Consider the following 227,500-nt stretch of genomic DNA (forward strand, 5'->3'; position numbering starts at 1 on the left):
CTTTTCCCCCCGGCGCCGCCCGTCCCACGCTTCGACTTGTACGGCCGCGGCGGCGGCGGCCGCATGGACTCTGACTGGTCCGAGCTAAGCGAATCGTTGCGCAGCATGCTCTCCGCTTTCTCCCGCTTGCTCCGCCTAGCCGGCGGCGGCCCCCCCTCGTCTGCCGCCGCGGAGCCCGAGCCGGGCCCCATCCCCGAGGGTTCCCGGAGTTCAGGGGGCCCGTTGCCCGGCTGCGAGGGCGGTGCGTGTTCATGCAGCCCACCCAACCCCACCCCCACCCCCATCCCGCCCGCCGTCCTCTGTTTGGGCGCCATTGGGCCCGCCGCGCCCACCCGGGCCATCGCCTCGAACCCCACGCTGACGGTTCCTCCTTTAACAGGGAGCTGGTGGCCCCGGCCCCCGGGGGCCCCGGGGCCCCCCATGTGTGGGGGAAGCTGCTGCTGCTGCTGCTGCTGCGTGCCGAGGTGCTGGCGAGGGAGAGAAGGGTTGCTACCGGCTGGGTGGTCCGTGTGATGGTAGCCTCCTTCCTCCATCCTCCTGCCGGGCCCTCCACCGTTGCCGGCCCCCACGGGGTCGTGCTCCAGGGAGCGGCCCTTGGTCAGCTGCCGGCCCTCGCGACGTTCCCTGGAGTCGCCCCGTAAGTGTCGGTCCACGGACACCTGGGCTTTTAGTCGGGGCTGGCCCGGCCTGCGCTCCCCCCGGCCTGCAGCTCCTCCTCCTCCAGCTCCTCTGCCGTTCCTCCTGGGGAGAGGGAGAGGGTGTGGGGCACAGAGAGGGGCATGGGTGAGATAGGGTGGGAGTCACGGGGTCCGTGTTGTATCCATGTGACATTACAGTGCAGTTGTTGAGCTGCAGTCTTCCCAAAAAGAAAAGAGTATTTCTAAAGGCTTGCAGAGTACCTGCCAAGACAGATGGCTCCATAGAGAGACCCACAGTACCTTTAGTAGGATGCAGGGAAAAGTGAACTCAATTAGCCATTAACCACTCAGTGAGACATTCTTCAGTAAAGTTAATGCAACGCGGGCCTTATCAATACTGCTAGACCAATGTCCTAGGACAACATCAATAAAAAAAGATATTGATAACAAATTGTAGTTTGCATCTTACAGAGCACGGCAACAATAACACAAGAATGATGACAATCTTAAATTGTTTAAAACCTATTCCAACTATTGCTTGTTTACTTTTGATCATCGTTCTTAGGTTTGTTGCAGCCTTACGTTTCTCGCGGCGGCTCGCTGCGCGATCGGGGGTCGAATCCCGGCGTCATTCCGGGCCCGCTCAGCCGGCCGGGGTCATCGAACGGCTGGGCGGAGCCGGGGGGGGCCTGGGAGCGCGAGCGGAGCTTCTTGTCGGCGGGGTCGGAGCAGAGCAGCGTCCCCTCCGGACCGGCGAACCACTCGCCGGGCTTGGTGAGGAGCTCCTGCTGCCTCCGGCAGTTATTGCACACCCAGATGACCTGCGGCCCAGGGGAGACGGGTCAGCACAGGGTTAACCCGGTTAGTGCTGACAGGAGGACGACGGGACCACTGGGAGAGGAACTGCCTCTCCGCCCATATTTGGGCAATGCTTGTTTATAGGCGGTGTTTTCTTCCTTCAGACAATCAGCATTAGATTGTGATGAATTCGTTTTGAAGAGCATGTATCTTGTTTTTTGTGTCTCTATCCGTTTGTCAGAAATCGACATGACCTGAGAAAGACAATGTAAATAGTTAATGTGGTATTGATATTTTTAGTCCTTAACGGTAATGACGATAACATTAAGGATATTCAATGTTATGCTTTGTTACACTATGATGTGAGTACTCTTGTGGTGTACAAGTCGGTGTGAACATCCAAATATTTATCAGTATAAAGAGAACAGATTCAATTATTGTTGGCTCGCAGGGCAAACAATACATCCCAACTTTATTTTAATCTCTGCAACGCTGACAGCCTGTTGATATTGTTGACTGGAATGACCTCATTATGTGTCCAGTGGGAACACAAGCCCTTTCCTCATGCCCAATGTCCTCTAACGCGGCCAATCAAAACCATCTTGGCTGACCGCTTCGCCAACCAATTGAAGCGCGGCTTCAAACGCAGTGGCAATCAAGCAGGAAGCGGAATAACAACGCACTTCCTGAAGAGCGGCGGGGCTGCCAATGAGTCGTCCAGGAATAAGAAATAGTTTATTAAAAGAAACCTCAAACATCAACATAATGGCGGTAATACTGAGGAACAGCTTGGCTTGCAATGTGAGTCCTGGTTTACCAAAAGACAGGAAGAGCAGCGTTTCCATCTGGATGGAAAGATGCTCATCTCTCTGCCGTAGAAAATGTTCTTTCGCTCCCCCCCCCCCCCCCTCTCTCTCTCTCTCTCTCTCTCCCTCTGTCCCCCTCTCTCCGTCTCTGTCTCTCTCTCTCTCTCTCTGTCTCTTCCCTTCCCTCCAGCTACACATAAAGTCGACATACTCTATATATGATATGGGTTGACTGTGAACTATCAGAGGCGATATTAAATGAGGGAAAAGGGGAGGACCGCAAAGGGGGGGCCAGCCCCTCAATTCCAGCAGGAATCCCCAAACGATCGGCTCATAATAAGGCAGCAGGAACCCCCCATCTCCACTCTACACACAATCCCTCACTGTTTCTCTCCCCTATCTCTCTCCTTCCCTTTTAACTCCTCAACCCCCTCAATCCTTCCCCCATTCCCCCCACCCACCACACAAGCAAACACACAGACACACACACACACACACACACAGTCTCTATTTCAGCCTCCTCCAGATTGCTTTTGATTCAAGCCACAGAAAGCCGAGGAGAATACAGCTTTACACCAACATGGCTATATTTATCCGGTCCGACACCCCAGTACCAGCCCAGCGAGGAAGAGGAGAGCGCGTGCGCACAGCCACTTAAACCCACACTTCTCTCACACGTGCACGAGCACTCACACAACGCCACTGAGCAGCTGCCGCAGGGATTTTCAGACCAATTTAAGACGACGTTTGGGCAGGAACCCCAATAGAGGTTTAAAGATGTCCCGTTTATGTAAAGTTTTCGAGTTAGAGATATGGTATGGATATTATTAGGAGTATTGTTCGAAGTTGTTTTGTAATTGGGTTTGATCATTATGCTAAGATATAAGGTTAGAAATGGGGACATTTGGGTATAAAGTTATCGGGTACCATGTAAGTACGTTTATGATTGATGAGGGATCATTAACAATCATAATATGTCATTATTAGTATTTTTATGATCAGTATTCTTTCTCCTGTATTCCTCCAACATTTGGATAGAAATAATCACATTTGGTTAAGTTGCCAACAACGAAATCTGGTGTTTGTCGTTGCTGTTTCTTCTATCTTTTCAGACCCTGCTTATCCTCAAATCCAAAGTAGAAAAGTGAATTCCTCAGCCGAGCTGGCATCGTGCTGCTTTGAAAAAATCGGAACCAATTTGAGGTTCTAGTATGGAGAACAGCAGACAGCTGGCCCTGCAGAACAAATGGCCAGTGTTTGAGAGCGCCGCTGTGGTAATCTGCTGTTTTATTAGACTGCTAATCCCGTTATAATCCCTGTATTATTAGATCACACGCTGATGAAGGAGAAGGGGGGAGATGTGGTGGGGGGTGTGGGCAGCGTGCGGGCTGGCGCCGGGCATGTGGGTTTGTGGAAGCGCGTACGAGTCTATCGATGACCACTCGTGCATGCAAAGGCAGGCTTACGCAAACATATGCACACCAGAGGGAGATGCGCATGTGCGAATACACTGATGCATGCTCTCGTACACGTGCACAGACACACACACACATACACACAAACACACACGCACACACACACAGCAGCCATGGTGATCACATGACCACGGTGGGACCCCTGGGATGACTCTGTGAGGGGGGAAAAGGGGGTGTGGCCCGGGAAGGAGAAAGAATAGCTTTTCCACATGGAAAGTAGGACACAAACCCTTGTGTGCATTTTCTTTTAATTCTGGTGTGTATTGGTGTGTGTGTGTGTGTGTGTGTGTGTGTGTGTGTGTGTGTGTGTGTGTGTGTGTGTGTGTGTGTGTGTGTGTGTGTGTGCACGTGATTGATATTTGCGTGTGCATCTCTGATGTAACAATGAATAATCCAGTAATGAAATCTTGGGAGTTCCTGTGGCGGCCTGGCCGCTTGTTTCCTGGAGCGTGAGCAGGCCACTCTGTAACCATGGTTACCGGGGGAGAGAGCGGAAGAGGAAAGGACCTGGACTACAGCTCGCAATGACCCTGTTTCTCCTCACCCTGCTGCCATTCTTTATTGCTTACGAGTTAACGTGTCCCAGACTTTCAAAAAGGCACACAACCCTAAACTCAGACGTCAGGGCCAGCAGCAGAATCCTTACATCCACTCCCTGTTTGATGGGCTCTGAATGGCTCAGAAGGGTTACAAGTGAAGTCACATTCCAACAGTAGTTCTAGCAGGTGACATCACCTGGCACCAATATGATTTCAGCCAATCAAAAGTGCTCTGGAGCACACTGGTTTAATTTCCAGAGCAGTGCATCATCGTTTTTCTCCTTGGCAAGACAATGGCCTTTTTTTGCCCAAACATAAAAAGCAACAGCATCTGAGTGAATAGCTATATATAGGGGTCTATCGGGCAGGGTCGTCCTCCTGTAGGGGCCCGTGTAGGTCAACGGGGCCCCTGAGGGAATGAGGAGGGGTGTGGAGAGGAGGGCCCACTACAGGAACCAGCTCATTACCACCCTCCTTACAAAGGCAATTAACAACTGCTACAAGGGCCGCCGGCAGGGCCTGTCTGTTAGTCACATCTGTCCACTGGATCCCAGTAGGGGAGGCGGGCTGGCCAGTACCCCGGTCTCATGGTCCTCTGTGTCCTGCTGTTGTTGTCATGGCTACAACTGTTTGTTTTCATGTTTTAAGTGATGAGCAGGAACAGCAATAGAAAAAGTGTGAACGTGTACATATCCTAGTTTAGGATATTTTGTTGTAGTTATTAAAACTTTACATGGAATCCTACTTTTGATGATCTTTGCCCGAGCTGCAGAACACAATCATCGCCTCTCCATCATCACAATTTGATTTATTTGATTCATCTTTCTATACTCATCTGTCTATACTTATTGTGCTCTCTCTCGCTCTCTCTCTCTCTCTCTCTCTCTCTCTCTCTCTCTCTCTCTCTCTCTCCACCGCAAAACAGCGTGCTACAATCCATCACATGACAAACTGCTCATGTTCCACGCCGACCAGCTCCATTAGATTTCCAGTCATCACCAATCACTCAAACGTACTACAATGATGAGTGCCCCCCCCAACACCCCCTACCCCATCCCCCCACCCAACACAACCCACCCCTCGGTCAGGGAGCATGGACAAGCAGAGCCCCTCCCCCCTTTCCACAAGGAGAGGGGCGGAGAGGAAGAGGGGCGGCGAGGGGGAGGCAAAGGGGGGAGGAAGCAGGAAGCAGTGTCAACCTCCACGCCGTCGACAGCTTGACGAATTGTGCGGAGGTTGCGAGGTGGGGTGATATAACTCACGGCGTCCATAAATCTCTGCGCTAAGGATGAAAGGGCGCCGGCACCGCAGCAGAGATTAGCGTTAGCCGCGGCTAATGAGTGAGTGTATCGGTCGTAGCTCGGCACAGAACAAAAAAAAAGAAAAAGCCCACACCCACACGGCACACATGAAGCCACGCATGCTAGGAGTAGGGGGCGCGGGGAGGGGACGAATGAAGAAAACATGCATGGTCACAGAAGGCACAGGCATCCATCCACACACCGCTATGTAAGTGGCGGCCGAGCAACCTGCGCTGTTTAGCGAGCGTTTAGCTAGGATGAGCACTCACACACTAATGAATCACACTGCGCTCCAATTGGTCCTGTGGTACATTGACACGTTCACACACAGAGAGACATTCAGATACACAGAGATCAATGGACGACGTTCAAGCTGACGGCCGCAGATGGCTGCTTGCTATGTGACAGCACGGCATCGCTTGGCTAGTGGGGGGGGGGGGGGGGGGGGGGGGTGAGAGTTCCTGAGGACGCCTGGATACTGACCTACATACAGTTTATAGGTATACCGTATATAGTGGACCGTATACATTGCAAATTGTCTATGCGTTGTCTAAGTGGTCTATGAGTGCATATCTGAATCCTACCCTTTATGCAATTTATTAACCCCAGTACACACAATTTGTTTCTAATGGTGTGTGCAATTGCTTACACTTTTCCAGCAATACAAAGATAAATGTGTACTGGTATGTGTTTTGTGCGCGTCCTCACGTCAAGGGAGGGAGCTCCCATGTGTGTGCACTTGTACGAGTGTATCAACATTGTGTTTGTGTGCGCAGCAAAGACCAGGAGAAAGATCGCCCCCTGAAGACTAGTCAATGAGGGACGTACGGCGAGATGGACGCAGCTAGCCAGACTAGCAATCAATAGTAATCACCAGGAGCTGTGGTGCTAACAGCCATGACACATCCCTCAGGCCCTCCGCTCCGCTCCTCCCAGACACACACACACACATACACACAAACACATACATATTCTAATGCCCTACATATCACATACACACACACATTACATTACACACATACACATTCGCATACACATATATACATTAGAAATTCTTTGTTCATCCACTGTAGCTACCACCGTCTATACCACTGTCCCTACCACTGTCCATCTAATGTCCATCCACTGTCCATCTACTGTCCCTACGACTGCCATCCACTGTCCATCCCCTGTCCCTACCATTGTCTAGCCACTGCCTATCCACTGTCCCTACCACTGTCAATCTACTCTCCATCCACTGTCCATCGACTGAGGTAGTTAAAACAAGTCTCACATTAGCAGTGGTGTTATTGTTGCAGCATTAGGACAAAGAAATGCAGCATTCGAGCAACGCTGAGTAGGCGTAGTTATGACCTAATTTAAAAACATCCTGACCCCTGAAATATTGCTGTGTGTTTAATGACATGACAATGTGAAACCAGGGAGCTGTGTGTGTGTGTGTGTGTGTGTGTGTGTGTGTGTGTGTGTGTGTGTGTGTGTGTGTGTGTGTGTGCTTGTGTGTGTGTGTGTGTGTGTGTGCTTGTGTGTGTGTGCGTGTGTGTCCTTGTGTGTGTGCGCGTGTTTCAATTTTTTCAGTAGAACCAGGATTGTAAGAGACACTTAGCTTGCCTTCCCAAGAGAGGACAAATCAAGACTTCAAACACTCCTTTCCTTTCTCCCTTCTCCTCCCTTTGTAAGAATATCTACGACACCAGACTCGGGATTTCCTACACATGGATAATGAGCCCCGAATCTCGTTAGCACATCGACACATAACACATACTGTCCATTTCCACTACGTACACTGCATGAGTGGGCTATTTCACAACACAGGAGCGTCAGTCAACTCAGCCGTTACAAAGGAAGTCAAGATGTCGGCATAAGATGAAACACAATTGACAACAGCCATGACATCGTTCCACTCAGTTGTCATGTTAATGCTGTGTATAGTCATGGAAATAAGGCGAGGGGAGAACTGGGATATTCCTTGCAACTATCACAGAATACGGCCAACGAGCTCACCGAGTGGATCTCATTAAAGGACTACCGGAAACACTCTGAGTTGGTCCGGTTAGGAGTGCCAAGCGACCCCTCCTGCCAGGCTGGATTAATCAATCGCAGAGAAATGGCATGAACCCAAACCCACTGTAACGCAGCAGGGCTTTGTAATCCAGCCAGGATCGCTTTATTCAGCCAACAGTCCGGTGGGGAGGGGTCGGTGCTGGAGGTAGGGAGGGATTGCTATGTACAGTACATCAAAGCATTGTTTCTTTGGGTGGGGGGGGGGGGTTGGTATCCAGCAAAGCTATAGTGAAAGTGCTGGTTTGGCAGACGCCCAGTGGATTGGGAGGAGTGTGTGCGTGGGTAGGTGGGGTACCTGCCAAATCATTTTCTACAGCAAGTGTAACTTTATGTCATAACCGCAAGCAATATAAATAGATAGATAGATAGATAGATAGATAGATAGATAGATAGATAGATAGATAGATAGATAGATAGATAGATAGATAGATAGATAGATAGATAGATAGATAAAGCAATAGAGTGATGCAGAGATTCTGAGATAGATAGAGATAGATACGGAGATATAAAAAGAGCTAGATACAGAGCTAGAAACAGAGATAGATACAGAGAAAATACAGAGATAGATACAGACAGAAACAGAGATAGATAAAGAGATAGATTCCGAGGTGGAAACAAAGATGGATACAGAGATAGATAGATCTTACCACTTTGTCCTCCTGCGGTGAAGTCAGCCATAAGATTGTTTGTGTCATCATGACGTGGTTGTGAAAGGGGGAAAGAGAGAGTTATTGGATACATTTACAGTAATGATTTAACACGTACAGTAAAAACAAAAAACACTAATGAGCTCACTTTGATTGCCTGTCAATTATCATCCATTCTGAATCCATTCTGAAATGACTCCAAAAAATGGCCAGCATTAGAGTTAGATATTAAAACATGTTATCGTCCAGCAGATTATAACATTAAATTTAACAACCTATACAAACATATATGTAATATCTGAAATAATAGCTTGAGATGTCGCAGCTAGCAAGAAGAAGAAATCTACCAGTGCTTCTATGCCGGGAATGTGTGTGTGTGTGTGTGTGTGTGTGTGTGTGTGTGTGTGTGTGTGTGTGTGTGTGTGTGTGTGTGTACGTGTGAGTGTGTGTGTTTGCGTGTGTTATTGGTGTGTTTAAGTGTATTTATGTATGTGTATAAGATGATTAAATGTCATACTCCAGAGGAGACATTTCCATTGCAGAGGAAGACCCCCCCTTCCTTCAGTATACCATCTCCAAACACACACACACACACACACACACACACACACACACACACACACACACACACACACACACACAGATAAGGGCCCCCTGCTGTGTGTCTATAGGGCAGCTCAGCACCCCTGGGAGACAGGGGGGCAAGGAAGGAGACCTCCCACAGCCCACAGCTCTACCTAATTCCCAATTAACCTTTAGCAGCTACTACCTGGGTCAGTGCAACACACACACATACACACATACACGCACACACACACACACACACACACTCACGACACACAAACGCACACGTGCACAAAGACATGGGGAGATGATGTTGCACAAACATACACACTGACCGGTAGATGTTCTACTGTGCACATGGTTACGCACACAACCACACAGACACACATCCACACACATACTTAAAGGGCCATATCATGGTCCATCAACTTCATCTTTGTTTTAACACCTATAGCCATTAAATAGTGTGTGTGTGTGTGTGTGTGTGTGTGTGTGTGTGTGTGTGTGTGTGTGTGTGTGTGTGTGTGTGTGTGTGTGTGTGTGTGTGTGTGTGTGTGTGTGTGTGTTTGTCTCAGCTGTGTTCTACTGATTGTGGAATTTGGAAAAAACTTTCGGCCCATTGTCAACTATTACATTCAAGTTATATGGTGTTTGAAAGTGAGAGTGCAGAATCCGGGTAGGTAATGTAACTAGTGTCATCAGTAATGACATGTTTAATGCATGTATTTCTGTAACAGACTTCTTTTTAGGGGATCCATGCATTTCAATTAATGAGAATGACGATAAATGAGACCAAGTTGTCAGGTTCACATTTACTGTCAAAATAGCCAATAAAATGCATGTGTATAGGTGTGTGTTTGTTGTGTGTGTGTGTGTGTGTGTGTGTGTGTGTGTGTGTGTGTGTGTGTGTGTGTGTGTGTGTGTGTGTGTGTGTGTGTGTGTGCGTGGGAAACACCCCTCCAACAAACTGCATCCCATTCAAGAGAAGCTACCTTAAATTCTGCCATCTTAGGCTATTGATAACATGTTCTAGCCAGTAACTCTCAATGTCTACCTCTCGTTCTCTCTTTCTCTCTCCATCCATCATCCTCCTTTCCTCTCCCCAACTCTCTCTCTCTCTCTCTCTCTCTCTCTCACCGTGTTGGAGCGCAGTGAGACTCGCCCACCGCAGCGGGCGCAGAACTTGGTCTGGCAGTAGGAGCACAGGTGTCCGCACCCGTCCGCGAACTTGGTCTTGTGGCAGATGCCGCAGGTGGGCGCGTCGTCGCGGTGCGTGCCGGCCCCCGCCGCCACGGCCGCCTGCCGGACCACTGTTTCCCTGTAGCTGGTCAGCTGCTGCTGGATGCCTCTGTGAGACACACACACAGAAAGACGGGTCAGAACAGCACAGGGACCGGTTCTAGTGTGAGACACACACACACACACACACACACACGCAGACGGGTCAGAACAACACAGGGACAAGTTCAACTGTGAGACACACACACACACACAGACAGGAAGGGTCAGAACAACACAGGGACCGGTTCTAGTGTGAGACACACACACACACACACACACACAGATTAGTCCATCAGAACAACACAAGGACCACTTGAAGTAGCTGAATGAGTGTTGAGGTGTATATGGAGCAGGATCGGGTGGAGTATAGGGGTTGAAAATATCTTTCATTGTCTAGAAAAGCACAAAATAAAATGTATTATTAAGATTATGATAATGTCGGACTCAGCAGTCCTACCATGTTATAAGATAAATTCTGCAGGGAGACTGCGCAGAGACGGGGCCAGAACCCAACCCTGACCCGATTGCGATGATAAGTATTGAGATATTATGTTTGTATATTTTTATATTGTTATTACCCGTCAGTACATCTGATTTTATCTGTTGAAGGCATGTTGTCCGGCAAGACATTTGCGATGCAAATAAAGTTAATAATCAGCAAAAGAGAAATCTGAGATGTATGGGATGGGAGGTTGAGGGTAGAATGAGAGCAATAGAGATAAAAACAAAGAAAGAGAGACAATGAGCAATACAGGTTCATGTGAAATTTTCGTTTAACACTGTGCCAGTTTTTCGGTGCTATTTTTACAGGCTTGAGTTCCTCCATTGTTGCCTTTGCTTTTTTGTTATACAGTATAGTGCTTCACAGACACACCCGGCACTCTTACAAAAATGTTTCTGATCCGATAGGGGTGAGTGAATGAGTGAGTGAGTCAGTCAGTCAGTCAGTCAGTCAGTCAGTCAGTCAGTCAGTCAGTCAGTCAGTCAGTCAGTCAGTCAGTCAGTCAGTCAGTCAGTCAGTCAGTCAGTCAGTCAGTCAGTCAGTCAGTGAATGAGTGAGTGAGTGAGGGAGGGAGGGAATTTGTCTTACGTAAATGTTAAAAACAGTACTTAAATAGAAGTATACATTTGTAACAATACATTAATTTGGGTGACACATTGAAGAAATGTTTACCTGGAACTAAGGTATTGTTTCACAAAAATGCATAAGTCAGTGAAGAGAGAACTTATATAAAGAATAATTGAGGAACACTGATTGATTCTTTCTAATTTGTAAAAATATTGTATTGCCATTGTTTATTCTGTTTATTCAGTTCATATAGACATGGAATGACCATACAGTATAAGTTATAATGCAAAACACAGTTTAGAATAATAAACAAAATACATTTGAATGCCAAAGTTTAAACCAAAATATTTTCATTTTGAAACACTAGGGATAAGGCCTAACCCTGTTGATCTAAACTGGATGAATAAAGTGTGATGAGTTTGCATGGATTGTAATTGAAAGAAAACAACTACAAAAAAAATATTAACAAAAAAATATTGTATTGCATAACCCAGTTATGCAATACAAAGAGCAACAAGCTTCAGAGCAAAAGCGAGCGACACAGGACAGTGAGCGGCATCCGTCACTGGCCATGCCTGCAGTCCTTTCAGACCGGAGGTAGTCCTAAGTGTCACCTCCTCCTCCCGAATCAGCCATGTAACTAAAAACTACAAATCCCAACAGCGGAGAACCAGCACTGACAGTAAATACATTATTAGCCATGAAAGGCCATGAAAGGCCATGAAATGACGCTGTGAAACACTCAATGATGACCCTCTGGGACCACCTCTCTTTACCTCCCTCCCCTCCCCCCCCACCCCTTACACATCCAAACGAAGTAAACACACTTCTTCTCACAAACACACACACACACACACACACACACACACACACACACACACACACACACACACACACACACACACACACACACACACACACACACACACATACACATACACACATGGACACACACCCCTCTTTCCCCATGTGGTCTATACACAGAAAAATCATGCTAGATTATATTTTTCCTTCCAGACACACCTCGTCATTGCGCTTGCTGTGAGCAGGGCAAGCTGCTGTGGCTAAAGGTCACCGAGGGGTCACCTGCTGCTCACACTCAGCAGGGTTTGCTTCCTGGTTCACAGCTTTCAGTGTGACCCACCTCCCCCCTCCCCTCCCACAACCACTTGCTCCTCACTGCTCCTCCTTCTCCCCACTTCCTTCCTCCTCCCCATTGTCTCATGTGGTAATAGAGAAACATTTTAATAGAGCAGATTTCCAATAACATGGTGACGTCGTGGTTACTGATGGAATGAATCTAAATATCAGCAAGAACTTCTCTCAAAACCTTCTCTACAGTGCTAACACTTGCATATCTATGACAAAATAATGGAAGGCTGAAGTGCAGAAATAACAAAACGTACCCAGCAACCTTAAAGTCTGCTACTGTACAACGCTATGCTTAATTGCCTCTCTCACAAACTACACAGAGAGAGATAGATAGAGAGAGAGAGAGAGAGAGAGAGAGAGAGAGAGAGAGAGAGAGAGAGAGAGAGAGAGAGAGAGAGAAAGAGAGAGAGAAAGAGAGAGGGAGAGAGAGAACGAGAGAGAGAGAGTAGGGCGTGATTTCGATTTTAGCATCAAACGATACAAAACAAATATAATCGAGTTTTCAATTTATTTATTATTATTATTATTATTTTATTTTTTTCATAAAATGTTTTCTAAAAGGTGCAGAACAGCTGGATACATATCTGTTAAAAAAATAGATTGAACACCAAATAACACTTTGTAACTGAGAACTTTGAAATTTCGCCTTAAAAAAATACACTAAATGGTCAAATGTATTTTTTAAGGCGAAATTTCAAAGTTCTCAGTAACAAAGTGATTTTTGGAAGCGACTGAATAAATACATCATGTTTTCAAACTCAAAAGTAATCCTTTCAATAATCGTGATTTTAATATTGACCAAAATAATCGTGGTTATGATTTTTTCCATAATCGAGCAGCCCTAAAAGAGAGTAGTGAGAAAAGAGATCAGAGAGATTTAAGAACTAGGGAGGGATAGCAAGCTCATTAAGGAAACACAGTAAATCATCCATATTCACACTCAGCAAAGTTAAACTAAGCAGCTGCCTCATCCTTACTTTCCTGGCCACACAAAGACATTGTGTTTGTGTTCATTGTGTGTTCAAAGTCTGTTTTTCTCATGCTGAAAAATGAAAACACATAAAGCAAAATCTTTGTGGAATTGTTTGGGATCTATTTGTGTACAGACATAAAGTGAAGGTATTTAATGTGTGTATTGGCGTGTGCGGGTGCCTGTGCGCTTGTGTGTGTGTGTGTGTGTGTGTGTGTGTGTGTGTGTGTGTGTGTGTGTGTGTGTGTGTGTGTGTGTGTGTGTGTGTGTGTGTGTGTGTGTGTGTGTGTGTGTGTGTGTGTGTGTGTGTGTATGTTTGTGTCCCAGCACTGTACGTCTGTGCATGCCTGGTTGTGTGTCTTTAAAAACAAATGGTGCGTGATTCACAGCGGGGGAAACAACATTAGCATAAAGGGTCCCATAATTAAGCCATGCGGCACTAACGAGCGCGGCGAGTGAGCGGCTAGGCTAGCTGTGTGCTCTGTCCTCCTCAAGGAGAGACAAACTTCAAAGGTGCCAAATGGAAATATCCATTGCATTGTCTACCTCACTCTGTGACGTTGAGGAGTAAATGTTTGCATTTGGTATGTTCGTTGTTTTTGTCAAAAGATAAGATGTTCAGGAATGTTTAGCTAGGAGCTAACATCATTACTGGAGGAGACAGCCCAACAGGATATGTTTTAATTCAAAGCAGCACCACAGCATGGGGGGGGGGGGGATCAACCCGAGGTCATACAAAGAGATTGTATATAATGTATGTTCCATTTATGTTGTTGTATGTATGTTGATGTTGACGACTATTATTAGATCAGTGTTGCATTCTAAATCCTGTTAAAAATTGTACAAGAGAGCTCGAGTGAAGCACTATACTTTTGTCTTCCTTCACTTCATTTATTTTTTCTGCAATGTTATTTCTCCATTTGTATGGTGTTGTATGTATGTTAATAGTGTGCCGTATAAAATGATTTTCACCTTTATCGACCTGCTTTTTTTTTACCCACCACTCCATCATATAAAATCGTTTAATTTTTTTGAACCGCCCATCAAAGTGTTTCACCCTATTGTGGTTATTATAATGGCTTTACTTGTGTTTATATATGTCATATCACAAAAGTGATGCTCTGTATGCCAGACGCATGTCCAAACATTTTCAGGGTGAAACTCTGCCTTCTTTATTACATGCATAATGGTCTCCCCAATTATCATCCAGAGCAATTTGACGGAGCTATAAGGCTTCCTGGCGCTGGCCTGCATGGGTACGTTTACCCGGCTTTCCCTCTCGTGACTCAGACTCCCACAGTATGAGTCACTTGTCCACTTCCTTAATCGATATTACAAAAAGAAAAAAAGAAAAGAAACAACTCATGAATCAAATAAGGTTTTGGCCAAGTGGTGGAGAGGAAATCAACTCAGAGAAGTGAAGCACTTTCTTTCTCCACCCCCACCCTCCCTTTCACTCTCCCAGTCTCTTTCTCTCTTTCTCTTGCTCCTATTATTTAAGTATGTCTCTTTCTCTTTCTCCATCTCTCTCTCTCTTTCTTTCTCTCTTGCTCTCTCTCCAGATATTTTTCTTCTGATTATTGCCGCTACTATGACAGATAATTAGATAGATATCATTTTCTACAGCAAGTATAACTTTATGTCCTAACCGCAAGCAATATAAAGAGAGAGAGAGAGAGAGAGAGAGAGAGAGAGAGAGAGAGAGAGAGAGAGAGAGAGAGAGAGAGAGAGAGAGAGAGAGAGAGAGAGAGAGAGAGAGAGAGAGAGAGAGAGAGAGAGAGAGAGATAGATAGATAGATAGATAGATAGATAGATAGATAGATAGATAGATAGATAGATAGATAGATAGATAGATAGATAGATAGATAGATTGATTGATAAAGCAATAGAGTGATGCAGAGATTTTGAGAGGTTGGTTGACATAATTGAACGATATAGGCAAACAGAAACCAACCATCCAAGCCAAGATGCTGGGCATCCACTTTTATTGTTTGGCACAGTTTCAGTAAAAAGCCTAGTAGCCAGTAAGAAGATTGTAGGATGCAGTGGATGGGCTAGCAAATAGCTAGTATTATAAGGAGCTACATATAGCATAGCTTTAGCGGGAGGAGCACAGAACTCAGCACTGTGTTTCTCAAAGTATTTCCACTAAAGGCGATTGCAGTCAAGGTGAAGATTGCTTTCGTTCAACCTGTTGAAATAGTAATGGACAGAGCAGTGGTGGGACCGATGGAATAACATGTACTTCAAATGCAGATACATGGAGGATGAAGCTGGATCGAAAATAATGTTTAGTAATACTTGACGGGGAAACAAGCAATGTGGTAGAAGTGAAGGATCACGATGTTTGCATACAAAAATGGGGTAAGATAGCCTCTGTCTTTAATCCATTCTATATCTGTTTAGCAACAGTGGTCAATTACAGTACAGGCACAGTACCCACTGTAGATCTAATCAGACCTCAGAGTCTAGAATATTTGCCTGAATTTAAAGGACAACTACCAACAAAAATAGTTGGTGGGGGATATTTTGAGGGGATATTTTATAAGTTGCTGGTAATCACAGTGAGTCAAAGAAAGCCTATATCCATATTGTGTCATGAGAAGAAGATAAAACAAACAGGGGAGAGAGCGAGGTAGAGAGAGAGTGAGAGAGAGAGAGACATAAGAGAGAAGGGAGACAGATGGAGAGAGCACCAGAGCCAACAGCAAAGCTAAGTGGGCAGTGTGTTCCCCAGACAGAGCTCCATATGGCCTGGCAACGCCATACACAGCCAGGCAGATATCTCCAGGAGGGGTGGGCACTGCACATGCACGCACAAACACACACACACAAACACATATATTTATGTACATAAATATATGTATACATGCACAAATGCAATCACACATACTCGCACACACAAATGTATGCACAGACAAACACACACACATGCATACACAGACACACACACACACACACAAATACATAAATGCAATGACACATACAGGAACACAAGTGTACGTGCACACAAACACCACCAAATGCATACACTGACACATACCAGTACACATGCATTCACACAGCATGTATGTACAACGCTTACACAGGCACACGGCAAAACATAAATGTACATATGCACACGGACACAGGCATGTGTGCGTACACACACGCATGCACGGACGCACAAACACACACACACACACACACACACACACACACAGGCGTCCCGATTGCTATTTCTTGGACTCATTTGGGGCCACTGCTGAGTAGCTTGCAAACAAGTTCACATGAATGCACAAATAGTAACGTGTATGGCGCGCTTACGGTGCACAACACACGCACTGTGGTCCACGGCGCAGGCCGCAGTCCAAAACAATGGCGATTCAGCTGTCTGTAGATGCAACGCATTAAATAACAGGTTATGCAAGGCTCAGTATGTCCTTTTGCTATACCCTTGTGAGTTGCGTGTAATTATTGTCGGTTCAAACTGCAAATTTGAGGGGGTGGGGGTTGATTTGATTTGAGCCAGTTTTTTGTTAATCTTTCCAAGAAAGATCGTATGAGCTCAGAGACAAAAAGGTACAATTTTAATGCGACCATAAATACATTTATTAAAATCTATTTTTAGAAAGACAACTTTGATTTACAAAGTTTATGTGCCCTACCTTATCTCTCAGTCTCTCTCTGTATATTTCTTTCCTCTCGGCCTAATGCTTACTACTCTGTGAAAAAGAATCACAATTTAAGCATAATAAATTATGACTTTGAATGAAATTATGAAAAATTATTAATAACCTATTTATCAAGCAAAATACAAATCAACCTTTTGATGTGGATGTTTTCAAACTAGCTATTTTTCATAAAATTGTGTCATATTCAATCATCTGACATTTAACATTGCATGCCAAATGTGAGGAAACACAAGGTCAATCACCATTCTAACTGACAATACAAATACAAATACAAACAAAAGCAAATAATCTCTATTAATGGCATGTCTTTTATCGTGATAACTATGTCTTTTGCCTTTTCTATCGTGCTATTTCTGGCGCAGACATGTAGCTAGAGTTATCCCTGCAGTCCCCTGTGGAGCAGAGAGGCTCATGGGAAGACCAGGATAACAGCCAGACCCAGAAGGAAGTAAGGAAGTGACTCCTGGCCAATCCCGAAGCTCCCTGAGGTTACTACAGTGTTGCTGGGCTGTCGCCATGGCACCCTGTTATCAGGGGACACCTGGCCAATCAGACTTGGCGATGCAAGGTGTAAACATACTCACCTTGAGGTATATCTCAATTTAAGTTGCAAAGGGATTTTACATACAATGTTTGCTGTATATATATAATGCAGAATGCACTTGAATGCACTGGGTTGGTGGAGTTTCACAATAAAAGCCCCTTTCATGACATTCAATTATTATAGACATTACATCACTCAATGCAGTGGTTTGTGCAGAAGAGACCAATCCAGAATACCAACAGTGTGGCAGACACAGGGAATTGATCCGAGGGAATTTGATTGGAAAGGTTCTTATGTCTTAATGAATAGGACTACAGAGAGGGATTTCACATGGAAACATGTCTAAGTCACACACACACACACACACACACACACACACACACACACACACACACACATACACAATCATGCATACTGAAAACTACAAGTATTAAATATTAGAAGGATAGAAAATGTAAGGGCTTGACCCTTTGATCGATTTGTAGCAAAAACATGAAGACCTTGACCCATGCAAACACATCAAGACACAAAGTGTCAATATCAAGAAGCCAAAATGCCAGCCAGTTACAGGATATAGCAAACGTTCACATCCACGGAGACAGATGGAGGAACCAGAGAACAAATTTAGTTTCCAACTCTGAATGGATCCTGTCGTTGGTAAACAACAGCTTTGGGATATAATCCGTAAAAGTTAACTTCACGAGGGACAGCCGATACAGACAGCTGACTGCTGAGCCACCAGGTTGGGTCTCCCCAAATAGAGTGTTACACACAGGAAATGCAAAGAGACAAAGTTCAACATTGACATATTAAATCAAAGCAAATCTCTATCCAGAATTAGTTTACTCAGAATGTCTTATATTCAATGAAAGAGCACTTAAGGTGACATTTTGAGAACAACAAAACTTGCCGAGCTAAGGATTATATGTTCTTTACAAATTGATTTAGAGACACGCTGTTGGATTGCATTCGTAATCTTTATACAAAAAAGATTGCTTATATTCTTTAACTGTGTGTACATTGATAAACTACATAGACGGTGATTGATTTATTGTCAACACAAGTCTAATAGGTTCTCTGGACAAAGCATTGGCTAAAAGTATTATTAAGGACACCCTCATGCAACGTCATCTTCACACCTCGATAACGAAGCAACAACGCAACCAGTGCGCTCTCCTGCTGTCATCGTTACATAACACTAGCACTACAACATCCACGTCAACATACGATCAAAATCCCAAGAAGGTGGGTTCGCCGACCGCGAGTGTGTCCATGACACAACTAGAAACAGGTTTCTCCTCCCGAGCTCCAGCGACGCTCCAGAACCTGGGTGACGCACATTCCTGCATACACAGAGCGTTCCCAAGCAGAACCATTCAATTCGACGCAAATTCGCAAACACGTTCGAAAATAACACCGGAGGTGATTCCAAACCTACGCGAGAGCTTGGCAGGAGAGCGGAGCTAAATGTGTGCGAGACACACAGAGGGGCCACATGTGACTGAGGAGGAGGAGGAGGACACTGCTGTCTGCCTGTCTGTATAGTGACTCAACACAGCATCGCCGAACAGGACTTCAGGGTGGACCGTCCATCCATCTCCACCACCAACACCGGGTACGCATAAGAAAAGCACAGAAGGCACTTCCATGGTTGTGTGCGTGTGTGCGTATGCCATGTGTGTGGTCTGTTGTCGCGTGTCCATCCTACATCCTTGTTAGTGTGTGGGGGTTTATTTCAGTGCATGTGCTTGCATGCGTGTAGTTGCATCTTAAAATAGGCCAGACATTGATGCAATACATAGGAAGTGTTTGTGTGTTTACCCAGCGTTCATAGCAGAGCTATGACTCAAGCATCAGTATGTATAGCGACTGGCTTGTTGAACCGTGTTCATCAGCGAGGGATTATTATTCCTCCATTATCCTCCACCAGATAGGATCTAAAGTAGTGAACTAGTGGATTGTATATTTTCAAGTCAAGCGTCGCCTGTATATTTATTTATTTTTTAATTCAGCACCTGGGGACAGGGCTCTCTGCGGTAGCACAGGGACTGCCTCAGTCGGCGAGCCGCTCAGCAGCCTTTGATTTAGTATTGGGTTTCAAAGATCCCAAAGCCATTGTTGTGATTGTTGTATTTTGTCTCCCATCCTCCAGACTGTGTTGTTCTCCGTTGGTGTGGAGATGTGGTGGGATCCAGGATGAGTGTAGCAAACGAAGGAAGGCTTCTCTCACCTGACGTCGTTTTGCTGCAGCGGCCTCTTCTGTCCCACAAGGTTGACTGTTCTAGCTTGGATAGGCTTCTCTTCGCTGGAACACAGAGAGATAAACAAAGATACACCGTTAGGGCCTTGTATGGGTCTAGTGTTTCACAGTGTCTTTTATCCACTGTCTCTCACAGTCTCATTCAGCAGAGAGAGAACATACACTGTGCTTGGTAAACAATCAGTCGGTTGATCACAATCCATCAATTAAAACATAAGCGTAACATGATCTTAGAATCTAAATGTACGTTTTCTGAAACCCCCTGGGTCCCTTTAGACCAGCGGGAAGTGAGTGTAGTGAGACAGGATGTTGTCGTTCTCTGTCTTGATTTACAATGGAGGACTGGCCTGTGTTTTATACTCCTTTGCACGAGATCCCATTTTACGAAATTCCTCTTCAAGGGAAACGATTCCCTGCATGACAGAAGGAGCTCAGACTGTGTTTGGGTTATCTCATCATAATCTAAAAACCAAAATAAACTTTGAGGAGGGGTTCGCAGCTGATCCAATCCATATCTCATCCAGGGTTAGCACTACCGTGGTTCATCCATCTTCTTTAAATGGGCTTGTTTTGTGTGGGAATCTGAGGGGGGTGGTTTGAAGAGAACGGCCCATGCACCAACTGGTCTGTTTTAAATGTCCCAACTCACACATACAACCACACAGTGACAGAGAGAGAATGAAAAAACTATGTGTATGTGTGTGTGTGTGGGGGGGGGGGGGGGGGGGGGGGGAAGAGAAGGAAAGAGAGAAAGAGAATCCAAAATAAATTATCCAGTCATCATGGCTTGCCTTAATATGACTGCCAAATTTGAGAGGAATGTTGATGCATCTTATTTCACTTCTTTTTTAATGCTAAGACTTTTCCTTCTTGTAGCGGAATAGGTTAAAATATTTGGTGTTTGCTTAGCCTCACAAAGACAATCATTTATCTGGGTGGATAGGGCTTTTCACTTTCTTTCACTTCATATTTGTTTTCTGACCAATCATGTTGCTGGAGGCAGGAACCTGTAAGCGTTGAGTTGGCTAACACCAAAATCGGCCAGCACACTAGCAAACTTTTCCCGGTTGGAAGGCAAGCTAAGATATTATTTTACCACACAAAGAGTTCAACATTTTTCTATAAAGGTTTAAATTAAAGACGTAACCGGGCCACTGAATGATTCAACGCAGTTGAATCAATACTACGTCTTCCTAACGAAACAGGCACAACCCCGCCCCTTTGAGTTGGTGGTTTCTGGGCCTGACTCTGTGCCGTCTCCGCGCAGAAGTTCTGCCGTCTCATAGTAGGACTGCTGGATCCCAGAGAAGTTTGGTTTGTTACGGGTGGTTGTGGAGCTTTAGAGGACACTGTGCTCTTTTGATTGGTATTCTGCCATACTTTTTCCAAAATGAAGTCATCAAAAGCAGATCATCAACCATTAATTTGGTTTACAGTATGAAGTCACAAATGGATTCAACTCCATTCATTTTTTCTTTGGTATCCAAAGTGCCACAGTCATCGGCATCAAGACAATTGCGCTGTACTTCATTCGATTTTGAATAATCATTGGATCCTCTTGACTAAGAAGCTGCAGCCATCAAGAAACACACAGCTCACCACTTGCATGTTGCGGTGGATCCAAAGGCAGACTAAAGCAATGGACTGCATTGGTCCAACGGTCAGCTGTCACGTACTCACCTCTTCCGTTCACACATGTGAACAAGCTCACAAACCAACAGACAGCTCCTACTCACTGCTAAAGGAGTCATGCTAACAGGCTTCACCTCAACGTATCTGAACTGAAGATTATGGAGCACAGCTTGATTGGTCAAAGGAAACATAATGGGTTCATACAAATTATCTTAATAGCATGCAGTGTGTGGTAATCCGCAAATACAAAAACATAAAGACACACACACACACAGACACACAAACACACACACACACATCCAAATAACTTCTCATATAGTTCTAGCAAAATGTTCTCGTTTGCAAATGTAGCTATTTAGTTCCTAATTGTTGACATATCTGAAACAGTTCCTCACATATTTTGGGGTGGGGCTGTTGCTAAAATCAGGTAGCCTACATTCCTATAACCTCTGTGGTCCCACCATCCTAAGTAGCTTGGTAGGCTAACTAACGTGATGGCGGCTATATAGTCATACAGAGGTGAAAGCTACTGTACAGTCCCATTACAATCTCGATGATCTCCTATTTCTCAAACAGCAGGTACTACACATGTGCACTAACCACACGTGTTGGCTATCACTGCAACAGTGCAGGTTTTACCAACACATCCGGGGTTGGGGGGAGGGGGGGGGGGGGGGGGAGACAATATCCTCACTGCATTGCAAAAGCGTTTATGGGCTCTGACCGACATGAACAGTTCAGCCAATAAGGCTATGTGGGGTGACATATGTGCCGTGGAAGCGGTTGACATGACTGAATCATAGCCTTCCCTCCTTGTATATTACAAGAAATGATCCATAGCCACTTAGGCTGGGAAATATATTGGGCATTTCCTCCTTTCGATGCGATAGATCGATCTGCCGTTCTGGTGCTGCTGGCCGAACGCTCCGCGCAGGAGGGCTTAAAATAGACCGAGGACGCACGGGCTCGGGAGCGCTCATCGGCGTAAGGTGCCTCGTTCTATCTCTCGCTCTACCATCCGAAAACACACACGCACACGCGCGCGCACACTCAAACACACACACACGCTCACACACACGAACCATTGGCATAATTCTTTCTCGCTGTTAGGCAAGCAGGTTTCCGTGTTGTGTGTATCCTAGCTCTGTACTGAAAGGAAAAAAAAATGAAAACTCACTCACGACTACAAATCGTGAAAGATCGTCGAAGAGCACCCGGTTCTCCTCCCTATTCACTTGCACATGCTACACTAATGTGTGACGATGGTGATGATCAGCGTGGTGATGCTGATGTGGGATTGTTGATGGGGATGTATTCACAGCCGCTTCTCTTTATTAACTAAATAAAGCGGCGGCATTTGGCACTATCATTCCCTCCTATTTGGCCTAGTCGGTGTATGGCAGCCTCTGTGTGTGTGTGTGTGTGTGTGTGTGTGTGTGTGTGTGTGTGTGTGTGTGTGTGTGTGTGTGTGTGTGTGTGTGTGTGTGTGTGTGTGTGTGTGCGGGAGGGAGGGCTCGTATAGACGGCTATGCATGAGCATTTGGCCTACATAACATAAGGCTGGGAGAATCTCAACCGCACCCCTAGAGCTGTGGACACGCAAACAGCTGTTGAGATGGATGTAGTACAGGCCTACCACGGTGGAGAACGGGCACAGATGCAGGCAGTAGGAAGGGTGCAGTCATAGCCCACTACTCTCACCACACTCTCTCTCTCTCTCTCTCTCTCTCTCTCTCTCTCTCTCTCTCTCTCTCTCTCTCTCTCTCTCTCTCTCTCTCTCTCTTTTCTCACACTCTTTCCCTCTCCCTCCCGTTCTCTCTCTCTCTCCCGCTCTCTCCTCAATGTGTGTGTGTGTGCGTGCGTGCGTGCGTGCGTGTGTGTGTGTGTGTGAAAGAAAGACGGGGCTCACTGATGACGTAAAAACGATACAGGCATACACCTCTCATATACCGCGTCCGTGAAGGCAGTGTAACGAAAATGGAAACGAATAACATAACGCCGCATAAGCCGGTGTAGTTAGTATTAGAAACTGTGCGTATATCTGATCACGACTTTTAGGTGTGAATCCCTGATTATTTCAATGGGTGTGGTGGGATGGGATGCTCTTGTTTTCCAGTAAAAGAAAATAAAAAAGAGGGTGTCCGGACGTACGCAAACAGTGGAATGTGACGCTGGCTGCCGCCTGACACACCCCTTCCTCCCCGCACCCCCCCCTAACCAAGTTACACCTGTGAAGTCGCTGACCCAACAACAGTCATTGAGTCTCTCCCTCTCCCTCTCTCTCTCTCTATCTCTCTATTTTAAAACAGGTGGGACACTCGATATCTCTGCTTACGTCAGAGATAAGTTTCAACGTAAATGCTATAGTGGTCAGTTGATTAGGGCCAACAACAATCTAGGCACCACAGTCCACCCCACCTGCAGCACGGAGGTGGAGGACACACGTTGGAGGCGGGGATGGAGGGGCAGATGTGTGTTACTTGCAACTCTTTCTCCAGAGGCGCAATCTCTCTCTCTCACTCTCTCTTTCTATCTCTCTCAAACACACACAGACACACAGACACACACACATCCATCACATCTTCCTTACTTTAGCATGGCTTCCTCCTTAGCCTCCTCCTCCCGTTGCCTCGCGAGCACTGCCATGATGATCTTCCTCTCCTCCTCCGTCAAATGGCTCAGGTCCGGTTCGGGGATGGCCGGCGCGACGGGTGGGCGCGGGCCGCCCCGAGGGCCCACCGAGGCGGACATGTTCTCCTAACCCACTCCTCCTCCTCCTCCTCCTCCACGGCGCCTCGGATCACGGACAGAAATGCCCCGCTGGCTGGCGGACAGGAGCCCACGGATCACGACATGGCCCACGGACGGCGCGTCGGCTGGAGTAAGAGACGCACGGCTCCCATGGCGCTCGCGTGAGCGCTTCGCGGTGCTTCCTGGTTGCCTCGTTCAACACCTTCCTCTCCCTCTCTCGGTCCCTCGCGCCGCTCGGCTGTCTTCTCCCCCCCCCCACCCACCCACCCCCCGCCCGCCCGCCCGCTCTCTCCTCTCCTTCTCCCCTCCACCACCACCCACCACTGCCTCCTCCGGTTACGGGGAGCCCATGTCTCCGGTGGTCGGATGGCACGCGGGATGCTCGTCGTTTCCTTCGGGCTCCGGGAGAGCGAGACGATGGCCGAAGCCGCCGCGGGGTCTCGTGTGTGTGCGGTGGGGGCTGTTTGTTGCCGCGGGGCGAGGCGGCGGCTCCTTGTTTCCCAGCGCTGCTGCCGCTGCTGCTGATTCTGCCGCTGTCAGGGAGATGGAACCGTCAATGGGACCGCAGCCCCTCCAGCGCGTGCATCTCTCCGTGGCGGGAACGCGCAGCGCTCTCATTTGAGAATGGGGGGCTCTCACACTCACCGTAAAGAGGAGCGCGCGCGCACACTCCCAGCACGCCTTCTCTCCTCATCCTTCCTCTCTCATCTCAGCCACCAATCACGGCGTCGAAAAGAGTGACGTGCGCGCCCCCTCTTTTCCCTTTACTTCCTCGCTCCCCTCTCTCTTTCCTCCTCCACCACCTCCTCCTCCTCTGCGCTCAACTCGTTCACCAGTTCTCATGCACCATTCAAAACACACACACACACACACACACACACACACATACACACACACACACACACACACACACACACACACACACACACACACACACACACACACACACACACACACACACACCTCCCCTCCACCTTGTCCTGACCCCCGGGGGAAGGTGTTGTGTGTGTTTTTATGTGAACATCTCGTGGGAGCGGCAGCTGAAATACAACAGAAAAAGCTATAGGCCTATAGAATAAGCAATTAAGTCTGGGAGATAAAAATTGCAGCCTGTGTATGGCTTTTTATTATACTACTACTAATTTGTTAATTATTCACACGTTAATTATATGATAGTCATGTATTAAACATGTGTTATTATGTTTTATTATTGGATATTCTAATGTCCAAAATAAACACACTTTTATTTTGAAAAGAGAACTGCCGCGCTGTCCTGTGACGCAGCTCGGTCAACCTGGTTGACTTGTTGCTACTGAGCTGGATAATCAAATGAGCAGCCACTACAGATTTGAGCAGTTCTGCTTGTGCCACATGGTAGCTACTGGGAACACAGCCTACAGTTCAGTATGAGAGCTTGTAGTGTGGCCTAAGATTAAACCGTTACACAAGGAGTGGGCTTACATTATAAAGACGTAGATTTTTTTTCCAATATTTCCTGGTTTCGAAATATATTGATTAATGGATCAGTAATTTAAGGGGGAGGGAGGGGGATTGATTTAATTATTACCTTAACAGGTTTATGAATTTGGCTGTGATGATGGATAGGGCCCACATATTACTCATTATTACTTATAGACTATTATAATATGTAATAATTACTGTTTGCTGATCAAGTGAGATAGAATGTGTTTAATAGAGGGCAGTAAAAGGTATAAAGAGATTACATAAATTCATTCATTTATAAAACTGATCTGATGGTACTTTACTTTTTACCTGACTGGTAATGTTCTACTGTATACAGTGGTTACAAAGGTGAAGCATTCAGTGTTACAGTAGTTCCACAGCGGGAGCAGTGCTTCGTCCAAGAATGAGAAAAAAGACCATGCATATCCCATGACAGCATACGTTTATTTAGGTTAAATGATCCCCATAATGATGATTTCCTCTGTGAAGCCAAAAGTGCCTTGGTTCCAAAACATGCAGGGCATGTAAAACAGCGCCATCCTTAGGTGAATACATGCATGTGTTATATATTTTACAATTCGTTTAGAAGAAATAATGTGATATAAGTCAATACGGATATCACCATGTGAGATCATGTCATTAATATTGTATTACGTTGGTGAGAAACCTGTCAATACACGGTGTAATCCGTCATCCCTTGTGATATAATTTATTTTAGTCTACGCTTCTTCTGATGACATGTGTCAAGCTGACAACAGTTAGAAATGGTTTCTTCTCCACATAATGGACAACGCTATATACGATTTTATGAGTTTGTAGATAAGTTAAAGACTACAGACATGATCACTTCGCCATGTCTGTCAAAGCCAAGGCAGACCAAAGGTTCACCTAGGTTAGAATTTGTAGGCGTGGCTAATTTACCATTCAACCTACTTCCAATATAAACTGTTTTCTTATCTGTGTTCGAGAGATGCTTCATGAACCACACTCAGAACGCAAGCATGTTTACCTTGTGTCTCTGTTGTAACAAAACACGTGTTGAATATTTTCCAGTCCAAGTCATACCTAGCCCGATACGACCAAAGGATCGAATTAGTTTTTCATCACTAGTAGCATCCGAGTACGTTACACACACTCACGCAACGCAAGATCAAACGCACCCACGCATGCATGCACGCACACCATTAATAGTAGGAAAATAACTTTAACGTTTTAAGCAAAAGATAAATCTCCCAAGAGCAATTCATCACCTTAGCTTTAGCTAAAACAGTTCAAATATGACTGCATGCAAAATACCAATTAGGCAGTGTGCTCCGTTTACGTTTGTGCCACACCAACCGATCCTGTCGTGGTGCTTATAAGACACCATCACACCTTGACCCACTATTAGCCTTGATTTCCAGTCCATCGTTCCACATTCATTGTTCAAGAGACGATGAGACTTACCCTAGAGAAAGACCCAACGTTTTTGGACTGGCCAATCACAAGTCAGTGGTGGTGCTCCACCAGTGATTTGGTTAGGTTGGGATTGGTCATCTTTGCAGCTCAAAGTCCCTATAGACCTCTGAAGAATAAGTCCCGCCTCAGAGGCTTCGGTTCCATCGGTCAACTGTCTATGGGAAATAACATGGGGTTTTTGAATGATCGCACATAACAAACTCTCTAAGTGGCAAAGAAGTAAAAGCTGCTCACGTTTTGAACTACACACTTTTTCCATCTAGATTCCACTTTGGTTTAGGATTCAAAAAACCCATGTTATTTCCCATAGAGCTCGTAAGTCCGCCCCTTCCGGTAGACCCCCAAGGGACCTATGAGATCGTAAAATATGAATGGGTTTCAATGGAGAAAGTAATTATTTTCTGTTCCCAGTCTTTATATGCCCTCGATTATATTGTTTGTGGATTTAAATTATAATTTTTCATGCAAAGAAAAAAAAATTGCGAAGAAGTTTGATAATGTTACGTTTTGTGTGAGGCCGCTTTGTGAACTACAGCCCCTCGCTGCTCTCGACGCAAATGATACACGTCACCACCACTCTGGTACAGACATGGCGATCTCTCTGTTCCACCTCACCGCTTTTTTCCAAGGGGAGGATAACAGCATCGAAAGAGGTGAAAACCATTATAAGTCGGGGCATGTGTAGATTTTCAGTTATGCCGATGGGGAGATGTCGGTCTTGTCCACGCCAGTCGCAGGGAGCGTGACGTCACATACGAGACGTGTCTTTCTCATTGTGTTTTCTCTACAGCCTTTAATTGACCAATTGCCAAATAAACAGTCAAACTCTTTACGTGAGAAATGATTATTTGGACCCACACAAAACATATGGGTAATCCAAGGCATTTAATGACTGGTATCAGAAAATAATAAATCTCGTTCCGTTGACTCCCATTCTAATTTTCCTCGCCCAGAGGTCCCATGAGGGGTCTACCGGAAGGGGCGTACTTACGAACTCTACAGAGTGGCGAAGTCAAGCCCCTTCCGGTAGAGCCCATGAGACTTATGACATCGAAAAATATGAATGGGTTTCAGTAATTATTTTCTGGTCCCAGTCTTTATACGCCCTGGATTACACAATTGTTCAGTTAAAGGCTGTAGAGAAAAAACAATGAGAAAGACTACATGTCTTGTATGTGACGTCACGCTCCCTGCGACTGTCGTGGACAAGACCGACAATCTGCCTATCAGCGTTAACTGAAACTCTCCACATGCCCGGACTTCTAATGGTTTTCACCTCTTTCGATGCTTTTATCCTCGACCTTGGAAAAAAGCGGGGAAGTGGAGCAGAGAGATCGCCATGTCTGTACCGGGGTTCCAAGTGCGGGTGGTGACGCGTCGAGAGCAGCGAAGAGCGGCCACACACAAAACCTAACATTATCAAACGTCTTCACGAAAATGTTTAGTTTTCTTTGCATGAAAAATTATCATTTAAATCCACGAACAACATATGTGTAATCCAGGGCATATAAAGACTGGGACCAGAAAATAATTACTTTCTCTCCATTGAAACCCATTCATATTTTTCGATCTCATAGGTCCTATGGGATCTACCTGTCCGATGGAACCAGGAGCCTCGGAGGCGGGACTAATTATTCTTCAGAGGTCTATGGCTGGCTGCAACCACAAATCCGAAATAACCCCATTCACTAGCTAATGTCTAGAATGGGGGGCTTCAAATGTGCATATATTGGTGAGAGAGGGCAATATTTCTGAGCACGCTTCCGGAAGGAGCAAGTTACATGGGTTAAGTGGCAGCTGAGGGAGGGACTTCAATAGAGGAATATCCGTTTCGGTTAAGTTGCTGCTTTTTAACACATAGGCGTCGATTACGCTGGGGACGTGTCCCCACCAGTTTTCGTCAAGATTCATTTTGTACCCACCACTTGTTAAAAAAAAAAAACTTGCGTTGAATTATTATGGATTATTACACAGGACTTCTCAATGCCGTGGAACGCTCCGTTCACTTGCATGAGCTCCTCACAACTTCCGGCGTATTATTGACCGCTGTCAAGGAAAACAAAGGACTTTATGCTAGTGATGGGTCGGTCGCGAACGAGTCAGTTCAAAGAGCCGTGAAGCCGTCTTTTAAGTGAACGATGGGAGTCGGCTCCCAGCCGCGAGCCATTTTATATACATATAAAAAGTTTTCCTAGGCAGAATGATATGGAGGTGTCCGTTCTACGGGTGCTCCGTGCATGCTATGCGTGTGCAGTGACTGACTGTCAGGTTATGTCATGCCAATAAAGTGTGGATAGGGCAAGGATCATGCCAATAAGCAAGCAGCGAGGGGCGGGGATGCGCGTTGCACTCATATGCAATGAAAACATCACATCGACTACAACAATTTATTGATATTAGAAAATGTAATCTTTACTTTTGAATAGTAATAGGATCTATTGAATAATTTAAGTGATATATAGACAGACATACACACACGAATCATAAGTCAAAACGGGCTACATTTGGCTGGATTATAAAAGGTGTAAGTGGTAATATGAAGAGCCGTTTTGGAGCCAAAAGAGATGGCTCTTGTTGGTGAGCTGATCCAAATGATCTGGCTTCCTGAAAAGAGCCGAAATTCCCATCACTACTTTATGCCTCTAATGACGTCTTTGGTACCACTCCGCAAGTAGTCCGGTAACTTGTCAACCCCAGCGTCTTCGGTTGCTAAGCGACGTCAACGTCTTTGGCGGACTATTTCTCTGCTGATCTACGAATGCTGGTAACGAATAAATTGTAAAGACACACCATGTGAAGTTATTTTTTCTGGCAAGCAGCCGTGTAATAAGAGCGGGATAATGTATAGAATGTCGCCGGTCATTATCGAAAATAAGCCCCTTCAGGGCGAAGCAAGACACCTTCGTGTCCTGTTCGGGGCTTATTTTCCCGATAATGACCGGCGTTCTATACATTATCCCTTACTTATTACACGGCTCTTCTCAATGATGTAGACTGCTCCATTCACTTGCATGGGCCTTTCCAACGTTCAGCTGTCAATTATTTTTGTTTATATATTTATACTTCGCGGGGGCGTGAACCGTCCGACGCGCAGTCGTCCATTAATTCCTGATAATGGACACATCGTCGGGCATTATCCCTTACATATAAAAAGATATATATATTTATCATTATTATAATTCATCGATAATCTTCATGATCTTCAAGGTGATAGAACCTTATAACCTTGAAGGTCATAAAGAGGAACATAAAACTATATCGGCATTATTTAAGTATATATATTAATTTATATATATATATAAATTAATATATATATTTTATGTTCCTCTTTATGACCTATAAAAAAATTAAATATATTTATATTCATACAAACACGTATATTATTATTTCAAGTAAATTCTCGAGTCGAATAATAATCTTTCCGAACGAAGAACCGTGCAAGACAAAACAGTTTATTTTATCTCAATAATAATGAATCGGTGTCGAAATAGTGAGCACTGCTCCGCCTAGATACATTGACCAATCAAAAAGAAGACGAGGACGACGAGAAGGAGAAGGAAGAAAGTCTTCTAGACCAAGACGTGGGAAAGAAAGAAGCAAAAGGTACGGTTTTACTTATTCCTGTAAAACCGCGTTAGCTTGAAGAGATCATGATATTAAGCATATATAATCAAAAATAGCTTAATAATGTAGAAGAAGCCCTATGAAGATATACCACACTGCATAACAGGACTTCGATTTCGGTTGTGCAATACCCTCCAAAGTCCAAATCGTACTCTTGATTTGGGATTGCATAACATGACACCAGTGGCTCTGGCGGAGCTTTGTAATTCATGAAGGGAGTTCTGCTGAGCTGAGCTAAGCTTATGCTCTTCCGTTTTCTTATTTATTTCTGACTTTCTTTATTATTCTATACAAACTTTTGCACCACACTAAACATTTTGACGTCCGATGAGCGTCTATTTGATGTTGCTTCATCTACGTCCCTAACGGTATTCACTTGTCAACCTACCAAGGGAAATTATTATCTTACTCGTACTACTCTTTATATGTCCATGGTAGGCCTAATATTACTGTGGCGAGCACATCCGTGGTCGCTCGAGTTCCGGGTTGCCCCACGGGCTCTTGGGACGGTATCGAACTATTTGGATTCATAGCGCCGTCCTGGTTCTGCTTCACTTCTGTAACTGGGAGTGTTTTATGAGGGGTTGCACCACGGTGACGGCTGGGGTGGGATTGAGCGACGCCTGCACCGAGGCACTCATGTCCGCGGGATAGGCTACCATGTTCTGTGGGGTACGCGAGCTGCGATGCAGTAGTAACGTCTGGGCTCACGTCTAGTTATTCCCTTGCAACTCGATACAATACAATCAAACTACAAACTACTAGACCTAGTTTCAAATTGTATCACTTTAGTGATACAATTATATATTGTATTTGTTGAACTCTTAATTTTTGTCCAAGTGTTTGACGTTATTAAAATGGTTTGCATGGTTATAACTCGGTTCTAATCTAGTTAAGCTATTCAACATTTTATACATCTTAAACTACAGGCCTTTAGCTGTCTTACACCTGTTGAAGCTCATTTTATACTACAGCGGTTACCTCATTTTCTGCAGGAAATGCATTTCTTGTTCATATTATCATGTGCGGTTGAAATTAGATCATGCACCAATGTAGGAAAAACATACATTTGTATGCATCAGTACCAATATATAAGATAAACTATTTTATAATTTGCTTATTTTTAATGACAATAGCAGCTATTTGAAGCAGCTATTTTCTGACAGAATTAGATTTGACCGTTAAAGTGAAAAAAACATGCATCAGAAAGCGGTATCTTTTCACGTAGTTGATAGTGATTCATCTTACCATTAGGTGGCAGCAAACCCAAAAGTATATAGTATATATATATTGTATTTATCAAAAAGCTCTATGTAATAATGATGCCACCGTGATGCCAGGTCAAAGACAAGTTAGGACATTGATCTAGCCATCAAAAATGCTTCCACGTTGACCTCTGACCTCTAATGCTTGTTGGTTTTCCCTTAGACTTTTCCCTCTGTTTGATTGGCATGTTGCCTGTGCTGGTCGTCCACGGGGGGGCGGGAAATATCCCCAAAGAGCGGGCAGAGATGTCACGTGCAGGGGTCCGAGCCGCGGCCCGGGCCGGCTACGTTGTGCTGCAGGGGGGGCGGAGCAGCATGGACGCAGTGGTGGAGGCCGTCACCCATTTAGAAAACAACCCCAGCTTTAACGCAGGTGAGAGACTATACCCAAATTCGGACAACATCATCTCATAATACCACTTTGTACCTCAAGAAGTGATTGCCGTTAGTGCAGTGTTGATGTCTGCCAATACTGCACCTTGGAGTCTGCCTTCAGTCCTACACGAGAGGATGAATAGGTAGCGCCACCAAGAGGGCGTATTCTAACCTCTTGTCAATCATGGCTCTAACCGGGTACCAGAACACTACAAGGAATTGGTCCAAGACAAATTCACTGTAAACAGTAAGGGGAACCAAGAACTTTGGGAGGGACTGTGCATTTCCTTGTTTCTTACAGAGTTTCTGATTATGTACTGCCCTATATTTTGTGGAGGATTCAGTTCACAGTTGGACAAATCTTAAATCCGTAGTTTCACCTTTTAACATTGAATTGAACAAAACTGAAACTTGGGATGAAAAAACCCTCACATGAACACGAATAACATGTGGCTGAGCAGGAATAGGTAAATATGGGCTAGCACAGAAGGATTCTTGAACGAAGGGAGGGACATCAACGCAAGCACGTATAACATGGGTCATATCCAAAGCTGTGTTTTCTATTCACATTCTTGGCTGCTAACCCATCAGAAAAAACAGTATACGGTTTAAAGACCAACCAATTCTACCTTTGACTCAAATGTTTAATTGATTTACCATCAAAACCTATAGATTTCTGGGTGGCTGAACATCACCCCTATTAGGAGGACTGCATAGGTAATGTAACAATGTTTAGCTTTGAGGAGCTTATGATTGCATACTAGTGTGCTTGTAGGAAAGTGTGATGCATAAGTCCTCCTTGGTCATAGATCCTCCCCCCTCCAAGCAGATGTGTATCTATGCTCTGCTCATGCTATGGCCTAGAGGTATGCAGCAATGTTGCAAGAATATGCTCTCAAAGCACTAACTTTATGTCTATGAAACGGCTGTCAAAACATTAGTCTATCTGCGGTAATGATCATGCATTCCTTTATGTTATCTGAACTATAGATGTAGCCTTTATGGAGAATTACAGAGCAGGGAGTGAGCAAGGCTGGAGAAGGTTTTTAATGTATCCTGTGAGATGTTGTGTACTGACAACTGTTGACAGAGTATATAGGGAATACTTTACTGTGTAGTAAACAGATTCTCAAAACCTGCCTTTACATAAACAAACAACTTCAGATAAATCTTTTATTTCTGATGGCACATTCAGTAATACAGTTTGGGTCTTACACTGTATTCATGTCATATCTCTTATTACCATAACTCACGGCAGGCTGTGGCTCAGTGCTGAATGTTAAAGGAGAGGTGGAGATGGACGCCATTGTGATGGATGGAAGTACGCTGGCAAGCGGTGCCGTTTCTGCTGTGCGAAACATAGCCAACCCTATTCAGCTGGCCCGCCTGGTCATGGAGAAGGTAGGTCCTGTGTAGGTTACAAGTGATTTGTACCATGCTTATGTCGTTTAAGAAGCAAATAGAAACGCATCTATGTGCAAACAGAATGTACACACGTTACGGCAAAAATCGGACCTCATGAGGGTTAGGGTTAGTGGGTATCGTCATAATATACAGCGATAGTCATATATTGGTTTGGGGATTTTTTCACACATCTTTTTTCAGTATCCAAGTAACTTCACGCCGTCCAATGTGCTGTTTTCAATATTTGTGATATTTTCTCTGTGCCTGTTTGATATACCTTTCGAGATACTCGTAGTGTTGCTACAGCCTTCCTAAAGCCTGTGTTGTGTTTCAGACCAGCCACCTATGCCTGACAGCGGGGGGTGCCAGACAGTTTGCCCAGGCCATGGGGGTGCCGGAGGTCCCGGGGGACTCCCTGATCACGGAGTACTCCTGCATGCGCTGGAAGAAGAACCTGGCCCCCGACGCCAACCCTGTTGAGTGTCAGATGTGAGTGGTGGAGTTGTGTTGCGTTTTGAGATGCAATGTGTGCTGATACACTAACTGACTCTGAGTCTCAGAACTACCTAATGGAGAACTTTGATGAGTCATAACTGTTGTGTGTGCACATGCGTGTGTGTAGGGGAAAGATGGGTACGGTGGGAGCAGTAGCAGTGGATGCAGACGGGAACATCGCCTGTGCCACGTCCACGGGCGGTATGCTCAACAAGATGGAGGGCCGAGTGGGAGACACGGCCTGCATAGGTCAGTGCCAAAATGCCTTACAAACAACCTTTTTAAACAAACAAACAAATGTTTTTTCTTTAGCAGGTAGCCTTTCGGTGGAGACACTGTTTATTTCGGTGGAGACACTGTTTTTTAAATCTTGAGGGTGAAAATCTTAAGTGTGTGTGTGTGTGTGTGTGTGTGTGTGTGTGTGTGTGTGTGTGTGTGTGTGTGTGTGTGTGTGTCAGGATGTGGGGGCTATGCTGATAACAGAGTAGGAGCAGTATCTCCTACAGGCCATGGAGAAGCCATCATGAAGGTGACGCTGGCTAGACTCATCCTGTTTCACATGGAGCAAGGTACACACGCGTTCACCCTGGATCAAAAAGGCCTATCAACTTCAACAACATGCATGCTCATACAACCAAGCCCATATTATAGCTACAGGAAGATTTTGGCTGAAACTGCAGCCTGGCTATAGCGAAGGCAACTAAAACTACAGGAGGGTTTCACCATGTGATCTGAATTTCCAAGTTGCCCCATTGGGAATTCTGGATACAACAATGATAGTAAAGAAGCAAGCGACCTGTTATTATTATTTTTATAAAATAGTAAAAAAGTACGGAGATGGTAAATTCGAGTGTGTGTGACATGGCGTGAAACCCTCCCATAGCATCCATGGTGACTCTGTTTCCCATATTCCCCCTCCTGCTAGGGATGTCCTCGGAGGAGGCCAGCGACCTGGGTCTGGCCACCATGAAGGAGCGAGTGGAGGGGCTTGGCGGTGTGGTGACGGTGGACCCCCAGGGCCGATGGGCTGCCCGCTTCACCAGTGCCCAGATGGTGTGGGCCGTGGCTCAGGGGGACACCCTGCACTACGGCCTCTACCCCGGGGAGGACCTTACCCAGGGCATCGGCGACCCCAACTGATGGAGGAGCGGCGGCGCCGGGTTACGTTTCAGAGGCCGAGGTGTTCATCCGGATGATTTTATGTTTGTGTTATTTGCGAATCACCGATCAAGTCGTTATTATTTTAAATGAACAGGGGAACACTGGAGAAGCAAGACCCACTGGAATGTGGGGGCCAGGGGTATTTGAGATGAGGGCCTTCTGGACTTTAATTTCAATACTAGAGACTTTATTACTTTTTAAACTACTTGATTTAAATGGCTGCTGGATATTTCATGTTTTTATTTCATTAGTTAGTTAGTGTGACACATTCAATATTGTATTGAATATATTCATATGCAAGTATGTAAAACGATACATTTATGTTAAGTTTCAACTGAAAGTCTTTCTAAATTGTTCTTATTTCAATATGTCGTGAAAAAAATATGTTTGGTAATAATAAATCCTCTTTAAATTTTACATTTAGTCGTTTGGCAGTCTTCTATCTAGAGCAACTTTCATTGTGTCCTTATAACAGCAGTTGCATTTTTTTGTCCACTGGCTAAAGCTGTCCTATTCGCATTTGATAAACTGGACATTGGCACTTTCGTCCACTGGATGGGGCTATTTCTACGAAGATGAATGACAATTTGTACGGTTGTTGACTTTAATGACAATTGCGGGAGATTAACCTATACCAATTATGGTGGCCTATCAAATGTATTTATGCATGTCGAGGTTAAAATATGACATGTAGCCTTGAAAAGCTAGCCGCATCTTGGAACCTTTTTCAGTAAATTTAGTAAATTGAAGTTCTGACAAATGATCACTAATCCAAAGCTTTTGGGTTGTTGATCCTAAAAAAGAGCTCACTAACAGCCTTTCCTAAAATCATCTGAAAATGGATCATCCATCGACCTTATTTATTATTTTTTACTGTTAAACATTCACCTTCAGGTCACATATGTAGACAAGCGCCTTAGAAAGTAGCCGAACACTAGATTAGACCACTAGGCCTATAAATAGGCCCGCTATGTGTACTGACCCTTATTCTAATATATTTTGGTTTTGGCCTGTATCCTTCAAAAGATAATGACAATTGCATATTTAGTATAGTACTATGCAGGCCTATTTGGCATTTTCGACATCGCTTAAAAGACCCCAGAGTTGAGCAGGTCCAACTCGGTGGTGCAACAGCGCCCCCGTTCCAGCAAGGGAGAAAGGGGGCTGGACTCCACTCCGTCTTTTCCTCTTCCTACAAAAGCCTTCGGAGTTGGCAGCCTCGGAGATCACAGCTGGGACACTCGGGAAAAAACTAGGGAGATGCCGGGCATTGGACGAACTTGCCGCCCCGGTTTCTTGTATGTATTTTCCTACATTTGGCTCATCATATACAGACGAAGTAACCTATATACGATGATGTTGTGTGTATTTATCTCAGGAACGTTTTTTGTTTTTGTAAGCTGTCTTAGTTTTTCTTCGTTTCAAAAAGGAAAAAGTGCATTGACTAGTCTAAAAGTGAACTAGAGAACGGGACAGGACCGGTGTTCTTGGCCGGTGCATTAGGCGCAGAAACGTAGCCTATTGACAAGGTAAGCGTCCGTTCACTTTGCTCAGTAACCTGCTCTCTGCTTAGGTATGCATTGTTGATTAAATCAGACTTTATGAGGAATTCAGGCTGGTTAATGATATACAGTACATCATACATTATACTTTAAAACGCTTGATATGTTGACCAATACATTGTGAGTTGGGTCGTCTAGGACTGTAGGCTACTTTATTGGGACATTTTAACGGCCTGCCTTTTTGCATTTGGAGTTGTGCTGAGATTACTTGAGATAAGCGAGACATAAAGTGAGCAGGGGGAACTATAAAGTTATCAGAAGTCCCATTTGTGGTGAGCTACGCAGAAACTGAGAGCAATTGCAAGCAGTAGTCCTAATCTGAGCCGGTTTAAATGCACTGCGGAATCCTCGGCGGAGTGGAGTCCGGAATCTTGGCGGCCCACAGCGTCTTTCCCATGGGATGATGGGCCCGTTTGGTTCCCAGGGATGTGGGACTCTGGAAACACACAGAGGACAGTCATTCGCAGAGTGGACCCAGCAATGCAGGCCTCTAGAAAAGGGGAAAAAAGAGACTTGTACAATAACATTGCTGAATAGTCGTCACAGCAAATCATCGAGTTGACCCGTCAAAATCAACTATTTTTGTAGGTCAATATTTTGTAGGACTAAATAAGATACAATTATTATTTTGGGGCTGTGAGTGACTAACGGACAGATAGGCTGAGTGATAGGCTACGGTATTTATTCTACACAATTTGTTATTCAAGATCAAGTGTGTGTGTGTGTGTGTGTGTGTGTGTGTGTTGGGGGGGTGTCCCACCATAGTTGTTTGTGTTGACCCAGTGCTCTCTGGGCTCTTTGTGTTTGAGGAGGGGTCTCCGGCCATGCTGGGCCGTCTTTGGGAGGTTCCCATGGAGATGACAGCGGCCACTTCCTGGCTCCTCATTCCATCAGAATGGGAGGAGGAGGAGGTAGACAGGGCAGGGAGCTGCACAAAATCCACCAACTAGAGGACAGATTGTAAAATGGTCATTTGTTTTAAAGCCATTTTGCAAATAGAAGCAAAATGAAAAACCCTAATAGGCTTTATCTCCGTCAAGTAATATAAATAAATACAAATAGTTGAGTAGGTTATTTTACGATAACTTGATACAAAAATAATCATTGGCTGCCATAGAAGATTACCCATGAAATGTCCAATGTATCTTGTAAATCTGTGTAAGAAGTAGGCTGTAAGACGTTTAAAGTCAGGCTCTTGAAGAAGGTCCTAGAACATTCACGTCTGTTCCATCCAGTGAGGGTTAAGAGGGCCTTGTCTTCTTCAGATTGGCTTCACAATACAGGTTCAGTGAGGAAGAAAGGTTAAGTTACTGTTTGACCAGCGACCTCTGAGGAGCTGTCCCCTCCCCAACCCTTCCTACGCGGCCATTTTGTTTTTCCTTCACAAAGTTAATGGTAATGTAGTTTGTTAATAACCAGTGTTCCAGGTGTTCCAGTCCACTGCCTGTCGTGCTCAGAATACCAGCCCTGCATTTAAAGCTGCAGACCTGACCCCTGTTCCGCAAGGTCACAGAGTGAGAGAGAGAGAGAGAGAGAGAGAGAGAGAGAGAGAGAGAGAGAGAGAGAGAGAGAGAACGAAAGAAAGAAAGAACGAACGAAAGAATGAACGAAAGAAAGAAAGAAAGAAAGAAAGAAAGAAAGAAAGAAAGAAAGAAAGAAAGAGGGGGGAGAGAGCTTAAAGGCGGGGCCTTTAGTGTATCTGATAACGAGTGGAAAGTAGGAGCACTCCAGCTACCCCCCCACCCCCCCACCCACACACACACACGCACGCCCGCACACACACCACCTGAAGCTCATCGCCGCAGAGTATAGGCGCAGTGACAGGGTCAGTTGTGAAGGTTATGTTAGGCCTGTAACAATATGTTATGTCATGTAAAGACCAGCAAGGATGCAACCTTCCAGAACAACGATTTACTACCCAAACCTCACAGGATGAAAAATGTAGGGACGCCAGTGGGACACACACACCAGACAAGAAGTACTGCACCGCAGGACATTGTGTTTTTGGGTGTGTGTTGTTGTTATAGGTTGTTTGCAACATGACACCCATGTTGTCCAAACTTCATTTGGAGGGCAGTTAGTGAAATGGAGAATGCATGCACCAGTACTCTGTTTATGTAAAAAGTGTGGAACCAAATCTTTGAGAAATACAGCTGAAAAGTCAAACTCTCCACAGGGTGAGTTGCTGCTTCCAAGTCAATATGCTTAGGATGGGTTGTACTGGTAACGTTTTACATAAGGGTTCATTCATTAAGAGGTATGCAGTAAAAACCTGTAACTAAGAATTAACTAATAGTTTATTGCAATCCATGTTAACCTTGGAATTCATTTATGTTCAGAGAAGGAGCTTGCTGGGTTAGCATTTGCTCTCCGTTCACCGTCTCCATTAACTTGCAGAGTTAAAGTAGCCTAGCTCCCATCATGTGAGCGGAATACACTTTTATTTATTTTTTTAATTACTAAAGATTTTTTTACGTGTTCTAAATATGTGTCGCTTATTTAAAACGAGTGCTTATAACTACACAACAAGATTGTGGATTTCATATGCAATTGTTTCTTCTGGCTGGGTAGTCTACGCAGAGGCCAATAGGTGAACAACGCATCCCAGGTAGCCTAATAATAACAGCACAGAAGATATTGACAAATAATCTCTGCATTTGAAGACAAGCTACAATCTTTTGAATAAGAATCTTTCCGTAACACATTGCAACCTTTGGAAACTAATTTAAAGTGCATTTCCTCAAACTAACAGGAGCTAGGTGACTGTAACTCTGCAAGTCAAAGGACCTGGCTACCAGAAAGCAACTACCAAGCCAGCAAACTTCTAAATGAACCCTCCCCTATAACTTGTATGAATCTGGATAAGAAAGGCAAACACCAAATCCCAGATAACCCCCGGCCAATGTATGTATGAACACTTCTTGCCTTCCATCTCAAGTTTGCGCCATTGATGTGACATTATCTGCAAACATCCTATTGGATAAACTGAGTGGCGCTGGATGATTTTGAGCATTGTTAGAAGTGAATGTTGGCGGCCTTCATGGAACAAGGTTTACATATTCAGAATGTCCGGTGTGGCTAACCAACACATGCAGCCAATAGGGGCCAGGAGTCCAGTGAATGGGTCTGTGGTGATCAGGGTCATGGTTCCAGTATTTAAAGCAGCGATGCTTTACGCATTCATAAAACTATCCAACCACAGTAAGCACCCCCACACCCTCACTGTGACCCCCAACAATGACTCCTCCTCACCTCCTTCTGTTCATGTTCGCATCAGTGTGTTTGAGTGTGTGGAAGTATGTGTGTTTATGTGTATGTGTGTCTGTGCAGCCAATAGAGGGGAACAGGGGTGAGGGAGTTCATGTGTGTGTGCCGGGGGGTAAGGTGCAAGAAGTGGGGCTCAGCTATGATTTTCAGAGGAATGCTTTGATGAGTGAGGCCCTTCATCCAAACAAGGCTCAATGTTCTACTGGTTGTGTGTGTGTGTGTGTGTGTGTGTGTCTTTGTGTGTGTGTGTGTGTGTGTCAATGTCAATGTGTGTGTGTTTGGTTCTGCTATTCCTTTATCAGAGGAGAGCGCCGTGTTTTCCGTTTCTTCCCCGCCCATGGCCGGCGCTCCACGGTGTGTTTCAGTCTTTCATCCGCACCGCTTTGTGAGAAAACACTGGATTGTAAACGGGTCCAAAGAAGGGTTGCTACTAATGTCACATGTCACCTCCCCCTTGTCCCCCGCCCACCCATCCCTTACCCTTCCTTCCAGCCCCCCTCCCATCCCAAACAGTTCCTCTGACCCTCTCTTCCGGCTGCAGCTAATGTGTTTATTATAGGCCTTGGATCTCAAGGAAAGTAATGGCCCATTTGACTGGGATGATGCTGCTCGTGTACTGGAAGTGCTGCCAGCAGTAGAGGGGAAAGAGTTCATTCTGAGGTCCTATAGAGTCCTCCTTGCTGCCGTTCACATTGATTATAATGACATGAATCGTCTGTGTTATGATTGAGTTTGCTTTATTGAGTCATGTCTCTAAACTAGAGTTGTGTCTCTATAGTTTAAACTATGGACCTATAAACTGCAGGCTCTATTGAGAAGATTACTCTGTATCCATGGTATGATGTGTAGTAACTGGTGAGGCCGTTCTGGGCAGGGACATTTAATGCCTTTATAATAGGGTGAAATCAGGTCCTGGGTTATGTGCGGAGAGCCACTTTTATAGGGGCCTCCTGTCAGCGGTGTTGTTTCCCTGCCTATGGGTCTGTGTATTTGTTATTTTGGACAGGGTAAGCCTGCATACATGGCTCACTGCTGTTCAATCTACTGAATTACAGTGTAAGTGCATGTGTTGAAGTGATTAGGATGGACTGGAAGCTACTGCCTTCCCAACTTTCTTAGTCCTCCACCTTTCATTGTCTCGACACTCTCCCAGCCGAGCTCTCTCCCTCTCGTCCCTCTCTCTCCCTCTCTCGTGTTCCGTGTACAAGCTGGTTGCCAAGAGCTAAGAATCTGGAGAATGCAGGCCTGCAATGTTCTGATAAAGTTTGCTTTGTTCCCCCAGTGACCTGAAAGAAGGAATGAGGGAGAGCAAGTGAGGGCTAGAGAGAGAGCGACAGAGTGAGACAGAGATAGAGGTTGATAGGGGAGAGATATAGGACTTTATCCATCTCACAACTCGGCAGACTAGAACACATGCACACTTGTATACAATCAAGCATCTTATTCGTCTTAAAATACAACAATGCTACTCCGAGAGATTGTTGATACCGAAAGCTAAAGGAGACAATAGACTGTACATTGTGTATTTCACACACACATCGACACACACACACACACACACACACACACACACACACACACACACACACACACACACACACACACACACACACACACACACACACACTTACACACACAGGAATTCAATTACAGCTAAAACAGCATGTAGGGAAGCTCAGGCATTCCTGAAGCATTAGCCAAGCTCTGCGTTGTCTAGCCGCCCGTGAGTGGTGTTTACCATGGGCAGTCTAGGGTAAAGCGCCAGACAATATACGACAAGAGGTTAACAAGGTGTCAATGGAACCTAGTGTCTATAATTGAACCCTAAGGAGTTGGCAACTGAGCATTTCACTGTCAGGGTAATTCTGTACGGGGAACAATACATTTGACATGATGCCAGTACCTCAAACCATAATGCAAAACTAAATGTCAGCTTTGCAAGTGAACACTGTGCAGTGTCTCTTTTACTTATATAAAAGAAAAGCAGCATCTAAAAAGGCCCTGACTAAAGTGGTTAAAAATATGGGTTATTCCATATATTTAACCATAATATTGCAGTTAACTTTAAAAACATTTTAGTTACTCTTCACATTTAAGTCACGTTTAAAAATATTATCTATATATATGTATATATATATATATATATATACGTTTTAATATTTAGAAACTAAAAGCGACATCTGCCTGCCTCCCAACGTATTATTAGGTTTACATCTCTTTATCGGCGGAGGGAGGAGGGTAGTCTTGTGGAAACATGTTCCCACGCTTTCGGAACAATTACATCCATCCAGACTGTCTAAATAATGTGCACTAAATAATATCCTTCTTGTCATGAACACGTCGATTGTATGCGTCTCTAGAGCAGCGCAATGTCCGACCTCTGACTGTCTCCAGTGTTTTCCAAAGTGTGAGATGTATGAGGCTGAAGATAATTTTCATATAGTTTATAAGCCAGTATTATGAGCAAAAAAACTAACATGAACAAGCCCAGCACTGCCCTTTCACCTAGAATGTCTGTTATGTTTTCAAGCTGCTCTTAATAACTTCATTTCTTATTAAAAGAAACGCTTTTAGTCATGCTTTCTTGGGGGCCTATGATAAACAATTACAGGTTTGGGTGTCTGACTGTATGCCTGATTGCTGCTCGGACTCTCAGCTAGAAGGGCTGTGAGCCGTGAACTCACTTGTTTTCAGTTTTGTATACACAACACTTCCAGATAGTGATACCCAGCTCTTGTGTGCAGGTGAATGTCAGCGGCCTGTGGAGGTAAGGTGAAGTACAAGAAGGCGGATGACTTTGTCCTACTCCTAACACTGGTACTTCCATTTTACAGGAAAAGGCGGGGAAAGAGTGCTAGCATTCCTGACTTTATCTCTCTACAATATGCACAAACACACACACAAACAAAACACACACACACCCCATGTACAAACATCCTACTTCTAAAATTGCAAACATGTAAAAGCAAACATCCAATGTTATTCCAAAGATGATTCCCAAAGGCACGGCAGTCTAAAGGAAGTAAACAGCCATAGAATTCCCATATAGCACGTCTAATAACAGAATCGTAGTGGTAACAAAGAAGTCTTCTACTGTCCACACACAGTCTGCTCACAGAACAGCAGGACTAATCGGAGTGTGTTGTTCAAGGTAGAGTTTTGCATCTTCAAACAGAGATGAGGCCTTTGTGATAAGTGTGTGTGTGTGTGTGTGTGTGTGTGCGTGTGTGCGTGTGCGTGTGTGTGTGTATGTAATGCATGCATGCGTGTTTGGAGGGGGATGGGGGGTAGTAGAGTGCAATTGGTTGGGTGGGAAGAGAAGAAAAAAGAAACGGGGAGAAATGGAGAGAGCCAGAAACAGGAAGTGAACATTTGGTTGGTCGCTCGGGGGGTCAGAAAGGCCACCGTGGGAGTCCTCCACAATGGATTAGTGCGTGAAATAGTAATTAGATGGTGTGTATGTTAGTGCCTGCGTGTTTGTGTGTGCGGCTGTAATAAGTTCAGTTGTGGGAGTGTATGCAGCATTGCTAAACAGAAAAACTGAGTGGTGTTTACATGGGACGTGTTTGAGCGGGCACGTGTAAGGCCCTCTGCTGTGGGAGTGTGTGGAATTGCTAAACAAAAAAAGGCAGAGTCGTGTTTACATGGTAAGTGTGTGTGTGTGTGTGTGAGAATGTCCGATGCTGATAGAATATGCTTACTGCATAACAAAGCCTGGAAGAGAATACATGTCTCATGCTGCTCAATGCTGCGTGACCATTAAGGACCTGGGGAAACCACTTTGCTGTATATAATGCTTCAGTATTATCCTGAATATAATGTTATCAAATAATTTAGTCGTTGAGATTTTTCTACACTTAAAGGTTAAAGGTTAAATGATCACAGTTGAGTAACAGATTGTATAAATATTTATTTGCCATATCCTGAGATTAAATTAAAGAAATACCCAATGGCGCAAAACATAAATTATTGATGCTTATCCTACATCTCTTTGCCAACATAAGCTTACGGGTGCTAAATGTTATCTCAGTTGACTCAATGCTAACCCTTAGATTGTGGGAAATATACATTGAGAAATGTATTGCAATTTTAACTATATACAATATACTGTTATTCCTTTGTTATTCACATTGCATGCCTTTAAACGTTACATTTCTTCATTCAAAATGATCTGTGTGTGCTTGTTTGTGCGTGCGTATGCTTGTCTGCATGACTATCCAGCCTTACCTTTTAACTTTATCAGTACATTATCCGATGTTTGATCCCTCTCTGGTTCTCTGCCTTCACAGCTCAGGTCTTTTGGCAGTCGGGGCTACTGTAAACATCCTTGACTGGAAGCTAGTGCTTTGTCCTGGAGCTTTCAGTCGGATGTTTGCAGCAGCCAACTGCTATAGTCCCATGATTAGAGCCTCCAACGCTAGCTAGCAAAAGCTACAGCCACACATGTAGTCACACGGTAATCAAGTCAATTACACCCATAAAGTTTATGTCTTTTAGATTTAATCTGAATCCGTTCTGTTCAATTGCAAAAAATATGCTCTTAACGTCTGCCCTTTTAAACAGGCTTCCCGCAGCTCAGACTAGTAATTTTCACCTTGAGCGCCCGTGGCCTCAGCCACTGGTCACTCTTTGTCGGACGGCTGGCTTGGGATAAACATGCTTTGAAGAAGAGCTCTGAAGCCGTTTGCTCAGTTCTTTGAATGATGAGCAACAACACTAAACTCATTTCAGTTGTTTTGCTAGCATTACTTATTTACAACACGGACAGACGTGTTTTACTATGACATGCCAATTACCAAATGAGAAGAGAAGAGATTTGAAGAGAGATAATTTAGAGAAGTTAAAGAGGCTTGAATGGAGAAGACTGCAGTGTAGGTTGGTGATCAAACTATAGTTCTGTGTGATTAATGTCTTTATTCATATACAATTCCCAGTGGAAAGTGAGACTTTAGCACAGAGAGAGAGACACAGGGAGTAACCCAGGAGACACACTACTGGGAGGAAGAGGGAGAGGAGCCAAGATAAACATAACATAAAAATGACATACAAGAGTTTTACATTTTTGTAGTGATTAACATTCAATATAATTTATTGTTGCTGGTTCTTTAGATGTTAGTTGGTGGATGTGAAGAATTGGTTGATGCAATAAAACCTAATTATATCCATAATAAGGGTTAAAAGTAAGAAAATAGATATTTAAACTGCCAAGAATCTTCAAATAAGCAAAACTCATAAGTTCTCTGTCAAAGAGCGCCAGGATTTGTTAATTTTTTGTGGTTTTGGAATGCACTGATGTTCTGCCACTTATAGGGAGGTGGGTGAAGCAACAAATAGGAGAAGATAAAAGGGGAACAGATGAAGAGATCAGAGGGATTCAAAAGTAAGGAGGGATGGAAAAGAGCAAGAAAGGACGACCTGTAGAGGGTAGCGACCTCATAACATGAGACCAACCTTGAATGGCGAAAATTGAAAAAAAATAACAATTCTCAATTTCATTTTAAAGAGACAAGCACACTGAGAAAGAGGAGCAGGAAATAGCAGGAACATCTCCGTCAGATCTCCCGAGTCATGGAGGTATTTTCACCACGCCACAGCTGGGGAGGGGTGGAGGGCGACCCTGGAGCCAAATAGGTGTAGTACACAGACACAAGAGCACAGGCCAGGAAGGAAGGAAGTATAAGGAAGGAAGGACGAAGCCATTCTTATAATATCAACCACCACACCCTCTGTATACACACAGCCGTCCCAGAGACACTAGGCACACACACACACACACACACACAGCATATCCAAAGCGGTCGGGTTTAAGGGTTCAACAGGGAAACGCTCGCAGCACTATAGTGGGATTTTCCTGTCGCTGACCAGGGGGTATAAGGAATATAGGTTAATATATGCTTCCCAGAACAGGGTCCCGAAGACGGGCACAGGTATATTCTTGTTGTCGGCGCAAACGTGCCAAATAGCACATTTGTAATTGCATATCATCCACGTAGATCCGTTAAGAAGACTGCCAATTTCCTGTTGCCTCATATCACCCATGCTAGACACCCATGGTGTGCCCCAAGGTATGCCCACGGATATCCGAGTTCCGGGTAGTGTAAACATCCTACACTTTCGGCGTCTGCCCTCATGTGGCCGGGAGTGGGACTGTTTGCGCTCCCCGGCTCGGAACAACATGGCCAGATCTGGGTAACGGGTGATGGTGGGGGTGGAGTTTTTAGATGTGTTAGTATTACCGGACACACACCGTCTAAAGCCACAAGTGTTTAGCTTTCGTTTAGTTCAGTTCACTCATGTACTGACTTGCTGTTAAGGTTTTATCATCGTATTATTCTAATATACTGTATATTCTGTGTAGTGTGATAATACACAATGCTAAGCCCAGTCAAACTATAGTGGAGGCTACATAGAACCCAGGACACTTAATACCGCAAAGAATAATTTAAATCAAGGCAATGGTGTTGTAGGATGTATGAAGTGTGTTCTAGGAATGGTTTGACCCATTTCAAAGTTAATGGAACATTTGGAATGGGCCCATGTTGACATCAAGTATTTAAGACCAAGCGTTCTCTGACTCCAATAAAAGAAAGAACTTTTATACACGCTGTTTTCACCTTCTGAATTAAATACTCTTTACGACAAGACATTGAAGTATGTAATGTCAAATTAATTATTCTGTTGTATGGAGTTGGCTTTAAATCAAGGATTTAAAACAATTCAGGCTTGACTTAGGGAAGGTTTCATCCATTATTCAATCATAATGGATCCAGGCATTCATTGTCAGCACTTTCAATGTTCTGTATGAACAGGAAATTGGGAGTGGCTGGTCTCCCATTGGCTAGCCTGCTCGACCTAGCGACCTATACCTTGGATGTCCCAGTGGGCTGGGGGCACATGCACACACTTTTGGATACAACAATCCACACATGCACTCAAACACACACACACACACACACACACACACACACACACACACTGAATGTAGCCCACATGATGCACACACAACCACACACACACACAGAAACACCAATGCATAAAAACACTATGGATGATCAAGTTACATTTCATAAAAACATTTTTACCCCAGCTATCTCTCTGGATTAGCAAGGAATGTCTGATATGACCAAATTATTGTGTGTGTTCCTGTGATACTTTACCATAACCTCATGGGACTTCTTGGAGGTCGGGAATAAAATCAATGTAATTGGTCGTTGCAATATGGAGGTAATAATGTTCTCCTCATGCTAAATTATGCTGAGAGGATATGGATTTTCAGAAATTCTGGTTTCGGAAGTTGTTGAACGGTCATCGCATTTGTGTGTGTGTGTGTGTGCGTGTGTGCATGCGTGTGAGTGTGTGTGTGTGTGTGTGCATGTGTGTGTTTGATAGAGACAGCCTGTCTGCCTATAGCAGCCATTCCTTGACATCCCACCCAGATGTACGTCAGCGACAAGGATGTGAGTAGGATGTCGCTATTTAAAGCACGGTGACTAGGAGGACAAATTCCTGAACGTTTCAGCCAGCTATTATTATTCACATTCAAAATGTCTCGTGATGAACTGACAGACCCTACATATTGGATAAACCACAGCTGCTGCTCATGGTATCTCTAGTGGGGAATTCTCCTTTTAACCACTAGATGTCATGTATACTCAATTTATAGCATGAGGAAATATGAGAAGCTATTAATGATGTTGGTGATATGAAGCCTAGGCCTACTAATACCCTTTGACCTGAATCAGGAATTATTATGTTCATTATTGGCCATAGGAAGATTATTTGTTTAAAAATGAGCAAGTAAGATTGTATTCAAGCATAAATACAATTCTGTAAGCCATTGACCTGATTTTATTTGAACGATTGCTATGGCTAAACAGCCAATACATTTTTTGTTTTAAGATGACTGTAAATGTGTGATTTAAAGATTGCTTTATGTTGTGTGAATGCCTCCAACAACTTAATGCTGATGGTGATGGTAAAGTATAAAAACATTCCGAATGTTTTACCAATGTATACAACAAGATGCAGAAATAAATAAACATCAGCAATGAACTTCACCCATGTCTCATATTTGATTCACCTTCTTTATCAGTAAGTATTCTTTGATCAAGATGGCTACACTATTCAACATCGGAGCCTTTCTAGATCTGTCTGGATTGCAACCTCTGATTTGACCTTCGATGTATTTAAACAGAATGTTTAAAGGTAAACGTTTACCATATACCAATTGCATTTCGAATCTCGAATCTTTGGCGCCCCCTCCCTGTCGCCTAATAAACGGCTGTTTTCGGGTTAAGTCGAGACCAATATCAAGTCAGACATCAGAAAGAAGAAGTTGTATTTCCTCCTATTTAGTATCGGCCACAAGGCCGAAACTCAGGCAGAAACTTATTGAGGAGATTAGTTTCGGCTGAGATGAACACGTGGCTCTTCTCGTCCATTTAGAAAAAACCAGCCCTATGGGACACTTTAGGCTACTGCCATGAAGTCAGTGGCCATGCATAATGTATACACAGTTTAAAACTATCGCTGTACCCAGTCAATTTTCAATTAATTAGAGGGCCGAAAAGTACACACATAGTAACTACGCAAATATCCAGAATTAAGCTTTAGCAGTACAACTAAACAAAAACTAAAAATGTTTAGTTGTGGTTAGGCGTATTGTTTAGACTATTATAGTCTGCCGGAGTTAAATACGCCTGGAAATACCCAACCCCTGCCTACTGAGAACCAGGGAGAGGCATCGTGCCGGATCACACGGTGGGTGCACAGCCCAAGCTGTGGTCTGGTGAAAACCATCAAAGCCAAAACTACTGCTCGGTACAGGCATGCAAACACACGCGCACACACACACACACACACACACACACACACACACACACACACACACACACACACACACACACACACACCACAGACAGTGTGCGTTGGCCTCTGTGAGGATATGTGTTGACAGAAACCCTACACAATGGTGCGTGCAATAAATAAAGAAAAATGATATCACCGTTTCCCAGTTTGTAAACTCACACTTCCAAAGCTAGCCTTTAAAACGTTTTTACATATTTATGATCCATATATATTTTACATATAACAATTGTTAGTCTTTATGCAAATCCAACCCGGGTAATATTTTCCATATGTTGTTTGAATTTGAATCAAACTGATTCATGTTATGCATAAACAAATACATTTTGATATGAACACAGCTACATAAGGGCAGTGTATCCTCTGATTCACAATCCACAATGTTACTGATGAGCCAAAGGTTTATGCATCCGTGCGCATCAAGTGTGCCTGACCTTTATCTTATTGTGTGGCCATGCACACACACAGGCCTACACATTTCCATAGCAGATGAAGTGAGGTGAATATATGGGATACAGGGAGGGTGTCTCTTTATTCTGTCTCTTTCAGTTTGATGCAAATAAATAAGCAAGGTAAATGATCTCCTCAATTGCACATATAGCCTCCCACAAACACACACACACACACACACACATTCACATACACCAAGACATATACATATACATACACATACCCACACATGCACGCACACACAAAACCGTTTGGCTCAGTACACATTGTGGTATCCCCTCTCATTCCGTCAGTATGAATCAAGTAACAAAGCACATATATGCAAACTCCCTGTGTTTGCATATAAAAGTCTACCTCCCCCTAAACCTAATTCACAGTTATCCCTATTTAAAATGTCCGTATGACAACATCTGGTGTGCATCAAGTTGTATGTGATGGATGACCTTGGTTATGGTACATTACTTTACTTCATTTACTTTCATTGGTTACTAATCCAATGAAAATAAAAAAGGACATTCATCATTCAAAGGTATAGCTCTTCATATAAAAATGTGCTCTACATGTAGACTGCAGTTAACTGTCAACAGACAACACATACACACACACACACACACACACACACACACACACACACACACACACACGCACACACACAAAGCAGAAGTCCCCTCACCATCAGGACACTTGCCCTCCAGACTCACTTCGCCTTTCCTCAGACTCTGTTGATAAATGCAGCATAATAAACATGATGCAATCTGAGGCTATATTTGGTTTTTAATTTATGACCCTTACCCCCTCAACCATTCATTTGGCCATCTGTACTATGTGAGGGCTACCATTATTGTGTTAGTAACAGAATATTCCATCGTAAATCCAGTTGTCAACTGTTTGTCTGTGGACTACTCCAATATAGAAAGATGCCGACTTAAATAAAGAAAATGTTATAATAGAGTGCACACCAAAGTGATTCAATAATGGGTAAAATAAACTCCAAAGCTCTCACCAAAAATAATTTATCATGCAATCTTGTTTATTTTTCTTAATGCTATATTTTTATTGTGCAGCCAAATCAGCATCGTTTTAAATCAGTACTTGAAGATATCCAGGCCCTTTGGATTTGTTGATAGTAAGATTGTCATTCATTGAGAAACCAAAGTCTGTGTGTCACTATTTGACACTGTCAATGTATGCTTTATTCAAGGCGTGGACATGATGACCAAGTGATACTTACAACATATCCTGAAAATTGCGGTCCGAAAAATTTGTGATCATCAGAAAAGTTTCGGATTTCTTAACTTGTGTGTGTGTCTGTGTCCTATACAGCCTTCACCTTGTACACGGTCTAAATAGCATTCAGATCTAGAATTCTGAAACTGAAAAGCAGTTATTTTCCTTCAGAATGCAATCATTGCCACTCACTTGAAACCCCAACCTGGCAACCCAGTCTGTAGGCAGAGTATAACCCTGGGATATGGTGCAGCCTCAGGGTTAGAGCTCCACTACTGGAAGCAAGGCCTTAGGCCTGCTACGCCAGTAGACTTGGATCTTTTGGTACATGTGAGCAACTGGATGAAACCATACTACGTTACACCGTCCAAGACACTAATGTCATAATTCATGTTGCATTCAGGTACTGCTGCTAATCACCAGGCAGTTCATGAGCTTCCAGAGTACGTCCACCAGCCCCAGCGAGACCTCCATCAGAACCACAACGGCAGAACATGTCCTGCCCCTGTCCTCTGAACCTCTATTTATTGACCTCCTTCCTTCTGAAGATACGGTCATTAAAGGGAGTTGAAGATAAAAACATATGATTGAATATACTGTCGTTTCATCAAACTGATTTCAGTGTTCACTTCCACAGGGGCAGGTATGTATCACGTCCTGCTGAGTTCAGCTGTCAATTACGATCTGGTTCACCTCATCAACAATATGAAAGGTTTCCTAAGCCATTTCATATGCAGTTTTGTTAACCACGTAGCTGAGTTCGCGATATGGACGATTTAATTAAACCACATTCAGAGCTGCTCCACGTCAAAGACTCGTTCCACTGTGTGGCTGGTCCACATTGAGAACGAGAGGTTTCTGATGAGTTTTATCCTCTTGGCTGTGTTTCAGGCTGCTCTGTGGCATGTTGGCCTTTAAGAGTCCATGGTCAGCGTCAACCCTTTCGGCAGAATACGCTGCAGGGAGACACGAGAGGTAAACAGAGGCAATGCCAGCACAGATAGCAACATACTTGTGCAGAATATCATCACTGATACACATATGAATGAATGTAAACAAATTCAAATGTCATCTTTCCCTCCTGTGAGCGGACCATATAGTGGGGAAAAATTGTTGAAAAACATCATTCCTGTACCAGAAAAAGGCAGAGTTGAACACAATGAACGATTGTGGATGGAAATGAAAACAGGATCTCTCCAGTAACTATGGTTTTCACATAATTTCAACTGGAAGACTTGAAAGGGACTATTTAAGAGAATGGGTTGCATCAACCACTTTGTGTGGACGCTGCATCTATGGCCTACAACGATTTACAATGGATAGTTATTCAAGGAAAACCATCTATAATTTACGCTATCTCCACTGCTCTTATATCAAAGTTCGGACTTATAGATATTTTAGACTTGTATGCAAAAACATCCGCTATTTTTAGTGTCACGTCTTCCAGTGCCTGGATGAAAAGACAGCATTGTGAAGCCGAACACAGGACTGGATAAGAAAGAGTGATGGGAAAATGTGCTTGCCAAAACAGCAAAGACCATTATTCCATTTTCTCGATATTATTAGAATTTGTGTTAATTTACGATAACGATAAAAAGCCAAAGCCAAATCGTTTTCTACCAAGGCAAACACAGTCTCCTGCAAATGTTTCATCATCGCTCATTTTTCTATCCTCTATTGCAAAGCCTTCCAAGGGATCTGGCTCAAACCCATTCCGCAATAAAATACTATTTTGTGAAGTTACTTTTGCCACTCAATAAACACTCACTGCTCACTCTTCAATCCTCCATCCAACTGATTATAGGTTAGTGCTTAAAGTTGTCTGTGAAGGTTTGGTGTTCAAGCAAAACATGTGTTTTTCCTCTTTTTAATTTGAACATACATGCATACATAGATACATAAATACATGAACACATAAAAAATTAACAAACTCAGTAACCCGTTTGTGTTTAGATTCATTTTGTGTTTGATTGGCCTGATTGGTAGAATACATTTCCTTTTACTTGGAGGGGAAATGGAATTACTTTTTATGTTAAAGAACTGTGTCTTTGATAGTTATTGTGAATAGAATAAATACATATAAGACAAAATATAACACAAGTAATTAGAACTTTTGTATAACTACACTTAAATACCTCCCCTCCTGTGCCACTTAGTTTAACCTTTGGTTGATAGACTCCCTGATGTTTCTGTTATCAGAGGTCATGTGCCTCATTTATTCATCTTCACGTTATTTTGACCTCTGCATTGTTTTTGTAATTGATTTCTCACTACCAGTTTTTATATTTATTTCCTTTTTGTGGAAATTATGCGTTCGGTCCATTACAGTGTGTGTGTGCATTTGCGTGTGTGTGTGTGAGAGAGAGAAAGAGAGAGAGAAGGGAGAGGCAGGTGGAGTCACAATAAATACATAATGTTTAATAAAACTGTCATGAATCAGAGAGAGTGTACAATGGTTTGTTGTGGTTTTCTTTAGAGTTTAATTTTACAACATCATACCTCTGTAAACAGACCAAAGACTTGAGTTGTTGCTGGTGTAAATACCCTTCACTATGCCAGCTGGCAGCTATGAAAACCATCAGCCCTTGGTTTCCTGTGTGTGTGTGTGTGTGTGTGTGTGTGTGTGTGTGTGTGTGTGTGTGTGTGTGTGTGTGTGTGTGTGTGTGTGTGTGCATGCAAAATTTAAGGTATGTTGTTGCACTTACATACCACCCATAATTCTACAAAGCTACCCAAATAACAAATATATTCACTGCACTTTTTTGTGTGTGGGCATGTTTGTGTGTGTGTGTCGGGGAAAAGAAAATTTAGTGCTTGCAAATGCTAAGTGTTATGAAGAAAACGTGCAAGGAATAATCTGCCCCCCCCCCCCCCCCCGCCGCCTTCTTCCACATTCTCCTCATCTCTCCCCCCGCCAATCCCTTCTGCTAAACTCATCATAAAAGCAGGGATAATACTTTTATTTTGATACACAATGACAGCACCCCCGCCACACACACACACACACACACACACACACACACACACACACACACACACACACACACACACACACACACACACACACACACACACACACACACACACACACACACTATCCAGCATGTATTCACATCGAAGAACAGATCCTCACTGATCGAGACAAAAGTGTGGTTTGACAAACCTTGTTTTTTATTTAGTTACTTTAGTTACAGTTGCATAATACTGAAATTGTGTTCTCATTGTAAAATGTCGTTTTGCACCCGGTTTTGTTACATTTATTTTATTAAGAATTATCATAATTTAGCATACTATCATCATTTTCGCCAGAATCCGAGAACGAGTGTAAATGACCAGCCAAACAGTGGAATTTACAATATGCATGTATCTAATAGACATGTGCATAATGCTCTTTATCTAAACAATCTTTAAAAATAATACAAATTCCAATACATATTCCACGTAAAACGGATTGCATTGAGTTCACATTTTGTTGCCCAATTAGTATGTTCTAATTGGTTACTCAAAGTTGTAAATATATACGTCTTTCATCTGAACACACACACACACACACACACAAACACACACACACACACAGACATACACACACACACACACAGGCACGCACGCACACACATACACACGTGTTGTTGTTGATGTTATTGTTTTTCTTATTCCGCATACAAATAAACGGTTAAAAAATACAAAAGAGGCACTTCATATACATACTCTAACCCATACCCACAATCACTATATTACAACAATACATCATACAACAGAGCTCATGTTGCACATCATATACCTGAAAAGATCACTTTACAATTATGTTAGCGACAGTGCCCATTCAAGGAGACTGAGGGTCAAACTCTCCCTTTTTAACAGCATGGACAACCCTTGTGTCTTGCACCTTGCATGGCTTGTATTTTCATTTTCAAGTACAGCAATTGGAACCAGGAAAAAACAAAACTAACATGTAAAAAAAAATCACAAACACAAATCCTTTAAAGCACACTTTTGTCACTAGCTAGGAACGCAGCCCAAACTACTGAGTTGTAAGGCTGCAATACAGCTGAAACAGTTCTGGCTGTGCATTTTATGATACAAATGTACAGTAAAAACCAAGCCATTCACACGTCCTGGTAGGAAAAGATGTTAACTGAAGGCTACTGTTACCAGGAGTACATGGAACATCCTGCTCTGGTCTTTTGTTGTTGGATTCTAAAAAACACAGCATATATATTGTGTTTGTGTATGTGTGTATATACTAGGATATATATGGTAATGTATGTATGTATATGCATACATACAACCCCAGTGGTGGGCATACATGCATGTATGTACAATCAAAGCCAAAAAAAGTTTAAGAGGTTAGGCATCGGTAGATTAATGATTAATTAGCCACTTCTTAAAGTGTAACACTTTTTTTCGTTGATAATCAATTATAGAGCTTGCCCCGAATGCCATACATTTTTTAACCACTAATATTGCTCCAAATAGCACCAAACCTCTGTAGTAGCATGACTAGGGTCCCTACACAAAAGACTGTTTTCCAGGTCTGTGCCTTACCTGTAGGTCCATGTTTCCAGGAAGTCCACACAAGTCGAACACCGGCTACCGTAAATAATATAATAATCTGCCAAAAAACTAACCCTCGACTTCCTGGACACATGGACCTACCGGTAAGGCACAACCCTCTTTTTTTTCTAAACTCCCGGTACTCCAACTAATTTGTTGACGCTTGTTTTTAGGTGGAGGGACCTTAGTCATGCTACTGCCGAGGTTTGGCTTATTTTATGTGTCTTCATGCCGAAAAAGACCCTGGTTTAAATTTTCGCTGGAATTACACTTTAATTGAGAAATTAAGAGCCAATTGAGAAAAAGGATACATGTTTGTTTATGCTTACAGGTCCCAGAAAGATAGACCTCATTTAAATTCGTGGCACTGTTGATCATGTCATCACATGTTAGGATATTGGCCACAAAGGGTTAAGACATTAATTACATCACTGACATTACTTTTCCCTTTCAAATTATCTTAATCTCCACTTTTTAAAGGACAAATATGTGCTCTGACAAAGAAAATAATGAATTGAATATTTTGAAAAACATAAAGATAATATTTTCCACACATTGCATATGAAACCAGCGACATCGCTATGCGGGAGAGTTTGAATCCTAGGTAAAAATAGGAGAAAGAAAATCGGACACAGCGCTTTGAGCAGGAAGACAAAGAGATTGTCAAAAGGTGCGACACAGTTAATACAGTACCATCCAACCTGAGCAAACTGCTTGGTGTGCAGTTCACATGAAAGGACCGGGTTCACCTGATACCACACGCACCGCTGAGCAAGTACCAAGCTCCTCTTGACACTACAGCTGAAAAACACAGCAGCGCTGAGAGGATACAGTGGAGATCACCAGGGGATTGTGTCTGCTACCAGCATCTAGGCCTCGCTACACAACATACAGACTTTAAGTCAAACGGTATTCACTATCTTTCACAGATATTGCTTTGATAAAACAAACCGAAAAGTTGAAAATAAGATAAACGATGCGTCTATTGTCTATTGCATCCTTCACATAATTAAACAAATGTTAGTGCCTGCATTTAAGGATATTGTTTAGCCTTCCTACTCCCCCACCCACCGCATTTCTCTAAAACAGCTTGTGGTTTCCCCGGTGCAGTGAACCACCAACAAGCATCTTGGCATTCATTTCAGAGGTTCTGCCTCCGATCTGGACCTGAATGATACCTCCGCCCCCCGCCCCCAAATAAATATAAAGGACGAAAAAAGAAGGCAATTTGTCTCCCCGTCCCAAGTGGGATGGTATTCCCTCTCCCAGAGAGACTATACTTCTGGATCTATCAAGATCAAGAGCACCACTAGAAGGTATTTGTGGGGGAAGAGGACATTTACTGGGGCAAAGATAATTGTTGTTTGGCTCAGATGATCATTCTCTCGCTCTTTCTCTCTCTCTTTCCCTTTCTATCTCTCTCTCACTCCTTTCTCTCTCTATAGCTCTCTATCCCTCTCATAATATCTCTATCTCTCTCCATATCTCTCTCTTCACTCCCACTACCAACACACAAACACACACACACACCTTTCAATGCGGAAACAAGACAGGCTAGTGGCAGGGGGGTGGGGAGAGTGTCACGCCTCGGCCCCCTCCCTACAGCCCCTCGTTTCAACACACCGACGCCCTGACTCCATTCCAGCCGGACCACCACCACCACCACCTCCACCACCACCGTGGTCCCAGCCCTTCCCCTCCTCCCCCACGCCCTCGAGACCGGCCAGCAGGCTGGGAGGGCGGGAAAACGGCGGCATACAGTCGGCGCCCGCGTCCCCGGCCCCTCTGCGGTGCTCCGGCGTCGGGGCGGGCGCCCGAATCCCGCTGCTCCCGGCGCCTCCGTCCCCGTCATCGTCGTGGTCGTCGTCTCCGCCCCCTCCTCCTCCGCCCCCTGCTGCCCCCCCATGCCTCTTGGGCTGCGGCCCCCACAGGAAGGCGTGGGCGGGCCGGTAGTGCTGCCGGGCGAAGCGGAGGAGCTGTCGGCGCGTGGCCGGCAGGCGGATTGTGTAGACGTAGTATTCCAGCGCGCTGTGTTGCATGCTGGGCAGGGTGGCGTGGAGCAGCGACTCCTCCAGCATCAGCCGCACCAGCGGGCCCTTGAGGGCCTCGTAGCCCAGCTCGCCCAGGGACTTGAGGATGCGCGTGATGCGGAGATAGTTGTGCTGCGACCTGCAGAGCGAGGAGAGGAGCGGGCAGGGGTAGGCACACGGAGGTCAATGCAGGAGCCTCCATGAGCAGGCTAGCCCATCAGAGAATTAGGGGAGGTTGTTGCGAATGGTTTGAAAAAATAGACCTTGCTAAAGGGCACCGATGCAGTGACAAACCACACAAATGATCACCATCTTCAAAATGATACAAATCGGCGCTATATATATAGCCCTTTTTGAAAGCACTGGAGACTGCTTAAAAGGCCCACACAGTGCAGAGATAGCACATTACTCCACATAAAGTTGACACACCCTCTCACGCACACATGATTGCGCCCATGTTCTTTAGATATTCATAGTGAGGGAGTGAATGGGCTCGTGTGCTGCGTACGCTTGCGTGTGTGCTTGTGACTGTGCGTGTGCGTGAGCATGCATGTGAGTGCCCTCATGCGTGTCAGGCTCCTTACTCGTTGAGGTGCTGGAAACGGTCCTGCCAGTTGGGACCGCGGGCCACGCTGCCGCTCTTATCCAGTAACCGCACGCCGTAGAATTCCAGCATCAGCGCGTAGGCCGCTAAGAAACGCCGCTTGGCTTCTCGAGTAGTTTGGAATTCCTGGAGGGGGGTGTCAGGAGTGTCAGGAATACAGCAATGAAGCATGAAGCACTATGAATTATATATCCTCTAAGACCTCTATACAGCCCTGCATGTAGATGCTTGTCAAAATGTAGGGTTGTCCGTAGGTTTGTATGTGTGTGTGTGTGTGTGTGTGTGTGTGTGTGTGTGTGTGTGTGTGTGTGTGTGTGTGTGTGTGTGTGTGTGTGTGTGTGTGTGTGGTTGTATGTGTGTATGTGTGCGTTTGTTGGTCTTACTTTGATCTCGTCCTGAGTCAGTTCTTGTGCGTAGAAGTTAAGCCCTTGTTCCCTTAACGGGAAAAGCCTGACACACACACACACACAAACACACACACACACACACACACACACACACATAAAGATTCACACAAACAACATGAAGATTGTGAACATTCAGCCTGGAGAGATGGGTGAGTCGGCAGTACATAACTAGTAAACATATAATATTGTGACTTTCAAAGAATAATAGGAGTTGGGTTAGTGAAGTAACGCTCTAACACACACAGATCTGAGTGTGAGAGCAGAGCTTCAAGGTCGATGACTGAGCAACTGCACCATGCTGTGTTAGACCACCAACCACATAACCATATGTTGTCAAATAAGGCCCGCACACACACACACACACAGACAGTGGGAAACCAACAATGTTTCTCTCTGTATCTCTCTCCCGCACACAAAAACACACAGAAATAAAGAAATAAGGAAAGAAAGAAAGACAGAAAAGAAGAAAGAAAGAGAGGGAGAGATGTGACTCACCACTGGATGTAATTGTGGTTGTGCTCCAGTTTATCGTAGTCTCCTCTCCACTTTGTGAGAATCTCCTCTATGTAGATGCCTGTCAGATCACACAAAGGAGTTTGTACTACTTGATGTGTACGTGTGTGTGTGTGTGTGTTATTCTGTCTTCTGTGGGTTTGCAAAGGTGAATTGTTCAAACTGTGAGAGTGTGTGCGTATGTGTCTGTGTGTGTGTTTGTGTGTGTCTGTGTCTTTGTGCGTGTGTGTGTGTGTGTGTGTGTGTGTGTGTGTGTGTGTGTGTGTGTGCGCGGGCGTGCGTGCATGCGTTCGTGTGTGTGTGTGTTTTTAAACACTGGATTCATTCTTAGTCCGCTGGCTTCTCCTATTCAAACATGATCTTTCAGCCAATCAAAACAGCCAAATCCCCAAAAAAGAACAATACTAGTGAAACATATGATTTGGGCCCACTTCTCTTTGTGTATGTGTGTGTGTGTGTGTGTGTGTGTGTCTGTGTGTGTGTCTGTGTGGGTGTGGGGTACTCACCATCTGGAACCAGAGGGATCTTGTTCAGGTAAAAGCGCAGGTTGCGAAATTCACTCGGCTGCCTGGACTCTTTGTAGTTCTAAACAGGAGGACGGTAGAAATCATACGTTGTGTCTATAAACGTGTGTGTGTGCATGTGTCTAGTGTGTGTGTGTGTGTGTGTGTGTGTTTGTGTTTGTATGTGTATGTGCAAGTGTATGTGTATGCGTATGTATGTGTGTTTGTGGGTGCGTCCGTATGCATGTGAGTGTGCGTGTGTGTTTATGTGTTTGTCTGTATGCGTGTGTGTCTGTGCGTGTATTCGTGTTTTTCTGTGTTTGTGTTTGTGTGTGTGTGTGTGTGTGTGTGTGTGTGTGTGTGTGTGTGTGCGTGTGTGTGTGTCTGTGTACGTGTCTGTATGTGTGTTTGTGTGTTTGTGTGTACCGGGTAGCTGTGTCGGTACTTGTACAGATCTCTGGCAGCGTAGAAGCTCCTCTTCATTTTCGGGGCGGACTGTGGAGATTCAGACAGCTGGGGGGGGGGGGGGAGGAGAGAGAGAGAGAGAGAGAACGAAGGAAGAAACAGAGAAAGCAACAAAGAAAGAATGATCATTTTGACCTCAAGAAGTGCGGGTCCTGATCCCTGAAAGGCTGAGCTGAAAAGCTGAGCCATGCTGGAGCTTAAATCGGGGTTTGTAAAGCGCTTGCGCCGCACTGTGGGTCAGCCATTTCAGCCAAAATGTTTGACCACAAAAACGATAAAAAGGAGGACATTATACTTCACTGCCCAGCAAGAAAGATGTGACGATTCATCCATTTTTTGTTACTGAATTTTGAAACTTAAATAAAGGTTTCATATTAGCTATACACTTCTATCCTAGGCAGTAGACCTTGGCCTACGACCCCCCCCCCCCCCCCCCCCCCCTTCCCCACCCCCACTCCCACCACCACCCCTAACGGTTCTCTATTTACTTTGCTGACACTGTCTTATAATAGGCAAGCATGTACTCCATCTTCTTGGAAGATTTCCTGATTTGTATTTGGAGAAGGTTGTTATAAGCTTAGTTATAACAACCGCCACCATTCACAGTAAAAACCAACTACCATTCAGTATGTGGTGACATTGTGGGGTTGCAATAGGCCGGTTACAGCGCGTCTATAAACACACGCAGTTCACTCTCAGCTGGGTCTGCTGATCATGAGTCAGTCAGCGATCACGCTCAGCCGTCTGCCACACGCTGCTTTCTAATAAGTGAACGACGACGTGCTGAATCCGTTGTGCAATAATCCTCGGTGTAGCCTACCTGCAGGGACATGTCGCCGGGGTCGACCGAGCATCGACCCATCTCGGCCGGACCGACAGACTCGGAGATGCCGCTGCCTTCTGCAGCCTCCACCGGCAGGTCTTCGCTCTCCGAGTCCGACCCCCACGTCGAGTCGCATTCCTCCACTGTGCTCGGCTCCTTGTAACGCCAACTGCCCATCAGATTTCCCATTTAAAAGAAATCTCTAAAACTACGCAACGCCACAATTCGATAGTCTCAACGTCCCGCTCGGGTTGTGTGTGTGTCCTCCTCTCCTCCGTCCTCGCTGGAGCCTACATCGTTTTAATCTGCCGCACGAGTTTCCGTGTTTCACAGCCGAGCGGCGAGCTTCTACCTCGGCCTGCCCTAGCGAAGCGGGGCTTTTCACTGCCAGAGAAAAGGGGAGGGTGGGGGGGTTCAACCACGGCGGCCACGCGCCCGTTTACGCGACTTGCACGTGGCCCCAATGAGCTTCTTGCACATAACCCCTGGTGACAGCAGCATCAGGACCCGAGCGGTCACGTGGTAGGCCTACCAGCGGGACAGAAAGAGGTTACCAGTAATCTCCGCCCGGACTGGATATCATCAATGTCACACAAACACGCTCACTTGCAACAACAAACACCCAAGCGCGCACACACGCACACACTAACACGCACGCACTCATACATACACACACACACACACACAGACGCGGAAGCAACAAAGGAAGCCTAGAAGAATATGTGGGCTGGGCCAAGTGGTTGCAACGCCAATTGTCAATTTGGGGAAGCGGAACTACAACGCAGGAGGCAGTCTCATATTTTCTTGGACTGCAACGGACAAGTGTCTAGTTCGATTCAAGGAAGTTGTCGATTAGGCTACACGATATAGTTTCAACTTGCCCGTTGCATCTCACAAAGCTCAACGTCTATGCCCATCATCATGTTCTCAGCATAGGATTTAGTACTTAGAAGCGGACCTTCTTTGTTCCCCTGTGTTTTGCAGGAGTTAGGTTCTCTTGATAAGTGATTTAAAGAGGCACTATCTCGGGCAAACCCCTGAATAACAGGGGTCTCACCAAAACTTCCTTAACGGACTTTCTGTTGCAATAATGATCACGAACACGTTGGGCAGTAAATGATTAGTTAAAATTGAAAAGTACATGAAAAGTACATTCAATAATAATGAAAGATTAACAGACTAGAATGCTAGATGGTATGTGTGTGAGTGTGTGTGTGTGTGTGTGTATGTGTGTGTGTGTGTGTGTGTGTTTGTGTCAGTTTGTTTGTGTGTTTGTGTGTGTGTGTGTGTGTGTGTGTGTGTGTGTGTGTGTGTGTGTGTGTGTGTGTGTGTGTGTGTGGAAACGCTGGTGCAACCACTGGCAAGATGAATCAATATTACATGCATGAATTTTGATCCACCCTGAAGTCCCAGATGCAGAAGGCTGTCTTGATCCACAATATTGTTACAAGACCTGTGTTGTTCCCTCAGGACCGAACCCCTTCCAGTCCCCAAGGTAAGGGGGCCCACTAATCCGGCCCCTACACCCCTACACCCAGGCCCCTACACACCGGGGGGTGGAGGGGCCTGGTTTCGGGACCTAAAGGAATCTTCCACACAGGTTGGACTCAGCACGCAGCATGAGGTCCGGTGCTCCGTCGATGCGTTGACAATGACCCCGCATTCAACATGTTGTTTTCTGTTTATTATCGTCTGTAATGATTACTTTTTTTAAACATACTGCCCATGCAACCCCAATCGTATTGATCCTATTGATCACATTAAAACCCCTACACGTCTTCTGGTCATCTACATGTTATGTACATATTCACCGGCACACCTCAACTTCATGCATAGATATTTCATATTTATATTCTTTATTGTCCATTAGTCTCCCTTAGTCTATACCCTCCAAGATATGTATGCTATATCCCCCTATTTTTACCTCATCTGGAACGCAGCTAGTCTTTTATTTTTGACCTGGCGCTGACCCATAAGCGCTCTAGCTCGGGGTTGTGGTCGGATCCTGGGGGGTGTGGGGGGGGGGGAATTCCTGGCCCAGTGGGCCATAGCCCAGGCTTCAATCTGTTTCCCCAGCACTCATATTGCAGCCCGCACACAGGGAGGCGGCAGACTGGAACGGCTCGGGTAAACCCTGGAAACAGGAATCAATAGACACACACAATCTCGAGATCCAAAAACAGTCTTTACTAGAAAAATGGTTCTGTGTTACGGGTGATCGGTCAGGGGATCAGGCAATTAAACAGACATGGAGAAGACAAAGGTGACATCGGGTGAAACAAGCGGAAATCTAAAACCAGGAACACCACAAGAGGAAGCTGCAATGGTTGACTGGCAGACAGAGAGAGGGGGAAATACACAGACTAAAACATTAGTAAGAGGAGGATAATGAGGGACAGGGGATGGGGGGCAGATAATGAGAGAGGCGGGGAAACAAGCAAGTTATCTGACATGAGAAGAGTTGTGAGACACAAGGGATACATAGATTCTACGCTGCTGGCCTCTAGATCGTATGGCATCACTGCCATATCTGAGAGGCAAAGACTTTCCTGTAAACTAATACAAAACAGGGGAGCTGCAGTTGTAAGCACTTAAACATTTCAGTTCTAAACCGATTTTAACAATTCATTTTTCTATTTGAGGGTTTACAATCTACGTGGTGTTAAAAAAATATATATGTAAATATATTTTACATTTTATTTATAATATGATTTAATATGAATATAAAACTGACTCATTGAAATACGTTTAGAAATGTAAACATTGTAATGCTTTCTCTACAGTAAAACCTTAATTCCCTAATCATTGTTATTTTTTTACAGGAAAGTCTTGGTCTCTCAAATATGGTTATGACGTTCAAGAATTGCAGCAACGAGACATTGCAGTCAATGTCGCGTCTATGTATGTATGACTATGAGTAAAAGGTAAAACAGAAAATAATAGAATCAAAAAGCAATAAAAAACATAACCTAAGGAGCAGGGTGTGATGTCCCAGTGTGTGTGTGGTGCTTCTAAACCTCACACATTTCAACAAGGTTTAAACCTTTAATTGGAAACAGTAAATAAAATTGAGGGCTATGTTTCATTAACACATTTTCAGCAGATTAAAACAAGTACAAATTTGTCTCACTGTGAAACTGTCAGGGACATTGATAGCTTAAAATAATAAGGAGCTGGGTGAGTTTATGTTTTCACTCCCCTCTACCGCATTAAAGAAATATATAGCCTGCTAATGCTGTAATGACCTTCAGCAAACAAAGACAGGTGGAATGGATGTGTCTCATATCATGCCTAATACTACGGCCAGGGAAAATCCTAGTGGGGAGAGCTGTGGCGGCCGTTCACCGCTAGCTTACCTGAGCTAAAATAATCAGAAGTTAACAAGACAACAAAAGATAAAGAAATCCCCTTCAAAATACTGAACAATAAAATCGTCCTGAAAAAAGTAATCCTTTTAATTGCATTCCACCCACTTACTTCCCCTGGTTAACTGACAAGGTGAAACTAGCTTAAAAAAACATATGAAATGTGTGGACGCAGTTGCCAAATATCAAGTAACTATTCGCTGAGAATCTGCTGGCAAAGCATTTTTGTCATCTTTCCAATATTTATTCAGTTTTGTAAATCTTACGTTATATATAAGTAGAAAGCTCTTCTGTTGACTGGTTTTTATATGATCTTTTCTATCTACTGAAGGAGTGAGTCGTTTTAGATTCTGAAAGTAACTTTTACACAAAATAAATGTCTATAGCATACAGATTTTTATTCTTGGATTAGTCCAATTTTCCATTAAAGATTCTCTTTGAGTTCAGTTTAATTTACCATCGCTTGTAGCTGAGTAAGCAAGGGTTGGTATCTGCTTAAAAATTGACATATTGATCAGCTGGAGTAAAAATGTGGGTGAGATGAATTATGAATGAAAAGCAAGACCAATGTGTGGTGAGAGGGAAGGTATTACCGCTCAATGTTTCTATTTATTGGCTCGATCCAATCCAAATAGTTGCTATGCATGTTTTTTGACTTTTTATTCACACTTTAGAAAAAAGTCAAGAATGCAATCGCCATGCTGGTTATAATGTAATTATCCACTCAAACGGTTGGTTATTATTCAATGATACATGATAAAGTGATCGTTTTACACTACAGGTAGTTCCGACTGAGCAACCTAACAGATAGACCTTTAGACATGATCAAATGAGCATGTCAGCACACTGTGCTCGAATGTAAAATGTGTCATCACTATGAAATAACTTCACCATTGATAAACCAAAGGCCTAGATTAAAAATGCATGTTGAGTTTGCAGACATAGTAGCAAATTCTCTCCATGAAATATTAATTCTGATTGGGAAATCCCATGAACTCAATAAAGCATTCGCTCATGTTGGCTGGCTGACTACAGCAGGGGCTTTAAGTGTCTCTGTTGTAAGTCTGTTACTGAGGTTCTCCCACTGTCTGCAGTAGTAAATTGTCATTGTGTTGAATAGGAGTCTATGGACGTGTCTAATTGTTTTCCGGCTCTTAATAAGAATCAATGTGAATTGTATCTCAGTTTCCTTGGGATGCCAATAACAAAGAGGTATTCATTTGACAGTGAAAGTTGCTCCACAATTTGAATTATGTAGTTGTATTTTATGACTTTGATCACAATATTAAAGGTGCACTGTGTATAATCTTGAGGCATCCAGCAGAAAGAATGTGGAATAAATGGAATACAATATTCATAAGTATGTTATAATTAGTGTATAGTGCCGTGAATATAAAAAGCATTGTATTTTCTTTACCTTAGAATAAGCCCTTATATCTACATAGGTAGAGGGTCCTCTTCTATTCAAACCTCCATGTTTCAGACCCATGTTCCTACAGTAGCCCAGAATGGACAAACAGCTTTGGAGAGATCACATTTTAATTCAATTAAAAAAATGCTTTATTACTAAGGAGGAGTGGGTTGTGTTATTCCCATTTGTGATACTTTTTTGTTAACGTTTTGTATGAGCGTTATAATAAGCAATGTTGTAAAAAATATTTAATACCTGCCAAAGAATGGCAGATAGCAGATAAGGGGGATTATGATAAGTCGGTGTGCATCCTTTAATACATACATGTTCTGCATGTTGATAATGACCCGAAATAAAATAAAACTACACAATTGAAATGTAGTGAAGCAACATTTTTATTGAAACATATCAGGAGAACTTAGTTTGTAAAACAACATCAATTTGATATTTGCAGGCAACTGGTTGTTGGTCTTAGCAGCGATAGAGTCGGTTGATCCTCAGGATGTCATTCCGGGTCATTCCCCTTCTCTGGCCAATCCGAACACGGGAGTTTGGGATGGGGGTGATGCTGTCTCGTCCATTTATGGAGAAGGCTGTTCTGCCGTAGTGCATGATGGAGGTGTAATCGTAGGGGGTGTTCAGGTTGTTGGTGTTCTGCCTCTTGAAGTTGTAGGCATTGCGTCGATTGATGTTCCTCCAGTTGATCCTGACATACCGGTCACGGTCACTCCTGGTCTGCTCGTGGTTGAAGCCCAGAGCGTGGTTCAGCTCGTGCTGCATGATGCCGTAGTTCATGCATCCCGATCTCCTGAGAGAGAGTACCTGCCTGCCTCCTGTCCTGCCCAGAGAGGAGTAGCATCCACCTCCGCTCTGAACGCTGATGTGGTCGTACTGGTTCCGGCGGGGCACGAAGCGGATGCAGGTGGTCCGGTGGAAGGACTGCATGGCTCTCACAATTCTTGACCTCTCAGCGGAGGTGTAGGCTCTGCTCACTGTGTAGGGAATGGTCACAAGGCCATTGGAGGATTTTCTCCATAGGCAGTTGTTTCTAAAACACTTCATGGCGTTTCTGGTTGTTGGGAGAAGCAAGTCTCCCTCCAGCAGGATCTCACTGGAGCCGTTGTTGGAGATCAGAATCCTGGTGCTGATATCCATGTCCTCATTGTCTTCTAGGACATCATCTCCACTTTCTTCCCCCACCAGAGGTTGAGCCTGGGAGAGGTCTCCCTCCAGCAGGAACTCACTGGAGTCGTTGTTGGAGATCAGAATCTCTGTGTTGATATCCATATCTTCATTGTCTTCCATGACATCCACACTTTCTTCCCCCACCAGAGGTTGAGTCTGGGAGAGGTCTCCCTCCAGCAGGAACTCACTGGAGTCGTTGTTGGAGATCAGAATCTCTGTGATGATATCCATGTCCTCCTTGTCTTCTAGGACATCAGACACACTTTCTTCCCCCACCAGAGGTTGAGCCTGGCAGAGGCCCAGCAAGAGCAGAAGGAGGCTGAGACAGGTTTTCATCTTCTGGCTCTCTCTTGTTGTTTCTGGAATCTGGCAATGGAGCTTCTCTGGATGTCTGCAACGGAGAGACTCCTTCAGGTTTGTTTGTCAGTCAGATCGGACCAGAGCTTCTATACTGTGCTCTGCAGGTGTGTCTGTTGGAGGATTTAGGGTTGTGGTGCAGAATCTAAGGACTAAATAAACCTTTTAAGGGTGGACTCAAGTGACCAACCTACCTTTTCAACACTGTATGTTATTCAAAGGCTTTGAGAGGAGGGGAGGGACATTACTGAATCAATGTTTACACAAGAAAAAAAAGAATGAACTCAAATAGCATTTAAAGTTTTTAATTAACTTGATAATGCAGAATTCTACACCGCACTCTGACGTTAACATCTTTGCCGACTTGATATCACTATCCTAACTAAAGGTGTATTTTTCTACTTTTATACATTGAGGGACAAACACAAGTGTTTGGTACTGAATCAGGACTTGAAAATTATGTACCTAACTTTCAAAGAGCAATAATTATTTTTGGATATTCATACAATACATGCTTTACTCTGTTGGATTAAACATTATTTTAGCAACCCATACATATTCAAGCTCAACTATTTCATCCAATCATTGCCCAGAGTAAATTAAAGTCAGCAAGATGGATAGATGAAGCAGTGCTTTAAAGCTAGGATGGGGAATTTATTTTAGAAGCTATATTTGACATATTTGTTTAATTTGTCTTTACATCCCGACAGCAATCAATTCTTCCAATGTTTTGAAAAAAGTAAAAAGGTCTGGCACCTGTGGCTGTCGCAGATCTGCAATAAGCTGTTCCAATTGGTCGCGGGACTGTAATGGCTTACCGGTGTGTTTAGCTAACTTCACGGCTACCTGCACGCACATAGACACATAAGGGCCACTATTATTAACATCTGCCCCACCCTTGCCCTAGCGCCTCAGCTCTCTCTGAGTTGGACCCGACCACATCCAGCACGCACACATGGAATTGTTATTTTGAGTAGTACGTTCTTCAGAATCAATGTTTTTGGGTACCGACCAGGTTTATTTGTATACATTTTACACTCATTTTGTTACATTTTATTACACATACGCTGTTGAAAACTCCTGGCTACGCTACTGGGGTACACTTCAGTGATGGTTGCTTGCAGAAGGAGGCATGCATAGCCATCGTGGCAGTAATGACGGAAGAATAGCCTGGAGGGTAAAGGCCTCAACATGCTTCTGCGTGCTTTGTCCGAATTGTGTGCCATTCAATAAAGCATGTATTGCAAATAAATAAATGTCCCACAAGAATTTTTGCTGTTTGAAAGTAAAGTGCATAATTTGGAAGTCCTGATTCAGTACCAATCACTTGTCCCTCAATGTATAAATTAGAAAAGCATGCCTTTAGTTAGGATAGTGGTATAAAGTCGGTAAAAAAAAGACGTTATGTCAGTGTGTGGTGTAGAATTCTGCATTAACATGTTAATTAAAACTTAAAATGCTATTTTATTTTTCTTTATCTTTTGTAAACGTTGATTCAGTAATGTCCCTCCCCTCCTCTCAAAGCCTTTTAATAACAGACAGTGTTGAAAAGGTAGGTTGGTCGCTTGAGTCCACCCTTAAAAGGTTTATTTAGTCCTTAGATTCTGCACCACAACCCTAAATCCTCCAACAGACACACCTGCAGAGGAACATATAAAAGCTCTGGTCCGATCCGACCGACAAACAAACCTGAAGGAGTCTCTCCGTTGCAGACATCCAGAGAAGCTCCGGTGCCAGATTCCAGAAACAACCAGAGAGAGCCAGAAGATGAAGACCTGTCTCAGCCTCCTTCTGCTCTTGCTGGGCCTCTGCCAGGCTCAACCTCTGGTGGGGGAAGAAAGTGTGTCTGATGTCCTAGAAGACAAGGAGGACATGGATATCATCACAGAGATTCTGATCTCCAACAACGACTCCAGTGAGTTCCTGCTGGAGGGAGACCTCTCCCAGACTCAACCTCTGGTGGGGGAAGAAAGTGAGGCTGATGTCTTAGAAGACAATGAGGACATGGATATCAGCACCAGGATTCTGATCTCCAACAACGGCTCCAGTGAAATCCTGCTGGAGGGAGACTTGCTTCTCCCAACAACCAGAAACGCCATGAAGTGTTTTAGAAAAAACTGCCTGTGGAGAAAATCCTCCAATGGCCTTGTGACCATTCCCTACACAGTGAGCAGAGCCTACACCTCCGCGGAGAGGTCAAGGATTGTGAGCGCCATGCAGTCCTTCCACCGGACCACCTGCATCCGCTTTGTGCCCCGCCGGAACCAGTACGACCACATCAGCGTTCAGAGCGGAGGTGGATGCTACTCCTCTCTGGGCAGGACAGGAGGCAGGCAGGTACTCTCTCTCAGGAGATCGGGATGCATGAACTACGGCATCATGCAGCACGAGCTGAACCACGCTCTGGGCTTCAACCACGAGCAGACCAGGAGTGACCGTGACCGGTATGTCAGGATCAACTGGAGGAACATCAATCGACGCAATGCCTACAACTTCAAGAAGCAGAACACCAACAACCTGAACACCCCCTACGATTACACCTCCATCATGCACTACGGCAGAAGAGCCTTCTCCATAAATGGACGAGACAGCATCACCCCCATCCCAAACTCCCGTGTTCGGATTGGCCAGAGAAGGGGAATGACCCGGAATGACATCCTGAGGATCAACCGACTCTATCGCTGCTAAGACCAACAACCAGTTGCCTGCAAATATAAAATTGATGTTGTTTTTCTCCAAACTATGTTCTCCTGATATGTTTCAATAAAAATGTCACTTCACTGCAATTCATTTGTGTAGTTGTCATTTCTTATTTTATTTTGGGTGAATATCTACATGAACCTCAGTTTGTCAATACTTCCTGTTGAACAACTTTATTCAAACATCTTTGATGAAATGGACCTATTATCATTCCCAGCACAAGATGATGTTGTGCTTCTAACCACACAGACTACAAGATGATTATGTGATTATAATTACATACTAGTAGTAACAAAAACATGAATATTGTTACCATTGTTTTAAAAAGGTATCTGCATGCTAACTCAATCAAAAGGGATACGAGTGCTCATGTTGGTCCTAATCGTTGAGATTAAGACTGAATCTATGGAGGGGCGCTTATGTCCTATATATTGCTATAGGCATAATTATTTAAACCGAGCAAGACTTGTCGAAGTTGGCAAACAGCATTATAGACACACACCAGTGTAGGCTGGACAATGTCATATATTGCTGCAATGACTTCTATCACCAGAAGCTCAGCTTTAGTTGATTTATTATTATTAATATAATACTGTATATTTAACGCCCATGTGCATATAGATACCTACCACCAGGGAGCAGTGTTTACTGTGTAATGCAGTTGGTACTAAACAAGATCTGTATTATCATATCTGCGTTTGTTTCCTGCATACCCGCCTGTCCATCAAACATGCGCACACACACACCAAATTGCCCTTGCTGTTGGGCATCAGCCAAGAAGAGGCGTACATCTAGCTGAGATAAGGGCTCTAAGTGAAGTGGGCAGCTCAATATTGTTTGCCTGCCTTGCATTTTCTCTTTCTCTCGCTGCATGTGGTCTCTCTGCATTTGTGTTTGTGCATATTTGTGTTTGTGTGTGTTTGTGTGTGTGTGTCTACATGCATTCATGAGAACGTGTGGGAGAAAATAGATGTGTGTGTGTATATTCGCATGTGCGTGTGTCATCCATGTGCGCGTATGGTTCAAAAGAGATGGAGCAAGAGATTGTAAGATTGGAGGGCAAAGCAGCTGTCTCTTTGAGAGGAGACGTCTCATCTCCCCGTCTCCTGGAAGAAAGGACGGAGTGACAGAGGGAGAGGAACAGGAGAAAGTGAAGCACAGAGGAGGAGGTACTTCTACTGCAGCAGTCCCCTCCGACGGAGATGAAATAGGCAGACAGGCGCAGTGTTTAAAGTGACAGTTGGGCTGCCCTCTGATAACCTCTAAAGTGCACAACCCTTCCATAGTTACCGCCGCCTCTGAGGGATACAATCAAAGACACCAATTTCATTTATTTTTTCTGCCTTCCGATTGTTGAGACAATTGGACTTTCCTAACAGCAATCAACTCGTCGATTCCCGTCAATCCCTGACAATCATTTTGTGACAGATAAATGCCAAATTATTTCTGATTTCCAGGCTCTGGTAATAACATTGGGTATCAGTCTGTGTAATCTGAATGCCTTCACTGCCAGTAATGAGTAGTAGAGGATATCATTAGCCATGCTTATGTGAAATGGAGACTGGCCAACAGATTATATCGAGATCTAACGTCCGCCTTGTTCCTCTAACATTGTTTATCCGCCTGGCATTGCGGATGACATGCGATTCATGAGACATTCAAGATTCACTCATTCCGGGGAATTCTTAACAAACTGAAAAGCACATTATAAGTACTCGAACAACCCTTGTCTGGTGGCAGATATACACTCTCGCTGGATAATTTGGCAAACAGAGTGGCCTTTTGACTTGGCCCGAGACAGAGCGCTACCTCCTGTTAGCTTGGCAGGAAAATGAGTCCAGACGGCTTAAGAAAACAAGCATTTGATTCGATGAAAAACTCGATGTTAAGGGTATTGTTGTCCAAAGCTGCACCTTACCCATCCAATCACTACCCGTCCCAACCACATACGGCCCAACTGCTGTTGCAGTCGCTCCACCGGGGGACCAAGGAAATGTGTTTTTCTCATTTGTCAGTGTTGTCTGCCAGATGCATGACAGATAGACATGCCTTTGGTGTGGTAGGTAGTCCTCAATTGTCATCTGCCATAGAAGAACCCAACCTAAAACATCTGTTTGAAGATACCGCTCCAGGCAGAAGAACCAGCAGGAGACTTGTTTCAGCACATCAATGGCACACCTGCAACGCAATCAAGGACTCCTCGCATCACCGAAGCTAAATGTGTCATTTAACACACATCTGGAAACAAAACAGACACATTCGGAAAACAATGGATGATCACCGTCGCCTCCTGTTCGCTGGGCAGACCACGGCAGAAATCTCAAACACATTGTGGCTTTGGTTTGTTTCTCTGGGGCCGTGGACGATGAGGGGAAACACAATCACATCATCCTTGTCCATTAAGGATCAACGCCACGCAATCAGCATACGGTAAATGCCAGCAGAAAGCTGTTCCTAGGTAACCAATACCCTTCCTTTCGTTAATAAGGCCCTATTTCTGAACACCGGGGTACCTAATCGACTTTGTTGCAGCACGCCCAAAAACCACCACCAGCACACAGCCTGCCAACCCACCGCCCACCACTCCCTCCCTCCCCCTCCACAAGGCTTCATTCATATTGCACTGCTCTGCACCAGCGCAGTGGGTTTTCCTGTGTTGGTGCCATAGGTTGTGTGTGGGTGGGAGCAGAGGGTTTTTGTGTTTGTGTGGGGGGCGGGGGTGATTGTTTGTTTAGTTTTCGATTCGCACCTTGTGACCTCAATCTTCTTAGTCCCAGGTATTTCCAGTGTCCGGCGCTGGCGTAACCGTGGACAAACCCTGCTCATTTCTAGCAACTAAGTGCCTGAAACAACACATAAGGCAGCCAAGGCTACAGGCGGGAATTGCTAACCAGGGAAATGCATTGATCTTTCATGTGGAGGCTTTTTGCTTCATTAAAGAAAAGGAAACAGGGCGAAAAACCGCTGCCTGTTATACATTTTTTTTATGTTAGACCAGTGTTTCTCAACCGGGGTGCCGCGGCACCCTGGGGTGCCGTGTGGCCTCCTCAGGGGTGCCGCAGAAACATGGCTGACATTGGCTAATAACATGAAATCGAAATAAATACATAATTTTGAAAACTTTCTTCTAGCTTTAACACGTAGTTAAGTAAATTGAGGCCACACATCAGAGAAAATAGTTAAAATTAATTTTCTAACGCCGAAGCTGCAATCAGTGTTTGGGACGCAGCCTGTATGACGTCTACAAATTGGGTACTTTTGTTTACAGCGCGCGATATCAGGAGCGCGCGATATCAACTCAACACAACGCCCGTTGTGTGTGTCGCGGTTATTTTAGCAATGTATAGGTTTTTGAAAAGAAAAGCTCCAGAGACTGATCCATCTGAATCTGAGCCCTCAACATCATCCTCGAGTGGCCATTCAGTGAAGGAGACCTTCAGCAAGACCAAAGAAAAGAAAAGACAGTACGATGACAGTTACCTCACTTTCGGGTTAATCTTCACCGGCGACTCGTCATGCCCTCTACCGCTGTGCCTGCTATGTGGTATGACATTGTCCAACCAGGCCATGGTACCCAGCAAGTTGAAAAGACATCTGACGACCAATCACCCATCACATGCCAACCAAAGCAGGGACTATTTTGTTCGTTTGAAAAGTCAACATAGCAGACAGGAGCAGGTGATGTTCAAGAGTGCTAATGTCTCAAAAAATGCACTGGAGGCTAGCTACCTGGTAGCCGAAATAATAGCTAAGGCTAAAAAGCCTCACACGATCGCCGAATCAGTGATAGTGCCAGCCTGTATGGCTATTGTTAACAAAATGTTAGGGCCACAAGCAGCTAAAGAAATTGCAAAGGTGCCACTTTCGAACTCTACCATTGGAAGGCGCATTAATGACATGTCGGCAGACATTGAAGACGTGGTCTTAGAGAAAATCAGACTAAGTGGTAAATTCTCTTTACAAGTTGATGAATCAACAGACGTGAGTGGCCACGCTCAGCTTTTGGGATTTGTGAGATTTATCGATGGAGGAGAAATTCGTGATAACTTTTGATTTTGCAAGTGTTTGCCGCACAACACAACGGGAGAGGAAATATACCGTGTAACAACAGAGTACCTTGAACAGGGAGGTCTAAGTTGGAGAAATTGTAACAGCGTTTGCACCGATGGCGCTGCTGCGATGACCGGCAATGCCAAAGGTTTCATCAGCAGGATCAGAGCGCAAAACCAACATGTTCGCACCACGCATTGTTTCCTTCACAGAGAGGCACTAGTTGCCATGACTTTGCCAAAAGAACTTTCCGATGTACTGGACGGAGCAGTGGGCATAGTTAATTTCATAAAGGCACGGCCGTTGAAGTCACGTCTTTTTTCCATCCTATGTAACGAAATGGGAGCCGAGCATCAGAGCTTGTTGTTGCACACGGCTGTCCGCTGGCTTTCACGTGGAAAGGTTTTGGACAGGCTCTGAGTGTTCCTATCAGGAGAGAATTCTGCATATGCAGAGTTAATTGCAGATGCACAATGGTGCGCTAAACTCGCATACCTGGCTGATATCTTTAAGCACCTCAATGAACTTAATTCTAAAATGCAAGGTAAAGAGGAAAATCTTCTGAGCTCCTCAGACAAATTGCGTGGCTTCAAGTCAAAACTCACTCTCTGGCGCTCTTGTGTGAAACAGGGGAACGTTGCGATGTTTCCTCTGTACAACGAACATTCAAACAGCAAAAAAAATTCCGGCCTTATATCTCAGCATCTGCAAACCCTTGACGAGAGATTTAATAAGTATTTTCCAGCGGAGACCTTTGCTGGTTTTGACTGGGTCCGTGACCCTTGGAATTCGTGCGCTCTAGAGAGCGCAGCAGACCTGCCAATGCAGGCACAGGAGCAGCTGGCAGAGATGAGAGAAGATCGTACATTACGGATGCAATTTCAAGATATGGCATTGGATACATTTTGGATATCTTTGGAAAAGGAATACCCAACATTGTCAAGTAGCGCCGGTGACATACTGTTACCCTTTGCCACGACATACTTGTGTGAACTGAGCTTTTCGACCTTAACTTGCATCAAGAACAAGTACAGAGAACGCCTGAGAGCTGTGGACCAGGAGCTACGTGTGTGTCTCTCATCCATTCCTGCAAGAATAGAGCGGTTGTGTGCTTCCTCGCAGGCCCAAGTCTCTCACTGAGTGTAAGTCACACTCCTCTGTGTGTGTGTGTGTGTGTGTGTGTGTGTGTGTGTGTGTGTGTGTGTGTGGGTGTGTGTGTGTGTGTGTGTGTGTGTGTGTGTGTGTGTGTGTGTAATTTAGGATTAAAAGTTTTGTTTGATATGTAAATAGTTAGTTAAAATGTGCACTGGCCTGCTGTTATCACCTCCCTTATCTAATTTAAAACCAGTATAAATAACCATAATAAAACGATTTGTTTAATATAAAATGTGTAAAAAGTGTGTAAAAAGTGGGTGTGGGTGTGTGGATGGGTGGGTGTGTGGATGGGTGGGTGGGTGTGCGTGCGTGTTGTAGTATGCATTTGTTATGCATGTGTTATGCATATGTACATGTGTTATGCATTTGTTGGTCTTCAGAGACAGTATGTATTTGAATGTTAATCTATATTAAAAAAAAAAAAAAAAGAAAGAAAGAAAGTTTGGGGTGCCTCGAGATTTTTCATTCATGTAAAGGGTACCGTGACTGACAAAAGGTTGAGAAACACTGTGTTAGACTATCTTTGATTTATTATTGCAATTACTTAATGTGGCCATCTAACAAGTATATAAATAGACACACCCAAACACACGCACACACACACACACACACACACATACACACACACACACGCACACACACACGCACACACACACACACACACACACACACACACACACACACACAGACACACACACACACACAAAAACAAAGCCACACCTTAACACACACACACACACACACACACACACACACACACACACACACACACTAAACTAACATGCAGGTCCACAGGCACCCAGGTCCCCTACATGCTCACCATCACTGTTGGTAAGCCTGTCTGGATTGGGGAGAGAGCAGAAAGCGGGTTGTGGGGGGGGGAGTTGGGGAGAGTGTGCTGTTATGTAAATCAGCCTGAATATTGCCAACGATTCAAGGTTAGCCAAAAAGAGGCTTTATGTAGAGCCTTCCTCCTGGTCCACTGAGCCCTGGCAGGTGAGCCGGTGTGACAGCCACCCACCCTATAGGCGGCGCCTGGTGACAACCAGCCAGCCTGAGACAGAGCACGCAACCTGTACACAAGGATCCTGAAAAGACAGGCCATATGCCTCCACATATGATTATGCGTGTGTGTGTTTGTATGTGTCTTTGTGTGTGCGTGTGTGTGTGTGTGTGTGTGTGTGTGTGTGTGTGTGTCTGTGTGTCTTTGTGTATGTGTGTTTGTGTGTGTGTGTGTGTTAAGATCCTTGATCATAGTTGAAAGTTATGTGTTTGTGTTAATGTCCGTCCATGTGTTCATGTTTCCTTGCATGCTAGCCCGTTTGTATGGGTTGATTGGATGTTTAGTGGTGTAAGTGGTGGGCAAGTTTGATGTGTGGGTGTAATGCCACCTGATGGGCAGCCTGCTTTAAAAATGAATAGTGGATCACACCTTGGTGGCCTATTCCTGCACACCGGCAAGTGTTTATGTAAGTTTTGGAGTGTAGGGAGGGGACAACTTCCATGTTACTGGCTGGTTCCCCTGTGTGTGTCTGTCTGTTTGTGTATTTTTGTGTCTGTGTGTGTGTGTGTGTCTGTGTCTGTATGCATGTACCAGTGTATGTCTTTCTGTCTGTCTGTCTGTCTCTCTATCTGTCTGTCTGTCTGTCTGTCTGTCTGTCTGTCTGTCTGTCAGTCTGTCTGTCTGTCTGTCTGTGTGTGTGCACCACAGTTTGTGTCTGCATTCGTGTGTGTGTGTGTGTGTGTGTGTGTGTCTGAGTGAGTGTATGTGTGCACCAGTGTGGATGTATGTGTGTGTGTGTATGTGACAGGATGTGAGTGACAAGTGACATTATAAAAAGATAGCATGTCTCAGAGTATGAGAAAGCCAAAGAGAGGGGAGAATGACGGGGACATCGCACCATGTCTATGTGCCGGGTTGAGATAAGAACATTTTTAAAGAGTTTAATAGACATAACGGCAACAGCAATTATCCAAATCAATTTTAGCACAACTGCTAATTGGTCCTTTTATGGATGAACCCTAATTTACTGGAACAATTGTGAATGTGTGTGTGGCAGTGCGTCTTGCTTGTGTGTATGTGTGTGTGTGTGTGTGTGTGTGTGTGTGTGTGTGTGTGTGTGTGTGTGTGTGTGTGTGTGTGTGTGTGTGTGTGTGTGTGTGTGTGTGTGTGTGCATGCATATATGTGTGTGGTTCAAATTGCTCTGACATTTTGCTCTCTTGGAACGCAAACAGCCTCAGACTATTTCAGTGTAAGAGGCAGGAGGGGGAAGAAAAGGATTAACAAAGAAAATGTGACAGATTGGCAAAGAAATAAAGAAAGTGAAGAAATAAAGAGTGGAGGAAGACCAAATGAGAGAATAAAGGCGGTGCAGACGAAGGCAGAAGGGCAGATTGATTGACCCTGATAAATCCCCCTCCCCCCCACCTCCTCGCCCACCCTTCCATTTTCATCCAGTCAGTTTGGTGCAATCGGACGCCTAAAATAAGTGTATTACTCTGTTCAAAAATTCCAATAATTTCCAATAAGCCTCTGATTACCGAGGCAGCGAGTGAACTCAATCTGCCGGCAGCTCTGTGCCTAGCGGGTTATGGTCCATTAAAACACTATGAGGTCGATTTTAACCAGGTTTTTCTCCTCTCAAACGTACTTGTTAAAAACTGCAGTCAAAACGTCTCAAATGTAGACATGTTGAGTTCTCCGACGAGGCTTGTCATTACGGCCGAATCCAATTCTGCCTCACAACACGGTGCCAACAGGTCTCGGTATCAAGTGCTGCTCTGAAGAAAGACTAGTAGTTCACCAGTTGTTAAAAAATGCTGTATTTCTGAGAGTGATGATGGACCCAGGGCTTGGGCAAATTCTATTGCGCTTCCATAGCGACTGTGCAACCTTATCTCCAGCAGTTCTTCTCAATTGATTGTTCCAAACACATTGCAAAAACGTGATTACTGGTGCAGCAGACACAACATGACTGCGAACCAAAAGGAGCCATGGAGAAGTTAAGTGTACTCTCTCCAACAAATAGCTCATCTGGCACCGTGGGCTCTCTCTTTCCGTCTCGCTCTATCCCTTACTGTGGATGACATCCAACGCCCAGCCCTCAAAGCCAAACTGACCCTCCAAACTCAGACAGTGAGTCATTTCTATGCTAATAGTGTTGACAAATGCATTTAGATCTGGTCACCGTTTTGTCAAGCGGATTCAAATTGCCGAATTGAATTGAACTTTGGATTATCATATAATTGCATTTGTAGAACGGAGTGATGGGCGGTTTGGTGAGGTGGGGAAGGGTGGGGTGGGTGGGGGCGATTTGATATATGTGCATGTCAAAGGTGACACTCCTGTTAGTTGGTTGATGGAATACTGTAGCGGGTGCCGGCTCGTGCAAGAATCTCTCTTTCCATTTGAACTCCAAAACATCATAGTTTCTCGCTTTACCATACTCTTTTCATCATGAGAGTTTGGGTTTTATTTTGCTATTCTGTACCGTATGTTTGCCCTTTGTTTATTTGTGTCAATTCAAGTATCGGTTTGGATTGCGTTATTATTAATGGATGGATTGACTATATTGGTGTCGCTGCTCCTCTCCTTGCCGCTCCCCTCATTCCCTATGCCCTCAGTCGCTCTGCCCTCAGCTCTCTCCCCTCTGTCTCTCTGTCCTCCGTCCCTCTGTCTCTGTCTCTCTGTCCTCCGTCTCTCTGTCTCTCTGTCCTCAAACTCTCTGTCCTCCATCCCTCTGTCCTCCGTCTCTCTGTCCTCCATCTCTCTTTCCTCCGTCTCTCTGCTCTCTGTCCCTCTGTCCTCCGTCCCTCTGTCCTCCGTCTCTCTGTCCTCTGTCTCCCTGCTCTGTCCTCTGTCTCCCTGTCCTTCGTCTCTCTGTCCTCCGTCCCTCTGTCCTCCGTCTCTCTGTCCTCCATCTCTGTGCTCTGCCCTTCATCTCTCTGACTGTTGTGCTGCATTGAAAGGCGAGTCAGGAAGGTGCCCTCAGGGTTAAAGCACTTCTTCCTATTTGGTATTGGCTGTGTACAAACGCACAGATACACACAAGCACACATATGCAAACACACACACACACACACACACACACACACACACACACACACACACACAAACACAGGCACACACACACACATGTAAACATGAACACATATGCACACACAAAAAACACAAAACAAGTATGCATGCTCACATAGACACAGCTACACAAAATCATGCACATACACACATACACACACAAACACACACACAAAATAACCATGCATACTCACATAAACACAGCTACATATACGCATACATTCAAGCCCACACACACACACACACACACACACACACACACACACACACAAAAAAATCACTTGCTCACACAAGCCCAGCTCCACACAAACGCACACATTTTCTTTCTTCTCTTCTCTCTGCTCATCGTGAGAAAGCCTCAGCCGCTCCGCCTGTGTCAGGAGCGGATGAATATATCTGTGTCTACATTCTTAAGTATATAGCTATTGGTTGCTTCCTTCATGTATGTGCAATATATAGTGTGTTGGCGGTCAGTATCCCTCAGAATGAATACAACCCCCATAATGCCACAGTGTTGACCAGGGCAGGAACAACCTCTGGACAGCCCAATGCCCGTATGTGTCACTTTGCAGTTGTCTCCCTCCCTGACTTCTAACCCAATCAGGCAAACGCTTGATGACTGACACTTTATCACAACAGACGGGCCACCTTCAGGCCCTTAATGCCGTGACACATGGAAACATGCATGCTCACTGCTGAATCTAGACACTGGAGCCCGTTTTATGTTTTCCTTTCAATGAAAATAGACTTCATCCAGTTATTTTGGAGTGTTTTTTTTTTGTTAGAAGGACTGCAACAGACGTTCTGCCCCTGCATGAATCAGAGGCACAAAAAGAGAAAGCCTGCAGTCTCCTATGGGGAAATGGTTTGTGTGGTGCTTGAGAAGGTTTTGTGAAGGCTCACAATGTATTCTGGTGCTGGAATTCAACCAACCAATATACTCACGTCAACCAAGCAATTCTGCCGAGGCAACCTCGCTGTGTTTTCTTGTCTTAAAAGCCGGCAGTTGTTGATGTTGCGCTATATTGCAGCTCAAATTAAGTCTGAAACTAGAAGGTTTTCAGACCATTCTTTAATAATTCAAACCATATTTTACGTCTGTTTCCAGACCTTTAAAAACAGATTCCATGGCCATGGGAGGTGGTGGAAGGCTTTCAAGTGTAATGAAGAACCCTTTCTTTCTCTAACTAGACTTAAAAGCAAGCAGCGCTGGAGGTGCGCTGCCGCAGTGTGAACATATTCCACCATGTCGTAGATAATACAAGTCTGGCAATTACCGGTTTCCAATCAACACATATGCAACCTTGTGCTCGCATTGAATACTGATTTCAATGCAAACAGACAGCATCCTGTTTGTAGCAGAACACAAAAAAACAATTATAATACTGCACAAGGGTACATATATATATATATATATGTATATATATATATATATATATATGTATATTCTGACAAGGGGAGGCAGGAGAGATCAGTTTGTAATCAGCTGTATCGTTCAATCTAGTCCGCAGGAAAGAATAGACAAAGCCAAACTGCAACACACACACATACACACACACACACACACACACACACACACACACGCACATACACACAATCACACCCAGCACATCAACATATCAACAAATGAAGGCTATTAACGTCAAATCATATCTGCCTACTAGATCTGCCTAGACTCCGTCTTCTTATCTCGGAGTCGTCTCGAGTCCTTTATCACAGGGGGGAGCAGATGGGGGGGGACGGGGGGGACGGGAGGAGAGTGGGGGGGGGGGGACATGCAATCCGAGCCGATAAAGCTTGACATTATAATTTTGAAATGGAGCCCTTCTCCAAAGGCCTGCCGCCTACATATCAGTGACTTAAAAAAGATCCATGATTGAATAAGCCCATTACTTGGTTTCTAAACCAATTCAGACGGCGTGAGATTGATTCAGACATGAATAGGGGGTTTAGTCTAATGAGCTCGATAACCCGTCTCGTGTCATGGTCTCTGCTACCACACAGGGCATCCTACACATCTTCAGTTTACCCACCTCGAAAGAGAAAGAGTCCTCAGCTTAGTTTCACAATGACCCATACGCTTTTTGTTTGACTCTAATAAAGCTATCGTTGACCCTCTCATTATCATGATAATAATTATTAATAATATTAATATTATTAAGTACTATTATTACTGAAAGACACAAGCAAACCAAGTAGATATCGATTTTTAACGTTTTTTTCTCTCTCTCTCTCTCACACACTTTATCTCTTTCTCTCCCTCGCTCTAAGCTGGGTCCTCGGTGGAGATGGATGCATTTCGCACACACCATAACAAAGCCGCTCTCTCTTCTCACCACCCTCCCCTATTGCTGAGTCTCTCTCCATCTCTCTCCCACAAAAACCACACACACACACTCTCTCTGTCTCTCACTCGCTCTCTCTCACACACACACACACACACACACAAACACACTCTTTCTCTCCATCCCTCTCTCTTACACAGTTAGACTCTCTCTGTCAGTCTCTCTCTCTTTCTCTTTCTCTCTCTCTTTGCCCCCCCCCCCCCCCCCCCCCCCCCCCCCCCATCTCCATATAGCTCTCCCTCTCTCCACCAGCTCTCAATAGCCTTCATCACTGTCCTCCTCCCTTTATGTTGCGCTGCACCTGCCTCTGAGCTCATTGGCCGCGCACAGCGACTCCAAAAGTGGCGTATTTCTCCGTGATGGCTCTCCGCGGGGCGCGCGTTGTAGCCTCTGACTCGGAGCCGAGGCGTCTCCTAAATAGTATACAAAGTATGGATGGTGTGTGTGAGCTTTCTGCGCAGGAATAGACTTTTGGTCGGTTCCTAGAGCGGAGCCACCGGAGTGGTAAGAACCAAAAAGAAAACGGTCCCACCGGGACGGGGGAGCTACGTGACGGATGGTTACAATAAGAAAGAGACGCCTTTTACGCGGAATGTGAGTTTGATTTGAGGTCTTTCTGATGGAGGGATACCCAGGTTTGTATGTCAACATGGATTCTTAAAACAAGAGAAGGAGCTGGTTGGGGTCGTGGTGCTGAGGACTAAATGGTCATTCCTCGTTCACGGTCAGTGAGCGAGAGGTGCGTGCTGCCGGTCGTGTCGCCAACTGTCAACTTCCCCGTCATGAAATCGGTCCTTTTCAGCCGTTTCTTCATCCTCCTGCCCTGGGTTCTCATCGTCATCATCATGATCGATGTCGATACAAAAAGGACGTCACGCACTCCGGCCGTGGCCCGAGCGGGGAGGACCCAGCAGCAGCGGACCGCCCGCCCCGGTGCACCGGCCGGGGTCAACCGTTCCTTCATCTACGCCATCACCCCCACCTACACCCGTCCCGTGCAGAAAGCGGAGCTCACCCGCTTGACCAACGCCTTCCGCCAGGTGCCCAGCTTCCACTGGATAGTAGTGGAGGACTCGACAACGCGCACGGACATGGTGGCGCGCTTCCTCGCCCGTTCCGGTGTCCCGTACACGCATCTGAACGTCTTCACGCCCCGCCGGTTCAAGAGGACCGGGATGCCGCGCGCGACCGAGCAGAGGAACGCGGCGCTCGCGTGGCTGAGGCAGCACCGGACCCGCCGGGACGCGGGAGTGGTGTTCTTCGCGGATGACGATAACACCTACAGTTTAGAACTCTTCGAAGAGGTGGGACATTTTGTTTCTCCTCTGTTCATCACTTAGCCGTTCATTCCACCATAGGCTGTAACCTAAAGTGAAGTGAGTGTAGACCTATTCGTTACACGTGTTTTCCAGTCACCTTTCTGGAGAAACAAAATAAAACGTTTTCTTATGTTTTATTCTAGTCCCTGATTCTACTACAAAGGGCGACGTGGTTGTAATCCAGCATTATGCAGCCTTTGTATAAATTCATATTATGAGACAAGCCGAGCTACGAGCGAGTGAGCCAAGTCAACGGGATTTTTTTTATTTTCTATGCATCACAATTACATGGAGTGAGTGAGCGAATAAGTGAGAGAGTGAGTGAGGGAGTGAGTGAGTGAGAGAATGAGTGAGGAGAATGGAGATGGCCGTGGGAGCCAATGGCAGAATAAGGTGGAGTGAGAAAAAAAAAAAAGATAGATGGTAATGGTGACGCGATGCGCCGTTAGAACATCACCTGCTGTGGTGACCTTCTCTCCCGGTGATTAGGTATTGTGTAACTAATCAGCCCGGGGCGTGTGGCTGTATGTCCACACTGTGTCCCATAAACACCCTCCCTATCCCTACTCCTTCATCTCTGCATGCAATGACCGAGAACGTGAAAAGCACATCATTGTTGTATTGTGTGTGTGTGTGTGTGTGTGTGTGCGTGTGTGTGTGTGTGTGTGTGTGTGTGTGGCTGTTTGTGTATGTGCGTGCGTGTGTGTGTTTGTGTTTTTGAGCAAACATACGCGTGTGTACGTATTATTGTCTTTGTGTGGCGAGGTCGTGCAGTTAAACCCACCTTTGTATTTGCTTATGGCATGGATGCACACGTGTGTGTATGTGTGTGTGTATGCATACATGCCTGTGTGTGTGTGTAGGCATGTGTGTCCCTCTGTGTCTTTGTGTGTGTTGGCCTGTGTGCGTGCATGCTTGCCTGTGTGTGTGTCTGTGTGCATGTGTGTGTTGAGGAGGACATGGTCCTGTAGGTCCAGTGAGGTCCTATAGGTCCAGTGAGGTCCTATAGGTCCAGTGAGGTCCTATAGGTCCAGTGAGGTCCAGTGAGGTCCTATAGGTCCAGTGAGGTCCTGTAGGTCCACTGAGGTCCTATAGGTCCAGAGAGGTCCTATAGGTCCAGTGAGGTCCTATAGGTCCAGTGAGGTTCAGTGAGGTCCTATAGGTCCAGTGAGGTCCAGTGAGGTCCTATAGGTCCAGTGAGGTCCTATAGGTCAAGTGAGGTCCAGTGAGGTCCTAAAGGTCCAGTGAGGTCCTATAGGTCCAGTGAGGTCCAGTAAGGTCAGCTCTTAGCTCCACAGCGAGAGCTGAAAAGCAGGGCTCTTAGAACGGATACACACACACCCGCACGGGTGTGTGTGTATCCGCTCAAAAAGCCCTGGTGTTCCTTCAGGGAGACGAAAACGGAAGAAGGGAGAAAAAAGTGAATTACTACAACCTACATTGCCCCTTATGCCTCACACAACACAACAAAACATCAGTTTTAGAACTCTTGACATAATACACGTTGACACACGCGTCATAACAGCTCCGACAGGAGCAGTGCATGTAAATAAAAGGCTAGAAAATTGGCAGGTAAAAAAAATATATATCTCTATTTTTTTTTTTTAAGGAACATTATACATTATATCAGAGCGCTCATCAGAACAGGAAGAACCATCACGGTAATGAGCATCAGTGGCAGGTGCGTTTGCGCATACCCGTTCCAGCCAGCGCAGACATTTTGCGTCTCAGAGGACTTCACGCCCCCGCCCCGCCCCCCACCACCCACCAACCCTTTGATCAGCTGATAGCACCCAGCCTCCATCATTAGACAGCCCCCATAATAACCTGCCACACCGGTAGAAAATAAGCTGCCAGAGGAGACGGCAGCGGTGATGGGAGCCCTCCGTGTGGGCGGGCGGGCCGCGCTGACAGACAGGGACCGTCCCATTGCTTCTGCTGCGGTACACTTTTTATAATTGATAGTTAGATGGAGGTTCCCCCCCCCCCCCCCCTCCCCCTCGGTAAATGGAATAGGTTGTCACGGTGGTACGGTGCGAAGACGCGCGCCCGGACTCATGCACATACTTAGGCATGGATATTACATTGAGTCTCCCTGGCTCGCGGACAGGTTTGATTGACAGCGGAGGTACAGGGAGCGGCGGGTTCCCGCCTGCAGAGTAATGGGCCGCGTCTCGAGGCGGCAGCACCGGTCCTGTCGCCCCTCATGAAATAAACATGGCCCAGGTAGCCAACGTTTAACAAGCCTCCAGCATAAACAACACAACAACACCACAAAACGAAATCGCCCTTTTTTTTATTGGGCAGACAATGACGATGAAGCCATGTTGAATAGAAGGCACACACGCACACACACATACACATAAGCACACACACACACACACACACAGACACACACACACACACACACTAACACACACAGTACGGCCCATCACAGAGAAGCCATGTTGAATAGAAGGCACACACGCACACACACATACACATAAACACACACACACACACACACACACACACACACAGACACACACACACACTAACACACACAGTACGGCCCATCACAGAGAAGCCATGTTGAATAGAAAGCACATGCACACATGCACACACGCACACACACACATACACACACACACACACACACACACACACACAAACTCAAACACACTCACACTCAATCACTCATTCTCTGACTCACACACACACACACACACACACACACACACACACACACACACACAGTGCGGCCCGTCACAGAGTCTGTCATGCCCATTAATCTGGGGTCTGCAGTTTATTATGCAGGCAACACGTTCTGCCTCAGGTCGCCCCTGGCAGCCAACAGGGAACGGTTTGATTCTAATGAGCGTGCCTTTATGTCATGTCTATGCAGTATATGTACATTATATACATTATGTGCTTGGATGTTTCTCTTTGTACGAAAAAAAAGAGAATTTCCCCCCAATAATGCTCCCCACCGCTGGATTGACACGTCTCAGTGGTTCAGCAGCGATCTGCATGTAAAGGCGTGCAGCCTGACACCCGTCGTCGTTCAAACCAAGAGCAGTGGTAAGTCACTGCACAAACACCACTAACATGATGATTCGGCCCAAAGAGAACTCAGGGAGATGAGAGACAGAGAGAGTGAGAACACTGTGAAACAGAGGAAAAAAACAGAAGTAGCACAGTAGGCCTCATTAGCATAATTACACATTGACGCGACAGAGAGTGTGGGGAGGGAGGTGTGTGAGGGGGAGGGAGGTGTGGGGGGGGGGCGTCTCACAACGTCTGAAAGAGAATAGTGTCGTTATCGAGCTGGCGATGTCTTATTTCCTTCTAATTGACTCGCAGCAGCCCGAACATTTGCAAAACACTGATGATGACCAAGCAAGTGGGCGCGTTCATTCTCTAATTCAATCAGTCTCTAATAACCTCAATAAATGTGATCACTTTCCTTTTAATGAAGCCCTTAATACCAGAAAAAGACAACACTAGAGCGTCGGGGAATCCGATACGGCATCTCGCCTAAAATCGCTATTATTTCGTTCTGTGGGACTGCTCCGTCTCCTCCTCTCTCAATTACACTCCTCTGCTCTCCCCTCCTCCCCTCTCTCCCCCTCCCCTCCTCCCCTCTCTCCCCCTCTCCTCCTCCCCCCTCTCCTCCTCCCTTCCTCCCCTCTCTCCCCCTCTCCTCCTCCCCTCTCTCCCCCTCCCCTCCTCCCCTCTCTCCCCTTCTCCTCCTCCCCTCTCTCCCCCTCCCCATTGTGTTCTCAGGTTAAACTGCAGCAAAGTTGATCCTGAAAAAACAAAAACATTTTTTATCGATAATTACCTCCAGGAAAGGAAACGGCAGACCTTAGTTTTCCTTCCAGGAACACAACAACACAATGGCCACGCTGTTTACTATGTGCCCTTCTGTTATGTATTACTTCATAATTATAACGTAATAAGGATGTCTAGACCAGGAGTTGTAGTCAACATAGTTTTTACTGGATCTACATAACTGGGAACATTAATCAATGTGCACACATAGAACAGGCAACGCATACAACAAAAAGTAGTTCCTTCATTATGTGGGTATACCACATACATAACAATTCCTCCCTTCCAGCTTTGACCTAACCTGTAAACATCAGAAGGTAAGTACTGTGTTAGATAACTATAACTATAACAGAAATAAGACACTTAATCAATCTTCAAACAAACATCACTTGATTACAACAACAACAAAGGGGTGGTAGTCAGTCATGACTACAAATCAAGTCTCTGAGGTGCTCTGCGATTTCTCTCAGGGTAACGCCTGGGTGGAGAACCAGTGGAACTTGGTTGGCGTTCAGCAGCCCCTGTGGATTCAATGTCATCATCAAAGTCCTCTGGTGCTGTTGAAGCAACCTCCTCCGAGTCTTCACGTGTTATTGAATCCTTAGCCATGGTACTGCAAGCCGTTGCCTCCAGTAGCTGGTCAACATGCCTGCGCCAGACCATGTCAGGCCCTACACGCACGGTGTACGTCAGTGGTCCGGTCTGTGACAGAATCTCCCCCAGCTGCCATTTCTGTTTTTTACCTCTATAGTCTCTGGCAAGCACTTGGTGTCTCACACTGAAGGTTCTCAGTTGTTTTCGTGTTTGTCCACTTGTACACTGTTTTTCCAGTACATGTTTGCGAATGTCTGGCTTTAGCAAATCCAAACGCGATCTCAGGTTCCTGCCCATGAACAGCATCGCTGGTGTCTGTCCCGTTGTAGTGTGTGCTGTGTTTCGATAAGCCAGCAGGAAGTTTGCCACTTTTTGTGGTAACAACGTTCCCTCCTTCCCACTTGCTTTCATCGACTGTTTGAAATACTGTACAAAACGCTCCGCTAATCCATTTGTTGCAGGATGGTGAGGAGCTGAGGTAATGTGCTTGACACCATTCTTCCTGATGAACTTCTGGAACTCCTCCCCAGTGAATACGCTTGCATTGTCACTCACCAGTTGTTGAGGCAAACCCGTGCGTGAGAAGAGTGTTCGCAGCATGTCCACAGTTTGAGCAGATGTGGCCTGTTTCACTGTGAAGACTTCGGGCCACTTTGAGTGGGCATCCATCACAATGAGGAACATCCGATCCATAAAGGGTCCTGCATAGTCAATGTGAATACGTTGCCATGGAGTAGTGGGCCACTCCCATGAGTGGAGGGGTGCTGTCTGGGGCTGGCGCTGTATCTGCTGGCACCCACTGCAGGTCTTAGCGAGGTTTTCAATTTGGCTGTCTATGCCAGGCCACCAGACGTAGCTTCTAGCAAGGCTTTTCATCTTTACTACACCGAGATGCCCTTCGTGCAGTGACTCCAGCACTCTTGAACGCAGCTTGGGTGGCACAATGACACGTGAGCCCCACATGACACAGCCTTGACACACTGATAGCTGGTCACGACGGGTGGAGTACTCAGGTAGCAGGGGGTAGCCATGAGTTGGCCATCCATTCAACGTCAACTCATATACCTTGGATACTGAGGGATCTCTGTTGGTTTCCTTTTGTATCTGAGCTCTTGTGACCGGAAGTGATTCCAGTTGGGTCAAGTGGAACGCGTCAGCTGGATCAGTCATGTTCCCCACCGGGTGTGGCTCGTGTGGGAGGCGTGAGAGTCCATCCGCGTTTCCGTGCTCTTTTGTTCCTTTAAATTCAATGGTGTAGGTGTGAGCACCTAGAAACAGAGCCCATCGTTGCAAGCGTGCCGCTGCCATTGCTGGAACACACTTTCGAGGGTTAAATATCGACACAAGGGGTTGATGGTCCGTGATCAATGTGAAATGCTTTCCGTATAGATATTGGTTAAACTTCTTCACCCCCCCATACTAAACTCAAGCCTTCTCTGTCAATTTGGGCATAGTTGCATTCTGCAGCGTTTAGAGATCTTGATGCAAAAGCGATGGGCCGCTCCGTCCCATCAGTCATTCTGTGTGAGAGCAAAGCGCCGATACCATACGGGGAAGCATCGCAGGCAAGGCGCAGAGGGAGACTGGGGTCAAAGTGTGTCAAGACCTCCTCCGATGTGATGAGCTGTTTAGCAGTCTTAAACGCTCGTTCACAGTCTTTGGACCACTTCCATTTCTTGCCCAATTGTAGCAAACCGTGTAGAGGGTGCAACACAGTGGAGAGGTTTGGCAGAAATTTGTGGTAGTAATTGATGAGGCCCAAGAATGAGCGCATCTGGCTCACATTCTCCGGCTTTGGTGCTCTCAGAACAGCATCGATTTTGTCCTGAGATTTGTGGAGTCCATGTCTGTCAATGATGTGACCACAATACTCAATTGAGTCTTTGAAGAACTCACATTTGTCCTTGTTGGCCCTCAATCCATACTCCTCCAATCTCAACAGAACTCTTTGTAGGTTTGTCAAGTGTGTCTCATCATCAACTCCCGTGACAATGATGTCATCCAGATAGCATTGGGTTCCCGATATCCCTTGGAGTACTTGGTCCATGGCGCGTTGCCATATCGCTGGGGCACTAGATATACCAAAGACCAATCTGTTGTATTGGTAAAGGCCTTTTGTGGTATTTATCGTCAGATACTTTCGTGAAGACTCCTCCATTTCCATCTGTAAGTATGCCTGAGCAAGGTCTATCTTTGAGAAACGCTCTCCACCTGCCAGGGACGCAAATATATCATCAATGCGTGGGAGGGGATACTGGTCTGCATGCAGGACAGGATTCACTGTGACCTTGAAGTCACCGCAGATTCGTACAGCACCAGTCTTCTTGACCACGGGCACAATTGGTGTTGCCCATTCACACCAGTCGACTGAAAAGAATACCTTGATCCTCCAAGTGCTGTAGTTCCGCCTCCATCTTTGGGCGAATGGCGTAGGGCACAGGACGAGCCTTGTGGAATTTTGGTGTTGCATTTTCTTCGAGAACAACCTGTGCTTTCAGGTGCTTCAGGGTGCCTATTCCATCTTGGAAAACCTGTGCAGACTGTGTCAGTATCCGTTTTAGTCTTTCATCTGTAGTGCTTCTGTTTTCCTTTGAGGTGATCTGTATTGCCTTTATTGACTGCCAGTTGAGATGAATGCTTCTCATCCATTCACGTCCAAATAAAGGGACACCCTCACTCTGCAGCACATACAACTCCAACTTTTGCTTGTCCTTCCCATGTTTCACTTTAACTTTCAATTTTCCCATAGGAGAGATTTTCTCCCCTGTGTATGTTTTCAGCATTACTGAGGTTGGTTTCAGTTTCACCTTTGGAAATGTACTCACATAATCTTTGTGGGAGATGATTGAGAGGGCAGATCCTGTATCCAACTCCATCTTTAATTTCACTCCCTCTACCTCAGGTGTCACCCATATGATGTTACGATCTGTCTCTTTAAGAGAATGAATTTTCAGACATGACAAATCTGCATTTGAATCAGTTGAATCAGTTTCACTGACCTGATGTTTGTTGCACTGTCTACAGTCTTTATCTTTGAACCAGCACTCAGTTGGGTCATGTGAATTTTTCCCACACCGAAAACATGACTGTGTTCTGTCCTTTGGTTTAGTGTGAAATTTATTCACAGAGCATTCTCCCATATTTTTCGTTTGCAATTGAATTGCGTCTTTTGCAACAGTTTCCATTGAAACGGCGATGTCATATGCCATATCCAGTGTTAGATCTCTCTTCGTCAAAAGTCTTTTCTGTGTATTGTCATTGTCCAATCCGCATACGAGCCTGTCTCTGAGTGCATCCAAAAGTCCCGCCCCGAAGTCACAATGTTCAGCCAATCTCCGCAGCTCCGCCATATATTCAGCTATAGACTCCATCTTTAACTGATCTCTCTTATGGAATCGGAAACGTTCGGCTATGACTAGTGGCTTCGGATTCAAGTGGCATTTTAGCAAATCCACATTCTGTTGGAACGTTTTCTCAGACGGCTTATCCGGTATTGTGAGGTTACGTAGCAAATTGTATGTCTTAGCTCCCATCAGACTCAAAAGCACCGCAACCTTCTTCTCCTCCTCCACGTCATTTGCCACACAGTATTGTTCAAGTCTTTCCACATAAGCCGACCAATCTTCTACAGTACTGTCAAAACAATCCATCCGTCCAATATTCATTTTCACTTGTTTCGTTGCTCTTCACTCACTGTGAAACTTTTATCCGGTCACTTCTTCCGTAGGATACTCCGTAGCGTTTCCATAAACGCAGCCGCCATGCGGTTGGGTAAACAACGTGATCCTGACGGCCATCAAAGACACATTCAACCTGTCTTATGGAGCATTGCACCGCGGGGATACAACACGATTCTCGTCGCCAATTGTTATGTATTACTTCATAATTATAACGTAATAAGGATGTCTAGACCAGGAGTTGTAGTCAACATAGTTTTTACTGGATCTACATAACTGGGAACATTAATCAATGCGCACACATAGAACAGGCAACGCATACAACAAAAAGTAGTTCCTTCATTATGTGGGTATACCACATACATAACACCTTCCAATCTAAAGAAATGCCCCTCCATCGAATGCACAGACTTCAGTGACTCAAATGGAACCCCACTGTGACTGCTCAGCCCCGGACTGCTCGTCTCCTCTCTGCCCCTCTTGTATCCTCTCCTCTCCTCTCGTCTCGTCTCCTCTCATTGCCACTCGTCTCCTTTCCTCTCGGCCTGTCTCCTCTCATCTCTTCCCCTCGCCTCGTCGTCCCTCGCATCATCCCTGCTCTCCTTTCCTCTCTTATCCTCCCCTCCCCTCTGCTCCGCTCCCCTCGCCTTGCCAACTCTCCTTCACACCTCTCCTCCACCCCCTCCTCGCCACTCTCCTCTCCTCTCATCTCCTCTCCACCCCACTCTCCCCCCTCTCTCCTTTCCTCCCCATTCTCCTCTCCTCTCATCTCCTCTCCACCCCACTCTCCCCCCTCTCTCCTTTCCTCCCCACTCTCCTCTCCTCTCATCTCCTCTCCTCCCCACTCTCCTCTCCTCTCATCTCTTCTCCTCTCCTCCCCACTCTCCTCTCCTCTCCTCTCCTCCCCACTCTCCTCTCCTCTCCTCTCCTCTCCTCTCCTCTCCTCTCATCTCTCCTCTCCTCTCCTCCCCACTCTCCTCTCCACTTTCCCCTAATCTTTTCTCCTCTCCACTCTACTCTCTTCTTCCCACCACTCTCCCCCTCTCCCCTCTCCTCTTGTCCCCGCTTTCCTCTCCTCGCCTAGCCAATCTCCTCTCCTCGCAACCCCTCTTCCCTTCTTCCCATCACTCTCCCCCTCTCCCCTCCTCCCCACTCTCCCCTTCTCCTTTCCTCACTACTCTCCTCTCATTGCATCCCCTCTCCACTTCTTTCCACCACTCTCTCCTTCTCCTCTCTCCTCTTGTCCCCACTTGCCTCTCCTCTCCTCTCCCTCTCCCCCCTCCCCGCTCCTCTCCTTGGGATCTTCTCCCATCGATCTCCTGCTCCGGCTCCAGAGTGAATAACCGCGTGGAGGCACTGGCTTCATGCTAGCTCTGCACCTTGTTGGCCTCTGCTCTGACCTCCTGGCCCTTTCCTTTCCTTGCCCTCATCTTTCTCGCTCTCGCACATAGACCTGCGTGCACAGGCTCACACACATGCACACAAGCATGAACACAGACACACAAACACACATGCGCACAGTTGTTATTTCTCTCTATCTCGGCCATCCTTCTTCAAGATTACATCTTGTACTCTGGCCTCGCGGGGTTAATGTGAGCTCACAAATGGAGTGTGTGTTTCTGAGTGTCTGGGTGTGTGTTTGTTTGTGTGTGTGAGAGAGAGAGAGTGTGTGCGTGTTTGTCTGTGTGCAAAGGTGAGCGTAGATTTCTGAAATTTGTGTAAAAGAATAAACAAAACGTGAACACTTTGCATGCGTTTATATATCCTCACAGCCCACCTGCATGAATATGCCTATTGCATCATCATTTCACAACCCGTTTACCCTACATTGCACATGCCCCTCCCCCTTCCCTCCCCCTCCTATACTCCTATATCTCCTTGTGCTAATTTGATTCATTCATTTTCCTGCCTTTCATTAGCCTGCTCCCCGTTTCCCTCGATTTGCCACCGTCGTGCATATTAATAAGACACAGATAGAAGCACAGCCTGATTTAAATCCCATGCCTGGACTCGTGGCCAACGGGGCCTCTCCCACACAATGGTGCCTACCTCTCTGTGTAGAGGCAGGGCCGCCTCTCTGTGTAGGGCCTCCTCTCTGTGTAGAGTGAGCAATCCATGTAGAGGCAGCTCTCTATGTAGAGGCAGGGCAGCCTCTCTGTGTAGAGGCAGCTCTCTGTGTAGAGGCAGCTCTCTGTGTAGAGGCAGCTCTCTGTGTAGAGGCAGGGCAGCCTCTCTGTGTAGAGGCAGCTCTCTGTGTAGAGGCAGGGCAGCCTCTCTGTGTAGAGGCAGCTCTCTGTGTAGAGGCAGCCTCTCTGTGTAGAGGCAGCTCTCTGTGTAGAGGCAGGGCAGCCTCTCTGTGTAGAGGCAGCTCTCTGTGTAGAGGCAGCTCTCTGTGTAGAGGCAGCTCTCTGTGTAGAGGCAGGGCAGCCTCTCTGTGTAGAGGCAGCTCTCTGTGTAGAGGCAGGGCAGCCTCTCTGTGTAGAGGCAGCTCTCTGTGTAGAGGCAGGGCAGCCTCTCTGTGTAGAGGCAGGGCAGCTTCTCTGTGTAGAGGCAGCTCTCTGTGTAGAGGCAGCTCTCTGTGTAGAGGCAGGGCAGCCTCTCTGTGTAGAGGCAGCTCTCTGTGTAGAGGCAGGGCAGCCTCTCTGTGTAGAGGCAGGGCAGCTTCTCTGTGTAGAGGCAGCTCTCTGTGTAGAGGCAGCTCTCTGTGTAGAGGCAGGGCAGCCTCTCTGTGTAGAGGCAGCTCTCTGTGTAGAGGCAGGGCAGCCTCTCTGTGTAGAGGCAGCTCTCTGTGTAGAGGCAGGGCAGCCTCTATGTGTAAAGGCAGCTCTCTGTGTAGAGGCAGGGCAGCCTCTCTGTGTAGAGGCAGGGCAGCCTCTATGTGTAGAGGCAGCCCTGGCTGCCCCTGCATGACAGTGAGGACCGGAGGATGCCTATCTATCCATTAGAAAAGAAAATGGGTCAGGGTCTGAACCTCCTGGCCAGGGTCCCATGGGGATGGGGAGGGGGGAGTAGCAGAGAGTGTGGGATGGAGGCCTGAGGCAGAGAGAGAAAGAGTTCCTGAGAGGAAGACCACCTCTCCCTGTCCCTAACGCTCTCCCTTTCCCCATCTCTCTCTCTCTTTCTCTCTCTCTCTCTCTCTCTCTCTCTCTCTCTCTCTCTCTCTCTCTCTCTCTCTCTCTCTCTCTCTCTCTCTCTCTCTCTCTCTCTCTCTCTCTCTCTCTCTCTCTCTCTCTCTCAAACCAAACCAAACCAAACCAAACCAAACCAAACAACGACTTCTCCACAGGCCCAAATTCAAGTAAAATGTGCCCACTTCTCCTAAGCCTCCTGATCTCCTAAGCCCTGGGTGTGTTGTGTTAATGCATTGCGTCGACTCCAACCACACACTGTACATCCAAATGAGAGATCCTCCTGCCAAAGTACCGGCAGTCACAAGCTGCCAAAGTACCGGCAATCATAGCTGGTAGCCAGAGCCCCAGCCTATTACCCAGAGTGCAGTACTCTGACGCGACGCGGCTCAACCCTGTATTTTCCAATCTTTCCACTCGCATTGTATTTTGTTGTTGTTTTTGTTGATGTTTTATCATGCATAATGAATGCATTATTGACTGCTGCGCCGTGGCTCACTGCAATTTGTCATAACGCATCTGGGTGTCATGCACTCGGCTGCACCTGAAATCACTTTCCTCTGCGAGGCACCATGATGAATTATTTGTTATGCTTGCGTGGTGGCGTCTGCCCCGGATGAAGATATCCGCTTTGATAAAGAGCGGGAGTGGAGCTTGGGGGTCTTAAAGTGCAACGACGACTCCCCCCCCCCCCCCCCCCCGGGGATGGAGGCTACGCTCAGCGGGGCCAGGCAATGTGACACGTAGTAGTAGTAGTAGTAGTAGTAGTAGTAGTAGTTGGACTGGCAGCGTGTGAAAGCAGACAGTACAGTCGCCCCCACCAGCCTGCGTGCAGAGCAGCCGGTGAAGAGAATGAGGTCCCGGACAGCCCCGAGAGGGCAAAGGGGGTACACTGGGAATTATTAAAAGCCACTGGAACTTAGTGTGTGCGAAGAACGGATACAGAGATGGTAAGTTGTCCACCGGAGTGAGATGATATGTCATGGCAAGGCAATCCGAGTGAGGCGTTTTGTTCTTCAAAGGGGATGGGGAGACTAACTAGGCCTTCTGGGTCACAGACTCATATTGAAGGGGGGGGGACATCGCCTGTACCACTCCTACATAAAATCATTGAAAACATCATTGTATTTCATCTCCACCCCCCAAGTGATTGACCCTTTTTGTTGGATGGGAACATAGAAATCACTCCATTGTGTATTGTCAGTCAGGGCACAGTTAAATACAGAACAATTATATTCAGATGTTTTGGTGATATTTTATAGATAGTAAAGTACAGTATAGTTTGTAAAGTATAGTATGGCACACAGGACTGTACGACTGTCTTGCACACGGTGATAGAAGATGCATGGGGTTGTGATATTAGCCGGTGTTAAGTCTAACAAACGCCAATGAAAGAACAATGGATTTGAGTGGGCGATGACGGTTGTTGTTGAATTTCCACAGAAATAAAGTTTTGATCCATCAAACCATGAAATGTTCTGTATATCTTCACAAAAGCCCCCCTGGGGAGCTATAAAAGCCATCTTCAACCGCCTCAGCAGGAAAATGTATTCTCTCTTGCTACTTTTTTGTCACAAGAGTTTGAAATGAGGAGTTATCTGCGGTCTTTGGCTCGGAGCTGCAGTCACATGGGAAATGCATTTCCCATTTTTTCAAATTCCATCCTCTTCTCTCTTTCCGACTGCAGATCGTCGTATATTTTAAATATTGTCCCTCACCAGCTCAGCACATGAATTTTGACAAGGAAAGGAGTTGGCCTTGGAATTGTTTGTTGAATATTTTTGATATTTCTAGGAAAAAAAAGATTATTCTTTGCATTAATAACAGAATGTAAAAAAAACCATCCCCACAGCCTGAAAGTCCCTCAAGGAAATTACGCCACAACCTTAATTCCAATGCAAATCATCATCCCCTGCCTCAGCCTAATCCTTTACATAGGAATGTGCTTTTTCATCATCGTGAGTTCCGACATAATTAGTATTTAGTGTGCAGTGAATGTGAAAAGGCAGAGAAAGCTGTTAGGCATGTATGCTTGCACACCCACACTTATGTATGTGTGTGTGTGTGTGTGTGTGTGTGTGTGTGTGTGTGTGTGTGTGTGTGTGTGTGTGTGTGTGTGTGTGTGTGTGTGTGTGTGTGTGTGTCTCAGCTACAGTACCTCAGGAGTTCTCAGGCCAGAGGACTGGGGATCTCTCTCAGTCAGCAGATGGTTTGAGAGATACAGGGCAACTCTCTGCCAGCCGTCACTGCAAGTCATTACGTTAATTAAAGAGCAGTGAAAATATTGTTTAAAAGTGCTGACAGGAACTGCATTATCTATAAACACAGTTTAGCGGCCCCCCACAGCCCCCTGGCAACTTGATTGGAGTGACATATCTCTGTAGTAGTCATCGATCAATTAGGTCACACCAAGAGGCAACAAAGAGAATCAGCACACTCAGAGCTTTGGCATTAATAGACTCTGGTGAATCCTTCCTTTGTTTAGTAGAGAGAGAGTGTGAGAGAGTGAGAGAGAGAGAGAGACAGAGACAGAGAGACGGAGAGAGAGAGAGAGAGAGATTAACACAGAGGCTGTGTGTGTGTGTGTGTGTGTGTGTGTGTGTGTGTGTGTGTGTGTGTGTGTGCCTGTGTGTGTATGCATATGTGTTTGTGTCTATGTGTGTATGTGTGTGTGAGTGTGTTCATGCTTGTTTCTAGCACTGAGTTTTACGTGTGCTCCAGCCGTGCTCGGCCCGTGCACGGGGAAAAAAATCATTAGCAGTCAAACTCTGTCTAAACCACTAAGCCTAAGTAACGATCGCTCTCAAGGAACAGGTCTGGAAACTAGGAATACCCCCCCCCCCCCCCCCCCAACCCGTCTCCCTCTCTCTTTTTATCTGTGCTTTTCCTTTATGTTCTTCTTTTTTTCCTTTTCCGAACCAGAGAGATGGAGGTCTTTGAAAAGCGACCCGCCAGGGGGAGGGGGGGCTTTGGGACAGAGAAACAGGATTGGGGGGGGGGGGGGGGGGGGTTCAGAGTGACACGCCAGATACAGTGGGCGCCATTAAGGACTGTGGAGAGGGCTCTGTAAGATACATGGACAGAGAGGAGGCTGGTGAGAGAACGAGGAAGGATGTGCTCTCTCTAACTCTCTCTCTCTCTCTCTCTCTCTCTCTCTCTCTCTCTCTCTCTCTCTCTCTCTCTCTCTCTCTCTCTCTCTCTCTTCCTCTCTCTCTCCCTGGTCTCTAAAGGCTGTGTTTATAATGGCAGAGGCGATGATGACTTCTTAGAGGGCCAGTCTAAAGACTCCATTCCTTCCCTTTCCCACCACAATGTTCTCTGTTCTGCAAAGACCACTGTGGACCACGATGTTGTGAGGTCAACTTCATGTTTATTTAAGCGGCTCATGCATAATTTAGAACAGGTCACCTGCTCATACTAAATTTAGAGAATGCACAGTGGATGGAGATGCAAGCGCAAATGGATGGTATAGTAAAGCATCGCGACATAGTCCAGTTACAAAGATGAGGTTGGAGGTTTGAATAGAACTCCTCTGTTCTTCACTAGGTCAAACGATTCATTGAGACTATTTTGTATGCCAAATTAGGCCAATGGATTTCCAGAATGCATGCAATATTTTAATTGCAAAGTTATCTTTGCATAATCACTTTAATCACAGTGTTCTTTGAAATACGGACTAGCTGAGGCTCTCCAATTCAATTCAATTTTATTTGTAAAGCCCTTTAAAACAGGTACAGTCTCAAAGGGCTTAACAGGCCATATGTTTATGACATCCCCCTGATCCTAGCCCCTCAGAGGGCAAGAAAAAAGAACCTTAATTAGCAAGGAAGAAATCTTGAGAAGGAGCGCAGAGTGGGGATCCCTTCTTCCACGTATGATCAGGAGTGCAATTGGTGCCATAATTGACATCCATCCATCCATCCATCCCTGCATCCATACATACCACAGAGCAGAGACTGACTCTATAAAGGATAGTGCATTGCTACCGAAACGTGTGGGTATGTGGACAGCAGATAAATCCAGAAGAGGGACAGAGTAGACAAAAACAAACCAACACACAATGCACAGCAGAGCGTTGAACCTCATGCCGACGGCCGCCCGTCTGAAAGGTTCAGATGAGTGCCGATGTGGCGTGCGGTCCACACGCTGCTGCAGCAGGAAAGCGGGAGGAAAGCTTCTTCTGCGAGGGGGACCCGGGATGGTTGCTGTGACGGGGGCGTCACGGTGATGAGGGGAAGCTGGATTGTTCTGTCAGTGGGGGGGGGGGGGGGGGGGGGAACTGACTGCAGGCCGTTACTGTGAGGGATGTGGAGCCACTGTCTGAATGGATGAGGTTCAGGCTGGGGGAGGGGAAACGGGGAAGTGGATTCACATGGACATGCTAACCCTAGTGCACGCACACGCGGCACGCTCGCTCAGACAAAAAAATAGAAGCGGGCTGTTATACAAAATGGCACCATTAGAACCCGAAAGGCACTCGAGCATGTTTGTGCATGCGCAGGTACGCACGAACGCACACACGCACCCACGCGCACACACACAAAAACAACCAAAGATAGTCAGACAGTCAGATAGACAGACACACACACACACAGACACGCCATACTCACAAAACACTACACACTACATTAGTTAAACCGCAAGCACACATACATGGACAAAACCATAAAATACGCTTGACGCACAAATGTGCATCATCACCCAGAAGCACACATGCATACAGACGTGCATACACACATGAACATTTACACACAAACAAACAACAGCACACACACATGAACATTTGCACACAAAAAAACAAATGCACACAAACACACACACACACATACTCATGCTAAAGTACAAAGTAAGAAACATTCATGCCCTTCAGGGCATAGATACAGATGTCTGGTTCCCTCACAAATAAACACTCCAATATCCTTGTCCTGCCAGAATTTCTTTCAGACTACAAGTAGGACCACAGTGCCGGGTAGACAGAGGTTGGTTGGGCGACACATCGCCATTCTGACTCACCTGACGAGATGTTCAAGCCTTCGGACCCATGGTCAAAAACAAAAAGATGCTTCTTCTGTCTAGTGTCATAAACGGGTAACATAAGTTGAACAAATAAAAAAAAAAGTCCTTACTTTTAATACTTACTTTTCTAGTGAGGGTGATAATGGTGTGTTGTTGGTTTGAAGGATGCAGTTAAAGAATTGAAGCGCTCCCACTCTTACCTGGGACTTCAAGAATGTCGACCTGACTCCCCCCATAAATAACTTCCTGCCCCAAAGGTCCGACCCGGGTCACAAAGATGACTCATAACTAATACCTGCTTTCAATCACACAGCAAAATTCTGTGTGTAATATAAATCAATACAGATACAACAAGAAGAATGTGTCTTCAACAATCCTTCCACACTGCGGTTCCTCATCTCTCTCCCTCCCCTTCTCTCTCTCTCTCTCTCTCTCTCTCTCTCTCTCTCTCTCTCTCTCTCTCCCTCTCTCTCTACCTCTCTCTCTGTCACTCTTCTCCCCCACCGCCCTGCGTCTCCCTCTCATTCATCATGGCAGCGCTTCCGGCCTTGTGAGAATTCATTCACTGTGGAAATGGAAGCTATACCCGTCGCCGTCTCGCTCTGCCCTCCGTTCCCGTCGCCAGAGAGTCACCTAGCTCCGCTTTCCACAGTTGTTTAGCCTCAGATGAAATTAAAGTTTTTCATGTCCGCCATGCTGGCTGAGTGAATGACACAGGAGTTAATGCAATTTGGGCCGTTCAGTTCTGCTCCCATCACCAGAGCCTTTATTGGAGTAAAAAAAGGAAAGAAACCGTTGCTTGAATTCGGTTGGAGAGTGTATGTGACCTGTGGCCACGGGTCAGTCTGGGTTCTCTCTCTTTGAATGCTTTTTGTGACAAAGTTAATACAACTGCAATGGCTTAATGGACTACTGCTTAAAATGGTCTGGAACGAATCAACACTAACTCAACATAGCAATAACTCACTCACTCACACAATACCTCACCGTGATGACAACTCACCAATACACCAATCTTTAGAGGTACTGATCAGGGTCAAATCCTTGCATACATTCGTGGTTCATTAGCAAATTGTATTTTACTCAGTTCTTTTGCAACCAGGCTTTGGTGCGAAGGAAGATCTTGCATTGGTCTCAAAGATGTAAGTTAAAAGGATCCAAATTAGCATTGCTACTTCCGGACAAAGGGATGCTTGACAACCATTCAAAGCCCTCTCTCTGCGTCTTCTCCTCTTCAGATGCGAGGCACCAAAGCCGTGTCTGTGTGGCCGGTGGGCTTCGTGGGGGGCCGGGCCTACGAGCGGCCCATCGTGACTGGGGGGAAGGTGGTGGGCTGGTACACAGGATGGAGGCCAGACCGACCCTTTGCTACGGACATGGCCGGTAAGCCTCCCTTCTTTCAAAGTGCATCAGCAGACACACTCACACATCGTGCCTTCATCTTCCAAATGGCTATTCTGGCAGTGCTACTGCTTTGGGGGGAGGGGGGGGATTGCTAGTGCCAATGTATCCTTCTGCCCGGTGAATATCACCTGTTCTAACCATTGTGTACGTGTTCGGTAACACATGGTCTGAGAATCAAGATCACATGGGCTATAGCATGTAATTATGAAAAATCACAGATGTCATGAGATCATAATGGACCCCCAACCACTGTTTTGGGGGTGAGATGAAAGGGAGAGAGAGAGAGAGGGAAAGACAGTGAGAGAGAGAGGGAAACAGCGAGACAGCGAGAGAGCCAGCGAGAAGCACGCACGAGAGAGACATAGATAGACAAACATAGATAGACAAATTGAGACAGAGACAGACAGACAGACAGGCAGACAGACAGGCAGACAGATAGACAGACCGACAGACCGACAGACAGAAAGACAGACAGACAGACAGAAAGACAGACAGACACACGAAAGACAGACAGACAGACAGACAGACAGACAGACAGGTTGCACAAAGCTCCTTCCTTACTTCCGTTAGTTGTGTCTGCGCCTGCGTTCTCCCTGCTGGCGACGGTAATAACCCCATCAAGCATCTCCCAGGGCTGCTGGATCCGTGAGTGCATGACAAATACACTCACGGCCACGCGCACACACACACACACACACACACACACACACACACACACACACACACAGGCAGGCACCCACAGGCACAGAACGCACACTCCCACAAACAACTACTGCCAGGGCGTAGATCCCTATGCTTGTATCTGTACGGGCACTTAAACCTGATGAGCTAGCACAACATGCACTTGCGCACACACACACACACACACACACACACACTCACACATGGACACACACATACACACACACACACACACACACACACACACACACACACTCACACGGTTGCATAACACAACCCTGCCACTGGGTATAGTGTTAATTAAACTATGATAACAAGTTTTGTACTCTCCTCCACCTTCCCTCTCCTCTCTTCCCGTTCTCCTCCACTCCCCTTTCTCACTCTCTCCCTGTCTCTCACCCATAGTGTAACAGGCAGCATCTGCTAGCATCCCTTTGCCTAAACACAAATGTCACTGCTCAAAAAGCCGTTTTACGCTGCTATTAAAGACGCGTGCACGGGGAGGAAAAGTGCTAGAAAGTAATTATCAGCATGTTCTTTTTTTACAACCGCTTTATATAATTGCGCTGTCAACGTTCAATACGGGTTTGGCTGTCCGGACACTAGCTATATAATAGAAGGCAATTCCTGCCACAGCCACTTGAGAGGCAGTGAGAAAGAGACAGCCAGAAAGAGACAGCGAGCTTGAGAGAGAGAGAGAGAGCTTGAGAGAGCTTGAGAGAGAGAGAAAGAGAGAGCTTGAGAGAGAAAGCTTGAGAGAGAGAGAGAGAGAGAGAGAGAGAGATTAACACACACACACACACACACACAAACACACACACACACACACACCCCTGCCAAACAGTCACACACCTGAAGGTCATCGCCGTAGAGTACAGGTGCAGTGACAGGGTCAGTTGTGAAGGTTATGTTAAGCGTGTTTCAATATGCTATGTCATGTAAAGACATGAGAGAGACTGAGACTGAGAGAAAGAGAGGGCGAAGGCAAGAAAGAGAGCGGGAACGAAAGAAAGGGAGAACAAAAGAGAGGGAGAAAGAGAGCGAGAGAGAGCGAGAGAGAGACCGACAGGTCAGTCTCTTTAACTTTTCCCTCAACTAGTGACAGAGGGAAATCTCCCAGGTTTTGTTGCTAAAGCTGTGTGGGAACCAATAGAGTTTTATAAAAAACCGACCCAGCAGAACAGTGCTTCTGAACAGTTTTGCAGACATGTCTTTTTATCCTGGGTTAAAAATGTTTCAGCAAATTTGCTGTCAATCCTTAAAATCACCAATCTCGTGGACTGAGAAAACTTTAGATGAAACAGAAGCAAATAATGTTACGATGCTCAGAACATCCATTTACAATGTTCTAAAATGCTAAAAGAGTTTCTTACAACTTGCATCTAGAAATCCCCAGATGATTGGTATGTGGTGAGATTTTAGATTAAGTGGTATCGTGAGATTACCCGCTAGTGAAGGGGTGCTCGTCTATCTTCATGGTGTGCTGTTTTGTACGATGGTGCATGGAGAGGAAAAAACACAAAATCCCCCCTATCTGCTGCTCTTTCTCATTTACCAAGACATAATGGTGCCAGAACAATGGCTACTTACTTACTTATGTGTGTTTGTGCCTGTGTGCGTCTGTGCGTGTGTCTGTGCGAGAGTGAGAGTGCGAGTGCTAGTGTGTGTGGCTGTGTACATGAATGTGTATGCAATCTTCAAGTAGTGTGCACACACACACCATACACACACACATAAACACAATTGCTCTACCCAACCGAGAGAAAAGCAACTGCAGATAGGAACACATTTGGCACTGCAATTCTCTAACACAAACACACACACACACACACACACACACACACACACACACACACACACACACACACGCAAACACAAACTATAAAACTTATTCTGTGTACATGCACGACTGTGCACGCCCAAAGACCTCACACACACACTTTCACCACATGTTAACAATGCAATCAGGCACTCGCAGACGTGTGTCTGTGTACTCTTGTACCACTCGACACTAGCATGAAAGCACACTCTCCCTTTCACATGCGGGCTCCGAAACAGCCAGGTCTGTCCTATCTGTGTTGAAGCAGCACTTGTAGGGCCCCTTGGAGCGGTCTCCGAGATGAGGCATACAAAGCCACTTAACCCCGACTAACCCGACACTTTACACCATGTGCCGCAAAGAGAGGCCACGTTAAAGAGGCCGGGAGGGAGGGAGATGGATGGATATGTAATTCAGGAGGCAAGGGGGTAAACATCCGCATGGCACGGCACTCATAAAACGGATGATAAAGAGAACGGGGAAGGGGGTGGTTGGGGTTCATTAAATGACACCTCTCACAAGGTGTCTCCTATTGTCAGCCCTGAGTAACAGCTGCTGCAGTGTTTCTTCTCCTCCACTGGGTAAATTGACATGAACGCACACACACACACACACACACACACACACACACACACACACACACACACACACACACAAACACAAACTACTGCACACACTATGCACACAGGGACACTTCCACCAAAAATATGCAAAAAATAGGGCAAGTGGGGAAGAAATGTGGAAAGTGGAGCGGGTTGAGGCTATGTCTGGCCAGTGGGCTCCTGGGTACACAGGACTGAGATATGCAGCCGCCCCCCCCCCCCCCCACCCCCCCCCCCCCCACCCCCCCACCCCCCCACCCCCGTCAGGACTTGCAGGCGGGCCATGTGGTGTGCGTGCGGGAGAGAGGGCGGGCACGGCGTGGGGGCTAGCGGTCTCCGCAGCACACCATATGGCCGTGCTGCGTTCCCCGTACCCCCGCATGGCGTGGCGTCTCATTAGGAGGCGCCTGGACTCACAATTGCTCATGCATTTCCCAGCTCCACCTGGGCTGCATTCACCTGGCTGTAATGAGCAGCGGCAGCCCGGCGCGCTGGGAGGAACAGCAGGAGCACGGCCCTTGTTAGAGTGGTTTCAATGAAGGGAAGGTGGGCAGACCATTGGATAGATATGGTGTATATATATAAAACCTGGTTTCTCTAAAGTCGACGTGACATACTTGTTCAGAGCTGGTTTGTGCTGAACAGCTCCACCTCTGCGTCGGTCCGGTTTACGGGATTCATTTTAGGGCAAGCATGGGGGGGAATAGGGAGGCAACATTTTAATTGTGATATATTTTACAGGTATAGTTTTAATTTAATTCACAATTCATTGAGGAATATTAAATGTATACATTTACAAACAGTTCATAAGTAAAAAAATATGGGAATGCCGACATAAAATGTAAAGTAGCGCTGGGAGGAAACTCCCACGGAATTCACCTGCTGCTCACTAGTTCACCATAGCGCAGTTCTCCAAAACGGACAGAAGTAAACGCCTCAAAAACCCCTTCTGCTCCAAACACATCTGTAAACTGCAAGTGACCACATCTCTATCAAGCACGACGAGTGACGATTCTGGAGACCGTGCCGCAGAGCAAGACGACTGAAGCCCCTGATGAACAGAAGCTTAAGTTTATGGCTCAATCGCAGCCCCCCCAGCTGGCTCCGTAGCTCCATCCCGTTTGGACTGCCCCCTGCCCTACCTCAAGGTCCATCGGAAAACCTCAGCCTGAGTTATAGCTGAGTTTGTTTCCCTCTGCCGTCAATGAAAGAGCAGTTCAACTAGTCTACGTGTGTCTTTATGGTCCCAAGCTGAGCTGTACGGTAGGCAAGTGAGCTTACTTTCTCTGCTTTATTGGAATAAAACATCTTTGTAACTACAAATAATGCAACCGTAGTAGAACCATGTAAGAACGTGCCCACCCAGTGAAACAGAATCCCCCTTTGCTGAGCTCTGTATGATGCTTGCTCTGATGCAGAGATCTAGATGCAATCAAAAACCAATGCCCTTCTGCAACAGGTTGCAAGCTCAATGCTGCAACTTTGCACTGGAAATGACAGAACTGCTCTTGAGCTGCTGCTCAACTATGCAGCCAGTATGTAGCATGCAAGGCTCGTTCTCACACCTCACTAATTTATCAGACTATGCAGAAACGATTAATATGATGGTCAACGCAACAGCCGACTACATATTATTAGTATTGAGGCATGACATGGGGGAAATGACTGGTACTTTTGCTAGCTGTCTTTAGCGGACACATTAGTGGCTGCTTATGGGGGCAGCTGATGTTTGCACCTGATGTGTAAACCAGACGGTTGACATTCCAGTCCCAGAGATAATAATAAACAGGACAATCAATAGAATACCATGTGCATGTCAAATTCTCTCTGTCTCTCTCTCTCTTTCTCTCTCTCTCTCTTTCTCTCTCTCTCTCTCTCTCTCTCTTTCTCCCCCTCTTTCTCTTCTGTCGCTGTCTACCTCGCTCTGTCTCTGCTGACACACACTCTTCATGGAACAGGTGCTCTGAAGTTGCATCAAATCCCCTGAATCTGTGCAACCAGGGGAACATAGCAGTGAGAGGAAGCAGGGGAGACGGGAGGTAGGAGGCGAGGAGAGGAAGAGAGGAGTCCAAGGAGAGGAAGAGAGGAGATGAAGGGAGGAGAGCAATGGAAGAGATGAGCGGAGGATAAAGGAAGGGATGAGGAGGGGAAGGGGGAGGGAGAATGCAGGGAATGTGCTCTTATCCTGCTGACACACACATAAACGCACAAATAAGCAGACACACATACAAGCACAAACGCAGGCTTTCTGACTCACAAACACACACACACACACACACACACACACACACACACACACACACACACATAGACTACTGATGCTATTGGATGGGGAATACGGAAAGGAAAACTGATACAGCGAGACTTCCTCTTCTGAAGATTTGTAAACGACAGTGCTGGAACACAAACACACACACACACACACACACACACACACACACACACACACACACACACACAGAAAGACACACACACACCAATTGGCTGGGCACCTTGTGGATGCAAATTAACCCCCTCCCCCTTCATCACTCAGAATCAGTCGGTTATGCAGCTGCCCTCGCACGCACATGGGATCTCCTCCTTAATCATTTGCACTGACTATTCAAGCGGGAGCAACTTAGTCTCATCAAAGGCAGGCTTATTGGTTCATCTTCCATTTTTAAAGGTGTCTCTCTGCATTAGTTGACGCAATGCATCCAGAAGCACAAAGGGCAGGTTGAGGTTCATGATTCTAACCGTGTTGAAAAGATCCAATAGCCCAGAGGTGAGACGGCAAAGATCACCAAGTATGAAGTCTGCAATAACGGCAGCAATGCCTATGAAGGATAAGCTGAAAATATAATTCATATTTTATAAACATACACACACACAGACGCATACACACATGACACATCCAAGGTTAACGCAATACTCCACTTCTGTAAGTCACATTTCTCATGGCTTATTGCAAAGAAATGAATCGTCAACTGTGCACCGTGAAGGATGGAGGCTTGGTAACCACAGAGTCACCCGGGGTTGGGGCGGGCAGCCTGGTGCCACGAGGCCGGCGCCGCACAATGGATGCCAGAAGAACATTCTTTAATGAACAAGAAGTGCATCATCGCTCCGGCCCTCTTTCATTCCCGTCTCCGGGCCCCCGGGGGTTGGTCAGGGCCCGGGTTGAGGGATGTAGGCAGCCTGGGCCGTGGGTAGAGTCGTCAAGGCCTCTTCCTGTCTGCTGTACAGTACCACCCCTCTCATGGAATGGAGGCCAGCGGAGCGGTGACCCCGGCGTGATCTGCTGGAGGTTTGATTAGACGGGGGACACGTTTCGGTGACTCCAAAAGGTCTTACCAACATGCTCTCTTTTCTGTTCACCTTTAAAGATTGTTATCCGACACATTTTTTGTGTCGGATAACAATCTTTAAACAAAAAGTGGCAATTTTGCCACTTTTTGTTTGTGTGCTTTTGGCATTGAAGGGTCCCTTTCAGAGTTGAGCCCCCCCCCCCCCCCCCCCCACACACACACACCATTCCCTAGCAGTGCATCATTAACGCTGTGACCCCCTCCGTTGACCCCTGGCCGTGAGACGGAAGCAGATTAATCTGATAACAACCTTGTGGTGGGGTCTTGCCTGATATGAATTGCACAGATGTAATTAAAATTCTTCCGCACTGCGCTCTACTTTTTCTGTTTTCTTCTCGCGGCTCCAAAAGGACTCCCAGTGCATTTACAATGAGCCATTCTGCTCACCTTGCTGCTCTGCTCCTCTTCTCCCCTCCTCCTCTCCTCCCCTCCTCTTCTCCTCCTCTCCTCTCCTCCTCCCCTCCTCTCTTGGGCTGCAGGGTTTGCGGTGAACCTCCAGGTGATCCTTGGGAACCCGCGGGCCCAGTTCAAGCGGCGGGGGTCCCAGCCCGGCATGCAGGAGTCCGACTTCCTCAAGCAGATCACCAACGTCAGCGACCTGGAGCCCAAGGCCAGCAACTGCACACGGGTCAGTAGAAGGGTCCTGGTTAGTGGTGGAGGAAACACTGGTTAGTCAGTGGAATGGGTCTGATTAGTGATGGAAGAACCACTGATTAGGGGTGGAAGTACCACTGCTTAGTCAGTAGAACGGTTCTCATGAGTGGTGAAGGAACCCCTGATTGGTCAGTAGAAAGATTCTGATTAGCGGTGGAAAAATCATGGCTTAGTCAGAATCTTTTTTCGGAATCAGTGGTAGAGGAACCACTAATTGATCAGTAGAAAGATTCTGATTATTGGTTGATGAACGACTGATTGGTCAGTAGAATACTTAATGCCATGATCTCTATTTGGTGATTTTATTTAATGTTTTTACTTGTTTGAGGTTTAAAGGAATGGAATTATGGAATTTTTGAAATGGAACTATTTTCTATTCAAACTATCAAAATACAAATATGATTCTTCTGTGAAGTCTGACATTTAAAAATTAGTACAAATGCCTTGAAGGTGTACCTTAAATTTGGCATTTGGCTCTTAAAGTACTGAGTATGTCGTCCCCCCCCTGGCATCAATAACCAATTGCATGACAGAGGTATGTCACTAGTGACCTGTAGCTAGGCAACACACTTGGTTATATTACCAAGTCTGCATCTGGGGTCAAATTCAGCCGGTGGCGACACACACAGACACTAACACATTTAGCAACATCGGGGCTGTGTACGTGCATCCCAGTCTGAGGCACATACTACAGCTGCAGTCATTACAGCCCGCTGCCATGGCAACAACGCCCATACCCTTAGGCCCCTTCCCTGGATATTGACTGGAGTGACTCATGAAGAAAGATGGGGCCTGTGTCTAAACCCGGGGCCGGCATCTCACCGTCGGACAGCTACAGGCCCTCTGCAGCCCCTCGGCCCTGCCTTTGTTCCCCGGGCTGTCTGGATCGATGGGGGCCTCATCTCAGATGGCCGAAAACCTGCTGGCACTGCCGGTGTTATCAGGCTGCATCTGGGGCTGCATGGAGAGAAGAAGTCTTCCTGACGTATGGGCTCTATTATCCTCCCTTCCTATTTACAGCAATGCTCCTCCGGGCTCCCGCCGCCGTCGGATTGATGCGAATAAGGATGAGCAGGAGCTGCTGGTGGACAATGCGAGGCAATCCCTTCTCATGAGTCGCTCCCCCTTGCCTATTTCATTGACGCTCTATCGGTTTAGCCACCAGTTAAAGTAATAGTGAGGATTTGTCTTCAGGAGGTGGGTCTCAGAGGACAGGGGTAGAGGGGCTCTCCAGGCAGGCCGGACAGGTTTAGGCACGCTCAAGTCAAGCATAGAAGCAGAAGGTCGTAGTGGAGGAGTTTGCTGAGGGGGTGATATGGATCTTGGCCGGGGGGGGAGGGGTTGGGGTGGGGGGAAGCCCAGGTGAGGGGTATGTAGGCAACCCCCTCCTCCCTGCGTTCTACCAACAGTGCAGTGTTGACGCCGCCATCGCCATTACCAGCGCCATTAACTTAATAGTCGTAATAGAGGTGCCCCGGCGCCGATATTAATACCGGCTATTAACGAGCCATGACATCATCACTCACTGCCCCCAGCTTCAGAGAGAAAGGGGGTGGTGGCGAAGGGAGGGTGGGGGCGGAAGGGAGGGATGCATCTCCATTAATCACTCAGCAGCGAGCCTCTGCGTTTGGGCGAACGAGGGCAGGATGCGATATCATCGCTCATGCCTGCCGGCAAGTTGTGATGACATCATCAGCAGCAGCCACGGAAGAGAAATGACCCGATGCAGGGTTATATTCGTCCAAGAGGCTCGCTGGAGAATAGCGACTGCGAACGCCTCGCGCTCCAACCCTGAAGACATCTCCCGATGAACGGCGGTGGTGTTCACTAGATGACACGTGCTGGCTTGTGCATTTGTAAATTGGAGGGTTTTGGAGGATTTATTTTTTGAAACTGCGCTAAAGAAGACAAAGTGTAGCAAGGCTCTGGAGAAGAGCCCGTTTGAACCCTTCCAACCAGAGATTGTACAGCAGCCCTCCAAGCCTCCCCCAGGCCACTGTGACATTTGGGACAATGCGTCCCTTTCTGCAGAGCAGATACCCATCTGGAGCCTGCATGGAGAACTCTGGACGCTGACCTTGACAATGGAAGGCTCTGAGGCGGGCTACATGCATGCTGCATGCACTCGGTCACACACAAACACACACACACACATACACACACACACACGTGCACGCACGCTCATGCACAACAGTGGCAACATGCCCTAATGACGCTGGCGCCCGGCATTAATGTCAACAGACAGTAGAGACTGGAGGAGGCGGGGTGGAGTGGGGGAGGGGATGGGAGGGTGAGTGGGGTGATGTGTGTGTGGGAGGGGGATGGGGGGGAGAGAAGCTGCAGATTGAAACAGATGATGACACCGGACAAAGAGAGAGAAGGAGAGTGAGACGGAGAACGCGCGAGAGAGAGAGTCTTGGAAACAGAGAGAGAGAGAGATCGAGATCGAGATGAGGTTAAGAGATCGAGAGGCAGGGTATAAAAGGATTGACGATGGATGGAGGAGGAGGCTGATGGATGGGGACGTGGAAGAAGGACAGAGAGCCAGAAAGCAGCTTCTAAAAGCAAAGGGTGGGGGGCAAGGAATGACTTGTCAGCCTGGGGGGGGGGGGCTCACCATTCGTCTCTCCTGTATTAAAGGTTGAGTCAAGACGGACAAATCCCCCCAATCCACCACCTCCAACCTATAAGAACGCTGCGCTCCACACTCCCTCACACACACACCCATAAGACGAGGAAAACAAACATCCCGCTAATACTGGCTGCAGGGTGAGGTTCTGCTCTAAACAATAATGAATAAATAATAATACAATAATTAAACTGTCCAACGCTACATGCAAACACAGACAAAACACACACACTCACAAACAGGTGTGTTTCCCTCCCTGCACTGGGGTGTATTGTAATGCTTTAGTGAATGCTGTATTGACCTTGTTAAGATATGCAAAATGGACCAATTAGTAGCAGAGTACACAGGAAATGACACGTTCCAGCCGAAAGAGCCCAGGAAACTAAGGCAGTGTCAGGCTCACAGTTAATCATGTCTGCCCACTGGTGTTTGTGTGTGCTTCCATTGGCTGATAACATGAATATGTTTGCATAAATTAATTAAGCCCACACATAATCACTTGACAAGTATAGTCCATTGAAAAACCATTACGTTAACAATTACGCCTAATGTTAATAAACTCTTAATTAACACTTTATTATCATCTTCGCAAATCCGGAGCTAAGTTTTTTAAACCAAAATGGACAATTCAGTTGGAGCCTCCTGCAAAAATAGCAAACAGTCTAAAGCAGGGTTTTACTGGCCCTTTAATGAGTACAGATTGTTAACCAACCCAAATTGAAGGACTAAAATCGCTAAAACAAGTATGTTAAATCTAATTTCAACCCGATAATGGGAGATCCAGAGTCTCTTACCTGAGTGTTTTCATGGCTTTGTTTTGTTTTTGCCAAGCAAAGCTGTGACCAGTGTTCTGCTCTCTTAAACAGCAAATACCCAACGCTATCCATCTAGTTCTATGCTCTCTGTTTACACAAGATGTTCCAACAGCCTCTCAATTCAATAAATTACATTTAAAACAGCTTTATTGGCATGAGAAACAAACATTTACATTGCCAAAGCGGGTGAACAATAAAAAAGTAAAACAATAAATAGTAGAACTAAAGTAGTAGAGGTAAAGTTTATTATTAAAACAAAATACATATACGAATTAGATATTACACTAATATACTCAATACATTAAAAGTAAAATGTGGGATCTTTTAAAATTCCGGTATCTCGTATAAACAGATAAATTAAAGATAAACTCGACACAGTATTTGCAATATGGAGGTGTATATACGTTTGCAATAGTGCACTAATCTCTCTCTCTCTTCCAGGTGCTGGTGTGGCACACTCGCACGGAGAAGCCGCACATGGGGAACGAACCAAAGTTCAGGAAGGACACGGTGGTGATCGAGGTTTGAGCGCCCAAGCTCAGATCCCCATCTCCACAGGGAGGGGGCGGCAGGGGGCGTCACGGCAGACCCTCCTCTGGATATCGGGGATGAGACGAGCAGCACGGGACGGATACGCGTGGATTCCGGGCCCGAGCCCTGAAGCCTCAAACCGTACACTGCATATGAAATGGGATTTTTTTGGGTAATCCGCTGGAAAAAAGCGTGGGACATTCGCCCCCTCAGGGCCCAGGTCTCTCTCTCTCTCTTTCTCTCCCTGGGAGTTAGGGGTGAGACCGGGAGGGCTCTGTCTCTAGCTGGGAGGGTGAGACCAGGAGGGGTCTCTCTCCCCCTTTCTCTCAGGGAGATATTGGTGAGACTGGGAAGGCTCTCTCTCCCCTTTCTCTCTGGGAGCGATGGCTGTGACCGGGAGGGCTCTCTCTCTCTGTGGGAGTGATGGGTGAGACCGGGGGGGAGAGACACTGCATGCGACCCTGCTAAAGAGGATCAGCCTCTCCTGCTGTGAGCAGGACTTCAAAGAGAGGACGCTGCCCTGTGCTGTGGCTGTTTGCGGCTCCTTTATATCCAAGAAGATCTGGTGTTTTCTCTGTGAATTTGTTTACAGTTTGACATGTGTGCGTTATTTTGGTTAACTTATGAGGAACTGATGGGTACAACCACACACAACAGTGCTGTTTGACCCACTAGTTTCTCCTCCCTTTTTGCTTTGTTTGGTCTAATCTCACGGGTAAGCATTGTTTAGGAAAAACGTTAATAAACATTCTTTTCTTATTCTAGATTAGTTTTGGGGTTCATTGGTTTAAGGTGGATCTTAAGCAGTTCCTCACCTACCGTCGTCATCTGAGCCAAACCATAATGGAGCTGTGAACACTTCCTACAGGCCTGCAGATCTAACAAGAAGATAGACATGGAAATTACTTTGAAAGAAGAAAAAACTATCTTGGACTTGTTTGTTCTTTGACAATGAATGAAACACGTCCGGAGGTTGGACACTTTGCAAAGCCTGTTATATGAAGTCCGTCTGGCTCTGTGTATTAAAGTGGCTCTCGCTATGTGGCTGGTGGACCGGGCTGCTGTCAATAATTCAAAGCCTGTGGTCGCAACAACAAAGACACCTGGCCTGAGAAGGAGACTTCTTAGTCCTTCTCACGGGCGGGAGGATTACAGCAAGGTGGTGATGTAAGCTTTGAAAGGAATAATATCATCAGCACCTTGCAGAGCCCACAGCTTTCACAGCCAGCCCGCCAAGTGAGGCGATCAGCCTACGTATTCTCAAAGAAACGTGTCTGCATTGTCCCGTGTTGATATGTGTGTGTGCGTGTGTGTGTGTGTGTGTTTGTTTGTATATGTGTGGGAGGGATGGTGTTTCATTAAACACAAGAAAACAAAGAGGTCCAGGAGAACAACCGTTTATTCCAAATAAACATATTGTAAAACTCAGAAAACAAAAAAATAGAGACAGGAAAGACTGATGAAATGGAACCCTTACAGTTAAAACTGGTCACAATATATTACAGCAGAGATGGAGGGCGTATCACCGTTTTAATGCACAAAACCTCTTTTTACAGTACTAGGCACCAGAAAATTGTAAACATCCGAAATAAACCTGGAAGACGTTGGAATTAAATTTGTCTCTAGTTTCTGCATGTCTGTGTGTAGTTGTGTATACACACAGCTACCCCATGCTGGCTGTGTGTGGCTCTATCTGTGGCCCTGTGTGTGTGTGTGTGTGTGTGTGTGTGTGTGTGTGTGTGTGTGTGTGTGTGTGTGTGTGTGTGTGTGTGTGTGTGTGTGTGTGTGTGTGTGTGTGTGTTCATGTTTGTTTTGCTCTGGCTTCATTACGATACCTTTCAGCCACTGTTGCTCCAGTCTATTGCGCGAGCGGATTGGACAGTGATGATGTCATCAGTAGACCCGGGGCCCTTCGCCGGGGACCCATCCAGTGATTTTCATGCAGGTCCCCAAAGCAGGAAAAACGAGATTACAAATGAAGAGCCTTCAATGGGCGCCGGCATCACTGTCCAATCCACACGCTCTCCAGATGGGCTCTCAGTGATGCATGGCTCCAGACGCCACAGCTGGGCCCCTATGGGTCGTCCAGGTTTATTTGCTTGTTATTTTTGTTGTTCTCTTGCATTGCACAGAATAAAATCAGCACAGATACACATCGCAAAAAAACAACACAAACCGACCGGGCAGAGTAAAAAAAAAAGAAGAAAAACAGCAAAGCGAGTCCAGCCTAATGTATATACCCTGGATCAGACTCTCCACCGACTCTACGGCGCGGACACGAACACTCCAATACTAAAATAAATAAAAGGCATGGAGGAAAAAACATTAAAACACAAAAAAGATAACAATCCCAAACGATAAAAAAATGAAACGAAAGACGCTATGATGCAGGTAAAGCCGAACATGATCATCTTCAACATCTAGCCAACGAGGAGCTGGGGTGTAAGTGGACACAAACTAGACGGCCGACTGGCATTCTCCCGAGGGGGCTGTGGTGGAGGGATGCTCGCGCTGTGCCACTGCCTCGGGACGCACACGCCGAATAGAGGTCCTCCCCGCACCTGGGGAGGGCTTTAAATAGGTCGGGACCCACATTCATCTCATCTAGCTCCCAGTCGTTTAGAAAGACATTTCTCCTTCAGTAATAACGCTACAGGCGGTCCATGATAACTAGGGAGGGGTGGGGTGGGGGGGGGGGGGGGGGGCGCGAGAGTCCACGGTGTAGCTGCCCTGAGTTGGTTAAGGACTAGACAATCTTGTCTCCTACGTCTGAATGTTGTTTTGTGCCTTCGTGTGTTTAGTTGTTTTTAATGCCTATCGGCAGGCCGAGTCGACCTGAATCAAAGCCATTCAGGACAAACACCCTCGTTAATTAAACTTGTGTGGGGGGGGGGGGGGGGAGAGAGAAAAGGACAACACGTTAAACAAGTCAAGCGCGTAAACTGGAGGCATCTCTCTTTTACGGGTCTCCACAGACGTTCACACTGGGTTCACGTTGATACAGTACTTTAGAGACGATTATTGGCTACTAATTATTGATCAGCCTCGCGGATTAATGGGGGAGGCGGGGGTGGCTAGGGAGAGAATGAGTCGGGGATCCCAGCAATGGGAGTCGACTGACAACAGAGGGCCAACCATAAAACTAGGCATTTAAATACTATCGCGCTACTATTCACTATTTCTTCAGAGAAAGACTATATTCATGATAGGCTATAATGGATTAGTAATAGACATTGTGAGTGTGGTGTGCTCTCATAGGCAGAGGGGGTCAATCAGAGAAGCCCTATCAGAGGACACCACTAACCACGAGGGTCTGGGCTGCTCCAGCGTCTTCTAGCTTCCAGTTTGTGGATCTTTTTCTTTTATATTGGGTAGGATGTGGGCGGGGGCGGGGGGGGGGTCTTTTGTCGTCCACAACTTGGAAAAAGAAACACGGCCAGCGAAGTTCAAAGTTCGTATTGAGTACAGCAGGAGAGGAGAGCTGCTGTTTGGTCTCCAACAGGGAGAGCCCGTGTCTGCTGGAGGGGAGGGGCTCGGAATGGAGGATGAGGAGGAGAAGAAGAAGGGGTGAGACCGGCTAGACAGTGCCTCTTGTGCGTTCTTTTCATTATGCTTATTGTGTGTAGGAATTTGTGTGTGTGTGTGTGTGTATAAATATCTCTCTGCGTGTTTGTATCAATATCTGTGTGTGTGTCTGTGTATCAATCTGTGTGTGTCTTTGTATGTTTATCAATATCTGTGCGTGTGTATGAATACGTTTGCGTCCGTGTATGTCTATGATTGTGTTTCTTTGTAAGTGTCTGTGTGCGTGTGGAGAGAGAGAGACAAGGGCAGTATTAGATGGGTGGGCTGCTTCACCCCCTCAGCCCACCACCACTCCCGGGGCCACGCTTCACTTCCACAACTGGGTGCTGAGGGTCTGGCCCGAGGGCGGGGGGGCCGACCAGCCCGTCATGGGGGGCCGGCTGGCCGAAGGCCCCTGGGGCCCCCATCGCCGCGCTCCCAGCTCCGGCCCCTCCGCCTGCCGCCATGGCCCGACATCTGCTGAGTCATCTGAAGTAGGGGAGCCCACCGATGGTAGAATGAGAGAGAGAGAGAGAGAGAGAGAGAGAGAGAGAGAGAGAGAGAGAGAGAGAGAGAGAGAGAGAGAGAGAGAACGAGAGAGAGAGAGAGAGAGAGAGAGAGAGAGGAGAGAGAGAGAGAGAGAGAGACAAGAGAGAGAGAGAGAGAGACAGAGAGAGAGAGAGAGAACGAGAGAGAGCAGAGAGAGAGAGAGAGAACGAGAGAGAGAGAACGAGAGAGAGAGAGAATGAGAGAGAGAGAACGAGAGAGAGAGAAAAAGAAAAAGAGAGACAAAAATAACAAATGTGGTCAATAAAACGGGTTGGATGGCTAGTATTCATAAACAGGATTTATCATCAACGTTAAAACACGCATGGCGTTACCCTGGAGTATATATGGTGATTTCAGGTGTGGCATCGGCAGTACGGCTCGGGTCTGTCACATGTTTACGCCAAGGGAATAAATTTCACTTCACTTTACGAGGTGCAGAAGTATCCCACACATCACTCAGATCCAATTGAGGTTGTGAAAACTTCAATGAACTTCTGCTGTCTCTTATCTCCTCTATCCTTTGGAATCCATCACCATCCCACACACTGCCCAACTCCAGATGTCCTCATAACCACCACTCCCACACCTGTTCATGACAAATGTGAGCATGTGTGTGGGTTAGTGTGTGCGTGCTCCGAGTGAGCCTGTGGCTAAATAGGTTTACCGTAGCACATTTGCATGTATTAGCTAGAGACAATGACGCAAGCTTACAATTTTGCCTGCATCAACCATATTAGTGGAACATCTCAGAGCAATTTGCACGGACAGATCCACACGCACACACACACGCACACACACACAGTGTGTGTCTGGGGTGATTTATGGTCTTTCATTAACCTCCCCGTAGTTCTAAAAAAAATGGAGACAGCATTGAGTGTCGCGAACACACCAAAAAAGACACACTTGCAGGAGACAATGTGTGTGTCTGCATGTGATAGTGTGTGTGTTTGATGGACTAGGACATGCAGAGAAAGGGTTGTGTTTAAGCCATTCCAATAACCCTGCTGTGTGTGTGTGTTTGTTTGAGTGTGAGTATGAGTGTGTGTTTCTTTGAGAGAGTGAGTGTATGAGTGTGTGTGTGTGCGTTTGTGTGTGCGTGCGTGTGTGTGCCGTGCGTGTGCGTGTGTGTGTGTGCGTATGAGTGTGTGCGCATGAGTGCGTGTGGTCTGTACTCTCTTCGATTACATGCACATAAAAGGGGCACTATCACAATGCAGAGCTCCTTTCACCGACGTGCAGCAGCCGAACGGCACCTATCGCACTCTGTTCAGAATGAAAGGTAGAATCTCCATCGACCCATTTCCTCATTGAACATTCAGAGAAGCTTTAATGGTTTTACAATCTGACGGAACAGCAGAGCGGGGCAAAACTCAATTACATGACGGTGTCTATCGCTACCCGGCAACGTGAATGTTTCCCCGCCATTGTCACTTCCCCACTGTGTATTTCTGGATGCATGTCATGTGACCACGGCTCCATAAAAACGATTTTTTTTTTACTTGTTTATGTACGATGTGCTGGCAAGCCCAGGTCATGTAAGCAGCTTTTTAAGCGGGATTTTGAGAGGGATGAAATATCCATAAGCCATAATCTATGGCTTAAAATCATTATTTGCCAATTTTCCAAAATGGGGAGGATAACCTACTTTGTGGCTAGTCCTCCAATAGGAAATACTGTTATGAAACAGAAACAGAACTACTCATGTTATGTCGCACTGGGAAGTCTTATTTTCGCTGGCCAGAGGAAATTATAATCATATGAGGTCGATCCTGGAAGCTTTGAGGGAAGAATGAAAAAGAACCCAAAAAGGATTTAATATCTTTCATACATCCAAAAAAAAAAAAAATAGCCTTTGATTGCATAATTTATCGAAGTAGAGCGCTTAAAATAGATTGGCTACTTTAAAGAACATCAATCCGCAGATGAGGAAATCCCGGGGAAACAGAGAAAGAATTGACTACTAATGAACTAAAGTGACCCCCACCCCCTGTGTTTTAAATCTAACTCCGCTGATATTCAGCTAACTCAGCTGTATTCATTCGCTCTGCTGAATGCATATTTTATCTTCGTGTCTGTGTGCAGTATAGATGTGTGGTGTGTGTGTGTGTGGGGTGTGTGGTTGGTGTGTTGGGTAGTGTGGTTTGTGGGGTGTGGGGGGTGTGGTTAGTGTGTTGGGTAGTGTGGTTTGTGGGGTGTGGGGTGTGTGTGTAGTGTGGGGTGGTCTGTTGGGTGTGTGTGTGTGTGCGTTGGTTGATGCATGTCAGTGCGTTTGTGCGTGCGGTGCGTTGTGCACGTGTGTGTGCAGATGCATGTCAGTGCATGCGTGCGTGCGTATTAATGTGGGTGTGTGAGTGCTACCTGGTTCATGTTCCACTGTGCTTGCTGCTGGGGCATGGCGTACATGCCCTGACCCTGCGCCGCTCCTGGGGGCAGCATGCCCTGACCCATGGCCATGTAGCCCCCGTTGGGCACTGCCATGCCGGGCATCATGCCCGCGCCCCCGCCCATCCCACCGTTGTAGCCCTGGGCGGCGTACTGCATCTGGGGCTGGCCCATGAACATGCCTGCACGGGGAGAATGTGACGGGAAATGGACTACATTAGCATATAGCGCTTTTTAACCAGGGGCCATGTTTGCAATATCTCCGAACATTCACACACTCATTCACACATTCACACGACGTCGGCGGAGTAAACCATGGAAGCTCGTCGGTAGCAGTTGGGATTAGGTGCCTCGCTAAAGGCCACCTCGACACTCTTAATAGGAGCCAGGGATGGAACTAGCAACCTTCCCGGTACCAGGCAACCCGCTCTACCTCCAAGCTAGGTCCAAGGATCTCACAATAACAGAATCACACACACAGGCAACAAATCTGCTGGATCAATACACACGTTTATTGACTAACACACACAGGTGCACATGCTGATCTGACATGCTGGTACAACCTCAGATTTAGGACCTACCAGATCCATAGTGCTCGGTTCCATACCAATCTGTGGATTTTATTGGTGTTGTTGATGGTTTGTGTGTGTGCGTGATATTGGTAGGCAATAATGGTAGGCAAAACAAACAACACTATTGTATTCCCATTCACACAGGAGACTGATATCATAGGTATAATTCAAAACATGGCAGTGGAACACACACACACACAATCACACACACACGCACACAGTAGGCCTTAAGAGCAGTGGTTACGTCAACAAGACAACAGGCCCCCTATGAGAAAGGGATTAAGGGGGATAGAGAGGCTGACTCTCAGTGCTGTTGAATTGCATTGACCTTTCGTTTGCCTTCAGTCTCCTCCATTTGATGATGCATCCATTCCTTGAAGCGTGCCATTGTTGTTTGTAAGGGTTTGTGTGTGTGTGTGTGTGTGTGTGTGTGTGTGTGTGTGTACTGTAGTGGGTCAGTGTATGTGCACTTACCAAAGGCAACAGTATGTACGCGTGGATGCGTACATGTGAATGATGGTGGGTGTGTGAAAGGAAGAGAAACAGTACTCACCTTTGTTTCCTGTTGACCACGCATTTGTATGTGCACTCTAAGAGCAACCGCATGTGTGTGCTTTAATATATGCAGCAATGTGTGTTTCCAGAATGTACAACATTAGATAATTAATGAGCTGTTTTGCATTCCAGTGGATGGATTGTGAAGAAATACATACAATATATTGGAAGGAAAATAGACATTCATTATATATTGTAAAGAATTCTTCCCAGTGGCATTTATGTTTGATTCTGCTGCATTCTTGGCCCTGACCCTGGTTTGTGTGTATGCCTGTGTGTGTGCGTGTGAGGATGCATAATACACGTGTGTGTGTTTGTGTGTATCGTGTGTATATGTCGGTGTGTGTGTTTGTGTGTGTGTGTGCGCGCAACTCTCACACACATAAAACATGTTTGTGTGTGAGAATATGTGTGCGAGAGTGTATGAGTCACTGGATGAGTGAGGTTTAGCGTGTGCGTGTGTGCGTGTACCTTGCCCAGCAGCAGGCTGATGCTGGCTCTGTGTCGCTCCAGCCATTGAGCTGGTGGCGTACAGAGACAAGATGGAGTCCTTAGACAAAGTCTTCTTTTCTTCGGCTTTGGTGGTGGTGGTGGTGGTGGATGAAGAATTAGCAGCATCTGCCTGAACAGAGCCAGCCTTTTGCAGCGTAAGTGAGGGAGAGGGAGAGGCAGAGACATAGAGACAGAGGCCAGATGTACACATTAGAGCAATTCACATACCAGTATTTGCGTCTTTGTTAAAAACTGTACTGCACGATTGTGTTATTGTGTTGTCAAGGTTATGATTGATAGCTACAGTGTTCTAGGTTAACGTAACCTTGTAAGAGTGAGCCCTCGCATAGGCAGAAACACAACGGCTTTGATGCTAGGAGGTTTTGTCGATTAATGAGAGTCTTCGAGATAATAACATAATACAACGTTAGATGCTGACTCCCTTCGACAGCAGATAAAACCATCCACTCTGCCGACACAGCAGCACTCTCTGCCCATAGGGTCCATCAGCACCCCCAACGATTACATTACCTCATACTGTATATATTATTCAGGAAAAAATAGAATTCCTGAAATACTTCTTCAAACGCCATCGGGTTGTGCTATTCTTATTCCGCAGCGTTCCTCCATCTTTTCGTGGATTCTGAGTGCTCGCGCTTCACATCCCCACAACGTGCATTGTTTTAACGCTTCTTTAAGAAGGGAAACTATTTCATGACACAGCCTCATCCATGACGCTGCGGAGCGATGACGGGCAGGTCCCACTAACGACCCGTCTGCTGGGGACTGTCTGCCACGGTTCAGACACTGCTGCGTGATCACGGCGAGATTAGAGGCACATCAGGACACATGAGGAGGAGGGGGACCGGTGGAGAGAGGAAGAGCGATGTGCAGTGAGGAGAGGAAGACAGGGGAAATGTGCAGAGAGAGGAGAGAGAGGGAGACAAGAGGCAGTGGGAGAGGAGGAGAGCTAAACAGATACTGGCAAGTGAGACATATGGCATTAATTAGGGCAGTGCAAAGAATATTAGAGAGGAGCACACACACAAATACACACACTTTTAAAAAGCCTTTCGGGCAGACTACCATTATATCTAATGGATGGAACTGACAAAAAACCTGACTAACACCTGCTTAAAAGCTACGTGTGTGTGTACGTGTGTGTATGTGTGTGTGTGTACGTGTGTGTAAGTCAGAAAGAAGAGCTCATTGAGTGCTGTAGTGAGGGGTGAAAATAAGGGAATAAGAGGAGATTGTAAGGATTAGGACGAGCTAGGAAGACAGAAAGAGAGGAGGAGAGAGAAAGGAGATGAGGAGAGTAATAGAATAAAGGGAGACGAGAGGAAAGGCGTAAAGGATGAATGAGAAACGACGGAAGATGAGAGAAGTTGAGGGTGAATTAATGAGTGATAAAATCTGAGAGGACGGTGGCTTGTTGAATCCAAAAACGCCCCACCCTACAAACATGCACACGCACAGGGCATTGTGAGTGTCTTTCTGTCAAAACTGCTTAGCAGGCAGTGCGTGCTCACCCTCTTGTCTCTGCAGAGAGAGAGAGAGAGAGAGGCGATGAAGGACAGAGGAGGGGACAGCCTCCAACACTGCTGTAATGATAAGACACATACACACACACACACACACACACATACAGTAAGTCGCTGAGGAGGAGGTGTGGTCAGTGAGAGACGCTGTGGACAACAGGGTTTCCAGCAAACAGAAGCCAATTAAGGTAAGTAAGGCGCTTTGGTGTGGGACTGCTGAGATGTGGCAATGAGAGCGGGTTCTATTAATAGGTGCACTATAAATTAGCATAAAGAAGGCTATTTTGTGGTGTTACCCTGTGTGTGTGTGTGTCATGCATGGGACATTTCAGGAGTGACAGCGAGGGAGACAGCAGTGTGGGCGACAGTGGGTAAAAAAATAGGCGAGGGAAAAAATGGGCCATGAACTGTGTGTGTGTGTGTGTGTGTGTGTGTGTGTGTGTGTGTGTGTGTGTGAGTGTGTGTGTGTGTGTGTGTGTGTGTGTGTGTGTGTGTGTGTGTGTGTGTGTGTGTGTGTGTGTGTGGTCCACCGGTCCACCCGCTTCAGAGCCCTCACACACACACACAAAAGCCCCCCCCCCCCCCCCCCCCCCCCCCACACGGTGCATAGCCGGCGATGCGTTAGCAGGGAACCTAGCAGCACATTGTGTTTGAGAAAGGCCGACCGGATAAAACCTGCTCCCTCCTTCTGGAAGCCAGACAAAAAGCCTTCCTCCATCGTTATGCACGCACGCACACACCCACAAACACCCATGCATACGCGCACACACACACACACACACCAACCCACATCCATAAACACAAACACATACACACACCCCCACACAATCAGACACGCACACACACACACACACTCGCGCACACTATGTGCATGAACAAAGCGGCAGGGAAAGGACGATCGGGCATGCACAGACGGACAGCCAGAGACACAGACAGACACACAGACACACACGTACACACAGAGGGCTAGTGGGAAGCGATGCTGATGGCTGAGGACCGGGTCTGTGGACCAGGTTCTGGCTCACTGGCTCACTGCCCCTCCACCCCCACCCAACCATCAGTATTCATAGTCCTCTGCTACACATGCTGGCAGAACGACAAGAATGCGCGCACACACACACACATACATACATACATACATACATACATACATACATACATACATAGACGTTATGTTGAAAAGCGTGCATGTGCACACACACTCACACACATATTATTAATTCATGCCACCCATTAAAAATAAAAAGACTGCAATGAGAGGCGATATGAATGCTGTCAGCGGCGTTCTCCGTTGAAGGACCCCTGACAGCCAACACTTCACAACTGTCAACAGACTAGAGTCAAACCAAAGGCACGCCTGAATAAACAAGTGAACACTGGGCGTTTCACTAGCAGCTCTGTCTGACCACACACACACACACACACACACACACACACACACACACACACACACACACACACACACAGTATCCACATATCAATCCATGGGTATTGATCAGATTAGAAATGTTGTTGCTCTCTCACACACACACACACACACACACACACACACACACACACACACACACACACACACAATGTCCTTGATTTACATTTTTTTCATAATAACATAATTTGTCAGGGCCAGACCTATCATTGCATCAAATACGATTCTATCTTGTAATACATGTGGCTCATGACAAAAATGCCTGAGGTTTAAATAATCAATTGGCTTATCAGGGTTTCCCAGAGCTGTCCATAGGCGCCACGGCTACGCTAAATGACCGCCTATACCACCATTTACTCTCACCTCATGACGTCAGTGTGATAGTTCGTTCATGTCAGCATCGGTTTTCCATCTGACAGAAAATGTATGCCACTATGAGCTAAATATACTGTAATTGTGCTAACACGATGCACAGTAAATCAATGATACATTATGAAATCAAACAGTGGCTGGCGTCTGTGAAGATGGAGAGCTCCGTTCTGTCTGATTGTGCACGGTATTCATATCCGATCATGACAAACCCGGCATCCATAAAGACTGGCAAAGGGTTTGACTTATCACACATTTTAAATGCATGTGAATGATGCGTTTCGGCATATAGAACAAATGCAGCGCCATTCAATTTAGCAGAAAATCTGAGCACCGAGAGAATCTTTTCACCAGCGTAAGCTGTATGGTATGACAGCTGCTGTTGACACGGTTTGCATTGGACTTTTTTTTCCGGTGCGTCTCTAATGGTTTCTAAATGCTGCCAAACTTTTTTTCTCTGATCTTTCTTTTTTCTTTTCTATTTCTCCTTCTCTAGACTAATGGTATAGAATGTGCTTTACTTCGAATATCAAAGTGATTGGATAGTGCCACTGCCATTACACTAAGGGGTTGTCAGACAAACAATAAGGGCATATACTGAGAGCAAAACGCAGCAATTACACTCAGAAGACAAGCAAACCCCTTTAGAAGAAAAACATTGCATTACTTAAGGGATTTTCCTTCTAGAAGTCAAGCGATGCTGTGGTATCAACCATTCAGCACCCCCCCATCCTAGTAATGGATTGTCCTGATACACAAACATTATTTCCCGAAACTGTGATCTGACTATTTAACAAGAAGTCCACAAAATGTCTTTCTACAGAACATTCGAATAGTCGAAGATTTGAGATCCAACGTGCATCGCAACACACACTCCCCACTGATACTCCATCTGTTGCACATGTTCTAGTGTGTGTGTGTGTGTGCGTGCGTGCGTGCGTGCGGCTACTTCTTGTAAACAGAGACAAGAAGTAGCAGCACGGAGTAGAGCTTGGAAAAGAGAAGACATATCGAGGGAAAAAATAAATGAACAAGGCAAATAAAAATAAATGTCTTTCCTCTACCGAGAGTGCTGACCAACAGTGCCTTACTGACTCACTGTCTCGCTCTCGCTCTCTTTCTCTCTCTCTCTCTCTCTCTCTCTCTCATATTCCTCCACCTCATCCATTTCCCTGCATCCATCTGGCATTTTGGTATGCCATCCTTCTCTCTCCGCTCTGGCCGGGCGATAATCCCAGTGTTGACACCATCTATTTCTCATTTCAGTAAAGCTTGAGAGAAGAGACACAGCTTTGGGGTATTACCACATAAAGATAAATAAATCAAAAAAAAAAGAAAACACTTAATTTTTAACTGCACACAGTTGGATTCTGCAAAACTGGATTACGAAATAATGCAGGTATGAGGATATATAGATCCTCCCACACATATTCCCCATCGTGCTAATCCATACTCTCACAAGGACCGGCCCTACCGGCTACATCCGACTGCCGGTAGCGATGCCAAAACACCCCATAACAAAACGCTGTTACATCACGCCCTGCAGCAAGCCCATCAGAGATTGCAGCAATCAGAAGTTGCTGGCAGAAAGAAAATATGTGTTTAAGGTCTAGAAAGAGTTTAGCGTGATTATAGGGTGGAAAGGCCAGGTGAGGAAAATGGGGCCGAGTGAGACGGAGAGGCGAGGCGATGGCGAGAAGTAGAGGGAGCGGAGAGAGAGATTTGTATAATGGACTACAGCGGGCCTGAGAGTAGAAAGTCAAGGGGATAACACTAATCCTAACTCCCTACAAGGCCATAATCACATTTTTTGTATAATTGACATATTTGGAGATAGGGAAATCCCCCCCACCACCCCCACCCAAGAATCCTATTTAATGGGCAGTGGAGCTCAGTACAGCCAGCAGTAACGCCCCTCGTTAACCACACACTGTGCTAATCACCAACGCATAGAGCAACACGGCCTCTCCAGAATCTATAATTGGGCCCCGCATTTGTGTATATTAATTGAATGCTCATTGCTGCACTGATGACGTCAACACTTCCAGGTTTATCGCTAAAAATACATCCGACGATGTGATAACCAAACATGGTGGCCCCACTTCCTGTATTTTAACAAGACAACCACCAGACAAGTGTCTCTCTCTAGAAAGGATTTCAATGGTGTATTGTAGTGGCTCGTCTGGGCCATCACATGAATTGGTCTAGAAATGGCTCTCACCTGTTTGTTTAGCAGCTCAGTGCTAAAGGTGGCGAGCAAGGTGTGCAGTTATGTTCGGAGGAGAGGGGTATTTGCCCACAAGGGAGTGGAAGGACACATGAGGATGGAGGGGCAAGGGTTTTGAAGGTGAGGCAAGGTTACTGGACTGGTTATGGAGGCAGACTAGAGGGATGGGGATGTGCAGAGACGGCATAGTGTGAATGAGAACCCTGGCACCGAAACATCAGTTTGAACATCGAGTGGGCGGGGGTGAATAGATGGTGTTTGGCACGGCGGTAAAGCAGCTTGTTGTCTGCGGTCATCAGTGATCAGGGGTGATCCGACTCCATCAGTTAGCATCACACAGGTTTGGCTCCCTGTCTTTAGCACACACACTCAGACACGCAGACGCAAACACATACCCATGGTAATAAAAGCAAGTCGTTTCGTCCAGGAAAAGCCTACACACCAACACGCCCTCTCTAATCTGCCCGTGACATGTATTCTCATTACTCAATTTGTCTGACGCCTCTCTCTCTCTCACTCGCCCGTTTCACACGCAGCTCTCTCAGTTCTTACTTTCTTTTCTCTCCTTCACCGTCTCTCCTGCCCATGCCCCCCGCCGCCCCCACTCCAACACACTCTGCACTCATTATCTCAATCCTGCACTTGGTTTTCCCGTTGGTTTCCCCCGTCCTCACTCCACCTTCCTTCAATGTGCGTTATTGTCGCAGCTCCTCCCCTGCAACATTTAATAAGCAACAGGAGTTGAATGCAGAAAGGCAATCCCGTCCCAGACCCTGCAGGTTTTATTCAGATCAACTGTTTGTGAGTAGCCTCCGATATTTCATTTCCATTTTCTTAACTCGCCGTGGTCGTTTCTATTGCTCTTCCATGTCTTGGAAAGGACATTGGCGAAATTAGTTTCACCGCGTTCACAGGTGACAGGAGACGGCCAACACTGCCTTCTCATTAGCATGCCTCTGCCTATTGTGTGAGCGTGTAGGTGTGTTGCTACTTGTGTGTGTGTGTGTACGTGTATGTGTATGGGTACGTTTGCCTCCCTGAGTCTCCACAGACTCCCAGCGTTGCAGCCTGCCTGTGGTGATAAGCAGATGATGAAAGCCGTTGGTGGCTCGGTTCTGTTGGCCTGGGTGACAATTTTGTGTGTGTGTGCGTGTTGGGGTGCGTGAGTGTAAGTGTGTGTGTTGAAGGTGAGTGTGTCCTGTATGATTGTGTCTGTGTTGAAATGTGTGTGTAGAAGTTAGCTTAGTGTTTCTTTTGCCTGATGTTATTTTTTTGCCTCATCCAAAAACTTGGGGTGGGCGACGGCACTGCTACCTGATTGGACTGTGCGTTGCCAGAAGAGGGCAGGGGGTTGGACACCATTGGTCCAAAGATGTCCAGGTCATCGCTGATTGGTGCACTGCCACTAGTAGCACTCACACCACCAGTTCCCGATCCAGCGGAATTCTCAGGTGCATCTGAGATGGGAGAGACAGACAGACAGACAGACAGACAGACAGACAGACAGACAGACAGACAGACAGACAGACAGACAGACAGACAGACAGACAGACAGACAGACAGACAGAGAGAGAGAGAGACACACACAGACAGAGAGACCGAAAGAGACAGAGAAAGAGGGAGACAGAGAATGGCAAATTGAAAAGTCTTATTAAGATTAAGATGAAATATAATACATGTGGAAAGAAATGAATCATGGAAGTGGGTACTTTATTGGGAGGCTTAAGAGGACTTGCACAGCCATAGTCATTACAGCGTTTTCTCTATTAACATGTACATACCAATAGTTGTGACCACTACAGCTCATTCAAATCACCTACAGGCATTCTTTGCATAAAAACACATTTGACATTTCAATGCAAAGTTCACAATGTCCTTTTGCTTTCAGCATTGCTTTTCATGCTTCCTCTGAGCGTACCAAATGATACAGCTCAAACCTCTGCATTGTACTCGTGGAGCTCCTAATGATGGCAGTCATTGGTAACCGAGGCAAACGTAACGGGATGCCATGAACCCTTCCTTTAATGAACGCCCGGGTCGCCGGGGTCTCACCACGAGGCTGGCATTGATATTATTCCGTTTGCACTGTGAAGGCTACAGAGCCGGCCAATGAGGTGTTCATGTACCTAGACCCATTCATTTTTAATCAGATCATTCCAAAACATGCCAGGGCAATTCACCGCTTCGGTCACCTAATTAACACATTGTAGTATTCCTCAGAATATAATGAATGCCTTTACAGCCCTGATTGTACACCTACGGAATTTATTTCTGGCCGCAGAAAGAAACATTGTAGAACATTTTCTATTAATGCTTGACTGCTACTAGCTGACTGAAAAACAAGCCTTGACCATAATAAAATGATGACTAGATAACTCTCAATCACATCCTCTTTTTCCAGAGCTAATTCATCAGCACTACGCAGCAGCATACATCTTCAAATCAGCAAATGAAATGTTTTTTGGACCTATGTTGCAGTGCTCCAAGACCAAATGAATGTTGACTTACATGTCACAGCATTTGTGCACATTAAAGCACAACCGCTCAACCTAAACCTAGTAACGCTGCGTGAATGTTAAGCATTGTCGGATACAGGGAAAAGCATACATTTTACAGCGATGACCATAAAGTCTGGTCTTTGGTGCGATCAATCTATCATCAAACGTGTTTCGCTTTGTTTCAACATCTGACATGTTTTACATAAATGCTGCTATTGCATCTATGTATCTCCGACAAGACACCCTAAATCTGCCTGTTTATGGATCAATATCAGATGACAATAATAAACCTGAATGTATGCGTGTGTCAGAATAGATTAACAATTTGAACTGTGTGGTTTATGGCTTGGTGTTACGCGTGGGGGATGCATGTGCTGAAGTGTTATGCTGCTATTGTTCTCAGTCTCCCTTGTAAGACGCTAAGGATGGTAACGTCTGCTAAATGAATATGTGTAAAATTTATAGTATATGTGAATTGCAAAGGAGTCTTACAGAGTAAGAGTGTATAACAGAGTACGGGTGTGTGTTAGAAAACATGCTTACAGAGCGTGACCCTTATAGCTGATACTATACCTTCCTGTACCGACACTACTATGGAAATTTCAGACATATAATCCTCCTAAGTGATTCACAGGAAACTCTTCCTACTCTGAATCAATGCAACAATTATGAATGTAAGATGAGTCGATATCTTCCCCTACCCAACCCCTCACACCACACCATTGTACATGTCAATCAGACATTCATAACTTAACATTTTGATCTGTATGTACATTTGTCGTGTCTGCAGTTCTATGTGTCTGCCCAACGCCAATTAAGGTACAAAGATCCTCTTGACTTTAAGTTAAGTTTGCTTTTTTACTGAAAAGCTAACCTTGAACAGAGCTGATTGCTGGGAGTCTCAACAGAAGTGATGAATGGGAGCTGATTTTATAAGGTCTGAGGTTAATTGGATGCAATTCTGATCAGATCAAGTGGTTTAAAAAAGTAATGTTTTTGCCATATGAGAAAAATAGTGAGGCAATGCACAGAAATCTCTCCATCTCACAGCAGCCGCTACAATTTTACCACAGATTACCTGAGGAGTGTATTCATGCACCATTATCTATAACAGTGTTTGACTGCTTCGGAAGGTAGAACTTTGAATTTCCCTGTCTGCGGCGCGACAGCATATCTCCCTGCAACTACCTAGAGGAGACTCTGAAGGTAAGGGATGATGAACTCAGTGAGGATAAGAAAATATAGAGAGCACAGAAGGACAGGCTTAGGGTGTACAGTGGTCAGAGAGCTTGACAGAAGTACATGGAGGTGCAAGAGCGAAGTGTAATAGCAGATAAAAGGAAACCAGTGAGGGTGACAGAGACAAAAATAAGGGTGTCGATGAATGAGACGGGGCATGTGTGGTGTGTGTGTGTGTGTTCAACAGGGGTTATTTATATAACCACAGTAATGAAGCATCCATAATTTAGCCTTTTTAAAGTGCAAACAGCACTGGGCCTCCTTAGGCAGACAAGCACACGATAGGGGGGGGGGGGGGGGGGGGGAGGAAGAGAAAGAGAGAAAGAGCGAGCGAGCAAGAGAGCGAAGGAGCGAGCGAGAGGGCGAAAGAGCAAGAAAAGCCGAGAGATCCCTCTCTTTCTTTAAATATTATTTAAAGAAAAATGACATGGAGAAAGACAGAACAAGACAGAGAGAGAGAGACATGGTCAAACCGAAAGAAAGACAGAGAGCGAGACAGAGAGAGAGAGGGCATGAAGGAACATGACAGAAGATTCTGAAACCCCAGGGCTGGCGCCAACGGGTGCCGACCAGAACCAGTGTTTGACTGTGAATAAAAAAAAAAACGGGTTGCACCAAACTAACAGATGAACTCCAAGGTCAGCCGAATCACCCCCCCAGTCGCTCACCCCAATTAACCATAGCTGTAGCGCTAAACCACGTGAGAATACGGCCCCGTGATCGCCTCCTCCGTCCTTGCTACCACGGAGGCTGTTGGCCCTTGCCTGGTAGCCCCGGCCTCCCACCACGTCTCCGCACAGGACGGCTGCCTGAACCCCCTCGGGGTCTCGCCATGGTAACAGGCCCCGCACTGCGGAGCAGGGGGCCAGTGGATCCAACCCAAAGTGTCAGTTCCTTTTAAACGATCACAAAAGACCACCAACCTGAAGCCCAGCGCCCCCTCTGGTGATATGAAGCTCTTGCAGTAGTTGCTTCTGATTGGCCAGCTGAATTTATTTTTTTATTATATTCCAAGGCATTTAGCAGATGCTTTTGTCCAAAGGGACTTGCAACCATTCACACAGCGACAGCGGGGTCAACCACTCACGGCGACAGCCAGCTCGTCGGGAGCAGTTAGGGTTAGATGTCTTGCTCAGGGACACCTCGACACTCAGCTAATAGGAGCCGGGGATCGAACTAGCAACCTTTCGGTTAAAAGTCAACCCGCTCTACCTCCTGAGAGTACTGAATACTGAATGCCATGAGAGCAATGTTAAGATAGACCACCTAGTATGTGTTGTGTTTGGTGCTGCTGTCCCCCCGAGTTCGATGCAAGTGTTTGGTGACAATTTCCTGGCATCTTTTTTCTGTGTTTATTATTTGCACACATTCAAGATGGAATACGTTTAAAGAGTCATGCTATGTCTTTTAAATGTATTTCGGGATCGGCACTCATCTCCCGAGTAAAATCCTAATAATGTTTCATGTGAATCTGGAAGTTAAAGTTACGCTCCGAAGAAACTTAAGAATTGTGGTCTATTTGCACATCACAATGTAGGGCTCTGGCCAGGGAACTGTAATGCATGTCTTGTTTGACTTATTAATCACTAATGTTAATGTAATGCTATTAATAAATAAAACTAGGATATGTAAATCTTCTTGATCTAAAAGGCATTGTGGATGTTGAGACAAGTATCACAGCCAAGAGGCAGGGACAGATAGGGAGAGACTGTGTTCGAGGGAAGGGTTGATTGTTCAATCCCTTGATTACCACAAGTAGTAAGGGTTGGGGTGCCCATGAGCAAGACACCTAGCCCCTCAACGCTACCACTGAGATGGATGTTAACATCCATGGCCGACGCGCATTGAAATATGAAAAACAATATTTTGCTGTAGCCAACTACCAGGCTCTAAATATAATGCAGATTATCTGCTTCTCATTAGACCTGTCTAATCTATTTATCTCTAATAGAATAGTTTTGTCCATATGATTGCTGAGAATCTTCTCGTCAGCCAGTGTAGTCATAGGCCTTTATACAGACGCCACATTGACTGCTGAGACCCTTTGCTGCCATACATATACGTCGCCCCATACAGTATATGAGAGACCAAGACCTCTAATACATGTAAACTGGGAAGCTGCAGTTTTTCGGAGTAAATAGCACGACAAAGTTGACACTTCTCAACCGATTTCAATGAGTAAAATTCATACTCATAGTAAATCATATGATGTATATTTGATCATTTTTTATTTACTCCACTCAGATCATAAATCATAGTAGAAAACGACTCATTGAAATCCGTTGGGAAATGCAAACGCCATATCCTTTCATCCAGATAGACTGCAGTTCTGCCGTTTACAGTCTGATTTGCTTACAGGCCGGATTTGTTTACAGGCCAGTCTTTGCCTCTTGAATATGGGAGACGACGTTGACGTACGACCCAAAGACCAATGAGGCGTCCATGTATACAGGTCTATGAGCTGAGATGTCCCAAGGCGCTGGGCATTAGCATCGCCACGTTCTGTGCCCTCCAACATCTGATTGAACACCAACACACGCCGGCAACCTCCAACTGATTCCCACTGACAACATGTTTATTTATATGCACACATCTCTCTAGGGGAACGAGCCAGGCTGGAATGGTGACGATTGGCCAGGCGGGAAAGTAGATGAAGCAAAGGGAAGAACAGGACCTGGAGAAGCCGAGACGCATGCATCCACCACACTGCTGGAAACCAGGATGGGAGCTAAGGGATGACCGATGCATGGTAATCGGCAGAGGAAGACAACAACAAAAGGGAGTAGGGGAAGGCAGGGTGGGGGGTAGGATGGATGTTGGCTGGACGGACGAACCAAGGAAGAGACAGACAGGGTGGGTGGAGTGTGTGAGGGCTCCAGGCGGCGAGTTGCACGTATTTGACTTATTGATTATGTGTGAAATCCAATCCGCGGGAAGGGAGCTGAGAGGTGTGTGGAGATGGGTTATTTATAGTGGCCCAGTGGCTCTGCCCGCCTCCATGCTGGGAATTCTCCTTTGATCGATGCCGTAGCCCTCGGCGCTACGCTCCCGTCCGGACATTACCTCATCGCCATTCTGACAGCGCAATGTAACACTGGCGTAAACATATTACACTGGAGAAGTGTGTGTGCCAGGGAAACGGAGGAATGTCATCGTTGCTCAATAACCTATTTTTATTGAGCGAGCGACAGAGCAAGAGAAAGAGAGAGAGAGAGAGAGAGAGAATGACCACTCAATGTTCACAGGGGACCTTCCAAACATTTCCTTTTCTCATTTCTGACATTGAAAATGAAAGAACCAAAATCCACCATGTTTTGTCTGCGAGATAGCAGATAGTCGTTTACGCTCAGTGACAGACTTGCATTGTGTTGTCCTGTAAATGACATTGTTTAAACGATATCCGTGCCTTGTTTTGTAAAGCATGAACCATCCTGTTGCAGTCCGATATTTCACCCAGCCAAACAATATAGATTTATTACATCATAATACGTCATCCACCTTAGTTGGATTCATTTAGCAGAATGTGTTCGTTTCCAGGAGCGATATACAGTATCGTACTTTATAATGGGATCAGGGGAAACCGGAGCGGTGTCTTACCTAGACCCAACAGGTCGACAGACGGCTCGGCTCTCTTCTTAGGGCTGGCCCGCGACTCAGACTGCAGATCCACCCTCTTCTATAAGGAAAAGGAGAAACAAAGATGGCGGGGAAAAAAGGGTTAAAAACACAGCTCAACCCAGCCAACCCTGCCAACAAATGCCCTTGCCCCTCCCCCATGCTTCCGGAGGCCTGATCGATGGATTGCATCATTTTCCTCATGGTCCAATCTCATGCTATGAAAACAATTACCGGCCTATGCGACTCATCCAGGAGACGCCGGCCACGCACCGACGCTGCCCCGGCCGCCCTCCACTCACTGCACCACCGTCACGGCTCGGCGGGCCGCTAAGGCACGACTAGAGGGCAATCATCTTCTGTGCATGTGTGTGTGGGTGAGGGCGGGGGGGATGGTATGCGTGTTGTATGTGATATCTCATGGTGCTCGGATGGAACTTCATTCAATGCATCGCGACACACTAATGCAGCCGCAGTGGATGATTCTCAGAGCGAGGAGAGAGGCAAAGACAAAAGAAAGAGAGAGAGAGCGATGGGGACGGCAGTGAGGGAGAGATGCACAGCTATGTTTAAAAGGTCACTCTGTCCAAATGACTTATGTTCAATGTCCCTCTGGAGTGATTGGGACTGACTCGGGCAAGACGCGCGCTGGCAAGGGAACAATGACAGACTAGACTGGTGGAGGTGGCGTTGGCGGTGTGCAAACTCCCCGCCGATTCCACCACCCAGGGGAGGGTTCTCCCACAAAGAATCCGGGCAAACAGCTGGCTGTGATATGCTGTCAAGGCAAATTGTGGTGGAAGGAGGAGAAGTCATATGAAGACGTTCGATTGGTGCAGCCGGTGATCAATAACACCGCTCCCGACTGCGGTAGAACGGGAGGATCAACGGATGATGGACAGCTGTGTGTGTGTGTGTGTGACAGAGTGTGTGAGTCTGAGTTTGTGTGTGTACAGTCTTAATAACCAAGGTAAATCAACGCTGCTGGTTAGGTTACAGAATCCAAACCTACTGCTTTGTGCCAGGGCTAAATCCAGACATACATGCTCCCCCGAATCACTGTCAATACTGGGCTGTTGACGCAGGGCAGAAGCTTGAACACACACACACACACACACACACAAACCAAGGGAGAAGGGGAGCGTGCTGCTCGAGATGGACATAATGCTCTCAAATGCTAACAGAAACAATGAAGGAAAAAAAAAAAGGGACTTAGGAGAAAGGCCCATCTGCTTTGGCGTTGCTTGCTGTGGCAAACATTAATTAATCAAGTCCAGCTTGTCATTGAAGAAGACGGAGGGAAAAAAATAAGATATATGTGTGTGTGTGTGTGTGTGTGTGTGTGTGTGTGTGTGTGTGTGTGTGTGTGTGTGTGTGTGTGTGTGTGTGCACAGGCACGTCGAAGACCTCCTACTGCATGCCAATGAACCGGGAAACAATCTCAGTCAATAAACACGCACCCACGTATACATCAGCCCACACCTGCAACCACCTCCCCTCCCCTCCTCTTATCTCCCCCTCCTCCCCATAAAGCAGTGACCCGTGGGGGTGGGGGGGGCTGCTACCAGCAGGAGGTGAGCGCAGAGAACGGGCTCGCACCACGATTTGACGCAGCACAGCCCACACCGCCGTCCTCCCGTTCGACACACACACACACACACACACACACACACACACACATGCATAATGAGAGAGAGCGAGATGGAGAGAGAAAGAAACAGAGTGTTAAATGGCCCATCCTTGGAGAGAAGACAAAAGGGAGATAACAGATACAAACAAGACAAATATCCACGCACGCAAAACACCGGTGCTATTGAGACACAGTATATGCTTCTATAGGACATTGTGGCTGCTTCCTCACAATGTTGTAAGGCGAGGGGAGGAGAAGAGCGAGAGAGAGGAGAGACAGAGAGGATGGAGGAGATAACCACTGAGGGTTTGTGGGAGGACACACAGCCGGCAGAAGAAGAAGAGGCGAAGAAGGAGGAGTTGGAAGAGCAGGAGACGCCACTGATGACAACAGATTGACAGACAAACAATATCAGCCACACAAGTAGATAGCACCGGCTCTACAAAATTAATTCAAGCTAGAAATTTTTGGTAGTTTTGGTAGCGATCGAGAAAAAACAAAGGAGGTGGATAGATGGGTTGGGTACTTTGATGACTTTATTTATAGTATACGCGTGGGTGTAGCAATGCTAGACATCACAGACATTACAGTTACAGCGGTTGTGGGGTGGGGGGTCATACTTGAATCATCGTTTTGATTATTTTAGTTTCACTTTCATTTTCCAAGCCATAAGCAGAATAAAATGAAACCAGGGTGAATGCCAGCTGGATCTATCCAAGGACAGATTTCACGCATAGATAACTATAGAAAGTATGACGGATCACAAACTATTCAATCTAAGCCACCAGACTGTCAAGCATATTATCGGCCAAATACTGACAATCCTCCACACTTTAGTCTGAGGACTGTGGAACTTATTTTATATTTGTGTTTAGTTGTAATAAGCTCCTCTGTTGGTGTTTCACCCAGCAGCTTCTGTGTCCCCGTTTAAAGACGGTGTGCTGTGTGTGCAACACGCTTTACTCTGTTGTAGAAATCAATACGGTTTTATCCACTGAGAACCAAAATAATGGTGCTCTCCCACGTCCAGCGCGGCCTCACCGTCCTCCACCTGCATGACAATGGGGACTGTTTTGAATAACGGAGATCAGAAGGGGCGTCCCAGAAAAGGGTTTAATGGCAGAATGGGAATAATGCAGACGGAGCACACCACGAGAATAAAAGGCTATTAGAAAGGCTGAAAAATAGCCGGTGGTCAGCACAATACAAGGTGCTGACTGCTAGGTGCTGCCTCCTAATATTTTTTAGTGAAATTAACATCTATCTTAAAGTGGGTGCAGTGAAGTGTCCCAAGTCTGAACTCACATGTGTTGCAACCTATGAGCATCATGAGAAAACTCATGGTGGTACGTGGTTTGTGTAATAATGATATCAAATGAGTCATCTGTCCTTTATCTGTCCCATTAATATGTTCAGATTGGAAAAAGGAGACATGTTAAAATGTCATCATGCAAATCAATATTTGGATTTTTCTCATTATTTCAGGACACATTTTGGTGCTTGCACACCAAAATGGCAAAGCACACAAGGAGTTCTGAGCATATTACTACCGTTGTAACGAGGGAACAGAAGGCATTCATCGAAACGGTCCACACACACATTTAGAAAGACATAGTCGCCCATATGTGTAATCGGTTTAAGAAATAGCCTGTTTTGAAACCAATTAATTTGCTATGTCTACCCTGTCACAAATAACAACCTCTGTCATCATGATAACAGCTCCCCAATGAGGCTGGAACAGCAAGGGGGAGGTAAAACACTCTTTGAGAAGATGGCATGCGGCCCGAATCCTTTGTTAATGCCAGACCAACATGAACAACGCCGCAGACAAATACAGTGTTCTCTAATATTAGATGTAACCAAGTGTCACTGGGTGTATGGACCTCTTATAAAGCCTTATAAGGCACGCACTGTTGGGTTTTTAAATTATAAATACTCCAGGCATCAGCGATGGAACTACCAATAGGATTAACTGGTGAAGTGAACACAGCAGAATTCATAGTACACCCAAAAGTTGATATAGTATATATGTCGAAGCATTCGCACTGGGTTAAATAATCACGGCTTTACTTAAGTAACTTCAAAACGACATGCATACTTATTGCATATACTATTTAAGACACAAAATACTTCGCTAGTCCTCTAGCTATGAAGTAAGGGGGAAGAAAATTGGGTGGTAACATAAGCATCAGCAGCACTAGCATAAACGGCGGCGTGATCAGCATCATTAGCCTTGGTGGCAGAGCCGCTGTTTGGCAGAGCGGTGAACTTGTGGCCTTGCGGTGGGTGAGGCTGACAGCTGCCTTATTAACGCTGCGTGAGAGAGGGAGAGAGGAACAACTGCAGCAGAAGACAGACTGCCCGCAAGAGTGGAGGAGGACGAGGAGAGGAGGTGGGCGGGTGGGGCAGGAGAGGAGGTGGGCGGGTGGGGGAGGAGGAGGTGGAATTGGGTCAGAAGGGAAGAGCGAATGAAGAAAGTAAGGTGAGAATTGCTGGCGTAGGAAGCGAAGAGAAGTGCGAGTGGGGATGATAAACAAAGACTTTGTTGGGGCTACTGTGAATTGAAACAACAAGGGTGTTAGGGAGGGGAAAATGACAAGAGGACAGAGGAAGGACATCAAACAACATAAATGGAAAGATGGGAAAAAATAATGGCTGGACAAAAATAGGCCGAGGAGAAGAGAGAAAATGAAATAAAAATTGTTATTTGAAATGGAGGTGAGGTTAGAGGTGGCTCTCTTTCTATGTCTGTGTGCGTGCGTGCGTTAAATACCACCCAAGACATATCGATATCACAAGTCAACAGGCTCAACTTAGATCAACTTCTAAGCGTGTGCGTCAGTGGCTGCTGCAGTTCTGCACCATTCAACACGGTCACAAAGTAGAGCTCCCACACACATATGCTCCTCGGTCGCACACAGGTACTGCCGCAGGGAGATCTTAGGCTGTCACACAGATGCATCTTCTTCATTGAGGTGCAGTTATCTGACAGGTAAGGACACCTCACAGCCTGCTTAGAACCCCATACACACACACGACTTTGATTTTTTATGTATAGTGTATTTAACAACTGACACACAGAAGCACACAAGCATGCCATTGCGCACGCACACACACACACGCACGCACACGCGCACACACACACCTGTTGATTAGTGAAAGGGAGCACCTAGGAAAACGAATCTAAGCAACTCCTCCAGAACTATACTGCCCAGGGCACAAGCAGACCTATACAAAGTAGGATTATTTGGTGACACATAAACTATGCATACAGAGGCATGCACAAGTACATCCAAGGCACACATCCCCCCCCCCCCCCCCCCCCCCCTAAACACACACACACACACACACACACACACACACACACACATCCCCATCCCCACACCCACACAAGAAAGAGAGAACTCTGGAAATTGCATGTTTGTTATTGTGTTTCAATACGCTTTCAAGACAAATTACCAGCAGGTTGCATCGGGCGCTTAACTGAACTGAATCCCAGACCAAGTGCTGCTTTAATTGTGGGCCAACTCCATTAGTGAGAAGGTACATGGAAAAAGAAAGCTCATTTAAGGCTTCCCATTAGTATACAATTGAAAGATCCATTCTATGCATACAGAAATGATACAGAAAAGCAGACAGAGAGAGAAAGACAGAGCGAGAGACTTGGATGCTGTTTATGTTTCCAGAAGCAGCACCAAGCTGTGTTCGGGGTGATGATGCCAGTGAGGATTTATTGAAACATCAGTACAACGATGCCTGTGGAATTGATTGGAGTTGTTAAGAGTTGATTCAGTTCACACACAAGATGGGGTTTGTATAGATGAAGTGCCAAACCCATCTCTGATCTCCAGTGCAGAGATGCTAGGCTGAAGACAATGACCAGCTCAGTGTTCTCTTTGGAGGCAAAGTCCGTTTGAGTCAGTTTCCCGGATGGTAGGGAATCAAAGGGGAAGCTTGAGGCCAGCATGCTCTCTCCCACTCTCAGTCAGAGCATAGTGCTTCATTATAGAGACACATTGCATTTGATAACACGCATACACAACCACAACAGCAACTTCTGGCATTCAGAAAATCACACTTTTATATAAAAGTTATTATACAGCGAGAGCAGATGCATCCATGACCTCATTACCAAATTATTTCTCACTGCGTAACCGTGACACACTCACGAAAACTGTGACTCTTTGTTCTCACCCCATTCAACCACAGCCCGTCCGCCCACGTTAGTGTACAGCAAGAGGTCTTCTATTATTAAGGAAAACAACAACAAAGAGCACGCAGCCTATTCCCAGCCAGCATCCTCGGCGAGGCGCTCGGGCCGGTCTGAGCCCAAATGAACTCCACTTTAGTGTTTTCATTTTGGCTCTCTGCGGAAACATTGCAGAAATGGTGTACAGAAGGGGTATTCGCGTATCGAGTAGGAAAACAACATGCAAGGTCATTGAAGACATGCGTTAATGCCAGCGCAGACGGAGACGTGTGGCAGAAGCAACATGGATCTAGACGATACAGGCGTCGAGCAGGGTCTCCTGTTTGTTTGCCGAGCGTAATTGGATTTCCCATCGGGTCGCATGATTTATTTGATTTATTTGTTTGTTTTTAATGCCGCTCTCCTGAACCGCGTGAACTTTATATTCCATCAGGCTTCGTACACAAGTATATGTTTTTAGGAAATCATAGTGTTGTCTCTGGTTTTCAGCCTCCCATCCATGCCAATATGGTTTTTGGTAAACTCGTCCCGGGTAGACATTTCTTCAAATGTTGTCTGTGTATTCTTACAGACAACAAACTGAGGTTTTGCAAAAACGATGACATCCTGACTAGGGCTGGTTAAAATAATCGATTTAATTGATTTTGGATCGATTTCATTTAAATTTTGCAATGTCGATTCATAGGGCATGAGATCGATTCTTTTTTTCTTTTTTTTAGTTTTGTTACCATTATTATTATTTTTGCACTTTAATAAACAATGCCTTAATGCAATTTGCAGTGATGGAATTTTGTAGTTCAAGTACACTTTCACTTGCAATTCCTTTCTAATTTCAAAATTGCACTTTTGAGACTTGAGACAGTTATGTTTACAGCTCAAGTTTAAACTGTCCAATTTACAAGTTTGCACTTAAAAGCTGTTGTTTAAGATGAAGAGAAAAAATAAAGTACATTTGTATTTTCTAACACAGTTGAGCCATTTTCATTATTTAAGAGCAGATTGAATCGAATCGTGATTAATCGATTCAGAACCTTATGAATCGAAATCGAATCAATTTAGGAAATTGGCCATGATACCCAGCCCTAATCCTGACCACAATTTAAAGAGGTAAATTGGTGTTTCACAAATTGTGCATGCATCACAAACCAACAAACAATGGCCCATACCAGTGAGTTTACGTTTGGCTAGTACCTGAGCGATAAATAACACTATTTTCAAATCAACAAATCGCTCCTTGATCATTACAACGTCTCGTTGCATTGTTGTTGTATTCGCCGCTAACAGAGAAAACCCATCAATTCAAACGCGCCTAATGCTTTTCTGTGGTGTTAGACCTTGTCCTCACGTAAATGGATATTTGATGAGGAAAAAACATGGTCTAAGTGGATGGTGTGCGTGTCTTTGCCAGAAAATTCCCCCTAGTGGTGTGCGTGTGTGAGTGCATGAATCAACGAAATGTGAACATGCGTTGGAACACATGGGTCTCTATGTGTTCGTGTGCAGATTTGCTCGCATGCAAAACATCCCATTAAGTGCAAATGTGTGGTTGTGGCAAAGATTAATTAGACATGCTGCAGGAGGAATCGGATACCGTAACTTTGTATTTAGCTCTTAGAGACACGTCCACACTGTCTTCGTTCCAACAAACGTTTAACCATTGTGTGCATGTCCCAACACTTCCTACCGCCCTTCTCCCATCAACCGCACTTCTGGACAGACTAAAGAGTGCCCATGCCCCCTTCTCCCCCACCCCTTCTCTCTCTCCATCCCTTCAGAGCCGCGGATCCTAATTAACGGCCAACCAAACCTCTCCAGTAATAACTTTTGGCAACTAGAAAAAAAGCAAGCCGGATTATGGTTTCACATCAGTTCCGTCTATATGAAATTTAATGTGTGTCTCCCCGGTTAGGCTACGTTTGAGCTCTTTTGAGTTGGGGGGAAATTGGAAAAATATACTAGAAAATCCGTACAGAGGAAGCAGACAGCAGGCAGAAATGAGCCGACAGAAGAACAAATCCAAGCAGAGGCAGAAAGTACGGGAAACGGCGGAGTTGGGGTTGTTTCGGGGAGCCACCATCGATCCAACGCTACTAAAGGAATGGGGCAGTCTTAATAATGTCCACTCTGGCCCGACGTGCTAATCTGCTCAAAGACAAAGAGATAAGATCAAAAAACATTTTTACATAATTAACCTCATATTCATAACTAATGGGAAGATCTCATGGATTTGACCGAGCTTTTGTTGCAATGACATCCGCCAGGTAGAGGAGGAAGGAATCAGAGCTCTGAAGAGATGAATAAATCCAATAACTGTTGGGAGGATCTTTCCTTTGGAAATCTCTTCCTCTGGCAAGTCGCTTGTCTGGACGCCCTTCCTCACCCCCCACGACATATATAGTTGGTAGACAGCTTATCTTTCTCATGATGCATGTCGCCAACCCGCCAGTTGTCAAAACATATATTTTTCAAAACATGCATATCGGCGTCGCGGTAGAACATTGGCTGCACCATCATTGCAAAGGTGTGCGTGCGTGTGCGTGGGTTTGTGTGCGTGTTTTCCTGGGAAAACAGGATGAGCAGAATCCTTCCCTGCAGCAGGGCTGATCCAGAGCATTGATTGGTCTCCCCAGTTGTAATGATTCTCTGACTGCCAGACCAAAAGCCTGCTACATGAAATGTGTGTCTTGGTGTGTGTGTGCGTGTGTTTAATGGTGTATTACGTACATGAGTGTGCATTGGTGTCTACATGCGTGTGTGTGTGTGTGTTCTAGGTGAGTCCTATTAGTCCCAGGATGGCATTCCTCAGGGTGCCCTTCACACAATCTGCACAGAATAACACCAATCGACCAGATATACAGCTTGACTGTGTGCGTGTGTGCGCGTGCGTGCGCATGCGTGTAATCCAATCTAGGAAACATCCAAGAGCCCAACTCGGTCCAGATGTACACACTCCTCCAAAATCCCTAATGAAAACACACACGTTGCTCTCCAGCACAAGGGGGTTGCCAGTGTTTTCGATGCAGTGTGCGGCTCTTGTTCTCATTGATAATTTATTCATGGGCTGAGAGGAAAGACAACATGCAGGCATTCCGACGGGATGTTGATTAACTGGAGGGAGGGAGAGAGAGAGAGAGCGACAGAGAGAACTAGAGAACGAGAGAGTGGGAGCAAGCGAGAGAGGGAGAGCAAGAGCAGGAGCGAGAGAGACACACGAAGGCAGAGATCCAGAGGACAGATAGACAGGGATGGAGGTTAAGGGAGACAGTGATAACAGAGCAGTGGAAGAAAGACATGGGGGGAAGGTGAGAGAGAAACAGAGATACATAATCGGAAGGGAGGGCGAGATAGATGGATGGGGAATACGAAGGGGGAGATCAGGAGGGGGGATCGACTGATGGAGGTTCCGGGAGAAAGTGGGAATGGCAGAGGAAGAAAGGCTCGGGAAGGAGAGAGTGAGAGCGAGAGAGAGGCGGATAGAAATAATTTGCGAGGAAGAAATGCACCTGTGTGCCACTGTGCGACGATGCGTTCCACTGCTGGCCGTCGAAAGTCAAGTACACTCTCTTCTCTCTGTTTTCTCCTCCTGCTGGAGTCTAGTCTCATCTGTCCTCTCTTTTTAAACTAGTGTCCTCTACTCTTTATTTACACTTGTGTCCTCTACTCTTTATTTACATTAGTGTCCTCTGCTCACCCTCTTTACACTAGTGTCCTCTGTCTTTACACTAGTGTCCTCTGTCCTCTTTTAACACTAGTGTCCTCTCTCCTCTTTTAGCCTTTGGTCCTCTTGTTTTAAACTAGTTTCCTCCGTCTTTACACTAGTGTCCTCTCTCTTTACACTAGTGTCCTGTGTCCTCTCTTTTTACAATAGTGTCCTCAGTCTTTATACTACTGTCCTCTTTTTACACTAGTTTCTCCTCTCTATTTTTTATTCTCTTGACACTAGTTTCCTGTCCTCTCTTTTGACACTAGTGTCCTCGGTCCTCTCCTCTATACCCTAGTGTCCTCTCTCCTCTCATCCATATCCTACTGTCCTCTCTCCTCTTTACCCTAATGTCTCCTCTCTGCCCTAGTGTCTCCTCTCTTCTCTACCCTTGTGTCTCCTCTCTTCTCTACCCTAATATCTCCTCTCCTCTCCACCCTAGTGTCTCCCTATTCTCTTCTCTAACCTTGTGTCTACTCTCTTCTCTACCCTAATATCTCCTCTCCTCTCCACCCTAGTGTCTCCCCAATTCTCTTCTCTACCCTAGTGTCTCCTCTCCTCTCTACCCTAGTGTCTCCTCTCCTCTCTACCCTAGTACCTTCCCTCCTCTCCTCTCTTCCCCAGTGTCTCCCCTCCTCTCCTCTCTACCCTACCCTAATACAGTGGGGCAAAAAAGTATTTAGTCAGCCACCAATTGTGCAAGTTCTCCCACTTAAAAAGACGAGAGAGGCCTGTAATTTTCATCATAGGTAAACCTCTGCTATGAGAGACAAAAGGAAAAAAAAAAATCCAGAAAATCACATTGTCTGATTTTTTAAGAATTTATTTGCAAATTATGGTGGAAAATAAGTATTGGGTCACCTACAAACCAGCAAGATTTCTGGCTGTCACAGACCTGTAACTTCTTCTTTAAGAGGCTCCTCTGTCCTCCACTCGGTACCTGTATTAATGGCACCTGTTTAAACTCCTTATCAGTATAAAAGACACCTGTCCACAACCTCAAACAGTCACACTCCAAACTCCACTATGGCCAAGACCAAAGAGCTGTCAAAGGACACCAGAAACACAATTGTAGACCTGCACCAGGCTGGGAAGTCTGAATCTGCAATAGGTAAGCAGCTTGGTGTGTAGAAATCAACTGTGGGAGCAATTATTAGGAAATGGAATACATACAAGACCACTGATAATCTCCCCCGATCTGGGGCTCCACGCAAGATCTCACCCTGTGGGGTCAATATGATCACAAGAACGGTGAACAAAAATCCCAGAACCACACGGGGGGACCTAGTGAATGACCTCCAGAGAGCTGGGACCAAAGTAACAAAGGCTACCATCACTAACACACTACGCCGCCAGGGACTCAAATCCTGCAGTGCCAGACGTGTCCCCCTGCTAAAGCCAGTGCATGTCCGGGCCCGTTTGAAGTTTGCTAGAGAGCATTTGGATGATCCAGAACAGGATTGGGAGAATGTCATATGGTCAGATGAAACCAAAATAGAACTTTTTGGTAAAAACTCAACTCGTGTTTGGAGGAGAAAGAATGCTGAGTTGCATCCAAAGAACACCATACCTACAGTGAAGCATGGGGGTGGAAAGAACATGCTTTGGGGCTGTTTTTCTGCCAAGGGACCAGGACGTCTGATCCGTGTGACGAAAAGAATGAATGGGGCCATGTATCGTGAGATTTTGAGTGAAAACCTCCTTCCATCAGCAAGGGCACTGAAGATGAAACGTGGCTGGGTCTTTCAGCATGACAATGACCCCAAACACACCGCCCGGGCAATGAAGGAGTGGCTTCGTAAAAAGCATTTCAAGGTCCTGGAGTGGCCTAGCCAGTCTCCAGATCTCAACCCCATAGAAAATCTTTGGAGGGAGTTGAAAGTCTGTGTGGCCCAAAAACATCACTGCTCTAGAGGAGATCTGCATGGAGGAATGGGCCAAAATACCAGCAGCAGTGTGTGAAACCTTGTAAAGAATTACAGAAAACGTTTGACCTCTGTCATTGCCAACAAAGGGCATGTAACAAAGTATTGAGATGACCTTTTGTTATTGACCAAATACTTATTTTCCACCATTATTTGCAAATAAATGCTTTAAAAATCAGACAATGTGATTTTCTAGATTTTTTTTTTCATTTTGTCTCCCATAGCTGAGGTATACCTATGATGAAAATTACAGGCCTCTCTCATCTTTTTAAGTGGGAGAACTTGCACAATTGGTGGCTGACTAAATACTTTTTTGCCCCACTGTATCTCCTCTCTTCTCTACCCTAGTGTCTCCCCTCCTCTCTTCTCTACCCTAGTGCCTCCTCTCCTCACCTCTCTACCCTAATGTCTTCCCTCCTCTCTTCTCTACCCTAGTGCCTCCTCTCCTCACCTCTCTACCCTAATGTCTCCCCTCCTCTCTTCTCTACCCTAGTGCCTCCTCTCCTCAACTCTCTACCCTAATGTCTCCCCTCCTCTACCCTAATTTCTCCTCTCCTCTCTTCCCCAGTGTCTTACCTCCTCTCCTCTATACCCTAATGTCTCCTCTCCTCTCTACCCTAGTGTCTTATCTCCTTTCTTTTTACACTCCGTCCTCGGAAGTGAGGGAGAGATGGATGGATGGGGAATATGAAGGGGTAGATCTGGGGGAGTGATGGACTGATGGAGGTTGAGGGAGAAGGTAATTTGAAAGGAATGAAAGCACCCATGTGCCACTGTGTGGTGATACATTCCACTGCTTGCAGTCGGGTCAGTTAAACTCTCATCTCGCCTTTTTTTATACACTATTGTCCTCTGTCTTTCCACTAGTCCTCTCCTCTTTTATACACTAATTTCCTCTCTCCTCTTTAAGCCTTTGGTCTTCTTGTTTTAAACTAGTTTCCTCTATTTTAACACGGCCCCCTGACTTCACTCCTCTCTTTTTACACTAGTGCTCTCTATTTTTTTTACCTTAATGTCCTCTCTCCTCCTTTTATACTAGCGCTTTCTCCTATTTATTTACCTTGGTGTCCTATCTCTTCTCTTTTTACACTATTCCTTCTCTTTTTACACCACCCTCACTCCTCTCATTTTAAACAAGTAGCCTCTCTTTTTACACTATGGCCTATATTTTTAAACACTGTTCTCTCTCTCCTCTTTTTACACCGTCCTTGGTGAGTTGCATTTACACACACGCCAAACTGTGTTTGTGTGAAGCTAACAAAATGAACTCACTCAGTAACACACACACAGACACACACACACACACATACCTGATTCCAGCTTTCATCCCAGCTAGAGCTTAATTGGTGGCTACAGGCGCAAGAGAGAATGAAAGAGAAGTTTGAGAAGGTCGACAGGAAACAGAGTTGAGTTCCAAGCCCCTAAATGGTACCCTGGCATGCATATAGATGGCCCACACCAACAAAGAGTGCAGTACACCAGCAGTAGGGACCTAAACAGAGAGAGAGCAAAACTGAGACAAAGAAGGAGCTACTTAAAAGGGAAAGTGAATCAAAAACCTTTTTCTTTTTTTTTTAAAGTAAGAGAATCAGCGGTTTCAGGTGGTATTCACACTTTGATTAAAAAAAGATATACTCGAAGATGGAGAGGAGGGAAGTGTAATAAAGAGCGGTATTGTATATGAAATGCACAACACCCTGGCATTATACTATAGGTGTTCGCAAAGCCTAACCGTCTTTTTGACAATCCACTGCTGCCCAGATCGAGCTATGCAGATGTGGTGACATCTGCATATCCCCACACATCGTTAATTTAAATACTATAACGGTCTGACACACATATCCACATCCAATCACACCCCACTGCCGGTGTCCATTATAGTGACATCAAAGAGTTTACTAAAAGGCACTTCGACACAGCGAAAATAATGCCATTTACGTTTGGAACCGAGTTTTGGCAGAGACAAAAACATAAGATTTCTACTTTCGTTATCGTTCAGTAACAGTTAAAAAATTGGCATAGATTACCATGTTGACGATCATACAAGGCATATTACCACTGGGTTTGGGTTCACTAACTTTAAACGTGGTAATATCTCTTATAGGTCAGAGAGGGGGTTAAGCTTCTCAGACATTTATAGTATAACGTCGTTGTGGGAGTGTGTGTGGATGATAGCTGGATAAAGCAGCCTCCCCTGGCGCAGTCTGATTGGACTCTGGGGGAGGCTGCACACCTGTCGCACATCGAGTAATCAGTGTGCACAGGTTAAACCAGTCATCACCACACACACTCTGGAGATCTCCTGCATGGCAGTGGAGCACCCTTGCCATGTTCAGTATCAAACATTTGCGATAAACTCCATTTTTAACACTACCAGCCTGTGTCCCTGGTCTGGAGGACCAATAAGAAGTCACCTAGGTGGCGTGTGGCAGCCGCCTAGGTGGCGTGTAGTAGAATGGACGTTTGCTACAGTCAAGGTGTTTGACGCATTTCATACACAAGATCGCACATTATACCGTTCATACAAAACGACGGTACTGAAAGTTTATCACAAAGTTGGCATGGCTCATCCAATCTCCTTCCTAGACCTCTGAATTCTAATTCTCCTAGTTTTTGAATTAAAGCTGAAACGGGTTCACTTACTCTACGATTCAACTGTGCATGCATGCTCGTGACCATCTGTGCATGCATGTTTGCCAGCATTTAGCTCGTCCAAACAGAGGGTTTATTGTCATTCTCTGCACTATAACGTGCACACGTGCCGTCTGTGTGTGAGATACGCTCTTGTTGGGCTGTTTGCTTTATAGGAGGGTTGGTTTGTCATTACATAATTGATAGGGTTGGCGATGGGAATGGCAAGCAGCGGGTTAAGAAAAAAAAGGATAACATTTGAACCAATTTGGAGAAAGGTCACTTTCTCAGCTGGAGCTCGATCCATACTCATGGAGTAGGACACACCTCTCGACTCAGGAAAGTGGCCCATTATCGAAAGGAGGCCATAAAATCACAAGTTGGAGCACAGTCTTGGCAGTCGCTGCAATTGATCATTTTTCTATTCTGGGGACCTCTATCCTGGTCTTATTACCCTCGACGGTGTTCGACCGCGTGTCCTCAGAAGGGCCATAAAGCCTGGCCGATGGCCAGAGCTCAGCTGTATAAACCAGCAGTTGCTGCTGAGCTCAGGTGAGGGTCACGGATGAGGCCGTGCCCTTGTGTCAACGTTTCGGTGACCCTCTTCCAAAGTGGTGTGGTGCGATCCGAATTGTCGTAGATATCTCAGCCCAGGCATCCTGGAGAGTGTGAGACAATCATTTTATTGTAACACACAAGACCCTGCTAGGAGTTTGCAGGAGGTATACGGATAGGATAAAAATGAGGAAAGCCTGGCGAATGTCTTCCCACCGGGGTTGAAGGGTTGAGGGTTTGCTTTGTTGTTTTAAGATGTACCGCCCCACACCTCACAGGCTAAGAAATGGGCCTGTGGAGCATTTGCAGCTGTAGCGGTGATAAATGACTGTACACATTGACCAAAAGCTGAAGATATGACAACCTTTCTCCACCTCATGCAACCAAAGACACCCTTCCAGCAGACGGGATTGAAACGCAAAAATATTGAACTCACAATTTGAAATAGATAAACTAGTAAAGTAAATGCATTAATAAGTAAATAACAAAATTCTAATTAAACATTAAAGTCACCGTGTGTAAGATTGCGCCCCTCTAGATTAGGGTGGAAGACATTCAAAAACAGTGCTCTGTCCACTCTCACTGGCTTTGCAACTGCGTGAACTAGTATAGCTCGGCTGGGACCAGCATTTTGTATTTGAGCCATACATCAGTTATGGGAAGTGATTTTGTTGATAACACTATTGAAACCACGATAGATTAGCATTGACTGAATCTTAAAATGACCTGGACATATCTGCAAACTCTTTGAAAAGTAACGTATTTAAACTCTGATCTCATTTGACTTGCCATGAGTATAATAATTAAATGCTAATATTTAAATACCACTTGACAGAACATGACTTACATTTCTAAACATCCAGCTCCTGAGCAAACATGGCTGCGGTTATTGCATTTTTCAATCTGAATGGATCCTCCAAACAACCCTTCACAACATCCCATAATGGCATACATTTCCTGAATCTGCATGCGACAAACTCTATTTCTAGACAAGTTGCTCCCTTCTTCCATGACCTATACAGAATCTTAATCGCTCCTTTATCTCTTGACTTTTCCAGGAATGCAAAACAAGATCAGAATGTCAGATATTTTCTAGTTCTCTTTGGAAGAATTGTCACGATATTCGCTGTTCTCGTAGTCAAAATCGTATTATGTTCATATTTGGCAAGGCACAAGAGGAAATGTTGACGCATAAACTGCGGACATAGCCTTCTTTCTGTAGTTGCCAACTGTCAGCTGATAAACCCTGCTAAAAAACGATTCCAACAAATTATTATATCTTCAAAAAGCCACATGAGAGAGAGAAACATCAAGAGAAAACATTTCAATGAAAATCATTGTCGCATTCAACTTTTTGCCTGGGTATTTAGCGGTTTACAAAATTCAATCAAACCTGATTCCATATCAAATCACATCAATACAATTTCAAAGTCAAAAGGCAAATGGGTTTGGTTTTGTTGCTGCAATTGGATGTTTTTAATGGGATACACACAACTATGGCTCCTTAATATTTGCAAATGTCCATCTTCATGGCATACACAATGCGTTCAAGAAACATGACCTTATTAATCCACAAGGGGACTTCTAGTGGAATCCAGGTACCTGACAGTGCGTCTGGATGGGTTCACTTATGGCACTAAAATGTAGTTCAATGTTTGGTATGCAATTGAATGGACTGGCATGGGACATAAACAGCATGCAGTGAACGATTCAGAGGCAGTGCTGTGAAGGCAAATTGCTCTAAAGTGCATCTGCCGTAGACACATTTAATATCGAAGGCGTTATCAAAGCAATTGCTTTGCAGTATAACTTGATCTCAATTGACACAATTCAACATGTACCACTGGGTTCAAGAGTAAAGGAAAACTCAGCTCTAACATAAATTGAGCTCTAGAGATTTAATTATGATAACATAGTGTTTGCAAATCTTCAAATATCAGACATCTGCCAAGCATGTTTGCATGTTAAAAGGCCACCATCACACAACCGCGTAGTATAATCCTATATCCAATTACCAATTTATTTTGTAGAATCAGGACTTTGACTATAATATTGTTTTGCCAAATAGTGAATATACAATATTGTTTACCTTATGGGTGAATCATTTCCAAGGGGAAGCTGTTGGCAGTTGGTAGCATATTTACAAAACCACTGCAGCCCATCAGCTCAGTGTTTATCCTTTGTTAATAAACACTCCCATACAATTATCCCCTTGGGTACAATATGCATTCTATAGAGGAAACCCGTCCCAGAGTTTTAGTGTTGCAGATTAGAGGCACACTAAATGCTTTCATCTTGCTTCATTCAATGGAATTAAATACACCCTGTTGATCAATTATGTATAATATATTACATATAATATACAGCTATGACAGACTTCTAGTTTTATGCATGCGTTGTTACACACATACACACACAGCCCACAAGCAGACTGCTTGATAAATGAGGACCCATACTCAAGCCTTAAAATGATTTATGGTGCAGAGCTATGCGACCGGATTCTATATCTAAATACAGCTGGTTGGGGAGACATTTGTTCTCTGTGGTTTTTATTACCATCCATTACAGAGGCATCACACTTTGGCTTGAAAATGTCTTTGACTCAATCTTTGTCTGGATCTCTCTGACTTGCTTCGAGTCTTACTTAATGTTATCTGCTGTAGGACTGGGAGCTACAATGAGTAATAAGTGCAGAGCTGGAGCGGGGAGGGATTAGAGATGGCAGTCCCTTTGTGATTTGGATTCTGCAAGGTTTTCTTCAGGCATCAATTAATATATCATTTATAAAACGACAAGCTGCTTTTAACACGATTCATACCACATCCTTTGAGTGGTTATGCCAACAAGAAAAACACGATAGAAATGACCACCAGCATTAACAATCATTTAGGATTTCTGATACAAATAAAAAAAACGAAGATGCTTACTTCCGATTTATTAACACATGTTTTGGTAGGAACCTGATAGTTCCCAACAGACAATTTTAAATAGTCAATTGTATCTTGCATCAGAATGCCGACGATGATGATGATGCTGCTACTGCTCCCCTTGCAACCAATCCTATTTCCCTTTAAAGCCAAGTGAATTCAAGACAGAACTTAATCATCTTCTATTTAAGTTCAGCTTTAACGGAAAATTAAACAAATGCCAGCAGATGTCAGGGCTACGTGATGCCACTCTTTGAGCAGCGCCGTGATACTAGCCTGACAACATATTCAAAGTGAATATAATTATGAATATTGGTCGTTAGGGTTAGGCAACTGCGTCTTTCCCTTTAGAAGACAGCCATTCATAATGACCTTAAATAAACTTCTGTTTCGGGTCAAGGAAAAGGAGAAAAATGTCTAGCTACCACTCATTTCCTCTCTATCATTTAAGTGGACTAAAAGGTGCCAGTGTGTCTAGTGCATGGTTGCAATTCTGTGTGTGCGCACAATTGTGTGTGTGTGTGTGTGTGTGTGTGTGTGTGTGTGTGTGTGTGTGTGTGTGTGTGTGTGTGTGTGTGTGTGTAGCAAATTGCTAATGGAAATAGGTGGCATGTAATAAAGGATTAAAATTTAAAGCGCTCATCTTAAGCAAAGCAAACGGGATGTGTGAGCACATCAGCACTTTCCATTTTTTTTCAACCCTAGTAACTGTTCTGTATAACCGTGGAGTGAAGTACGTAAAGATTTGACAACCAAATTGATTTGCATGTGAATTTTTGAATGTATAAAAAAAAAAAGAAAACGGCATTGAACAAGAAATATTCTTCATTTAAACATGGGCCTGTTTTTAGCCCAGCCCATAGCCAAATGGGTAAAGCAGACGTTATGCTTCATGGTGTCAACAAATCCCAAAACGACAATTCTAGAGTCAAAACAATCAGACAATTCAAGAGTGCACATTCAGATGCGGATTCGGGCTGCTGCCTAAATAACTAAAGCGACGATGTAAGCAGCAGAAGAATCAACGCTATAGCATGAGTAACATGACTGAGTAGTGGTGTATGGACAAGAGACAGACGGAAACGGCAAGCGGGGCGGCGGGAACGAACGCGAGCGGGGTTTAGAGGGCGGCGTGGAGGAGCGAGACCGACAAGTGAGAGCAACACAGAGCACAAAGGAAAAGTGGCAAGGAGAGGAGAGGCGGCAGTGAAACATGGCTGTCAGCATGTTTCCTGGCCCACTCCAGGAGATTAAACAGCTTTTAACACATCAGCATACAACCTCTGTACCAGCAGCTATCTCCCACAGCCACACGCCCCCAAACCTCTCCTTGACAGCAGCATTCATCGTCGATGCCGCAGATAGGAAGGAAAGAGGACGTGAAGAATCACCAATCTCGAGACCACACGTGTGCATAAATAAAACACGTGCCCACACGCTAACAGTGTGTGCACATGCCAAACACGTGTCTGCTCACTACACACACGCCCGTAGTAAACAAGTGTACACACAGACACTGAACATGTACACAAGCAAATATGAAATAGGCGTACAAAAATGCATCACGTGTACGCACACACAGACACACACATTACTTGTTCGCACATACTGAGCCCTAATTGCTAATGCTTGCTCGCTAATAATGGATTGAATTTTATTAATTTTGCTTGCTGCCAACAATTTCTGAGAGTGGATTTGGATGCTTGGAAAGGGCAGTGTGCATGTGTGTGTGTCCGTGTGTGTTTTTGAGTGGTCCAGGAGAGGGTCAGGCCATGTTCCTGTTCAGAATCAAGAGTGCTTATGAATGAGAGATTTCACTTTCAAACCATTTCAAGTGTCGTATGTGTCATATTTATGTGCATACAATAGTGTTCCTTGTAACAGTACTGCAATTTCCCTGACCAAGTATTGAGGTCACCATAACCATTATAACTGAACTAAAATGATAGTTCTTCCATTCAAACCTGTAAATAAAAACATGTTTTATTTGCATCATCTACATCCCTGCAATGTATCGTTGTGGCTTTTAATATGCACTTAATCATTTGTTTAAACTACGTAACAATAACTAGACTCTGGGCCTGGCGATTGGCCATGGTGACTGCAGAGCTTCACTCCAAGTTGATAACAGAATACATACACATCAATAGCTTTGTATAACCATCCAGTTGCATTTCCATCTGATGGACAGAAATGAGAATGAAATGAAAAGACCAGAGTTTAAATAATAAAACAAAGGCCGCCCAAAAAAGATGCAACGTGTTTAGTTTGTAAGCAGATTATGCTGCCCTCTGTGAAGCAATCAACCAAGCCAATATTTGGACACAACCCCATTCTCTGATAATGAAAAATGATTTATTCTATCAGTTGTCCCACCACCATTGTTTTTGCTGCTACAGCACTCCCTGGCTCAGCTCTGAAATTGGAGAAGAAAAAGAACACCTCGGAAAGAGCGAATTGATGTCAATGTGTTTTTGGGTTTAAAAGCCTTAGATATTTCACTGTGAAGTGCTGGCCACCGGGGCATCTTGCCTCTACCTCGAATTTATAGCATAAAAACAACAATAATAGTCCTAATAGATAGCCACAAATACTCAACAACAACCAAAAACACCATTACCTGAACCCTTCAAAATAAATGTAAAGCCCTCCTGGGAACTGAAGTAGAAAGTAGTAAATAGTGCTAAGAGCCGTTGCAGGGAGGGAACACGCCACTTTTAGCACAGGGAGCACTACCGCCTTGCCAAAAGACCTCAAGAGCTTTTCACAAGTCCAATATAATAATGTCATCTGTCACAGTCAACATCACAGTCCTCACTATTCCCAGCCGGATTCAATTTTCAATCAGCGACTTCTTCCCAAATAAAAACCCACAAGCCAATGACATGTATCTGCTCATTCTTGTATCTGCTCACTCATTCTGCTCATACACACAGAACTTAGCGCATGGGAGCCATGGAGAGACAATGATGAATGATTTCTATTATGGCTGATTACAAACCACCAGGCGGAAACGTGAGGAGAAAGACGGATTCATTAAATCACAATAAAAATAGAAAAAGGGTAGCCTATGAGAGGCCGGCCGACGAAAGAGAAACAGGCACGCCATGAAGGCGAGGGGAAGCGGAAGCATCGATGTGAGGAAGGAGCCCATCACGGGGACGGAGGGAGGAAGATGACAGTGTACACATAGAATAATGGATGGGGGTGCCGGGAGAGGAATAGTGTGTATTTTCAGTTATGAAGGACTGTGGCCCGTGAGTGTATCAGGGGGATATGCAGCTCTCTCGATGGCAATAATTTTGCCAGTATTTCCACTCCCCACAGAGGTTCTGTGCTCACACCGGGAGAGGAATACCCAATTTCCCCAGTGCTCCATGGGATACGGGATTATATTAATATACTAACCGTGACCCACAAAGCTCCCATGATGACTCCTTCTCAAACACTCACAGCCAACACATAACCTTCACAGTGCGCATTCACACAGCAACAGACGCTATGGTAATTCAAGTACACGCTCATTGAAGTACACACACACACACACACACACGCACACTAACCTGAATATACATTCAAAGCAAAACACACACATGCAGACACACACACATACACAAACTTGAATTTACATTCAAAGCACCACACACACAGTAACCTTAATAGACATTCAGAGCACCACACACAGTAAACTGAATAGACATTCAAAGCAACCTTAATTCAAATGACACAGGTATCCGTTTATAATAGCCTTGTGATGTGCATTAATAAAAAGCAGTAACGTTTCCTGTGTGTGTGTGCGTCTCAGTGGTTCGCCGTATGGTAACCACTCAGGGGACCCCCACACAGGAGGGAACCTTTCTGAGGCTGTCCTCATGCTTCCAACGCCAACCCAGTGCCTGGGAAGAGGCACGCTAAATGTCACAGCGCTGCGCTAATACCCGCCATCAATTCTCCTCTTACACCTCCTACTCTGTTCACCACAGAACAGACTCTGCCTCTACCTTTTCCACAAGCCACAGGATGGGTTGGAGGCGTTTAAAGCAAACTCAAGCCTAAATAGTACACTTATTCCATTTATTTGAAAAGACCAATTAAGAAAAATACTAACTTATATTTCGTCCCTTTAAATCATAAAACTTGATGCGTCGATAAACAAGTATATTCTAATGTCTGAAATTGCCTTCTTATATGCTGTGTTATATAAACAAACACACACAAAAGGTTGATGCTATGCTAATAAGGGTTATTCTGTCCCAGCCAGATGGTATCAATGAGGTGTACTTGATTAGCTTGATTACATTAACATTCTCTATAAAAAGCCTCGGCTGTTTGGTCTGACGCATCAGCGTTTGTGTTGACACCGTGGTTGGATCCATCACTCTATAACACTACAGCTGATTACAAATAAATACTTTGAGGAAAAAGGCCGATCTGTCTCAATAGGAAGTATAAGGGCAAATTATGCCTTATAAATGATGAGAACCGACAGCAATACTCAGGATTATGATCATAATTAAACAAACTATTTGAATTGACTGAATTTGCACTTGAGAAACGCTGAAGAAAAACAGTAGGAAGACGGTGATGTGTCGCCCACAACAAGTCCGGGACCAGACTATGCTGTTTGTACCTTTGAGCCGTTGGGCCTTTCGGCTCTATCACAGTCCTTATCCCGCCTCTTCTCCTCCCTCTTCTTCTCCTGCTCCCTCTATTGAGACCGCACACACACAGACACACACACACACGTTTTGATAACAATGGTTAGCCAAGGTATCTGATAAATAAAAGTATTCAGTGACACACAAACAAACACGCACACCAAACCATCAGCTCCAAACCCCAAACCAACATGTCTGAATGAACAAGTGTATGTCTGCTTGTTCTTTGTCTTTGCTGCTAGCCGTCCTGTCACCAGTGTAACAGCGCGCACACCCACACACAAACACACACACACACACACACACACACTCACAGCGACATAATGGATGGCTGATACGCTGTACAAGGCTATGAGTAAATGTGTTTGGAAGGGAGAACAACAAGACGTGTGTACGGATTATTACCGAGTAGCGGTGTTAACGCGAGTCAATTCATACAGCATAAGAGCCCGCGCTGCACGTGCTGTATCGGTGCAGGCTTTAGCTAATGACTGCTGTCAACGCTGAAGGAAGGAAGAAAAATCCCCAGCATGGAAACTAATGCCCACAAGGTAGTGATTATGGTAAATAAAATGGCTCCTTTTGTGTCAACACTTCAAAAACAGTGCAATTTTCTCCGGCACAGAATGCGCGCTGAATACCGTGCTGCCTGCACCGGAACCCATTGAACTTGGGGAACTTTGATAACGGTCATTGGGTTAAGGTGGTATTAGACGAATGAAAGGGGAAAAAAATAAACACCAAGCACATGACCATCGGTCCGCCAATGACTAGATATATTCATGTTTTTCTGTCCGTTGGATAAAGCAATCTGCAATTAGTTGTCAATTAGTTTACAATGGAAATTACAGATTCAGCTGGGTCAGGTGCCACACACACACACACACACACTATTTCTATTGCACTGGGAACTGTACCCCGCTAATGACCTTGAATTAAGAACAAATTCAGACTACAGATGCCTTTTGGTGCCGAGGCTACACCAGTCCGCGGCCTGACCGTGCAGGTGGCGGCGGCAGCCTGGCTGTTCATGGGCTGCTGAGAACGCTAGCAAGAGGGCACCACACTCACCTCCTGTCTGTTCTTGTCAGCGCTCTGAGAGACGGTGGTGGGAGGTGATACCTCTGATGACTTCTGCTAGGAGAGGGAGAGAAATGGGAAAACTATTTTTATACATAGAGGCCTATACATGTATATGAATACATTTTCAAAGGGGATAACAAAGTACCAAGGAACCAGCAGCGAGAGTGAGAATTGACAGTACACAAAGGGGTACAGGACACAAAATACCAAATTAGTACAATAGTAACAAATCATGGCAAATGCCAAGCAATAGTTTGATTTTGAACAAAAGGGAAGAGGGAAGAGAGTTCACCGTGATCAACGATGGATAAAAAAGGAGGGGAGCTTTCGAAAAAAAGCAAAGAAACACTCAGGGAGCGAGAGATAGAGCATGTAGGCTCCTGCCAGAGAGAGCGAACATAGTATTAATTCAAGTGGGGGAAAAAATGCAATCACTTTTCTTTGCTTCAGAATTACAGCAGCATTAATGCCAGCAGGTTACACTGTGGCGACCGCTGAATGGAGTCAGGGTGAGGTGAACAACACAAGCTCAGAGGGGTCGCAGACCTAAGTGGAGAGGAGGACCTCCATTAAGATAGCATAGCCCTGAGTGAGTAAGTGAGTGGAGGAGTGAGTGGGTGGAGGAGTGAGTGAGTGAGCGTGTGAGTGAGCGTGCAAGGAGGTCTGCTTGCCTTTCTCTCAACCCTTTGGTCGATGAACAACAAAGTAAAATCCCCAGATGAAAAACAAGATGGGATGAAGAGGATGTTGGTTTTTGCAGGTGATATTGACAGGGTTACTGTACCTTCACTAATCTCTTGCTATATTAAAACAGAGAGGGGGTGTGCCGGAGTGCTTCGGGGGATGATCGTGTAAACGATTTGGGCGAGAAATGAGCCATCACAAGCCTTATCGGTGTGTGCATGCAAAAAATATCGCGTCAGGAAACACCACCTGAAAATTAAAGTCAATGTGTATCAAATACGACACCTACCAAATTAAACCTCAGCTAAACCTTTGACTGAGAACCTGTTTCACAGTAAGGCTCTTTCAAGCTATTTTTAGAAACCAGCCAGAGTAAGCGCGATGTATCCATGAAAGTATCCAACCAAAATAATACCACCCCTCCCTTCAGGCCTCCCTCCCCAGTCACTCCATCCCAAGCCACACCACCCTGCCAAGCCACACTATTAGAGGCCTGTGACAGCAACAAGTGTTTTTTTTGTTGTTTTATAGCTGTCCGGCGGTATATAGACTTTCAACATATTTGTAAAGAAAATGCCACTACTTTAAGGATGCAATTTCAAGTTTGAGGAAAAGCGCAAATCTAGATGAACAAGCGTCTCACTTTATTTTGCTTCACTTTTGTTTTCGCCAGTCATGTTCTTCATTGGCTGGGAGAGCCAGTGAACAGACTTTGTATTCCAACCCATGAAGTTAAAATGTATTTCGGTTGCACAATTATACCCCAAAGGAATTCTGTGTTGCATGTGTGAAAGGGAGAGGGGCAGGTGTCTGAAACCCACACTGTTTCTAATGACTGGCTGTGGATATTTGCAGCCAACACTCAAATCTAATCAAACCAGGCTCAGACAATCCAAATTGCTAGTCTCAAATCAGCTTTGATGTTATTGTCCGAGATAGAAACACAATCTAAAAACAGTAATAACCTCCTCAGAATGAATGTGGCCAAGCAAACATCAAGCCATAACCCAAGATATATTTTCAGTCACAAAATGCCTTCAAGTCATGTTACAATTTAAATACAAGACCAAAGATTCCTCTTGTGCATATGCAACAGATAAAAATGTCCAGCATCAATGCACAAAAATAAACACATAATTGCTGAAATACCTCATGAGCTACCTGAGGAAGAGGGTCAGGCAGACCCAGATACACTGAGCAGCCGGGAGAGGGGGGGGGGTTAGAAGTGGGGGAATGAAAGTCGACGGCGTAACAAGTGACTGAATCAAAGAAACAGCATATTCACATGGGCACCTTTAAGAAGACAGCGTTTCACCCATTTTTTTTGTCTTTACTTCCAAGAGGCCATTAATCGTGTTAATACATTTTCCTGCTCCCTTTGAGACTAGATTAGCCGTCCAAAAAATGGTACTAAAGTAAAAAGGTTTGAATCTGACAAAGATTATGTTAATGCTAATCTAAATGTTCTAGCTAGGGCACCCCTACACCCTGCCTCTACACCCTGCCCCCCCCCCCCAAACTTCCTCTCGATCCAGGGGGAGCCAAACTGAACGCCACAGGCACTCATTAGCTTCAGACTTCTGAAGGCAACCAGAGGAAAAAAGTCTGACATCCACCTCCCTCCCACCCCCCGACTCCCTCTTCCTCTTCCTTACTGCTGCACGTCCTCCCCAAGCCCTCCCCCCCGGGGCCTGCCGCCCAGGACCATGAGCTTGAAGCCTTCTCCCAGGAAGCCAGCCCTGTTATTTATTTGTTTGTGGGCAGTTGTTATGTTTCTCCATTCCCCCCCCCCCCACCCACCCTTCCTTCCCTCCGCTCCTTTCTCCTCGGTTAAGTCATCAAAAGACCGGCGCTCGCTGCCGTCAGCCCAGCGGTGGTTCGAGAGGGGCAAACAGAATCTAAACAAGTGTTGAAGCTGCTGAGCAAGGCCATCCTGGGCATTTATCCCTCACCCCCCCCACACCCCCCCCAACATCAAAACCACTTCTTCTTTGATAGCTTTAAGTTGCCGCCAGAAGTGGCCAACACAGCGAAAAACGCATGCCGATAGATCATCGCCCGAGATAAAAGGCGGCAAGGGAGAGAGAAAGGGGGATTTAGAGAGACGGAGAGAGAGAAAGAGAGGGATGAGGGCGAGCAAGAGAGCAAGAGAGAGAAATAGGAACGTGAGAAAGAGAATATAAAATTAGGAAAAAATTATAAAATGGTCAAATTATGAGGTGAATGGACAAATGCATACGGAGAAAAGAAAAGTCTGTAAGAGGGAGGACATGTAAGGCCAGGGCTTAGTTAGCGTGGAGTGAGGCTTTAATCGGTTCAGAAGATTAAAATCAAGAATGTAGTGTTTTTTCTTACGTAAACCGTTCATACAAGCTATCAGGATCACTTTCTCAGGAATCGATTATGAGTAGCTGCTATCAAATAGGAATAGCGAGCCATATTCTTCTCTTTGTACTCTGTCTTGTTGCAAGCCCAAACACACAACCAAAAAAAAGCTTTCCTTTTCAACACAGGTTTGGAAGACAGCCATTAGAAGTACTCAAAACTGACATTTGGTATTGTCCAACTGCCAATTATTATGATAATGATTATGACCTTGTCGTGAGAGCAGCCGTTACCAGTGGCTCACATATAATCCACACTTGTTCTTGTCTCGTTTTGTTCTAACTCGACATCCTTACCCCTTAATGACTGACTTGAAGGTCACCATGGCCGCAAATGGCAGAGAAATGTGAAAGGCATAGTTAATGCATCTGTCTTAACACACAATTTGCTGAAAATAGTCTTTGTAGCTTGCCATGTATCAAGAATGGCTCAAAACTTTTTCATCCTTGTTTTAACTTTTTGATCCAAATATAAAAGAAAGGCAAACATATAAAACGTATGAACAATTGAACGACTATATCCTAGAGCGGGTGTCTGCTCCACAATAGCACTGTCTACTTCAGTGAGACTGAGATAATTAGGGCTGTAGTCAACCAAAGAACATCTCGGTAGACGGAAATCAACCAACTCCACCATCAATCAATTGGTCGACGGGGAAAAATGTAATAAAGAAGTTTGCAAGTTGCTCCTTAGGTATCCCATGAGGGCGCATTGCAGGAAGTCAGTGGGTTTCAGATCCACTTAGGGTCCAAGTACGACTTGGTTAAAGCAGAGCTTCAAAGTAAAGCGTGTTTAGATGATATGCCTACATACTTGTTTGTCTTTGCCCTTGTGCCATTAGTTTGGAGCTGAGTAAATGTTGATTAAGTGTCGACTAGAATCCTTTGTTGAGTGATTTAAAGTTGTAAAAACAGGGGTGTTTTGACCTCCGTTCTTTATGTTATTTCTAACAATATAGCCCATTACTCAAAATTAAAATACATCAGTCTGCAAATGTCCCTTCAGTCCCTGAAATAATGGATTAAGAATTGCTTTCTCCTTATATAAGAAGCACCAGCGATCATCCGACAAATAAGAATTGGTCAGAAAAGGGCATATCGACCAATCAATCGCTCAACCGACCAGAACTTGAGAATCCTATAAATGAGGCCTTTTGTTTGTGCCGACACACAACCTGACACAAACACACATTCCAGTATCCGGGTCATCCTGGAGACCACCAGGGTCAGCTGGAAGCAGGTCAAGGACCCCACGCACAAAGTGTCTCTCTAGCCCTCTCCCTCTCTGGCATTACAAAACTGCCTTGAAGTGATAAGTGAGTATTAAATAATTTATTTGTATATCAAACCCATGGTTTCTGCATAGGTGGTGGAAACAGATCTTAGATCCTGGTCTGGCCACCGGGAACCCGATACAGAGAGGGGAGGGTTTGAGGGTCAAAGAGATTGAAATGCGTGCAGAAATCAACGTGAAAAACTATGCACACGTGTATGCGCCTGCATGAGACCATTGCGTACAGACGCAGAAGGAACAAGGAGAAAAGGAGTGAAAGACCCCAAAAGAGAATCGATACACAGATAAAGAGAACTTTGTGTGGTGAAAGTGTGTCTTTGGTTTCCAGCTGCTTGATTCATTGCACGTCTAACAATCCACAGGTTGAGGCTAAATAACATGTGCTGAAGACACACTGGCGGCTCCAGCAGAGGCATTACACACACACACACACACACACACACACACACACACACACACACACACACACACACACACAGTCTCATTAACACACGGGCGTCTGAAGACAGATGGGTCAGCATTCACACGCCCACACGTTGCCGGGGACTTGGGCGAGAGGCAGCCCACTGGCACGCTGGAATGCAGGCACCAAACAAACATTCTCACTCGCCGAGAGGGAAGGTGCAACACTCCATCACCATGGTGATGAACAACTCACCTTGCTCAACAACCCAGGAAGAGGACTTCTGCGCACAAGTCTTATTTCCCCCCTGACAGGCAGGTGTCACTTTTATTAGCAAAGCTCAATTTCCGTAATGTGTTCCTTAATGGCAATTTTGAAAATGATTGTGCCATTAAGAGGCTATTATAGCTGAAAGAGGGATATATTGGGACGCAGGTGTGCATAGATTGGCGGGTCGTTAGGGTGTTGTTTTTTTAAGATCCTTCAAGGTGCCCAACCCTGACCTGTTGCTTTATCTGTTAGTCGCATTAGAAATGAGCGCTTCCTAAAATTACTAAATAGTAAGATAGGAGCTAAGATTAATCGGAGATTGGCATTATTTCAATTATGCATATTTTAATCACTTAATCATATCTGACCCAAGTGAACCAAACTTTAGTTTCATTTTTTAAACAGATTTGGCAATATTATTTTTTAATTCAAAATACTGAAATAACTTTATTAGTGTCTGACAATGAAATGATATTATTACCTCCGCCAAGAAGGTTATGTGTTAATGTCTGTGAGTCTCTCCTTGTGGCCATTATGGAATCTGCAAAAGATCAGCATGGAGTTGCCCTAAGCTGGTGGGTGGGCTGGTTGTGGGCCAAGTAAGCACGAACTGATAACTGATTAACTATTCATGCCAATTGGCCAAAAGAGGGAGTGGCAGTGGGCTTGATGAGCCTCTGAGAGGGACAGCTCATAAAGTTGAGCACAGATTTATTTTGATTAATTTACATCACTTTATTAAATAGATTTTCATTCAAATTCAGTTTTGCCCACCTCAGACAATTTCAAAAAGATAATCTGCAGTAGCCTCTGGTCTTTTGAAACCTCTCAATGGAGTCTGAGATACTGCGTCTGTGATTTTCAAACATATTCAATATGGGCTACAATTTACCATTAACCTCTGAGAATTGAACATTCATTAGATATTATAACTATATCCCCATGCATATTGACGGAAAACATAGATTCATAACTTCTGATTGGGTACACTGATGTGAAGAATAATCATAAATGAATAATTGATGCACACACTCGCTTTTTGCTGTCGGTGGAGACTTGATAAACGTTGCCTGGATGTTGTAGTCCTGGGGCCTTTAATTGCTAGATTGCTGATCACTAGACACAAACCGCAGTGTCCACAGAGGACTGCAGCACACACTATACAGGCCCCAGTGCTAGGTGTTGAAGGTAAATGTCTGAATTGCGATTCGCTGTCAGTACACAACCAACCAATCGGAATCACCGGGTTACATGCACAGCATACTTTTAAATCTAGAACGAGAAATAGAACTGCACTCAAACGTAAAATTAACTTTTGCAACTAAATGCAATCTAATAACAATTGCAGCGTGATTAAATGGCTTACATTATAAAACAGTCTCTTATAACACACATGAGGGCATCCCCTGTTAATGGCTCATAAGGTTACCGTTGGTCTGCTGCTCATGAAACCCATGGTTAACCGTTTTTCATTTAATGGATTCCTTCCCTATAGATCTTCAACCAACCGAAGAGCAGTAATCCCACCCAAAAAAACTGCTTAAGCCAATCAACTACCTCTCTGGGTAAGTTTTCTTCATTCTAATGGTAGTTTCACGATAAAATGAGCATTACATTTCTATGTATTGCGGTGTGCATTACAGTACCCCTAAAGACTGATGACACATTTACCTCTAAATTAAGGGACACAGAGAGTGAGTGTATGCATGATTAAAAGTGAAGATCGTTAAGAGGACGGTAAATTTAACTGGCATGAAGTGTCCAAAAAAACCTAATGCAGGCTTTTGAGAACGTGGTTATGGCTGCAATGGTGGCCAGCTTCTCTGAGTATTATCAAGTACCGTTATCCCTGTGGCAAAGCCCTTCCGCTGAATGTTCCCCGAACCACCATGTTCTCCTCTCTCCCTTCCTTTGTTAATTAAGCCCCCTGCCCATGATAAGCGTGGGCGGCAGCTCCAGAGCTGGGCTGGATGTAGGAGACTGGCAGCGTAGGAGCCGGGCTGGGCTGATTCTGCACTGTTGGAAGATGATCACCAGGTATGGGGAACCTTGGACCTCAGCTCTGCTAAACTTTGATCCTGAGAGCATCTCAGCGTCGGGGGGGGGGGGCGCCAGCGCGAGGTAGAACCCCGATGTTTGTCACATAAATTATGATTTGTAACAGCTAGAGCGGGCTCTTTTTTAGCTCGTCATGGACATGACGCCTCACTCCCTTACCTTCCTACTTCCCTTTCCATGTTAGCACATACAGCAGCACAACCACCTGCGGCAGAGGAAAACAGTGTTGATTGACCCAAACACCATCAGCACGATCCAACCTAGACGAACCTCATCTTCGACCGGCAGATAAAGAACGCCGCTCATCATGCTTTTCTCAGCCTACTAGTGCAACTCCCTTTATTCCCACCTTTCTCAAAAGCAAATATCACACCTTCAAACTAGCCCTAAATTCTGCTGAAAGACTGCCATCACGTTTTGAGAAATGTGAGCACACTAGAATATATTTCCAACCTTTATTATAGCACCTTTAAAGCACCAAGATGCACATAGCATAGCATGTGTTGATCCCTTATGAGCCCGAAAAAAAGAGTGAGATCTGTGAGTCACTCTCCTAGTCTTCCCCAGGTGCACATTCACAACCAGAGGGGCTCGGGCAATTGCCACAATTATGGAAAGAGGCGCTCCTACTGGAAATCAGATCAGCAGAACTTGTCAAACTAGAAAGACAGTACTTCAGAGAGGCACATCGGAAATCCTGAGCCGTTGTTTTTATTAACGCTTTTTTGAGCATATCCGATATCAGCCTTTATCATTAATTGACTTGGTTTTTATCCATCTCCTTGTGCATTTAAATTAAATTAGGTATGATTCTTTTTTGTTTTACAAAAACAAAACAAAAGCTTGTATTTGCCTCCGCTGGGGCAAGTGTTTTACCACTGCGTTCCATGGTTTCATAAACCTTATTAAACTTGATTTCACAAGGGTTTTCAATATAATTATTTGACAACTGTTACAAAGAGAAAACACTCAGACCGTTCAACACAGGGAATTGAAAATGCAAATCAAATAACAAGTCGAACCTGGGGCGTGCATCAGTGTGTTCCTGAATCCTCAGACGCCAGCCTTCCGAGTTGCACTTATGACGTCATTTCCGGTCTCGGAGCATTTATAGCGTTCCTGTTCATCTTTGTGATTGTGTCATGAAACAGAATCGTGCCACAATCACTAGTTGTTGTTAATTGTTAGCTACATTAGCCTTTTTAGCACACCCGACAACAAACAACACAACTTTACATTGTATTGCACGCACAGCAAGTCCGTGCAATGCATAAATTGGTGAACGGAATAAAGTAGCAATGTAATCAAGTGTGTAAGAGCATTTAAAATCACTATTCAAATGACCAACGTGGTACAAATACAAAGAAAATAAATCTCTCCACGGGCGCAGCCATTTTTGTTGAGGGCGTCATCACTGCTCTCGGCCTACTTTCAGAATTCAAGAGATGATGACAAAAAGGGGGCATGCCTCCGAGAAATGCCGCAAGAAAGCTGGGAGATTTCCCGACTTCCGACTCGGAAGGCTGGCGTCCGAGGATTCAGGAACACACCATTGGCGGAGTGCGGTGTGGGGGTTGCGGCGTGTGAGAGGATACTCACCGGTGGCGTGGTGACCGCGTCCTTGTCGTAGTACTTCTTCCTCTCGTACTTGTCCCGGATGAAGACCTCCATGGCTCTGAGAGTGTTCAGGGGTTAGGGACCATGTCTCAAGACTTGCTTACAAACACAATCAAAAGGAAACTCACCACTGTTCAACCAGTGTTCCAGCCTTTTCTCCCCTCACTGCTCAGCCAAGGACAGGAGCTCTGTGGCCCGTTAAGCGGGTTGGATCTCATGGTGTACTTGCTCGTGGCTATTTGAAGGGGAAACAAGCCATTCGTTCCAAGCTAACTTCTGACAAAACTAAACAGTACTGTATATTGATTTTTTTTTTTTTTTAATTTGCCACTGTGGTACCAAGGTGTAGCCAATAAACTAGACACCCGGTGTATATTTGAAAGACTTTGCAATCTGCAGCAAAAGAGACTGTAATGGAAGATACGGTTGCTTTGGGGTACAATTTACTTTCAAGAGACAGCTTGGTATCAGACACCAGACAGACAACCCGTATAACTCATTCGGTTACATCCCAACACTTTCCAACATCGATAAGCTTTCAGATCAATAAAAATGAGAAAGGGGGGGAAAAAAACAACTGGGAGGATTGAAAACCTGATGCCATGACTGAGATACAAAAATTAATAGCGTTCAGGCCATTTAAAAGAACGAATAAAATTATGTAACTAAGTTTCTTAGTGGAAAAAGAAATGCAACCAATAAGAGGTAGCTTTAACTGGAGTTTATCAAATCTCACATCCCTGATTACCAAGACTACAGTTAGGACAATAGTTGTCCTACCTTGACTTATGAGAATAAACAAAACTTGTCTTTTATAGGAGGGGTTTCATTTCCTTGCAAAATAGAGTGCTTAATAACCACTGCATGAAGGCACATGCTGCAGTTAAAACACACACAAAACACATCAAAAAGCATTTTCATGCACTTAAAAGGTTTGTCCTTAAAAATGAGTTTATGGACAGGAAATTACCTTGCCCTCATACAAAGATGCTCAAATCTTGCTAAAATCTTCCCCTCCTTTCTACCCATTAAGGACTCATCCACTCCACCATCAAGACCTAGGGGAGGATCCCAGAAAAATGAATCATAGTAATATGGCTAATTCCTGTCTCTTATCTCCAATCGTCGGGCTCCAACATTGAATCTGGTCATGGCTTTCAAAGGATGTGAACAATGGCGACCACCCGCGCTGATCCGTCTCCCAGATGGGGCTGTGGAGATGATTTACGTTCAGCGTGGGCAGGTGGGCACGTCTCTGGCGAGGGGCGCCTTTACATCGTCGTCATGAGCAGATAGAGCACCGCACTCTGACACGTAGCAGAGAGCCCCGGGATGCGTGGTTAACACGCTGCACGCGCGCAAGACGCATCGATTCACATGCTAATGGAAAACAAAGCCAGGGGGAAAAAAAAATACTCCCAGATCTTTATTCACAACGCGCACGCAGACCCGTACAGCAGCCTGATATCATTCTTAGAGGCTGAACCAAAAACATCCCCCCCCCCACACACACACACACACACACACACGTTTATTTTAGAGATTAAAGAGAGCCGCACAGAACCGCAATCAACAAAAGACTCCCATTTTCAACATCGCTGCCCCATACCCTTGCCCGCACACACACACACAGACAACAGAAATGCACACAGTAATTCTGGATGTGTTATCTGCCTTTTCCAGACCGCGCTGCCGTTGAGGGAGCTAATAGAGGCCCGCGGAGTTCAGAGTGATGACCACCCACCCAGTTCTCAGAGTTTGGCCATTACAGCCGGGCTGGGGGCGTGGGGAGGGGGCTTCAAGCTCAGCCCTGCCGGAGGACATGATCGAAGCATATGCTGCTCATACAGCCACAGATGCTCCAGGTCCTATAGCATAGACGCTGTTGCACAGTGCAAAAATAGAGAGCGACAACGCCATGCGCCCGACCATATGTCTTGATTCTGTTCAAGGACACCATTGTAAGGAAACATAATGAGATATTTCCACTGTGCAAAATAGAGGGGAATGTGGTTTGATCAAAGAGGATTTGAATGGGTTGAAAAAAAAACAACAACATTGTATCCCAGATGTGCATTAGCTGGTTACAGGCTCTGGGGGGGTGAAACATTATTGGTTAAAACGTGACTTCGTTACTCTCACAAACTGTAGCGATGTTGATTAGATGGATATAAAATCCCTTTCTGCCATACCCAAGTCTTTATGAGGTGAATAATATGGCAGTGGAAATGAGCCAACGAATGGTAATAGGTCATTTGCATTTCATGCAGACTTCCGAGTGCATTTCGCTCCATTTGATTGTATTACTCTAGCAGGGAAGATCATTTTGTGTAAGCCATGAGGTCTTATCTATATAGACAGATTCATAGGCTGGACTCTTATTAAAGCTAGGGTAGGCAATTTATTTTAGAAGCATTTTTTTGTTTGTCGTTTTTCCCGACAGCAATCAATAAATCAAATGCTCGGACAAAAAAAAAGGAAAAGAGTAGGACTGCCTACCCTAGCTTTAACTCATTGATAAGCCTCACTGTTAGACAGCGGGTGGGCCCCTCGCTGTCTAACGTCCCCTGTGGTAGCATTGATGGAGCATCACTGGAGCGTTTATTCAATGAACCCTTATAAATACGTCGCAACTATCCATACATCAACCATAGATCATATAGACACACAAACGCATACTATTCATTCAAAGACAATTAAATCGTAAATAAAAACACACAAACAACACACACAACCCAGTTGCAGGATACTGGTCCGTCTGGGGCCGTCTGAAGCTGTCTGGGAGGTGGGCCTCGTACATCTGGCGGGCCCGTCTGTTCCCGATGTCCACCATGCTCTGGGCGGGGGGGGAGAGAGCAGCACTGTTCAGCTCCACTGGCCCTCCAGGGAAGGGGGAGAGAACTTGTCTCTCCCTTGAGTGGGAGGCCGGATACAGCTGTGCATTATTTACTGAAGGAACTGCAGTGCTTTTCGAACAGTACCCCGTTTTTGCTATGAATTCGAGAACCAAGTGTTGTGGAGAACAAGGTGTGGAGAACAAGAGAGGCCATTCACGCAATAGTGACTGTGTGTCAATATCAGACATAACAGATTAAAATGTCATCACAGTATTACAATAGAGAAATTATCTAAACCTTGAGACCGCAGAGTCTGAAATGCCAATATTGATATAATCTTGTATTGCTGTACCTTTGTTCCCCTACAAAGGTAAAGTGGAGGGGAAGGGGAAGACACACACACACACACACACACACACAAACAAACAATCTGTCAAACCTGAATTAGAGGTGGCTGATGGATGGGAAGATGATGGCATAAATGGGGGAGACAGAGTTTTACTGATCAGCCATGCAGGATTAATTAGTCAGCTGTGATTATTACCATGCCGTCTACTTCCACTCAGGGAGGTGATAGATGGACAGAGCCCTGAAGCACAGACAGTCACACTCTGACACGCGCGCTTGAGGTCAACCACGGCACGTTGCAGTTCACGTGCAGCACTTAACGTTACTCAGTCACATCTGAGGCCAGGAGCTACTTCTAAACAACGCACGTGCATGGACTAGTGTTGGTCGGTCAGTGTGTTTGTGTGAATATCTAATATCTTCGGTGTTATGTTACTATGAATCTCCTGCTGACAGTCGTGCGTCGCCGTGTTCCAGAGGGACTGAATGAGGTTCTTTACCTGGATCTGTTCCGGGGTCCACTGGTCCAGGTTCACAGACTTGACCCTGGCGATGTGGACCCCCAGGTTGCGATGGATCCCAGCGCAGCGGATGCACATGAACACCCCCAGGTTCCAGGACGCCCAGCGCGGACCTGGGGAGATGAACGATTTTAGACACATATATTTATAGATAGATATATATTAACATAAAAGCAGCGAACAATAGAAGCACTAAGAAGGTCGAGTGGTGGATTCGTGCTTTCACAAAACCCTCATGACTTATGGGTTTAAGATGGCGAGAAATAGAACACAGCCTTCTGACTCGGATGATACTTGAAGCGACCATGACCAGTTCATGAAGCTAACATAAGAATTCTAAAGGGAATCAGGCCTTGGGAGACAACCAATATCTCAAATATATATATTTGAGAACCGTGACAATGAAACCTTTCAGAAAACACTTGCTTCACCTGTGAGCTGTGAAGTCTGTGCCTAGACTCATAACATCGCTCTGTGTGATTCCAATGAAGCGCAGTATCCTTAGATCATTTATTCTGATACCCTGCCGAGTCATTGTCTTCATCCTCATCCATATGAATCATTCTACATCATGTGGAACATGGCCAAAGGACATGATAATTAATGATACAATTATTTTCTACACAATGAATACCAATGTTAACATCTCACACCGCGGTCCTTTACAAAACCACAGCCAATCTGGGGGCTGATTTCCAGCCAGTTCATAGCCTTGTGGGACTCTTCTCCAGAGACGCCCACGCTCCAACGAGCACCGCAGAGAGAGATGCTGATCTACCCCCAGCTACATTAGCTGTGCCAACAGAGCCATGATCATCTAAAGAGGGAAAGAGCCAGAGAAACAAACTGGACCTAGTGATGTGGGTCGGGGGGGTCTTGGCTCAAGACAGACAGCAGAAGTCCTGCTGCAGTCCTGGTTCGGTGCGGGGCGTAGAAAAGCATGAAGGTGGCCAAGTTGGGCTGGTTGGTCCGGCCTGCAGCTAAACAGCCATGTGGCCGTGATAATGCACCAGCGGTAATGCGCAGAGGTTTTCTTAATGCGGCTCTCGGGCAAGGGATGAACTAAGCCTTATATATGTAGTCTGAAAAAAAAAAAAAAAAACACAGGCTAAGCAGCAGTAAGCTTCGAGTTTGATTGAATTATGCCGCGCTGAAATGGACTGCTGTTCTTCGGAGTGATGGATAGAAGAAGAAAAAAATATAAGATACTTTGCATATTTTAACAAATTCTCATTAGGACTATCGACAAATCCAATTAAAATAAATCTGGCCATGTTTGGTTGCAGACTTCAAAAAGACTAATAAATAAATGATGTGACAAGGATACAGTCCAAACCAGTCTCAGAAACGATTGGATGCGAATGTGTCTGTAAACATCATTGTTTATGAAAATAGCATTTCAAAGAGGCAGACCGCAAACCCAAGCGTGAACTCAGAGACATCCTTATTTCCACAATTAGGCTCGGATGAAACAGAGTGCTGATAAATCAATCAAATCCAATTTGATAACCTGCCAGTTTGGAATGGAATTACATGAAAAAAAGGACTCTGGAAACGCCGGGCTCATCGCGGGATCTCCCCGTTTCACCAGCATGAGGGAGAATTCTCTATTAACAGAACCTGTTGAGCGGCGCAGCAGGGGTTGATTGAGTTTAGACAAGTAAATGACCCGCGCAAAAACATTTTCCCCTGAAAATAGAGTCCTCTTGTTGAGTCGATACAGGGCTCTCTGTGCCTGGCGTCCTCGGCTACCGTACGGGCTGGGGAAACGCACTTATCCACCACAGCATCTACAGCCGAGACTAGGGCTGCTCCATTATGGGAAAAATCATAATCACGATTATTTTGGTCAATATTGAAATCACGATTATCCAAACGATTATTTTTGAGTTTGAAAGCATAATGTATTTATTCAGCGTGTCTGTCCCAAAAAACACCTTGTAACTGAGAACTTTGAAATTTCGACTTAAAAATATACACAAAATGGTCAGAAAGAAAATTGTTCATATCTAATAATAATGTACAGATATGTATCCAGCTATTCTAAAAAAGAAGGAAAAAAGAAAAAAGAAGAAAAAAAGAAAAATCGAATATATTAGTTTTGTGATCGTTTGACGCTAAAATCAAAATCGAAATTCGATCAATCGCCCAGCCCTAGCCCAGACAAATCTCAGGCCTTTAGGGTAATTTTCCGGAGTTTCTGGAAAATGCTCTTTCAGCAGTGGAATGTGAATTTTATTATATATAATATATAATGGTGTGTTTGTCTAGGTGAGGTGTACAAATGATAACAGGCCGCAGCTAAGAGGATGCAAAGAGGATGATTAGAGATTAAATGCTTTCCTGTTTTGCTGGCTTCGCCAAATTAGGTCCATCCTGGATTGGGTTTTTGGGCTAGGTGCTGAATCGCTGCCCTCAGCCAGAGGATCACTTAGTAAGGCTTGTTCAGTGAAGGCTAGAAATGGTTTCCGAGTATCAACTCAATTATGGAAATGTCAATAGAATTTGTATATTTTTAAGGAAAAATGTGGTTGAAATAAAGCAAACTGTCTCAATTTAAGGGCAGAAGACACATACAAAATAAATTCATGTGATATAAAAAAACATCAAATAATTAATTATGTAATAAAGTATCTGAATAAAGTATGAGCGTGTTAACAAAAATACTACAGTATTCATACACAATATTCAATACAAGGATTGATAAATATTAATCTCTACTTCTGTTGTTACCGGGGCTCAGAAACAATGAGACAAATAAATACACAGTGGGGGGGCTTTCTGCAGCTGCTAGGAGCTCGACGGAACGCGTTGTCTTGCTGAAGATCACGTGAGCAACCCTTTACCGGCCTGACAAACAGAGCAGCAGAGACATCCCTCAATACAGCACGAGACGGGGCATTAGCCAATCACAGCACCGATATCACAACATGTGACCATGCCGTCCCAGGAGGTTCTGCTGAGCACTGGAGGCCCTGCAATCCCAGAACCGAATGAAAAGCAGTACGAGTTAAATTGATTATTATTTCCCGTTACTGAAGGAATGGGTACAAAAAAAAAATGTATTGGATGCATAGATTTTGTCTGTATTGTATGCACAAGACATCCGAAACCCTATTGTCCCAACACTAAATCAAAGGATGTATAAATAAACACCTCCAAGGACTGTTTTTCGTACAAACCCGTTGTAACAGTGTCTTCACAGAAAACACACTTTGTTGTCCTCACAGCGGCGACTTCACCCACCATCCGCGACACGCTGCCAACAAGCATGCTGCTTTTATAGTCGTCTCTTTATATTAGTTCAATTCAACATGAAGAGAAGGAGATTACACCCAATTATAGGAGCAGCGCAGCGCTACAGCAACCACAGAAAAACACAACCTGCCAAAGGCACCGCAAAGCAAATAACACAACTTGGGCTAATGTGTTAATTACTAAACTGATCGAGCGTCAATGCGTGCGCGTGTGTATATACTCCTGGTGTACATCCACTTGGGTTCTAAATGACTGATCACTGGCCGAGCCAAAAACAGACACTCAAACAGTTTAAACTTGTGCCATTGCGTGCGGAGTGCACACACACACACACACACACACACACACGCACACAAGCACACTTCCGAGAACACCCAGGAATGAGAGACACTCTGAATTTCTGCAAATACGTCTGCATTTGCGTTTTTTGTGCACTGATAGGCAGTAGAATACACTAACGTAGCAACGGTGTCAGTATCTTCTGTCTTGTGTGAGGCGTGTTGTCGGTGGCACCCCAGGCCCCCTCTGCATGATGAAAAACAATGGCAGGCGCCAAGCTGGTAGGGCGGGGCTGCAGCCAAGTGAAGACGGGTGCAAACCGAGGCTTTTAACGTCCTCCCAATGAGTCTCTCAATCAATATTTAAAAGAGACCCAGAACAAACGGGCGTGGGACATAGACGGAGAGGGGGGCAGAGTAAGAGAGACAGAGAGGGAAGACCGCATCCAGCAGATGCTAATGCAGAAGGATGAGGCTTGAATTAAGACTAGCCCTCAATGGCTCCCGCTCTCAGCTGTAATACGGCTGAATTAAAGCAACGATTCCTGTAATGTTTGCATTGCATGCAATTCAAATAACCTTCGTGGTAACCTACGCTGCCGTTGGCATATTGATGAGACGAAAACACAGCAAGACTTTTTCATATATACTACAGTCAGTCAAAGTAGATATTCAGTACATTTATTCAGTAAACTTCTCTTAGCTATATTATAAAGTTACACTACTGTATACTGGCATGTTTATGCACCTACATATACAAAAACACACACTATAAGCTAGTATAATGATACACAATCTGTAACCCCTTTCCCCCTTCTTGTTAGTAAGGAAATGGAAGAAGGGAGTAGGCTACCCTAATGTATAGGTGTACCTACACCCTCCAACACATGAATGGAATCAACCCATTCAGACAAAACGTTTCCTTTTATATTTATGGCTATTAAATAAATAAAAAAGTAACACACCCAAGTTTGGCTGTTGGGCTCTTCATCTTTAATAAATGTATAGCACCGTTCTTTACGAAATTGGCAAGTGGGGCTCTTAGCCCGAGTAATTCACCCGAGGCTGCTAAAAAAAGAAATTGCATTAGGGCTCAGAATGAGCCAAGACCAATTGAAAAAATATATCAATCCGAAAATAATAACAACAGCACTCTGCTGCTCCCTGCTGGTTGCAGAGCATACTGCAGGAGAATTGCCCCGCCGTAAAACCAACGGACTCAATAGTACATACACAAGGAGAATATCATCACGGATTGTTTGGTACGATTTTACTCGCAACCAATAGGTGATAACAACAGCACAGTTTTGTTATTATTAGACAATGTGCTCACAACTGGCATATTGAAATTGAATTATATAATGAGCCTCGGCTAGTTGCCCTTGGGCACCAAGGTTTATTAAGCCAAAGCCCAGCAAGCTGGCGGTACAGGCAGCATTCAGACTTGCGACCCAGTTGGTGCTCTGACCTGCCACTGTGCATCAGGCATGGCGGATGTGAACGACCAGATGACATTCACAGACCAGCCCAGCACTGGGGGCAGGAGCCCTGCTGGGCCCGACATCACATGGGGGGGGGTCGCTGCTCCTAATGAGGAAACTACCAGCTAGCCCATGTCCTCCACGTCATCATACATAAAGACCACCGTCTCCTACAGTGGAGGAGTCTGCATGTGCATGCATGCATGTGCCTCTGTTATGAGAGCGAGTCACACGAGTGTGGACGTGTTTGAGAGAGCGAGAGAGCAGCAGCACCAAGGACAGCATCACGGCAAGCCAGGAAGGCTTGCCAGAATCTGCCGTGCTAGCAGAGGACAGCAGAAACGCTTTAACAGGGTCCCCTCCTCGTGAGCCCACAGCCAGACACACACACACACACACACACACACACACACACACACACACACACCTGGAGGCGTACCAATAAACATGTTTTTGGTGACCTTGGAGACAGAAAACAGTGAAAGGCAGACAGTTTCATGGTCTACTCTACGCCACATGTTTTGTTTCAAAGCAGATTTCCAATTAGAGGTGCCGCTAATTGGATTCATGTTTAGATTACAGCTTGAATCTGCTTGTACAGAGACATTTAAACCAACAAGCATGATATGTTGATATTATTGTTGGCCAAACATAAGAAGTGAGGCAGCTGAAAAGTTTGGACGCAGAAAAATGATTGATTTTCTCAACCAAAGGATTAACCCAGCTCAGTACTTGACCCACTTCCCATTGAGGTTTGGTACCTCTTTTACGAGAGACCTGAAAGCAGCACAAATGTACAAAAACTACTAGGGAATAATAACATATCGTATACTTTACAGTAGGGGCGTAACAGTACGGTACACTGAAGTCACGGTTCGGTTCATACCTCGGTTCAGACATCGCGGTTCGGTACGAGTTCGGTACAATGAAGGGGAAAGAAAAAACAAAAATGCAGAAGGCAATTCTTTTTTTATTGTGCATGTCTCAGGTTGTACCACCTAGTGTGATACAACCCCTACCCTGAGCTAGCTGCAACAGCCTGAACTGTGCAATCTAAGATGTAAACAGTAAACAATAAGTACCCCACATCATCTCCAGACTCCATCCTTAACTTGTAAACAAAGTAAGACAATCAGTTATAAAACTGAAAATGCAGCATGTCTTATATTATACAATACCACTACGAGCCAGTCCCCCAATGAGCTGTCCACAAACGTGCCATTTTTTAGAGGTGGGTCAAGGTGGAGGGTGGGGATTGTGGCCCTGAGCAGCTTGCGGCCACGGTACCATGCACTCGTGTTTACAGCGGATGTATCGCAATGGCGAGGCGCACACAGCTTTTGACCGTGTTCTGTGAATATTCTAGAACACTCCGGGTGCTCCAGCGGGAGTCCTGGAGCTCTATATCCAAATAATATCATATTATACACGGATACCTAGATCATATAATATATATTATCACGGCCAAAAGCTGTGTGCGCTTTCAGACGATATTATGAAGCTCAAACGACTGCGTCGGGTTCTCCGACGTCTCTGGTTCTTCCACTTCCACAACAATCTGAAGTAGACTGAACCGCGACATGGAGGAGAAAGGGATTGTTGCCCGCGATTATTGACTGCGATTGTCTCCTTCCGGAGCCCCGCAGCACCGAGGCGGTGGTGCCTCGGAAGCGGGCAGCGGGCTAATCCCTTTCTCCTCCATGTCGTGGTTCATGTACTTCAGGGAGCCAACGCCAAAGTTCCTTTCCCCCAATTCCTTCTCAACCATGGCTGAGATAACCCCAACTACGGGTCTCGTTGTGGAAATACCAGAGACATCAGAAAACCCGACGTGTTATGCGCCATAACACGCTCGGCTACCTAGGCGCCAATCAGGGCTGCAGGCCAGTTTTATTTTATTGCATACTGTGTATGCTCCCTGCAAGTCCATGCGCTGAACCGTGACGTCCGTACCGATTCGGTTCAATACGAATACATGTATCGTTACAGCCCTCCTTTACAGACAGATACAACTGCTCTGCGAGCCACTGGGAAGTGTGAAGTAGGCGAAGCTTCATTTGTCTGATTAGTAGAAATCCATTTCTGTCATTTACATTTTCCTGTAAGAGGTCTTTAAGCTTTTGTGGTACTCAAATTTCTGTGAAACTCTCCAGATTACTACAAACTATTGACAACTTCTTCAGAGCTCATCTGGAAAAATAAGGAAAGATAAAGAATAAAAAAAAGAACAAGGCTGTTAACACATCTTTGTGGGTAAGTTTGTGGGTAAGACCACTAGTTCCATGGAGCATTGTGGTAAAAATAAATACGCTCCGGAGAGTATCCCATCAATCACATTGCGAAACAAGCAGCAAACTGGACTGTTTTTCCCCCGAGTGAAATCGTCCGGGCTACATAATTGTACGTAATTGATAAATATTTAATCACACAGGAGATAAAGCAAAGCATCGTTATGACAATACAGAGATCAAGATGTTATGAATTATTCACACCACAACCCTCTCGACCTAGACATCTGTTTACCATCGCCATAGTAACAAACATAAAATACAGACAGGGTACTGTGGTAGTAACTTTGGTTCAGAAAAGGTTTATGATTTTATGATACAATAAACGTAATTCTTTACTATCCTCCCAATGGAGAGACCTCATTTGATTGTACGTTATATAATTGATTAGTTATTTTGAAAAATTGCATTAGAACAATTTATGGGATCTTTACTTCCTGAACCCCTAAGCTCTGCCCACCTAATTACTGTATAGCCAATCAAATTACTAATTCAGCCAGTGTGAAAGTAACAGTTAGGATTCTTAACGGCTGGAGAAGACTAAGAGCTTGAACCAGCAACTCCAGGATTACCAAACAGGCTCTACCTGCTAAACATCTGATGGTATGTGCATCAAGATATGCTTCCTCTTTCTGTTTGGCTGCATGTTGAGAAAATAAGGAACTGCAGCTCCATCAGTCCACAACATATACTGCAGGATAAGGCTGGGCGATATGGAGAAATACTCCAAAAAGTAATAATACAGAAAATGGTCAAAAATAAAATGTTCAAATCTAAAATAATGTACAGATGTGTATCCAGCTGTTCTTCTGCACTTTCTATAAAACATTTAATAAAAAATAAAAATAAATTGAAAACTCGATTATGCTAGTTTTGTGATCGTTTAAAGCTAAAATCGAAATCGAGATCAAAATTTGATTAATCGCCCAGCCCTAGTCCAAACACAATATCTTAATAAGGGCATATCTTATCTTCTCATCAAAATTCAATTTTGACTATAAAACTGGGTATCAAGATAACTCAATATCTCAATTGAACGATGATGCAATACCATTCAAACAAAGACAATAATAAAAACAATTGAATTACCATCCAGCCCTACTGCATCCAGCCCTATGATACAGATCCCCAGAAGTGCCATAGCACAGACACCACCTACACACTGGGGGAAGAATGCTCAAACTCTTTCTTTTAGAGGGCTCACTCTGTCATAATTCAATTATAAAAACATTTGTTTAGAGGAGTCACAAAATAACAAATAAACAAGAATCCAATCCAAACTGGCAAAACCAGCTCTGGGCCAATAGACAGTAGACAATGATAAAAAGGTGCTGTAGGTAAGACTTAAGAGGCTTTTCTTTAATAGGCTGGACACATCAATACAAGGTACTCTTCCCTGCCTATTGTCTATGGAGAGACAATTATAATGCGTTCATAACCTACAAGAAGTATATCACCATTCACCTAATATAATTTATTTAATTTGATGCAGCTATACAACATAATCACCCTGTAAGATTGTACAGTGCAATTTAGAACCGTTCAGTTCAAGATTAGGGCAAAAAAAAGCAATAGGCAAGTAAAAAATGCCCTATTCAAAGGGCTTATGGGCAATTTAGCTGAATAGCTTAACATATACTGCCTGACTAACGGGGACAAGGATAAAGGTGATCAAATTTAATGGGTTTAACGCACAACCTGGAGTCCACAAAGCGATTCTGAACTACAACTACACTCAAGACTTGGCACCACTGACCGGGGGCGCCCTCAGCCACAGCCTCTGTTACGACAGCACCACCCAACCCTGAACCCTCACAGGCCAATCACCAAAAGGTATTGCTTCAAGGTGTCCAGGTTGTATGACTGCATGTACACAACTGTAGGCTCTGTATCTGCGCAATGCTTTCAAATAACACCTCCAGCTCCGGGCCTGGAACACATTTCTTACTGACGCCAGGGAAGCAGGACCGCGTCCGAGCCAGCAGGAATTCATCAGCCTCATGTGAGGAGGCGCCGTGGTTCTGTACTGCAGCCCATAACGTGGTGTCCAACAAGGCATGCCTCCAACATGGTTTTGGAGGTGTTTGGGAGGGAGGGAGGGAGGGAGGGAGGGAGGGAGGGAGGGAAGGAGGTGTCTTGCATCGTGTACACAGTCTAAATGTTGACCCATCTGTGAGAGTGTGGTCGAGTAGTCACATTGTGTGGAAGAAGTGGATCCTCTGGGATGCAGGACGAATTCCAGAGAAATCCCATTCAAAGTACCACCTGTTCTCCCCTGCTACAATATGTTGATCGCTGAACAGACAGACAGACACACATACAGTCAGACAGACGGGCCGCCAGGTGGGTGGCCAGACAGACAGACAGAAAAACAGAAAGACCGAATGAGAGTGAGAGCAAGAGCAGATGAGAACGAGAGAGACCAAGTGTGTGAGTGATATAACATTGCCCATGGGGTCCATTGTTTCCTTTAAGGATCGCTCTACTTGAACTAGTTCTGATTGTAACAATGTCAGGTTGACTCGTGTGCAGAACTCAACACTGAAGCACTCATCTTGCATGGAAAAGGAAGAGCATACAGTCTGGGAAATGGGGGAGCACGGGACCACAATCAGGCATGACCTCAGGCCAGATGTGTCCTTTTGCTTGTTTTCTATTTTGGGCCATGTGACTCGATTTTTCCGTAATGTCTGCACCCCCGATTATGTTAAGTATCTGAACAACACTAACCCTCTTCCGACAACTATGTGGTCAGTTTCCCCATCCATCTGCTACAGTTAACAGACCTAAACTCCTTCTTTAAAGATAACGCTGTTCTGCAGACTACAATATCCACCCCAGTAAGGTGGACCAGACACCAAGGCCGTTCAACACATTGTACTGTAACTAGACTAGACTTTCTTCTTCTGGCTCTTTCAACCAGAACATGGGGCTGAAATGAGCACACATACACACACAAACACAAACCGTAATAAAGAGGGGCTTGCCTTGAGAAACCTCAAGGTCATCTCCTCTTCTAGGAAGGTTACAGGTGTTCAGGTGTTCTGAGTACTAATCAAAGTAGTACATACACACAATGCTATGCCAGTGCAATTCTTCTCTGATTGGTTTTTGCCCGACCCCCCTTACCCAATCGGCAGTAGTAGTACATTTTAGACCAAACTCGGACACTTCACACTGCTGTCTCACATGTCTTAAATGCAATGAAACCTTGTACCATGCTAAATAAGTTCCTTGTTAACTAAGAAAAACATAATCCCTTTTCCAGGGATAATCTCCCCTTTTCCACCCATACACTCAATTGAGCTTTGAATGTGATGGTGATGGAGTGCAAACTCACACATGATCTAACGACACTCGAATCATACTTCATCACCAGCAGTCTGGTGTAGTCGAGGCTGCAACACGCTGGGGAAAGGGTCTCAAGAGCATTTATCTGATCCAATCAAACTGGATATCACAGGATGCTGAACTGCAGCCCGCCCGGAGTGCAAAGTAGCCAAGCTCACTGACACACCAGTGAGGTAATGTGATTTAAGTTACACCATGCCCAGATGAATGGACGATCAAAAAGCATTTGTTCTGTTTTTGAGTGCCAATGTTGCCATGGGCTAGTCTGTGGGTTTATCAGTCCCTTAAGCGTGACAGCTCTTTCCGGTTTGTCTCTGGGAGTGCTGCATGGATACAGATTGTATGAAGAGGGGAAAAGAGCTTTATTCTGGTTCTGTCTCCCACCATTTAACCCTGTACTGTAATATGAGCTGCCATTGAATGGATCCACCCAATCCAGTATGAGAATAGTTATACTGCAGGCAATATGCTCAACATCACAGCGTTAGTGTATGTCTTCACATGGGTCAAGGACCTTACTTCTTACTGCATAAAAGTAATAGGAATTTAGAAACAATGCTCTATCACTACATTGCAGTCACATTACAAAGGATTTGTACTAACAATCGATAGCCTTGTGAACCAAACCTAAGCTTATGGTTTGTGTTCCGTTTCATTCATCAGATATTTATTGTGAAACTTTAATTACTGGATAGTCTCATGAGATTACCCCATACATGCTTGAGGCGATTTTACCATCATCGAGGGAACTCTGCACACACCGACAACTATTAAAGGATAACCTATAATATCCCATCTTTGCCCAGCGCTACTTTCTCATGCATTCACACATTATTTTCAGGGAACACTGAAAATGTTTCACATTATTCACTGATAAACAAAGTCTTATGTTGCAGTCCAATAGGGGTGTGTCCTTTTGGCCATTGTTTGTACAGCCGCAACCGCAATTCTAGAATACATCCCATGTTGGCTGAAAAAAATGGCTTATCTGAGTGGATTAGTATTAGTCACTATAGTTTAAAGCAAGGTTCCATTTGACACTACTCTTTTGTAATCACACAATTGTCCTAGTAGGATAGGAAAAAAAAAATATATATATATAGCAAGGAAATTATAATAACTATGTGTTACAAATTGCGGTATACATTTAAGTTTAATCATAAGTACACTAACAGCAAACACTCCTAAACAGGCTCCCCCTACGTTGATAAACACGGGTACCAAAACAAACACCCAAACTGGTTAGAGCAGTATTACTACTATAGTCTGTCACAGACACTTTGGCTTCGGACGGCTCAAGTCAAAACTTGAAAAGGCGTTTGCTTGAGGAATAACACTAAAGAGTAAGAGAGACGTAGATCACGGATGCAATGACGTAAAACCTATCTGTCGGATCGCGGTCAGACAAGTTGGTCATGTAGACGTGGCCGTCATGCACCAAAAAAAACACCAAGTGGGTCAAGCCTCGCGCCAAATCCCCTTCACCTCAGCCCGCCGCGAGACGACCTTTTTCCGCTCATTAATAAACCAGCGTTAACGATACGACGGTCGACCACGGCCATGGGTTGCAAGCCTATAGCCACACACACAGACACACACGCAACCACACAGACATCGGTAATGTAGCTGAGCGTTAGCATGAACAAGGTATAGGTGTATGTGCCAACTTGTCACGGCAGATGTTGGGTCATAAACCCGGCGTCGGCAGAAGCACCACAGAGCCATGGACACACGGATGACATGACACGAACGATGACACATATAAAACTACATCCCATCATGTTACCTTTCGCCTCGCAGTCACAGCAATACTTGTTTTCCTCTTCCCTGAGCATTTTAGACAGGATGACCTGGTGCTGCTCGTTCAGTTTCAGAGCTTTCTCCCTCTCCGACCGCGTCGTCATCTTGCCAAAGTGGTGTCGTCCTGCTTGTGGTGTGACCGCTAAAAGAAACCCAGAGCCTATTCCGTGTTAAGTTTCTGAAATCAACATGTATTGAGAGGGAGGGACATCACTGTGTGAGCTTCATACACCTGGACCGCTGCTAGTCGGTTAGCTAGAAAGGCAATATGGTTGGAGAACGGTAGAACGTCACTTCACGTCAACACCTTTTCAAAATAAAGGTCCGTAATGGGAAATAACCAGTTCCTAGACCGATGATTCTGTGGTCACTTGTCATGTGTATTATTATGGTAATTTTGCATCAGATACACATATAAATAGGTTTTATATGATAAGGTATTTAAAAAGCAAATTATAAAGGATTAAGTTATATTATAACAAAATATGTATCTTGTATTATACTGTGTTCAATTATCAAACTAAAAGGTTGTTTATTAGAGCAATCTGACACTTTGAAAAACAGCATAGCAATACAAAATTGGTTGACCTGACATGTGAATGCAATAATATTCTTGCAACAATAATTAGAAGAACACATGAAAGACACATTATGTAACGTTTTTAATACTGAAAGACAACAAGACAACTGTACAGTTTGTTACACATACACACAGCACAGGCAGAATTAAAAAAGACCAACACTCTACAACTCATTCATCTCAACCGAGAACATCATCATCAATAGCAGATGATTTGGCACCTGCCTTGATAGAAAAGCGAAAATTGAGTAATAATAATACAAAATGTTAACAAAATTAGAATAAATTATGCTAGATAGACCTATTAAATTGGTAACAGGCTTCAATGTGCCTCGCACTCGTAAGCCGCACACTTCATTTTTTAAATATAGATCCATTCGATTTGTAAATACTAAAGGCCCATTGTCTTTGCAGATTATTACTTACGACCAATGTCAAACAATTAGGGTAAAATGCTTTTTGAAAACGTAAACAACATGGCAACACCAAAAGACGTTACAACTTTTTACCTCGAATGTCCAATTGTTAAATACTTTAACAGTAATGTTTAATAACACTAGGTGGCAGTATAGACTGTACTCTTTCTGAGTCGCTCAACCAAATAAAAAGGATTGTACAAAAAAAAGTAGTCCAGCCTTAATAGTTTAAGTATAAAGTAGGCTATACTTTATTATACTACAATTCGTTGTTGGATAAATTGTAACGTTTTTCATTAATCTCTAAAATTATTATTATTATTATTATTATTATTATTATTATTATTATTATTATTAATATTATTATTATATTATTATTATTATGTAAACAAGTGGCCCAACATCAGCTTCTTGAGGATTTGGAACGTTAAAGCACTCAGTGTCAGTGACTGTGATTTTGTTTAGGAAAATGAATGTAAATGTACTTCATTTCGCCATTTTGGAATGCCTAAGACAAATGTAATAGCCTGGTTAGGCTTAACCAGTAGGATTTGGCATTGATTGACTTCATATTGTACATTAATCTCCATGCCCAACTATCAAATAAATGGTAATATATGTATCTATTCTCAGCAGTATAAGGATATTAATTAGGGTTAAACATTTTAATCTCAGTCATCGTCTGACTGAGACAATGTGTTTGGCTGCTAGTTAATGTTTTACATTTTTGATCAACTGACAGCAAACACAGCCGAAGTTTGACCTTGAGAATTAGTATTAGCATACGATGAAATGCGCAAGTACACAAACACAGACATACACACAAACACAGTGTGGCAACCCGTCTCTGGCACAGCGCCCCTGGAGGCCCAGGGGGCAGGTTGTGGAGGCGCTGTACCACAGATTTACAACAGATGGCGACAGTAAGAGCATTGGTGCCAATCATTGAAATGCGGAGCACCTGAGGATCAGGTGGGGATCACACTCAATCAGGGCTCTCCTGGTTTGCGTGTGTGGAGAGACCGGTCTCCGTGGGTGACGGGATGCCACCCAGAGGAACAAGACTGTGGATTCCTCCAAAGCTGGGTTTTGTTTGGTTTTATAGTTATATAATTTATGTTTGAATAAAAGTGCCATTTTGGCTTTAAGTAAGCTCCGGTTCGTGTGCCGATTGGAAGGAGGCGGCTCACTCACCAAGCCGGGTTACCACATATGGTGGAGAATGCCGGCAGACACAAGGCCCACAGCATGGACTGGTTCCGGGAGAGGGAGGCACTGAAGGCCCAGCTGTTTGGTTTGATGAAGGAGCTGGAAGAGAACCGGCAGGTCGCCCAACAGCTGAGCTTCAATGTTGGTCCCCAGCCCCAGCCAATTGAGACTCGTCAGGACAGGCGGGGAACAGCGCCACCTCGACGGGCGGCCCAGCCGAGGCGACGCGTCCAAGATGTGGAGAGGCGGGATCGCATCTGTCAGTTCCAAGAGAGGGAGGAACGGGAGCACCTGATCCGCAAGAGGAACTGGCTGGAGGTGGAGAAGCGGTGTCTGAACGCCGACTCCATGGAGCTGCAGCTCCTGGAGCGTGAGCGGCAGCGCATCAGGTTTGAGCGCCGGCGTGAGGGGTACGGGAGCCAGCGTGAGCGGGTCTAGCTGCGCCGGCAGCAGAAGCAGCTACCCTTCGGCCAGGAAAGAGGTCCTACAGGTTCCAGGGGGGTCCCTATCCAGCCGCGATACGGGTTGCTGGTCAGTCAGAGGTGCCCCGAGCCTTCATCAAAGGGTGTAGGAGTGTTGACACCCGTCTCTGGCACAGCGCCCCTGGAGGCCCAGGGGGCAGGTTGTTGAGGCGCTGTACCACAGATTTACAACAGATGGCGACAGTAAGAGCATTGGTGCCAATCACTGAAATGCGGAGCACCTGAGGATCAGGTGGGGAAGCATGCTTTAAAAAGCATGCTTCCACACTCATTCAGGGCTCTCCTGGTTCACCTGTGCGGAGAGACCAGTCTCCGTGGGTGACGTGATGCCACCCGGAGGAACAAGACTGTGGATTCCTCCAAAGCTGGGTTTTGTTTGGTTTTATTATATTATTTATGTTTGAATAAAAATCATTTTGGCTTTGAGTAAGCTCCGGTTTGTGTGCTGATTGGAAGGAGGCGGCTCACTCACCAAGCCGGGTTACCACAACAGACATAGACACACGCGCGCACACACAGACAGACATACACAACTAAAAAGCCTGGGGTAAAGCGTTCCCTATTGAAAACCTCAGCCCTCATAAATGGTTCACTACTGCACACTATAAATCAAGTATGGCACTTTCTATATTCCTACATGTAAAGGAAACAGGAACTACTTTAATGGGAAAGTGTGAGATGAGCAAAGAGAGAGGGACAAATAGAAACGGAAGGAGAGCAAAGAGTGTGCCTGTGTTTGTGGTGTATGTGTGTGCTTGAGTGCGCACACGCCTGTCTTTGTGTGCGTGTGTTACATGCGCACCTGTGTGACCGCACTTTACGTCAACACAGAGCAGCAGCAACAACAGAGACGAAAAATGTCACAAGTGGCACAAATCCAAACCTTCAGACGAACAGCCAATCAGAGGAGTCTGGCCCCAGAGCGGACGGAGGAGCCGCGGCAGGCCCCTCCCAGAGTTCACAGCATGGACTCGATGGCCTCCGGCGTGCCCTCAGGGGTCCGGACTGCCTGGTGCCTGACCAGCGGAGAGCTCTCCCCCTCTGCCCGGTTGGCCACCACCTCCACCCTGACCTCCAGCAGCTCCTCGGCCTCCTCCTCCTTGTCCTCCTCCAGCTCCGCCTCCTGCTGTTTCTTCTTCTTCATCTCCTGCTGGTTGATGTGGTGGAGGATCCCCGCCCCCAGCGCGTCCCCCTCCACGTTCACCACCGTGGTGGTGCGGTCCCTTCACGCGCCGCCGCCGGGACACACGTGCCGACACACACACACACAGAGGAGAGGAATGAACTAGCAAGCCAGTGCACTGTGTACACATGCAGTCACACAGATATATGCACACATGTTACAACTCAAATTGGGGTTAGAATTTGACTCTTCATTCAAATATAAATCATAAATATACTACTAGTAAGAAGAAGAATATAATTGGCAATATCATTGTTATGGTTAATATAATTAAATGACATAGCAACTACCATGGAGGTGGAGCGGGTTGTTTAGCAACCAAGGGGGTTGCTATTTTGATCCCTGGCTTTTCGAGTGAGTGTCGAAGTGTCCCTGAGCAAGACACCTAACCCTAACTACTCCCGCTGTTGCCTAGCTTTCGTTGACGCCAACGTCGGTGTGTGGGTGTGTGTATGAATGGTAGAATGTTAGGCGATAACTGTAAAGCACTTTGATTGACCACTGGTTAGAAAAGCGCTTCATAAAATGACGTCCCTAATAGCATTATGCTTTTACTTACACAATCCAGTCAACCGCCAGCATGAGGGACAGGTCATTGGTTGGAAGACCAATGGCTTCCAGGATGATCGCTATGGTGATGATGCCACCGGCTGGGATGCCAGCTGCACCCACACTGGATGCAGTGGCTGTCACTCTGTCAACGAGAAGTAGAAATAGTACTTTGGTTATAAATAATCAACTTTAACTACTATTCAGTGGTCGGAACTGGTTATATTATTGTTTTATCAACAATCAACAACCAAGTGTTTACCCATCACTACAGGGTCGTATGGTCGTAGGATAGACATGGTTGTAGGATAGCCAAGAGCACCAGGCCAGAAACCCAACCAGCCAATCTGAAGCAAGCAGGGCATTAATATAAGTACAAGTTTCAAAACAATCTGCTTAATATTAGCTTGAGGACAATTCCTGGAAAATATATAGTCAAATTAATGAAAAACAAGAGTTAAGAATATATCTCCCAGGCCCTGACATAATTATAAATTCACATGGCCTTCATCTGCAGGGGCCTGAGAATAACAGGTAAGAGTACCCCCCAACCCCACCACCCTGCAGTGAAAAAACTAAGAAGGAAATGAGATAGCAGAGGGAGTTTAGTGTTAATATGACACTAATCATTATATCAACATATCAGATGAAAAGCAAATAACACAAGCTGGAGACGCAGACGGCAGTACAGTGTTGAAAGTGGTGTGTGTGTTTGTGTGAGTGTCTGTTTTCCTCAACGTGTGTGTGTAAGTGTGTGTGTGTGTGTGTGTGTGTGTTTGTATGTGTGTGTGTGTGTGTGTGTGTGTGTGTGTGTGTGTGTGTGTGTGTGTGTGTGTGTGTGTTCGTGTGTGTGTTCGTGTGTGGGTGTGTGTGTGTGTGTGTGGGTGTCTGTTTGTCTCAATGTGTGTGTGTGTGTGTGTGGGTGGGTGTAATTCTGGCTGAAGTCTGAATCCCATGGTACTGGCCCTTTAAAAATGTTGCAAACTTCAACCCGGCCTTCGATTCTCAAGCCTCCCTTTTGTTGTCATTTTTCTTCCTCCAAACCAAAACTACTCCAGCCTGACCTCCCCAGGAGCGAGGAGTGTGGGTGGCATGGCGGCGGCGGCCGGCCCACGGTGACTCACTCACAGGATGGTGAAGATCTGCCCGGCGTTCAGCTCGTGGTTGTTGAGCTGGGCGATGAAGACGGCGGCCACGCACTGGAAGATGGCGGCACCGTCCATGTTGACAGTGGCGCCGATGGGCAGGATAAAGCGGCTGATGCGCTTGTCCACGCCGTTGTTCTCCTCCACACACTTGATCATGGAGGGCAGGGTCGCTGAGCTGAGAGAGAGAGGAGCGAGATATAGCAATGTGGAGCAACGTTAGAAATATGTATTTTTTGAACGTCCCCGTGGGACAGGGACATCTGTCTAGCCCAATAGTATTCAACTAACTGTATTGCTTCCTTGGGTCTCTCTCTGTTCCTTGTGTTCATTGCTATTCCAAAAAGACCAGGCTTCTTAATGAAAGGCATTAGTTCCGCCATGATAGCCTTCTTTACATATTCTGGCCAAAAAAATAAAAAAATAAAAAAACACAAAAGGCAACAAAATCTCCAACCCAGAAACTGTTTACTGGGGTTCCTGGGAAACAACCCTGAGCCACAATACATGGCAAAGCATGTGTAATAGGACTACTGATGGATTATTCCCAGACCCGACAACACTGTGTGTGTGTGTGTGTGTGTGTGTGTGTGTGTGTGTGTGTGTGTGTGTGTGTGTGTGTGTGTGTGTGTGTGTGTGTGTGCGTGTGTGTTTGTGTCTGTATATGTGTGTGTGTGTGTGGCTGTCGGTGTGTGCGGATGTGTTAGTATGTGTGCGTGTGTGTGGCTGTGTGTGTGTTCCTATGTGTGTGTGTGTGTGCGTGTTGGTGGTGGTGTGTGGGTGAGGGTGGTGCTGTGGGTGTCTTTGTGTGTGGGTTCACATTGGGGATATTTAATCGTGTGCTACTCTATAACACAATTGTGATTGTAATTGATCAGCACATTTGCTTTTTCAAATGTAAAAATTGGGCAAAATAATTGATCAGCTGCTTTGTCAAACAGTCTCTTTCGCAGAATTGTGTGATGCATTTACATTTACATTTACATTTAGGGCATTTAGCAGACAGTTTTGTCCAAAGTGACTTACAATTAGTACATTTGTCAGAAGGAAGAGAAGCAACAAAATATATCTGTCGGCAGTGTTGGGAAAGTTCACTTTCTACGTGAACTAGTTCAAAGTTCAGTTCACAAATTTTAAAATGAACTAGTTCAGTTAAACGTTCATGATTCAAAATTTTGAACGAAGTTCACAGTTCCAAAAAATGAACTAGTTCATAGTTCTTTTTTTCAATATGTTGCTGTGAGCTATTTGTTTTTTCCGGTATTTTGAACATTGAGCCCCCTTTGTGGTTTTTCTAGGATGAAATAGAGTGGTTGAATCAAGTATCGTAGCGAAATACAGTTTATATCGTGTTTTATTGCACATTTAGCGCATTTCGTAAATCCCATTGATTTATTTTGGAAGACTCATTGCTCGTTGGCCGGAAACGGAAAAGGGGGGTGTTCACGTTTGGTTGTAGTCTTTTCGCTCGGTTCTAGCCCTACTGATGAGACGGAGAACCGAGCGAAAAGACTACAACCAAACGTGAACAGCCCCCCTTTCCGTTTCCGGCCAACAAGCAATGATTCTATGAGGTATTCTAGTCCGCTGAACTATGAGCCAGAGAGCTAACGTTATGGATAGTACATATTTATAATTCGTAATTCGTATGGCAGGGGGGCCCACACTTTTTTGGCGTGCAAGCTACTTTAAAAATGAGCAGGTCAAAATGATCTACCTACTGTACATGGCAAAACGCCAACACGGTGGCTGCTGGTAGTTAGTTTCAAGCAGGCTTCCAAATGACAATCAGTCATGGTGGAATGGTATTTGCACTTAATAGAGTAGAGCCAAATAATGCAGTCAAGGAGGTAGCACATTTCCTCATGTTTGGATACTTTCCTTTGTGAGTAAATTCCAAAATTGTCCATGAGCCCTGGATTTAAGCTCAATATCAGTTTTTACTATCAAAATCTCTTCCTCCACTGCAGACGTGTTTAGGTGAAACAGTGCTGCAATTTTTTGTGATTGAGTAAATCAACCTCAACATCTTCCCTAAATGGATAGCAGTCTTGAGAGTCTTGGAAAAGTTTGTCAAAGTCAAACAGACAATTTTCATCAATCCAGTGGTAAATGCCATAGGGATGCAATTCTTTTTTGTTTAAACGTTATACGTTTTTTTTTTGTTTTTTTTACGTCACGCGATCTACCCACCCTACCTTTGCGATCGACCGGTCGATCGCAATCTACGTATTTGGGACCTCTGCTCTAGGGTCTATAGTATATAACCGCGTTGTCTGATTACAGTTTAATTCATTTTCCACAATTTAACAGCTCTCGTTTTGAAGAATAATCACCGCGCCATTCGTTTCAATGGGAATCGCGCCGGTCTATACTTTCAAAATAATAAAATTATAAATTCATATTTATAATTTGAAATTCGTCCCAGCCTTTATACGACAGATACTATAGGGTCTATAGCATACACCGCAACTGCAAATTAACCACACAGAGATTACCATGGCAACCGGTCAAACAACACGGCGATCTGCGCGCGCATCCGCCGTGTTGATAAACAAATAACCCCCATATTGAACGAAGTTAAACCAAGTGAGGGTGCCGTTCACAGACACCAGAATGAACGAGTTCACAGTAACGTTCATCAGGCAGTAATACACTACGTTCAGTTCACGTTCGCCCAAAATATGAACGAGTTCATGAACTATCGTTCAATGAACGCGTTCAGGCACAACACTGTCTGTCGGTACAGTAAGGATGTTCATAGAAACAAGCACTTACAACCGTTAGCTTAACCCATTCCCTGTATTCAACAAAAATAGCTAGGATAAGTTGCTACACAATGCTAAGTGATCTTAATAAGTGCCAGGATGTGCAAACATACAATAAATGATGAATGTAACATGCACATGCAAAGTTTGCAATCATTCAGTCTGATAGTGACCTCCTCATCCGATAGGTCAACAAATTCAATCCTTGCCCGCACTGACCGAGCTGACCCCTGACCCCTGACTCACCTGGAGCAGGTGGCGAAGGCGGTGGTGAAGGGGGTGATGAGGCCGGACAGGAAGGTGAAGGGGTTCTTGCGGGTGAAGGCGAAGTAGATGAGGGGCAGGACGACGCCGCCGTGGATGATGTGTCCCAGGATGGAGGCGAAGATGTACTTCCCCAGGCTGGTGACCAGCAGGACAACGTCCTCCATCTCCACGATCTTGCTGCCCACCAGGAACATAATGCCCAATGGCACATACCTGGGAAGGGTAGTTGAGCACGGGTTGAACAGGCTTCCATAGAAACACGCTCAATTCCAAAGTGATATTGGGGTGTTATTCACCCCAGCTGATTCAAGCCATCAGAAGGCTGTTGCTGATCAACCGACAGTGGGTTATAAGGGTCGGAATTAGAAATGCCATGTTTGCGTAGGCTTTTGAACTGCTGTTGAACATGAGGATTTTTGACAATATAGGTAAAATATAGACAATGCGATATGTGGACAGTGGGGACATGTGATTTCTAGGACAAACGTATCTCATGAACCAGGTCGTCCTAGGACAAGATCTCTAGGACACCCTTACCACCTGATCAGGGACATCCTAATCACACGATCTCCAGCACGCCCTCATCACACGATCTAGGTCGGACACCCTAATCACGTGATCAGGGACACAATGATCACATGATCTCTAGGACACCCGAATCACATGATCGGTGACACCCTTACCACATGATCCAGGACACCAGCACCATGGTGGCCTCGTTGAAGGCGTTGAAGAAGCGGATGAGCTCCTCCCCCTCCGGCCCAAGCTTCCTGAGCGCGACGCCGAAAACCATGGCAAACAACACCAGACCCAGGATGTTCATACCGTCCGTGTCTGTACCGATGGGGACCTGCAGGAGACAGGATTCAGAGGAAGAACGGATAAAGGTTACGGATGTGAGACCAGCCGCCGTGCTGGAATCAGACAAGACCTGCATTGATTGCATTGCCAGTGGAATACAGAAATGAGTAAATATTAAAGAAAACAAATAGTCGGTTGAGTATGTGCTTTCACTTTGATAATTACGGAGATGCTTTTGTTAAAACCCTTCTTCCACAGCAATCATTATTTTAGCAAGATACTTGTTTGTCCAATACGGTAAAATACATATTGCCGACCAAGCAGAAACATCGCCATAAACCTGATTAAACGTTTTATTCATTTTCTTACATCCCATTTCTCCCATTGTAGTTACTTACAACTAAAGTAAATGTTTGTATTGTGTTGTTATACATAAATACCCCTTTAAAGTAAAGCCGCATTTCCCCCGCTCTGGTCAATACTGGTATTATTGTTTTCTATATAATTAGAATTATATTCCATTTTACTCTACTCCTCTCAACTACACATTACATTATAATCTGTTTTTGTCATCCTATTCTTATCATTCATTTACTAACACCCATTTGCATATTTGGTGCATCATCCTTGCACGTTAGAGAGCAATGTTGACTTTATAGTCATTCATTGCGATTGTTGCTAACACACCAGAGGCTCATGACTCCATGGTCTCTGTGTCTATTGAACGAGCACCAGCACCCACTTAATCACACCTGGGTTCAGAATAAAAGTCTTAGAGCCATCCCGCCTCGTTCTCTACACCCGTCTTTCAAGCTTGGCGCAGTGAGAGTTTTGGCGCAGAGTAGAGCACTGGAATTGAACCCACACACCCCACAACCCCCCAATCGGCTCCCTTCCTAAGCCCATGGGAAGTGATCTGCCATCCCAGGCCCAGTGAAAGCTATATGCTGGGGCTGGGCCAGGAATGTGTGGTGGGGCGCCCCCAGCCTGGCTGCTATTCTGGGGGGACAGCAGAAGAATAGGAGGGCCGCTGTAGGGCAGGGCAATGGACTAGGATGTGATTTAGCGTTGATGAATGCTTGATTTACGGACACCATAGTAGTGGTAGTAGCAGTATTGGTAGTGTTGCGTGTGGCGCGTGTACTATGATCAAGCAGAAGGCGTTTAATTTTGCACTGTTAATGTCTTGCTGACAGATGGGAGTCATGTTTACCTGGCAACATGCTAAAAGAAACACAGTTATCACCAATGTTATCTTCATAGTATGGTATATGTCAAGTCTGTGTATATTTGTATGTTTATAGGTTTTTACCTAGAGCTAACGCAATTTAAGTAAAGGTTTTCTGTTCTTATTTTACATGATAGCAGGCCGTCTAACTGGTTTGGACCAATTAATTCCATCTTCATGTCTATTTTCTCTATTTCTAACTGTGAGGGTGTTAAACCTTCTCCCACTATTCAGACCAAGAGCCAAACATCCCCATTCCATTGTATTCATGTATTTAAGATCTTGACGTATTCCAGTGCAAAGGTCTCAGTGTTCCAGTCTGTTTGTACTCGCCTTCTGGTAGAGGGCCGTTCCATTGGTGTCATTTCCAGTGGCCACCATCTTGTAGTCAGTGGCGTACTGCAAAGGATCCCATTGGATGTTAGTTAAAGGAAAGGAAAATTTTGACAACAATTTAATCACATCGGTAAGTGGTACAATATGTTGATGTATTACTATCTTGGTCAAGAAGTAAAAAGAAAAGGTTAAAATAAGGGTAAGAAAGCATACAACATTTATGACACAACAATTTAGTGAAACATTTTTGTGGGACATGTTTTTGTGGAAATGAAATATATGTTCAATGGTCTATGAGGTCAATAATCAATCTTCAAGGAAGACAAAGAAAAAACAACATGTAGGGGTTGCACAGACCAAACTGGAATGCTTTCTGCAATAAAAGTCCTACTGAAAACACTGCCTCCTTTTGTTGATGAACACTATGGAAGCATATATGCAGCAAAATTCTAATGGAAATGCAATTTACAATTTGCATTTCAATTAGTCATTAAATTGCGCAAATGACAATTCATTTTGCAATTGAATAATGTAATTTGAAAATATGTTATTCAAAGTGTATATTAATTTGCAAATTGACAATGAAATCCTTAATTCAATTTGAAAAAGTTATCACAATAAAAATAGAATAACATTTTGTAAAAAGATTGAGTGCCTTTATTCAAATAGAAAGCTATAGCGCCTCCGTGACTGCAATGCACTTCGCCACGCCATGGGATTCAAAATTGGAATGACATTTCAATCGGCAAAAAGGTTTGCGAAAGACTTTGCAAAGCGCATCAGCGAATCGCATCTGGGTGGGAACTACGTCACTTCCTCGTAATTGTCCTTGTATATAGGCGCGTTCATGGTCCTGGTGATAACGAGACGGCTCGCCAGTGATGACGCTCAAGGTTACGCATTTTCCCGACAGCGACTGTTCATGTGCACTGTGCTGGGAGTCTAAAAGTTCTTCCCAGCAGGTTTTCTTTATCCGATAAAAAAAAGTCAGAACTAAACAGAATTTAGTAGGATCAGTTTCAAGTTCGAACGCCTTTACTTCCTTGTAGCCTATCACCTACTACCTTTTTGCTTTTTGTATTGCCACTGTATGCAAGGCTTCACTTGCCCTTATCTAGAACTGGTTTAACAGTACACAACGTTTAAAACTGAGCAAAGTCGATGCAAACAGACGGTTAAAACGTCAATCAATAGTAAATTATGTGATATGATGGTTGATTCTTTTATATTGAGTAAAACGTTCATGTTCTGCCATGTTCATGAGCGTCACTAGTAAACCATACGTCATCAACTGGGCGACTCTGTCATCAAATGGTGCATTCAGATTGCTGGAAATTATGGGGAAAACATTTTTGCGACGTCGGAAAGTTCTCGTGAACGACACTTCATGATGCTCTTATGATTCTACTTCCGTTTGGCAACTTGGGCCAGATTTTGATAACAGAGTTACACTACGCATTGCACAGTGCGTGTCGTTCATGAGAACATTCCGACACCGCACCACAAAGTCTGGCCCCAGTTGCCGAACGGAGGGTGAATCATAAGAGCGTCATGAGGTGTCGTTCATGAGAACTTTCTGATGTCGCGAAGATGGTTTCCCCATATTTCGAGCGATCTGAACGCACTATATGTTCGTAGGTGTCAGCAATGGAGGAGATTGTCGCTACGCACCGGAGTTTGGCAGATGACGTGGAGAACAATCGCGTTGAAGACACAGATGCAGTCGATAAAGTGTGTGCTCTGGGAGATAGGATAGACGACATGAGTATACTACTTTGACTCCGTAATCCATAACTACGGAGACCCCTCGAGGGGGGCAATTCGCCGCCCGATTGATCTTATATGATGACTACTAGCCATGTAAATAGTGTTGTGAATAAACTTCATAAGCTTTTCAAATCTTATTTGGTGTTTTATTGGTCCTTAATGTGCAAAGTAAACAAGGTGCAAAGTGATTCCGGAATTGATTTTGTTAGAGGACAAATCACAGCCCTTGCCGTCTCCGTTGCGTCAACGGATAGTTAAAAATTATTGGATGCGCACGTAAGCTACAGAGAGGGAGAGGGCTCTCCGCGTCACAGCACTTTACGGAGGAGTATAAACCGGCCTTTATGCCGCCTTCAAGTTCCCAGGAGGTTCGGACCTTAAGCTCGGAGGAAAGTGCTTTGATGCCGCCTTCAAAACAGGTCGGAGGTTCGGAAGCTCTTACGTGTCTTCACATAAACCTTCCCTTCTTCCGAAATAAGGGCGTTCAGGAAACGCCCCTCAGAATTGCGTAGGCTATGACATAAAACCGGAAAAACTGATAGATCGTGAGACTAGATTTCATAACAACTGCAATTATGGATGCACGCAGGGACCTCTCTGCGCTTCTTTGGTTAATCAGATAAATCAGTTATTAGAACTGCTTGCGATGGTTGAACATAGGCAAGAATTTATCCGGTGATGTTTATAATTGTAATCTATAATGTATCGTAATGCAAATGTTAGAATGGGTGTTGAGTTTGCCTCTTAGTGCTTGCTGCAAGTTCACTATCAATGAAATGGGCGGCCATTGTTGTGTCGTGATCTCGGAGGACTCGGTGGCTTTACTTCTGCATGAAACTCTGAGCGAAATCTCCGACCCAAAGCACTTTCCTCCGAGCTTAAGGTCCGAACATCAGAACCACCCGGAAACTCCAAGCGTTTGAAGGCGGCATACTTCCGCACGGAATTCCGAGCGAAAACTCCGACCGAACAGAGTGTTCAAAGCACTCTCCTCCGAGCTTAAGGTCCGAACCTCCCGGAAACTCTGACCGTTTTGAAGGGGGTATGGCTGCCCATTTCATTTGATAGACTAAAGTGAACTTGCAGCAAGCACTAAGAGGCAAACTTAACACCCAGTCTAACATTTGCATTACGATACATTAGAGATTACAATTATAAACATCACCTGATGAATTCTCGCTCATGTTCAACCATCGTAAGCAGTTCTAATAACTGATTCATCTGATTAAGCAAAGAAGTGCAAAAAGGTTGCTGCGGGCATCCATAATTGTAGTTGTTATGAAGTCTAGTCTCACAAACTATCTGTTTTTCGGTTTTATGCCATAACCAACGCAATTCTGAGGGGCGTTTCCTGAATGCTCTTATTTCGGAAGAAGGGAAAGTTTACGTAAAGATTCCGAACCTCCAAGCTGTTTTGAATGCGGCATTACTGGTTGGGCTGACGAGGAAGTGAAGTGGTTCCTGCCCAGACGCAATTCGCTGATACACTTTGCAAAATCGTATGCAAAATCTTTTGCAAACCTTTTTGCGGCGTGAAATGTCATTACAATTTTGCAACACATGGACCGTGGCGAAGTGCATTGCAATCACGGGGGCGCTATAGCTTTTCCATTTGAATTAAGGCACTCAAAAAATGTGTTCAAGTGTTCCACACAGGTCTTGGACATATTTTTCTGTTCTGTACGCTGATATCATATCAGTGGGAATTGCAAAAGCTGTTTAAGCAGTGTGTGTGTGTGTGTGTGTGTGTGTGTGTGTGTGTGTGTGTGTGTGTGTGTGTGTGTGTGTGTGTGTGCGTTCATGTGTGTATGCCAACAGCCATGTCCTGCTACACTTTTTGTAGCAGGACATACTGCTACACTTTTTGTAGCTGGACATACAGTAAGTGCTTGTGAAGAATTCAAACAAACCGATACATTTCTGTATTAACACTAATAACGGTAAGTAAATAGATGTCTCTCTCTCTCTCTCTCTCTCTCTCTCTCTCTCTCTCTCTCTCTCTCTCAATATATTGCGTCGATCTCAATTCTAGAAAAAGAGTATCCAAAAAACTGGGCAGACACAGACCAAACAAAGGAGCAGCTAAGTTAATTGCTACAAAAAAAAAATCATTCATTACTTAATTCACTCATTCAATCACTGTTGTCAGCAGTCTGTTTGAATATTCATTCAAACCCGGGAACCAAGACTGGGTAGAGAAACTGATGACTGAATAGAACGAGGGCCAGCAAGAGCGACTCTACAAAAAAACCTCTAACTTAACGGCCCTGAAACGTTCTTTATGCTGCAAATCTCTCTCTGCACCCATCCAGCCTTATCTGACGCTGTGGACATTCCAAGCAGGGCTTCTGTGTGTGTGTGGGGGGGGGGGAATATGTACCCAGCGGCCTTGCTGCACTTTAACCCTTGGTTTTAGAAGAGTGTGTTATTGGTTCAGTGGCCAGCACCTGGCCCACCTTCTTCATATCCCATGTGAGTGTGTTGGTGTGGGTATGTGCATGCTTGTGTGTGTGCGTGTGTGAATTATACGTGTTTGTGACAGTGTGCATGGGTGTGCATGCAGGTGTGTGTTTATGTCCGTGTGCATATGCATGTCTGTGTGTTCGTATGTGTGTGTGCGTCTGTGCGTCAGTCAGTGTCCCCAAATATTGAACTTCCTGACTCAGTATTTCAGCTCCAATAGACCGGCAGGCCCAGTTCTGAGAAGCAGAGCGGGCGGCCAGCGGACTACATTAAAGAGCAGTGAGGCGCGCTGGGTTGCTAGGCGCACTGTAATGGAATGGCTTCCCCATGGAAACCATTGGTGAGGAGAAGAGGAAAGAGGCATTCATGTTCCCCCATGAGGGAGTGAGAAGGAAAGAGAGAGAGAGAGAGAGAGGGAGAAATTGAGGAAGAGAGAGAAAAGGAGAGAGGGAGAGGGAGCAAGGGAGAGGGAGAGAGAGGGAGAGAGAGAGAGAGTGAGCGCGAACAAGAGAGAGAGAGAGAGAGAGAGAGAGAGAGCGAGAGAGAAAGAGAGAGGCAGTGTTTAAAGATATTATACAGTACAGGGAAAGGGGGCTGCAGGGTGCTGAAAGAGGAGAGATGAGTCGCGTCATGTACTCACAGAACGGAAAGCAGCTGCCACTAAGTTCGCTGGAAATAAATTCCTGAAACAAGAGAAGAAGTGAGGGAAATAAGAACAATGTTGAAAGTGAAGAAGTGAATGAAAGTCACTACTTTTCCTAGCATACATTTACGGATAATTCAGTGATGGTATATATTGCTCGTAGCAGACTAGTTGTGAAGTGGTCAAACTGTGTAGTTCAACCCTGCAGTGACCTTTGACCTGTGTGAACCCCCTACCCTCAGTTGGGCTGCGAAACAAAGCAAGAGGAGCTCACAAGATTAAGCCAAACATACAAGCTAAGGTATACAGACCATGAGTCAAAAACAGTATCACCACCAACTCTTTAGCACACATTTTCTGCACAAATTAAAATATAAACAGTGAATAAGGAGTAGAAGAATAATGGATGAATAATTGTAGTGCACAATACTGGCGTTGTTAGGTGGTATAGAGCTACGTTTTCCTGATAGGATTGCTGAAATGCCTTACAAGTAGTCTACTATGTAATGTATGTTAATCTCAAGTTAGTTCCCTAGAGCCAAGCATCTCCTACGGCTGGTATGACATTTGGAGACTCGGGTCGCCCATGATTAACTCTCGGCTGTTGAACCTTACATCTAATTGATGTCCCTGCAATACATTTTGTTTCATTTGTATTTATATTCCTTATCAAGAGTTTACATTTGTAGGCAGAAGGCTTCTTGCTTCGAACACAGGGCGGGCATTTAACGTCTCAGTCAAGTCTAATTAAAGCTTCTTCCTCTGATTTTTTTGTTTTATTGAGTTATTGGAAATTATGTTGTCACTGTTGCCACATCATTATAGTTTTGGCGCTATAATTAATGAAGACGTGTTTTAACTCCCCTCCCTTCACATGAGTATATTTCAAACAAATTTTCATTGTCTGGTGATACTATCAGACCTCCCCATGTAGCTAGTAAATGATTTCTCACGGAAACTTCGGCGACATCCAATCAAATTCGACCGCGAAGCCGCCAAACAGGAAGTAAGCCAATATCTCAGCAATTTAGTGACCGTCGACCTCTAGGGGGCGCTGTAATTAACGAAGATGTGTTTTAACTCTTCTCTCTTCACATTATAGTTTGACATTTATAACAAAATCTGACAATTGAGAATCAACGCCCCTGTCGATGTGATAAGAGACAATAAGCTGCTTTAGGGTCCTACAGATACTTGCCTGAGACCCCCTATGAATTGTGTTGTGTTGTGTTATGTAAGTAGTTTCTCTTATAGGCTTCTAATCTACTAGAAATTAGAATTTGAGTTATATTGCCAATTAAAGTTTTCAACAGTGATGGATTACCTTGACATCCAACTTTAGACTAAATTAATTTATGCAATTGCACATAATAAAAACATCCGTCTAATGTGGTAGGAGTGTGTATCATACGTCGTCACGTGTATATTTATACATGATGTAGAGATCTATATCCAGGCCATGGCCTGTGTGTTTAATCAACTGCACATTATACCATGAGTTTAATTCGGGAATACGTTGCCTTATGCCCCCACTCCACCCCCCAGCCACTATAAACGTCCCGCTCTACGCTATCCCATCCCCGGCACACCTGGCATGGGACAGCGAGCCGCCCTGACTTAGCAGTGGGTCAACCTATTTTAGTGGCTAGTGTTAACTCCCGCGCCACATGTCCTGGAACCCCACGGTTTGGTCATATAGTCGAATCCCCAAATATAACCTCCCCCCCCCCCCCCCCCCTTGCCAAGACACCCCTCAACGTTACCTCGCGAGGTCTAAAAAAGAGTCGGCTGTCTCCTTGTCGTTGCTGATGCTCTCCAGCGCGAGGCTGTTGGTGTTCAAAGCCCCCGCGCCCACGCCGGGCTTGATGATAAAGGCGAGGCTCACGCCGATGCAGGAGGCGATGAGGGTGGTCCCCAGAAAGTAGCCCACGGCGATGCCGCCGAGCTTGCCCAGGGAGCGCGTGTCCAGGCTGGCGGCGCCCGAGACGAGGCTGCACACGACCAGCGGCAGGATGATCATCTTCAGCATCCTCAGCAGCATCTCCCCTGGGAAGGCGAAGTAAGTCATCTGCGCCCGGGTCAGGTTCATCTTCCTCACCATCATGCCCAGCCCGACGCCCACCAGCACGCCGGACACGGTGAGGATCACCATGAGGTTCCTCCGGAGAAAACCCCTCAACTTCTGCCCGAAGCTCTTCTGCTCGCTGGTCCGATGCCGGTCCAGGATCTGGTCGGTGGACGCCGAGTGGGGCATCGCGTGGCCGTTGATTTCTCCCTTGCTCTTCACCATCCCTCAACTCAACAGTGAACTATAGTTTCTATAGTCTACCCTGGTGAATATGAGTCTAATGTCCTTTAAGTCTATGAGCAGCAGGGAGAACGAACTATCCGGGCTGAGAGAGTAGCGTGGTCGGTGCGCTCACGCTTCCAGTGTGTAGGCTGGCGCTTCGCGCATCGGAGCGGCGCTGAGTCTCAGCCAATTGGAGAAGGAGCGCGTGTTGACAAAGAGCCGGGGACATGCGCACATTACAGTGGGGGGCCGTTGATAGAGCATGATGCAACAGTGGTGGGGATTACTAGGGGGTCTCTGTCGCCGTTTTACTACCCTAGACCTATTAGACTTAATAGAGTGCTGCTGCAAGTAGTGGTGTTGACTTGTTTGGAGTTATCTGCTATGGTACTGTTTGTTTTTTCCTCTTGAATCAGTCAAGTGTATAGGAGCAGGATCGAATAAAGCTGAGCTGTCCTGGTTTAGGTGTCAATTCAAGAAGCTGGACATGGGTGCCTATTCCTTATAGCTCATGAAGTAGGCTAAAGTCCTGCTATATATCCTATTAAATCACATTTGGAAAAAAAAATCAACATGCGTGTATTTGACGTCTTCTAGATATTAATAAAATCGACCGATTCTAAACCAACATATTCGACTTATGATTAACATTAGACCATGTCTGACGCCACACTTTTTAAGAACTTGATTATTCAAGAATGGCTTTCGTAGCGCTATTTGAACACTAGGTAACTCACTACGTCCTATAAGTGAGTTAAATAAAGCCCGTGGCTGTTCAGCAAAAAAAATAAAACATAATGATGAAAATAGCCCCGTAGAGTTTACCTCTTTGTGGTTGCATTACCAGCAGCCACAGGTGCAACATTGTAGCGAGTGAAAACCGCAAAATTCTTACGTGTCCATATATGGGCAGATTTAGAAAAAATTGTTGCAAAATGTTGTAAATTCAACGTCGGTATTCTTTCTTCTCTATGCATAGCGCATCTCGATATTGCTGTTTCGTGCTGCTAGCCTTTTAGTGAGATCAGAGAGTGTTGAGAAGGACAGAAATAAAATATCTTTGGTAAGATGGATAAGAGAGACCCGCAGTGAATTCAACCCGATCCACTTGACATCGGGTAGGTGCATGACAGTGGTACGGTAAAACTTCAATAGCCCGGGCTTTTATTTGTTTCTATCACTGAATTTTCGAATAAAAACTCTTGCTCAGCAACGACGGAAAATACTATCAAATTTATTATTTAAACCAGTATGAATATAGTATGTTTACCAGGCAATCGAATAACGCCTGCACGCATGCACACACACACACACACACACACACACACACACACACACACACACACACACACACACACACACACACACACACACACACACACACGGAGTGGTAATCGGGAGGGTTGGGAGAATTCCCAGTGGACCGTTAACGTTTCGGGGCCGCCGGGTCAACGTCGCAACAAATTCGATTTTGTCTAGAGGAGAGTAATTGAGCGCCCCGTCCCGAAGTGGCACAGCCCAGGTCGGCCTTGAACTGCAATTGGTCTGAAAGACGTAACAGCTAATGACAACATTGAACTCTCATGCAGGCTCGAACAGAGTGACACACACACACACACACACACACACACACACACACACACACACACACACACACACACACACACACACACACACACACACCTTTAAGGAGTTTTTCACCGTATCCAGCTTGTTCCACGCTTTAAGCACCCAGGCTACTAGTATGCGGCGAGCTGGGGCTCTCATGTTCCCCCCTGCGCTCTATTCCTTGTCCGCATCCCCTGCCATCCAGTTGTCATACGATTCATGCAGACTGGCTTTGAAGGCTGATACCATGGATGTACATTGCGTGTGCCGTGTTTTCCCGCCAATGTGGCGAAGCTGTATGGTTATGCTGTTGAGAGCTTAAATAAATGGACTATATAAATTGACCAGTGGCGGTGGGTCAATAGAGGGCGCTAGGGCGCCGCCCCTCCGTGAAATATTCACTTGAATATATATATTCAAGTGAATATAGTTAGCAGATATATCTGCCAACTATTAATAAACTATTATCAATATGAAATAAATCAACAAAAATGCATAGGGTTTATCGTCGTTTAATTGTGTGATATTCTTGTGTGATACGCCAGCAACCATTTAAATGCGTCTGAACGTCAATGATTTGGGCTAGGCTAGTTATTGGTCATTCGAAATAAAGCCCTCCTCCAAGTCAGGGGCGCCAGCCACGTTGAAGCCAATGTAAGCTCGCTTACTTTTTGCTGTCTATCAAGCAGAGACAGCTTTTCATTGGCGCAAGCAAATTCGCCCTCGGTTCGCACCAGTGTGCGCCCCAGGCCAATGGTATCGCTTTTCTTTTTGTTATCAACACATGATTGGACAATTCAGTGAATTCGCGCAACAAAGCTACATGTAGAGAAGAGACAGATCGCTAACTGGCAGAGAGTTGTAAGCACTTTCCACCCTTTTCAGCGGAGGAATTGTACTCCCCAAGCAATGTTATACTTAAAAGGAGCAAGTAAGTTACATATTAATTTAGTCTTTCGGCCTGTAGCATGTAAACAAAATGAAGCAACTGTCCCATATTTCTAACTGCATTTGAAGTAGACATTGAGACTCACAAAAAATGGACGCTATAGGACAGTGATCATGATTTGTCTCAATATCAAAATAACAAAAATGGGTCAAATAGCAATGGCTGGTGGAATGGCCATAAAGAAGGTCTGTATATGCACTGTAAGCTTGTCCAGGCCCTGCAAGTCAGGATGTAGGCTATGAATCTGAATGAATAGTAGGTAAATAGGTAGTGGCCATTCCCACAATGCACCAGGAAATCAAATCTATTAAATTCCATTTTTTCTATGGGGGGGGGGCAGACCCCCTCTCTATTACTGTGCCCCACCAACATTTTTGATCACCAGCTGCCACTGAAGTTGACTATAAGCAATTATTGAAGTTTAACATTTTGTTCAGCAAATTTGACAACTGACAGATGCAATATTGTAGCCAGTGAAAACCGAAAAATTCTGACTTGTACATTTATGGGCAGATTTAGAATAATTTGTTGCAAAATGTTGCAAATTTGATTCTCTATGCAAAGCGCATCACGTCGATATTGCTGTTTAGTGCTGCTCTAGTTTGCACAGATTCAGCAATTCAACCCGGTCCACTTGACATCGGGTAGGCGCATGACAGTGTTTATTTGGCTACAGGCTTTGCTAATGTCTCATTTTGGCTGCTGGTGCATGTGGTTCACTTTCCTATCCTTAACGTGAACATTAACCTACTCAGTAGGCCTGCCCCGACGTGAGTCAGACATGACGATTGGTCTTTCCTTTACTTCTCAAACTACGTTAAAATTGCATGTTCATCAGCCCGATTTTCAGATTTTCTCGGGAGAGAAACCCCCGAACCCCCGTTTTAAAAGGACTATAACTTCTGGGCTACAGCCCCGAATGTTTTCAATTGCTAGCGACGCTCCTGGTGCAGCACCATGGTGGTCAGCGCTATATTTAGTTACAAACATATATAAAGATAAGTGATACCGCACACCTACAGTTCATTGAACGCGGTGGGGAACAGAAAGAAACGGAAAAGCTCCCCCACTTTTACAGCGCACTTGACTCGGATTATCATGGGCCGCATTATGCATCGCTTTATATGTAAACTGTACCGCCCGCATTGGCCACTAGATAGCGCCAATAACCCACTAGACATGTTTATGCAACGGGGTGGGGCGGCTGGGATTGTGGGAGTTATCTGGATGATTTATTATATAATATAAACATAGGAACAGCAATCTTATTCCGGTAGGGGGAAGACACTGCCGTCTGCATAGCAACATTCTTCAATGTCCCTTAAAAGTAGACGAATCATAAGACTAACGTTACATTTAGAGCGTTTGCATTCATTTAAACTAAGGGGATCATAAAGGCTTTTTGAACCTGTATATCTGCAAAATATTTTCTCCTCTGTTCTGCTCTACTCTCCGGTGTCGTCGAAAAACAGCCAATGGAACCCACTTCCACACACCGACAAATACGCACACACACACACACACACACACACACACACACACACACACACACACACACACACACACACACACACACACAGCTGCGTGGCCTGAATGCTGGAAATAACCACAGGCACGCCGCTCGCTCTCGTCTGCTGGCACTGGTAGCTCTCAGCAGCCAATAACCAGCGAGGAGGCGAAACCAGCTGAGCGACTCCAGAGCTGTCGGGCTTAATGGCACTGTAACATTTCATAGAGAACGGGCATTGTGTTAAAAGACAACAAAAAGTGTTTGTGTTTACATCTTTATCTTTCCTCTTTTTGTTCGTTCGGTATCTCCAGGTTCATCGTCGGGAGGAGAGTGCGATCAAATAAAGACACATCAAGTTTTATTTTATTTTAAGAGTTTTATTGTATGTATATATATATATGTATATATATATAAAACTACAAAAGTAAGACTGCTTCAAATTCATAGACCCCGTCCATTTTATCCCACATACACATACTCACACATTCGACCCACCCACACACAGGCAATTTCAGACAGACACACCAACACACACTCAGATCCAGACATACAAACAAACACACACGCATGTCTTATCTAGTCCACATTTTGGATCCCAATACAGTGATCATCTGATAATGTTGCTCTCTCCGCGTCAGACGATTTGTGTTTGTTGTCCTTGTTTATATTGCATAGAAAAAGGCACAGCACTAGGGTCTGTGAAAAATACAGCCTTCGAATGTTGGACAGCAGGGAGAACATTGTGACTGCACAGCCAGTCTTTCCTAGCGGTCCCCACCCCACCACACCCAAACAACCCCACCCACCCAGTCACCAGCCCCGACACATCTGACCCTAAAAGGGTCTTGTAGGTTCACTTCAGAGTGTACAAGACAGCGGTAAAAATAGATTTGGGTGACAAAAACTAACAGACAACAAAGAAAGGACATGTAGAAGGAACACTGATGAAATGAGGGGGGCTCTCCAGGCGTGCTATATACATTACCGGGAGCTCCCCGCTAGGCGTAGACTATGTACATTACTTTTGGCATGAGTCTGTGACAGGCTTTGGAGTGTTGACATCTGAATGCAGAGGACAGTTTGGGAGTAATTGAGCTGCATCGACTGTTCCCCGGACCCACAAACTGTTACAATTATTTTTTAAAAAACAAAAGAAAAAGGAAAGGAAAGGAATTAAGAGGCAGACCTTCATCGCTTGTGCAGTGCCCAACCCCACATGACAAATAAAACAGGGAAGGAAGTGTGAAAAAAAAACAGACAGATATATTTTGTATATAATGGCTTCCACCGATAAAATCCATAAGTGATTAACAATCCTATCTGGGGCAGAGTACATTCCCGCCACACATTCTGTACACACGATTACAATTCAAATGGTTCACTTCACACCAGAAAATAAATATCTTACACAGGAAGGGAAACAAAATAACAAAAAAAAGAGCACAGAATAAATAACTTCATTAACAAAACAAAAAGCAAATCACTCCAAAGGTTCACTCCAAGAAGGGTGAAAATATCAAAAGGAAATAATATTAATAATAATATAATAATAATAATGATAATTATAATAATAATAAGTAATCCTCTGTGAACATATGGTTGCCGTCAGCTCTTGTCCACCTGGCTCACAACACTGTGATGGATTCAGCTACACACGCACACACACATACACACATACACTCAGATACCCCCTACACACACACACACACAAACTCAGACCCCCCCCCCCCCCAACTTCACACACACGCACACACACACGCACACACAAGTACACACACACTGGATCCATCCGTGTAATTCATCAATGGAATCTCCCAGCTCTACAGTTCGGAGGTTTTGAATGTTGCTTGGCCATGTTTAAACGAGCACTCCCACAAGTCTCCTTTTTTATTATTAAATCCCGAGAGGACTCGAGACGCCGCGAGGGGGGTTTGGATTCTCCCTGCATGTTATGCCGAAAAAAAACTACAAAACAAGAAGTAATCCTTAGCAAACCCACGTAAACAGACTGAGGCCGCCGGTTGGGGTCACCTGTGTACAGCTGAAACCACTCTCCCCAGCGCCCTTTGGCCTCTCTAGTCTAACTGTCATCAGTGCAGCGTTCGTTGTAAACATGCCACGCTTTGGTTGTGGGAGAAGCCAAGGTTTTTTTTTTTGAGTTGCGGTGTGTCGGGGGGAGGCGTTGCCACGAGTCTTTGCGATGGCTCCTGTGCAAACCGAGAGTAAAAAAACATAGACCGTTTAAAGTACAGTTATGTGCCTGCTATTAATGATTGGATGAGGGGCGGTGGGGAAGGGTCATGTGCGGAAATCCGGCTTTTAAAGTGAATTGATATGCTTATCGGACGTTTCTTACGACCGAAAACACTGGGGTTTTTGCGACAATGGCCACCGGAGCAACAGGGCGACCGCATGCCCGTTCCTGAAGTGCAGCCGAGCTGATATGTAGCGCCACGGTACAACATTGAGACCTCTGATAGGACAAAAGACAGGAAGAAATGAAAGGTATAAAAAAAGAAAAGGTTTCTTTAGGCTTGCTTTACAAATAAAATATTACCTCTGTAAATATAATTAGTATTAAATAATCCGTTATTGTAATTTTGATCTTAAGAAGTGATCTTACTTATTAATTACAATAATAATAGTTTTGATACAATAAATACAAAATAAAAAGGAAAAATATCATCTAACGGGTGACTCCTCAAACTGTTGAAACCATAAGAAAAAACTACATAAAACATGAGGATACCATTACACGGTTGAGTAAGTGGTTATTTTTGAAAGGCACTCATTTGCTGAAAGCCATGAATTGAGTTGAGTGTGTGCTTTTGTGCCTCTGCTGTGTGTGTGTTTGTGTGTGTGTGTGTGTGTGTGTGTGTTTGATAATCCATGTTTCCTGGTCACTTTATGTCCTTTCTCTTTTGGAAAAGGCAAGCACAGTGCATGCACAATGTTATGTAGTAGTAGTGGTAGGTGTAGTAGTAATAGTAGTAGTAATAGAAGTAGTAAATTACATCACATTGATGCTTACAATTACCGATTCTTGAAAACTGTATTAAAGAAAGAACAGAAATACAAAATAAAAGGACAATCAGGAGAAAGGTAAAAAGGGCCCACAGCTTTGATTCCAGTCCATTCTGCTGCGGTGCTAAAGGTCTACATTGTCTTTACTCACGAGCCAACCAGCACCTCCATGATGTGGTCCAGTTCCGTCAGGTCGATCTTGAACGGCTGATTGGCTGAAACCTGGGGGGCGGGCGCTACGGCGTACGGCGACGTCAGTGACTTGAGGAGGTCGTCGGCCGTTACCGCCGGCGACAGCTTGGCGGTGACGGCGCCCGCCGTGGTGCACGCGTCAAAGTCGTACATGGACGTGTCGATGTCGGCGAACAGGATGTCGTCCAGCGCCAGGTCGGAGAGGAACCCCGAGGGGGAGGGGGGCGCGTAGGTGTGGGAGGCGGGGGCCGCGTCCGCCGCCGCCGCGCAGACCGAGGAGGGCGAGACGACCGCCACCTCGGCCCGGGGGGCCGTGGTCCTGCTGTCCCTGAGGGGGAGCGGAGGGGAGGGCAGGGGGAGGGCGGGGGCCGCGGGGGAGGTAGTTGTGGTGTTAGCTGCTGCTGCTGTCTTTGCTATGGCTGCGGGGGGGCCCGGCGCCAGGCTAGCCGGGGCCGGGGGGAAGAAGCCGGCACCGTGGGGGGAGGGGCCCCTGGGGGGGAGGGGGAGGGGGCTGGCAGGCTGACAGTTTGGGGGGGTGGGGGGAGGGGAGAGCGGCAGGGTGGGCGGGGCCAAAGTGCAAAAAGCTGTGTCGTTGTCCTCCAGCAGGGAGGCGGGCGTGAGGCAGGCCTCCATGGGGGCGGGGCCGGTGGGCGTGGCAGGCGGGCAGGTGGGCGTGGCCGTGTGAGGAGGAGGCGGAGGAGTCGGCGGAGGGGCCGGCGACGGCGGCAGGGCCAGCAGCTGCTGGGGCAGCTGGGCGGCTGGCGTCACGGGGGAGGCGGGCATCGCCGGCGCGGGCCCGGGCGTGGCCGGCCCCGGCCCGCTGCCGGCGGCGGGCGGGGCCTCGCGGAAGGTCTCGTCCATGGGGTCGTCGGGCGGCGGCGAGGGGGGCAGCAGCAGCAGCGGCGGCCGCAGCGCCCCCTCCTGCTTGAGCTCCTCCTGGATGCGCCGCAGCATGTTGTTGATGAGCACGCGCCGCTCCAGGCGGGGCTCGGCCGGCGGCGAGCGGTGGCTGTACATCAGCTTCATCAGGGAGATGTTGAAGATGGTCTGCCGCTGCAGCGTGTACGACACCTTGGAGGGGCCCTCGGGCCACCGGGGCCCGGGTCCCCCCGCCGCTCCAGGGGCCACAGGCGACGCCAGCGCTTGGCCTTCCAGCCCCTCGTCATCCTCCTCGTCCAGCTTCCGCTTTGCGCCTTTACCGAACATATATCTGGAGGAAGAGCGAGAGGCCAGAGTCATCCACAGGTTCCGCACCCAGACCCTCGGACTGCCACGCACTGAGCGCACAGCAGAGAAGAAAGCCAACAGAATAAAAATATATATATATATATATCAGACATTCGGAAAGGAAAAGAGGGCAACACAATTTAAAACTCAGATAACCTTTCACAAACATCGCAATTCAAAACGCACATAAACGTACACAAAAACACAATTGTTCATTGTCCGCTGAGAAAATGTCGCTTCAGATCGCCACGAGAGATTTTCTTTTGAGAACGAAATATATTAGAAATGATGAGCATCTGTGGATTAACTGTACCACACACACACACACACACACACACACACACACACACACACACACACTGAGTTATGTAATAGCAGTGTTCAGGGGATCATAGGCCAGATTTATAGCCCAGCCCTCCCCCACCCGGGCGCACGCTGCACTCTTCTCCCAATGAGCCGCTCCGCCATGTTGGATCGCTACGGCTAAGTTGCTTGTATCTGGAGGCTTGGGTATGAACAGGAACGGGAACACGGCTCTCACAGATATACTGCAACTACATGGAGCTCTGCCCCATGGATCTGTTTGTCCTCGGTCCGTCAGCCCTCCATCTACCTCCTGTGCTTTATCTCAACCTCACCCGCAGACGGACGGAGGGGGTAGAGAACGTGAGAGCAAGGATGGGAGACATAGTGAGCTACAGAGCAAGGGGGAGAGAGAGAGGGAAAGAGAGAGAGAGCAAGTGAGGCAGTGAGAACCAGAGTGAAACTAAGAGTAAAGGAGAGGCAGAGCTGAAGCATGTACGTGTGTGTACGTGTGTGTGCGTGTGACGGGGGGGGGGGGGGGGGGGGGGTTGAAGTGCATCGCTGCATTGTGGTTTGAGTCTAATCCAGGCTGACAGGCTCACACACAGAGTCCCCCTGTCTGCAAGCACACAGCGCATGCGCCAAACATGCACACACACACACACACAAACCCACGCAGTCTCACTTGAGAAGGCAGGCACAAGCACACACACACACAGGAAGTAGGAGCTGCAGGCAGGGCCAGTCGCCACGACGCTGGTTGCCATGACAAACAGAGTCAGCTGGGAAATCACCCCAAAGCGATGACAAAAGATGGAAGGCCGGGTTGGTGGGTGGACAAGCGGATGAGAGCTGAAGTTTAAGAAGTGCGTGAAGAAGAAGAAGTAGTTGCTTCCCTGCTACTGAGCTGACTGGTGGTTGGCTAGTGATTAGATAAGCTGCGGTAATGTGGTGACCTGCACCCTCTGAGGGCGCAAGGGAGTTTAGCGAAGAATAGTTAGCAGAATTAGGGGGCGGTTGAGAGTTTTGATTCTATTGGGTAAGACGCCGTCAGTGCATTTTGAATGTTTTCGGTTTCTTAACCAGTGCATGTGCTGCCTTAACAATTGTCAAAGATGAATGTGTAAAAATAGCTAAGATCACAACCAACACATCTAATGATAGGATGGGAGCAAAAAAGGGAAAACCCTCTACAGATACAGAAAGAGAGACAGAAAGAGCGGGTTGTTAAGACCAAATGAAATACAGAGAGAGAGGGAGGGTTACAGACAGAGAAAGAGAGAGAAAAAGAGAGGGAGAGAGAGAGAGAGAGAGAGAGAGAGAGAGAGAGAGAGAGAGAGAGAGAGAGAGAGAGCTTCAAACACGTTTGTGGGTGTTTGATTGAGGGTCGGAGCAGCTGTGCATCGCTGAGTCACTGACTCATTGTGGGACATTTATACACACACACACAGGCACACAGACACAGACACACAAACTCACAGGCATACACACACACACACACACACAAACAGTACGCAGGATTGACATACCAGAGTACCCCACCCAACATTCCAATTCATTATTACAATTTCTATAACCTACTTCTCCTAATACCAACAATGAATGCCCTTTGATTGCATTTTCCTTGTTTCTGATCTCCTCGATTCCTCAACCTATGCAGAGGAATATAGGCGGGGGAGAATGCATACAGTAAGCGATCTCCAATGCCACCCAAGTTAAAGACGCCCAAAGGCGTCATGAAACTAAACCGACCTAAAAAAACAGTTTAAATGGAGGCAAAACGAAAGATGCAATAATATGTTGTAATACGGTTTGGATTAACCTCGGAAGCTTTCTCGCAAATCAAGAGATGGAGCTCTACTAGAGCTCAAGGTCATTCTGACAGGGCAGACAGCGCATGTGTCTGTGTGTGTCTGTGTGTGTGTGTGTGTGTCTGTGTGTGTGTGTGTGTGTGTGTGAGAGTGGGATAGAGAGGGGGAGAAGGAGTGTACTGACCAAAGTTTTCTTTAAACCCCTCTGTCTCGATACCAGTTGAGATTAGCGGCAAGCGACTTCACAGTCACAAGCTGGACCTTTTCCGGAACCGAGGCAATGCCAACAAACAGAGCTGTGAACCTCCTCCGTTAGAGTCTAACAATACAATGAATACTAGCAATATAAGGCAGTGTACAATGATAACATAAGTGTGAATGAGCTCACATTCTGTCTATGAATGGTTTGGTACAGTTCTACAACACAGTCACTTGTAGCTGAAGGGCCAATGACTTTCTCAGCTGCTCACTGGCTCTAGGCAGGTATAACCCGCTTTCCTCTAGCAACGCATCTGCATAACTGAGTGTGTCCATTTCATTCATCACATTATCAATTATGTCACTGACATTGGATTATCACAATGTTTGGTCCCTATATAACACCTGCTGAATACCTTTCCTTTACTTTGTCTGTAGAACTAGGCTTTGCAGCATGGATGTCCCCCCTTCCTATTATTAATGAACGGGAGGACCAAGGGGGGATATGCTCACTAATGCAGAGTACATGAAATGTCCTAAAATGTCAGAAGAATATAGAGCGCGGGGATGTTTTATCTGATGGGAACTGATAGGGCTGTGGCTCCTTATCATCTGCATACAGAGGTAATGAAGAGATACATCTAGTATTTGCATTAAGATGGAACAAGCTGTGTGTAAGGGTTTGTGTGTGCTTAAGGTGATTCTTAGTCTAAATCAAGTGAAATGGATAGAAAGGATTTGAATCTTGAAGCGTTTGAAAGAAGGACAAAACTGTGATAGTGCGACAACTTAAACAGACACTTTTACTGTACAACGAAATCAACTGGAAAACTTGTAGGGTTGTCCAATAAACTACTTTTGCAATGTGTGCCGAAGAGAGTCTCCCTCGTTGGGCCAATCAACAACCAGAACTCGATATTAGAAGCGTTATCAGACGATGGAGCACTCAACGTGAGAAAGAGTGTGTAAGCAGAGGACACCGGTAGTAAATCCATGCTGGTTAACAACAGGTGATGCGCCAGGCGCAGCTCTGCCCAGGCCATAGAGGCCAACAGGTTCGGAGCTACTTCATCCGTGGCCGGGACGTCCATGCTCCACGCTCCTCACATTGAGCCAGCTGCAGCCCACTTCCAGAAGGCAAGGCTGTCAGGGAAGACCCCATATGGAATTATCTGTGGGAGGTATCCTCTTTAAATACACTTGAAGCTTTTTTTTCTAATTTCATGAAAAAAATAGAAGCAAAATTGAACATATAAAAAAACTAAATGAATATTTAAGTAATAAACACTGTTTCAAGGTCCAATATCAAATAGTGGAGCCAATAAACATAAATATATGAATATAAAAAGGAGACATCGCCCCGTTTCAGGAATCTCCGCACCGCAGACATTAATCAAAATAAAGAATCAAATACAAATGTAAAAACACTATGTTTCAAGTTGTATAAATCTCTAATAGCTCGTTCACAGGTTGGTTGATACAATGTAAGGGAACCCACTATTTCAGTGGTAGTTCTAAAAAACATTGAGATTAAATTAAAAAAATAAAGAAATTGGGCTGGGAGTTCTAGGAAGGGAGGGGGGCGTTAAGGCCCACGGAAACTTTGCGATACTTTTTTAGTACCGTCGTTGTGTATGAGCGTTATAATTAGCGATGCTGTATGAAATGTGCCACACCCTGTGTCGTTATACTGTACATAACCCTCACTCGGTAACGGACATTAGTATAAACCGCTGGTCAGACGGAGCCCCACACATTAACACACACCGTGGCGTTTTACTGAGAAGCCCATCCCTTTATCGACGCGGTCATCAAAATCAACGGCTGTCCAGCGTGAGCTTCAAAAATCCGCACACTGAAGACTCTTTCAGACTTGTTTGAAATTAGCTTCTCTTTCAGCGATCAACATATCGCATCTTTGGACTCTTTTTTCATTCTGTCTCGGACGGTTGAGAGACGTTCCTTCTGTTCCATGCTCCTCCACGTTTGTTTTTGTATTAGACGAGCACCCCGTGTACTGAAGTTAAAGCAGGGTCCGAATGACAGAAAATACTGCCATAAAGCGAATGGAACGAAAGAGGGAATGACATAATTGTTTTTCTCTTCCCCCGATATAATCGTCATATTGAACAACCATAGTTTTCATACACTGCAGGCAGTCCTGAGGTATATATACTGTATATATACAACAGGAGAGGGTGGAACAGTAAACCTCTGGGCTGTGGACAATTCTTTAGTCTATTCTTCAAGTTGGGCTTTTCATTTAATGACTTGAATATACATATTGACTTGACTAAAAAGTGCTACATATAGCACTGCTAGAAGCCATTAGCAGATCAGCGTTCAAGTTCTAGCTGCCACTAAGTCTTAATACCAGGGCAAACAAACAGGCTTAAACTTGAGACTACTGTGTTGGTCTTGTACATGGGATACAGTAATCACAAATCGTTTTTGGATCAACAGTTCACCATGACGTCAGTGGTAGGCATCTGCCTTGATGTCCCATTCCATACTCCACACACGGCTTCAGTGCATTGGACTGTGCAGAGGTTTGCCAACAGGGTCGGTCCAGTTGTAATTCTTTACTTGGGTCCATTGTATTTCGCTCCATTGCAGTAAGCAGTAGTTTGGTGTTAGATTAGACAGCCAGCTATTGGTCGGATTCTGCAGGGAAATTCTGATCCTGTAACCAGATATGCTGCTTTCCATGTCTTAGCTGCACATTCACCCCTCCCCCCTCGATTCCGCAATGGGCTATTTCAGGTCCTCAGGGTACACAGAGTATGAGCACACTCAAACAGCCTCTGCTACTGGCGCTCAGCTAGCATGCTCACACACACACACACACACACACACACACACACACACACACACACACACACACACACACACACACACACACACACACACACACACACACACACACACACACAGGCAAACAGACAGACAGACAGACGCACACACTTTTATGCAGCCAGACCCACACCCACACAGAAGTACAGTATTGCAGCAGGTAGGCAGAACCGCGGGTGCATGTGCATGACTGACGCATATGTACAGCTCCTCATGATAGGTTCTTGTGCACAGAGGTATCTACCTAATGAGATGTACGCGCATACACACACACACACACGTGAGAGCATGCTCCCAGCCTTCCTTCCCCAGCCGTGCAAACAAAGACAGCCCTGTGCACCTTTCGAGTTCTTACTTTGCACACACGCATACGTACCCCATACACACATACACTAGAGGAGCAAGAACACACATTCCTGCTAATTCTGCTTGTTCTGACAAAAGGACTTCAGTACATTACAACACCGCAGGCCATGATAGCAGTGAAGACAAGACAATATTTTAAAGCCTAACTTACAGGAACAAGTAAGAGATGTTTCGGATGCAGGAACAGAGAGAGAGAGAGAAAGAAAGAGAGAGAGAGAGAGAGAGAGAGAGGAGAAAGAGTGAAGAGTGGGTGACATAGTGAGGGTTGGCAGTTAGATGGACTTGTGGTTTTCATTTAATTTCTATAATTTGTTTCATTGCGTTCAATTGCAAGGTAGTGACGATTTGGCCAAAGCGGTTGCACAACACACAGTAAGCCAGACGTAAACACACAGCCACCACTTACTACTACTACTGCAGTGCTATTACTGCCACAACTATTGACAAAAAGATAAAATTGATTATCTAGTCTGCATTGACCGAATAAGATTGAGTAAAACAGGTAGAATAAATGCAATGAAATCACATTCACACCAAAGCCACAAAAAATAACTGCATCCAAACCGCACCAATTATCATTATCGTTATTGTCATGATTATGACAACATCAACATCTACACAAATGTGTCTGCATATTGCCCTTAAGTGTAGCACTGCCACAGTAACTGTATCATTTAAATGTATCTGCAGCCATTTTTGCATCATGGCCGCAATAAAAAAGGCAAAGAGGCATCCAGTAGGCAAATTGTGTGTCGTTCAAACAGTGGTTCCCCATAAGATCACGGCCATGTTGGCTCCGTGCTAGCTCAACCGCACTTTACAGTGAGACTGCCCAAAACCAGGAAGTACAGGGGGAATGGCTGCACAACGGTGTGTCAGATGAACTAGGGACTCCCACATTTCCTCAATAATACTCCATTCATGAAAAATATATTTTGCAATTAGTATATTGTCATTATGTCTGCAACACAGTTGTAATGTGGATATCAATATGCTTAATCAATGTGCTTACTGAGTTAGCAGCCTTATTTGGCCCAACCGAGGCCAAGCCATCTGCGCTGTAGCACTGGAAACTAGCAGAGCAAGATTTCTTGCTGTTAAGTCTCCTAGGGACTACTGTTGTTGTGTATTTGCTACAGGTGTTTGTTCGCTCTTAGCTCTGTTTTCTGTGTTTTCGTCCACTTGACAGTTGTATTGTTGATTACCGCTACCCCTGCAGGATGGCCAACCACTGGTATAAAATGGACAGTACGTAGAAAAAAAACGATCAACTTAATCATGTGACTGGAAACAAGCTCCATGTGTGAACCTCCCCCTGTGACTCTGTGTGTGTTTTACTCAAGTTGCCCATTGGTTGTTAACCGTAGCACTCACATGACAGGGTTGAGCTCAGCTGGCCAACAGAGGTAGAACGCTGAGGAGCGAGGCAATGCAATCCCTTACATAACAATACGCCTGGATATTCAAAACAACACCCCAGCCCCCAGTATTAAGGACATTCACCCTATACTCCATAGGTTTAGAGTAATGCAATGGCACTTGTAAAGCAAACAGCTCTCTGTTTGGGGGAGTACGTTTGTATACTGTAGGACACGGACTTAGCCCCCTAAAAATGTGCTGCAATAGAGACACACAGCCAAATGGGGACACACACGGTCAAATGGGGACACACAGTCAACAGTTGGTGGGGGAGTATTTGTCCGGCTTCCTTTATGGCTATGTTTAAACAATGACTACAGCCCAATCACCAAGTGCCAATTACGGATCGCCATCTCCGGTACCCCAACCAGGGGTGCAACTGGCTGCAGGTCGGCTGCAACATTGAATCAGGGAGCACTTTTAGTGGAACAATCTTGCAAGCCCTGTATGTGCCCTATGCTATGGCTGGTTCCAGGACCTAGTATCTGCCAGACATCTATCCCAGCCGTTCTTCAAATTACCAATATGTAGAGTACCCGCCATACATGGGGCAAAAGAAAAACAAAAATCGCATTAGGAAGCCAGGAAACAAGACAGAACCCGCAGCCCATGGAAATTTCAAAGAGCCGGTCCGAATCTTACAGTGAGTACAGTGGTGCGGCTGTCTTGCTAGTATGGTGGGTGGGGTTAAAGTCTACACTGTTTGAGAGGGCCTTGAGTACAAGCAGGCACAGATAAGGCAATGTTGCCATCAATGTCTGTATGGCCAACATTCATAACAAAACTGGGAAAAAAGCATTCCAAGAAAATAGTTGTTATGTATGTTTGCATGTATGTGGAAGCACCTCCCTTTGTTTAAAAAAATGGTCACCTTTGCACATGGCGTTGAGGGTCAAAGTTTGATTAAATTTTGTCCATTACCTGCTCGGGGCCTTTTTGTAAACTGGTATGATAAAATATATGCATTTTCATCAATGTAAAATACACATAAAGAAGTTCCAAATCTTCCTCCAAAGCTTGTGTACTTGGGCCAGCGCTACTCACACAGCCTTGATACTTGGTTTTATTTGTAATAAAATAAAATAAATGCAGAATTATTAGTTTGTCTGTGGTCTTTTCTCACCAAACAATTAATTTAATAATAAATAAAAGATATAGATAATATGTCGCGTTTCATAAGTTGGACAGTTGTTATCTACCAACCCTTCATGACCAATAAAACCCGGAATCTGTGACTAATAGCCTACCCTCATATCCACGTAATTACAGCACTATATTTCCGTAGTAACTTAGTAACTGAGTTTCAACCACGTCTCCTCCTAACAGGTCGAGCATGTTAGGAACTGAAATCTAATTCAAAGTTACTCGCTATGTAAACGAATAGGTTTAGTTTTATGTGGAAACAAGCGATCGAAATGGCTCGTATGACACTAGTAACCGTACCGTCGAAATGAAATTGAAACGAACTGTCGTGGCTTGGCAACGTCTTGTACTGTCTTTCGGTGAACGCCATTCGGGCATTGCGTTAAACGACATAAACGCAGACGTAGTACGTTAACCGACATGAACGCAGACGTAGTACGTTAACCGACATTAACGCAGACGTAGTACGGAGGTATCGCCCGTTGGACCAGCTGCGCGTGCGGCGGGGAGGACGCGTTACGAAACAGCAGCAGCGCTGTTTAAATGGCAGATCTCCGTTCGCCATAACGGGGGAATAAGAAGTAGCCCATAACTCACTGTGAGAGGTAAAACAATGGAAACAAAGTTGAGGTTCCACAACAAGATCCCCAGTGAGGTGCTCTGTGGGACGTAGTGTGCGATGTGCGACGGGTATAGCCCGTGAAATAAGTTACCGTCGCTCGGTGTTAGAAATGAGTAATAACGTTTAGAGAGGTCACTAGAGGAAGAACAATTACGATCGCTGTCTGCTCGTACGAAATTAAAACTTTTTGGCCACACGGATTGGATAAAGCAATGCTGAAATAAACAACAAGCCGTTCAATTCAGATAAAGCCTTAATGAATTCTTTCGATATGGCTAAATACATGTCGCCTACTCACAGTGCATTCCTTTCGTCTCCTAACTCAGGTAAATATGAAGTGTGTCTTACCACATCAAAAGGCACCGGAGTGGAAAATCGAAACATCAGGATATCATAAAGAGCCCCGTCTATAATGTTGAAAACAAGCCGAGTACTCCCCAGGAGAAACCCGTACGGCGGTCTTCGGTTCGACAGTCTCGATGTCACACAATGGCGCGGACGGGAGATGGAAGTACGGGCCACTAGTGATACGTAAAAGGCTGAAACCGAGCTACCAATGGCCCCCGCACAAATGCCCCGCCCCGGCGAATGACGCTGGAGAGAAGAGAGCGAGGGCTGTGTTGGGCCCACCCCCCACACTGTCGCGTTTGCACGTGGACGGGGCAAACGGTGGCGCGCAATGCTCGCGCCCCAGTATGTAAAAAGCGTCCATACGACTCAAGGAGGTAACATTAAATAGCTAGGGAGGTGCACGTCTTCATACAGCTCTCTGCTGAGAGACACCAACTATGAAGAGAGACATTAACCCCCCCGCTCAAAGAAAACCAAGGTTCGAGTCACACGGAATGCGTTGACTGTTGCTATGCCAATGCCTGTACTACATCTTATTTTTTTTAGATTTTCAACATATAGCTAAAATAATTGCAACTATCGCTCTATGTGCTGTGTAGACCTACCTACCTTGTTTAAATGACAGCAGTTTTAGGTAAACAGAATCAGACATTTTATGATTTTTTAATGATATGACGTTTTTGATTTATTAACTTGGTGGCAAGTCATCTCACTTGGTGCCACTTAACATTAATTTAAACCCATTTGAAATGTAAAGTGCAATAACCTGGTCATCACCAGAAATGGTGCTGTCCTGACAACTGTTATCTAGTTTCTGTATCGGTGCATTGAATGGACTTAAACCAACAAGGTAATTGTCGTACTCAATATACTGAATTAGGTGAATCAGAGTGATGTTTAAATACCCAAATTCATTATGTTGTTCTCATCAGAGAAGGATTTAGCAGAGACCAGAACGGTAACTGGTGTGTGTGTGTGTGTGTGTGTGTGTGTGTGTGTGTGTGTGAGTGAGTGTGGCGTGTGTGTGTGTATGTGTGTGTGTGTGTAAATCTCTGACATGTAACCATCCCTTATAAAGGTGATAAACAGAAGCAATAACTATGGAAATCGGAAGCAAACGATGCTTCCAGTAATGCACCACTATTTGCTTTAGTCACACAACCAAAAGCCCAAACAACAACAATGGAGGGCATAGATTCAAAAATTGAAAGATTAAACTAAACGGAATAGAGAAATAGCGGCGGGGTCATGGCATGGCTAATGCAGCAGGAAGTGCATGGAGTTGTGGGGACACTTGAGATTTTGAGCAATGTTTGAAGTATCTACGTCGTAGTCTGTGGCAATGGTGGCCTCCACAGACATTTAAAATTTTTTCGTTAGGATTTTTTCGGGGACGTTCTGTGGCGTCTTGCAACACGGCACTTGTGATTGTGTGAGGACCCTCGACACGTTGACGAGTCAATTAAAATTGCATTGGAACTGAGTTGCAATACTTGGTCAAGCCCAAGCACATGTTGTCATGTAACACGGCCGAGGGAGAGAGAGACGGAGAGAAAGTGTGTTTTCTTGTTCCCCGACACCCTGCCCATTCGGAGCCGTGCTGGCTCCCCATGCTCTGCCGGGACTCACCGGTGTTGACTCATTCCCGGGGCTCTGTTGTTGCTGTCTGCACTATCAGAGGGTAGACAGCAACAGCAGCAGCAGATCGAAGCCTAGCATAGCATGGCCGATGACTGTCTCTATATAAAGATTGCAGGTCAAAAACAGGAAATGGTTCAGTGAGTGAGTAGTGAGGACAGGGTCACAGCAGCAACACCCCCCACCTCTGCCACTCCCTGGTCTCTCTGCCTATCTTCTCCGAGACGGGGGGATATAGAGATCTAAACCCTGTCTCTCTTCTCAAAATGACCATCGGCCAGGCTTTTCTCCATCCATCTTAGAATCGCCACCTTCTGTTCTCCCTGCATTGCATGCTCTCTCCCTGTTGTATCTGTCATTTGTGTTTGTGAGTGCGTTCCTGCGTTCCTGTGTGTGGGCGTGTATGTGTGTGAATGTTACCACTACACGGGGCCTTGTCATTGTTACTGCATGAGTCCCGGTTCTGTCCAGATTTTGGAGCCCGGCCTACTCCATTCGCATCATGTTCACTGTCTACTCACTGTCACAGCATAGTAACGTAATCACCACCACCGATCCGTGCAGATATAAAGACCCATCTGGATACTTGCTTACGTGCGTCAGTCCTTAAGGGTTTTGGGGAGGGAGGGAGGGATGGATATTATAGAAAATGAAAGAAAACTGGTTCTGCCTCGTGTTGGCACGGACTTTGGAGGTTTGTAAAAAAAAACTGCAATTGGTACAACTTGATAATTTGTCATATTTGACTGTCACCCGTAAAGCAATCTGAGAAAGATCAGCACCAGTTGTAATATGCTATCATATTTTATATATTGAATATGTAAACATTTTTCCAGCACAGAATGTACCCCAGACAGATCTATTCTGAGTTTGATGGATGTACAGTAATGGAGAACTGGCAGCTTGTTTGCTGGATTCTCACTTGATGTGTCTAGGTGTTAACAGTTTTCTCCATATTGCACACATGAAGTACAACTCGTCACCTGAGGTCTTGAGGGTTGGGAAATGAATTCTCTGACCTACGTATCTGAACAACTACAAATTAATTTTGTAATCGCGTGATTAAACTCAGCCACTCCTTACTCTCCTCTGTCAAGAAAATCATGACTAGATTAGTTGGAATTCAGAGAAGTCTGTGCAGGACAACACATCACAGTTGTGAGGAAGTTAACCCCCTGTGTAAGCTCAAATTAAAACACTGAGATTTGAAAGACGCTTTTGGGGCTGAGAGTTTGAGGAATGAAGGGGGACATGTTATCCCTAAGGTTGCTTAATACTGTCCCATAAATGTCACAGAAGCTTCCAAGCTTAATCCTTTCTCGGACATAGCCAGCCACTGGTCCCTGTATAGAACATCCAGACACACCATGGGATAGCGTAACCTCTCAGCATCAGCTTACCTTCGTCGCCATGTGCCTCAGAAAATTCACTCCGACGTCACGAAAAGAACGGGACTGGATTTTGGACTAGAGTACAACGTTTACAAACTGGTTGTCGTGGACTGGTAAATAAATAGGATTTAACACCATTTTTTTAAAATTACATATTATTTTAGTAACAATCACTAAATTACATAGATTACTGACATATTTTCAGGTTATAACATTGTTAGCATGTTCACAGAAATTATGAAATCAAGACATTCATATATATGCCATAACGGAACCTATGAGCTAGACCTGCATTAACTTATTGCTACATGGCTTTATTACCTGAAATCGTAACAACACTTATTTCGTAAAGTATATATATAGCCATTAAACTGAACTCTCTCTCTCTCACTGCAAACTCAACTGTTGAGTCTTTGGGAATGCAAAGCTAGTATTGTCATGTTGAGAGAGAGCAACCCCTTGAAAAACTGTCTCTCACTACCATTCTTTGTTGACCTTCTTCTCATTTTGTTACTTTTTTCATTTCTCCCCCCCTCTCTCCTCTCCTCTGTCTATGTTGTGTACATTTTTCTCTTCAGATTCCCTCCTCCACTCACTCACTCACTTATTCACTCTTTCACACACACAAAAAAAAACACACTCACACTCAATCACTTACTCACACACACACACACACACACACACACACAGTGTTGACAGAGAGCAGCGTGTTGCAGTGTGCTTTCCATCCGCTTGGTGCCACTCCTCTTTCTTGTTGTTTCACTGACACAGAGTAACTTAAAGCTACTGTTTGGCAAATACCGCCGTAATACAGCTCACCACAGTACTTCTTAAAATACTTACTACTGTATTTATGCTTTTTCGCCAAAAGACATTATGCTTTCCCATAATTATTTTACAATTTACATAATAATGACTTTTACTTCATGGAAAAAAAAGCCATTTCAGAGTTAACTGGTTAAAACCTCTGAAAGGGGGTATTGAGGCTGGGTACCCTTGTTGATACCCTTTAGAGTCAAAATGAACAAAGTAACCACAGCTGCCCAGCCACTGTAGCCAAAATACACTTAGAGGCACAATAACATGGCGCTACCTGGATTTATCGCAAAGCCCATGATATAAGGGGTCTGAGGTGTGTAAGCTCTGTGAACTCCGTAAGGAGTCATATCAAACTCAAAAGAGGAGATAACACGTGCCCATGTTTCAATGTTATGATTTCTAGGGGTTCAAGTCCCCTTCTGCCCTGGTCCACCTCCTTTATTTATGTCAAGGATGCACACCATGTGTCACCTTAAAGCTCTTCAATTGAAAGCAGCTAATAATGAGTCAAAAATGGCGTGAGTGCACAGTATTATTTCCCCAAGCATAGAGCAGGTGATAGGAGACACGGGGCTCTCCATGTCTACCATGGTTCCTGCAGACTTTGTAAGGCAAAGAAGTCATGGCTGTGACTGACACACAGAGCAAGAGAAAGACACACACACACAAACAAACACAGGGAGGGAGGTAGAGAGAGAGAGGCGTGTGTTTACTCATAACTGTCTAACGCCTACAGGGTCACATGACTTACAGGAAACAGTTCTCTCCCTTTCTATCTCTTTTGTTCGTCCCCTTTCGCCCTGTATTCCTGTTTGGTGAATTGTGAGGTTACTTGCCTTCAATCGCAGCTTTTCCTTTCCTTGTTCCTTTTCATTTATCTAAAAATGAAGCGGCGTACATTTAGTCAACCATGTGAGGCTGAGAAGAATCAAAGCTTCTATCCGTATTACAGGAAGCATGTTGTACACAACAAAGTATAAACAAAAATTGGATTCAAATTATTTTATATTCCACAGTCTCTCAGGGTCCTACATCTGTTTCTCACTACTTCCTGTTTTGTTTTTTTACTAACGGCTGTCCGCGGTCTTTACCGTCACCCCTTCTCCTACCTTCTTCCTCTCTCTCTGTATTTCCTGTTTCCCTCTCCCTCGCTCAAGTGGCAGACAGGGCCATAGTGAACTGGTGAGCAGGACACATTCCACATGCACTACTCACTAATAATCAAGCGTTGGATCGGACACAAGACACCTCTGTGTATGTGTACCACGGACATGCCCTGCTACACAAAAGGGAACACCGCCGGAGAAAAGAATTCCCAAAATCAGTCGCAATACATTCTAAACAAAGTAAGCCCCAGTTCAAGTTGGCTAGCTGAAAAAACTAAAACTGCCCAAGAACTTGGGATGAAGTCTGAACGAGCAACGAAAGTTTGAGGTTTAACAAGTTAAATCAAATTAACCAAGTTCTTGTTTCCTTTAATCATGCCCTGCTCTTTGAAAAAAGGTATGATTGCACCTAACTAAACCAATCATTCCACATGTTGTGTTTTTACCTGAGGTTTCTATTGTCTAGTTTGATCTTATCTGACTACATCCTAAATGTCAAACGTTCTACCTCCAAACGTTCTGCGGGTCTTTCTAGAAACAGAACACAGTACCCGATGTTCTCATCAGGGTTTGCTACCACTTGCTGAGAAACGGTAAAGCTACCAGTTTTATATCCGTTTTTTAATCAAATTATCCATGTGTTCTTCCTAACGTTGGTCCAGTAATGTTGTGCTTTTACAATACGTAATAGTTTGAGGTTATTGGGATCGCATGCGATTCTTCCCCTCGGGATGGTCTAGAATGTACGAGCTTCTTCATTTGTAATCGGATTACTTTACCCCAGCCGGTAACTCCTGGACCCCGGAGTGGGGCGACTCCCACACGGAAGCCTGGAATCACCTGACTCAGCTGCTCTTCTGCCGCACTATCACTACACACCAACACACACACACGCACGCACATTACTTTCCTCTTTTCTCCCACAGGCTACTAAATCCCTATAGATACAGGCTGACCGTCAAGACAGACATACAGACAAAAAGACAGCACTCCCAACTCCCCCCACTCACTCTATTTTCACCCAGTCCTTCTGTCTCTCCCCACTGCCTCCTCCCTTTCCCCGCTCTCCCGCTCTCTCTCTCTCTCTCTGGCGTTCTGTGTCTCTCCGCCTTTTCCCCTCTGCATCGAGATGCAAGTATCTCCCCCTACTTCTCTCCCTATATGTCTCCCTATATACCACCCTAGACCGTATGTGCTTGTTTCCTACCCTTCATGTCTAACCGTACTTCTAGTAACTCACTCTCGCTCTCCCTCTTTCTCTCTATCTCTCTCTCTCTCTCTCTCTCTCTCCCACACCGTCCCCACCACCTCGCTCCCTCTTTGCTTCTCTTCCTCCCCCTCTCTCTTCCTGCTGTGATATGGAGCATGCTTGGTGGTGGTGGTCTGGGTGGTGGTGCGGGGGTGTGGGGGGTGGGGTTGGCGGGTGCAGTGAATGGCTTCATCCATCGCAGCTGGTCTCAGTGCCACGGCCTCCCTCCATCGCCCCGGCAACGGCGAACCAAACAAAAGAACACATGCAGGCATAGGCGCACACATGTGTACAGGCGCTCAGTCTCTCTCTCTCTCTCTCACAGACACACACACACCAAATTAAAAGTAACAAGGTAGGCATGGACAGGTTAACACACACACAGGCATATGTGCATGGGCATACATATGCACAAACATGTACTTGTTTCATTCCTGTGCCCCACTAAAACTTCCATCCCGCAAGCCCGTCTTCCAGACGGCAGCCTCCCCTCTGTTCAGTTACCCCCCCCACCTACACAAACCCCCCCCCCGCCCCTGCACAATCTTCCAGACAAACACCCAGTTCTTTGTCCACTCACCACTTGGCAGGCCGCGTAGAAAAAAGCGCACATGCACACACGCACGCGCGCGCACACGTGTATGTCTCATATTTGAGAATAACAGACAAACGTGTGTGTCCGTCCAAAACAGAAGTCAGCAGAAAGCGGCCGAATCACTGCCCTAATTGTGCTCTGTGGCTCCGCCGAGGCGCGCACGTGCGACCTGCGTGCACGCCTCACCTCAGCTCAGCGTGAGAACCCACAGCCTCCCCTGCCTCCTGTTGTTGTTGTTTGTTCTTTCCCCTTGTGGTTGTTCAACGCCATAGGAAGATGATCTGTTACCAATACGGAAGGGGGGGGGAGTTGTTCCAACGGAGCCAGGTTCACCTTGACGTGCGCTCTAATCAGCACATCATCCAGGTCTTTCTCTCAAGGCTGGTCTTCGCCCACACTCACACACTAACTTTTGGGTTTGCTTTACGTTTGCAAGGGAAAGAAAAAACACTACAAAATAAAGAAGGAAACGGTGAAGTGAACGCTACCAGTGGTGGATGGGGGCAGAGTTAGAAAACACAAGTAAGGACAGAGAAAGCCCAGAGAGGGAGAGCGGAGGAGAGAGGGACAGAGCGACAGGGGGAGAATGGAAGAAAGGAGCACATGCAAATCGAGAGGGAGCAGATGGGGATGGGCGTTCCGCGGCACGTCCGTGCTCCTGATGTTGTGGCGTTGGGAGGGGGGGAGGGGTTGGCTGAAGCTGACCCATGACCCTTTCTGTGTCCCATCTGCATTCTGTCTCTCCTGTTGTCTCCCTCTCTCACTTGGTCTGTGTCTTTCTGTGGCTCCCTGTCCTGTCCCCCTCGCTGGCCCCTCTCTTGACAGAAGCTCTCCAAAGCAGAAGCCAGAGCGAGGCTGCGAGTCAAAACAAATGAAATTAGACAGCCAGAACTTTCTGATGAATTAATGTTTTCGCTCACTCCCCATCAATCTCTCAATCTCTTTCTCTCTCTCTCCTCTATAGCTTGTTACAAGTTGAGCAACACATGGACAATTGTTTGGCTTTGAGACAAAAAATTAAGAGAGCCAAGGAATATCAGAGCTGGGGAGAGAGGGAGAGAGAGAAAGAGAATTTGAGGATACAGGATAGAGATAGAAACAAAGAGAGAAGAAAGTAGAGGCTTGGAAAGGGTTCTGTTTTTTTGCCACCGAAAATAAAAAATAAAGGCATAGGTTAAATCAGTAGGGAGTAGATAACATATCAAATGGAGATAACAGTAGAATACAGGATTCAAGGCGGCACAGACAACTCAATACTTAGCTGAACTTCGTCCCTTTGGGCGAGGGAACGCTGAGCCAAACCCAAACTGAAAGCTAAAAGATTTGTTTACTCTGAGCGGCTTTGGACCCAACCCACCCAGACAAACAAAACCAGGGAGAAAGTCTAGAATAAAGCAACATGTGCTAAGTAGGACAACAGGGCTTCAGATGGACCAGAGGCGACAGAAATACACCAGTAAAAAGATAGACAAACTATCAGGTACAAATGACAGGTGGTCTCCATCGGTGACACTGATCTCCAGGGCTTGCCCAGCGTGGTCCGGTCAAGAACAACGCAGCTGCCCCTGGTTCAACCCATTCAGACCTAGTGTCTTCCAACTACACCTGCAGGCAGGTAAGCTAGCATGCCAGGAAGGGTTCAGCGTGCTAGTTGTTGGTTATTTGCAAACAAATGTGGTAATGAGGTATGATTGTGTTTGTATGTGTGCTTATCAAAACCTCTAAAATGTTACCGCCAACGCTAGCAATCACAACAACACAACAATACAATACAGGATTGTTGAATAATGTGATGTCTATTTGGGCTATAACAATAATGACAAGGAAAGATTTGTAGCTGACTTATGTACGATGTATGAATAATGTACAAAATAATACAATACTCTATGTATAATACATTTGCATAAAATACTAATATTCTATTTTGAATGATTGCAGAGAAATTTACATTTAGAACCACCACAGCAGGACATTTATGTTTTTCAGTGAGTCTTTGGTAGGAAATCTGCCACGATAGGAGTATCATTAGTAGTTCCAGTCATATGTTCCATATGTTCTCCTAAGCCTCCTACTGGAAGGTGGTTTGTTAAACAAAACAAACAGTGGTAAATGAGCCTTACAAGAGTACGACTGTAGGACCTGCGTGAGTAAAACGCATGTGCACGCACGCAGCACCATGGGATACAACGGTCGCCCTCCCTGGCTCCGCGCGCGCCGGGTCTGCCAGAGGGATGCGTTTCCTCTCCACCGCCATGAATAATTGAGCAGAACAATCTGCAGTACAAAAAGACAGCCAAGAGCCCAATAAAAGGGCCACAAATCAAACCATCCACACACACACATTACGTGCATACCGCCCATCCGATTGCCACCTTCCTTCTTCATTCTTAGAATCGGTGGAGGAAAGCGAGCCCTACACCGCCCCCACCGATAGGCCACTTCCCCTCCGCCGGAGTCCTGTACAGCGTTGGTACAGCTACGTGCTCTCAGAGTGACGCTGGTCACACGTGAACACCATACCAAATATATGCCATGTGAGCTCTGTATAACCCACCACCACCACACTGTCTCACCTTACAATAGGACACACAGGATGGTGCACTGGCTTGGATGTTCCCCATCTCTCAGTGAAGGGGGACTGGGTCTATTCCTGAATGTCCCAACGCCATCCTTGTCTTACTCCTCCCTGATATTGAATGCTATCAAAATTGTGTACTTAGTAGATGCTTTTATCCCAAACAACCTAGTAGACTCTACTAAAGTGACTAAATACTCATTCAGCGATGGGAATCCAAGAAACCCCTGTAGCCGTACCGGAAGCTGTCCATGCTGCCTGTCTCCTGTTGTAACATGACGAAGATAAAAACCTTCCTCTGCATTAAGTGGTGTGTTGATGGAGCTATTATGCTTTAACATAGTGAGGACCTATTGTCTAGATCCATGGTCTATCTGTCTGTCTCACTTTCTATTTCAAGACAATAAAGCTTGTGGTTGCCAGAAATGTGTATTTTACATGTTCTTAATCTGCATATAAGATGTTTTCTACATGGTCTCTTTCTTTGTATTTCTCTCTCTCTCTCTCTCTCTCTCTCTCTCTCTCTCTCTCTCTCTCTCTCTCTCTCTCTCTCTCTCTCTCTCTCTCTCTCTCTCTCTCTCTCTCTCTCTCTCTCTCTCTCTCTCTCTCTCTCTCTCTCTCTAGTGTGTGTCTGTGAAGGTGGATCTATCCATTATTAATACTTGTGTTCTCTTCGCCCCTGTTGAGCGACCTGCTCTGCAAATGCTGTTTTTCTGACATCTGATCCTCCTGCTTGTGCGTGTGTGTGTGTGTGTGCGTGCGTGCGGGCGTGCGTGCGGGCGTGCGTGCGTGCGTGCGTGCGTGCGTGTGTGTGTGTGTTTTAATTCATTTATGTGATTGGGTCTACATGGGCATGTGTATTCAGTACATAAGTATGTGTGTCTACATACTTATACACAGTAAATCAACAAGTGAACAGAACAGGCTTTGATCAACTAACTATGAGCCATCACAGTAACAGCATCTTATTTAACCTTGCAATATAATGGGTTAACTATCCCTGACAGAAAACAGCTTTCCAAGTCCAGTTTGTTGCACGATAATACACTTTATGGCCTAATAATAGGCCATAAAGTAATACCTGTCTGGTCAAAAACAGATAGTATCACTCAACCCCCCAAAAAATGCTGCAGAGAAAACAAACTTAGGGTAAACTCGGTTGCATGAACTTTTACATTCATACTTCTTGTCAAAGGTTTGGCAAGAAGTATGCTTAATAAATGCATAACAACTAACAAGTCCCTCATCTAATTTGAACACTGAACTGCTTGAAATGTAGCTCCTTGAAGTCCACCACAACAGAGCAAGGGCTGAGAAACTATTTGTTCATGATAGCATTCAAGTTGTTCACTTCACACACAGACACACCCACATACACACACACACACACGCACACACACACGCACACAAACACAAACACACACACATAAATCAATTGAAAAAGAAGCAGCACAGAAGGAGAGTCAATGAGGGAGAAGGGGAGGGACTGAGTAGAAAGAAAGAAAGAAGGAAAGTCATGAAGAAAGGTGCTTCCTGTCAGATTATTGATAAAGAAGGGTAATGCCTGAAGGAGGAAGGGCCAGTCCCTGTCTAAAGAAACTGAGAGAAAACTACAAAAATAGATAGGGGTGTGAATCTTTCAGTGTCTCATGATAAGATTCATGATTAGTATCAATTTCTCCACTCAAAACAATTCCTGCTTTAATATCAATTCTTGATTGACTCCGCTGCACTTAATCTTATACGCACTTAGTGTGTATAAGATTATGTAGTTTGTATATTTAAAAGAATTAATCAACTGTTTGCAATATTGAAACAAACAAAGGCAAACCTAGGATAAGGGGAAAATA

At 45.3% G+C, this 227,500-nt stretch overlaps 9 protein-coding genes across 13 annotated transcripts in view; 3 read left to right on the forward strand and 6 right to left on the reverse strand.

The window, feature by feature from the left end:
* rims1a (regulating synaptic membrane exocytosis 1a) overlaps positions 1-24,162 on the reverse strand; it is a gene marked incomplete at its 5' end in the record, with an annotated part of 55,340 nt that extends 31,178 nt beyond the window's left edge. For 3 of the 4 annotated variants that reach the window (XM_079730063.1, XM_079730065.1, XM_079730064.1), the window contains one exon: positions 1-175. This exon is cut by the window's left edge and continues 95 nt beyond it. In XM_079730063.1, the coding sequence (XP_079586189.1) occupies positions 1-107 (107 nt within the window). Of the gene's footprint in view, positions 742-1,220; positions 1,460-8,265; positions 8,278-9,966; positions 10,178-19,749; positions 19,825-24,001 lie in introns of those variants that run through there. The other variant, XM_079730066.1, reaches the window with a different exon arrangement.
* Positions 24,163-30,625: 6,463 nt separating this feature from the next.
* Positions 30,626-35,825, forward strand: asrgl1 (asparaginase and isoaspartyl peptidase 1). Its single transcript, XM_079730068.1, has 7 exons — positions 30,626-30,687; positions 32,137-32,346; positions 33,607-33,749; positions 34,087-34,241; positions 34,375-34,496; positions 34,706-34,816; positions 35,173-35,825. Exons 2-7 carry the CDS (start codon positions 32,160-32,162, stop codon positions 35,385-35,387), a joined length of 933 nt encoding a protein of 310 aa, XP_079586194.1. The 5' UTR covers positions 30,626-30,687; positions 32,137-32,159; the 3' UTR covers positions 35,388-35,825.
* An 18,143-nt stretch (positions 35,826-53,968) lies between these two features.
* ogfrl1 (opioid growth factor receptor-like 1) lies at positions 53,969-61,018 on the reverse strand. The gene is made up of 7 exons (XM_079730067.1): positions 60,676-61,018; positions 59,817-59,903; positions 59,394-59,472; positions 58,870-58,948; positions 58,351-58,417; positions 57,948-58,093; positions 53,969-57,502 (listed from the first exon to the last, which is right to left on the reverse strand). Exons 1-7 carry the CDS (start codon positions 60,865-60,867, stop codon positions 56,914-56,916), a joined length of 1,239 nt encoding a protein of 412 aa, XP_079586193.1. The 5' UTR covers positions 60,868-61,018; the 3' UTR covers positions 53,969-56,913.
* Positions 61,019-65,925: 4,907 nt separating this feature from the next.
* LOC307091961 (high choriolytic enzyme 1-like) lies at positions 65,926-66,975 on the reverse strand (the record flags this gene model as incomplete). Its single annotated transcript, XM_079758812.1, has 1 exon — positions 65,926-66,975. The coding sequence occupies one exon, from the start codon at positions 66,973-66,975 to the stop codon at positions 65,926-65,928; it is 1,050 nt and encodes a 349-aa protein (XP_079614938.1).
* Positions 66,976-68,763: 1,788 nt separating this feature from the next.
* Positions 68,764-69,684, forward strand: LOC307071465 (hatching enzyme 1.2-like; the record flags this gene model as incomplete). Its single annotated transcript, XM_079730453.1, has 1 exon — positions 68,764-69,684. One exon carries the CDS (start codon positions 68,764-68,766, stop codon positions 69,682-69,684), a length of 921 nt encoding a protein of 306 aa, XP_079586579.1.
* Positions 69,685-82,029: 12,345 nt separating this feature from the next.
* Positions 82,030-111,351, forward strand: b3gat2 (beta-1,3-glucuronyltransferase 2 (glucuronosyltransferase S); the record flags this gene model as incomplete). The annotated part of the gene is made up of 4 exons (XM_079730824.1): positions 82,030-82,629; positions 100,111-100,255; positions 107,205-107,353; positions 111,265-111,351. 4 exons carry the CDS (start codon positions 82,030-82,032, stop codon positions 111,349-111,351), a joined length of 981 nt encoding a protein of 326 aa, XP_079586950.1.
* A 1,384-nt stretch (positions 111,352-112,735) lies between these two features.
* On the reverse strand, positions 112,736-180,830 carry smap1 (small ArfGAP 1). The gene is given in 13 exon segments (XM_079729712.1): positions 112,736-115,312; positions 115,314-115,388; positions 115,390-115,407; positions 117,826-118,031; positions 119,448-119,613; positions 126,346-126,488; positions 132,366-132,444; positions 154,592-154,669; positions 155,691-155,756; positions 164,395-164,470; positions 167,163-167,248; positions 168,098-168,231; positions 180,561-180,830. Coding segments are annotated over 13 exon segments (1,311 nt in total). The 5' UTR covers positions 180,679-180,830; the 3' UTR covers positions 112,736-115,246.
* Positions 180,831-184,219: 3,389 nt separating this feature from the next.
* Positions 184,220-198,701, reverse strand: slc1a4 (solute carrier family 1 member 4; the record flags this gene model as incomplete). The annotated part of the gene is made up of 8 exons (XM_079730797.1): positions 184,220-184,484; positions 185,004-185,138; positions 186,122-186,316; positions 189,153-189,386; positions 189,857-190,023; positions 191,536-191,601; positions 196,409-196,451; positions 198,175-198,701. The coding sequence occupies 8 exons, from the start codon at positions 198,699-198,701 to the stop codon at positions 184,220-184,222; spliced, it is 1,632 nt and encodes a 543-aa protein (XP_079586923.1).
* Positions 198,702-204,485: 5,784 nt separating this feature from the next.
* sertad2b (SERTA domain containing 2b) overlaps positions 204,486-227,500 on the reverse strand; it is a 24,824-nt gene continuing 1,809 nt past the window's right edge. Inside the window, exons 1-2 of one of the 2 annotated variants that reach the window (XM_079730450.1) lie at positions 216,275-216,463; positions 204,486-207,194 (exon numbers count right to left, since the gene is read on the reverse strand). In XM_079730450.1, coding sequence (XP_079586576.1) covers positions 205,940-207,190 — 1,251 coding nt within the window. In that variant the 5' untranslated portion in view covers positions 207,191-207,194; positions 216,275-216,463 and the 3' untranslated portion in view covers positions 204,486-205,939. Of the gene's footprint in view, positions 207,195-216,274; positions 216,464-227,500 lie in introns of those variants that run through there. The other variant, XM_079730451.1, reaches the window with a different exon arrangement.

This window comes from Pollachius pollachius (genome assembly GCF_949987615.1).
Source record: "Pollachius pollachius genome assembly, chromosome: 2".
In the NCBI taxonomy this organism is placed as follows: Eukaryota; Metazoa; Chordata; class Actinopteri; order Gadiformes; family Gadidae; genus Pollachius; species Pollachius pollachius.

Excerpts from the sequence above, each read along its gene's own strand:
- ogfrl1 (XM_079730067.1), bottom strand. The coding sequence starts at position 60,867 with ATGGGAAATCTGATGGGCAGTTGGCGTTACAAGGAGCCGAGCACAGTG. Across the intron at positions 58,949-59,393 it reads GATCCCTCTGGTTCCAGATG|GCATCTACATAGAGGAGATT; the intron begins GTGAGTACCCCA and ends GTGATCTGACAG. Across the intron at positions 57,503-57,947 it reads CGTTTCCAGCACCTCAACGA|GTCGCAGCACAACTATCTCC; the intron begins GTAAGGAGCCTG and ends CTCGCTCTGCAG.
- asrgl1 (XM_079730068.1), top strand. The coding sequence starts at position 32,160 with ATGTTGCCTGTGCTGGTCGTCCACGGGGGGGCGGGAAATATCCCCAAA. Across the intron at positions 33,750-34,086 it reads CCCGCCTGGTCATGGAGAAG|ACCAGCCACCTATGCCTGAC; the intron begins GTAGGTCCTGTG and ends GTTGTGTTTCAG. Across the intron at positions 34,817-35,172 it reads CCTGTTTCACATGGAGCAAG|GGATGTCCTCGGAGGAGGCC; the intron begins GTACACACGCGT and ends CCCTCCTGCTAG.